Raw genomic sequence first — 286511 nt, 5'->3', positions numbered from 1 at the left:
GTGCACACACACATTTTTTATGTATATATGAGTACACTGAAAGCAAAAGCTTTAGATCCATAAGTGATTCTGGCACAAAAAAAACTTTTCCACAAAACAAAACCTTCAACAACAACAACAAGACAAAACCCAAACTCCAAAACAAAAATAAAAACCTCCAACCCCCCAAAAAACCCAAAAGGGCAAAAAGGACAGAAGCCTCAAACTAAAAGCCCACCCACACAAGCAAAAAAACCCTGGAGACTAAACTGGTAACCAAAAATCACCATCTAATGACCTAAAACAGGAGACTTTCCCACTAAATGAATTTTTACACAGAATAAACTAAACACACAAGGGCCAATGATGAACCAACTTCTAAGGAGAATCTTTTAAAACACTTCTGTTAGAGTCCTAGATACTGAGAATTTTAGACTTTCTATACTGAAAGGTACAGACTCTCAAAAACCCACTACATTTAACTTGAGGTTGTGGAGAAAACATTTAAAACTAAATAATAAAATTAAATTATAAGTATAAATATGTAATCTAATTTAAAATGTGTAATATTGCATAATAAAAAACCTTAAAATTTAAAGTTTTAAAATATAGTCATATATGTAGGACACTTAGAAAGATTTTTAGTCTTAACTGGGCAAAGACTAAAGAGCAGAACACCCCCCCCCATAAATACCTGACAGTTTTCCTGACAAGCCAGGGAAGAAGCCTCAGGAGCAAAGGTACATGATGGGTGTGGGGCCTCATAGTGCTCTGCCCATGCTGGAGAGCACTTGTGTCCAAAATGTCTCTCTATATGTCTGAATATCTTAGGAAAAGTTCCTGTTCCAGTTCAGGGGGTGGCTGAGTCAGTACAAGCCCAAGGACACTGCACAGTGATGTGGGAACAGGAGCAGAAGCTGCTGTGGGTGGTGGGAAACACAAACCTTATGCTTTAGGTTGTTTTAACTCCACCAGAATTTTCCCTTGTGAGAGCAGGGAACATTGTTAAAATCGTCCTGTAAGCTCAGCTGCTCTGAGAGGTTTGTTTGACACATTGTCTTTCTCTCATTTGGAGGGAACCTGAATTGATAGGAAAAACCCTTCAGTTGTGTTCTGAAGTCATCAATAGCTCCCAATCCCTTCAGATGATGCTCCTGGAGTGCCAGGCTGCCTTCCCTGCAGGCAGAGGACACCTTTCAGCAGGGCAGGGCTCCACCTGTGCCATGTCAGGGCCACCTGGGCTGCAGCAGCTCCACTGGGATTCACTCCAGTCGCTGCCTTTCCACCAGGAGCCCCACAAGAGCTGCCTGAGATCCTTCAGCTGGGGACATTTTGCTGTCACTGCAAGGGAACAGGATGGTCACTACAGCTGAGTTCCAGCTTCTCCTCACACTCAGCCCTGATTTCAGCTGGGGTAGAGTTTAAATCCTCTCCTGAGCAGCTGGTACAGGGCAGTGCTCTGGGATTTGGGAGCAGTGACCCTGCATTTGGCAGCAGCTTGGACCAGGGGATCTTTAAGGTTCCTTCAAGCCCAGTCTGGGACTCTCTAATAGTGTTGGTCACACACAGATGTGTCAGTGGGTGCTGAGCTGTGCTCCCTAAATTTAAGGATTTTTCAGGGTCCCATGCTCTGCACAAGAGGCTGGGAAGGGGCATGGCCAGGACAGCTGACCTGAACTGCCAAAGGATATTCCAGACCGAGAATGTCATGTCCAGTACATAAAGTGGGAAGAGTGGGCTGGAATCCACTGATCCATTGAATCCATTGTTGCTTGAGGATTAGCTGGGCAACAGTTAATGGGTGGTGAGCAACTTTATTGGGCTGAAATTACATCTAATTTGGGGCTTATTTTTCTGTCTCTTGTTGCTGTTGTTATTATTGTTATTATTATTATTTCTTCCAGATATTAAACTGCTCCCATCTCAGCCCATGAGATTTACCCTTTTTTTCCTGATTCTCTCCCCATCTCACCAGGGAGAGAAGAGGAGTGAGTGAATGTGTGTGTCGTGCTTGGTTGTCACCTGGGCTTTTCCATGCCCCTTCAGCTGTCACTCTGCAGCAATCTGCATGTGAGGACGTGTTGGGATGGCCTGCCTGGGTTTGGGTACCAGTGGTAGAGGTGGCTCCTGTGAGCAGCTGCCAGAAGCTCCCCCCGTGCCTGGCAGAGCCAATTCCAGCTGTGTCCCGGACAGAGCCACCACCGGCCAAGGCAGAGGCCAGCACAAATGGTGGGGACACCCTGGGGATAACTGAGTGGAGAAGAAAAAGCCCCCAGGTTATTGCACAGCTGGAACTGTGGCCAGAGAAGAGCAGGGTGAGACCATGGGAGGGGAACAGCTCTGCAGACTCCAGGGCAGGGCAGGAGGAGGGGCAGGAGCTGCTCCAGGCAGAGATTGCTCTGGGATTCCCTGGGGAAGCCCATGGGGAGCCAGCTGTGCCCCTGCAGCCATGGAGGGCTTGTGGGGAGCAGAGATGACCTGCAGCCACTGGAGGAGCCCAAGCCCGAGCAGGGGGTGCCTGAGAGGGGCTGTGAGCCTGTGGGAAACCTGAGCTGGGTCCTGGCACAGACCCATGGAGAGGGCAGCCCACGCTGGAGCAGGCTCCTGGTAGTACCTGTGGTCCTGGTACCTGGTACCAGGGTTTCTGTGACCCCACAGGGGACCCAGAGTGCAGCAGCTCCTGAAGGACTGACCCTGTGCCAGAGTGACCCACTTTGCAGCAGTTTGTGGAGAGCTGTTGGGATGGACTCAAGCTGGAGGAGTCCATGGAGAGCTGTGTCCCATGGGAGGGCCCTTGTGGTGGAGCAGCAGCAGGAATAACATGCAATGAACTGAACAGAACCTCCATTCCCTGTGCTGATGGAGGGAGGAGGCAGAACTGGGAAGGAGGGAGGGGTGGGAGAAAGGTGTTTTTAAGGTCAGCTTTTCCTTGTCATTATCTTGCTCTGATTTTGTTAGCAATACATTCAGATAATGTCCCTGATTCCAGCCTGTTTTGCCCATGAGGGTGTTTGTTGAGGGATCTCTCCTGGCCCTTCTCTCAACCCAGGAATCCTCCATCCTATTTTCTCTGTCCTGTCCAGCTGTGGAGGGCGATGATGGAGAGGCTTTGGGTGGGTGCCTGGAATGCAGCCAGAGTCACCCTACTACAGCTGTGCACAGAGAGATAATGAATTAATTTAACTCTTTTTGTCCTTCCTGAGGAGAAGGCTCCCATTGCACCCAGCCACTGTTGTCATGGGGACCCTGGGGCTGCTGGGGAGCTGGACAGTGGTGCCTGCTCTGCTTTCCCAGTCCACAACTGCTCGTGCTGGAGGCAGAGCTTGTTGTTATTCACATGATAAAATAATTTTAAACATATCTTGTCAGCTCACTGTTTTTTTACTTCCGTGACATCATTACCATCCCCAGTAGACTCTTCTTATTAAAGAAGAAAAAAAAAAAAGACATCTGTGTACATTTTCAGAAATGCTGAGAACTCAGAATCTGTTCTCACCTTCGGAGACCTTGACAAATGGTTTGTCATAAAATCAGTGGGTTGAATATGCACAACCTGGCGATGGGCTGTTGATGAACCCATTACCAGGGCTTGGAGTAACTCTTAATTTGGGGGGAGCTGCCACTCCAAACTGTCAGGTTACACTTACATGAAGCAGATGTGCTGCACATTGATTTATTCATGTGCCCAGAGTGGAACATCTTTCTAAATAAAAGTGAAATGTAATTTTAGCCCAAGGTCATTATTAGTATTCCTTATTTTGTGCTTGTTATAAAAAGCCCATCGACTGCATCTCAGTGATCCCCAAACCTGCTTTGGGACTGTCTAACCTAGTCCACACCTTAAATTTCTTTGCCTTATTCCAATTGTTAAATTTCTAATTTTTTTCCCTTATGTTTCATGAGATGAAGCATTTTTTTTAGGGTTCATAGCACAGTGATCTATGCCATTACAGCAGATTTTAATATTCTGACTGGATAATCCTTTTTTCCCCTGGCTTTTGAGGTTAATGGGCAGCGCGGTGGATTTTTGCTGACGTGTCCCCCAAAGGATTTCTGGAAACATTCAGTGTAACCTGAGGTTTGGGCTGAGCAAACTTAAACACAAGCATCTCCCTTATCCTCTGGGATGACAGGTTAGGGTTAGGAGTAGAGTTAAGGTTATGGTTAGGAGTAGAGCTAGGCTTGGTATTAGGGTTGTGCTTCTGCTGAGGTCTGGGCTATGTTTGGGTTGGGGTTAGTTTCATGGGTAATATTACATTATGGTTTTTTTTTCTGGTGAGGGTCAACATTAGGTTTAGGGTTAATGTTTCTTTTGTGTTAATGTTAGGGTTACAGAAGTATCAGAATGTTCTGCAGGTGCATTCAAGGTGATCTCCCTGCACCTAGCAGATTTGGCAGCTGAAATCTGTACAAAGCTCTTTTATTCATCACTGGGGTCAGTTTTCACATTTAGCCAGGATTCCTTTATTTGTGTTTTATTTTTTTACCTTTAGGTGAGTCTTGCCTAGGTCTTCTCCAGCCTGATCACATTCAGAAGCTGCTGCATCAAGTTCACAGCTTTTTATGTTCCTTTTCAAAATTTGGGATCAACCCCTTTGCATTCCAACAATCACCTGACAGGGGATTTGAACTTTCTATTTACCCTGTAGAGTTCTGGCAGCTTTGGAATAAAGGGGAGACACCTTTCCCTCCCCCTCAGCAGTGGTGGGACCTTTGCTGCAGCCCCCCAGGGCACAATTACAGTTACTCCCTCAGCAGGTTTGGGGTCCCTGCTGTGGCATTTCCCTGTCTTCTCTCAGTTTCTGCAGTGGCTTTTTCCTTCCTGGCCAAACATTTCCTCTCCAGCCGTGTCCTGCACACCCTGGGCAGCCTCTCCAGGGGAGCAGCCCTTGTCATGGAAGGGACAGGATGGAATCCTTCCTACCTGGGGATGAAGGATGGTGGGAAAGGGCAAACCCATGGCTGAGGTTGGGGGAGAGGAGCTGTGGCTGGAGAGGTGACTCCCCAGACAGGTGGGAATATTCCCAGACTGCTGGGAGTTTGGCAAACAAAAGCTGAAGGCTGGGCTGGGACTGCAGGGGATGATCCATGTGGCTTCCCTGGGCATGGAGAAGGGGCAGCAGCAGCTCCAGAGCCAGGCAGGGTTTCCATCTCTGGCAGAGAAGAGTGAGGAACTCACCTGGCATTGTTTGTACCCTCACACCAACCAGGTTAGTCCACGGAAGTGTGTTTATCACAGAATCATGGAATCATTTAGGCAGGAAAACCTCTCAGATCATGTCCAACCATCACCCAGCAGCACTGCCATGTTCACCCTAATCCCTGTCCCCAGGTGCCACATCCACATGTTTTATGAACACTTCCAGGGATGGTGACTCCACCACTGCCCTGGGCAGCCTCTGCCAGTGCCTGAGCAGCTGTTCTGTGATGAAATTTTCCCAACACCCAACCTGAACCTCCCCTGGCACAGCTTGAGGATGTTTCCTCTCATCCCCCTTGTTCCCTAGAAGCAGAGCCTGTCAGGAAGTTGTGGAGTTATTATTTAATAAACCATTAAACATCTTCTTATCTGGGCCCAGGGTAAAGATTTCCTATCACAGAGCAAATGAATGCCAAACAACCCCTGAAATGTTATTTTAGCCCCTTTTAAAGAACATTCCCCAGACAGCCCTGTGGATGTGCCAGAAAGGGGTCCTGTGACATGTTCAGAGCTTCCCAGATGCTGCCTTGAGCTCTGGATTAATCATTTCCCTTTCCTCCCCTAATTTGACTCGATTTTCCTGCTCCTGTTCAATGCAACTGTAGCATCCAGGAGGGGAACTCGATCCATGGGGGCCCCTTCAGCTCAGGATATTCCATGAATCTGTGATTCCATAAATGGGTGCTCACACCTGACTCTTCTCCTGCAAGCTCAGTGCCCCAGAATTCCTTCAGAGACCCTCTGGCATTCAATAATATTTAGCAATGGATCATATAGAAGGTGTTTAATGATTAATGGTATTTGGAAAAATATCATATACCCTGAGAAGTTTTACACTTTCTCTATTCCTATGCCAGCAAGTGAAGATTTGCAGAGTGAGGTAATTTTATTAAACCAACTGATAAAACTGGAAAAAAGAAGAGAAATGCTTTGGAAATTCACCATCTTCTTTGAGTCTTAACCAGAAACTGCAAATTTCTTGCCAAGTTCTGGCTGAAAATAGCTGTGCTGAGTTTCACCTAATTTTTTTAATCAGTTTGGAATTAAAGGATGGTTGGTGAAAATGTGGAATGTGATAATTATTGTGGAGTAAAAGATATTGCTGGAGCCAGAAGCAAAGAGTGGGAATCCAGAGTTGGTCTCTGAATGAGCTGCAGGTTGACCCTGGGGATCCATTGCCCATCAGCAGCTCTAGCCCACACCTCCTTTCACTTCCATCCCACATTAATTGTCCGTGCTCTGAAAGGAGCATCTCTGCTGCAGCTATCCTGGGCTCCAGAAGATTTTCTGGAGCTTGGAGAAGCTCTGTGAGTGCTACAGGATGCTTCACTGCCTGTGAACCCATGAACAAACTCCCTTTCCACACATTAATTATAGGTTTTGCTGAAGAAAGTCTACAGAAAGGCAGAAGCAGATGGGAAGAGATATTTAGACATTTTAACGATCTCTTCCTGTGTCTAATGGAAGGGGGTTAAATGTTGAATTCCATAACTCTTCAAACCCTTTGGGTAAGCACTGACTGAGGCAGTTACAAGTTGCTGCATTAACTGTGAAATTGTCCAGTCCCTGCTGGAAAGCCCTGACTTTGCCAGGGCTGGAAATTCCCAGGGAGATTCTCCTTTGGTTGAAACACCTCTGGAAAATGACACCCATGACCAGGCAGGTTTTTATCTGTGGGTTCAACACAGAGCTCAGTCACCCAGATGGATGTGAGGGTACAGATGGGCAGTTAGTCAGATTAATAAAGCAAATACAATTTAAAGCCATTAAAAATTAACAGTGCTGTGCTCAGGATGTCCCAGACATTCCCTATGTGTGTCCCTGCTATCTAAGGAATATTTGCACCTCTCTTTGCTTAGGGACTGTCTGAAGTTTGGGGACTGGGTATGATGGAGTTTTCTTTGCTGCAGCAGCCCCTGAGCTCACAAACTCCTAGACTGGGATATCACTGATCAAAGCCCTTTGGCATAAATAAACTCCACTTCCATCAGCCTTTTTGTTTCCCTTCTGCACTTTATAAACATGGAAACACATCCCAAAATCCTTGGTTTGCAAGTGCTGTGACCACCACATTTTTATCCTATGGACTGTAGATAGAAGCCCTGTGAGGAATGACTGAGGGAGCTGGGGGTGCTCAGCCTGGAGAAAAGGAGACTCAGGGCTGCCCTCATCACTCTGCACAGCTCCTGAAAGGTGCCTGTGCTCAGGTGGGGTTGGGCTCTTTCTCCAGGCAGCACTGACAGAACCAGAGCACACAGCCTTAAGCTGCACCAAGGGAAATACAGGTTGGATATTAGGAAAAAGTCTTTTACAGAAAGGGTGATAAAGTTCTGGAATGGCCACCTGGGGAGGTGGTGGAGTCCCCATCCCTGGGTGTGTTTAACAAAGCCTGGATGTGGCACTGGGTGCCAGGGTTTAGTTGAGGTGTCTGAGCTGGGTTGGACTCCATGATCTTGTAGGTCTCTTCCAACCTGGGGATTCTGTGAATTCTGTGATTCTGTGAATTCTGTGAATAGATATGTATTCCCTGTTTGGAAAACAGGGAAGCACTCAGTGAAATAGCCACCAAGCCAAGGATGTCCTGGGGATGCAGAGTCATTCCCTGGAGAATAGCCTGGCTTAGCAGGACCTGCCTTTAACTTGCTGGATCAGGCACCTTTTCATCAGCCTGAAGCAAGAGAGGGAAGTGAGGCATCAGATCCTACAGGAAGGTACTTTTGAGCATCACAGAGCTAAGGAAGGACCAGGAAAAGAGGTGTCAATCAATGACCTTGGCATGGAATCATCAATTTGTTTGGGTTGCAAGGGATCTTAAAGATCAGCAAGTGGAGTTTGCTCACTGCTGCATTGGCCAGAAGGGAGAAGCAAGAAAGGGTTTATGCCTGGCAGCGTCCAAGGCAAGGCTGGACAGGGCTTGGAGCACCCTGGGACAGTGGAAGGTGTCCCTGCCCATGGCAGGGGGTGGCACTGGGTGAGCTTTAAGGTCTCTCCCAACCCAAACACTTTATAATTCTCTGACATGATTCTACAGCACAAGTGTGAAATTTCATCTCAGCCACAAATTTCTCACAGTGCCTGAGCAAGAGCTGGAGGAACTGCCTGGGAACAAACACTTATTCCTGTTTAATAGCTTTGCAAACCTTCCTCCTCATCGGTGCAGGCTGGGAGATGCCAGGCTGGGAACCTGGAGGTGAGAGCCCAAAAAACCACTGTGCTCTCAGTGCACATTGATTCTGTATGTAAGAAATCCACTCATTTGTGAGAGATTCACTCATTTTCTTAAAGACATCCTGGCAGTCATTATGCCAGTGATGGGCATGCTGCTACCAGGGGTTTGGGGTAAAGAAAAAACCACAAAATTCCCAGCATCTTTTACTTTCTTTGTCTTGCTGAGTGGCTCACACGTTTGGACTGGACTTGGTGCACAGCTGAGCATTAATTTTTGTTCAAAAATAACAAAATCTAACAAACTCCTTGAGCCCAAGAAGCACAAATAAATTATTTAAGTGTTAGAACCCCTTTGAAGAGAGACTGAGGAGCACATTGCCTGTTTTTTTGGGGTGGTTTTGTGGGACTATTTATTTATTTTAAGAAAAGGGCAGAAATGAACATTCAAATTCCCTTCTGTAACTCTGGGTTTACTGATGTAAGAATCCACTTCTCCCAGGAGATGGCAGAAGAGCCCCAACAACGGCCAAGGACAGGCACTGCTGGATGATGGATGTTTAAACTCTGGGAAAAATCTGGGAGATGTTGAGCTCTGATCCAAATGATCAAAATCTTACAGATTTACAGCCAAGGCCTTTCCTGCTGTCTGTAAATTCTCCTGCTCTGCACACAGTGATGTGTGAGGGCTGTGTTTCACATGTCCCTGTGGCTGAAGCAAAGGGAAAAATCATCTGGGAGCAGAGGAGGGTGGAAAGGTCTGCAATAACTGTTGGGGAGATGTTGGGCAGGAGTGATAGGATGGCAGTGTCAGGTTTGAGGTTAGGACTGGGACTGGAGGACTGAATTCCTCAAAATGAGATCACCATAATCACATTTTATAAGTCTGCGGGTGGGAGAGGACAGAAACTGGGATGGAGGGAGCCACAGAGCTCCTGCACCTGGCTGTGTGTGGAGTGGGGCTGTGCAGCAGAGCACAGAGATTTCAGGCAGCAGCACTGGCAGAGTGTTGGACTGGCTGAGAGTGAGCTGGAGCTGCTCCAGCTCGGGACTGACACCTGGAGTGTGACATGGAGGTACCTGGAGCCATCAGGCTGCCTGCTCATGGAGAGCCAGAATGGTTTGGGTTGGAGGGAACCTTAAAGCTCATCCTGTTCCACCCCTGCCATGGCAGGGACCCCTTCCACTGTCCCAGGCTGCTCCAGCCCTGTCCAGCCTGGCCTTGGGCACTGCCAGGGATCCAGGGGCAGCCACAGCTGCTCTGGGCACCCTGTGCCAGGGCCTGCCCACCCTCACAGGGAAGAATCCATTCCCAGAATCCCATCCAACCCTGCCCTCTCTCATCCACCAAGGAGCTGTGGCAGAGCATCGTGCCCAGCCCGTGGAGCTGTGACATGGCCAATAACCCAAAGGTGTTTTCTATGGCCAACACCAAGGGCAGGGACATCCTCCTTTTCTGGGGTGTTTCTCTGCAGCTTTTCTGCTGCAAGAGACTCATTCAACCCCCTCTGTGTCCTCAGCCAGCTGTGCCCCCTCCTGCTCACACACACTCTGCAACTTAAAGGCTGCTTCCCAGCAAGTTGCTCCTGATCTACCAGCCTGAGCAGTCTTTAGCTCCATGAATATTTAACTACTTCATAGGAAGCTGAATAACTTTAAGAGGCAGGAGAGGAAAAGGCTCATGGTAAGAGGCCTTAGATCTGCTGTTCAAGGGGTTTTGTGCAGGGGAGCAAAGACTGAATCTGAACAACTTAATTGTCTTCTGCAGTTTCCAAAATGAGCTCAGATTGATATTACAGATCTTACAGATATTTCACACATCCCCAACAAAAAGAAGGAACCTAAACACCAAGGGCATGTTTTAGACAAGTGCAGAGTTCAGCAGGCACCAGTGACCTTAACCCTGCCCTCCACTGGGGCTGTGATGGAGGAAGAGCCAACCCAACCTTCTTTATCCCACACTATAAAACCTGCACTCCCAGAAGTTGCTCTGTGGTTTCTTTATTTAAAAAAGTCAAGGTTTAACCAGGTTGCCTTATCTGCTGCATTATTTTTTAAAAAATGTTTCTTTTGTTTCATCCCTGAGGTCTTCGCATACCTTCCTCTGCTTGGAGCCTGAATTTAACGAATTCAAGAGTTTTCCAGAACATCAGAGGCAAAAGGCACATACTGAATGATACAAAAATATTTCTTTTCTTTCAAGGTATATAAACAGCTGCCCTTTCATTTGAACAAAGACCTTCCATCTCATTTGTCATAGAGAAGTATAACACCACTGCAAATAAAGATCATGTGTGGAAAAAAATCTCACTTGCCAGATCAAGAATCTAAACTATGTAACTGTTTCCAAGATTACCGTGGAAACCAAATTACTACTAAAAGGACATTAATCTGTCTCTGACCCTGAAATGCTATAGTGAAGGATTTTTGTTGTTACCCATTAGCTCTGCCTAGGAATTTCTTCAAGCATTTAGGAATTCAACATTAATTGCCTGTGAGGGTGAATAAGCCATGAAGTTACCTCCACAAACCCTTTCCCAGATCAAAGCAACATCCAAAACTAAGAGAAGAAAGAGATTTCTGGTATTTTCAAGCTGCAATTTGCGTGATTCAGGTGCAATTGAGTGTGGCTTTTGCATTGGAATATTTCTTCCAGAACATGATTAGCATCCACAGGCACCATGAATTTAACAGAATTTTACAACTGGATCAATCTCTGCTAAAAATGTTCTTAAGTGTAAAGAAATTTAAAATACAATTGTGTTCATCTGGCTTAGCATCCCTACTGAGAAACAATCAACCAAAGACCTCAGTGAAGAGAATCTTTGAGTGGGGAACAAAGACAACTGAAATATAAACTGCTTAATATATAAAAAATAATAATTTTCTCTTAGAAGTGAAAAACCCCTTTCTGTATGTGCTTATAGACCCTTTTAAAACATGTTTTGATTAATTTTTGCTATTTTTTTCCTGGCTGCTCTCCCTGTCAGGGGAGACTTTGACTGGAAACAGTTCAGGGGGGAGCAGAAAGTGGTGTTCAGAAACCAGAATCCAAGTATTTTGTCAAATCTTTCCCCTGTGAGCCCATCTCTGTCTTTTGCTGTCACCAGTCACTTGGATTTTCTGCTTAGAAAAATAAGCTTCTAGATTTAATTTGGAGATTTTTTTTTTTTAGCTTAAAATTCTTTCAATTTTCTTGGAGTAAGAGGTCAAAGCTGTGTGCAGGGGGGGATGTGCCACGGGATTCTCTGAGGCTTCATGTAATTGCTCTGGGGTGGAAGAGCATCCTCCCTTCAGGAGGAGATAAAATGTGCACGGGGAGGAGTCTGAGCTCAGCTGATGATGTTGTGGAAGGGGAATATGTGGAACAAAGGTCAGGAAAAAGGTCTGACAGGACAATTGGCAGGAACTGGTGCTCTCTTCAGCAGGAATCAGCCTCTGCTGGAGCTGAGGTTAATGACCTTCTCCCCCCAGCAGGAACCTGGGCTACAGCACGTCTGGGATCTGAGGGAAACACCTGGACAAGCAGCTCATTTATCTCACTGTATTAAACCCCTGTCATAATGCAGAATCCTTAATTCCAATGTCACTTTTATTTTCGTTGTTTGTTTCTGGGAATGACTAAAGATCTGGGTCCTAATTCCTTGGAATCAGTTATTGTGAAAAACCTATGGAGTGAAAATGGTTCCAATGTCTGTGTGTTTGGGTGTGTGTGCACACCAGGTTAACCATAGTGGTCCCACTCTGGATATAAACTCTTCTTCAAGTGATCAAAATCCCAGGAAATGTATACTTATCATCATCACTACCATGAAAGTGATTTTCAGGAATTTCATACTTGATTTGATGGAGTAAATAAATTTATATTTGGAGATTCAAAACATAAATACACCTGTATAAACACATGCCATGTGATTCACTGGATGGTTTTGGTTACCCATTGATAATTCATTAGTTATTGAAAGAATTATTATTTTTATTGGGTGACTCTCAAATAAATGAAAAAATGTCACAAAGTATGTGAGCCTGTTTTGTACCATACACAGGAGTACAATTATAGGTGTTTGTCACAGGTGGACTGGTTGTGGGTGGATCAGCAGGAAGAAATTGATGTGAAAACTCTCAAACTGTCCAGGACAAAATGAGATCCAACCCCCTGTGCAATGCAGTGCTACTGAAAATGGGGTAAGAAAAAATAATTTCAGCTTCCTGAAACAGCAGAGAGGAGCTCCAGACTCACATCGTGGGCAGACATGTCAAAGCAGAATTATTTGTTCCACCTGTCCCACTAATGTTGAAAATTACTTTGTTAAAGGGAAAAACTAATCTATATTTAATTTTCAGTGGGACCACTTAAAATGAAATGGTATTGAAAACATGACATTTTGTTCTTGCTCTGTCTTTGGGAAAATGAAATTTTAGCTCCACTGTGGATTTTTCGAAAATCAAAATCGTGCAAAACACAGGCAGTGCCTCTTTATGCCATTATGGAATTGTGTGTCTGCTTTTTAGCTGACCTTTGCCAAAAGCATCCTGGCACCTGCTGGAAGCAAAACAAATGAGCAGAAACCTTTCTGCACTTTGTGGTCAGTCCTCATCAAGGAAGGGAACATCACAAAAACATCTCCAGGCGTGTCCTGCAGGAGCTCAAATGGCAGGAGCTCAGATGGGCCCTCCCATGATCTGGGCACTGGAATCCTCCTCATGGGTCTCACTCATCCTCTTCATCAGTCATGTGCTGCAAAAAAAGACCTTGCCCTCCACATGTCCAGCCTACATAGAATCAAGGAATAACTGAGGTTGGAAAAGACCTCCATGATCATCAGGTCCAGTCATTGACTCAGCAGTACCAGGTCCAGCCTTAACCCCTGTCCCCAAGTGCCACACCCAGATGTTTTTGAGCCCTTTCAGGGATGGTGACACCACCACTGCCCCGGGCAGCCTGTGCCAGTGCCTGCCCAACCCTTTCTGTGGAGAAGCTCTCCCTGATGTCCACCCTGAGCTCCCCTGGCCCAGCCTGAGGCCGTTCCCTCTGCTCCTGTCCCTGTTCCCTGGAGCACAGCCCGACCCCCCCGGCTGTCCCCTCCTGGCAGGAGCTGTGCAGAGCCACAGGGGCCCCCTGAGCCTCCTTTGCTCCAGGCTGAGCCCCTGCCCAGCTCCCTCAGCCTCTCCTGGGGCTCCAGCCCCTTCCCCAGCTCTTTTCCCTTCCCTGGACATTCTCCATGTCTTTCTTGTCCTGAGGACCCTAAAACTGCTCCAGGAATTGAGGTGCAGCTGCATCCCAGCTCTCTGGTGGAACGCTGCCCAATCTCAGCTGCTGGTCCCTCCCAGACCCTGGACAGCACAGACATGGAGTTGCTGCTCCTTTTCAGATCCCTGAGTGCTCTGGGAGCCTCCAGCCAGCCATTCATGGAGCAAGAGGACATGGAGAGGTGAGATGGTGACCCTGCATCACTGCCCAGCACACCCTGACTCCAGATCTGTGTCTTTGTGGGCAGCAGGGGATCCTCACTTGGGAAACCCAGAGGACACAGCCTTAAAGCTGCAGCAGGGGAGGTTTAGGCTGGGCATTAGGGAGAAGTTCTTCACAGAAAGAGTGATTGGGCACTGGAAGGGGCTGCCCAGGGAGGTGGTAGAGTCACCATCCCCAGAGGGGTTTAAGGTGAGCCTGGATGTGGCACTTGGTGCCATTGTCTGGTTGATATGATGGTGTTGGGTCATAAGTTGGACTGAATGACCTCAGAGGTCTTTTCCATCCTAATTGCTTCTGGAATTCTGGGGTTCTGGGGTGCTCTGCTCACTGGCTCAGTCCTCACAGAGACCAGCTCCTCCTTGGCCTTGCTGTTGGGGGCAGGGGTGAGCTGAGGAAGTCTGGGTCACCTTTTTACAAAGGTAACCAGAATATTGGATCCAACTGAGCACCTTCCAGAAGGCAGAACCTGGCACTCCCTTTGTCCCATGTGCCTGTGGGTCACTCACAATGGGATCAGCAGAACAAATATGTGGAAAATCAACCAGCACTGTCAGCCCCTTTTAGCACATGTGACTCTTCACTGCAAATGAAGATGATCTCTGGTTTGGGGGTTTGTCTTCCCCACCCTCTTCTTTCCCCCTTCTCCAGGTGATGGCACTGCCAATTCTATTGCTCCAAATGGAGATTTATTCCAAAACAGCCCATCAGTGCTCACTGCTGACCACGCCTCCCATGTCTTTGTCTTGGCAAGACCATCCAGGCTGGGAAGGACAAACCCAGGACCTGCTCATCAGCAAGGCTGGGGTTTTATTTTTCTATTAAAATTCCTAACTGAGATTTCACCTGTGCTTCTGTCTACTGAGATAATGGATATCATTACATCTCCTCACCAGGTCCCTGAGATGACCTCCTGAAAGACAAAGACCTTGTATAAAAAAATAATTTAGCAGGCCAACAAATATTGGAGATGTAGCTGTTTTCATTCTTTTTATTTCACTAAAGGTAGAAAATCGAAGGGAAATTGGGAAGAGCATCCCAGGGAGCCTTGGCTCAAGCCTGTGGTGGGGCTTGTGGAAAATTGTTCCAGGTGAGAATCTTTTTATTTACATCTCTGTGGTGGGGTCGTTTAAGCATGGGGCTATGAACGAGTAGAAAGAGGAGACGAAAAGTGCATTTTTGTTTTGAAGAAGAGTGACATAAAATGGAGATAGGAAAGGGAAGGTGAATTTTTTTGTGAAGAAAGGTGACAAAAGATGGAGATGGGAAGGGAAAGCAGCCATTCCAGGTTCAGGCTTCAAGCACCTGCTTCCACAGCTTCTCCCAGGGCCATGAGCCTTTCTGAAAGGGGAATCTTTAATAATTAAAATAAGAAATCTGCTCACTGAGAGAAAGAATGAGCAGCTCTTACAAAAGATTGTATTAAAGCAGAGTTCAGGCTGAAGGAAAAGACCAGTTGGGGAGGGTTAAAAACCACCACAGGGATATTGTTGTGTGTGATAAAGTCAAGAAATTCCAAGGGAATACTACACATCAAAGTAATCCACTCATAGTTAGGGAAGAAAAGATGTTCAAGCTCTTCGGATTGCCCTAAATTGTACCAAAAGTGATGAGAAGTGTTTTTGTGGCTCTGCTGCCAACTCATGCTATCTTTAAAAACAAACCCACATGTTCTGCAATATTTTGAGCCTAAAAAAGTAACTCAGCTGTGAAAAAAGCCAGATCTGGCTGTGTGGATTGCGTACTTCCCACTTATCCATATTTGAATGTCTTTCAAGTGTAACCTTAACTGAATAATTTGAGTTTATTGTGCTTGTTTTGAGAAAATTATCTCATCACAGAGCAATCACAACATCCTTGTAAAGCTGATTGGAGAAAGCCATGTTCAGAGAGGAGCTAGGAATTGTTCCCTGTCAAACCAGGGTGTTGCATCAAGTGTGATTCTTCAGGAATCTGTGTGAGCCAGCAGGATCCAATATTTCCATTTAACACCTTGTATTGAACAGACTTTGCTGACATTTGCAGATGAAACCAGGCTGTGAGAGAGGATTTGTACAGGGAGACGTTTCAGAGGAAGAGTCTGTTCTGGAGCCTGGAGGTGCAGTCCTGTATTTTTAAAGGAATAACATGAGCAGGTAGATACCAGGTAATTCAGCAGGAGTTCAGCAGAAGTGGAGCAGTTTTGCAAAAACCTGGTGATTATCATGGATTACATTTTGATGGGGGATGTGAAATTGAAAAAAAAAATGGGCAGGGACAGCTCCCACTGTCCCAGGTTGCCTCCAAGCCCTGTCCAACCTGGCCTTGGACACCGCCAGGGATGCAGGGGCAGCCACAGCTGCTCTGGGCACCCTGTGCCAGGGCCTCACCTCCCTCACAGGAAGGATTTCCTCCCAAAATCCCATCTAACCTTACCCCCTGGCAGATTTATAGCACAAAAATTATACAGCTGCCTAGACTTCAGGGCAATTGCCTGCAGGAATATTTGGAGAATGTACTCAAATAGCTCATAATGAACAGAAAGATTCAGACCTTCATTCAAAGCACAAAAACCACCTTGTACTCTGGGGACCACTTCTTGTGTCCTCAAAATTATAAATAATATTGACCCAGCAGCAGATGACATTTGCCACAAACCTGAAATGAAAGGAGGAAGATTCCTGGATTCTCTTCTCTGTGCTCTTTGCTGTTCCCCACAGATCCACCTGAGAACGCAGCCCTGGTCCTAGGGTGAGCACAGGGCTTGTACTGGGGTTGTCTGTGAAAATCCCTGGGATTAACGGGGACAGAGCTCCAAATCCAGCTCCACCCAGTGATTGGTGTCACCTTCTGTCACCCTGTGGGAAGCTGCTGCTGCTCTGCTAATTCCCAGAGAAATCTGGACCCACGAATGTTCTGATGTAAATACAGTCCTCAGAGAGAGACACTGGGGATAACAACCCCCTCCCACAAATCCTAATCCCAGCATCTGAAATTCCTTAACATCATCTTCAATGCTCCCTTGCGTGACCCTCCAAGGTGGAATAGCACTCAGCAGTTTTGGGCTTTGAACTTTGATTTCGTGATTGTCTTTTTTCCCCCTGAAATCCCTGTAAGATATGGTCACCATGATCTGCTTCACATGCAGAGTCTGCAAAGCTCTTCCTCTGTGAGGGCTGGGTTGAAATTCTAATTTAATCCTTTGTGAGGCTACACAAGTGAGAAGAATAGCGGATTTGTCTTTACAAACAAGCTGTGGGTCTCCTGGTAGATAAAACCAGCACTGAGAGATAAAAGAAACAATGGGCAGGATTCCACTGATTGATGAATGGAAAAAGATATTTGCTTTTACAAATAAATTTTAGGTTTGCTGATAAATGAAATTTGACATTGAAAGATGAAAGAAACAATGAGGAAGAAAAACCCCTAAATTCTGTAAGAATTAAAAATTAAAAGGGAGGGTTATACACTAGAGGGAAATCTTGGGTATCAGGCATATCGGGGAGTCTGTACCTTTCAAGCAGCTCAGCCAATGGGGAAAGAGAGAAGGGAAATGCAGCTGGGAAACTGGGATAAAAAGGAGGCTGCATCCTCCAAAAATTGGAGAGACCCCAGGGGAATGCCCCATGGCATCTCCCTTTATTCAAATAAAGCCAAAAAGGACTCCTCTGTCTCCTTTTTGGACATAAACCTCTGGTGTTTGTGGATTAATTTTCCTAACATGAGGAATGGTGCTCAGGAGAAGCATTCATCCCTTTTTGAGGCCAGGAGGAACGTGAGGGACAGGTCCCATGAGGGTTCATGCCTCTGTTGTGGTGAGGTACAAAATACCAGAAAGTGACCTCTGGGAGAAGGAAGGTCACCTGCAGAGCCCTGGGGCTGTCACAGCCTCAGCTCAGAGCAGGGCTGGGCCACCCCAAAGGAGGAACCAGAGGATCACAGAAGGGTTTGGTGAGAAAGGACCTTAAAGATCATCTCATTCCCACCCCCTGCCCTCAGGGTTATCAGCACCTTCCGCATGGAACCACAGAATGTCCTGAGCTGGAAGGGACCCACCAGGACCCTCCAGTGCAGCTCCTGGCCCTGCACAGAACCCCAACAGTCCCCTCTGTGCCTGCAGTGCTGCCCAAACCCTCCCCTCGTGCCCATCCCTGGGGAGCCTGGGCAGTGCCTGCACCCTCTGGGGGATGTCTGGGTGATATCCTCAAACCATCTCTGCCTACCTGCAGCCAGTGTCACCATCATATTTTCTGAAAAATCTCTTTGCCCAGGATTCTTCTCCTGGGAAGCTGAGAAGCCTCAGAGAAAAATGAAAACAATATTATCTCATTTGCTTCTCCTGTGTTTTTTGGACATTCTTTACCAGCTGGTCATTGTTTGGTTGGTTTCATGTGAATTGTTTTGACTTAATGACCAATCAGGGTCAGGCTGTGTCAAGGCTCTGGAAAGAGTCACGAGTTTTTCATTATTATCTTTTAGCCTGCTCTCTGTATCCTTTCTCTATTCTTTAGCATAGTTTTAGTATAGCATTATAGAATAGAATAGAATAGAATAGAATAGAATAGAATAGAATAGAATAGAATAGAATAGAATAGAATAGAATAGAATAGAATAGAAGCCTTCTAAGAACATGGAGTCAGATTCATCAATTCCTCCCTTTGACGAGGGACCCTGAAAATACCACACAGCCAGAGGAGTATTTGCCATAGTTAGTTCATAAAGATTTCTGAAATTGTGATTGTGAGACCAAAGTGAAATCACAAGTGGGAAATTGTGGGAATTTCTGCCACAACCTGCTGTTGTTTTATCTCTGTGGTGAACCACATAAACAACAGCAAAGAGATGCTTATGCCATATTCATCCAAACCACCCAAACACCTGAAACAGCATTTTCTTTGTCTTCAAGATACTATATTTGCATACATTTACATGAATTTACAGTTTTTATACACATTTATCTCCACAAACAGAAGATTTAAAAAATATATTTACTACAGTATCTCATGGTGTAGGTAAAAAATTGAGTTTGTTCTCAGCTTCCAAATGAAAAATAAGGATCAGAAAATACTTTCCAGTTGTTCAAATAAAATAAGCATTAGTAAAATACAGCCTAAACAAAGCAAGAAAAATACATCCTTATGCAACACAATTGAAATTTCCTATTTTAGTAAGCTTGGCTCTGTTGCCTCAGTACCTTTTCTTTTCTAATATTACAGAAAAAAAAAAAATAGGCACAGATGGCTCCTGAATTTCCATTGTAATAAATCAGGAGAAAAGACATCACTGTAAACACTTCTGTGGTAGATTTTTTCCATGTGCAAAACAGGAAAATCCAGCCTTGCAGGACACACAATCAAAGGACTCATCACAATTAACCCATCTCCTGTAATTTGTTTGGGGTTCCACCATCCAAATTGTCTCTTTGAGAACCAGGGGAGCTGTGGCTGCCCCATCCCTGGAAGTGTCCTGGACTTTGGAGCAACCTGGGATAGTGGAAGGTGTCCCTGTCCATGGACACCTCTACAACAGATGGAAAAGTGAATTTGTTAAGGTTTGTCAGTTATAAAAAAATAAAAAGCCAATTGGGAATCCCTTCCCAGGTGCTGAGCTGTTATAAATCTTCTGAAAGACGTGAGTCAAAACTGGAAAAAAAAAAAACCATTATGAAAGACAACTGGCAGTGGGAGGTGTTGGGGCTCTGTGATCATGGACACAGCTCCCAAACCACCATGTCCCAAAGTGGGCTGAGAAATCCCCAGAGTTGCTTTGCCCATGGGGACAGCACAGTCCCTTGGACAGAAATTGGAGCTGCAGGAATTGCTTTGCCAGTATTTTGGGTACAGGGAGTCATAACAAATCTATTTTGTTACTCAGGAATCCTGTATTTTTCCTGCTCACTTTTTAAATTAAGAACTTTTAGGGAAATGCATGATTTTGCCAGAAATGTCAAAGTTTGTCCCGGATCCATGATGAATAATAGGGAAAATAAATAGAATTGTACAGAATGCCAGAATGATTTTGGTTGGAAGGGACCTTTAAGCCCATCCATTTCCACCCCCTGGGACACTTGGCCCCAGTGCCTCTCAGTCCTGACCAGGAGGATGAATCCAGGTCAGATCTTGTGGCCTTGATCTCCTCTCCACAAGAGCTCAGCTGCTCTGCACTGGGCACACTTTGGGTGCTGGGTTACTGACTGAAAGGGATTTGCATTTCTCTGAAACAAAATTTATGGGAAGTTTATGGTCCCTTTCAGAAAATATCTGATATTTTTCAATCAAGGCAAAGCAGCAATTAAAGGGGGTGGACACTTTTGTACTGCACTCCTGATGTTTTGATGTTTTGATGTTTTGCAGGGGTCACACTGCTCCCACTAATCTTCCTTTGTGGATGGGAACGGGGCCAGTTCTGGTTCATTTATTGTGCTGTGTATTTTTTAAAGCTGAATTGTTTATTGTGCATCGGATTTTAATTTGCTTAGTGGTTTCCTGGGATTCTGAGTTACTTTATTTGTCGGGAAAAAGACTTTGTAAAATTATAACTGCTGGGCCCAGTGGAGTCCCTGATGTAGCACTTCAGTGCTGATATGCAGAGATTAGAAAATAATCAATCAATGCTCAAACAGAGCATTGTGAGGTGTGAGGATTTCCTCAAAGCAACTGGTATAGGAAGGAATTTCTTAGGGAGAAACTGCAGATAGCTGTGAAAGGCTGAAATCTCCAGCCCAGTCTTCAGCTGCTGCATTGTGTCTCCCTAGATGACTTCAATGTCTGCACCAAAGCTGGGCAGAGAAATCCTCCCAACAAGCAGCAGGTCAGGAGTTCCTGTGGTCTCTTACCTCAAAAAATACATTCCACAGAGGTAATTTAGTGCTGGAGAATTTTCTAGGACAAGATGGAAATGAGAAAGAGTCTGAGAAAAATTCAGTCTTCAATATCTTGTTGGGTGAAGGGAGCCTGTGGGGCTGAGTGGAGACTTGTCCCAGGGACTGTGTTGCACAGAAATTGAGGAATTTCAAAGTTTGCTGTTGACTTCTGAGGTCACCACTCAAATTCTGAGTGTGCTGAGGGACCAACAGAAACCCTGGCATCTCAAAAGAGCATCCCCTCTGAGCTTCCCCCACATCTAACCATACTGCTAATTTTATATTTTTGGTAACAAAAGCCCCTTGAGCAGAGCAGCAGCAGTGTCACAGAGGAGCCCTGGTGTGGCTGTGAGCACTTTGCACACCCTGAGTCTTCCTGTGAGGGTCTCCAGGGTGGTTGCTGCCCTTAGAGGCATCTCTGTGCTCACCACTCAGCCCCTGCTCCTCTCAGGCCTGCTGGCACTGCCAGCCCCTCTCCCATACCTTGTGCTCAAATATTCTTCTCTTTTTACTTTTTCCTCCTCCCTTTCACCCTCCATTGATGGAACCCCCAGTTTTTATTGGATTAGTGTGTTGTTCCAAGCATTCCTTTATTCTCAGAGGGCTCCAGGGCCATCCTTGCAGATGGTCACAGTATCACAGCCACACCTCAGCACACAGTGACTCAATCCCATCACAGGAGTTGTCTGATGTGCCCTGCCCTTGCGTGAGGGGGAACTGCTGATTGCACCCATGACTGTTTTGAGCATTTGTTTTCTGCACCAGGGAGCCCTGGGTGGCTTCCAGGACATGCAGCGTGGCCTGGCTTGCTTCCATCCTGCTCATGTTCCAGGCTATTGGAGCAGCAGATTAAATCCCAGCTGCACTTGGGCAGGAGCACTCGGTGGTGCCCTCTCCCCCCGTGCCTGTGAATCTCCTTGGCTCAGATTCCTTCTCTTCCCAGCTCCTCAGGGGCTTCTGCACTCCCTGAACCTGCTCCTGCTCTGGGAGCCCTGAGCTCACACCCCACACGAGCTCCTGCTCTCTGCCAGCAGCAGCACAGCTCCCAGTGCAGGGCTTCACTCTGAGGACACCCCAATCACCTCACAGGAACCTCACTCTTTGTTTCAGACATGAGTGGGGTGTCAGGACAGATGGGTGTTGTGCTACCTGAGCTTCCTTCAAGCCAATGCTAGAAAAGGATAAAGACAAAATTCCTGATGCTGAAATCACTGACTCCTGGATGAATTAAATGCTCTGCCATGAATGGCTTCCCACTGCCAGAGGGCAAGGTTAGGTGGGACATTGGGAAGGAATTCCTGGCTGTGAAGGTGGGCAGGCCCTGGCACAGGGTGCCCAGAGCAGCTGTGGCTGCCCCATCTCTGGAAATGTCCAAGGCCAGGCTGGATGGGGCTTGGAGCAGCCTGGGACAGTGGGAGGTGTCCCTGGCTGTGGCAGGGGGTGGAACTGGATGAGCTCTAAGGTCCTTTCCCACCAAAACTATTCCATGTGCTGTGATTCTCTAGATCAGCCAGGCGTTGGCTGTGAATATCCAGGAAAGGGAGCCATCCCAAAATCTGTGCACATCCTTTTTGGGGACACCTCCCATTTTTGAATTTACTGTCATGGCAAACAGTGGCCATTACCCCAGTGAAGCCCAGCCCCTCCTGACTCCAAGTCAGTCAGGACATCTCAGCAGATACAGGACTTCATGTAGCATCACATGGCACAAGGAAGGCTCAGACTGAGATCTGACATCTTCCAGCTTGGACAAGCAAAAGGGAAGCTGGAGGCTCCCTTTATTTCCTTATCTCTTTATTTTTTCATCTTTGTTGCTCTCCAAAGCCCCTTGATTGGTCTTTTCCCCACTTCCCCAGATAAGTCTTTGTAGATTTGTGTAGTCCTTCAATGCTCTTCCCCTGTGTCCCACAGTGTGTCCCACCCTCCAGCCAGTAACTCCCATTAGTGTGTGAGGTGTTCCAGAGACATTTTATGTCCCACTTTGTCCCAGATTTCCTGGCAGACGCCAGGGAACCAGCATGGTGCTAAGTGATCAGAGGCTTTTCTGCATCCTCACAGGGAAGGGGCACTGAGGTGCAATGGCAGGAGGGGACCCAGAGTGACACCCCTGAGGGACTTCATCTCTTACAATAAACACAGTGTCAGCAGATTTTTGGGAGTGATGGGGCTGAACCCAAACCAACAGCAACTAAACACTCTGGCCAAGAGAACTGACACTGGAATGGTGAATATTTCCCCAGTTTTACCAGCTCCCCACGTGGAGCTGTGGCAGCTTTCTTCCACAATTTGTGGGAAACAGCCTATTTGTCACCCTGGAACTGACCTGCTCTTCCCAGCAGAGCTCATTTCTCCCAGTTTGGGGGCTGCAGGGCAAAATATTTTCCAATTGCCTGTTTGGGAGCACTTTGCTCTCATCTTTCAGATTTTTGATTTAACCAAGTGCTTTTCTTACATCTTCATCAGTATATCTGATAATTAGCTGAAAGTGATTGGAAATTGTGGCTGGACATTTTTATATTCAGCTCCCTCTCGTGCTCATTCCATCCTCCTGCTGACTCCTCTCTTCCCATGTTTTTCCACAACCTTTTGCCAGCAGGATGTTCTCACATCTCACCCATGGTGCTCAGGTGGAGCTGAAATTAAACGAAATGTGCCTGCCCATCCCTAGCAGAAATATCACTCCTTGGAGGAATAAATTGGGAACTAAACAGGAGCTGCTGCCAGGCAGAGCTGGCACCAACCCACAATCCTGATAATTGGGTTTGCATCGGGAATGGCTGCCAGGGGAGGCTCAGCACCTGCCCAGAGCAGCTACAGCCAGAGCACGAGTGGGAAGGAGGGGGAGAAGATTCTTACCCTGTGCTGTGGCACTGGGCAGCACCTGGGCTGAAGAGAACAGAGTGGGAATGACAGCGAAGTGTGGGAGACAAGGATGCCAGAATCAATTAGGTGGGAAAAGACCTTTGAGATCATTGAGTCCAACCTCTGACCTGACACCACGTTGTCACCCAGAGCATGGCACTGAGAAGGACTGTGTGACATCCCTGGGAGAGGCTGCATGGCACAGGTCACTTCAGACTTGCAAGCTCCACCCAAATTCCTTCCAAGAAGTTTGGAGGAGCAGCAGGACTGTCCTGATGTGTAAGTGTTCTGGCTTGTGATAATCTTTGTGTCTTGGCTTGGAGTGAATGCCCAGAGTCCTCAAAATCCCATGAAGCCAGGAACCTTTGTGTGTGCAATGGGCAGGTCTGGGACACTCCCAAGTGTCCATGGTAAATAATTAGACCCTTAATTACAGGTTGCACACACCATCTCAGTGATAGCTTGTGACTATACTTCAACTATGCTGTATTCCCTCAATTCCTGTTTGTATCTGCAAAAGGGCCTGGAATCCTGTCCAGGGGAGAAAGATTTTTTTCTTTCTGTTTTTATGTCTTTGAGTTTTTCTGGGCATGAAACATCAATTTACTTTTATTGTTTTTTTCGTAATTTTTTGTCAGCTTGGCTAGTGCTGGAGACTGTAATATAACTGCATTTCAGCTCTGCCTGTGCAATAATTCTACCTGGACCATTAAAACCAAATTTGCTCATTAGCCATGAGGGGCTGGGGTGGGTGTGCCAGAGCACTGCATGTTGAGGAAAAAGCACTTTTCAGGACAGTGGGTGGATAATGTGGATAATGTGAATTTGTGGGATATAATGTGAATTTCCACTTCAGTCTCTGAGAGGAAAGGGATGAAAGGTGAGGGCTCCATGGGCTGGAGGTATAGGGAGCTTGGAGCAGTGAGGGCTGGGGATAAGTGGGACACAACTGCAAAAGAGAATGAGAGCAAAGTCCTCATAAATGAGATGTAGCTGCAAGAGAGAATGGGAGCACAGCCATCCCTTTATGCATATTTTATGCATATCAGATATCAGAGTGATCCTCACCTGAGCTGATACTGCTGAAGGCAGAGTCCTTGCAAAGGGGAAGAAGTCATCATAAACAATATCAGGTTAGAATGGGACCTTGTTGTGTTTTGAGCTGTTACTGTGACCCTCATGTCTTCAGGGCAATGGTGGTGAGCAAGTTGAGAACTTGTCCTTACCTGAGAGCAGGTTCTGGAAGTGTTTCCCTTCCAACTGAAGAGGTGCTCATGACAGATGGGCCTGGGTTCATCCCCGCCAGCTGGGGGCCGGGGATTTGTAGAGTGTGATTTGTCAATTTATCCCAATTTTACCCTTTGACGTGAGAGGAATCCACTCTGCTGACTGGAGTCATTAAAACTCACTAAGAAAGGAGTTCAAAGGGTTCGAAGTTCTGAGATGTAGGTGTTTATATTTTGCCAGATTATTCTCATTCTTAGTGGTCCAGAGTCTTCTAACTTGTAGAGTAACTACAGTTTAAGGGACACTGTTACAATATTATGTGGTTTCATTACTGCTCCTTAGGGCAGAATTTGGTCTCTTAAACCAATAAAGTGAATTTTGTTTTTGTCTGGTTTTGATGCTGGGAATGTTAATGAAGCATTTTCTATTTGTTCGGTTCCCCGATGAGTAATTCTGAAAACATTTTTAAGCCCTGTGTTTCTATAGGCTGTTACAAACACATTGAGTCACTTTTTAAAGCACAGATTCAGTGAAATGTGAGCAGATGGGCAGAGTTTGCATGTTTGTTGTACGGATTGTGGAGCCAGTCTCTGACACGGGTGAAATAACAGTGGGATATTTTTAAATTCAGCAGCAAGCATACACAAAACCTTATTCATAGTGGTAACTTAGATTCTGTAAAAGTTCAAGAAAAAAAAGGCAAATTCACACAGAGCTGTTAGAGCTGGTGTAAAACACCTGCTAATTGAGTCAGGTCACCCCTTTCACCCCCTGACCCCTCCCTCCCAGTGGCAGAGCAGGCTCTGCTCTTCTCAGGAGGCTGCTTTGGCACCAAATTACAAAAAGACGTTTGGACTGAGGATTGTGACTCTGGCTGCTCTCCATGACTGAGTGGACTACCCCAGAACTCCACCTTTTCCTGTCTGCCATGCATGGCCTCTCCCAAATCCCCTGTACAGATCTTTCCAGGTCCCTTTTTGCCCCTCTGTGCCACACTGAGTTCCTGTTCACCTTCTCAGGGTGACCCAGGCTTTGGTGAGATAAGCTTTGCTATTTGACTCAGGAGTGGTAAAGAACATGATTTGCTGTCAACGAGAATGAATTAGAGCCCCCAAAAGTTGGTGAACAGGTGTAAGGGTGACTCACTAGAAAAGACTTCTTGGCGTCTGTGTTTCTGATGGAAAACTAAAACATCCCCAGCTTTCCATCATCACACAGATGGAGGTTGTCCAGTGTGGTGCTTCCTCCTGGCCAGTGAGTGACATGGGATATAAATCCTAATTTTTCTTGGAAGCTTTTGTGGGTAAACAATCACTTCTTTTGTTTCAAAGCAAGAAGGACAGCCCCTCACTGGCTCATAGCCCTCACTCAAAAGAACCAGCATTGGACCACTCCAGGATCTTAGAATAAGACATCCCATCCCATGGGCTTGTCTGTGTCAGGAGTGTCATGGCAGTGATATTGTCCTCAGGAAATCAGCACCAAATGTGCCTGCACTCATCCCTCTGGGTGTGACCACACAGGACAGTGGCATTTCCACAGGATTTATTGCTGTTGCTAGAGCCCAGACTAAATATTGAACATACGGCATTGTACAAGGTATGAGATGTGATCTTCTACAAAGTCCAGGGGAAATCAACACAGCAGCAGCTCTGTAAGGCAAGGTTTGCATGGTTCCAGGTGCTGATCAGGGAACTGAAATTATCTGAGAAATGGCAGGGAATTTCTGAGCCTTCAGTGATGATCTCTTCATTCAAAACTGAAGCTGAAGAACAGCCCACAGAGTGAAAGCACTGAGAGAACCAGAGAGAAGGGATCAGAGGGTTTTTTTCTCATCCTCTGAGACATATCCACATCCAAGAGTCTGTGTGGACCAGCAGCAGCAGGATATTGCTCTGCAAGAGGATACACCTCATACCAGAACATGCACTTGGAAGGGTCTTTGATTGTGCAAGTTTCTATAAGACCTTGTGCAGTGCCCCTGCCACATTTCCCTCTGGATTTCCATGCTGTGCAGCCTCTGCTATGCCCTGCAGTTTGGATATGCTCTTTAAGGTCAGAACTATCCTGCCCTGCCCCTCTGCTTGCTTTTATTTCAGCTCCACCCAGGGCTGAAACCATAAAATTCCCTAATTTTGGAGAGGCATAGAGGAGCCAGGACTGTGCAGTTGTGATGGTCCTGTCTGTCCTCATGTCTGACATTGTCCTCATCACAGAGAGGTGGTATTGGCCATTGACAGCACAGAACCATTGATTTACTGAAGCTGGAACAGATCTTCAAGGTCATTGAGTCCAACTGTTCCTCCACCACTGCCAGGGCCACCTCTACACATGACCCCAGGTGCCACATTCACACATCTTTTGAACACCTCCAGAGATGGTAGCTCTACCACTGCCCCATTCCAATTCCAACACTCTTTCTGAGAAAAACATTTCCAAATATCCAACCTACATTTCTGTTGGTGCAACTTGAGAGTGCTTCCTCTCCTCCTGTCCCTGTTCCCTGGGAGCAGAGCCTGAACCCCCGGATGTCCCCTCCTGTCAGGAGTTGTGCAGAGCCACAAGGTCCCCCCTGAGCCTCCTTTTCTCCAGGCTGAGCCCTTTCCCAGCTCCCTCAGCTGCTCCTGGTGTCCCAGACCCTTTCCCAGCTCTATTCCCTTCTCTGGACACACTCCAGCCCCTCAATGGGGCTTTCCTGTCATGAGGAGCCCAGAACTGACCTAGGATTCGATGTGGGGCCTCAGCAGTGGCCAGCACAGGGGGACAATCACTGCCCTGGTCCTGTGGTCGCACCATGGCTGGGACAGGCCAGGTGCTGTTTGTTTTCTTGGCCACCTGGGCACACCTGTGCTCATGTTCAGCCACTGTCACCAGCACCTCCTGGGCAGGAGTCCAGGCACTCTGCCCATACCTGGAGCACTGCCTGGGGTTGGTGTGACCCATTTCGCTGTCCTGCCTGCCTTGGCATGGCGTGGGCACAGGAAGAGATAACAAAATGCACCAGTGACTCTGCAGGTGCAGGGGCACTGTCACCAAGGTGGTGCTCCCCAGGCTGATGCACTTTCCCCGAGATCTTCACTCCCAGCTGCAGAAACCCAGTGGGTACGTTTGTATCCAGACATCCTGCCCAAAACATACCGAAGTGTTCCCATGATTCCTGAATTTCCACACCATGGTCACACACTTTCCTGGATATTGACACCATTACAGAGCTGAGTCCAGCTGGAACATCCCACCTTATGTTCCTGTGCCCCTACGCCCAGCAGTGAGCTTCAGCTTCTACACTGTTCCCACATCCTTTGAAGGACCAGCCAAGGAGCCAAGACAGAACCACACTGCTCTGCACTTTTAAAAGTTTATGATCCAGGAAAGAAACAGACCCTCACTCCCCAGGGATCCCAAGCAGGGCCTGGTGTCAGACTGGCGCCATTTTTTAGCACATAATGCTTTCGGCAAACCCAGGTAAGGGATCTTGTTTGTGATAGACAGGCTCTTGAAAAGCCCTGGAAAAATCCTTAGACTGCCAAAGAGACATTTTCTGAGAGAACCAGGGAGTTCTCAGCCCTTTGATGATAGTAGTTGATCACCACAGTAGTCATCAAACAGATAAAATAAGAGTGGACACTTTAGTGCCTAGCTTTTTTTATGGCATCCAAACACATCCATCCAGCACATTCCCATTTCTTTTTCCTGCAGGTGTGTCCAGGTGCCAGCAGGCCTGCTGTGCACTGCTGGGAGCCAATGACAAGTCATTAAAGTAATCTTAAAAATGGGAAGGATTTGTTTGGCAAAAGAGTCATTTGCCTCCATCCTTCCCTTTTGAATGGCATCCACAATGCCACAGAGGCAGGAGAGTCTGGTAAGACACAGATTTGGAGCCAGCTCCCAGGAGTGGAGGGAAGACCATGGAATGTTTAGCTGTAGAACACGGGCTTGCGCAGGACACGCACCACGTTGTAGGTGTTCAGGCCCGGGGCATCAAAGCCAGGGGACAAACCCTTGCGGTCGAAGGGGTAGAAGTTAAAGAGCTGCCCATTCTGTGTTTCCAGTGAGATGGAGGCAGAGCCCAGGTGCAGAACACATGGGAACTCCTTGTCAAAAACGACTTGGAAAACGCGATCTTCCAGGTGGTGGAGCTTGATTGTCCGATACTTTTCAGGGATCAGCTCTTCCACGTGAGGCCCAAACTGCTGCATGAGCAGCACCCCACCAATTCCAACTTTGATCTCATAGAAAGTCAGATTGGAATAGGTGTAGTAGCCAACATAAGGGATTGGGTTTGGAGGAGGAACCAAGCTTTTGTCAGCCTCTCTGAACGCTGTTTCCATGGCAGGGATGAGATACTCGTATGTCTGAGTCACAATGTCCCCACCCTGTGGTCTGGGCCCTGCCATCAGCACAATGAAGCTCAGGCGGAGTTTGGGGATGAGAGAGAAGGTTGCTGAGTAACCATCAAGGTCCCCATCCTTCCTGATGACATCATATCCCAACTGCTCGTTGATCTCCCAGGGTGTGCCTGTCTTGTTAGCAAAGTAATCCACAGAGCATTTCAGCAGGGGTGTCAGCATCGTCTTCACCGTGTCGGGCTCGAGCAGCCGGCGGTGGTAAGTGCCCAGGAAGACCATGGCCAGCTTGGCCAGGTCGGCAGCCGTGGAGTACATCTGGCCAGAGGGCCGGTACCAGCCCAGGTCGTAGAGCGGGGCTGGCTGCTGGCTGCCGTAGAAGCCCACGGCCATCTGGGAGCGGATGGGCGCTGTGATGTCGAAGCCCGTGTCCTCCATGCCCAGGCGCTCCAGGATGTTCTCCGAGATCCAGCGCTGGTACTGCCCATCGGCCGCGTGCTCAGCCAGCACGTGGGCCATCAGGGAGAAGGCCAGGTTGCTGTAGTGGCATCTGGAAGGAAGAGGAATATATTGGGATTAGCTGTTCATCAGTGATATGCAAAATCAGTGGCTGGGTCTCTCTTCTTTAGGGAAAAATTCACATTTTATGGAATGGCAGATGAAGGGGAGACAGAGAAATATCACCGGCTGGGGGCTATGTACAAATCATGAACAGGATGGGACTGCTGAGGGACGTGCCTTGAGCTGTTTTATTTTCCAGAATCAGTCTCATTACATGGTGATGACAATGGGAAGATGCCAGCAGTTCACATCCCAGGCAGCAGACCAAGAACTTAATGTTACAACTTACTTTAAAAGTTTTTGATCCATCACACAAACCAAAAGCATATTGACAGTAGTTCCATCCAACCACTATAAGCACAGGTACCTTTGATTAAAACAATGCTTGCTTATTTTGAATACAATACCTGCTTGTAAGCCTTAAAACACAATGCACAGAGCTCCATTATTAAGCTTAAAACTTCCAAATATCTTGCTAGATATATTTTTCTGCAGCTTAGGGAGTTATTCTAGACAACCGTTAATACACAGACCATTGTTCTATTTGTCCTTGCTTTTCTACTTTTTCCATAATTTTTCTGCTGACCTATCTCATGGCTACTGCTTAGCTCTAAACATAGTTCTGCTGTCTCTGAAGCCTGCCTTTTCCAGCTTTCCCAAAACCCTCTGATTTTATGGATTCCCACAAGAAAAGCTGCATGTTGTTGCCATGATTTGTTGTTAAATCAAGAAAGAGAAATGTTTTACGGGAACATCAGCAGAGCTGTTTAACCCTGATGTACAGAGAGAGCAGTAGATGGAAAAGAAACAACTCCTCTATATTTGCATAGCCTGACTTGCTGTTTATAATTGTTCACCATCCATTATTTTTAAGAGCAGCATGGGGAGTTCCAGGTGCTCACCTTAAAGGTCTCAAAATCCTGCATAAACCTCTTTGGGGATTTGCCATGGGATAATCACTTAGATACCTAAGCTACCTTAAGATGGTAAAAGCACTTAAAGAGCACTTAAAAGCCCACAAAGCAGCATCCAGCAATGTGGAATCATTAAAGAAACTTGAGTACGCCAGTCTTTAATAACCATCAAGTGATTTATGTCTTCAGAGTTGAATGAAGTTTAATGGCATGAAAACATGAAGGGGCATTTTTTAAAAACGCATTTTCAAAATTCATTAAATTTTCAACCCTGTTGGTTTTTTTAATTGTGTGGAGCCACACATCTCATTGAGACCTATTTAGATCATAAATTTGGTACCACTTCAACCTTTTCCAGCCCATTTAGTTGAATAAAAGCATGGTGAGCATATATATTCTTACCCTAAGAACAATCACATTCTGTATGTAAAACCTTGTATCTGAAATGGAGCTGAATTTCAACACAGAAAAATATGTTAAAACATCTGTATCAGTGAATGTGAACTTCCTTTGGGAAGAATTATCTGTTAGCTGGGAAGCATAACCAGGAACAAGGAGAGAGAGTGAAAACTACCAACATATCAATTAATAAGAAATTGAGAGACTGTGAGGGGATGTCCTTATTTATCTTCAGGGGGATCATAAAATAAAGATACCAATGGAGATAAGTTACAATTAAGATAAAAATCCAAAGAAGATGATGGTATTAAAATCCAAAAATCCTTTAAGGAATATCTGTTGTAGCCTCCTACATGACATGGGACAGAACTAACAAAAGTGAGTGGTAGATCCTCAGCCATCCTGGGTAAATTATTTCAGGGTGTAATTAATTACCAAACAATTTTGCAGCCTTAGAAAGTTTCTTCCCAGTTAGTTTGAATCCTTTCCCTCATCTGTTGTCCACTGGATCCTGTTGAAGGTTGTGGGGAAGTGTCCAAGGCTGGGTTGGACAGGGCTTAGAGCAACCTGGGATAGTGGAAGGTGTCCCTGCCCATGGCAGAGGGCGGGAGAAAAATTATCTTTAAGGTCCTTTCCAACCCAAATCAGTCTGGGATTCTATGATTTCATTATATTTTTGAGTGGTTGCAACCCAGGTAACAGACTTTTAACGGGATACAGGAATTGAAACAAGCATTCATAGACCTTTTTGATAATTTAGAGACACACAATTCACCCCAGGCATGATTTTACCTGAAACCTGTGATGATTTAAACCATTTAAAACAAAGTCCCTTTCCACTTTTGAAAACCTGCATCATTTAAGGCTCATAAAGTGAACTATAGTAGTTTAATTTGGCTCATGTAGGCTTAAAACACCAAACCCAACCCTGACACCCCCAACAGTCTTTTTCCCAGCCACTGCCAGGAGTGTGGGGAGATGGCTGAAGCTCCCTTTGGGAATAGCTGCCTTTATCCACCAGCCATGGAGGCTGGGGATGGGGCTGAGGGTGGGGAACCCTGATCCAGACCAAAAGCTCCTAAAGGAATGTGTCTGACCTGGTTCCTGGGTCAGCCACCAGGACGTCGTCTTTGAGCAGCGTGAGGGCATCCTGAGTGCTGCCCTTCCAGAGCAGGCTGGTGGATCGCAGCCTCCTGGGCAGACCTGGGCCACAGAGAGAGAGAAATCATGAAAATGATGCCTCTGGTGAGGACAGAACAAAGGCAAGATTCAATGGCAAAATGGAAGCACCAGTGGTGGACATGAAAGCTCTGGAAACACAGCCAGGAGCTGCTCCTGCTGGGCTGCAGGACATGGCATCAAGGACTCCTGACTGCAGGACATGGCATCAAGTCATGGATCCTGACTCTGCCTTACATAGGTCCAGCCAACATCAACTCTGGGCTGCTGCATCTCAGTGAAAACACCTTGAGGAATGATGGAAATTATCCTGGATCTCCAAGTGTGGTTTGGAAGAGAGGGGCAAATAGGGTGTTAGGAAATCCCTGTATTTCCACATGACTGCATTCCCTGGACTTCAAATGTGTCTAACAGCTCCTTTTAACAGGATTTCATTCTTTACACTTCACCACAGAAGGCCTAAGCTTCTCTGGAAAACTCCAGGCTTGGCCTAAAATATTTTTATCTTCCCCCTCATCTTTAGTATCATTTATTCAGGGTTTCTGAATGTAAAAAACCAGGCTTCTTTCCACTTTTAATTATTCAGGGTTTCTAAATGCAGAAAATATCAAGTTCTTTTCATTCCTCACTGAACATGGATTCCCTAAAATTTTTTGGTCAGTACTTTTTAATCACCCAGCTCCTCTGCACAGGATCTATGGCTTGCCTAGGCCAGAACTTGGATAACTTTTGGAATGGAATCCTTGCTGCCATTTGCAATGGGCTTCAATGTGGATGTTTGGGAGGAAATTGGGAAATGTTTGTTTTTGACAGAAAAATGACTCACAATCGTGTGCTCAGTGACCATGTCTTAATCATGGATTCACTATGATTGGAAAAGCCCTCCAGGATCATGGAATCCAACCATTAACCCAGCACTGTCCTCTCCACCACGAACCCATGTCCCCAAGTGCCACTTCTCACATTTTTTTAATGCCATCCAGAATGGTGATTCCACTACTTTCCTGAGCAATTTTTGCCAATGCTTTACAACCCTTCCTCTGAAAATTTTTTTCCTAATATGTGATCTAAGCATCCCTTGGTGGAACTTGAGGCCTTTTCCTCTTGTCCTGCATCCTGGCAAGGCTCAATGAAGCCCCATTCTTTTTTGGCAGCAACACTTGTTTTTCTCAGCTGGCCTGAACTTGGCATTTGAGCTGGAGTGAGAGCACTGTTCTGCCCCCTGCTCTGGGGTTATTTGTGCAGCTGCACGAACAGATAAGAGATGCAGACGTCTTCCAGTGGACAATGGGCTCCTTCATTATGTACTTGCCCCAGTGACAGCAAAGAAAATGTTGAAGCAGTGGGAGAGTTCACCAGCTCTGTGACAGCAGTGCAGTGTCTCCTTGAGGTTCATTGGAAATGATAAACCAGAGCATAAAATAATCCAGAGTCATTGATTTCTACCTCATGGGCTGCTAATTGAAGTGACAAGCACGTTGTTAATAATTTACAATCACATCCCATCCTGTCATTCGTGTGGACTGGAAAATCACGGTCTTAACAAGCTGGAGCTTCCCTCCAGCAACGGGCCCATCGAGGGCTGAGGAGAAAAACCTTTGGAGTTACTTCTGTAATATGCAATGGAGAGACCAGATAATGAGGATCTATTACAGATCAGTTTCACTGGAAGAATTTAGATGAAAACCACTTTACAATGTGTCATGCAGTGGCTTTGATCCCAGTGCTAAGCAGAACTTATTCCTTTTTGGGGTTTGACACACAGCAAACGGAAAGTGGAACTGGAACATTCCTTTGATTTGCAGTTGGGATTTTGAAACTGTACACCTCCTTCTGCTGAATTGTCAGGGTCCAAGGGTTGGTGTGTCCTCTGGGGGTGCTCTGGGAAATTTGGGCCACATTCTAAAATCCAAAAATACACAGGAGCATAAAAGGAGCTGAGCAGGGGCACAAATCTAACACAGTGATGGAAGCAATGGAAGGGCTGCACAGTACAAGCAATTATGCCACAACCAGGTACTCTCTTGACTAATGCTCCTTACAACATTTCTGGGGTGCACGTCACACCTCCTTGGGTGACAGGAGCAGTCAGAGCAGCTTCAGGTGCTCAGGATAGTCAGAGGGGACCAGGCAGAATTGGTTCCCCTGAAGACAACATCAGGCTGGATGGAGCCACACCTTGTCTGCAGGGAGAGGGGCTGGGCAGGGATGTGGCCACTGGCCACTTTGGGTTGTTTATCTGCTTCTTTCCAGGTTTCAGTATCATTCCATTTTGGGGAGCCCTCATTTTGATATTGGCTTTCTTCAGATGATGCCATACCCCATCCTGAGGTCCTGCAAGTTGCAGCCGTGGTATTTTGATTTTAGGTCCTAATTTTAGGGCATTTATTCTAATCAAGAAAAATGCAAGTGTTACAGAGATTGACCAAAATACCACATGTGATATCAATCTCTTTGGCCATTACTTTTTGTAATCCCTCGGTCAAGTATTAGCAGCTTTGTTTCAGAGAAAGGGTAAAGTTCTTAGTGCTGTGAGCTCCTTCTCCCTTGATGTATGAGTTCCCCAATTCTAAAGGTAGCAGCAGATTAACACTTCTCTGACAGCAAATGCCAAGCTATAAATAGCTCAGGAATCCCGGATCAGGAACCACACTGACAGCTAAATTTAGCTCAGCAATCAAGGTCTTTCTATTCAAAGCAAAGGGATTTGACCCTCAACTCTACATCTCAGAAAAATGAGAGTGCTCAGGGCTGGAGTACAAAATACTCTTGTGCAATTGGAACCTGATTTCAAGTCATGGTAGTGAGGAAAAAGGAATCTGTGTTCACCTGAAAGGAATCTGTGTTCACCTTGCAGAGGAAAAAACCTCATCTCAGCCCCTTTCCTGGCAGGTGTCCTGGACAAGAGTTCCCTTGGAGCACTCCATGACATTGCTGACACCCGGCTTCCCAGAGCCCTGCCTGATCCCTGGGAAATGCACAGTGCAGGGTCCAGACTGGGAAACAGCCTCCCAGCAGCTCCTTTGTATTCCTGGAATATGGTCTGCTCTCTCTGAGGTGTCTTTCCAGGGCAGAGAGGCCCGGGGACACTCAGGGAGCTGCCTCACCTGAGAGCTGACTGGCCATTCTGCGCAGGGTGACCAGGGATGGCTTCAGGGGCACCGAGCCTTTTTCCAAAAACACCAGGCCATCTGCTGTGTATCTCTGCTCTGAGTCCTTGAGCCTCCCCAGAGGGTTCTTGATAACGAAGTTCTGGGCATAACGCTCCAAGGGGTCATCAAGGGATGTGACTTTTCCTTCCTCCCACATCTTGTACAACATAATGGTGGGGAAGATCTTGGAGACACTGGCAATTCTGTTAGGGAAGAAACATTTGGAGAAATTTAGCATTAAGAAGCCCATGAATCAAGAGGAAAGAAGAGATCACTGTGATTTTACGTGTTACACCTTTTCTCATTCCAGAGGGAATGGCTAAAATACAGGTAGGAAGTTTAAATTAATATCCTTAAAAGTGAATCTTTATAGGCTGCAACATAACCTCTGAATGTCTCCAGCAGTGCAGTGGGCTGCTGATCTCTTTCTATTCACTTGGCATTTATAAATAGTAAATTACTGATTAGTAAATACCATAAACACTCTCATGTAGTTTATTGGAATTTTAAGGTTAAAATCACAGAATCATTTAGGTTGGAAAAGACCTTTCAGATCATTGAGTTGGATCATTTACCCAGAGCTCCCAAACTGTCCCTAAATGCCAGATTTCCACAGTTTTTGTGGGCATCCAGGCCGTCCCTGTGGCGCAATTGGTCAGCGCGTTCGGCTGTTAACCGAGAGGTTGGTGGTTCGAGCCCACCCAGGGACGTGGCCCTGACTCCTGCCCCAAGGCAGGGGGTTGGAACCTGGCCTTGAATGTCCCTTCCAACCCAGATAATTCAATGGAGGAAAAATAGCAGCAGGTCATTTTTCCATTATACAGTTGGGGAAGAAACAGATAATCCCAGCTGCTGAAACTGTCCAAAATTGTTCATTCCGAGGACAAAAGTCTATGCTCAGAGCACAGCCTATGTTTCTTAGATAACACGGAACAATTCACTGAAAATTGCACTTTAGAGGAAGGAAGCGTTTCCTTCATCTTGGTTTTTTTGGTTTTTAGCACACATTAAGAACTTTATTCTGTCTTAACCTAAAAAATAACAGCCAATATGAATTTGACTTCACTGGAACAATAAATAAACTTATGGGTCTGCTTTATGCGTTCTGCAGATATTCATCCCAAACATCAGTTTTTCCTTAACCATCATTTATTATTATTTTTTTGAATCCTGTGGCACTGTCTTTTCTCTGCTCTCCAAATCTGTGCCAGCTCTTGGTCTTCAGGTTTGTGCCCTGGACATGAAGCCATTCCCATGTAAGGAACAGCATGTGTTTTCAGGTTCTTTAGGGTCATTGCTATTCCAATTTAAAATATTACCAGAATTAAATGAAAAAATACATAAATAAATCCAAAGTAACTCAGTAAGCCACCAGCATGTAATAATCTGGGAATTCTCTTTGTCCCACAAAGATCCATTATAAGCCAGCAGAGTTTCCTGTGTGGACCTGCAGTTTGTGATGGTGTCTCTATTGCAGGTGCCTGTCACCATCATATTTTCTGGAAAAATCCCCTTGTCGAGGATTCTTCTCCTGGGAAGCTGAAAAGCCTCAGAGAAAAAGAAAAACAATATTATCTCATTTGCTTCTCCTGTGTTTTGCTGCTTTGGAATGTGGTTTGTTGATTGTTTATCCAACAGGTGATTGTTTCATTGGTTTCTGCTGTGAATTATTTTGACTTATTGGCCAATTATGGCCAAGCTGTGTCAGACTCTGGAGAGAGAGTCACGAGTTTCATTATCTTTTATCCTTCTGTAAGTATCCTTTCTATATTCTTTAGTATAGTTGATTATATTTTAGTTTAATATTCTTTTATATAATATAGTATCATAAAAAAATTACAAATTAGCCTTCAGAGAACATGGAGTCAGATGCATCATTCCTCCCTGCCATGGGGGTCCCTGTAAATCCAAGAGGCAGCAGCTCTCCATAGGTGTGTTTGCCCTTTCCTGTGGGCAAACTGTGCCAGGTGCCTCACCTGTAGATGGTGTACTCATTGGGCGCCCCCGAGGCAGGGTCGGAGGCGTTCCTCTTGCCGAAGTTGCCCGTCCAGAGCACGGTGTCGTTGTAGATGGCGATGGCCGACATGGCCGGGAGCCCGGAGCTGTGCATCTTCTGCCGCAGCATCTGGTCCACCTGGGCAGAGAGGGAAACCATGAGCTCCCAAAACAAGGGTCTTACAAAGCATCCACTCTGTACCAAGCAATAGAAGGCTCAGATCACCCACCCTCATCACTCCCAAGCACTTGAGAGTGATCCTATGAACGGTGTTCTGGAAAAAAATGTATTTTAACTGTTTATCTGTTTCTTCTAGAATTGCTTCTGTTGAATTATCCCATGTCCTTTTTAAGTCTACATATCCACTGTGTAGATGAATGTGGTGCTTATGCTTGTAATATTTATGACTAAAACCAAATATCAACATGTAATAATTGCAATTTCTTCTTTTAAAATTTGTATTCTACACATCTGTTCTTTGCACTGGTATTTTAGGGTAAAAGATGTATGAGAAAAAGGTTTTTCAGATATCCCATGACAATTCCCATTCCATGAAACACTCTGGAGCTTGGGCTCTTATTTTTTCTCTTTCATTCATGAATGGGACAGAACTGCTGGGATACATTCCTTGAGCTTTATTTGCAGCATCAGCCGCATTACATGGCTGAGACAATACAAAGATGGCAAAGCTCACATACAGCCAGCAACAACCAAAGATTTCTTTGTTATAGGACTTTCTAGCCAATAGCATATTGCTAAAGCTTACAGACAATTGTTTCAGCCAATTACTAAAAGTACACATACACCTACTTCACAAAATGCTTGCTTGTCTTCTTTCTATTAACAATACACAATGCTCCATTACTAAGCTTAAATCCTTCTACTGTCTTGCTAAACATACTTTCCTACAGTCTTGAGGTCTATCTTAACCAAACCTAAGATTCAAGCTATTGTTTAGTGTCCTTGCTTGCTATACAATTTTAACTTTTTCTACTTTCAGACTTTACAGCTACAACTTAACTCTAAGTTTTCTGTTCTTTCTATTTCTAAAGCCTACTCTTCCCAGTTTTCTAGAAACCTTTTTCCTTTACTATTTCCCACGGGCTTCTGTTTAAACCACAACCTGAGAAACAGCTCTGAGCAGCTGAAGGGCTGTGATTGCTCCTGGCTCCCTATTGTACCAGGGCTGTGCAGAACTCTTCACTGAGCTGTACAGAGCTCCTCATCAGCTCTGCACCCACCTCCTGCAAGCAGAATGCATCAGTCTTGTCCTTTTGGGACTTTTTCAAAGCTATGTCATCATCTTGCACACATCATTTGCATTTTCAGGTACACGTTTTGTTTTGCACACCATGGTTAAGACATAAGAAATGCACTTCCAGACCCAGAATGTGAGGTAAGAAAAGCCAAACTGAGTCATGTCCTTGGGATCTCTTCACTGAATGGCCAGGGGAAGTGCACTGAGAGCAGGGTTAGATGGGATATTGGGAAGGAATTGTTCCCTGGGAGGGTGGGCAGGCCCTGGCACAGGGTGCCCAGAGCAGCTGTGGGTGCCCCTGGGTCCCTGGCAGTGCCCAAGGCCAGGCTGGATGGGGCTGGAAGCACCCTGGGACAGTGGAAAGTGTCCCTGCCATGGCAGGGGTGGCACTGGGTGAGCTTTGAGGTCTCTTCCAACCCTTGTCAGTCTAAGATTCATGTCAACAATCATGGTCCTCCTTTTCTCAGAGTCTGACCTTTAGACCTGCCTGGACCTGCAGACAGGCAGAGACTTCATAAAAGTGGATGTGAAGTGGTGGGAATTTAAATTCAGTCTGGATAAAGCCATGTGTGTGCAGGGAAACTGCCCAAACCTAGTCCTGAGCTCTCAGCAGCGGGACCTCAGGGCTGTGGTGGATGTTCCTATGGAAACATTTGCTCAGTGCCTTAAGGCAGAAAAAAAGGCAAATAAAATAGGAGGCATTATTAGAGAAGTAACATAAAATACAACAGAAAACATATTTTTTTCACTGTATAAATCCCTGATTCACTTGCACGTTGAATATTGTTTACAGTGCTGATTGCCCTCTACTTGTGAGAAGGAGACAAGTGAGAGACCACGTGAGAGGGGCTAAAAATAAGGAATGTCCTGTCAGAGCATGATTATTCTTATGGTCCAGACAGTCAGAGCAATGCTGCAGTACTTCCTCAGAGCTCATGGAGCCTGCCAGAAGTTCAGGCAGTGCTAAAATGTCAGATCCATCTCATACTGAGAATATCATGATGGTGTATCACACCCTCTTCCAGACAGATGCAGACCTTCCCCTTCCCCTTTCCTCTTCCCCTTCCCCTTCCCCTTCCCTTTCCCCTTCCTCCTTCCTTTCCCCTCCACTCCCTTCCCTGGAATTATGTATAAGCATCTTTTTAATTTTTAAACAGGGCTGTGGGGAAAGCCAGCAAAGAAAGAAAATTTGGTCCTGGCTGATGAATTGGAACCAGAGAGCACCTGAGCCAGGTACTCTCCAGGACATGAGGGCTGCCTAATACTGGACCAGATGCAAAGAGCCATTATTTTTTGCTGGTGGAAGCTCACCATACCTTCTGATGGACCAGTGATGATGTTTGTCCATCCCAGCTCACCCTCTGGGCAAGAGAACTGCTCCCTGAAGGAGTTCACACACCCATCTCTAGGTTTGCATGTTCTCCCCCTCCTCAATTCCCCACCTCCTTCCCCAGGATGGCAAAATCCTCCATCTCCCCTGGAGAAGAGCAGCCCAGAGCTGTTTGTCCCTCTGCTCCCTCCTCCCCACAGACCTTCTCCAGTGCTTCCTTCAGGATGGGGAGGGGGTGGTCCAGTGGCACTGGCTCAGGGTAGCGGGGACACATCTGCACAGCTTCTGACCTCACCTCCATCACGGATGGATCTGGAAAACAGTCCAGGGTGACACAGGTGACCTCAGCTGACACATGGGCAAGCTTGAACCTCACCCAGCAACCCCCATGAGCTTTCTTGCTTGTGTTGGCCTAAGGGATATTTCTGTACAGGGAAAGGACATTGCTGAATTATTTCTGTCTGATGTAAAACAGGGCTGGCAGGGCACTGTGCCCTGTTATTGCTTATTCCAACATGGGATGGACACAGGATGTACTTCAACTAACTCTGCAACGTGGGACAGTAAAGAACTGGGGCTGCAGAAGACTCTGGAGTGCCTGGCAGTGGGTTTAGCCCCCTGGAAGGGCCTGCCCATGTCTAAAGGAAAGTGTGAGCTGGGGTTCAGGACAGCAGTGGCAAAGAGTCATCCCTGTATCATAACCTCAGAAATGGGGCCAGGAGTGACCTGTGAGTGCCACCTGAAATCCAGCATTACCACACTTGGTAGGCCCCACACCCACTCCATTGTCTCCTGAATCAGCTGCATCCTCCATATCCCACAGACAACTTAAATTTTTGTGGCCAGCAAAGATCTTTAAACTTTGAGAGAGATGGGACCTCCCTTACTTGGAGGCACTATTTTCCCAGCTGATCCCAAGATGTTCATAAATACAGATACCCTGCTCTGACAGCTGGGGACAAAATGCCACCTTCTTGCAGGTGAACATGAAGCATTAGAAATTTGGATTAGGAGAGAAATGGAAATCTTGGAGATGGACAGGCATGGATACACACAGCCTACAGGCAGTCCGGTACTCTGAGATAAAAATGTGTAGTTTGAAACCTTCTCAACCCTTGGTCGCTGAAATACTTGTAGCACCTTCATAGTGGATTTTATGACAACTTTCAGCTACTTAAAACTCTGATCCATTGACACTGTGTATATTCAATCCTTGTTCATGCAGTGCCTTGAGTGGATCAGTTGAGTTTCCTATAATCAACAGAAGAAGCCATGGAGATGCTCCATGGGCTGGAGCCCCTCTGGAGCCAGGCTGGGAGAGTTGGGGGTGTTCTCCTGGAGAAGAGAAGGATCCAGGGAGACTTTAGAGTCCCTCCCAGGCCCTAAAGGGGATCCAGGAAAGCAGGAGAGGGACCTGGGACAAGGGATGTAGTAACAGGACAAGGGGAATGGCTTCCCACTGCCAGAGGGCAGGGATGGATGGGATATTGGGAAGGGATTCCTGGCTGTGAGGGGGGATGCTGAGGCCCTGGCACAGGGTGCCCAGAGAAGCTGTGGCTGCCCCTGGATATGTCCAAGGCCAGGCTGGATGGGGCTTGGAGCAACATGGGATTGTGGAAGATGTTGCTGCCCAAGGCAGGGGTGGAGCAGAACGGGCTTTAAGGTCCCTTCCAGCACAAACCTTTCTATGATTCTGTGATTCCATGAATTCTAGTGTGAACCAGAGGGCTTAAGCCAGGGCAAAGATTTGGGGAACAGGAAAAAGAACAAACCCTGAAGTAGATGGTAAGATATAAAAAAACCTGTTTCTAAACTGGAGTAACTAACTGGAGTAACAACAGGAAAAATAAAAGATAAATAATCTAAAATAAAATGCCTCTTTAGCACTTCAACAGCCCCATCCTATCCAAACCTAGGACAGGAGTGATGGAGCTTCTTTGGACAGCAGCAGAGTGACGTGGTGCCTCCATCGACCCAGCCTTCACCTCCTCTGTGGCCTTGCCTTATTCCTCTCTGGGGAAATTTCTCTTTGGGGGAGTGCTCTTTGGGAAGAAAGCTTTTATTAGTCTTCCAAATCTCTGTGGCACACCATGACCAAGGTTAAACCCCCTACTCACTGGGCTCCACCTTGGGGAGGCTGTACTGCCACAGGAAGCAGCCGGTCATGGCCACGGACAGCAGGAGGAGGAACACGACCAAGACATGGATCCACTTCAGCTCCATGGCAGTGAGCTTGAGGAAGCTCCGGCTGCAGGGTGCCTGCTGGGAATGGAAAAGGAATGGGCTAGGAGAGAGAAAACACCTGCTGGGAGAGAGGCCCCTGTGCTGGAGAACAAAGCTGCTGCAGGGACAGGACTCACCTGGTCTGGTGGAAGTGTCCCTGCCCATGGCATGGGGTAGAATGGGATGAGCTTTAAGGTCTCTTCAACCCAAACTATTCTGGGATAATTTCAGTAACATTCCTGCACCAGGGCAGGGCAGACCAGCCCCTGTTGGGGTAACTGGATCCAGAAATTACTTCCTGACTTTCAGTGAGCTCTGTGGGCCATTAACTGTCCTCCCCTTGCTGGTTCTTGGGGAGCACCAACTACTCCTTTTGCCTTCTCCCCTCCCTGCAGGTGAAGCTCATCATCCCAGCCTGGCAGGAGTCTCAGTTACAGCTCTCACTTCCTCCCTTCTCAATCACCATGACTTATTCCTGGATATCTTTCCAGCCCCTTTTTCCAGAGTCCAGCATCTGTTCATGGCAGCCACCAGCCAGACCATCTGAGCAGATCCAGCTTTTCTAGATGAATGATGGAATTTTTCACTCCGTGCTGCCCTTACCCTTCTCTGTTGTGCCTGTAAATCCCATTCTATCACGTACCATCTGTAAGCTTGGCATTTACAGATGCCATGTTTTGGAAAACTGCCTGATATTTGAGTGTGTGCAGCTCTCACAACACTGGAGACCATCCAGGTTGGTGAGAGAACCAGATCAATGTTGAAGAAAAACAAGGAACAGATGACAAATGAGGAGGTGCCTGAGCCTGAGCTGTGCTCCTTCACTGCCTGCAGGAGGTCAGGAGGGTGCTTTTGAAAGTTTGGCAATTAATGTTATAAAACATATGGCCTGCCATTTGCATCCAATATGCTCCACATTCCTATGCTGTTTCAGGTTGTCTGGACTCACTTGTAGGATAGACAGATTGAAATATTCCCTTTAGATTTCCACACAGCCTTTTTCCCCCCCTGTTTGGAGATACAGGATAGCTCATGCAAAAGCTTCTGCAAACCAACTGAGCCTTGTCACTCACAGCCAGGGAATCTGCAGAGCCTCTCCCAGACTCACACATGGTTCTGTGGATCCAGCTGGGTTTTCCAGCCTTCACTGGAACTCTGAGTTGCAGTTCCACTTTCTGCATAATAACAGAAATATATCATAATTTTTCCTGAAAACCTTCAGCCTGGTCAGGCATTCCTATAGGAATTTCTGAAAGCAGCTTATGTCAGGCTCTTCCATAACATAATTAAAATTCAAGGATGGCTTAAGACTGCGCAGATGCCTGCAGACCCAGTCACACCTGAGCCTGCCTGAGCACTCCAGGTCCCTGTTCCAGCCTGTGACTTGTTTCTAAATAGCGGGATTCCATCCTGACACCAATCCTATCTTTGTTTGGATATAACAACCTCCTTCAGGGCCTTAGCATGCAGGAGATTCCATCACCCAAGGAAAAGCCTGTGCTGAGATCTCTTTAATCCCCTCACACTGTGGCTCAGCATGTGTTTAAGGATGTCACCCAGAGCTGTTTTCCTACAGCAAGGAGTGGGACAGGGCCTTCTGCCCTGGAGTGCTCATGGGTGACTTCCTTGGATTTAGTCCCATCTTAATAACATTGATTCCTCCACCAATTTTCAGTTCCTCTGAGCATTTTCCTGCCTCTTTCCTTGCTTCACTGAGAAGCCCTGCTTCCTGAGTGCCAAAAAACAAGGTGAGAAGACTATTTTCTGGTCTATTCCCCATCTCATGGACTCCAGAGTCCCTGGGCCACTAACTGAGGACACAAAGATACCAACTTTGATCTCATCTTTAGTCAAACCTATCCTTCTGTCCAAACTCCCCTTTACTTCATGTGGATCATGAGTGCTCTGAAAGGGTTTTTTCCTTCTCTGCCCTGTGATCTGGTGGGAATGCCAAGAAACCCTGGCAATGCCATGGATTAGAGATATGGATCTCCCTTATTGATGGGACATCAGATACCCAAAGGTGTGAGAAATATTCCTCCACCCGGGGAGATGCTATCCCCTCCAAACTACTTTCCAGGAAAAATACCACTTTTCTCCTGCACCTGGGAGACTGTCAGGCAAGCAGATGGATAGATCCCTGTAAACCCTCCTCACAATAACCACTCCAGGACCTGTCTGGTCTCACCTTCCTCTGGTTTCTCCCTGACTCCTTGTCTCTGTGACTGTCACAGCTCACAGCACAGACACAGCAAGGCAGGGGGAGGGGGACACTGAGCACTTAAACACATGCAAATGAATGCAAACACTTGCAGGAATGAGTGCACACAGCTTCCCATGGGGACAGCCTAGCAGTAGGATACATTTTTTTCCCCCGAGCTTTTCAAAATTAGGATGGGGAGAAAATCTGGGGATTCCCATTGGACCACCCAGGTCACAGTCCTGCCCCACCAGGGTTGCTCAGCCAAGGCACAGCTCAGCAGGGATTAGGAAGAGCCAGAAACACCCCCAGCCCCTCACGTACCACCTCCAGGAGCTGCCTCAGTCCCAAAGGCTGTTGTCCTTCCTCCAGGGGTGTGGGCACTTGAGCAGCCCCATCCTGGCCAGCCTCAGCCCGGGCAGGGGGCAGCAGGAGCCCTGGGCATCTCCCAAAGGCAGCTCTGCCTCACGGGCAGGCGCTGCTCTGGCACCGGCTGGAGCTGCCCCCTTTCTCTCCCCACAGGTCCTGCTCCAGGTTTATCTTCCCAGGAGTCCTGCTCTGGCTTTCCCCATCCATTTGGCCCATCCAGGCCCTCCAGAGAGTGCTGCTGATCTCCCCTGGGAAAGGAGCTTAAGTGACAGGGACAGCATGGCATTTGCACGGGAAAGTGCCCGAGAGATTGGATGTTAATTCTTCCTAATGCTTCTGTGCCATGTGTGTGAATCACAGCTGAAACCAGGAGGGCTTCACCATCTATTTATAGCAGCTTCATCTCCTCCTGACATCTGAACAGGAGGCGATTAAGCAGGAGAGGGCCAGTCCCTGAGTGCCTCCAGCCAGCCTGGGGAGCTGCTCACGGGGAGGGGACACGGAGAGCTAAGCCGGGAGCTCAGGCACTCTCTGGGCTTAATCCTGAACAGCCTCCTGGAGTTCTCCCACAGTGACAGACAAGGGAGTGACTCCCAGCTCCCAGGCTCACAGGACAGAGATGGAGCTGGGATTTCTTCCTCCTTCTCTGCCAGGCACTCTGAAGGATAGTGGGAGGTACATGAGGGCATCCTTACCCGCAGCTGTAACCCCTCCATGGCTGCTCAGGAGGCTCTTCTCATCCCCTGTGCTGCTGGTCCCCACAAATAAAAGGCTTATAAACCCCTGTGATGGAGAGAACACAGTTGGTGCAGGAAAAAAGCAGTCAGAGCAGAGGTAACAAAGCCCAGCTCAGGTAAGAAGAGCTGCAGGGACAAGACTGGCTTTGGGGTCATGGGGACATAGGGGGACATGGGGGTTGGAATGAGGTGGTCCTAGGTGGTCTTAAAGGCCCCTTCCAACCCAAACCATTCTATGAGATAAAGCACAGTAGCCACAAAAGTCCTCAGCAGGACCTTCCCTCTCTCTGCCTCTGGTCTGGCAGCATCTTGTGTTTAGCCCTAAGCTCTGGGAGCTCCCATTTCTCTTGACCATCCTCACCTCTAAACACAAGAAACTGAAGCTTTGAGACCTTCAGGTCTGACACATTTTCACTGTGGCTCCTCCACAGGGTCCTTCCAGCCCCCCTGCAAGGCTCCTTTGCCCTGTTCCCTCTACACAGCCAACAACACCCCCTTACCCTTGGCAATCCCACACACAGCCAAGGGACTGCGTGACACGATTGGGAGTGCCATGGTAATAGCACCACCACCATGTTTCCCACAAAATCTGCCATAAAATCTCCCTCATCCATCTACCTGGCAGCAGCAATTCAATCCGCAACCCCTCAAAAGAGCTCTTACCAGCCTTGCTGCTACCTCCGGCTTCCAGCTGAGGAATTGGGGGCTGTCCTGCAGCTGCAGATGTTAAGAGCATCTGAAGCACTAATCCAGCTGCCAGCCTCTCTGAGTACAGATTAATGGGCCAGGCCTCACCCCTCCACAAGCAGCACAGCATCTGTCCAGCCATGCAGCCAGAGGGAGGATTGCTGGTGATTTCCTGGCTCCAGTGGTACTGCAGAGTGGAAAATGGGGAGCTGTGGTATGTGGGTATCCATAACATGCTATGAACTGGAAATGTTGATAATAGACTGCTATTATATTAATATAATATAAAATTATTAATATAATATTATATAATAGAATATAGCATTATATAATATTATATTAAAATATATATTATATACTATATAATATACTATACTATAATAAAATATATCAATATAATATATATTATATATATTATGTTATATCATATTATATTATTTATAAAGTACATCATAAATGCTCTCTAAGGAGGAGGGCATGGTTGTGCACTCAGTCACATTCCAGATCCAGGGGACTCTGCACCTCAGGAGATCCTGCCATCCTATTCCTTTTTCAGATCTTCACAGGTAGGGGCTTTCTCCCCAGTACCATCCCTTCCTTCCAGTATCTCCAATAGCAGCCCAGAATCTGACAGTGTCCATAGTATCCAGTGGAACCTGTGCCTGTGCCCCAGAGCTGTGCCCAGATTTTGGTGAATGGAGCTGCCAATGACCTCCTCGCTGATTAGGGTAGATCAGGCTCCTCATGGTTTTGTCATTCTCCATTTCTGGGAACTCTGGTTTCCTTCTGTCCCTGCTACCAACGTTCTTTATGGTGGCCACATGGCCAGTTATCCCACACCTACCAACAATCCCTTTGTCCTGGGAACCCAGTCAATGCCTCAGAAATGTGAGTCTGTGCTGTCAAAGGTCCCTTGTAGTGGCCACTGCTCTGTGGGGCTCCATCTCTGGTTATAAATGGCCTGCCTCCTCCATATGAAATATCTGTGTGCTTTTCTGATAGACCTGCTGTGCCAAAGATTCTCTCCACAGTTTTGTAGTACCTCTGTTAAAGGCATTCCTTTCTCAGTGCTGGGTCTATTTTCCCATCATTTTCAGGAATTAAGAGGGATTTAAATCCTTGTATGCCTTGTGCTGATCAGGCTGTGCCTGGGGAAGCAGCAGGAGAGGGGTTCAACCCCCCAGCCCCAAGTATAAAGAAACTCCAGTATTTTCACCAAATCTACTGATGGAATTTTAACACTCATCCTTTGGAGCCTGGGTCCTGGTTCTGACCAGGACAGTGTTAGTTTTTGCAATAGCTTGGAAGGGGCATGACCAGGACCTGAAGGTTGCACTGTACCACCTCGTGGAATCGCTGGGAGCAGGGAAAGGGACTCTTCTGGGAGAAGGGGGAAAGGGATCCCTTTCAGTTGAGGAAGTGGGTATTGTCTATTATTGGGTGTTTTTTTCTCCCAGTGAATAGTTTCTTACACCCTTTGTCTTTAGTATTGTTGCTGTTACTGTTCATTTTCTTATCTCATGGCTGTTTCCAGTAAATTGTTCTTATCTCAACCCACCATCTTTATCTTTCATGACTCCAATTGTCTTCTTCAGTCACCCACAGGTGGAGGGTGAGAGGGAAGCAAGGGGCAGCATGGGAGTACTAAATTGGAGAATTCCTTTCCTAAATGGCCACAGCCTCCCACGCCCAAGGTGCCATGGGAGCTCACACATTGCTGGTAATGGATCTTTGGAGAGGAAAGGATCCCAGATTGTGGTCTTGAGTCCCACCTGAGATGTCAAACTGTTAAAAAAGTTTCTTTGCCCTTGGCTCCCTGCATCACAGTCTCAGACATCCTATTCCTGGAAAAAAAAAAAAAAAAAAAAGAAATATTTGAGTACTACAGCAATGGGAGCAGCTTGAGCTGGATGTCTCTGCAGAGGGACCCTGAAAAAAGAGATCCCTGGGCTTTTCTACCCTCACAGTTTGAGCACATGCTCTTCATACCTCCAGTGGTGATTTTTGGTCTGGGGTCTTCTAACACCTTACTGGACTCCTGCTGTCCCCCCACACACAGCCCATTGACTTCTCTTTTCTTGTGGAGTTGCAGCTTCCACTGGTGGCTGGAGCCTCCTTATCTCCTGCTCTGTGCTTCCTGAGCACTTGCTGAGCCAGCAGAGCTTGGGAGCCCAAACCCTTCCTGATTTAGGGAAAGCATTGCCCAGAAACAGCTCAAACAGCAGTGTGTTGTCAGCTTTATCCTCCTACTGCATTCAAGACACAGCTCTGTACCAGCTACAAGGAAAATTACTGGAAAAATGAACTCCATTCCACCCAAAAGCACATCTGGGTGAGAGTTCAGAGTTTGTGACTTGAGGCTTCTGCAAATCCAGCTACTCAGACCAAGAAAGGAAAGCTAAGCATCTGCTAAACCACACAATGTTATAGCTCTAAGTGACCTATTCTGATTTAAAACTTACTTATTAAGCCAAACACCGGATATTTCTAAACCCATCCTTGGGGGGCCTGAGAGTGGCCTCCATTAAATGGTTTTCCACTGGGTCCCAGCTTAGAGAAACCTCAGAAGGGGCATAAGAAGGTGTTGTGGTTTCCAGGGCAGCCTCTCCCTCCTACTCCCAGGGCATCCCTGTGACCCAGGGAGCCACAGCCAGGAGGGAACATCAGGCAGGCACTGTAGCCAAAGGATTTTGTGTTTCATAACACCAAAGGGCTGCAAAGGTCAATCTGTGGAATAGCTCTGAGCAGGAGTCAGTGGGATGGGGAATGACCAAAACAAACAGCTGGCTGGGGGCTGTTCAGGCCTCTCCCCCCACTCAGCTGCAGATCAACACAAAGATCTGCCCAGGTCCTGAGTTTCCCGGTCTCGCTGCATCTGTCTCCACTGCCAGCCAAGGCAAGCTGCATTCTAAGGTGTTTTACACAGCTTGTCCTGCAGCAGAGAGCCAGAATGCCCATCAGGCTCCTTCCAGCTGAATTATTTTTCCATCCCTGCCCAGAAACAACCTATGGCACTAAGGTGACTGTTGCAGAGACTTTGGAAAACAGGAGTGTGGGAAATTCCCTCCCCACAGAGCGCCTTCCCTCCTGCAGCACCTGCTGGGCCCCCCACACCTCTCCTGCTTCCAGAAACTCCTCCTTCTCCTTGAGTTCCTCTCCCATCCTATTTCCCTGGCTGAATTTGGGGGTGCAGTCATCCCACATGGGCTTTCACAGGAAGGATTTGGGGGGGTGAGGTGTGCAGTGGGGGGGTCCCAGCCAGCAGAGCCCCGTCAGGGGGCTGGTCCTAGTCAGCTCTGTGGCCAAGGCTGAGCCACCAGTGAAGCTGATGGTGCCTCTCTGGAAACATTTCAGAAAGGGGAGGAGATGCCAGATGGGAGGAAGGAAAGAACACAGTGAGAAGTGAAAGAGGAGCAGCAAGGTGGAGCAGGAGGGGCTCAGTGGGGCTGTAGATTTTCCCTGCAGCCCAAGGAGGACTCAGAGCAGGGCAGATGTTCCCTGCAGCTGTGGATGGGACCATGCCATGGTAGACACTCACACAGCATCCCATGGGGAACCACTCAGGGGAAAATGGATATTCCTGATGAAAACACAGCCCAGAAGGGACCACACTGCAGGAAGTTTTCCTGAAGGGCTGCAGCCTGTGGGGTTCCCGTGCTGGAGCACAGGAAAGGTGAGGAGGAAGGAGGAAGAGGAAGAAACCACTCTGTGCTGACCTTGACCTGCTGCCCTCAATGTCCCTTGCACAACTTTTTTTGGAGGGGGCTGATTAGGGGATGGAGTAAAGAAGCAAAACTGAATCTGAGAAAGGACTGGGGAGTGAGGAGGAAACATGCTGGTTTGATGTTTCCCACCACTCAAATTTTAAGGCAATAAATTAAATTACTTTTCCCCAAATTGTGTCTGTTTAAACCTATGACAGTAATTGGTGAATGCCCCATCTTATCCCAGCCCGTGAGTTTTCTTGTCCCTTTTTTCCCCCAGTTTTAGGGGAAGTGAGCAGCTGGGTGGTAGTTCTGCTCACCCAAGGTTCTCTCATCACCACAACCATGGCAGGGGTTGAAATGAGATGATCTTTAAGGGCCTTTCTATCCCAAACTATCCTAGGATTCTATGATTCCACGATCACATAAGAAAAATCTCTCCCTTTTGGCTTTCCCCCAGTCCTGTTCTCCAGTATCTCTGCCTTGAAGAATTCCTGCCATTTTCCTGCCAAAAGAGGCACCTACAGCTCTTCATGAAGGCCCCAGCTGCTGCCCAGCCCCTGGCTCAGAGCAGGTCCCCACACAGGGAACATGGCAGGGTCTGGTTTTGCTGGCTAGAGGGGACTGAGGGGGATATTTTGTGGTCAGATTTTTTTATTGGCAGGAAGAAAAAGCACCTCAAATGAAACAGACTGGGCAGATGAATCAGGTCCAGATGCTTGAGCAGTTAAAGAAGAAATTGGGAAATGAACAGGGAAGGCTCTCAGGGGTGCAGGCCCTGATGGATGCCAGGAGAGCAGTGACATGTCCCAGGGACAGGGCTGGCTGTGCTGTCCCCTCCTCCCTGGGCTGTCAATCTCTCTCAGTGACACCGGGGGTGCTGGGGGAAGGCAATTGCCAGCTCTAATTGCCCTTCTCTCCTCGCTGCCCTTTGAACCAGGAGGGGGGTGAGGGGGGCTCTCCCCCTCCCACGGCCCCACATTGCAGAGCCCAGCCAGGACTTTGTTGTCCCACTGGGTGTCCTTTGTGTCCTAGCAGGCACCATTGTCAGCCTTTGTGTCCCGGTACCAGCTGGTTCATTTTATTGATGGTTTTGTGTAGTTGAAGTGAGCTTTCAAAGTCAAAAGATGGAATGGAGTTGCAGAGGGGCTCCAGCTGCACGTTCCTGTGTCCAGGATTAGTGGCAATGGGGTGGCTCAGATGGCAGTGGAGGGGTGGCCAGCAGTGCCATGTGCTGTCATTGCCCAGCTCAGGGAGTCAGGAAGCAAGAGTCAGAAGCCTGAGAGAAAATATTCCATATTGGAGGCAGCCAGGACATGTTTTCAAAGGTTTCTTCAATGTAAGTAACACAGAGGCACAATGGTTTTACTCTTTTTTTTCAGATGTCATGACCCCAAGACCTAGAGATTTGGGTTTTTTTTGAAAACAGATTGGTGATAAAATCAAACTAAACAAGGAACACTGCTCCCTGCTAAGGATTGGATATGCCTCATTTCCAGGGGGATTTGCCAAGGCCCTGGGAGTGCCAATGGCCTGGGCCAGCCTCACCTGGAGCCTCCCCTCTCCTCCCTGCCTGTTGGCCCGAAGGGCTGAGTTTAACTCCAAACCTGAGCCTTTGATCCTCACCTGGGATTTGCTGTAACTGTGCTGGCCCCCAGTGCAGCTGTGCCCATTCCTTGGCTGTGGGTTCCACTGATGCTGACCATGGTGTGTGAATTGATGCTGGATCTGCCTCACCATCCCCAGCCCCCCTGAGGAAGGAGGCTCTGGGTTTCCCCTCCCCATGGGGCTGGTGCTGCTCTGCTCCCCCTGCTCAGGTGCCATGGGGCTGGGGCAATCCCTGACTCTCTGGTCACAGCACCATCCCTGGGTTCCAGCTCGTGGTCCCTCAGGAAGCATGGAGCCCTCTGGCTCCTTGACAGGAGTACATTTCATTATATACATTTCATTATATCCATTTTCTTTTATACATTTCATTTATTTAATGCATTCACACAAAACACGTATTTTTTATCTTTCTCAATTTGCCCACATGTTGAGATGAAAATTCTCCCTGCTCCTGGACCTGCACCCAGAGGGCAAACAGACCTGTCCTGGATGCCACAACCTCCCTAATTATCCACAAGTTGTCACACACTGGAGAAAGTTCAGTCTCTGTGCCACTGAAAAACTCCAGGCTGCCTCTGGGCACGGGGAGGGGACTGCTCTGAGGGCTGGAAGAGCTGGGGTGCTCATCTGGAGAGGGATCAGGGAGGCCTCAGAGCCCTTCCAGGCCCTAAAGTGTCTCCAAGAAGCTGGAGAAGGATTTGGGACAAAGGCCTGGAATGTCAGGACAAGGGGGGATATCTTCCCACTGCCAGAGGGCAGGGATAGATGGGATATTGGGAAGGAATTCCTGGCTGTGAGGCGCTGAGGCCCTGGCACAGGGTGCCCAGAGCAGCTGTGGCTGCCCCTGGATCCCTGGCAGTGCCCAAGGCCAGGCTGGATGGGGCTGGGAGCAGCCTGGGACAGTGGAAGGTGTCCCTGCCATGGCAGGGGTGGCACTGCATGAGATTTGAGGTCCCTTCCAACCCAAACCATTCTGGAATTCTATGATTCTATGATCAATCTCTGCAGAAAATCCCCTGTGCTGGCTCCAGCAGGGGCTTCCCTCAGTCTGTGCAGCAGCAGCGAGGCCTCCCCAGCCCAGAGCCGGGCTCTCACAGCTGGGCCCAGCCTGGGCTCCCTCTCCTCTTTCATTGCTGCTCTGAAGCCTGCAGGGAGCTGGGTTTGCACTGAGCCATTTCAAAGCTCCTCATTAACTGCTTGCCAGCAGCCAGCTCTCCGATAATGGGGATCGCCTCTGGAAATTGCAGCCCCATAGCAACAAGGAGTTTAATGGCTATTATTCCTAAACGAAGGACACAGGTCTGGTAATCCACCTTGTGCCTCCAGCAAAGGCCCTTGGAAATGATGATTTCCCATTGCAGGTAAGGCAGGAAAACATACACAATCACAAAAGTGTTAAAATGACATGGCCTGGCCCAGCAGAGTAGTTTTTAATGTTTCAAAATACTGGAGTTTTAAAATATTTTAAAATATTTAAATATTTGATAATTTAAATATTAACTATATATATTAATATAAAATTATATTAAATATTTAATATTTAAATATGTTTAAATTTAATTTTTTTAAACAATTCTTTTTCATGGAGTCATGAGAAACATTTACAAGAAACCTTTATGTGTTTTAAAAATTGAAAGTTATTAATCTTCCTCACAAGAAAAAAAGGGAAAACCTGCATTCAAGGACAGGACTCACTTCACATGGTCTGCAGCAGAGATTTTTGGCACCCTGTGCTTGTGCTTGTACACTTCCAAGCTAAAGAAGTTTTCCTGTGTGCAGTAATACAGAACCCCTAAATCCCAGACTGGTTTGGGTTGGAAGGGACTTTAAGCTCATTTCATCCTCTACCCCCTGCCATAGCAGGGACACCTTCCACTGCCCCAGGTTGCTCCAAGCCCTGTCCAACCTGGCCTTGGGCACTCACAGGGATCCAGGGGCAGCCACAGCTTCTCTGGGCAACCTTTTCCCATTGCCACTGTCCCTTCTCTGCACACCCAAATCTGGCTCCCTCCTTTCTCCATCCCTTCAGGCAGTGGAAGGTGTGGTGGGTTCTCCCCTCATGGGTACAGTTCTCCAGCTCCATCCATCCCAGTGATCTTCCCCTGGATCCATCAGGGAGCCTTGGTGCAGCTCCACTCAGCCCTGTTCCCATGATCTTTGTGCTACTGGCTCTCACCATTTCCTTCTCCATCAGTTTAAGAAAATACACAGCTTGCCACTACAAAGGCCTTTTTAAGCATTAAGGAAGGAGAAGCCAGCTGGGGGTTGGGCTCTGCTCTCAGGTAACAAGTGACAGGAATAGGGGAAATGGCCTCCAGTTGTGCCATGGGAGCTTTAGGTTGGATAGGAGGTAAAATTCCTCATAAAAAGGGTGCTCAGGCACTGGCACAGGCTGCCCAGGGCAGTGATGGAGTCACCATCCCTGCAAGGGTGCAAAATGTGGCATTTGAAGATGTGGTTTAGGAGCAGGCCTGGCAATGCTGATTGAGCATGAAGATCTTAGAGAGCTTTCCCAACCTTAATGATTGGGATTATTAATTATTTAATTAATTGAGTCCATGATTTCTACCCACCCAGCAGCTCAATCACCCCTGTCATGGCCAGCAGTGGGTTTCTTGGAGCTTTGTACATGATCAGGGTAAGACCCTGACTATCTCCAGCCAGGGTGAGTTAAGAGTGGAAGTGGTCCCAGATGTCCCTGTGACAGGTGGTGGCATCATCCTGCATGTGCCCACTGTCACCCACCCCATTAGTCCTTTTTCCTGCCTCCCCTGTGCTGCCTTCCCCCACCCTGTCTCCAGTGACACCAGAAGAGTTTGGAGCCATGGAGTGGCCTGGGGAAGGGGAATATCAGTTTGCTTGGGTGGAGAGAAAATGGTGAGAGAGGCTCCAGGGTGGTAGGGAGATGGGAGCCTGAGGGAAGGTGTGCATGGATAAGAGAAACCCTGGAGAGGGCTGAGGGCAGCCAGCAGAGAAGGTACTGGTGGATTCATGCCTGGCCATGACTGGCTTAGGGCCAGGAAGGTTTTAGGAGTGTTTCCCCCCACAGCTGCCTTTTGGAGCCCTTGGGATCACATCCACTGCTTTTTTCTGTGGGGCTGCAAGAACTTTCTGAATGTTTTCAATGAAAGCAGCACTTCTCCCATTGTTACCAAGGGACTCCAAGTGCTGGAAAAGACTGAATATTATAACAGATGTGATAACCTTATAATATAATTGTACATGCTCTATAGGGTGGATGGGAGGCTTGGGCTCTGTGTCTCCCTGAAGTCACCCAGCCCAGCCAGGCTATCCCTGCTGGTGACCAGCATGACCCCAGGGAGGGGGCTCAGCACAGCTGTGCTTCTTCTCAGCAGAGCTCCATTCCCTGGCACATCCCAGGGTGCTGGAGCTGCTCTCTGGGGTCCTCCCAGCCTGACCTCCAAACCAGAGAGGGACCTGACCAATACTGCAGAGATTTGGTTGTGTAACCAAGAAAGAAGAGTTAATTCGAGTCTTAAAAGCTCAGTTTGGAAAGCTGCAGCTCCAGTGGCAATGAGTACAGGGAAGGTTCCTCTCCCTCAGCCACCAGGGGCTGGGGGGATTTGGGCAGTGTCAGAGGAGGGAGCCCTGGATGCACAGGATGGGCTCTGTGACCCCTGGGCCAGGTTCAGCTGTGTTTGTGCAGCCCCTTCCCTGCCCAGGCACCTCTGGCCCCCCAGCACAGAGCCTGCCTGGGGCCATGCCAGCAGCACCACCCTGCCCACACTGAGAGGGTGCTGTGGGTGCCCTGTGCCCCCACAGAGGTGGCCCCAGGACGTGTCACCACAGCGTGACCTGGCTGCCAAGGGCTGAGGCAGCAGCGACCTGCTCTGCCCTGCTCCGGGTACTTTAAATAGGTCAGCAGCAGGTGACTGGATGAAATTACCCTTCATTTTATTGTGAGGGAGCTGCAGTCGAGGCCCTTCCTGTGGCTAACAGCAGGGATTGCCAGTGACAATGTAATGATTTTAATCCAGCAGTTTTCATTAACTCCTCACGCGCTGTGGGCCTCGCCACGAGGCAGCACCAGCTGGGTTGGGAGGATGGTGCCACTGCTCTAAACGTGCACAGGGACACATCCCAGACACCACTGTGGGCCACAGGGGTACAAACCCAGCTCTGGGGCTTGGTGCAAAGCCCAAAGCCTCTCCCTGTGCTCCCCTGGGTCAGTGAAGAGCCCAGCAGCTGTGGGGGGAGCTCTGTGACAGCAATGTGCCAGTTAAGCCCAGGGATCTAAATCTCTCAATTTCTGGAGGTAAACACAGCTCTTCATGTGTCACTGTGTGCAGTTGAACTTTTATTTGTCAGAGGGTAAAGACATGACTTGTGCATTGGGGTATGGACATGGGACACAACAGGACAGCAGGGGAGACAGGGGTGGGGATTGAGTGGTGGAGAAAACGATGGCAGATCATGGGTGAACATGAGGGCAGGGCTGTCCCACTGGCCAAAAAAGCAGGCTGAGGGCTCAGAATGAGCCCAGAGCTGGAGCTGGCTTGTGGTGCCAGGTGCTCAGTGAGCTGCATGGGGCAGAAGGCCAGTGAATCCTCTTGGTGTGACTGAAAGAGGCCAACTTGTCTTTATCCCCTGAGTTCTGATGGTCAGTCCAGCTGCACTTTCCCCCAGTCTCCAGCAGGCCCTTTGGAGAAGCAGGGCTGGCACAGGAAGCTGCTTTTTCAAATCTTCTGTTGAGAACAAACAAGGTCCCCAATGACTGTGCAGGGACAGTGCAGGCCAGCCCAGTTTGTACTGGAAGCAGGGCCAGAGGAGTGATGGTGTTTGGGGTTTGGGGCAGTCCCAGAGCCAGAGGAGTGATGGTGTTTGGGGTGGTCCCAGGGCCATAGATGGTGTTTGGGGCGGTCCCAGGGCCAGAGGAGTGAGTGATGGTGTTTGGGGTGGTCCCAGGGCCAGAGATGGTGTTTGGGGCGGTCCCAGGGCCAGAGGAGTGATGGTGTTTGGGGTTTGGGGTGGTCCCAGGGCCAGAGGAGTGATGGTGTTTGGGGTTTGGGGCGGTCCCAGAGCCAGAGGAGTGATGGTGTTTGGGGCGGTCCCAGGGCCAGAGGAGTGAGTGATGGTGTTTGGGGTGGTCCCAGGGCCAGAGGAGTGATGGTGTTTGGGCTGGTCCCAGGGCCAGAGGAGTGATGGTGTTTGGGCTGGTCCCAGAGCCAGAGGAGTGATGGTGTTTGGGGTTTGGGGCGGTCCCAGAGCCAGAGGAGTGATGGTGTTTGGGCTGGTCCCAGGGCCAGAGGAGTGATGGTGTTTGGGGTTTGGGGCGGTCCCAGAGCCAGAGGAGTGATGGTGTTTGGGGTTTGGGGCGGTCCCAGGGCCAGAGGAGTGAGTGATGATGTTTGGGGCGGTCTCAGGGCCAGAACAGACCAGCAGTGCAGCTGGGGGGATCCACTGTCTCTGGAGCTGGCACACTCCAGATCCCAACAGTTAACCCACAAAGCAGAGAGGAAAGAAGATGGAACAAGGGCAGTTCAGGCAGTGGAGCAGCTCCTGCCACCGACAAGGGGAGGCATCCTCTCCTTTTGTTTGTCTTCCCACCTTCCCCACTCTTCCTTGACCCCAGTCCCAGTTCCCCCAGTATCTCCTGTGCTTGTCCACCTTTCTGCAAAGGGTTTCAGCTCCCAGACCCACTCTAGGAAATCCCAGCACCTCTGAGGTGTGTGCTGAGCACCTCTGGAGCAGTGGAAGGTAAGACAAGACCTCCCCCTTGTGCTGAGCTGTCACAGCAGATTTACAGCTGCAGCTCTGGACAAATGCTGCAGGTGTGAGATTAGTAAAGGAATGGTCTTTTAAGTCCAGAGAAGAAAATTCCTTTTATTTCAAAGGTGGGATGAACTTCCTCATGTCCTGGAAGAGCTTGGGGGAGACACTGCACCTCCATGAGCTGTGCCTGGACTTTTTCATTTTTTTTTCCTAGGATGTCCTTCAGAGTAGAAGGATGTCCTGAGGTCAGGAAGTGATTTGGTCTAACCTACAACTCAGACAAGTGTCAGCTCTGAGGTCACACCAGGCTACCTAAGACTCTTTCCTGTAAGGTCTTGGAAACCCACAAAGTCTTCTGGTCTTCTGCCAGCATGGGAGAAGAGATTCCTGGGATTGTCCTGTAGGGCAGGAGTTGGACTCAATGATCCTGGTGGATCTCTTCCAACTCAGGGCATTCTGTGACTCAATGACCTGGTGCTGTATCACTTTGGCTCTTTGGAAGGTTCCTTAAGGAAGATGAATTCCTGAATGAGAGAGCCAATGACTGCTGTGTCCCATTGGTCTGCTTTTCAGGGACATGACTGAAAATCTTATTGTCCTGTCCAGGTGATGGCCTGCATGCAAGCAGAGGCATTCCTGCCTCCCAGGCTAGGAAGAGGGGGAACACCACTTTTCCATGTCCATCCTGCTGGACATGGGTGAAACTGAGGCAGGGAGGAGAGGAGGGCTCCCTGATCCCCTGTGGCACAGATGGGACACAGTGACATGGACAGGCCTTCACACAGGCTTCCCATGGGCCAGGGCCAGGGCAGGAGCAGGCTGGGTGCCCAGAGATCCCTGTGCTGCTGACGGGGGGGCACAAACACATCAAAAATGGGGAAAACCTCAGAGCAGCAGTTCCGCTGCAAGCTGGTCAAGCAGTATGACTGAGACCCTGGGATGCTTCCCATGGCTCCCAGAATATAGCCAGGAACAGCCAGCAATTATGAGCCAGCCTTGGCTCTGTTTGAGCTGTTCCCTAAGCTTCAGAGTAACTTTTACTATTCATAAGTTTCTGAGGTGAGGCTGGAGAGAGCGTGGAGCAACCTGCCCTGGTGGAAGGGGGGTGGAACAAGAGGAGCTTTACCATTCCTTCCAACCCCAACCATTCTGGAATTCTATGACTAATGAAATGATCTTGATTTATGATGAATATGGCCCTTTCCACTTATTTTAAAAAATAATTTCTCTTGCATTTGCTCTCATCTATGGTAAATATGGTCATACTGATTTCTTTTTTTATCATTTCTCTTGAGTTTGCTCTGCTTGTGGCATATGGGAAGGAAACAAGCCATGAACTCAGGTGGCTGAAGTGCTGAGATGTGAAGATCAACTCCTGAGGTCCTAGAGCAGTGCTGGGCTCCTCTGCAGCCTGTCACCTGTCACAGGGTGCCACTGACCACACTGGGCTGTTCTGGAACTCACAGCCTCAAGAGGGTTATCCTTTATCTTCTAAGGCAGTAAAGGTGTTGATACCATGTCCAAACCCTCAGAAACAGCATATGGAGTTTGTGAGCCTCCAACTGATTCCTTGTGCTTCACCTGTGTAACAGGGGAAGTGTAACTCCAGCCTGTCCACGCCAAGCTGTTTATTGTTTGCACATGTTAAAAATATCAGAAATGCAGGAAGTGCAGAGTAAAGAGGAGCCCAGTCACAGGCTAATCCTCAGCCATGGAGGACAGACCTTCCCAACTGTCTGCAGCACTTTGAGCTGGGGCTTCCACAGAGTCTGGCTGGGGGTCATTGAATCACAGCCTGGGTTGGAAGGTAACTTCAAATATCATCAAATCCTAAAATCAGAGTTGTTTGGCTGGGAGGGATCCTAAAGGGATCCACACCTGCCCAGGGCAAGGACAATTTCCACTAGACCAGGCTGTGCCAAGCCCCATCCAACCTGGCCTTGGACACTTCCAGGCTTTGGAAATAATATCCCAGAAACTGCCAGATGAAAGAAGCTGAACAGCAGGTTTAAATGGAAGCTGTGCAGTTCTGAACAAAACCAGTACAGGGGAAGGAGAAGTGAAGGAATAGGACCCTTTAATTTAAAAATTGCTGATATATTTGTGACCCTCCATCATTTAAAAATAGCTGTACCTGGACCATAAATCTGGGTGACCTGATGCAGTGGTTGGCATCCCTGCCCATGCAGGGGGGTTGGAAGCAGGGCCCTTTCCAGCCCAGAGCAGTCTGTGATTCCATGACACACAATGCAGGGGGGTTGGATCTGGACTCCCCTTCCAGGCATTTCCAGGCTGTATCAATATCTCAGGATGGGGCAGGAGTAGGGAGGATTTGGCTCTTGATTTGGGAGCTCAGAGGCATTTCCAAAGATGGAGCAGACTTAAAAATAATTTGGTCCAAGCCACACGTGAGCCACCAAGAGAGCCTGGCTGACACTTTCCCTTGGCATCCATGGGCAGCTCGAGTGCCAGGGGACACAGGACTGGGGTTCATGCCTGTGCTATCCAAAGAACAAAGTCTCCTTAACAACATTGGGCTGGGATTGGGATTTTTGGGCCCACTGGGATTTTTGAGGGTGATTGTCCATTGGTTTGTGGCAGAGGAACAGTGTTGGGCTAAAGCTTTGAGGTGTGGGGAATTCACCTTCAAATCACACATTCCATAAGCTCGAGTACAGCTTGCCTGGGGAATTATTCCTATTCACAAATTTATGGGGTAATTTATTGGAGGGACTTGAGGATGTCTCTGCTCCAACCTCCCGCTCAAAGCAGGGTCAGGTATCAGGTCAGAAAGGACTTCTCAGGGCTTTTTCCAGTTCTGCCTCGAAAACCTCCAAGGACAGAGACTCCACAGTCTCTCTGAACAAACTCTTCTGACATTTGATTCTACACATAAACCCAGCTGCACGTTATTCCTTTATTTGTGGAGCTCCTAAATGCATGACAGCATATTTATTTAAAATATAGTCCTAAAAATATAAAATACATATATAAAATATATGTTTATGTGGCTATATAAAAATATAGCCCTAAAAATGTTCTTATTATTTTATAGAACCACAGAATTATTAAGATTTATAAAGACCTCCAAGACTGTCAAGTCCAACATTGGACTGCAACTATAAATCTTGGTTTCTGCCCTGTACTACTTCCAGTCCCTTTTCCTGTCCTAATAGACAAAATTCTGAAGGTGAGGAGCACCACAGGTAAGGGTGGGATGGTAGAAAGGATTGGGAAGATGCTCAGATGGTGTTCAAAGCTGGTGTTGGTACTGACAGACTCTGCCCAAAACATGTGTCTAAGTGGATTTGATGTATTGGTAAATGATGAGTAACTTAATACATTTTAATACTTTATTTTCCCAGAACAATTCATACAAAGCTGTTTCAACAAAGCAGAAGGAAGAAAAAAAATCCCCTACAAAATACCCCAAAAGCTGACAATAAATTGCTATTTTCCTTTGGAAGAAAGAGAAATAATTTAGTCCTGCTGCTTGGATGTCAGTAAGAACCAGTGGTCTCAGGAGATAAGGATGAAGCCCATAATGAAGAACACTCATAAATGTTTCATTCTGACAGAATATTTTTTAAAAAGTGATCTGGGAAGAAAAGCAAAGAATAAACAACTATGAGCATTTCTTTGTGTGGGTGTGAGGAATGATGCTGGCAAACAGAGGAGGTGAATCCTTAAATGCAGAGAAGTCTAAAGTACAAGGAAACGTGAGTGTGAGAATAAAAACACAGACACTTCTGAACAGGGCTTGGAGAGGCCAAAATACAGAAGATTTCTGTTCACTCAGAGGTAAAATTAATGGAGGAAGAAGGACAATGACCAGCAAATTGAACTGCAGGTGTCAGTCCCTGCCTTGTTCCTGTGCTCCAGCTCCCTGTGGCCCTGGACAGAGGGCGGAGGTGCTGATAGTGCAGGAGGGAGAAAAGGGCAGCAGGAAAACAGCCCCAGTGCAGCCAGCCCTGTCCCAGGGCTCTGGGTTCTGCTGGGGGGGACCACAACACTTCCACAGCCCTCATCCTGCTCAGTCCCTCCTCAGTCCCTCCTCAGTCCCTCCGGCTCCAGCACAGAGACGCTGGGAATGTGCCAAGAGACTGATGGTATGTGCTGATTTGCAGATGAATTTGCATGAATTTGCATACATCTCCCTCTCAGTTTGCATTCATTCCCTGAGATGCCTTTAAGAACAAGCAAAACATTGTCTGCTCTGAATGAGTCAAATTTTCTACTTTAGTTTTCTTTTTTGCAGATACACAAATGTGAAAAAATTCAGCTACTGGTTAATTCATTTTCTTCCATTTCTATTGCTTTTCCCACCTCCCTTCCACCCTCAGCTACTATAGTGATCTATTCTTCTTTTTTTACATTATATGAAAATTGTTATCATAAATTATTCCCTCAGTTGTGCACAAAGCAGCCAATATCCCAAACTGTAGCTTTAACTGTCCCATTTGCACAACACTGATGGTTCACAGACTGATCTTAATATGCTCCACTTTTCATTTCCTTTCCTGGAGGTCTCAATAGGCATCTGGTCTCAATACTGGCATCTGCTTGGTGAGAAGTTTCAGGTAAACAGAATTCCACACAATTTAATGTTGAGGGACAATTATCCTGGTAGCTCTTTGCTGTGCAGATGAGGGAGTTGGATGGAAGGCCATGGTCTGGAATGCTCATTCTGCAGGGAGCACTGGGACTCTGGGGAACAGCAGATATTTTGGGAAACGTTTGAGAGGTTCCCCTTAGCCCAGATCTGAAGTTTATTGAGGTTCTTCTGGGCTAGAGCTCTGCCATTCTTGTGCCTGTATCTTTTAATTAGCAATTTACTCTTCTGTTTTTAAAACTCTAGGAGGGCAAACTGTAAATCTGATCTCTAGGCAAGAAAACCAGCCCTACTCACCCCTCAAAAGCCGTTCCTCCTGCTTCTCTGGAATCAGACTGTTTTGGATGTGGCCTTCTTTTTCTCATTTCACTCTGGAACCTGATGGAGTGAGAGCTAATGCTTTGTTGGCATTTTTCCCTCATATCCCACCTTGTTGTCTCCTTGGTGTCATTCTCTAAGTGCCCTCCAACAGTTTGTGGTCTGTGATCTCCAAGACCTCAGCATCAGCTTTGTGTGACAGCACAAACCAACTCCTTCCACCTGTGCAGGGCCACGAGTCAGAGCCTGGCAGCTCAGCCACCCCCTGGCAGCTCAGCCACCCCCTGGTAGCTCAGCTAGCCCCTGCCACATCTCCTGTGTGATTCTGTCACACCCTCTTGTTCTGGGTGGAGAAGGGGGCTTGGGAGATGGACAAGAACCGGGGATCCCAGCACTGAGGAGAGGAACTGGAACTCCTCCCTTCTGGTCCCAGTCCTCGTGAAGCCCAGTTTGTGGTTTCCCTGATTTGCCATGAGAGTGCACTGTTGACACATGTTCCATCTGTCCTCCTGGTCCTTCCCAGCAGGCTGATCCATTCCTTCCCAGGCTGCGCTGCTGACCAGGGTTACCCTGCCCTGGCCCGGGGCAGTTTGAGAGGCTCCCCTTGGCTCAGATCTGAAGTTTGTTGAGGATCTTCTGGGCTAGAGCTCTGCCATTCCTGTGCCAGCTGCTTCATCCCTGGTGCTGCCTACAAACATAATGAGGCTGCACCTGAATTGTCACCCAGAGAGCCCATGGAGTTACTGAACTCGCCCAGGGCACTGCTAGCCCTGGGGTGCTCAGATTGTCCCCAGTCTGACTGTGCCCACTGCCCTTCCTTAGCGCTTGTCCATGGCACAGTCTGTAACCCAAGATTTTTAACTCAGTGTCCAGGCTGTGTCAGGGGAGTTTAGGCTGGATATCAGGGAAAGGTTCTTCCCCAGAGGGTGCTGGCACTGCCCAGGGAATGGGCACAGCCCCAGGGCTGCCAGAGCTCCAGGAGCATTGGGACAGAGCTCCCAGGGATGCACAGGGTGGGATTGTTGGGGTGTCTGTGCAGGGACAGGGGTTGGACTGGATGGTCCTTGTGGGTCCTTTCCAGCTCAGGATATTCCATATTATATATTCCATGATTCCATGTCTTTTCTGACATTAGTCTTCTGTTCTACCACCTTCAGGTTACTCCAATTCCTTCATTCCACTGCTTCCCTTCCACTTAACTGAGTCCCCACCTGCTGGATGCCCTTCCTGGCTGGAGTCTGACTCTTGCCCTCCTGGGGGCACTGGAACATGGCCTGTGGCTCTGGGCTCCCTGCCCTTGGGATTGCTTCTCCTGGCAGGAGATGGGTTTGCCAGGCACCCCCAGCCCTTCCCTCCAGAGTGACCCCAGGTCTGGGGGATGGGCTTTGCCCAGCCATGCTTGGCCAGGGTTTGGGAAGCTGGAATGCATTCCCATGTGGATCTGCTCTCTCTGGTGAGGCATTATCCCAGCTGTTTGCTGTTGGGAAGGATGAAATTTTGACAAGAAAGTCTCACAGATATGTGTGCTTAGCAGAAAGATTTTTGAATGTAGAGCCTGATGAAGGAATAGAGATGGAAGCAAGTTTTGATATAGAAGAAAAGAATTGCTGAGCCAGTCTCACTGGATAACCAAGGAGGCAAAGGGTGTGTTAGTTAGAAGGGGTTTTTATGGCTTAGAGCAAAGGATAAACCCACCCCAAACAAGAAGATGTTTTTACCAAGCAGAAAGAGAGCACAGGCAAACAAGCCTGCCAATGTGGCAAGTAGAAAAAAGGTCTCAGAATTTTCCACTGCAAGAAAACTGAAAAACAACTTCTGGTTTAAACTGTAATGTACTAACTTTTAGTGATTGGAGAACAGTAACATGAATATGGTAATTATAGCAGTTATGATGGGCTATAGATAATAGTTATGGTATAGATTGGTTCTACTGTATTAAGATGCTCAGCAAAGAAAAGTATATAATGCAATGTAACCAAAAGAAAAGTATAAAATGCATTGTAACCAAAAGAAAAGTCTATAATGCATTGTGACCAAAAGTATATAATGCAATGTAACCAAAAGAAAAGTCTATAATGCATTGTAACCAAAAGAAAAGTATAGAATGCATTGTGATCAAAAGAAAAGTATAAAATGCATTGTGACCAAAAGAAAAGTATAGAATGCAATGTAACCAAAACCAAAGGGTCTCCAGGCCTGCCTGCAGCTGGAGCTGACAGCTGTAGGCACAGCTCTGTCACCCACAACCCTGGGCTGCTGTAACATCTTGGATACAATAAACTGCATTTTGGAGAGCCACCTGGAGTCCTGCATCCCTCATTTGGGCTCTTCCAGGTTGCCATCTCAGTGCAGGGCAGGATGTCCTTACACTGATTGATGGGCAGCAGGGAAGAGGCAGGAGCCTTTCCAAGCACCTGGACACAGCTTGTTCATGACAACCCATGAGAGGGAAAATCTCCTTCAGCGACCAGGAGAGGACTGTTTGGAGTCAGTGGGACAGAGATGGGGATGTTCTCTCATTTTCCCCCTCATAGAACATTGTTGCCATGCCAGGAGATGGTATTTTTAAGTCACAGGTGAAATATTTCATTATTTGTAGTTGTGTTCACTATTAACTGTAAACCACCAATCTAATCAAGTACCTGAGTTGTGTAATCAAACTCCTGAGGAAAACCTGAAGATTGCTCCATACTTGGCATGTAAATAAATGGCAGCAGAAAGAGGTGAGGCCCTCTGAGCCAGGATTTCCTTCTGAGCCAGGGGAGTTCTGAGCAAGGGGAGCTCAGGCTCTTGGAGAAGCTGAGGATGGAGTGGGATGATCCTGATGGATCAGTTATCTACTGATCCTATTGCTAAATACTCAAGTTTTAGCTACAAACAACATATAACTGATGTTTAGAGTTAGTTTGTCAAGCTGTATCTTTTAATTAGCAATTTACTCTGCTGTTTTTAAAACTCTAGGAGGGCAAACTGTAAATATGATCTCCGGCCAAGAAGAACAGCCCTACTCACCCTTCAAAAGCCATTCCTCCTGCTTCTCTGGAATCAGAATTTTTTGGATTTGGCTTTTTTTTCTCATTTCACCTGCAGCTTTGCTCAGGTTTTCAGTAGTTTGCTGCCTTGCCTTGTGCACCTCACAGCAGGCAGTGCAGCAAGAAGGGTTAAACAAGCCTGGGAGTGTGCAGAGGATATGCTTGACTTTCATTACTGGTTATGGCACATAAGACAGAGAACCCAGCATGCTCTCTTTAAAGGAAAATTGTGTTCCTCTGCCTTCTTTGAGTGTGTCAGCAAAGCAGTTTTGAAGGATGCAATTTACTGAGTCTTTCAAAAGCCTTTGTCAAAGTTCTTCCCAAAAGTCACAGAGAACCGAAAGCATCTCATGAAACTCTGGCATATGAGAAAGTCCAGCCAGGCAGGGGCTGAGCAGGGATTCCCCTGGTGTGGTCTGGGGCTCACAGGTGAGCCAAGAAAATGAGAGGCTGCTTTTCAAATTAAATATTTCCTTCTGGGGTTGTTCAGCCTGGAGTAAGAGAGGCTCGGGGGGATCTTCTGGGTCTCCACAACTCCCTGGCAGGAGGGAAGAGCTGGGACTGGGGGGTTGGTTGGGCTCTGTTCCCAAGGGACAAGAGGAAATGGTTGGATGCCAAGGAAAAATCCTTCACTGAAAGGGTGCTCAGGCACTGGCACAGGCTGCACAGGGCAGTGGCGGAGTCGCGATTCCTGGAAGTGTTCAAAAACCAATAGACCTTTGTGCTGTGGTTTGGTGGCCATGGGAGTTTGTCAGAGTGTTGGGGGGTAGGAGGGTCAGGATGGATGGAGATGAGAGATCTCTGAAGCCAGGGCTGGGAACTTGGGGTTTATTGCAAAGGGCCTGGGTGCAGGGCCCTCCTGGGAGCTGCCAGGCACAGCTCAGAGCAGGGCTGAGAGAAGAGAGGGGGAGAGAGGGTGAGAGGGTAAGAGAGTAAAAGTGCAAGAGAGCGAGGTTCCCATTCCAATATAATAAATCTTCTTCTGTGTTGAATATTCTAATTCTCACTAACCAATCTAGTACAAGATACAAATCCTACAGCATTTACATACAGCCTGTAAGAATCATTACATTACCATTCTGTGCTACATTTTAAACCCTAAAAACTCCTCTTTGGGCCCCTTCTGCCAAGCTGTAGGTTCTGCTCTGACCCTTGGGCCTGTCTGCAAGCAGAGGGTGTTGTTCCATCAAAAGGGGATCACCTTCAGCTGGCCACACCATTGTTTTCCAGTTGTTCAGTAACTAAAGGATCTCAAAGCTTGCTTTCATTTCAGTCTTGCTTATAGTTTCCATATTCTCAAAATCTTTTGCCACATATTTATCATATTTATAAGGCTTTCCTGTTTCATCTTCCCCAACAGAAGTTAAGTGGTGTGAAAGTTGGACTTGATGATCTTGGAGGTCTTTTCCAGCCCTAATAATTCCCTGATTCTGTGAGATGCACCACCACCATGGTGTTCATCCTCCCTGGGCTCACAGAACTGTGGGGGCTGTCTCCAGGTGAGCACAGGCTGACTGAGGGGACGTGAGTGACAGCACAAGAGAAGAGTGTTGCTTGTACAAAGCCCAAGGCCCAGGTGACTTGGCAGCAGAAACCTGCCTCCCAGCAGCTCTGGCAGCCAAACACCACCTCATCTGTGCTATTTCTCATCACGTTATCCCAACAAACACACCAGATCCACCAGGGGCCCAAACAAGGAAACACAGGCAACAGAAATCAATCTCACTTAAGACTTACTGAGGGTGAGGCAAGTAAAAGTCCAAAGCAAAAGATCACACTGCAATAAATGTTGACTTCTGGGTCAAAACTACTTCCCAAAAACCCTCTTATCCTTGACAATCATGAGCACCCAGGGAGGGACTGTCAGGACACAGCAGCTGACACCCTTTTTGTGCTGCATTTGGAAAGTTGCTGTGTCCTGACAGTGCCTCCCTGCGTGCCTGTATTAGTGTGGAAAATGGATTTTGGATAACAATTTATTGCAGTGTGCCCCACCCAGGCACACATCCTGATGTTTGTGCATGTGCATGTGAGGATGCAGGGGGGCAGGATCAGCTTCAGATCCTTCCAATTTTAATCGCAGTAACTTTCCTTACGCTAGTAGAGCACAAAATCCTAAGCTACATACAAGGCCAAAAGGGCCCAAACATTGTTGGCTCTTTCGGGCTCCTTCAACCCCAGCAGATGGGGTAAAACTATTTATCAAAGAGCCTATTTGACCACCAACATCCTCCCCAATCTTATTCATCACAACCCCAATACTAGCCTTACTCCTAGCAATCTCAATCTGAACCCCACTGCCCCTTCCATTTTCCTTAGCAGACCTCAACCTAGGAAAGTTAAATTAAATCAACCCCTTTTCTGCTTCCTGACAGTTTCTCACTGAGTTTTGGTACACTCACACAGTCAGTCCAGACTCTTCCCTTGTGGGACAGAACCTTTCTCCTGCATTCCTGCAAAAGCTCCTCAGGGCTACTTTGCATGGCTGAATGGAGAGATTTCCTGCATCAAGAGCTCTGTCCCTCTTCCCTGAACCAGGGGGTGCCTGTCCCAGCTTGCATGTGAATCTCAGGGAAGATGTATTTCTGCAGCTGTTTTCTGTGCAAAGTGAGGAGTGAGCAGCCCCAGAGCTCCCCAGGGCGTAGGGGAAGGCCTGGCTGTCTGGTCTGCAGCTCCCTGGCAGCACAGGGGGAAGGACTCAGCCCCTAGGGGGAAAAAAAATTAAAAAGACGAAAAAAAATCCCAATTCCAAGCTTCTATTTGCCTTTCTCTGCAGACAGCAAGGGTCTTTTGGGAGAGATGGGAAACAAGGACTTGGGGAGCAGGGAGGGAGGCAGAGGGCTTGTGAAGGAGGGAAACACTGCCAAAAATCTGTGTCTGCAGGCAGCAGGAAGGGACAAGTTGAGACCTGAGGATGACACATCATTTTCTGTGATAAGTTGGTAGCTTGTGAAGGGGCCAAAGGCTGTAAGTCACAGACCTGGAGGTGTTTAATTGTGCTTCCCAAAGCTCCAGCAGTGCTCAGCTCCCTGGGGAGCTGGGTCTGCTCACCCCAGCTCAGCAGGCCTTTATGTATGCCCTCACCACCGTGCCCATCACTGGACAAAACCTGTCTTGGGATTCAGGGTGGCTTGGGGTTCCCTGGTGATGAAGTGGGGCCATGGGGATCCATACAATCCTCCCTCTGCACCCCTGAGCACATGATTTTGGGCATCTGAGCCCTCCTTCCTGCAAGATCCTGTGTGTTCTGCTTTGTTTCACTTGTGCAAAAAGGGCAAGGGAGCTGATGGTGGTGGGAGATTCAGCAGTGCTGTGATTAAATTACAGCCAAATGCAGCTTTGGTTCCTGCTCTGCTGTACCTTCCTTTCTCCCCTCAGGGCCAGAGGGAAGCAACACGTGAATGGAGTTCAGCTGCAGGGACAGGCTATGGCATCCCACCCAAATACCCTGCCCAGAGGCTCCAACTACCCCCTGTCTCCTCCAGACAGAGAATTCCAGTGCCCCAGATGTGGTACTGGGCACAGAGCAGTGTCCAAGCAGCAGCCAAGGCCCCTCCCAGCAGGGCATCCCTGACAGACATTCCTGGCTGAGCCCAGTGCCTGTGGCAAGAGGCAGCCCAGGAGGACCTGACGTGGAAAATGCCTTTACCAGACCAGCACTGGTGGAAGGAACTCACAGAATCCATGGAATGACAGAATGGTTTGGGTGGGAAGGGACTTAAAACCCTTCTCATCTCACCCCCTGCCATGGCAGGGACACCTCCCACTGTCCCAGGGTGCTCCAGGTCCTGTCCAGCCTGGCCTTGGGCACTTCCAGGGATCCAGGGGCAGCCACAGCTTCACCCTGTGCCAGGGCCTGCCCACCCTCACAGCCAGGAATGCCTTCCCAATATCCCACCTAACCCTTCCCTCTGCCCATTTGAAGCCATTCCCTGTGTCCTGTCCCTCCATCCCTGTCCCCAGTCCCTCTCCAGCTCTCCTGGAGCCCCTTTAGTCTCTGGCAGGGGCTCTGAGTTCTCCCTGAAGTCTTCTCCTCTCCAGGCTGAACAACCCCAGCTCTCCCAGCCTTTCCTCATAGCAGAGGAGTTCCAGCTCTCACCTCATGTCCCCTTTCCCTCTCTGGACTTACTCCTTACTTGTGGAATAATCCCAGAAGCCAGAACAAGGAGCACAGTGCTCTCTGAAGGAGGAGGAAGCTGCTGTGGGAAGCCCTCAATGGTGGCAATCAAGAGAGTTGAGCCCCAGTTATCCCAGTTATGTCACTAAATCCTCCCACAGTGGTGCACAGTGGTGAGGGGGCTGGAGGATATAATCACAGAATATCAGTAATGCCAGTCTGGCTGCACCCTGGGAATGCCACCTTGAATGTTCCCTATCCTGGCACAGGTGCCCAGAGCAGCTGTGGCTGCCCCTGCATCCCTGGCAGTGCCCAAGGCCAGGCTGGATGGGGCTGGGAGCAGCCTGGGACAGTGGAAGGTGTCCCTGCCATGGCAGGGATTGGAATGAGATTCACTTTGAGGTCCCTTCCAACCAAACCATTCTGGGATTCTGTGATTTTCTGATTCTGTGGTTTTCTGACGGTGATTTTCTGACTCTGTGCTTCAGCCCCAAATCCCCATTTTCTCTGTGCTGCATGATTTTGGACACACAGTGATGCCTGACCACAGATGCTCACCAGCTGCTCACCCAGTTCAATGGGAGCCAACTCTGATTTTTGCCTCTGTGCTGAGCTTCCCTCCTGGAGTGGGAAAACACTGACCTGTCACAAGATGCTTTCACCTGGGCTTGAGGCATCTGGGAACTGCATTTTCAGGACCGGGCAGAGCACTCTGATAAAGGCCACCTCAGTCTTTCCCACTGACTCAGATGCTCCTTATTGTGAAACACTTCCTTCTTTCCCAACACTGCAGTCCCAGCCAAGAGGATCATGCAAGAGCCAGGGAAAACACTGAGGAAAAAACAGGGTGTAAAAGAGTGTGTCTAAACAAGTTCCCATCACAAATCCTGATCCTTAGTTCAGTGGCAGTGAAAATAAAAATACAATTTCCTTCAGAGGTGAGATGATGGTGAGACATCCCACTGCTCAGCACCACTGTGAGACCAAGAGAGAACAAATCCCTGGAGGGGAGGGGGTAAGGGGGGGCAGAACGGCCAACAGATCCAAATTCAGCTGTTACCCAAGAGCAGGAGGCTCAGAACAATGACCTGCAATTGGGAACAGGTGAATATCTCACCCAGCCATCAGTGCTGCCAGCCAGGCTCAGCACCAGGGAGCAGGGAAGACAAAGAATTCCTGTGTGCAGCAATAAAGAGATCGGTACTGAGGAAGGAGCTGCATCCATTCACACCTGGGATTACCCAAGTGCCCCACCAGGGCCAGCTGATTGCTCAGGTCCAGGTGAGGTGTTTCCCAGGCAGCCCAGAAAAGCTGCTCAGAAACATTTTGATGTGCTCTCAATTACTTCTGGAGTCAATCAATGAGGGTTTGGGGTCAGCTGGGAATCTGTGGGAATTTTCACAGCACCACTAATGGCAGCAGAGGGGCTGGAGCCTCCACTGTCTGTGAGTGCTGCTGCTCCTCCTGACCCTTTCTGGTCATTGTCCAGCTGCATTGTGTTTGCACAGAACTTCAAGATCCCCTCCCTCCTGTACAGGCCCTTTAAACACCTGTTTAACCTGAATACTCCCCCAGACCCCACTGTGTTTCTTGCATAGAGTCCCTCCCACCCCTTCTTGCACAAGCTCTAATATTCATCACTGAGCTCAGAAGTGCCTTATGGCTTAATAAAATCTGTCTCAGTCAAGGGAAAAGATTTAGACAGGAATCAGCTCACTCAGCAGAGGAAACTGTTCTCCTAACAAACTCATCAAGCCATTTCCCATAGGAAACCAGTTCCAAAGGCACTTTGGCAAGCAGCAGCCTAAGACAAAAGGAGATCAATTTGCTGGATAAATTGCACACTGCAGACAGGAGGGTGACATAATTGTGGGTTTTCTTCTTGTGACAGGTGAATTTCAGACCCAGGGCACCTTAGATCATACAAAATAATTTGTTAAGGAAATAAAGTTTTATGCTGCCTTACCAAACCCTAGACAATGTGGAAAAGAAGGGGATTTGCTGTCAGATGCCTCAGAGCTGCAAGGAGTTAATTGATTTATAAGCACCCTCTCTGCAAGGGACTCAGTGAGTTTGTGGAAGGTACCTCACAGATAACTCACTGTGCACACAGAGTCTGGAGCTGCCCAGCACATCCCAGTGCTGCCAGGGTCGGGGCTGAGGGCTGGGAAGTGATGGTCTCGTGGGGAACGTGAGGGAGCTGTGATAGCTGAGAGCAGAGATTTTGCCAGTGCTGGGTTTCAGCCCATGTCCTTTGGTCATTTGTAAATTGGTAATCAATATTAATGTTTACTGGAGCTTTCTGTGAGTGCAGAGGCTGCTGAGCATCATCATCAGAGCACCCTGGGGTCCTTCTCATGGCTCAGCCCTGGCTCTGCCTGGCTGCTGCAGAGGCTGGTACTTCCCACAATTGATTGTCTGTTCACAGCTCAGGAAAATACTGCACTTGGCACTGATGATTTCTTTGGTTTTACTTTTACAAGGAGGTACCCAGAGCAGCTGTGGCTGCCCCATCCCTGAAAGTGTCCAAAGCCAGGCTGGATGGGGCTCTGAGCAACCTGGGGTGTCCCTGCCCAGGAACTGGATGGGCTTTAAGGATCCTTCCAACTCAAACCATCCAATGTTTCTGTGAATATGTTATTTCCAGCCTTGCTGTCTCTCACATAATCAAACTGTAAGTTAAAGTCACTGCTAGAGGCACCACAGAAATTCTGTGTAAGTACCTGAAAATCAGGCACTTATCTCAACAAATTTCCCCTGTGGCTTCCTGCTCGTGCTCTGCCGGTGAAATCTCTCCCTGTGTTTCCTGACACATTTTCATGCAAAGCCCCTGCTACTCCAGCTCTTCCCCTGGAGACAGACCTGCAGCCTGGGGGCCTTTCATCCCCAAAGGACTGAAGAGAGGTTTTCAGTGGGGAGCTGTGCCCTGCAGCCCTGGCCCTCAGTGCTCCTGCTCTGTCCCTGCTGCCAGGGCTGCCAGGGCTGCTGGCACAGGCACCAGCCCCTGCCTGAGTGGCACTTCAGCCAAGGCAGGGTCACACGTGGTCATTGTAATTAAGGTCTATATTTTCCAACATGTTTCCCTGTCAGCCATGCTCCTGAACTCTTGAACTTCCCTGTCACTGGGCTGGGGCTCCTGGGGATGCCTTGCTGCCACGTTTTTATCCAATGTTGTTCCCATTTACCCCATCACCCTGGTGCTAATGGATACCCAAACCCCACAGCTGGTGGCTTTGGGCAGTGAGGTGGAAGCTCTGATCCTGGTGTCACACACAGACTCCTGGAGCTGGGCCTGGGATTTTTTATTCCCAGGATCACCCTCAGCCACAGGCAGCTGCATCCCACAGGTCCAGTCTAACCTGCACTGCAGCCATGGGATTGCAGCCCCCAAGGGGTTAAATGCAGCCAGAGCTGCACCTGGGCACATCTGCTGCTCCCACTCTGGATTCCTCCCTGCTAATGGCAAGGACTTGGCACTTTGCACTGAACAGCTGCCCAGGGAAGTTGTGGAATCTCCATCCTTGGAGATAACCAAAAGTAACCTGGAAATTGTCCTGGGCAACTAGGTGGCCCTGCTTTAGCAGGGGGCTTGGAATCAACTCCAGAAATCCAAATGATTTCCAGAGATTCCTCCCTGCCCCAACCAGTCTGACATTCTGTGATTTTCTGCTGTTTCACTGGGGCTTTGCCAGCCCAGCCCTGTGTACAGATGTGCTGGTTGGGGCTCACCTCAGCAAGCCTGAGTGGCCCAGAGCCACATGGGACTAATTCAGCTGCAGAATTAACACCACAGGGTGCCTTTGTGCTGCAAGTTTTCTTGGGTTAAAAACACCATTAGGTGGGCTAATAAAATAATTTAAAAAAATTATTTTAAATAATTTAACAATATTTTTAAATATGCATAAACTATTTTTTAAAATATGCATCAACTGCAGATACTGAGGGGAGGTTTAAAGAACAGTTTTATTCTGTTCTTGCATCCACCCCAAGGCCTCCCCTCCTGGTCTTGGTGGGAGTTGTGTGGGCATCTGGAATGTTCCTGCAGGACAGCAGGGCTGTCCTGAAGTTGGACTGAAGGGTGTCTACCCATACCACTCATCTGGAAATTAGACTTCTCAGGGAAGAGTAGGAATAAAACATCTTCTTCCATATCAATAGTTCAGCTCCAGCAGAGCGAGCTGAAGCCCCAGGTTCTGTTGAGATTTCCCAGTGCTCCACCCTTTCCCTGAGGGATTTTCTGGACACTTTGTTCTGTGGCCTGGTCTCTCACTCTGAGCACTGCTGGAGGAGGATTCTCCCAGTTCTTCCCACCTGAGGCTGCATCTGCTCTGCCCTCTCCCTCCAGGAGTTCCCACACGCTGGGAGTACCCCTGAGCCTTCTCTCCACAGCCTTCCTCCACAAAGAGCCTCCAGGCCCTTCAGCATCCTCAGGGCTTTTTGCTGGCCTCCCCAGTGTGTCTGTGTGTCCTTTGGGCGGCCATGAGCAAGGGCTGGGCTCAGGATGGCCAGGGCCGTGTCCCAGGAGAACAGTGGTGCCCCTGGCATTCCCCCCCAGCTCACACCCCCCAGCCATGGGCACCGTGCCCGGCCAGTGCTGGCTCTGGGGCCTGGCACCACCTCCAGGGTCCCCATGGCACCCACAGGGGGGTCCTGCCTCTCACTCTGGGGTGCGTCCTGTGAGAAATGCCTCCATTTGTGCAGTGTAACCTGTGAGTAACGTGCCTGGCAGCTCAATGCATCCTGGCAGTAATGCACCCTGGGAATAATGCAGCCCACTGCATGCAGTGCATCCTGTGAGTAATGCACCCCACTGTGTTACTATGAGTAATGTCACCCGCTGTGTGCAATGCAACCTCAGAGTGATGCCTCTCACTGTGTGCAGTGTATCCTGGGAGTAATGCAGCCCACTGCATGCAGTGCATCCTATGAGTAATGTACCTTGCTGCACACGGTGTATCTTCTAAGTAATGCAACTCACTGTGTACAGTGAAAGGTGTGCACCTCCCTGGGTGCATCCTGTGAGTACCACACCTCCCTGTGTGCATCCCTTGAGTAGCACACCCCCTGTGTGCATTGTATCCTGTGAGTACCACACCTTCCTGTACGTGTTGTATCTGTGAGTACCACAAATCCCTGGGTGCATCCTGTGAGTACCACACCTCCTGTGTGCATTGTATCCTGTGAGTACCACACCTCCCTGTGTGCATCCCTTGAGTACCAGCCCTCCTGTGTGAATCCCTTGAGTACCACACCTCCTGTGTGCACTGTATCCTCTGTGTCAGTACCACACCTCACTGTGTGCGTTGTATCCTGTAAGTACCACCCCTCCTGTGTGCATCCCGCGAGTACCACACCTCCTGTGTGCTTCCTGTGAGTACCACACCTCCTGTGTGTGTTGTATCCTGTGAGTATCACACTTCCTGTGTGCATCCTCTGAGTACCACACCTCCCTGGGTGTATCCTGTGAGTACCACACCTCCTGTGTGAATCCCTTGAGTACCACCCCTGCTGTGTGTATCCTGTAAGTACCACACCTCCTGTGTGAATCCCTTAAGTACCACCCCTGCTGTGTGCATCCTGTGAGTACCACCCCCGCTGTGTGTATCCTGTGAGTACCACCCCTGCTGTGTGCATCCCGTGAGTACCACCCCTGCTGTGTGTATCCTGTAAGTACCACACCTCCTGTGTGAATCCCTTAAGTACCACCCCTGCTGTGTGCATCCTGTGAGTACCACCCCCGCTGTGTGTATCCTGTGAGTACCACCCCTGCTGTGTGCATCCTGTGAGTACCACCCCTCCTGTGTGCATCCCGTGAGTACCACCCCTGCTGTGTGTATCCTGTGAGTACCACACCTCCTGTGTGTATCCTGTGAGTACCACCCCTGCTGTGTGTATCCTGTGAGTACCACCCCCTGCTGTGTGTATCCTGTGAGTACCACCCCTGCTGTGTGTATCCTGTGAGTACCACCCCCTGCTGTGTGCATCCTGTACCACCCCTGCTGTGTGTATCCTGTGAGTACCACCCCCGCTGTGTGTATCCTGTGAGTACCACCCCTGCTGTGTGTATCCTGTGAGTACCACACCTCCTGTGTGTATCCTGTGAGTACCACCCCCGCTGTGTGTATCCTGTGAGTACCACCCCTGCTGTGTGTATCCTGTGAGTACCACACCTCCTGTGTGAATCCCTTAAGTACCACCCCTCCTGTGTGTATCCTGTGAGTACCACCCCTGCTGTGTGCATCCTGTGAGTACCACCCCTCCTGTGTGCATCCCGTGAGTACCACCCCTGCTGTGTGTATCCTGTGAGTACCACACCTCCTGTGTGAATCCCTTAAGTACCACCCCCGCTGTGTGTATCCTGTGAGTACCACCCCCGCTGTGTGTATCCTGTGAATACCACCCCTGCTGTGTGTATCCTGTGAGTACCACACCTCCTGTGTGTATCCTGTGAGTACCACACCTCCTGTATGTATCCTGTGAGTACCACCTGTGCTGTGTGTATCCTGTGAGTACCACCCCCGCTATGTGTATCCTGTGAGTACCACCCCTGCTGTGTGTATCCTGTGAGTACCACCCCTGCTGTGTGTATCCTGTGAGTACCACCCCCGCTATGTGTATCCTGTGAGCACCACCCCCGCTATGTGTATCCTGTGAGCACCACCCCTGCTGTGTGTATCCTGTGAGTACCACCCCTGCTGTGTGTATCCTGTGAGTACCACCCCTCGCTGCGGGCAGCCCTGCCTCCCGCGGGGCCGTTCCCTGGGCCGGGCTCATTCCCGGCGGAGGCTCCGCAGCCCGGCCGCACCCCGCGGGTCCCTGCGCCTCCCGGGCGCACCCGTGATCCCGCCCCGCTCCCTGCGGCGGGGAGGGGAGGGGATCCGCAGCTCTGGCACCCCCAGCCCGTGCTCCAGCCCGGGAAGGAGCCGGGGCTGCCCAGCCGAGCCGTGCTTGGGGCTGGCACCGCCGGCAGGCCCAGTCCTGGCCCGGTGTGACGAGCCCTGCTCGCCCCTTTCATCGCCTGGGTCAGGGCTGCTTCTCCCTGCTCAGCTTCTCAAAGGCTCCACATCAAAGTCAGCCCGTGGGTTCCTCAGTTTCTTTCATATATCCCACAATGGCCTTGTTAAATCACAGAAACCTTTGCGGCTTTTCTCCTTTCTTCCCTTTCTTTCTCTGCTATTTTTTAAAAAGAATCTTTTCGTTTGGGGGGAATTGATAAGGGAGAGTGATTGTTGGGGGAAGGAAATTTCTTCTGTAGCATTTCTTTAAGAGTCTTGCTTATCAAAGCACTGGAAAAGAAGCACCAAGGAAAATGCAAGCAGATGGATGAAATGCTTTCCTTTTATATATATATTTATTTATTTATTTATTTATTTATTTATTTATTTATGTAGCTTTGGAGATGTGCCTTTCATTTTCTCATTCTTCTCCTATTTGCCCCCAATATGAATCTACAAATTTCAGCTGGGGAGCTGGCCAGAATCACCCCAGTGACCCATGGAATATCCCTTTCATTTTCCTTGCCTTAAACTCCCACGTTACAGGATCAGAGAAAACCGTAAAACTCCAAATTCCCATATTTGTGCTGGGTCCCTTGAGCCCACAGGAACGTGATGCAGCTCCAAGAAGACCAAGTAATCCAGGGGCTCACACTTCTGTGTGAAAGGTGTGAGCAACTTGGGCCAAATGGGTCACACTGGGTTCTGTTAAGCCATCTGGGTGTCTGTCAGGAAATCCTGCCAGCTCCCACTCACCCATGACAACCCTGCCCAAATTCTCCAGGGTACCACCCTGCTTCCAGGTCCAAATCTCTTTGGAATTTACCATCCTTTTTTTTAACCTTCTCAGAATTTTCCTCCCTCCTGACATGAAAGTGGAGGTTTTCTCTAGGCTGTTACTACCACTGCACCTTCTACCACCTCAAGTTTTCAGTCTAAACTTACTCTGTGAATCCATCTCTATCTTTCCTTGCACCACTACCACCCAATTGCTTCAAACACCTGCTCTCCAGGCAGTCTGAGTGACCCAAGATATTTACAGAGAGTGATCTGATCTCCTTCAGATAACTATTAAATATTTACAGAGAGTGAGCTGATCTCCTTCAGATCCCTGTTTTGCTTCTGGGCCATGTCCTGCAGTCTGCTCCCTGGGTGTCAGCCCAGCTCTGGTGACAGCCCTTCCAAGGGAAGTCTCCTGGGTGGGAGATGCACTGGGAATGCTGATGGGCTGGACAGGTACAGCAGATCACAAAAACAGATTTCTGTGCAACAGAGGCCCCTTCCCTTGGATCCCCAAAGGGCAGCGCAGCCCCAGCTGTGTCAGCAAGAGCTCAGCTGGAGGGATGGGGTTGTTCCCTCCTGCTCAGCATTCCTGGGGCTGCATCTGGAGAGCTGTGGGCAGTTTGAGGACACTCTAAGGAGGCCAGAAAAGCCTGCAAAGTCCAGTGGAGCATCACTGAAACATCCCAAAATACTGAGTGTGGTGTGGGAGGGAACTGGGGCTGCTTGGTCAGGCTGGGGAAGGTCTGTGGCAAAGGTTTGATCAAAGATTTCTGGCCCTGGGAATTTTCAAAATTTGACTGGACAAGGTAATGAGAAATCACAGAATCAGAGAAAGGCTTGCACTGTAAGGGAGCTTAAAGATTATGCACATCCAACCCACTTGCCATGGTACCCCCTACATGAAGGTTGCTTCAAGCTCCATCCAACCTGGCCTTGGACACTTCCAGGGATGGAGCAACCACAGCTTCTCTGAGCAACCTGCTTTGACTTTGGAGTTAGCCCTGAGGACAGATCAGGATGTTAAAGGTCCCCAAAGGGTTTTTCCACCTTTCTGTGACTCCAAGAAAGTCAAAGCCAAGGTTTAGGGCACACTGTACTCCTCAGCCCCTGCAAGCTCACCTTCCCAGATCTTGCTCCCAGCTGCTTCACCACCATGTGCCACCCCGAGTGTGCCTGGCTGGAGGTGTGACACAGCACTGCTCCAGAGCTCCTGTTTCCTTACAGGTGTCTGGCCCTGGGCTGGCAGGAGTGGAAGGATTGCACCAGTCCTGGTCATTTCTCATACAAGTTCAGCCAAAGGAAGGCAGCAGGTGATCACCCTCTGGGAACAAGATTCCCTGTTTCCTACAAGATGTGCTGCTTGCATTCCTCTCCTGAACTCTCCCAGCGGTTCCTGCCAAGGTTCCTGTGCCAGCAGCAATTGCCACATCATGCAGGGACCATCCCTAGCTCTGCCTACACACCACACCTTTGCCTGACCCTGTTTTCCCTCCTAATAGGAGAGGCCGTGCTGGGAAGAACACCCATGTCTTCCTCTGGTTCCAAGAGTCATGCCAAAAGAAGGAGCAGATGGACTGAAAGCAAAGCTTGGCAGGGCAGATGACAAGAATATTCTGTCTTTCTGTGCCATCTTGGGTCAGTTCTTGTGTCTGCACACATCAAGCAGCTGCTGGGGGCTCAGGGGTGGGGATCCTCAGAGTCTGTCTGAAGGATCTGGGTTTTAAATCAGGTATCTCCAGGCTTGTGAGGCATTGCTGGATGTGGTGTGAGAGCAGAACAGTGTCTGCAAGCTTTCAGGAGGTGGGGGGATGTTATCACCTCCTTTGCTCATCACAAACTGCCTGCAGTGTCCTCCTGGTGTTCCCACCTGCAGGAACACAGCCTCTGGGTCTCCAAGTACAGCTCCAGAGGCTGGTCTGGGTCCAGACTGGCTCTGTTTGTTCAGATATGCCCTCGAGCAATTGCTCTAAACTTGTCTTGGCCCTGGATCAAGCCCTGTGACAGCACATCCCAATCTCACAGCTCACCCCAGCCCAAACTGGTCCTGGCAGCAGAGACACCCCAGTGCTCCCAGCCTCCCTCCCTGCCCAGCACCCACCCAGCCCCTCAGTGTCCCCTGATAACCTGCTCTATCAGAGATCAAATGTTCTCACAGGTACACCAAGTATTTCAGAAGTAATAACCACTAGAGAAGGGTTTGGCAGGAATTGCCCAGCCGACCCAGACCTTCCTTCTCCAGGGCAGAAGCCAAGCACTGATTTCCCCATCCTGCCTGTTGTCACTGTCATATTTTCTGGAAAAATCCCTTTGCCAGGATTTCTTCTCCTGGGAAGCTGAGAAGCCTCAGAGAAAAATGAAAATAAGAATGATCTGGTTGCTTCTCCTGTGTTTTGCTGCTTTGGAATGTGGTTGGAGATTGTTTATCCAAGAGGTGGTTGCTTGATTGGTTTCATGTGAATTGTTTTGACTTAATGACCAATCACAGCCAGCTGTGTCAGGACTGGAGAGTCATGAGTTTTTCATTGGTATCTTGTTAAGCCTTTTGTATGTATCCTTTCTCTATTCTTTAGTATAACTTTAGTATAGTATGATATGATAGATAATATAATATAATATAATATAATATAATATAATATAATATAATATAATATAATATAATATAATATAATATAATATAATATAATATAATATAATATAATATAATATAATATAATATAATAATAAATTAGCCTTCTAAGAACATGGAGTCAGATTCTCAATTCCTCCTTCGTCCTGGGGACCCAGCAAACACCACAGCCTGTTGTGGCTGTTGTGCTGCCACTGCTGCTGCCATTCCCAGGGCTCTCACCCTGTGGCTGCAGTTTGCAGAGTCCATGGAATCATCACCATAGAGTTTCCTCAGGCTGATCCCTGCAGGGGCTCCATGCTGGGGGCCATCCCCAGGCTGCCATGGACAGCATGGAGCAAGGACAGGCACCTCACTGTCCTCAGGGTCTGTGAAGGAACAAGAGAGATGGAGAGGGACTTGGGACAAGGGCATGTATTGATAGGACAAGGAGGAATGGCTTCCACTGCCAGAGGGCAGGGTTAGATGGGATATTGGGATAAAATTCCTCCCTGTGACGGTGGGCAGGCCCTGGCACAGGTGCCCAGAGCAGCTGTGGCTGCCCCTGGATCCCTGTGAGTGCCCAAGGCCAGGCTGGACGGGACTTGGAGCAGCCTGGGACAGTGGAAGGTGTCCCTGCCATGGCAGGGGTGGAACAAAAGGACCTTTAAGATTCCTCCCAACCCAAACCATTCTGTGATTCTCTGTGTCTGTGATCCAGGAAAGTGAGTTGTGTGGGATGGAGTCACATGGGGAGTGTGGGGGTGGCACAACCTGCCAGTTGTAAGCACAAAAATGGCTCAAATTCTTGTCTGCCTGGATTTTAGATATCCCCCTGAAGCTGGAGTTCTCCAGTCCCAGGACTTGGTTCTGTGCCTCACTGAAGTTTAGCTGGAGGTGGGGACAACACCCAGTGCCTTGTAGAAAAGCCCAGTGCGGAGAATATGTGAAAGAACACCAAAAAGCTGTGTGTGAGCCCCAAATCCAGAGCTGCCCTTCCCCAGGACAGTCCCCACCTACAAGGAGGGTGCAGTGATGGGGCTGATGCAGAGCTCCCCTGGGAGTGCTTTGCTGGCAGGCTGGGAATTCACAGTGCCCCTGTGCAGGAGGACACAGGAACACAGCCCTGGGATGGTAAATATGAGTAAAATGCAGCATGGAAACCTTCCAGAGGCAGAAAGCAGAGGGAACAGCAGTGGGCTGGCAGCAGCATGGGAGGGTGAGGGGTGCTCTGAGGGAAGCTCATGCATATTCCCTCTCCAGAGCTGGAAAAGAGGCTCCAGCCTGGCCACCCCTGCTGCTGCAGCAGCCACAGCCACAGAGCAGAGGAGGCTCTCCTGCCCTCAGCCACCTTCCTGGGGAGAGCACCATCAAAAGCAAGGGATTCTTGTGCTCAAATGCTCAAATAGCATTTCCCATCAAAAAGGTTTCCTTGATTATTTCCCAGCAAAGTGCAAACCTTTGCAGTAGCCCAAACATCACAGGAGGAGACGGAAGGACTGGCTGTGAGGCCAGCTCAGGGCAGCCCCATCTCCTCAGGGTTGAGCTTAAATTGTTCCTCTCCCAGCACCAGCCCAGAGCACGAGGGAATCATCAAACACCCCCTGCCCTCCATCCATGGTCCCCCACCTGATCAGCTCCTCTACAGCAGTGTGGACAACACGGTGCTGCTTTGTGCTATTCCTGTGTCATGTGCCTCAGTTTCCCAATTCCAGCATGCTGAGGAACAAGTGGGATAACATGCTCCTGCTCCAGGAGATAACAAGCAGTGGCTGCTGGGCACACAGGACTCCAGATCCCCAAACAAGGCACAATCAAAAACCTTCTTTGGCATCAGTGTGTGCTCCAAAGCTGGGAACAGGAACTCCTCTGCCTTTCACAGAGCCATGGAATCATTGAAGTTGGAAAAGCCCTTTAAGATCATGGAGTCCAACCCTTCCCCCAGCACAGCCAAGGCCATCACTAGATGATGTCCCCAAGTGTCATACCCATGTGTTTTAACACTTCCCCACTGCCCTGGCAGCCTGTGCCAATGCCTGACCACCCTTTCTGTGCTGAAATTTTCTCCAATATCCAACCTAATCCTCCCTTCTGCAACTTCCTGACACCTGTTGTAGATTCCATGTGGTTTAGAGCTTTTTTATGGAGATCTCACATCCAAATGAAGAGGAAACAGGAAATAGAATGAGATATTTCACAGAATCACACAATCATTTAGGTGGAAAAAGCTCTCTAAGACCATTTAATTCAACCATTATCCCAGCACTGCCAGGGCCACCACTAAGAAAAGAAGACATTGATGATTCAAAATTTTCAGGAGACATGGTCAGTGGGAATGAAGAATGAATTTGTTTATAGCCAGCCTTTCCCACCAGCTGTTACTGATGGCACCTGTGTCCTTGTGCTCTATCTCATCCTGCCATGTGTCTCTCCAGCACTCCTGCCTATGGATAATTTGGGTTTCCCTAATGCTGTGCCCCACTGGACATTTCTAGAGTCCAGTCTTCCTCCTTCCAGACTATCTGCCTTACAGCAAAGCTCTGGCTCTCACTCACTCTGGCACTGGTTTTTGAAGCAGATCTCTGGAGATGTCCAGAGGGGGCACAGCATTAGGGAAACCCAAATTATCCATAGGCAGGAGTGCTGGAGAGACACGTGGCAGGATGAGATAGAGCACAAGGACACAAGTGCCATCAGTAACAGCTGGTGGGAAAGGCTGGGGAATGGCTATAAACAAATTCATTCTTCATTCCTACTGACCATGTCTCCTGAAAGTTTTGAATCATCAAATTTGGAATATCCTGAGCTAGAAAGGAACTCACAAGGATCATCAAATCCAGCTTCTGGCCATGCACAGGACAGCCACCATTTGCCTGACTGAGCATCTTGCCTGTTATTAAAGCTCTTTTTTTAACCCTTATGGTTGCTCGTGATCCTTCTGTGATGGGGGTAAGGAGCCAGGGCAGGATCCAGCAGCAGGGTATGGAATTGCCAGTCCCATGAGCTGTCAGGAGTTAGGGAACTGGGACAGTGTGGGCAGTGGATCAGCCAGTGGAGAGACATACACAGGAGCAGAGTGCAGGAATGTGTAAGGAAAAGTTACCAGAAGAATTCCCTGGGAAGGACAGAGAATCAGAAAACTTCATGCCTAGCCCAGAAAATGAGGGAAAAAGAACAACTGAACAAGAAAGAAGGAATGCTCAAAGTAAGGAGAGCCAGTCACATGCAGGGCTCAGAATACAGGGAAATCATGTTGGCTGGGGTCAATATTCCAGCAGGAGCCTGGGCAGAGCTCTGAGAATTCAGCATTTCTGATCAGAGAGGAGACCAGGCTCTTCTCAGGTTTGGCTTTGCAGCTCATCAGCCGTGGAGGGAGAGAGGGAAGGGGGGATGGATGGGAGTGAGGGATGGGAGCCCCTCTCCTGCACTGGGACCAAGGCAGGGCTGGCAGGAATCACCTTGGCCCAGGAATATGAGGGGTTCTCACATTAATGTGCTTCCCCAAGGTCTCTGTGAAGGTGTCAAGGTGAATATCAAACAGTCCTGAGGAGCCCCAGGAATTGGGCTAAGGATGCAGTTGCCATGGCAACAGAGTGGCTTTTGGTCGAGGATATTGAGTGATGTGTCACATTCATAAAGGCACAGAGCTGAGGCAGAGCCTCCCAGGAGCCTTCAGAGCAGCCCAGGAGGGAGCAGAGAGACCCAGGGCTGGGAATGGGGCTGGGAATGGGACTGGGAATGGGACTGGGAATGGGAGTGGGAGTGGGAATGGGACTGGAATGGGAATGGGAATGGGAATGGGAATGGGAGTGGGAATGGGAGTGGGAATGGGACTGCTAGGACTGGGACTGGGACTGGGAGTGGAACTATGGCTGGGGCTGGGACTCGACTGGAGCTGAGGATGGGCTGGGTCTGGAATTGGGAGTGGGACTGGAAGCTGGACAGGGACAGGGGCTGGAGCTGGGACTGGGGTTGGAGCTGGGGCTGGGGCTGCTTTACCTCCTTCCACATGAAAGCTGTCAACTTCCATTGTTATTCCATACCATGTGGCATGTGAAGAGGTAGGGAAGTTGAAAAGCCAACAGATGGATCCAAACCACAATGTCCTATTTTACATTCACGCCATGACCTCACTCAAGATCAGCCTTTAGGACAAACCTTCCTGAAAACAGCTGAGTAGGGGCATTTTCTTGTGTTAATAGGAGGTGATAGAATTGTGGAATGTGCTGAGGAAGGGATCCACTGGGGTCATTGAGTCTAACTTCTGACCCTGCACAGACACTCCAGCAATCCCACCCTGTGCCTCAGAGCCTCGTCCAAATGCTCCTGGAGCTCTGGCAGCCTCGGGGCTGTGCCCATTCCCTGGGGAGCCTGGGCAGTGCCTGCACGCTCTGGGGGAAGAACCTTTCCCTGATCTCCAGCCTAAACCTGACACAGCTCCAGCCGTTCCCTGGTCCTGTCGCTGTCACCAGAGCAGAGATCAGGGTCTGTCCCTCCTGTTGCCCTCAGAGGAAGGTGTAACTGGGATGAGTCTCCCCTCAGTCTCCTCCAGCTGAACAGACCAAGTGCCCCCAGCCACTTCTTACAAGGCTTCCCCTACACTTTCTTTGGACACTCTCTAAGAGCTGAAATGATACTTTAATGTACTTACCATGTTCCTGTTTCTCCTCCCCTCCTGCAGGGTTCAGGTGTTGGTTCCCTGAAGCCCTGGTTTCATTCACTACATGAGTCCAGAGCCTCTCTGAGCTGCAGCTGAGCCTGGCCCTGGACAAGTGAGCAGCCACACACAGACATCCCATGGCACATCCTCCACTCTCAGCTTCCCTGGACCCAAACTGGGGAGCTGGTGCTGCTGGGCACAGATCTGGAAATGCAGAACCTGTCTTGCTCTCAGCCTACAGCACAGAACTGAGCTGAGTGCATCCTAGAAATCGGCTGTTGAGTCTCTGCCCTTTGGATGTTGTGGTTTTTTTCCTTACCCAGTAAATGTCAGATGTAAAACACCTAACAGTCAGAGCAGAACCTCAGGGCATAGTTTTTTTCCAGCAGGTCCCACAGAAGAGATTTCCCACCTGCTTGTTCCATAACATGTGGATTTTATGCTCAGTTTCAAAACACACACACAATGTATTGATGCTCCTTTCCCAACTTTAAATGCTCACAGAGAGTGAGGGTGGTGGGGAAGTGCTGCTGTTCTCCCTTTCCCAAATGCTTGCAGTGATCCCCCAGGCCCCAGCAGGGATGGAGGATTTGCCCTCTGTCTCTCAAGCAGGTGCTCTCACCACAGGGTACAACACAGCCGTACGTGTTTTATGAGAAGACAGAGGTCTAAATGTCTAAACATAGGAATAAGTTTCATGCTCCAAATCCCAATTTCACAAGTTGCCTAAGTGCTGCTCTTGGATAGACACATGAACTCATGTGGAAGAAGCTCCACACAACCTGTGTCATTGTCATCTCCAGGGCCATGGATATCCCTGTGCTCAGCATCATCCCTGCCACAAGCCCTGCTCTCTGTCCCCCCAACTCAGCATTGCAAATTCCATCCCTGGAACTGGGCTGCTGCTCCTCAGTTTGGGAAGAGCTGCACACCACAGAGCAAGAGTCCATCATGAATTCAGCCAGAAGAGCTTTGTCATGATGAGGGATGAGCGTGGAGGAAGAAGGAGTTGAACATTAATAACAGTGGACAAGACTTGTCTGCATTGATGGATGGTTCTAGTACCAGGAAATCAAAACAGATTTAGCCTGGACTTAAGATAATTTGCAAACTGGGCCAAAGCAAATGAACCCACGAGAACCTTTTTGTTTCTCTGTGCCCTCAAAACAGCATTTCAGAAACATGAAAGGAGACTTTTCCCCACTTGGATCCCAAATTGCTGTTTCAGATGACAGACCCCCTTTAAACAGGTGTCTGTGGGTGTTTGTGACAAGGTTTTGATGGGGAGAACTCCATGGCAGACCAGAGGTTCCCTGCTGCCCGTGCAGGACCTGCCCTGGAGCAGATGGAGGTTCCTGGCAGGAAGCACAGCCTGTGGAGGAGCCAGGCCAGAGCAGAGGAAGAGAATGAGAGAGAAAGGAGCCTGTACATCCCAACAGTACAGCCCTGTGCTGCACTGCCTGTTCTGCTGTGAAGGGCTTGGGTGAGACCTTTGGTGGCAACAGCAGGGGCAGAACAGGACTTGGAACGAGGTCAGCCAAGGAAAGGAGGAGGAAAGGTTGTTTCCCTTTGTGGGTTAATAATTGTCTTTCTGATTCCCACTACCTAAATCAAAAATTTAAATTGTTTAAAAAATATATATTTTTATGTTTTTTATATAATTTGGCACTAAAATAATTTCCCCAAGCTGAGTCTGTTCAGTCCACACCAACAGGAGCCTGAGTAACCAGATCTAGTGGGGGCCATCCCTCCTTGATTATCTTTGAGGTCCCTTCCAGCCCAAACCATTCCATGATTTCTAGGATGATTTCCATGATATTTGGTAAGAGGTCTTCCATCTTTTTTCCACCTATGATTTTTCTTATTCCTGATGTTCCAAACCCTCTCCCCTCCTGCTGCAGGGAGCAGTGAGTGAGCAGCTGGGCAGGAGTTTGGCCTTTTACTGGGACCAGCACACCAGTGTCCACTGCTTCTTACCAGAGGTGTAAGTCTGCCTGCATGAAAAACATTTTCACTAGATTTTGTCAAATGTTATTTGCTCCTTTCTGCCTGTATCTGCACATCAGTGTGTAATTAATTAATTACCATTCCAGCCAGTGTTTCACCCACCACAGGTCTGAGCTGTAGCACCCAGCTTGCCTTCAGTTCTCTGAAGAACTGATGACAAGGATGTCCAGCAGAAAATCCTACACAGCTTTTATTGTAGAATTAAACTTTGAAATGCCAGCTTGGTTTAAATCGTAGAATCCTTGACTGGTTTGGGTTGGAAGCGGCATCAAACCTCATCCTCTTCCACCCCTGCCATGGGCAGGGACACCTTCCCCTGTCCCAGGTTGCTTCAAGCCCCAGCCCACCTGGCCAAAATCAAGTTATGAAGATTCCAGTTATATCACATGCAGGAAGCTTTTCTACCACCAAGGCTATTCATTCAAAACCAGTTCTCTAAGAACTCCCTGTTAGAGACAAACAATCCTCTTTGCCAACAATAAAGGAATCTCATCAATGACATAGTGTTCTTTAATCTGCTTTTTCCCAAAATACAGCACAAAACATCTGCACACACAGACACAGACATACACACTTTTTTTCATCCTTATTGAGCAATTCTCACCTCACATTGGATCTGTGTCATTACCAGAATTTTGGTTGCTAATGTACTCGAAAAACTCCTTTGCTCTATTGATTGCAGCTGTGGATTTTTCACTGAGGACCTGAAGGCCCTTTATCAATTTTCTGTTCTGTTAAGTGCCTCCTTTGCAGAGATTGTCAGGTATCACCCCCTCCTCCTGTTATTTAGAGCTTTTCTTTTTCAGCAGTTCAGCCCAAGTCCCTGGGAGGTGGGGACTCAAGCAGCAGGAGCTGCTGTTGCTGGAAAGAAAAGATGGGCCCCGAGGAAAGCAGAATGTGGGACAGACAGATGGGGCAGGATGGAGGGGGGGTTTGACTCAGATACCTTGAGGGTCTGGGAAGAGAGGAAATGGATGGGTGCCTAAGAGATGAGATTGCTCTTGGCAGCATCACAGGCTGGGGAGTGAGGAGCTGCGACAAGCAGTTTACAAATGTGAGCCATGGGTGGCTCCCCTTGGTCTGCAGCTGGGCTCCAGAGCTGCTCTGGCCTCTCGGGAGCTCAGCAGCTTGTGGGGCTGGGGACACATTGTAAACTCACTGATCAAGGCAAAGCTGGCTGGCCGCAGGGAGGGGAGGCAAAACATGGGGATGGAGGAGAGGGAATGGAGAAAGATGCTCAAGGAGCAATAAAATCAGTGCTGGACACAAAGAGAGAAGACAGAAAAACACAAAACACTCATTAAGAGGAGAAATATCCAGAGGTTAAAGAAAGTAAAGTGAAGCACGAGCAGCATGAGGTGTGAGAGGGTCTGGATCTGGGAGAAAACACAATTCCAGCAACGGTGTCCTTCCCATCTCCCAAACATTCTTCAAATTGAGAATAATGAATGCCCCCATTTAATGAGAGAATGAGGTGAGGAACTCCTGCACAATCCCCCTGCCCTCGCTGGGTTTCTGGAGCACATTCCCTTTCCCTGCCCCACAAAGGAATTGTGTTTGCAGCCTATTGTAGACAATGAAAAGCCTCAGCCCGAATCCAGAGAAGGCATTGCAGCACTTTGTGCAATATGTGGAACACATCCCTGTGGATCCCAGAGCTCCAATCCCCCTATTCCTGTACTGAAAGATGGAATTTGTGCTCTAAGGCCAGTGCCTGTCCTGTTCCCTAATGTCTTCCCCTCCTTAGAGCCACAGAATCCCAGACTGGTTTGGGTTGGAAGGGACAGCAAAGCTCAACTCATTCCATGCCCTGCCATGGCTAGGGACACATTCCACTATCCCAGGCTGCTTCAAAGTTGGTTGATCCAACCTGGCCTTGGACAATTCCAGGGATGCAACAGCTTCTCTAACATTCTTGTAGTGCTCTGCTGTCCTGCACAGATCCCCTTCCTTGGTCAACCTATGTTCCTCACCCTCTTCCCCCACTACCTAACATCCCTCTGCAATTTTCCTTACAAAAGATTATGAGAGGAACACCAACATCTGAGCCTGTCAGGGCAGTGGTGAGCCTCTGATCCAGCAAAGCAACCTGTCACAGACAGACACCTCTGGCCAGGAAATCCTGCTTGAAATGTGGCACACCTGGAACTGAGCCAGAAATTGGAACTTGCAACCAAAACCTGTGGGTCCAGAGTTGTTCCAGCTGCACCTGCTTCCCGTTGTGCCTTGTTCTGCACAGCTCCACACACAGCGAGTTATGCAAATTATACCTCCAGCTACTTCTATGTTTTCAGACTGTTTATCCACAGCTTTAAGCATAAAATTGTGGAAATGGGAAATGGGAAAGTTTCAGTTGGTTCATGGAACATCTGGATTCTGCACATGTTGCTCCTGTCTCATTTCTTAGGATGAGGACCCACTGCAGATAACAAGGGGCAGGACAAGAGGAAGTGACCCCAAGTTGTGTCAGAGGAGGTTCAGATTGCATAATAGGAAATTTTTTTTCATGGAAAGAGTGGTCAGGCATTGGCACAGGCTGCCCAGGGCAGTGGTGCAGTCACCATCCAAAATGCAAAAAATTTGCAAAACAATTTATAACTGTGGCATTTGGGGACATTTAAAAATGACCATGGCAGTGCTGGGACAATGGACTTGATCTTATAGGGCTTTTCCTACCTCAATGATTCCACAATCCTGCAAATTCCAGAAGACAGCAAATGCACAGGATAGCAAACATTCCATGTGGGAAAACACACACAGAAAGCTGTATCCCATCCCCTGACTGGTAGGGTGTGCAGAGTGTTTGGTCTCCTTTTTTGGCTATTTAGTCCCAAAATCCCTGTGCATTTTGAAAAGTAGGACAAGGAAGAGACTTCTGCAAACAAAAGGTGCATCTGGAGAGAGGGAAGGGAAGAGGAACATGGAAAACAGTCACCCAGTCCATAGGAGGAATAATAAGAAGTGTAATTGCCCTTTGCAAGCAGAACTTTCTGGGTTTTTTGAGGTCTGTGTTCATTGTTTTAGGTCTTTTTGTGTGGGTTTTTGTTGGTTAGTTTGGGGTTTTTTGTTGCTCTTGTCCTGGTTTGTTTGTTTTAATTTTGTGGTTTTGTTCCAAAAAGATGAATATGACCTTGAAAGAACTTTCAACCATTAAAACCAAAGCTATGGAGCTGTGAAAGGAGCTGCTAACCAGGAGCAATAGATATTTCCAGATGGGTTTTCAAGTAGTTCCTGAGGCTGCTTTACCAGTGGACTTTGCATCAGCCCTTGTATCCGAACCTGCAGTAATTACCAAGATTAGAAAGTTGCCCATTGGTGTCAGGAACAGCAGTCCCAGAGAAACAGTCTAATTAAGAATCAAATAATCCAGCATTTAGATAAACCCAGAGTAGCTTGATTGGGTCAAACCATCAGAGCTGCTGAAGGGAGAAGTGTGTCTTGTTAACCTGGAAAAGTTAATAAAATCAGAGAGCAAGGTGACCCAAGTGCATGTCATTTCCTTGGATTTTGAAAACACTTTTTATAAGGTTCCTCATAAAAGACATAAGGAAAATAAATAAGTATAGGAGAGAGGGAAATGAGTCATAATAACTGATTTCATTAAAAGATACAAATCAAAGAACTGCAGTGGAAGTTTTCTCCCCAGAGGAGCAGAAGTTTTCTCAGCGTTGTTTTTTATGGTCTTTAATTAAATATTAAAACCAATGTTAATTATATTGTCAATGGAAAAGATGAATTTAAAATATAGGAAATACCAAACATCCAGCTGTCTTTTGTAACAAGACTCTGAACTGTCCCTGCCTTTCAAATGGATTTCATTGGTCCTTTTCCATAAACACCCAAAGAAACTTCTCTTAAAAGCAAAACCAACAACAAACCACAGAGATTTTATCTGAGAAAGGATAAGAACAAGGAGGATTATTTTTTTTTACAGTCTGCCTGCCAGATCCAACAACCTGATGCTGTTCTGGGCTGGAATATCCCTGCTCAGGAAAAGTCATGGCAGCCACTGAGTCTGATGTCCCCTTTTGGCTTCTGGAGCTCTGAGGAATGAGGACTGTCCATGAATTCACACATTAAAAAAGTTGAAAGACACACACACACAGAAGTGTCCTGGGTAGTGCAGTTTCTCGTGGGTTCACCTAAGCAAACAGAATATTCTGAATATTGGGAAAAGAGGAAAGAAGATGTGTGGTTATCTGTGCTCTGGTCACTCATGGAGAAAAGCAGAATTCAAAGAGGGGCTGGTATGTGAGTGTTTCCTTTTACCTTCATTGAAGATTGTGAGATGTTGAAGCACAGCATCTTTCATGGCAAATAACAAAAGCCCAATGAGTCTGAAGTATTTCAGCTATCCCATCCAGGTGGGTGTTGTGCAACTTTTGGAATTCCTGGGGGAAGAAATGCAACAAAACCAAAACAACAAAAAATGAATCCCATAATGGTTTGGGTTGGAGGGGAACTTAAAGTTCATCCCATTCCACCCCCTGCCATGGGCAGGGACACCTTCCACTGTCCCAGGCTGCCCCAGCCCCATCCAGCCTGGCCTTGGGCACTGCCAGGATCCAGGGGCAGCCCCAGCTGCTCTGGGCACCTGTGCCAGGGCCTCAGCGCCTCACAGGGAAGAACTAGGAAATGACAGATATATCTCAGAAATGTTTCAGTAGAAATAGTGTAAATATGAGGCCCCTGCCTTCTCCATGAAGCTTGTCAACACTGTAATAACCATTCCCAGGCCACGAATGTTTCCTGAGACAGGAATAATGACAAATGGTCAATCTATTTTCATTTTGTATAATAATAGACAAATCCAGGGTTGGAAAGCACCCATGGAGATCTCGTAGTCACCCCAAAGTCTGAGCAGGTCTTTAAAGACCCATCCTGCTGCTCGAGTCCTGTCCAGCCATACTTTGACCACTCCCAGTGACAGAGATCCCACAGCCTTGCTGAACCCCCGTCCTGGTGTCTGGCCAGAGTTTGCTTGCCCCACTGGTCCTGGCAGGCTGCAATGGCAGGGATTTAGAGAAACCAGAGGTTTATGTGATTGCATGAAGTATCTGCTATTCCTGCCCCTTTGCAGTGATGTTTTTACAGGAAGTTTCATGTCTGAATCCATCTGCAGTGTGACTGATACCAGCATGATCCCAATATTAGATTGTTGCAGTGTGATGCCATTTCCTGTTTCACCTATCCCAGTCCCCCAGGTGTGCCAACCTCTCCTTTCCCCTCCCCCTTGCCTCCTTGCTAAGTGCTGTCCATCAATCTTATCATTCCAGCAGGGTCATCGTGTGATTGGCAAAAGTTCAAAAGATGCCCCTCAGCCCTGGGGCCATTGGCCTGTCCAAGTGTCACTGTCCCCTGAGCCTTACCCCCCTCCCACCTGGCTGGTGGCTCACCTGTGCCTTCCCTCCCCCTGCCCCGAGCTTAAAAGACACGGGGACCATGCGGTGGGGATTCTGTGGAGCTGTTACCAAGATTCAGATGAATGTGACTCTGGAACAAACTCTGGATTAAACCCTCTGCAGAATCCTCTCCTTTTCCTCTCCACCTAGCCTGGAGCCTTTCCATCAGAGGTAAACTGAGTTTCTACCATGCCTGGATTTGTTCCAAGTGCCTAACTGCAACTTCCAGCCAGCCAAAGGTGTCTCTGAGGTGAAACACCACAGCTGCCGCCTTTGGCCCAGCAGCAAGGGTCAGACAAGCCCAGGCACGTTCCACCTGGTAATATTGGGATTTTATCCAATATTAGATGATAAAGAGGATAAAAAGGATAAAGAGACTGGTAACTTCCTCAAGTGCTCTCGGGAGATGTAACACAATTGCAGAACCAAATCCAACCAAACTAAGCTTCAGCTGAGAGAGAACCAAGAGAATGGAGCAGCCTGGGAGCCAAGAATGAGGGAACAAAGCCTTCTGCAGGTGGCAGATTTTCAAGCATTCTGCTCTTGAGGGATGGACCACAGGAGACCTGGTGAGACACTGCCCTGCTGCCCTAGCACCAGGAGTCACAGGACCTGCCATGGTGTTTCTAATCAAGCAGCATGAAGGAGTTTGTCAGATCTCCAGTGACAGTGAGGGAAGGCACAGCTGATGCCTCAGACGGATTAAAAGGTTCTTTTTCTCAGGGCACAGCTAATGATGCAGGGCTGCAGCAGTTTGACTGTAAGAATTACACTCACCATCACTGCTCGTTGTTTGTGGGGTGGGGATGCCTTGGAGGGGCCTGGGACCACATTGTGATGGTGCTGCATGGACATGTCGAAAACACTTTGAGTAACAGGGATGTAAAGAGACAGGGAGACAGGGAGAGTGGGAGGAGAAACCGAGGCACAGAGGGAAGAAGAGCTTCCTGTCGGTCCTTCAGGCTTTCAGCTGTGAGCTGGAACCATCCAGGTGCCCACCCTCCTGGGAATGATGCCTGAGTTTTTAGCCTTTATATTTTTCAGATTCTGTGCTGCTTTAGTTTGTGGGTCTGGGTTTCATATAAAGAGATGGTGAGCTCTTTTCACAGAGTAGGGAGACAAAACAATTCCTTTCCTAGCTTGGGACCAAGGACAACCGACCCAAATTTCAGACCCAAGAGCATAAACCATGTGAAATGAAGAGAGAAAAACAAGAAGGATTGGACTTCATGGGGTAAACCTGTAATTGGACAATTAGCTCCAATATGCAAATGGAACAGAACTTATAAAAGTGAGAGACCCTGTGACTGGTTGTGCATTTTGGGACCATTTTGGTTCATCTTGGGTGTAGCCCTGGCTGGGCTCTTGTGCTGCCCAAGGTGGATCTATTTGAGGCCTCCTAATAAATCCCTACTTTATTCTTTAGCTCCATCTAGTCTCTGTTCTAGGTCAGCCTTCACAAGACATCAGGGGAATGGACAACATCCCAGCTTTGAAAAAATTGCCAATTCTCCTAATTCTTTGGCCATGATTCTGGCATTTTAGGGCTTAGAATGTTGGTTTGGGGTTTTTTTGTTAGTTCTGACTGGAAAAGAACAATTTTTATATCCATTCTACATCAAAATACCATTTTCACGATTGTGTTTCTGGTTCTTTGACACTATTAATGGTGGCTTGTGCACTGGAAATAAGAATATAACACACCATGAAATTGCTAAAGATTGCACAGAATTTCTGAGCTTTGCTAGAAAGCTGAGGAAAATCCTTCCCTGTTCCAAGTGAGAAGAGTATGAAAAGATAAAAGTTCTTTAATTTTGTATGATGTTCTAAAGCCAAGGGCAATTTAAGGCATGGAAGTTGTCTTTCAGAGAGGATGGGTGGTTGGAGAGATGGAACACCCCTCTTGTGAGGAAAGGCTGGGAATGCTGGGGATGTCCAGCATGGAGAAGTGAAGGGATACTGTCCTGGATTGCCAAGCAAATTGTATTCTATTTGCCATCTGTATAGCAGTTGTCTTCTGTTCAGTGGACAAATTTCCTTATCTCTTCCACAACCACTCCTCTCTCAGGGGAGACATCTGCTGATAACAGGCTATTGAATGTCACTGCGTGACTGATAAGAACTACAGTATCCCATTGGGTGCTCCACCCAGAAGGAGGAGCCAAGCATTCCTACCCAGATATAATCTTGAGGTTCTGAAACACTAACAGGGCTTTCTCCACTGGATTTCCCAGAGGAACAGCTGCCTCTTCCCCTGGATCTTCAGAGGAAGATGACACCTTTCTCCAGGATCCCTGCTCCAGCAGAACCACACCTGACACTGCAGGGCTGCAGCCACAATTCCAATGGGACTGCAACCAGCACCCTGACCCACAGGGTGTCAGGTTGTATTCTGACTCTGTCACTGTTGTTTTGGTTTACTGTATTGTTTATTTTATCTTTTTATTTTCTTCCCTAATAAAGAACTGTTATTCCTGCTCCCATATTTTTGCCTGAGAGCCCCTTAATTTCAAATTTATAACAATTCAGAGGGAGGGGGTTTACATCTTTCCATTTCAGGGGAGGCTCCTGCCTTTCCAAACCAAAACAGATCTTTCAGAGTCCCTTCCAAAGCCTAAAGGGGCTCCAACAGAGCATGAGAAGGACTTGGGACAAGGGCCTGGAGTTCCAGAACAAGGGGGAATGGCTTCCCACTGCCAGAGGGCAGAGTTAGATGGGATATTGGGCAGAAATCCTTTCCTGTGAGGGTGGGGAATGAGATTAGAGCACATGAGAGCCTTGCTTTCAGGAGGTTCCAATACCTCAGTAGAGTCTCCTGAGCTCCATGAGGCCCCACTGCATCACCCTGGAGTGTTGGTTCCATGAGGTTCCATTCTCTCACTATGAAATCCTTGGTTCAGCGAGGCTTTTCTGAGTCACACTAGATCCCTGGTTCCATTGGGTTCCATAACCCCACAGTGCTCTCCTGGGTTCCAAGAGGCTGTGATGTGTCACATCAGAGCCTTTGTTCCAAGAGATTGCATGGCCTCACCATTCTCCTTGGTTCTATAAGGCCTCCCTGACACAGAAGAGCCTTGGTTCCCTGGATGAGCAGAACCTCACAGCATCTCCTGGGTTCCCTAAGTGCCTGCTGTGTCCATTTAGAGCCCTGGTTCCTTGAGATTCCATACCCTCACTCTGGCTTTGGGTTCCATAAAGGCCCCTGATGTGTCACTTTTACATTTTGGTTCCTTGAGACTCCATAGTGTCAGTGTGGTCTCCTGGGTTCCATGACGCCCCACTGTGTCACACTGTAGCCCTGGTTCCGTGAGGTTCCAAAACCACACCATGGGCTCTTGGTTCCCTGAAGCTCCTCTGTGTCACATTTGACACAGAAGGTGTCACATTTGAAACCATTGGGTTCCATAACCTCACAGCAGTCTCCTGCATTCCATGGGTTTCAAATTTCAGCCCCAGTTTCATGAGGTTCCATATCCTCCTTGAGGTTGCCTGGCCCCTATGAGGCCCTGCTGTGTCACATCAGAGCCTGGGCCCCGTGAGGCCCCATAAGGCCCCGCTGTGTCACATCAGAGCCTTAGGCCCAAGAGATTCCATGGCCTCAGAATTGACTCCTGGGCCCCATGAGGCCCTGCTGTTGCCCAGAGGAGCTGTGGCTGCCCAGGATTCCTGGAAGTATCCAGGGCCACGTTGGACAGGCCTTGGAGTGACCTGAGATAGTGGAAGGTGTCCCTGCCCATGGCAGGGGTGGAAGTGGATTGACTTTAAGACCCCTCTAACCCAAATCATTTAATGACTTGTAGGATTCTGATTTCTGGGAAGTAAATGGGCAGAATGAGGCCTCAGGCAATGGCCAAGGTGTGGACTGAGGAAATAATGGACCCCCGGCACAAAAGCCAATGTCAAGAAGTGAACCCAACATCCCAGGATGGCTTAAAGTTACACTTAGTGACAATTTAAGAAAGACCCAGCTCTGAGGGACACTTTGAGCAGCTCCTGTACAGGACTTTGCAGGAGTCTAAACCCCAGTGAGGGTCAGTTTGGAAGGGACCACAGTGGTGTCCTCTGGGCCAAGCTCCCTCTAAGCAGGGTCATTCTACACCATGGCCTGTCCCAGCCATGGTGTGGCCACAGGACCCGGGCAGTGATTGTCCCCTGTGCTGGGCACGTGAATCCTGGGTCAGTTCTGGATTCCTCATGACAGGAAAGACCCTGAGGGGCTGGAGTGTGTCCAGAGAAGGGAATGGAGCTGGGGAAGGGTCTGGGACACCAGGAGAGGCTGAGAGAGCTCCTGGAGCAAAGGAGGCTCAGGAGGGACCTTGTGGGTCTGCAGAACTCCTGACAGGAGGCGACAGCCAGGGGTGTCGGGTTCTGCTCCCAGGGAACAGGGGCAGAAGGAGAGGGAACGGCCTCAGGCTGGGCCAGGGGAGGTTTATATGGAATATTAGGGAGAATTTTTGCATTGGAAAGGGCTGTCAGGCCCTGGCACAGGCTGCCCAGGGCCATTCTGGAGTCACCATCCCTGGAAGCGTTCAAAGGGGGTGTGACACTTGGGGACATGGTTTTGTGGTGGTGCTGTGGCAGTGCTCGATGATCTTCGAGGTCTTTTCCAGCCTTCATGGCTCTGTGATCCTGTGAGTTCCTCCTTGAGGGAAGCTGGCAGTAATCCTGCAATCCCTGTGCCTTGTGGGACACAGATGGTTTGGTGTCCCTTCCCTCTGCATCTCTTCATCCTTCTGCCCCACCTGCCTCATGTGGAACAATTAGTGCCTTTTTTCATGGGAACCTCAGGGGTGCTGGAAACCAGAGGATGGAGGGAGCTGGTGCTTTCTGTCAACAAGAAGAGTTTGGGGAAATGAAATGTTGAGCTGTGGCAGGGGCACAGCAGGGCCAGGGGGGAAGGCTGGACAGGGCAGAAAGGTCTCAACAGCCTCCTCTGCACCCCGAGCTCCAGCCTGATCTTGATTAGTCCCCTACAGTTATCAAATGCATGGGCATTGATGGGAATTACGGGAGCCTTTAGCGTTTCAAAAATGGATTGAAGGGTAATTACTGCTTATATTGGCTCAGATATTTTAGGTGATGGATTTCTTTGCAAAAGTCAAGTATAACACTGCTTTAAACCTTGTTCCTGTGTGGTTATAAAAGTAGTAAAATTTGAATAAAGTGGAATCTTGAGATGCCTTTTCTCACTTTAACTTTCAAAATGGGCAAAAGTAGGTCTAGAATAGGATTGGAAGCTTAGAAAGGCAAACTTTGAAATCTAAGGAAATGAATTATTGAGTCTGACTAAGCAGCTCTGGGATCTGTGAGCAGAGAAGGCACAGGTACTTAAAATTCAAAATTCAAAAGGGAGAGAGAGAGCAGTGAGAAGAGGAATGTTTGAGACGTTGAAACTGAAAAAGAAAGTTAGAATGACCAAAAAACCACCTCACATAGGAAATTAAAATTAATAATAGTAAATGGCACTTAAACCATAGAAACCAAGAGAAGCCAAGAGAAAATTAGGACAGGTGCACACTTGAGACAAAAATAGATCAGAAGTTACCTGTTGGCAAGCCCGAAAATCTTATTTACTACAACTAACAGCAGCACCAAGGTGGTATCAAGGGCATTAACAAAAATCCCAGGGTAAATTAGGGCGGTAATGAGGCCTGACATCATCTGAGGAGAAGCCACAATTTGGGCTGATTCAAGTGAAAAATAAACCACTTATTTCTACCTGGACCAGTAACAGCACTGTCTGAATAACAGATCGAGCAAGGACCATGGATAATGATTCTGGAAATCAGGGATAGTCCCCATAGTGGGGTAGCAGATAAAACACCTCTGTCAAGAACAGGGTAAAGCATGGTTCACACAAGTACAGACTCTTAGTTGGAAATCAAAGTTATGGAAGAAGAACAGATAAAGCCAGGGGAGCAGGGAGAAATATATAAAGTACAAGATAATTTAACAAAGCTAAATTGTTTCTGGATAATTTAGCAGCATTTCCTGGTAGGATCAGTGCTGCCATGCATAGGACATACATGAACTAAATCCCTCTTACTTTCTGTGATATCCTAATAAATTAGCCATGGATTTGGGCTCTGGAGCTGAAAGTGAATAAAAGGAGTCTGCAAATGTTCCCACTGAAGAGGGAATTACCACAGAAGGGAATGGGGGTGCTCAGAGACAGTTCTGAATCCAACAGGATGTGGACTCATAGGAAAAAGTCTCTTGGGAGAGATCTCTGGAGAGAAAACTCCTCTTAGGGTATAGCTGACTACAAAGGGAAATCTCTTTAGTACAGGATGGTGAGCAAAGACTAAAAATTGGTTCTGAGCTTCATCACTGGAATGTGGCGCAAACTGGGAGCTGCTACCAAGACTGGCAGAAGAGCTAGATCTCACTCTTTGAATGAGGAGACATTCAGGAACACAAAGCAGACTCCCGTCCTTAGAGTGTCTCAACCAAGGCTTTTTTTTTTTGATATCTGCTGAAAAATAGGGGGCCAAGAGTTAAGAAATAAAAATTCATGAACTACAGGCATAAAGCAGGTGGAAAAGTTTTAAGCATTTATAGGTTGCATATGGCTTTTTATTTTTAACACTGGACCAACCAGCTCTGACACTCATTCGAAACTTCTTGTACAGTTAAAGAATCCCAGAATGGTTTGGGTTGGAAGGACCTTAAAGCCCATCTCATTCTACCCCCTTCCACAGTGAGAGACACCTTCCACCAGGTTGTTCTGTCTCTTGTGTTCATAATTCCTCCAGGGGGAAGTGCTGGTGTGACAGACAGAACATAAATCCCATGTGTGCATCAGTAGGAACTGAGATGTGGGTCTGCAGCGATGGCTGGACGTGGATCAGAGCCAGTTTGGACTGAAGGAGAACTTTCCCATTTCAGGAATAAAGTGCATCATGCATCATGCATGTCAGGTCAGCATTCACCTAAAATCCAGAGGCAGTTCATCATAGCCCAGTGGCAAACATTGGGATCAGAGTCACGGAGAATTTCCCAACTCCCTCAGCAGCTGCAGAGGTCTGAGAGCAGTCCCTGAAGCACCTGGGTGTTCTTGCAGCATGGTCTTTGTTACATGGCTAAAATATTACAACAGCATTGGCCAGGAAGGTCAAGGGCACCTGGCCTGTCCCAGCCATGGGGTGGCACCAGGACCAGGGCAGTGATTGTCCCCAGTGCTGGCCACTGGTGAGGCCCCACCTCAAATCCTGGGGTCAGTTCTGGGCTCCTCATGACAGGAAAGACTCTGAGGGGCTGGAGCATGTCCAGAGAAGGGAATGGAGCTGGGGAAGGGTCTGGGACACCAGGAGTAGCTGAGGGAGCTCCTGGAGCAAAGGAGGCTCAGGAGGGACCTTGTGGGTCTGCAGAACTCCTGACAGGAGGCGACAGCCAGGGGTGTCGGGTTCTGCTCCCAGGGAACAGGGACAGGAGCAGAGGGAACGGCCTCAGGCTGGGCCAGGTTTCTATGGAATATTAGGGAGAATCTTTTCATTGGAAAGGGCTGTCAGGCCCTGGCACAGGCTGCCCAGGGCCATTCTGGAGTCACCATCCCTGGAAGTGTTCAAAGGGGGTGTGACACCTGGGGACATGGTTTTGTGGTGGTGCTGGCAGTGCTCGATGATCTTCGAGGTCTTTTCCAGCCTTCATGGCTCTGTGATCCTGTGAGTTCCTCCTTGAGGGAAGCTGGCAGTAATCCTGCAATCCCTGTGCCTTGTGGGACACAGATGGTTTGGTGTCCCTTCCCTCTGCATCTCTTCATCCTTCTGCCCCACCTGCCTCATGTGGAACAATTAGTGCCTTTTTTAATGAATCATAGTCCTGTGGCTCACTCATCCTCAGTGCCACACATGATACCAGGGAAGCAGAGCTCCTGGTGGAGCTGCTGGCAAAGATGGAATAAAAACCTTTCATTTTGATACTGGAGCATTTTCTGAAGCTTTTATAATTCAGCATCACTGTGAAACTGCTACAGGAGCTGCTCTGCTCAACCCATCAACCTGGAGAAAATGCTTTTCCCTCTTGAGTCACTTTTAGTGTCACGAAGCAGGAGCAAATGTTTGAGTGAAAATGCTCACAATAATAGAAAGGCATTTTATCTACTAGAAAGAGGTACAAGGTGGTTAGGCCATTATCAAGTTCTTAATGTAAAAAATGCTTTAGATAGAGGAAAACTGGCAAAAATGGGAAAATTACTCTTTATAAAGATTATGAAATGCTTTCCATTAACTGAATCCAACATATGCTCCTTGTTCTACACAATCTATCAGATTTAAAGGAAGATTTCTTCTAAAGCTAATAAAACCATTTTTGAAATATTCACTCTTTGCTCATTTGCATTTGCTTACAGAAAATTGTGTCTACTGTAAAGACAGCAAAGCAGTAATTATTTAAATTAGTTTGATAGATGTTTAGTAATGCTTTGATTAAAATATCAATTTTAGATACCAGTAAGTTTGTGAAAAGCAGAGGGTTTAAATGATAATGAACTTTTCTTCAAGAAATAGTTTCATTCTGCACAAATGATTTGGAATGAAAAGCCCTTTTCATATAAAAATTTCAGGCACTCAAACAATGGAACCAGAGCAGAACTGAGGTCAATCTGGTGACCCAGCTGGATCATTATAAGACAGAAAAGGGGCCCATCTCTGTCAGATGAAATATGGGTGGATCCCCCACCACAAGAGAAGAGTTTTATTATGTGGGTGATGCCCAAGTAACACAAACTTGCCTGGAAAATTGTCCTGTAGGACTGAGCGGCTTTGCTCAGGGATGGAGCTGAAGGTCACTGGCAAAAGGCAAAGACAAACCAAGACATCCCTGGGAGCATTTCCTTTCCCAGGACACGCCAGGGCTCCTGCTCCAGCCTGCAAGGGATTGGTGAGCTCTGGAGTCAGAGAGCAGGAATTTGCAGGGATCTGCAGCCTGTTGGTCCAGCTCTGCACATTCATCTCCCCAGATAAATATTCATCTAATCTCTACATCATAATTTTCCACAATCTCCCTGCTGACTCTGACCTAAATCCTGTTATGCAAATGAAACTGAGTCGTTTCTGTCCTATCCATAATGGGTTTGGAACCAAGGCTATTTGTGTAAATCAGCTCTTCTCTGGATAAACATCTCAAATCCTTTTCCCCCCCTTGTAGTTCTCTATCCCACTGCTCTGCCTCCCCCCAGCTCCCTAAACTGGCAGTATCATTCCCACTGTGATCCTGCCCTCTCTGAGCACAGCACCATGAGCACTGCACAAGCTGAAAGAAAGGCAGAGAGATATTTACCCTGAGCAGCTGTGGCTGCCCCTGGATCCCTGGAATTGTCCAAGGCCAGGCTGGACAGGGCTTGGAGAAAGCTGGGACAGTGGAAGGTGGCCCTGCCCATAGCTGGGAGTGGAATCAGATGGATTTTAAGTTCTTTTCCAACCCAAACCTTCTATGGGTTCATGATTCTAAGATATATAAATGGTTTTTTCCCCTGTGTTCTCTTCCAGCATCAAGATGTTCATGCACCTCAGGACACACTACTGCTTCCCACGTCTCTTCTACAGTGTTGGCACCAAGCTGCATTTTTCCTGCCCAATATTTTATGGAATATTGATTCTTACTTGGAAAGAACAGCATGTTGAATTGGTTGTATCAAACCATACCTATATTTTTCAGGGCCTTTTCTCATTTTCTCAGGTTTTGCTGAATTTTATGCTTTTTTCCCCACCTTCAAAAGGAGTGGGCAGAGGAAGAAGATATGGTGACACTGGTAAAATTCTCATTTGGAAAATGTAAGGCTTTGGTGGGAGATTTGAACTGCAAATGGGCAGCCAGGGGTAGATTTTGTCTCTGAATTAAAACAATTATGATTTGAAGTTCAGAAATGTTGTGAATGACAAACCAGGAGTGACCCCATCCTCCCACCTGGCAATGACTTTAATGTAGAGGGACACAAGCCCTGTTACCTATTGCAGCCTGAGGAGTCAGCCTGGGAGCAGTAAAATAGATGTGGAGCTGGCCAGAAAAGCAAGATTTCTATCTTTTCTCAATAAAACTGTGCTTCTGAGACAATAAATTTCTGAGCAAACAGGAGCAGTAAAGGTGATGTAGGTGTCTGCTGCACTAATGAGCAACATGCCAGGCTCTGTGCCATGATCATGAAGCCAGGCAGGGGTGCACCACGTCCTCACCAGAGATTTAGTGCAGCAAGCCTCAGATCCTCCTCAGCAAAACCCAAAATGGAAATATTTAGAGCTTAGTAGAGGATTTTTTGCTAACCAGACTTCATTTAATTAGCAAATCTGTGAGCAGGGCTGATCAGCTCAGAAAATCCTGTTTGGCTCTCACTGTGCTGATGTTTGCTGTCGGGTAGGAACACCAGGGAAGTGAAGCAAGCCCACAGCCAAGCTGCAGTAATCACTGAAAACTGTCTGAAAAACTGTCTTTGCCTGAGAAAAAGATGGGGAAATGAAATTCAGCTGTCTCCCACGCCAGTTTTCAAGTGAGGGCTGAGCAACATTTCACTGTTTGATCCTCCACAAACCAGCACCTTCAATATTTCTTTCACTGCACAGCTAAAGGCGACCTTCCTGCATCAGATTGCACCAAACAATTGTGGAACAGAGAGGAGCAGACAGATGCTAAAATGAAAATAATTCAGCAACAGCAAAGCCATTCCCATTGCCATGAGCTCGTTGTGAACCACTGGGAGTTTGTGCCAGCAGCTCATGTCTGCACAGTCCAAACCACAGCAGAGTGAGACTCTAAAGCCATTCAAGGGGAAATACCTCTATGGTGATAAAGGGCAGATTTAGATGGGATATTGGGAAGGAATTGTTCCCTGTGAGGGTGGGCAGGCCCTGGCACAGGGTGCCCAGAGCAGCTGTGGCTGCCCCTGGATCCCTGGCAGTGCCCAAGGCCGGGCTGGAAGGGGCTTGGAGCAGCCTGGGCTATGGAAGGTGTCCCGGCCCATGGCAGGGGTGGAAGGAGATGAGCTCTAAGGTCACTTCCAACCCAAATCATTCTGTGATTCTGTGACTCTAAGAGACGTCAGTGCTACACCATCCTCACAAAGGGCATCACCATGGAACATGGTAAGGGATTAATCACTGCTCTGTCTCAGAGATCAACTCCCACTGATTTGTCCTGGTTTTTTTTTCCTAGTGAGCTTTGCATTCTCCAGAAAAATCCATGCTGACGTTTTATTACCAAATCCACCATCTCTTGTTTCAGCTGTTGTTTGAAAGAGGCAAATTGGCTTTAACAGGCTCATTATCACAGCTGAGGAGAGGAAAGAAAGTCCAGCTTGTGATGGTGGAGCGAGACAACATATCTCCTCTTGACCTTCAGCCCCCTTCACCCCTCCACCCTCTGTCCCTGGAAAAATCCCCACCCATCATGCCATGGTGTGAATCAGCACCTTTCTCTGGAGCTCTCCAATTAAGATTCAGCAACGCTTGGAGAGCAGCAGTCGGCCCACACTGGACTAATTAATTTTTCCTGCCTGAGTAATTACAGTCCAGAGGTGACCATGAAAGCCAAGCAAATCAATTTGTGTTTTACTGAGATCCTCATCAGTCACGGAGCACTAACCAAGAAGAAAAAAAATGACCAGGCTGGCCCCTGAACAGCAACCAAAAAAGGTTGCTCTGAAACTGCTAAACTTTAGTGCTGGCAAATGCACTCTTCAAAACATTTGTTTTGTTTTCTTTTGTTTTGTTTTGCTTTTTGTTTTTGTTTTGATTTGGTTTGGGTTTTTTTTGCCCAATCACTCCGCTGCTCAAAAAATTTAAACTCCATCTCCCTCACTGGCACTCACATTCCCTGCAACTGGCTCATTCCAGCCAAAAATCCTTCAAAGCTCAGTTTATGAAGATGAGCACAATCGTTTTGCAAATGTCTCCGCAAGTGTTGGGAGTGAGTTTCCCACTTTCCAAACAGAGGCAATCTGCTGCTCTGCTGAGCCAGTGCGGTACCACCAGCAGCTGAACCTATCTCCCAGGAAAAGCTTTCCCAAATGTGCCAGGGATGCAAACAGACAGCTGCTCCACACACCACTTGTTGATACCCTTGTGAAATGTCTTTCTCAGCCACAACAGAGAACATCCCAGAGAAATCTTGTCTCCTGAAGCCAAAGATTCCCATCTAAATGTTTCCACAGGGTTCATGCAATCCTAGATGAGTGGTTTGACTGGTGGTATGATGGAGAAGATCAAGTTTTTCCCACACTGCAAAGAACTGGGACACAGGGCTCTCCCAGGGGTGTGAGGATTTGTGGATAGGAGCTGTCTCACCTATGGTGCAGATGGAGTGGAAGTGCCAGCTAAGAATGACCTTTAAGGTCTCTTCCAACTCAAACCATTTCATGATTCTGTGATTGTGGGATTCTTCTGCCCAAGCCAAAGCAGGTGGAGGAGTTCAATGGGGTGCACATGTCCCAGAATCACTCCTGAACATCCACTCAATCTGTGTTTTCATGGCCAGCTGTGGCAAGGACAGTCCTGCTGACCTGGTGTGTTTGGGCTGCCCTGAAGGCTGTCCAGGATGCCTCATCCCTCGATGGAGCCAAGAAAGGAGTAACAGCAGCTGATGTAGGGAGAGTTACTGTGGAAGGCAAATGTTCCAGCTCTTCTCCAAGAGAAGCAGCACCAGCAAACACAGAAGCAGCATCCAACCAGTGTCCTTTTTCCTGAAACCCTTGGGTACCAGCAGATACCTGCAGACCCTCCAATGAACATCGTTGCAAAAAGATTCATATCAAGGGAGATGTGAAGGTCCCTGAGGAACTGTGCTGGAGCCTATGACCTGTGCCAGGTCCAAGTGCAACCCCTTGAGCTCAGAAGGGGCTGTGAGGGCTCTCTGAGACACAGCACAAAGAGAACAAACTCAGAGAAGGGAGCAGGAGCCACCCTTTGTCCTGGGGAAGATTTGGGTCTGCCTGGCTGCACAGATGTTCTTGGTGATCTGACAGGAGCTGAGGTGTTGTCCAAACAACATCCCTGTTACTGTTGGTGTCCCTGTTGCTGTCACTGAAGGAGGGTTTGTTTGCAGGTATTGTGACCTGGAAGTAGAAATTTAGGAATGTGCTATCCCTAAGGAGCAGCACAGTCTCTTCAGGAGCACTCACAGAGGGAGAATGATTTAGATAAACACAAGGAGCTGCTGTGCTCCCAGTCAGAACTCTGTGATGTGGATGGTACTGCAAAGAGCCCAGCAGAAATCCCTGTTTCCAATACAGTGGTCAAGGCACATTCACCTGGGTCCAGAGGATACTGCAGGTGTGTTAAAGAAGATCTGATTGAAGAATAGGCCACAGGCTGCAGAGATAGCCAAGTCAGAGATACAAGGCCTAGGTAATTGCATGGGATTGCATTGGGGAAGTTAAAAAGAGAAGTGCAAAACAGAAGATGTGATGAAATGGTGAATTTGGCACAAATGTGGCATTCTGGACTTTTCAGGGAGAAAGAGGGGACTGGAATGGCAGTCAAAGTGTTGGAAGAGAGTAGCAGGACAAAGCTTTGTCACACCAGATCTATGAGTAGCCAAAGGAAGATTTTGATGATCAAAGTTTTTGCCTGTCATGAGGGTGAGGCCCCACCTGCAGTGCAGGGGCTGCTATTGGTGTCCAAAGGGAACCACCTCAGCTCAGAACCACCTCAGTTTGGGCACTGCCCCTTGCTGTGTTGTTTAGCAGCACTGAGAACTGGGCTCCATCCTCTCTGTAATAGCTTTGGGGTTGCTGCAGCTGCTCCTTGGAGTCCCCCTGGTTAACCCAACCCAGCTCTGTGCCTGCCTGTGGGCCTGGAACCTGGGTCTGACCCTTTTCATCATCCTCTGGCCTCTCCTTTTTCTCCATATCCCTCTGGAAGCTTGGGACAGTTCCTAAAACTGGCCACAGTAAGTCCAATTTGTCTTCCCCAGCAGTGGTCAGAGAGGAAGTTACTTTCCCTTAGTCGGCTGGGCACTTCCCTCTGATGTTGCCCAGGCCATGGTTTGCCTCATCTGCAATGGGATCAGGCTCTTGGCAGACATCCCACACGAGGAGCACAGCTCCCTCAGCAGGACCTGTGACCTTCCAGCAAGACTGAGAGAATCCAGCACTGTCTGAACAGGGAGCTGGCCTGATTCCCCTCTGCCATGCTGCAGTGCATGGACAGACCTGAGCACATGGGCAAGGCTGCTCAAGGGCATCTGGCTTTACCTTCCCCTTTAAAATAAATGTGTGTGCCTGCAAACACGTCTGTGTGGTGTGGGATGAGCCTCACTCCCAGCCCTCATGCAGGGGCAGATGGTTGTCTCTGCCAGTTACTTCAAGGTTTTGAGGGTGCTCAGATGTGGCATCAGCTGCATGTTTTATTTGGGCTGGAAGCAGAGCGCCTTTGAGCTGTTGTACACAGGACAATTACTGCCAAGGCTTTCCAGGATGCTCCTGTCTCAAGCAATCCAGCTTCAGCCATTTCCATCAGGACTCATCAAAGGTCAGTGGTAGGGCTCTCAAAGCCAGAGTCAGTCAGGAGAGAACAGGATGGAGTGGGAAGAACACTTCTGCCCCAATACTGATCTCCACATTCCCTTGTCCAACAGGTATTGGGCAGTGGAGCAGCATTGGCCTGACAGATATCACTGGACAAAACCACCCTACTACACCCTGAACATGGACTGGTTCATGGAGAAAATGCCTCGGGTTTGTTGCTGAGGTCCCATAATGGGGCTAGATGATGATCAAAGTGACTATCAGGGGTTCTCTGCCCAGATTTGCACAGCATGATGGGGATTGCTTCATCCCTGGAAATGTCGAAGGCCAGGCTGGATGGAGCTTGAGCAACCTGGGATAGTGACAGGTGTCCCTGCCCATGGCAGGGCATGGAACAAGATGGGCTTTAAAGTCCCTTTCTAACTCAAACTGATCTGGGATTCTATGATGCTCTTTAATTCCGTGGCCCATCATCCAGAGAAGCCACCTTCTATAAAAAGCTGATCCTATTAACTACACTGCAGTTGGCACTTGGGTTTTTTGTTGGTGTTTTTTTTCTCCCCATGCACGGAATCTGCTTGGGCTTTTATTTGGCCACCCAAAATGATGGCTTTTTTCCAGAATGGACTTTTCCTGCCAACACATTTATTTTTAGACATAATTGCTCTTCAGTTCCTCCCGATGAGCGTGCTTTGAGGAAACGCTGCCTTTGGAAAGGCCCAAGCCCCGAGTTCGGCAAGAATTTGCAGAGAGAGATGGAATTGTTGGGGTTTTTTGCTATGCTCTTTCTCCATGCTTCCTTCCCGTCATGCCCGCTGCTGTCAAGGCAAAGACCTTGTTGTTTTGACTCTCCCAACCTCAGCAAAGCACAGACTGAGGGACCCCGAGGCGCTCTTACCGCAATGAATGGCGCACCAAGAGCTCTTTGTCCTTCAACGCAAGCGACTCTGAGCATGGCCGACCCACCCCGTGGGTCATGGAGGGTGATAAAAACATGACAAATAATTCATCAACATAGTCTTGTGAAAGCCAATTGGTGGTGACAATTACCAAAATTGCACCCCAGAATAATTATCTCTCACTGTAAGACAAAAATCTCCCCAAAATTCGCCCGCCCCTCACGCAATGGCGCCAAGAAGATGATTTCTCTTGACGCGCTGAACTTTTGAACCCGATGAAAAAAATTTTTTTTTTTTACAAGAGAGTCATCGAAAGTTCATTGCCCTTTCTCACATTTGCACCACCAAAGGGACATAAGGAAAAACATCAAGTGTAATATCCGTCAATGTTAGTGAGGCATTCAGAATATATCACCGATGCATAAATAACCCCCATGAAACTCCAGTGGCAGGGGGAGGTTCTGGAAGAACGGAGATACACAACAATATTTAATTATAAATTGCATCAAAATTATTGTCTCTACTCATCAAAGGGCGTCTCACAAGCATTCCTTTGGTTCAGATGTGAGCCTGAAATCCTGGATGCCCCCATCCAAAAGCTCGGGATTTTTCTTGGTTGACTGGCTACTTTTTCCTGCCAAAGCTCATAAAAATCCAGACACCAATTTACTTAACACGAGGGGTGTGAAATCCCCACTTAGGGAAGGTGAATTTAATTGGAAAAGAAAAAAAATCATAAATCCAGGCCACTGAGCACTTTGAATTGGCAAACTCTCTAGTGACCTCGATTTGTTGTGGTTTTATTTTCCTGAAATGTTTTTCCCAACACATGTTGGGTGGAAAAATCCACTGGAATCACCAAACATTGGGTTTTCCTACCTTTTGTACAGAGCAGTGGGTGTGTTCTCTTTGTCCAAGGCAAAGGCTGATGGAAAAACTTCCTGGTAGGAGCACAGGACGAAGCGGGTGGGAGGAACCCCAACCCTCTCTAGGGATTAAAGACTTGGAAGCCTTTTGTTCTCTTCAAAGTAACATCTCCCACTGTCTTTTCTTGACTTGAGGCTGTCAGGGTCATCTGATCCTTAGTGCAAGACCAGTCCATGGCCACCATCCTCCCGTGCTCCCCTCAGCCTCCCCGGCGCTGTCTGTGTCTGGAATTGCTGCCCCACTGGGGTCTCTGGGGTGTGGAATCACAGAGTGGTTTGAGGGCACCTTAGAGATCATCATTCCCATTCCATGCATGTCTCCATGGGCCATATCTCTGCAGCAGTTTTGTCTGAGAGTCTCCAGAGTCTCCCACCACAGACAACGTTGGCACCCAGGGTGTCACCCAGCTGCTGCTGCCAATTCCTGTGCAAGGAAAATTCTCTGGAGCACTTCCACGGCTATCCTAGGAGCTCTGTCAGGGATGACCCACACCATGGGCAAGGAAGAAGTTCAGGCTGCCAGGCCCAGTGCTGTCTGTGGTGGGAGCCTCTAGAGACCCTCAGACAAACCTGCTGCCCACAAGGCTGTGCATGGAATGGGAATGATGATTTTTAAGGTCTCTTCCAACTCAAACCCCTCTGTGATCCTACACCACAGACACCCCAGCAGAGCAGAGATTCCAGTCACAGACAGCTCTGGGGAGACTGAGGGAAGCCCAGGAGGATGCTGACCGTGGTCTTGCACTAAGGATGAGATCACTCTGACAGCCTCTAGTCTAAAACAGACTGGGAGATGTTAATTTTTAGAAAGCTAAAGGCTTCCTAGTCTTCAATCCCTAGAGAGACTCTTCTATTCCTTTCAAACACACACACATGTTAAACCATGTGGGTAAAGCACCATCACATGGAACATGGAGGAAGCTGAAATTACTGCACCCCCATTTCTGTACCACTGCTTGGACTGTTTGGGGAGAGACCCCTTCACTGCTTCCATGTCCTCACTGCCAGCAGCAGCTCCTACTCTTGCTGCTGAAATTGCACATGTGCTCTTTGCACAGCAACTTCCCTCCCTTGAACCTGTGAAAGGGAAAGGAGGAAAGAAACTGTCCCAGCTGGAGAAAGCCCCATGTTCCTGCCTTGTTGACAGACCCAGCTCCCAAGTCTTGTCAAAATATACCTGGATGGGGAAGATAAAAGTCAACATGGAAATCTTACCCACAAGGTGTGAATACTCCACTCTCTGGGAGTCAGGCACCACCTCCACGGCTTTCAGAGGGAGAGTGTCTGGAAAAGGGGCAGGAGCAGCTCCAGGCTGTTTCCTGTGGGAGTATCCATGTGCTGGCCTGAGGCTGTGATCAGAAATCCTGTGGGGTCATTAAACCCCCCTTATCCCCAGCTTTGTGTCAGTCTGGGCCAGGCAGCTCTGACAAGGATCTGCTGTGGGAGAGAGGCCACCAGCACATTCACAGAATCAGCCTGGGATACCCAGCTGACATTCACAGCTCCATAATGAAGATAGGCAGTGCAAAAAAGGGAAATAGAAAAGGACACAAATGCAGCAGAAAGAAAGCTGAGGCTCAGTGTGGAACACTGAATGATTAGAGAATTATCTGGCAGACGTGCAACAAGCAAAGTACTGAAATGGAGAAGCTGTGCTTGGATAGGGATGTACAGCAGAAGGCACAGGACAGGTAACACAGAGCCTTGAATAAACTCAATATTTTGATATAAAGAGCAAGACACCTTAAATCATTATATTTGATTGAGAGAGGTAAAACAAGTGAGAAGGAGATTTCCAAACAGGAAAACCAGCTTCTTTCTAAGTGATACAGAATGTAACACCTTTTTTGGTGTTTTGAAAAGTTGCAGAATTTAAGTTAGGAAGGAAATAAAGTCAGAGCAGCATCTCCAGACACCAAGGCAGCAAAAAAACCCAGAAATGTACACAAATAATTATTTCCTATCTCCAGGTGTTTTAGACATCTTTTGTTTACTGAAAATCAAGTGCAAATTCAAACTTTCTTTCCATGTACCAGTGAAAAAATGAATTAGGTTTACATCTTTCCAATGAAAGAAATTAATTATTGTTTAATCTCCCTCCTCTTTTCCCCATCCCAAATAAATAGCTATAAAAAGGACATTTTAATCTGAACAAAAGGGTTTCCCATATTTAGTCCCTCCTGCCATTTTCACTCCAGCAGGCTGTGCTGTCCATGTGGATTTATTGTCACCCCACAGCTCACTGAGACTCACTGGCTGTTACCAGGGTTTGGAGCATGTTTTCTTTGTAATAATCCACTGCCATTTTCTACACCATCCCTGGATTTATGACATTATTTATTCTCTATAAATTCCCATTGCTCTTTTTTCTAATGGCAATTTCACCCTTTGTTTCCCCCCAGCAGTCGCCCAGAACTGGGGGTGCAGCACTGGGGGCCTGTTGCACTCAGTAAATGCAATTATTGACACACCCAGCACACACATCCATATGTGTCCAGATTTGCTGCTGAAAATGCATTTTAAAAGGAAAAAGGAGGAGCTCAGGAAGGATGGAAATTAGTAAAAAAATTGCATTGTGTGGCAAATCTTTTCAACCAGAAAAAACCGAATTTTTTTGAAGTCCAACCAATCCTCCTCCAACCATTGCACAGAGAATCATCTGCCTCACCAGCCAGACCAGTGACTTGTGACATTTTCACATGAAATGATCTTACCCTTGACTCAGAATAACATCTGTAAGATATTTACATTTGGAAAACAAGAAGAAGAAATTACACTTGGAATTTTTTATTTTATTCTACTCTTACTCATGGGATACATGGATTTGTGGAACAAAAAAGGGTCCTTTTCAGCCTCGTTAAATTCTTCAGGGATGGTATGCATGGTTTTATTTTTAAAATTTTATTTAACAAAATAAATCTAGCAATATTTTAAAATCTTATTTAACAAAACCAACAAAACCCAGCCAAAAAAAAGGATTTCATTTTGATTTGAGCATCCTGCCCTCTCCCCTTGGTTTGGAAAATGAACAATTGATTATTCTCTTTCTGCTGCACGACCACTGACACTGCATTTATTTCCCTCTCTGCAAACCTTCCCATTGAGAGCATTCCCAGCTCCATAAATTCTCATGAATAATGTACTAACCAGCATAAATGTGACACTTTCATATATGTGGCCTGATCTGATTAATTGAGAACCATAACATCCTATTATCTATGTTACCTCATCCTGGCAGTTTATATATATTAGATTGACCTGAAATACACTTTTAATTGATTTTTATCAACAAATCCAAAGAGCTATGGTTTGATTTTACTGTGCTTGTGGTGAGCCTGGATCTTCACTTAAGTTGAGCTGCATTTCATACTTTGATGGATTTTCTATTAAGATCACAAGAAAGAACCTTATTTAGACATTAAAATGTTAAACAAAACATGGCATAAAGGACTAAGAGAGGAGAATGCAAACCAATACAGTTAAAATTCTTACTAAAATAAATATATAACGACTAAAAGCAGTTTGATGCAACAGAAAATAATAATAGTCAGAACTGTGAAACAGCTTGGCTAGGAATTCAATAAAAAACAAGAAAAAAAGTCCAAATTCAGTGCTAATATTCAGTGAAAGTGTGGAAGGAAGAGGTTTGATAGAACACTACAATTCCTCGAGTCCCTCTAAAGAAAAATATTTATCTCTGTTTATGTGAAGGCTGGTGACCAAGGAGTGAAGGCTCAGAATCTGTGGTTGGAGTTGGGAAAGGGTCATTTCTGAGGGGGTGCTGCAGCCCCAGGGAGGGGGCTGTCCCCATTTGGGCTCCCAGCCTCACCTGCACAAAGCCACCACTGCCCTGGGGTGCCTGGGAACCTGTGGGAATTCATATTCACCATAAGGGAATTGCAGATCCCCTTGCAGATGTGCTTGGGAAGACCTGAGGAGTCAAAATTTCATCGTGTTTTGCCACCAAAAGTGCATTGGAAAGGAGTTACAGCTCCTAAGGCTGCTGTAGGAAATCCATGTGCACTTGGTCTCTAAGCAAAAACACCATGGAAAGGGTGAGCTCGTGGTGGAAATGGCCCAACAATGAGCCAAGATGCTCCTGGTATTTGGTTTGGCTGCTGAATGTCTTGAAAGCAAAGAATAAAGGACAAAAAAGCCTTGCTGAGAACATCCAAGGCCTTGATGAGAAGACCTGAGGCTCTCAGTGACTTCTCTGGGTGGCAGGGGGACGATGGAGGCTGGGGAGCACAAGGTAAAGGGGGCAGACCCAGAGTGAGCTGGAGAAAGCATGAAAATATCGGATGTCAGGAAGGAATTGCTATTCCTGTGAGGGTGGGCAGGCCCTGGCACAGGTGCCCAGAGCAGCTGGGGCTGCCCCTGGATCCCTGGCAGTGCCCAAGGCCAGGCTGGATGAGGCTGGGGGCAGCCTGGGACAGTGGAAGGGGTCCCTGCCATGGCAGGGGGGCACTGGGTGGGCTTCAAGGTCCCTTCCCACCCAAACCAGTCTGGGATTCTACGCAGCAAAAAAAAGTGTCAAAACTCTGAAAAGCAAATAAGAAAATATACAAGAGGGGAGATAAATATGCAAAGAAGGAACAGTGCAGACAATGGATAAACTGCCTTAAGAAAAACGCCTTGTATCTAATAATAATTGGAAAATCAACTGTTACACAGGAGGCTGCAGACCAGAAAAAGCCAAGGAAAGAAAGCACAATAGAAGCAGTGCCTCAAAATATCAGATTTTATACATTTATGACACCAGCGCATTCCAAAAAGGCAGACATTTTTTTTTACAGCTCTGACTAGCACCAGATAAGGAAAAAAACAGGCAGAGGAACACAAACAAGCAGGAAATTGCATGGGAAGTCAACATCAATGCTCTGTGAACGAGCAGAGCTACAAAGGCTTCACTGCATTGTGCTGAGGGAGAAAGCAAACCCAGAGCTAAGCAAACAGAAATTAAAATTTTATGCAGAGTCTAAGGCAGTGTAAGACACAAACACACCAGAAAGGATATTTATCAGCCAAACAACACAGGAATCGTTACTTTCAGCAGTAAATTAAAGGATTGCTGACATGAAATCAGAGAGAAATATTCCATACAAACCCACAGGAGTGAAATGGGTAAGCAAACATAAAATATTCAGTCAGGATGATGCATCTACAGCAAGGGAGAAATCCTTTCTGCTACCCAGAACTGCAGCTATTGGTGTAACTTCAGAACCAAGAGTTCCAAAAGGGAACCAATCCCCCACACTTCCCTTTGCACTAAGAGAACCCTGAATGAGGCTGTGAAAATCTTGAATTGATGTCACAGAGCATCAACCACAGCAGCTGGGGCACAGGGGAAACCCACCAGGAGCATTGCTGGGATCTTTCCAGGGAACTGTGGAGCTGGGAAAGCGCTGAGAGAGGTGCCCAGGGCTGCCCCAGTCCTGGCAGTGCCCAAGGCCAGGCTGGACAGGGCTTGGAACACCCTGGGATACTGGAAGGTGTCCTGCCCATGGCAGGGGTGGAACAAGATGGGCTTTAAGGTCTCTTCCAACCCAAACCAGTCTGGCACTCTCTGCTTCCATGGTTATTGGTGATTCCACATCTCAGCACAAATACCAGGACTGGAGGGTTCACTGCTGGCCTTGCAGGTGAGAGCAAACTGATCCCCTGATCCCAGAGAGGGGAAGAGGAACTCAGTCAGGAGCACAGGAAAACCACCCCAAGCTGCAGGCTGACCCTCAGGGTGGACTTGGTTATGAGAGGTAAAAGTGACCCCAGCAGTGGCTTCGTACTGGCTGGAGCTGAAGTCTCCAAATCAAGGCTCTCCTGGGGCAGAAATCTGGGTGCTTGAACTGCAGTTTTGGGGCTCGTGACTCAGCCCTTGGGGCCTGAGCTCACATGTAGGTGTCAAGCAGGGATTGCCGAGACCTAGAGCTGGATCCCCTTCAAATTCACTCTTTAGGTCTCTGTAACTTCTGGAAATTGCATCCCTACACTCCCAGGATAGATTCTGATTACAGAGCAGTTTCCTCTCAGTGTTTTTCCACCCATTCCCACTGAGTTCTGCCTGACTTGCATCAGTGTGATGGGAGGGAATTCTCAACTACTCAGCACTCACTGCTGTGCCTTCCTGGGGTGTAGCAGAGAAGCTTGGGGGGGGGGATTTGGAGCTGCTGTTGGCACTTTTCAAAGCAGATCAGTTACTGGGGGAATGCATGGTAGGGGCCAGAACAGCACTGTGCTGTCACCTTCCCTTCCTGGAACAGGAAAGAAAAAGCTTACAGCCTGGGAAGTTTAAGATTTTACACCAGACCCGTCCAGCTGAGATTCCTTTTTTAATGGTTTGCTCTGAGAGCAAGGAAGCAGTCTGGAAACAGCCCAGGCAAGAGCAGTTTCACATTTGGACAGCAGCAAATCCCCTCCCCAGTGTCACAGAACCACAGAATCATGGAATCTTCAGAGCTGGGACGGACCCACAAGGATCACAGAGCCCAGCTTCTGATCCTGCACAGGACAAGCCAGTGAGCCCAAGAGCTTTGTCCAAACACTCCTTGATCTCTGTGCCAGATATTTTGCCTGTAGCTACATGAAAGATCCATTGCTCTGTTTTTATTACCAGCTTTGAGTACAAGTGTTCCTCTGGGCTCAGGAGCCTCCCTGAACTGTTTGCAGGTTCTTTCCCCACTCAGTGCAGATGGAGGAAGGTGTGCAGGGCCTTGCAGCCCTGGACATCACAAAGGCACCTGGGAGAGGGAGTGACCAGGTGCTCAGGTAGGGCTGGGAGGAGAAATGGGGGGCTGGGAGGGCTCCTGGTCCACCAGGAGAGCCAGGAAAAACTGCCTGCCTCAGGCCAACCTGGCACCACCATTGCTGGATATGTGGCTTCCTTGGGAAGCATTTCAGGTGTGCCCAGAGCAGTCCTTGGGAGCTGATCCTGACCCCATCATCTGTTCAGTAGGTTTCCAACAGAGATCAGGTCTTACCCCAGATGAAGACAACACTGTTCCCTCATAAACTGGAGTGGCCAGTAGGGTGGGAGGTGAGCTTTAATTCAATTTAAGGCAAGGAATGCCCTTAGTGCCTTCCTAGGCCCTCCTCTGTGCTTGTTCTGCTTGCAGGCCCAGGGTCAGTGTCAGGGGGGACAAACACCAGCTGCACCCACAGCTTCCTACAGCTCAGAACCACCTGGTCCCTCTCAGGGATCCTTTGTCCCCAGCTCCTGCCCCTTGTACCCCTTGCTGCTCACCGAGGGCTCTTGGGAAGAGCTGTCCCTGCAGGAAATAAGGCTCCTTCCCTCCCCAGGCACCTTTAGGGCCTTTCCAGGACCCCATGAAAAAGGAAGAACCCATGCCCTGCCCAGCTGCACGCAGCTGTGTGGTGCCAGCACTGGGGCTGGTGCACAGCCAGAGAAAAGCCTTGCTGGGCTCGCTGGTTTCACTCCAAGGCTTCCCATCCTTCTCTCCTGCTGCCATTTTGGGGCTGTGTGGGCTGGTCCTGAGCAGAGATCAGAGCTGGCACATTCAGGCCCTGACCCAAGAGCCAGGAGGAGCCCCCAGCTCCAGCTGTGCAGAAATATTTGCCTCAATTGCAAAATCAAACCCAAGCTTCTTCTGACAAATCCATGCAGAAATTCCTTTTTCCTTTGGAAAAGAAGTAGGAGGGTGACAGAACCAGACACACGGATCTGTGACTATAAACTAAATTATTGATGTTCTCTTCTTGTGAGTCAAACTCTTTATTGCAGCTGAATGTTGGATTATGACAGCCAATGGTCTGTGCAGACTGTTCACTGCATTATTTATATCAATCATCTGAGCTACACCTTGTTCTCTTGATGGGGGCTCTTTCAGGGTTGAAAGATCACTGCAGAGATGTTTGCGGATAGTAATTAAAATAAAAATTCAATAATGAATAAAACAATAAGTAAAATATAAAAATAATAAATATAAAATATATAAAATCATTAATAAAATAAAATTAATTTCCATAGGACTTGATCCTTTCAAGGATCCTAATTTACAATAAATCCTTATATATGTGATTTTCCTTTTTTTTTTTTTTTGGTTGTTTTGTTTTGGGGGTTTTTTGGGTTTTTTTGTTTGGTTTTTTTTTACACACAGAATTGTCAAGGGATCAAGATTCCCATGAAAACAGCTGTGATTTACTCCCAATATGGAGTTCAAGCTGGGGGTTGGTTGCTTAGACACTGAAATGCCTTGAATTTCCTTCTCCTCTTTACAATTGCTTGTCAATCCATCGGGCACTGATACCTCCATGAATAATGAAGAAAAGGAAGATCATCACTGAAGTTCCAGGCTAAAATACTCAAACATGTACACATATAAATTTGCAGCATATTTTAACTAAATAACAAGTTAGTGACAAAGAGAGTGGGTAATTTATTGCTACACTTGAGGGTTAATTATTCAGATTAAATGGTTTAAGTGGGGTAACAATGGTATCTGTTTATCTTGCAGTCATTTACCAGGCACTAGACAAGTTCTGGGCATGTTTTCTTCCTTTTAAGTAATCAATACCTCTCTTCTTTCTTTACCTTCATATTTACACCCAAGCCGGATTATTGGGAAGGGGGAAAGTTGGATAAAGCACCTAGAAAGGAAAGCCACAAGCAAATGCTTCAAACTTTACAATTCACATTTATTTTGAAAAAATGTTTTGTTAAAAATACTCCTACAAAGGCATTGGAGCAGCAGGTTTCTGTTTCCTTTATAAATACATCTGATTTATTTATTTATTTATTTCTTCTCAGTAACATCAAAAGACATCTGACAAAGCCAGGGAAGCCCTGGGCTGAATGGAAGACACATCCCTGTGTAACAAGGACCTGCACATGATCTCCCCATTCACAATTAAAAAAAAATACAAATACTGTCATGAAAAGTGTTCTGTTGTCCTCAGGGTCACGGCCAACACACAGAGAGAGCAGGAAGCCAGGGCTGGGGACACCCAGCTGATGGATCCTGGCACTGGTGGCAGGGCAGGACAGGACACAGTGCTGACACCCCTGAATTTGGGTGGCTGCAGGACTCACCATTTCCCCCTCCCACTCTGCAATTCCTTCCAGAGCCCTGACCACGAGGCCAGAGCCTGGCAAAGGCTCCTCTCCCTGCAAACCTTCCCTGTGCCATCAGCAGCTCCCCCACAAACCTTCCAGGGAGGGACATTTTCCAGCAGATGCTGCCACATCATGTTCTGTGGGAGGACCCCATGAGCAGGTCACAGGAGCCAATGCCCTGATGGACAAGAGAATTCCCTGCCACATCTCCCCCAGCACCTCACTGTCACCTCACTGTCACCCCTCCCTTCCCTCTGGGACCTGCTTGGCATTTGGTATCTGAGCCAGGAAAAGATATTCCCTGCAAGGAGTCCTTTGGAATGGGAGCATGGACAGCTACCTTGGCTCTTCAGTTCCTCAGAAGCCCATGGGTAGATGTTGGCACAGGAAGGAAGTTTGGATACCTGTGCCCAGCTCATCCCCAGAGGAGATCTCTGAGCTCCCAAACTCTTGTTTCCTGCTCCCCAGTGCTCTCAGACCACGGCTTGGGAAAGTGAGAAGGGTCATGCCTTTCTTTGGGACATGCTTGGAAGCACCAGGCTCATTTATCCATCAAGAACTGTGACTCCTCAGCTCTGGCTTCAGGGGCTGGAACACCCCCAGGCTCCCCAAACTTAAACCAAGGCCTCAAAGCACTCCCTGGGTAGACTGAGCTCCCATCAATCCAAAGAGCATGGCAGGGAGTGACACAAGGTCAGCAAAGCCCTTCCAAAGCAAGCCAGGAAGTACAAACTGTGTTCTAACACTGATGGATGTGCTCCTTCTCCCGTGGCAGGGCTGGAGCCTTTCCCCTGAATGTCCCAGGGAACACTGCCCAGGGGTCCTGACACACCAGACCTGCTCTCATACAACTTTCTGCTGCTTTATCCAGGAAGATCGGTGATGTGAGGTGGATGTTGCCAGAAAGAAAGGGAGGCAAAGGGGGGATTTTTAATGGGGACAGATGTAGCTAAGCAGAGGTTCCCTGCAGAGATGTGCTGGGCCAGCTCCAAGGAAGAGAATCCCTGGCCTTGGCCAAACCTGAACAAGCCATGGAGCCCTTCCATACTGGGGAGGGGACAGAGGGAGAGAAGCAGCAGAGACAGAGAGAGCTGAAGGTGGAGGACAAGCAGTGACAAAGAAAAGGGTGCAAGAATCACAGGCTAAACAGTGAATGGAGAATTCACTGGAGGAGGGCACCCAACAGAAATCTCCAGTGCAGGGGCTGCGGATCCACAAAAGAAGCAGCAGATGCAAACCCCCATCTCTGATCCTTGATTTCTCCCCCTCCATCTCCAGCAGGATGGCAGGGGATGTGCTGTGATGTGGGGTCCTGGAGGATCATTCTGAAAAGGGGAGAAGCAAAGCCAGGACCCAGGCAGGAGAACCTGGGTGATCCAGGATGACACCCACAGGGATTGCTCTCCTTGGCAGGGCATCCACAGCAGCTCCTGCTTAGTGTCTCCAACTCTCACCCTCCAAGGGGGCTTTCCTTCCTCCCCTGCTCAAACCAGGCTTTTCCCTGCTCAGATCCCACTGTTGGATGGGACAGGAATGACCACACGTGCCTGTCCCTCTGCCCATGGCCGATCCTGGGCAGGGGGAGCTGGGCTGTTTCATTTGCCTCCACTGTTGAACAGCTTGAAAGAAAACTCTGGAGCTTGAGGGATGGATGGTCAGTGCTCCTACGGACCTGAGGGACCCAGCCACACCTGACAGCCTCACCCTGAGCAAGTCCTCACTTCAGAACCCTGGAGGATTTTGGGAACTCCTGCAATCTGAACTTTATTTCTCTGTACTTCAGAGAATGGCCAACATGAAACCCCAGCCCTGAACCTTGGCCGCCTCACATGAGAGCTGGACTGTCCTTCACTAGAAGCTGGGATTTTCCTATGATCCCAATGCTCCTGGCATCCTAGACACAGAAACTGGGACTTTTAGAGGAAAAAAGAACCATCAGGGAGCTCGTAAACCCATCCCTTCTTCCTGAAGACCAGAGCCCAGGTGGGGCCAAGCAAGAAGCACTGATGCACCAACCTGTCCCTTCCCTGGTCCCCTACAGCTCACAAGGGTCTGCAAGGGCCAGGAATGCAGTCAGGGACCCTCCAGCCTGGCCCTTCTCCCACATTCCTGGGCTGCTCTGCAGACGGACAGAAATCCCTGCCCGTGTCAGAGACCTCTTCACTCGTGGCAGACCAAGCAACGAAGGCTTTTAATGTCTGCATCTAAGCTGTCCCCAGGATATAAAGAACAAATTCATCTTCAGAGTTGGGCCAGCACTCAAAACCAAACCTTGCACTTAATCCCTGCCTGGATCTTGTGCTGGAGCACTCAACACTCAGTGTCTGCTCTGGGGCCACTCTGGGATTTCCCTGCACTCCTCCATCCAGCCCTGAGTTCCTCCATTGCACCAAGAGCTTTTTGCCCAGTTTAGAAGCTTGTCCCAGTCTCCTTTCCTGCATTTTAACCCTTGAGGAAGCTCTGACACGTCCATTTGGACTCATGGTGAGATTCCCACCCAACCAGCAGGTCACAAGGCTGAGCCAGCCACGGCAGAGGGACAAATCTCAGTGTCAGAAACCTCTCTAGAGCAGGGGAAGGGAAGGACAGGCATCTCTCATACCCAGCACTCCTAAGGTTCTCCGGGTCATGAAAGAAGGTTTGAGGTAAGAATACTTCCACAGAGAGCTTCCACACCCAACACATGATGGATCACTCAGTCAATCTCTCTTTTTTTGTGCTTTTCCTGTTTGAGGCACTGATGTCCCACTGCACCCCTGAGCCCCAGGGATGCCTTGGGATACACAAGAAATTGGGAGGAGGAAGGAAGTGGTTTCCTCTGACATGGGAAGCCCTCTGGCTCCACACAGAAATCCTTCCCCAGAAACAGTGAAAATGGAAAATCAATGATGCTTGATGGAATGCTTGGGCTTTTAAGAGATGTAGAATGTGTCAGTCCCAAGAATACGATCAAATAAAAGAATTTCTGCAAGAATCCTGTTATACACCCTGTGCCCCCAGGCATCCGTGACCCAGAGAAACTGGAAGAGGTATTTTTGTGTCAAGATTAGTCTTTTAGCAGTTTGTCCAGTCACCTTTTGAATCCCAGAATGTTTTGGGTTGGAAAGGACCTCAAAGCTCATCCAGTCCCACCCCCTGCCATGGCAGGGACACCTTCCACTATCCCAGGCTGCTCCAAGCCCTGTCCAGCCTGGCCTTGGGCACTGCCAGGGATCCAGGGGCAGCCCCAGCTGCTCTGGGCACCCTGTGCTGGGTCTCCCCTCTCTCACAGGGAAGAATTTCTTCCTAAAATCCAATCTAAACTTATCCTCCTTTAGCTTAAAGTAATTTCTCCTTTTCCTATCAATCCATCCAGTGCTGGCTATCCATGTTCCAGCCATGAGTTCCATCCTCCAACCACTGTGCCCTGTGCCAAGGAATATTCTGCTTCCCCTGCCTTCGAGCTGTTACTGTCAGAAACAGTGACTGCTGCTTTCTCACCTTTCTCACATCTTTCCTGATTTAAGGGCATGAAATTTTTATCATTGGGGTTTACCTCTGCCAGAGGTAACCAAGAATCAAAATCTATTTATCTTTTATACCTCACACAGACTTCTGGCTGTTACAGAAGCCCTGATCTGGCTGCACCTATCTGTATATTTAGTTCTTCATTTCTGTGTATCCCTTTTGAGTGGAGGAGAACAAAAGCATCTCCAGCATTTGCAGAGCCAGCACATCAAAAATTCACTGGCTCGTGACCTTGTGTGAAGGCTCCTGAATGCCAATATTTGATGGCAATCAGAGATTTCACATTTATTCTCCACCAGCAAAGGCCAAGCCAGGCTGTGGGTTTGCCACGCCATCTGTCCCAGACTGGTGATTTTATCAACCTCCATCTCCCAACCCAGCCCACTCAGCCTGGAATCAGTGAGCTGGAAGTGCAGACCAAAGGCATTTTGGGGAAAAGGGGGATCTGACTGCCAGCTTCATCCTCAGGTAGAGTAATAACACACTTCCCCCAGTCCTCCTGGAATCCTGGGATGGTTTGGGTTGGAAGGGACCTTAAAGATCATCTTGTTCCAACTCCCTGCCATGGGCACAACTCCTCCTTGAACCCCTCCCATTAGTTTTTCATAACACAGCTGTTTGGCTCTTAAAGACAACATTTATTCCTTCCCTCCCAGACTTAGTTGGAATAACCAAAGGATATGGCACAACATCTGTGCAAGAGCTCCAGACCAACCCCAGAGGTAGAAGTTGAAGCTACAGTTGAGGCAAGTGAAGAATTCCTGAAGTTTACTGGAACAAAAGAGCTGGAATGGATCAACCAAGTGTTTGTTGTTCTTTTTTTCATGAAGGCAAAATGGAGTTCCTGATAAAAAATGAGGCACGCAAGGCTGAGTGTGGTTTGTTTGCAGGGCTGGCAATGGGGCCACTGGGATGTCCCAAGGAATCAGACACAGTGGCACTGCTGCTGCACTCCTGCAGAGCTCACAGAGGAATTTCTTGCAGAATTTTAAAAGGAGAAAAAAAAGGGAGAGATACTGCTGAATAGGTTTTAAGACAGCAGGAATGCAGATTCAGGAAAAGATTTGTGGGGAGAGAGGACTTCTTGCTTCCAGTCCCAAATTTCTGCAAATAACATTTGTCAGTGGAGTTGGCAGGAGTTTACACAGGGACAGCAAGGAGGTAAATTCCAGGAAATATTTGGAGAGTGCAGGGAGTTTTCTAGGAGAGCACTGGAAGATTGGAACACATATGGAAGCAAACACAGGCCAAGGTTGTGTCCTGGGAAGGGCAAAGAATTACAAGAAGCAAAGACATCCTGAACAAGTTTAAATAAAAAAAGCCAAAACGTGACTGTAGATTAAAAAAGTTGAATCCTGTATGTGAAGAACTTGCAAATATGTCACATTTTTGAGGATGGAAAAAGACCTACATTAAATCAGCCTCGAGTTAGACATGCAGGAAAGAAGATGATTTACATTAAAACAATAAACTCCACTAAACCAAACCAGACAGCAGTGACACTTCCAGGACTCTGTTGTACATCCAAGGCAGTCCCAGATTTATTGCATCATCAGAGGATACAACTGTTAACGATGCAGCAGAGTTCAAGCCCTGACTCCAGGGTTTATATAAATCAGCCTGGCAAATATAACAAGAAGTTTCCTCAGCTGCTCAAACCCTCCAAGAGGTTCTCTCTCCAGGCCACTGCTAATCCACAGCCTGGGTGAGGATTCCTGGGAAAGAACCTTTCCTTCAACCCAAATTCCAAGAACAGTTCAGGGAGTGTGGGAAAAGCCCTGTAGTCCAGCCAGCAGCTGATGCTGATGAAGGTCCCTCAGCTCAGCTCAGCTCAGGCCAGGAGGGAGCTGCTCTGGGTAGTGCTCATTAGCCAGTGCAGGGAGCAGGATCCTGCTTTGGGGAAGGGCTCACAGGAGCCAGCAGTCCCTGTGGGCTGATCTTGCAAGGCAGAGCTCACAAGGATGAAGCTCTGCTGTGTCCCCAGCCCCTGCCCTGCACGTGGCTCTCCCTCACCATGAGCTGACCCTGCTGGCCAACTGCAGTGGAGCCACGGGATGGATCCCAGTTCCCCCTGGGATTAGAGCACTAAAGGAAGCCTGCAGCAGTGGGGAACCCTGGGACAGCCACGTTTATCTGGGGCACATGGAAGCCCCAACACGGGTTGCTGCCTTTGGGAGCTGCTGCTTGGCAGTGAGGATGTTATGGAGAGGAGAAGCTCCTCAGCTGCTGCAAAGCACAAATCCCCACTAATTCATGAAAGGCAGTTCTGAGGGTTTGCTGGGGAGGAGAGCAGATCCTTTAGGGATCCTTTAGGGAGGGGATGTGCAGCTCACAGTGCCCTGTTTTGTGTCCCCACAGCCACTAGGACAAGTGACTCCTCATGGCACTGCTGTGTCTTACAGGGCTGTTTTTCCTCTCTCCTTCACAGCCCTGGGCTGTAACTCCAGCAAATGGGCTGGTGGCAACAGCTGGAAATGACCCACAAAACATATTTTAACTTTTTACTGTCCACATATGCTTTGCTTCCTCTGCTCTGCCCTGTGATGCTCTGCAAGATTTGAACTTATCACTGTCCAACCCACTGAGAACTTCCAAGCTGCTCAGCATTCCCACTGAATGCCATCCACAGGCTGATCCTCAGCAGGAAATGGGAAGGGGAGAAGGGAAGGGCTGGGAGGTAGCTTGAAAGGTACAGGGGAAATGTGAAAATTGCAATAAGCTGCCTGAAAATCTCCATGTGATGATTTTTGTTACGTACCCACACATGCACACATGCACATGCACAACAGCATTTCACAGTGTCAATGTTAGCAAGTGCCTTTTCCCCTTTTCCCCTTGGAACACGCCGAGTTTTCCATCAGACCCCATTTGGTAGCAGTACATTGGAGACCCATGAAATAAATATGTCATTGTCACTCCAGTGCTCTGCCCTCACTCTGCAGCATGTGCCAGAGGCGTTTACAACCAAAGCACTTGACAGGAACTCGGTTCCTTGTGCTCCCAGGAGAGCTGAAGGATGCAGAAAACTGCAGTGTTTTCTGGACCATGCCTGTTATAGCCCAGCTCTCCATTAGTCCTACACAGCCAAACACAGATGTCACAGCTGTGTCTGGTACAGACAGATGGGAAGGTGTTACTTTTAGTACCACCACCACCGTGTGATTTTTGGTCAGAAGAAGAGACAAGGATGTGCTTTCTCTGTCCTGCAGATGGTTGCCACAGCTCTGGGGCTGTGGCACTGGGACCTGTCCTTCACAGTGGGCTGGGTCTGGCAGGTAGATGTGTCTGAAGCAGCCAGCGAGGAGATTCAGTGCATTGAGACAAAATGTCTCCAAATGAAGAAGACCTGAAGTGCCCTTCCAAGGCCTGGGTGGCTCTGCAGGGATGCTGCCTGGGCATTGCTCCTCCTTAGTGTCTGCAGAAATGGAGGGGGTGGCAGAGAACAGTCAGGAATTGTCTGGGGAGGACAAGTGAGGGGCATCATGTGCTCCTTCCACATGGCTGCCCCACAGGAATCTGCTGGTGAGTTTTGTAGGCAGAGCTGTCCTGGCAGAGCTCTGGGGCACGAGGTCACTCCTGCCTGTGGCTGGACATCGGCACAGCACCATCCTGCCCCCACCCTGCACTGCCATCAGAGAGCTTCACTTGCCTTTGGGGCACTGACAACTGCTCCTTGTCAAAGCACAGCAGCCACAGTGTGGGACAGACACCAGGGGAGGCTCCCACACCGCACTGGGACTGGGCACACCTGGGAGCTCCTGGTTTCCCTGTGTGCCCTCTGCAAACACTTCCTGTGGTTTAGTCAACTCCAGTGCTTTTTATGTCCTTTCAAAGCTGAGCCCATCGCCTGACCTGGAGCAAGTGCTTTTTGGATGCAAAGGCATTCCAAGTATCCCTTTGGATACACAGGCTAAACCAGGCTGGATTTGGGGCAGAGCTGCCCATCCAGGTACCACCTGCACAGCCCAAGCCCCTCTCTCCACACCACTCTGTGCCACCTGCCAGCCATGCAGGGAGATGCTGGGGCTGTCCCAGGGGATGCCCTGTGGGCACTGAGCTCAGGACAGGACCCTGGCACCCAGCACACACCTCCTGCCAGGTTCCCATCACTACAGGCAAGCCCAGAGCTGCAAACCCAGGGCTGGGCTGGATGCAAATATAAACACAACACTGCACTAGAGATTTGGATTAACAGGGGCTGGAGGGACAATTGAAAAGCCCCTGGGCTGGAGCACCTAACCCTGGGACAGGGCAAGAGCTCAGGAGAGAAGTCTCACTTGCAGGGACTGCTCTGATGCCACTCACAAGGGCTTTGTTGGATCTGGTCTGGCAGCAGAAAATGCTAGAAGTATTTAATAAAGGGCCTCGTATTTTACAAGCAGTCTGGGGAGATGATGTCTGGCCACAGAGGTCTAGACAGCTTGGGATTTTCATCCACAGCAGACACACTTCCTCTTGGATTCAGCTCCTGGAAAATACAGCCAGGCAGCTCCCAGTGAACGTGCCTTCAACACTCCTTGCTGCCAAAAACAAGAGGAGGAGCCCAGGAACGACATGGCAATGGCAGACAAGGGTTTGTAAACACCAGTCCTGAGGCCATGCCCGGGACATGGGTGGGAAAATGCCACGTGTGGAATGCTTCAAAGGATGCAAGGTGGTGCTGGGCACAGAGAACAACCCCATTCTCATCTGCACCTCCCTGCGCTCAGCTGGTGGCATTCACACATCCCAAAGACCTGGTCAGTAACTAAAGAATTTTTTTTCAGTTATTTACAAACCCATTGATTGATTCAGCTTCACCCACAGCATTTTGCCTCTGGAGAGCTGGGATTGGAGTTTTTGCTGTCCCAGGCTCTCTTTGACGTGAGGGGCTGAGCCTGAAGCTGCATCACCCAACGAAGAGACAGAGTCCCCAAGGCACAGGGCCCACCTGCACAGCCTGGCACCTGCAGGGACCCATCCCCACCTGGACATAACACAATCCCCTCTCCAAAATGCTGTGCCATGAGCTCCTCTGAGAGGGCTGGGCTTGCCCTGCCTTTCCCATGCACCAATCCAACACCTTCCTCAGCAGCCAGACACTTCCAAAGGGCTCTGAAGCCACCTGTGGAGTCATCATTCCCTCACAAAACCCCTCCACCCTCCCACATTTCCCTCCCAACCCCCTTGTGATGCTGCTCACCCCCGAGTTGAGCTGGTGGCCATTTCACTTTGGCAAACACCTGGAACCCCAACAGCCACAAACATCTGTCATGCCATGACCAATTGGAAAGAACAAATAAGCAAACGGGAGGAAATGTGCATATAAAAAACCTTTTTCTCCTGGCATATGGTCAATAAGCTGCAATTTTTCCTTCCAGAGGGAAGGGATTTGAGTTCTTGGATGATATGATGCTTGGAGATGTCATTTCTTTTTCATTAAAAAAAACCAAACCCCCAACCAACCGTAAATTTCCAACCCCAAACTCACAAACTGATGTTAACAAAACAATGTAAAAGGACAAATCTCCCAACAATGACAACCGAAAAATAAAGGTACACGTCAGCATTTGTAATCAAAAACTACTACATACTGTACTTGGGAAGTCTTCTGGGAAAAGATCATTGGCATCTAGAAAGGATATCACTAAAGTCTTGAGCAATGATATGTATGAGACACGATGCCATTGGAGGGTGGATGGACGGACCCTTAGGAAACTGTCACTCACAAAACTGTTCCATGACAAGAGAAAATAAGAGATGTAAAAAGGATTGGTTTTCCCCATCCCCACCCCCCCAGGCGTTACAGATTCCTTCTCATTTGTCGGAAACAGCCTCCTCTAGTCTTAGTTTATTTGTTGTGGTTTTGTTTTTTTTTTTAAAAAAAAAAAGTCTTCAGCTTTTGAAAGAGTCCATCAGTTTCTGAGATGCACTTGGTTTCACAGCACCAAAGAGCTTCAGCTCTCCCCCTCTGATCTGCTCACAGGAGCTCTGGGGAAGGGCCTGGCTCACAGCATTCCCAGAGCCCAGGGGAGGAAGAGATGTGCTTCTCGTGGCCTTTCCTTGCATTCCTCTTCCTGGAGAAGTCCCACTGCTCCAGAGGTGCCTGGGTCCAGCTGCAGCAGCCTTGTGCAAGAGGAAACACGAAGCTGCTCTTTTCTCTTCCTTTGGAGACTCCCATTGGTCTTGGAGCCCTTTTCAAGAATGCAATTGCTTTATTATTATTTAAAAATATTTTGTAGTTTGTTTGTTTTTTTCAAAATAGTTGTCTTTTTTTTTTGTTCCCTTTTTCCATTGCTTAAATTCTAGAAGCTCTTGGCAACTTCTCATTGTTGAGGACGGGGTGTTCCCTCCTGCTGCCGTGATCCTCAGAGCAGCTGCCTGTCTCTGGTCCATGCAGAACACTCAGGAACTGGAGCTTGGACATACAGGGGCAAAGGGGGGCAGGGCCTTGAGGAGGAGGAGGACAGGCAGCTATCAAACCTCCACAGACTGGATTTGGTTCATCTGTGCTCTCATCACCTGGATACTGTTCAGAATTTTCTTCTGGTGTCCTGCTAAAGTGACCCCGACTCGCAGAATGTCCCTTTGGGAGGAAAGGAAACAAAAACAAATATCAGGAGGTATTTTCTCAAAGCAGAACAAGATCATAGACGGTATTTAAAATTATCTTTAAGGTCCCTTTCAACCCAAACCATTCTGGAATTCTGTGATTCTATGATTCCCTGATTCTGTGAGTCCATGAGAATGGTGTTTAGAGAGCTGAAGTATCCACAGATTTCTTTCATGAATGCAACAAACAGATGCCAACCTTGTGAAATCTCTACTCTTTCACTTTTTCCTGCTTATTGTCCAATCTTTGCACTTTCTACCTACCTGCAGCACCCTCAGAGTCCTGAACCTCAACATAGAGTGTGAAACAAAATGCCACAGGCTCTGCTCTCTGCTTGTGAGTCAATTTGTCTTAAAATTTTTACCAATGTACTGTTTTGGATTTTCTTTCATTTTGTGACACACTAACCCATTTTTCCTACCCCTGGAGACACAGGACAGGGATGTGCTGCCCCTCTTCAGTGTAGATCTGACTCCCATGTGCAGATGATGCTGTTCTTGATGCTTTTCCTTTGAGCTGATAAGACCATGAAGTGATCAATTTTTGCACTTATCCTTTTGTTAAATCATGGTGATCTCATTTTTGGACAGCTTCTATTTTTTATAGATTTAGACATCTGAGAGAGATCAAAGTCATGCCGAGAGCAGGAGTGTGGCACTAAATTGGTCCTGTCTGTGTCTCCAGCTGAGTTTGCTCTCATCTCCCCCTTGGCAAATAAACCTCAGTCATGAAATCTTCAGATCCTTCTCTTCCCATCAGGGGATGGGAGGCCACGTGACCCAAACCTGACTTGGAGGAATTTCAGGTGCCTTTTGTCCTTGAGTGTTAGGAACAGACGTTTAAGGGGAAGAGTAGCAAAATCTTTGCCATGTTTGGAGTGGAGGTTATTGGGCAAAGGGTAAAGGAGAGCTCCAAAGGGTGGAAAAAATTCTTCACTCATGTCTATAAACCAGAATAAGACTGTAGCTCTGCACAACCCCATGATTCCAAGCCTTCTGCCCTGGACATTAAATATTTGATTGGATATTGGGAGGGAATTCTTTGCTCAGAGGATGAACAAAGAATTCCCTCCCAATGGTGAGGATGGTGAGGATGGTGAGGATGGTGAGGATGGTGAGGGCCTGGCTCAGGCTGCCCAGAGAAGCTGTGACTGGCCCTTTCTGGAAGTGTCCAAGGCCAGGCTGGATGGGGTTTGGAGCAAGCTGGGATACTGGAAAGTGTCTTAAAGCCCACGGCTTTAAGAGGAGCTTTAAGGTCCCTTCCAACTCAAATGGCTCTCTTGAAAGATAATTGGATGTCCCAGGTGTCCCAGCCTGCAGACAAGCCAGTGAGAACCCTTTCCAGCAGGTCAGTGTTGAGACCATGTGGATTTGGGGAACTGAGTCAGTTTTCAGGAAACATTCACACTCTCCTGGCTCTCCAAATTTGGATGAACCAGCAGCTCCACTGACATTCCAATCAGCTTCTGCAAAGGCCAGTGAACATCAGGGAGTGGTGTCAAGTCCTGTTACACCACAATTTTCCAAGGAAAAAGGAGTTGGACTGTCCTTTCCATTGTACATTCAGCCAAGCAGGTGAGGAATGGAAGTCTGCCAAAACTAGTGGGACATGAGCTGAGGATGCCCTTGGAATTGTGGTGAAGGCTCTTGGAGAGGACTTGAGGGACATGGTAAGGGATTGGGAGAATTGGCATTTAAGGGACACCGAGGATGTCTGTGAAAGAACAGCCAGCATTAGCTGGATTGTCTGCATCCTGCCTGCTGTCAGATATTGCAAAGAGCAGAACTCAGGCAGGGGTGGGTTGTGGTCTGATACCTCTCTTTGATCTAAGTTCTTCCCTACCCTTCAGATTTTGTGGACTCTCTCTCTTTCTGTTGTATAAACCCAGCCAATACTGTGACAAAATCATCCCCAGGGCCTTGGGATTGCACCACAGATGTCCCCAAACAGTCAGAACTGCCATGGGAACTTCCCAGCAGCAAACAAGAACAAAAAGCCAGAGAAAGTCATAGTGGCTGTTTGAGTGAATGGATTCTGACTCACTGGTAAATTTAAGCATCTGGATTTAAGCACAAATCCAAAAACCTCCCTGGCCACCAGGCTCAGAGACATTGCAGCCCTTACAGATGGCTCTAATGCTTGGCCCTTTCTGAGGGCTTCTGGAGATACCTGCAGCCAGCCACAAATCTTTCAGTAGAGGCATCAAAGTCCCAGCCAGCCCCAAGGGATTTCAAAACCCTCCAGAAGTGGGATTTCAGCTGCCTGATTTCTCTGAAGAACTTGCTACGGATCAGGTGCTGATTGTCACTTGTCAATTGTCACTGCAGGATAATTTTTGTAGATTCAGGACATTTTTAGTGGATGCAGCACAAATTGAAACCACCCCCCACAAGGGGATCTTATCAAGGTGTGTGAGGAGATGTGGCAGAGGCTGCAGCCAGGCTCTGCTCCACGTGGCAGAGCAACAGGATGAGAGGCAATGGGAAGAAATGAATGCCCAGAAAGATCCACCAGAACATGAGGAAGAACTTCTTTACTGTGGGGGTGGAACAGACTTCCCAGAGAGGGTGTGAAATCTCTTTCCACAGAAGTAATCCTGAGTGAGGAGCTCTAGAAGCTGAGCAGGAAGGTTGGACTGGATGACCTCCAGTGGTCCCTTTCAACTGTAACCACGCTGTGATTCTGCCTTTCTAAGGCAGAACTTTGCACCATGCTTGTCTCCATCAATACATCAGCCATCCAAGAGGAGTGCAGAGTTCAGAAGTGCTCTGGAGAGTTGTGTGATGCCAGTCTGAAATCTCAGTTTGTCCCATGAAGGGGTTTGGACACCCTTGGCGGGGGTGTTCATTTTCACAGAGTGGTAGTGGGGAGAGGAATTCTGCAGGTGCAGAGTGACAGACACATGGTCTGGAGACTGAATAGATTAGAAGTGGCTCCACAAAGCAACAATTCTATAAAAATAAAACTACATCATATGAAAATAAAATCTAATTCAATACCAATTGTTGCAAAACTGCTGGGACTTTTCCTTGTGCTTTGGGACTCAAAGCCTGGGCACTTACTCTACAGTCATCTGAGATACTACATCAAAGGTGGTGAAACCAGCACTGGCAAAGCTCTCCTTGTACTGGCTCATCTTGATGGCATCCAGCCATTCATCCACAGTGTTGAAGCTGGTGTAATCCGGGATTGTGCGGTCAAGGAGGGGGAGGTTCATCCTGAAACACAGAAATGGGCAGTGACAGACCAAGAGCTGCAAGCACAACTGTTCCTGACCCTCCAGCAGCTGAGGCACAGCATCAGCATCACTCACAGTGCAGACACTGCCCTGTAGTGTGGAATTCCACCCAGAAATCACTGTTCTGCCAGGGAAGGATTGTGCAGAGCATCAGGGAAGCCCTTCTGGATCAGTTCCTGCAGGAGAGTCAGGAGCCATCAGAGATGATGGGATGCAGCTTTAAATCCTGGCTGCTCACAGGGAGAAAGCTCATTCTTGTACAGGGACAGTGCTTCCCACAAACTGGTGCAACCCACCCAGCCCAGGGAAACTCCACATTGCCTCAGGGGCCTTATCTGCTCCCAGTGCAGTGGGACTGGAATACCAGAACAATCCCACCACCCCAGCATCCCCATGTACATGAAACCAAGGTGCTTCTCTATGTGCAGAATGCACTATCCAAGAGCTGCCTGTGCCCACCAGAGCAGCCCAAGAAGAGAGACCTTGACATCTGTATCCCTGTTCTGTGGATGTCCCAAGCCTGGAAGTGTCCAAGGCCAGCTTGGATGGGGCTTGCAGCAACCTGGGATAGTGGAAGCTGAGCCTGCCCATGGGAGGGGTTGAATGAGGTGGGCTTTAAGGTCTCTTCCACCCCGAATTGTTATTCTATGATCTTTTAATGCTCTCCCTATAAAGGATCAAACACAGGCCAAGCTCTAAAGAAGCTCCTGAGAGGTGCAGGGATGGTGCCACCAGGACCCAGAGGACACCAGACCTGTTCAGAGGAGCCAAAGGACAAGGGAAGGACAGAGACACATACCCAGAGGAGAGAGGTGCCATGGCTTTCAGGCTGTTTGGATTTCGGATCATTTTATCCAAGGTGTTGACAATTTGCCCAAATTTGGGCCTATGGTTCCGATCCTTCTGCCAGCAGTCAAGCATCAGCTGGTGAAGGGCATTTGGGCAGTCCATGGGTGGTGGCAGCCGATAGTCCTGCTCAATGGCATTTATCACCTGCAGGAAGAGAAAGAGGCATCAGTACAGCTGTGATAAAACCTATTTAATTCATAATGTGCCTTTTCTTGGATCCTGAGGGTGACTGACATGACTGATCCTGCAGCCTGTACTCACTGCTGCCTTCCCATCTCGTGCCCACCTCACACTGTAACTTCCACCCCTCAGCAGGTCAGGTGAAGTGTGAGGTGTCCTGGGAGGTGCCACCAGCTTTGGTCAGTACTCCAGCCTGGGTGGCTGATTGTCAGGAGCAGTGTCCTGATCTGGGGAAAGGAGCATCCCTGTTGCCCTGACAGGATGTGTGATCCCACAGCTGCAGGCAGGGGAGTCAGAGATGGCATCATGCTTTCCTTGGACACAGCATAACAGCTTGCTGGGAAAACATCTCCATCCAAAGAAGGGGGGTGAGTTACAGACAGGGAGCCTGTTCCTGTGTTTTCCATCCCCCAGTGGTGTTTTGTGCTCCTGACACAAACCAGCTCGTCCAGGTGACAGGGTTGTGCCTTGGCGTGGGTGGCTCAGTCAGCAGAAACAGATGGATCTTTCTGCAGGCCTGTGCAAGTGCAAAACAGCATGGGGAGGACTCAGACCCCAGTCAGCAGAGCCAGGCCCAGGAGAACTCGGTTGCAGTGTGCACAGAAGAGCTGCAGCACACCTTGACAAAGCTACATTACACCTCCAGGCTCATCCAAAAAGGCTTTGGTCAATCCTTACTGCTCCACACAATCCTGGAAAATGTCTGGTCTTGTAATGTCCACAAGGGCTGGAGCAAGGACTGGGGGATCTTCTGGAATGGAACAAGGGCTGGAGAATCTTCTTCAAGGGGAACTCCACCTCCCTGCCACTCTGCACCTGCAGCCCTCAATCCTCTCCTGGGTGACAAACGAGGATGAAGCTGCTCCACTTCTTCCAGGAACATCTGTTCCTCTGACAGGGGCCTGTATAGGCAGGATTCTCCTGCCTCCTTGGCCACACACAGCACAGGCACTGAAGGATGAGCAGAAGGAGCCTTGAACACCAGAGATGGGCTCGTGCATGGCAACAAAACCCAGAAGGACGGACAAAAACCAGAACTCAGGATACTGCAGAAATCAGGAGCAGATCTCAAAATGACAAAGTCTCCATGGGAATGATGGGCAAGGGAAGGAAGAGTGCCAGAACCTCCCTCAGGAATCCTGAGGAAGAACCTCCATGTCTCTGGCTATTCTCACCATGGGAACAAGGCTGCCATGGCTTTGTCCAGCCATGTCTTGCACAATTCCAAAGAGAGATATTCCTGGTGGGATTCCCTAGGGCTGTGCCCCCATCCTGGTGAAGTCTAGACATACTCGTGGTGGTGGACATATTGTTGAGTAGGGACACTACACAGAGAAAATTAAGGATACTGGGAATGGGAACGGGAGAGAAGCAGGGAAGAGCTGGTGGCTGATCCATGCCAAACAATCCAGTGTGTGAGATGGGCATCTGGCAGGGCTTCAGATGGTCTGTGGCTCCAGGCAGAGAATGGACTGGGAGGTGCTGCAGGCACTGTTGTGTATGACCAAGGTGCTGGACAGGCTGACCTGAGACACGGGGCTGGCACTGCAGCTGCCAAAATTTGCCAGATGGAAGAGACCTCCCCCAGTTCTGCTGCCCTGGCTGGACATAGTGGTGGCCCCATGGGGCCTGTGAAGGTCTGACCAAAGGTAACTCCTCTACAAATCCCTGACAGGAGGGTGGAGCTGGGGAGTGCTGGTCTCTTCTCCCAGGTAACAAGTGGCAGGACTAGAGTAAATGGCCTCAAGTTGTACCAGGGAAAGTTTGGATTCAACAGGAGGGAAAGGGCTGTCAAGCATTGAAACAGGCTGTGCAGGGAAATCATAGGGAGTCACCATCCCTGGAAGGCTTCAAAAGGTGTATGGATGTAGCACTTGGGGATGTGTTTAGGGTGAATATGGCACCCAATGATGGCATCTAATTGATGGTTGGACCCAATGATCTCAGAGCCTTTTCCAGCCTCAAGGATTTCATGGCTACTGATGTGTTTGGTGCAGCTCAGGGAACCTCCCAAGGGGTGCTGAGCCCCAGCCCAGCTCCCTGGGTTCAGGTCTGCCCCGACCAGTGGCAGGGGAGGCACAGGGTGGGCACCAGTACCACACAAACACCAAGCACTCCTCTCTGTTCCCAGCAAGTCCTGCTGCCATCAGCCTCATCCCAGAGGCAGCCCCAGCTCTCTCCAAGTCAGCCACATCCAGAGGCAGCCCCAGCTCTCTCCATGTCCTTTCCAGCCGCCGCCCCAGGCGCTCACACTCGAGGGTCAGGAGGGTAATCTGCCCTCAATATCCGCCACGCTCCTCCACAGCAGGACCAGCTGTGCTTAAGTGGTGACAGCTTCTGGAGCACCGTGTCCTGCGGCACGGAAAGGGAGCAGGGGCTGGGGACAGCGACGCGCAGCGGGAGGTGCCAGGGACAGGCACAGCTCTGCCATCCCCAGGGCAGTGAGCAGTGCCAGGGACAGGCACAGCTCTGCCATCCCTGGGGTAGCAGGAGGTGCCAGGGACAGGCACAGCTCTGCCATCCCTGGGGTAGCAGGAGGTGCCAGGGACAGGCACAGCTCTGCCATCATTGGCACAGTGGGAGGTGCCAGGGACAGGCACAGCTCTGCCATCATTGGCACAGTGGGAGGTGCCAGGGACAGGCACAGCTCTGCCATCCCTGGGGCAGCAGGAGGTGCCAGGGACAGGCACAGCTCTGCCATCCCCGGGGCAGCAAGCAGTGCCAGGGATAGGCACAGCTCTGCCATCCCTGGCACAGTGAGCAGTGCTGCCACAGCAGTGCAGCTGTGGCAGGAGAAACCTCTGAGGGAAGAGCTCCCAGAGAAGGACAAGGGACAGGGAAGGTACAGAACATCTGGTGCAGGACATGCTTGAAACTCAGGTGACAGCAATGGCTTAGCAGGAAGGGAATTGTCCTTGCTGAGAAAGGCAGACCCCTAAGTCCCACCCCTCTGCCTCCAAGAACTGATGGAAACATTTTCGTGGTGTAGCAGAGGCTGTGAACAGCCAAAAGTTCTAAAGCATCATCCCCCTGCTCCAGGCTTAGGAATTCCTATTAATAAATTTCCCACCAGGCATTAGGGAGGAACTATCCCCACTCTGGAGAAACCTGATGTGGCACAGATGGAGATCTATTGAGATGGAAAGGTCTGATCTGCCATAGGGACAGGAGGAGGGACAGGAGGGGCAGGGAGCTTGGCTCTCGCTCTCTCCCTGTAAGACAAAGCCTTAGGAGCCCACAGCATGGTGGAGATGAAGTGCATGTCTGAAGGCTTCCAAGGGACTCCCCAGAGCTGCTCTGAGACTCACTGGAAGCCAGGCAGATACTGCAAGAGCCAGGACAAGCTTTCTGCATCCCCTAGGTCCACCCAGGACCTTGGTGTTACATCCTGAGTATTCATGATGTGAGGAAGGGCAGCTGTTCTGAGAGACAGACACAGGCCACAAAGTGGCCTTCTGACACACACATGCAGGTGCAGCATCCTCACAGCACTCACTGCCACTGGCCAGATGGGCTTTGAGCCCCAGGTACCACACCAAGAGGACCAGGGAGCATGGAAATGGCATTGCTGTGCTGAGGGCAGGGACTGCAGCCAGGGGCCATCCTTGCAGGAAACATCCCTGGAGCAAGGAGTGCATGTAACTGTTTGACCTGAATTTAGAGCAGAGGAATGAAATATTTAAAGTTGAGCATGTTATGAAGTATCTCATGGTTTTGGTTTCTAGCTGTGTCTAAGTTACTTGTGGTTCTTACAGACCACAGTTCAAGCTTCCCATGGGGGATTTAATGACCATCTAGCAGATGTCCTTGACCATGGCTGGGAGTTGGAAGGAGATGATCTTTAAAGGTCTCTTCCAACCCAAGCCATTGTGTGGCTTTGTAACAGACTTTCCTGGAGTGTCTGTGCTCCCAGCAGATGAAGCTCTGCTCCAGAGGCTCTCAGCTCAGGGACATCTCCTTTTTCACCCACCTGCTCCTTCCCTTCCTTGGCACCTGCCAACACCCCTGGGGTGCTCCCCTTAACCCTGTGCAGTGGGTGCTGTGCCATCCTCAATCTCTGCCACAGCAGCACCACGGGGCCAGAATAAATCCCCAAATTATTCCCAATACTGCTTCTAAAGGTGTTGACCTTGGACACATCTGCCACAACAGAGAAGGCTCTGGACATGCCATGGGCTGGGACAGGCTGTGGACACTCTTTGGCCTCGCAATGCTCCCCACTGCAGTGTTTCCCTTGTTTCCCAAGAACTCACATCCTGGTTGGTCATGTCCCAGTAGGGCCGCTCTCCATAGGACATCACCTCCCACATGACAATTCCATAGCTCCACACGTCACTGGCTGAGGTGAACTTTCGGTACTGAATGGCCTCAGGTGCCGTCCATCGGATCGGGATCTTCCCACCCTGCAGGACAAAACCAGGATGGTAACAGAGAGAGCAGGAACAACTGAAAAATAGCAGTGTCCACAACATTTGCCTGTGATATTCTAGTAAAATCCCAGAAGGAAGGAAGCACAGGACTGTCTGTCCCTCAGGGTGGATGTGGATTGTCCAGCCACACTGGAAGCCTTCAATGATGATGATGATGATTCTTCCCATTTGGTGACCTGTCCCAACACCCTCCTGAGCAAGGAGCTTTTCCTGTTGCTCACCTTGAACCTCCCTAGCCATGTATTTGTCTATGACCTAGCTGATTTATTGTATCATCTGGTGCCACTGCAAAGAGTTTGGCTCTGTCTCTTCATTACTGCCCTGAAGGTCACTCAGAGGTGTCCCCTCAGTCTCCTTGTCACCATCTTAACCAAGGCCAACTCCTTCCCCTGCCTCCTGCTCCTGCATGGCAAAATGCCCATGTGCTAAGAGGGTCTTTGGTAGAAAGTGAATGGCCAGGAATGTAAAAAAACCAAACTGATCTCCCTCTATCCTTTTGCTGTCACCTGGCTACCTGCAGAGCAGAATAAAGGGAATTAGAACACCTTCCTCTTCAGCCATCTACAGCTTCCACTCTTTGAAGTCAGCAAGAGACCATTTCTGGCCTGAGTCCTGGTGTCCCAGTCTGTCTGTGGATCTACACCTGATCCAGCAGGTTCTGATCCTTCAGTATGGGATGAAGGGGTCACTGGTGGGAAATGGGATAAGACTGGGTGCGCACTGTCATCCAGCTCTGGAGCAATCAGGATTCTCCACTCCCACGGAGGAGTTAAGCACAGGAATAGCACACACAAATGGGGACACAGGGACTGAAGGCTCTGCTTAAGCCCTTCCTGCCTCCTGATTTTCTACCAGGGGCTTTGGACTTGAGCCATTCACTCAAGGGACCTTCTGAAGGGAAAAATCTTCCCCTGTGCTGAAAAAATAAGCAGAAGTGTTTGTGTTTTGTGGCTGAGAGAAGATTAAAAAACATTATATTTTGTCAATGAACAACTGCCATGTCTTATTAAGGGTCTCTCAGGACTTCATAGGACTCAGCCCCAGTACATGCCAGAATAATGAAAAAAGATAATGTTTCTTAATCTTTTCACAGCCACAAACCTCAGACAAAATATTATTTTCTACAAAAGGGGAAGACAAAGGAATCCATACCAAACAGGATGTCCTCTCCATCAGGCAAACTCCTGACAGAACTCCTGGCAAGCAGTGGATTTTAAAAAGAAGTCCTAAAGCAGAAATTCAACTTTGGAAGATTCTTGTGGGAACTCACTTCAGTGAGACCTCCCATCTCTGTGGGGTCTGATCTGGAGCTTCACCACTCCAAAGACTTTCCTAAGGTCCAGCATGAACCTCCCAGGCCAGAACTTGTGGCTTCTGCTCACCTATGGACACAAGGTCACTGGGAGAATGATGATAAAAACCATTTTGCAGAGGAAGATACTTCTGATACAGTAGGTGCACATAATCTGTCATTATGGATAATAAATATCCTGCCCCAGTGCCCACAGTTCAAGGAGAATAAATGAGGGATGACAAATTTATTATTAGAGAGAAAAGCTACAGGCATAAAAAACAGGGATAGAGAACAGCAGTAAACACCATGTATTTAGTTAACAAAGGGAAATTTAATTGGCTGTAAGGGATATGAAAAATAAATGTTATTAGTGTTTGTAAAAACCATTGATGGCTGTGTGAGATGGATGAGTTGATGTCTGAAGCTACACGGATGAGAATAAACCCACACATTTTTAGGTGTTTGTTAGGTATTTAGCTACTGATAAAATTTACTAAGAGCTATGCCAGACATCTCATCACTGCCAGCTTCAAAAGACCCAGGAGAGGTGATTTCCTACAGGTCATGCCCCAGCTCTATCAGCATTGATTTCCAAGGATTCCTGACATGGGCATTGATCCTGATGCACTGTGCAGAGCATTTCTGTGTGGTATTTATGAGAACTCCTGGCTGAGCTCTCACTGAGCAAAACCAAATAATCCTCTGGTCCTGGGGCACCTTCTGCAGCCTGACATGAGCCACAAGTTCTTGGTGGCACTTGCATCTATGGCACCAAGGTATTCCTGGGAAGTTGTTACATGAACATGAAGTCATTTTTAGGAGTGTTTTTCTGTTAAAATTGGATACTCCCTGGAAGATCAGTATCTAGTACTTGGCACCCACCCACACTTCCTACACTTTCAGTCTATCCTTCCTGGGGCTGAGCCAGTGAGATGACATGAGGAAGGACAGCAGGGCAGCATGACTGGACAGTGATGGTAAGAGACCCAGACTTGCTGCCCTGGCAACAAATCTGTCAGGGCAGGTCACATCTCAAAGGATCCCAGGTGAATCATACGGGGAGGTGCAGAGCATGATCCCAACCAAGGGCTCTTCAGGGACATGTGTGTGTTTGCAGACATGTTTGGAGGAAGGCTCAACTATCCACAGGAATGACAGGACCTTGCAAGGGAAAATCTTCTTCAGTTTATTTAATTGTTCTTTCTCATCTGGAACCTTTCCACTGCTGACACCCTGAAAAGGTGCTCCCTGCTGTCAAGGGGGAGGTCCCTCCTTCCCTCTCCCACTCCTTGCTCCACCCCTGCCCCTCCCTGGCTGAAGAGCAGCATTACCAGAGCACTGGTGTAGGTGGGGTCGGAGGTGTCGTCCTCCAGGAAGCGGGAGAGGCCGAAGTCAGACACCTTGCACACCAGGTTGCTGTTGACCAGGATGTTGCGGGCAGCCAGGTCCCGGTGCACGTAGTTCATGTCCGCCAGGTACTTCATGCCCGCGGCGATGCCCCGCAGCATCCCCACCAGCTGGATCACCGTGAACTGCCCGTCGTTTTGCTGAGGGACACACGGACACGGGTCACAGGAGCAGATTCACAGCCCAGGCAAAAGCCAGGAGCCTCTTTCCACACCCATGGCAGGATATGCCATGAGTACATTCCCTCTGAGGGAGGGTGGGGAGTGCAGAGCTCACAGGGGTTGGGAGTCACCTCACACATCCCAAGGGCACCACTATGGCAGCTGCTGTCACTTCAAAATGCACCCACCCTGCACAGCAGAGCTCAGAAGGGACAATCTATTCCCATTGACCAGGTTACTTCCCTTCAACAGAGTCAATGACCCACTTCAAACCCAGAACTAGAAATATTTAGACAGAGCAGCTGGAGGTGGGGTCCTGGTGGGTTAAAGCTGTGTTAGACTGTCCCTCCATGGGTGTCCATGGGTCAGTCTGGACATGCACCTGTGGGCAGGCAGGCACAGCCTCTTGCTAGGATGAGTGGACAGACACATAAGAAATGACAGCCCTGGTGCTGCCAGCCCCAGCTCTGTTCCCAAAACATAGACCTCTGCACAATGCAGCAGCTGCCCCAGTGACAGGGAACGCCAGGCTGGAAGGCCACTGGAAAGGGAACCTTCCCCCCAAATCCCCTCTGTGCTAGCACAGCCTCTAAAGCTGCACACTCCCAGATCTCATACCCGCAGGAAGGAGTCCAGTGAGCCATTCTCCATGAACTCAGTGATGATCATGACTGGAGAGCTCTTGGTGACCACCCCCTCCAGGTGGATGACGTTGGGGTGGTCGAACTGCCCCATGATGCTGGCCTCACTCAGGAAGTCCCGTCTCTGCTTCTCCGTGTAGCCAGACTTGAGGGTCTTGATGGCCACAAAGATCTCCCTTTTGCCTGGAAGCTTGAGATGCCCACTGCACACCTCACCAAACTCCCCTGTGAACACAAGTAGGGCCTATGAGCCTTCCCCACCCCTGCTGTGCGCCCTGAGGGATCCCTGGCCCCAGCTGTGCCCACCCTGCCTGTCCCTGAGCTGAGCACCCACCCCCTGTCCCTGAGCTGAGCACCCACCCGAGACCCTGAGCTGAGCACCCACCTCCTGTCCCTGAGCTGAGTACCCACCCCCAGACCCTGAGCTGAGCACCCACCCCCTGTCCCTGAGCTGAGCACCCACCCCAGACCCTGAGCTGAGCACCCACCTCCTGTCCCTGAGCTGAGCACCCACCCCAGACCCTGAGCTGAGCACCCACCTCCTGACCTGCATTCCCTCCTTCTCCACCCCTCCAGCTGCACTCATCTGTGAGGAGCACTGCCCTTGGATCATATGCACATGGGAACTGATGGTTTTGATTCTCCTGCACTGGACTCCCCTACTCCTTTAGTGCAGCCTGGGGCTAAGTAAGGTCTTAGTGGCATCAGTCCTAGTGGCATCAAGCTAAACCCTCCCAAATGCTGGCACTGTGAAGGAGCCTGTGCTGCTGAGGGCCAGCCAGCCATTCCCAGGTCACCTACCTGCCCCAATCACCTGCTCGATTTTGACACAAGAGATATCAATTTCTTTTGCAAATTCTCTGACAGCCTCATTGGGATCTTCGTAGGTGAAAGGATCGATATAAATCTTCATCCCTGGAGTCACTGCAGAAAGGTGAGGGAGAGAGTCAGAGAGATGGATGCAACTGGAATGGTTGGCATCAAGGAAAAGAGAAAACAGTTTGAGTGATGGTCTTTTACCTCGGCAAGTTGCATAAACAAGGCACGAAGCAGACAGAGAGAAACAGTTTGAGAAAGAACATGCAGAGCCAAGCTCCACAAGACTGTTAAAACAGATTTTCACGAACACTGGCCCACAGGTCATTGTTGGGGCAGTAAGGAGCTACATCATGAGCTTGGACTACAAACTGCAGACTCCTCCATGGGGGATCTGTGACCCTTCCAGGAGCTGTGCAAGCAGGAGGGACAGACCAGTCTGCTCTGTTCTCCTGACTGGCATCCCTGCCCAAGGCTGGGTTCCCTCTTGGGAGCCAAGAGAAGTAGTGGGACATACAAGGAAAATCACAAAAGACAGTTTCCTCTTGCTAGGCCCAGCAGGGGACACAGTGACACATCATGGGAAAGGCAAGGGCCAAGGGATCTGGTGATGCTGGACTGCTGCTGCCACATCCCAGCCACCTGCACTGTGGGACAGCCCTCACCTGTGCTTCTCCCCTTTCTGTACTCATTTTCTGGCCCCTGGCTCACTCCAAAATGGGCTATTTGGAGAGCAGAGCTCACAGCTCCCTAAATAAGGAGTCCCACAGAGCACCAGACTGATTCCCAGCTCCAGGATGCTGGTTGCGTTCAGGGGGTTCTGCAGGGCTCACAGGCAATTTGCTGCAGTGTCTGCACAGCAATCACTGCTGGGGATGGAGCAGGGACTGAGCCCTGGCCAGGTGTGTTGGGTGAGGAAGGGTCTAAAGGGCAGCCAGGCTCTATCAGCTCTGCTGCATTCCGTGGCACCAGGCCTGTTCTGAGTGGTGCAGGCACAATGATTAAACCCATCCCAGCCTGGAGCTGTCACATCCCACACCAGGCCCCGGGAGAACGTGTGAATGTGTGTTTGCAGCCCAGACTGACAAACAACTGAGAGCTGAATTTACATAATGTCTCCTGAAAAGTGTCATTTTTCCTGGTAAGTGATAGCGAGGCAGCCAGCACAGGCTGCTGGGGCACAGGGCTGCAGCTCTGCCTTTTGGGACATGTTTCCCAGGTAAAAGCAGGAGCAACAGAGAGTCCTGAGTGGAAACACTACTGTGTTTTCCATGCTCTGAGCAAGGCCTGGATTTGTACAGGAACAAGGTATTAAAAGGGTAGAAATCCTGAAGCTGCAAGTAGAACATGAGGAAAATCACAACTGAGATTGGAATAAAGCAAGATTAGAACAGGTCTCCAGTGAGGGGGGAGAAAGGAATTTAAGGGATATGAAGGCAGGGGTTAATCATAGAATCATGGAATGGTTTGGGTTGAAAGGAATCTTAAATAACCTTATCTCATTCCACCCCTTGCCCTGGGCAGGGACACCTGCCATTATCCCAGGTTGCTCCAAGCCCTGTCTGACCTAGCCCTGGACACTTCCAGGGATGGGGGAAGAAGGATGCGCTGGGGTGAGGCAGGGTGTGCAGTGAGGCTGAGCAGGAATGCTGGATGTGAGGGAGTGCCTTGCACAGGGATGTTGGAAGAAGGAGGCTACAAGAGAGGGCATGTTAGTTATTGTATTATATACCTATACATAGATATATCTCATATCTGCTGGCAATCTGGGAGCACTGGAATGGGCTCTGGCAAAGGTCTGTGGGTTCCTGCAGGGGGACAGCACTCTGCAGGACTGGGACAGGTCAGGGAAGGGGATGCCCAGGAGATGGGCAAAGCGCAGGAGCTGGAGGAGCAAGACGTGCTGTGGTGGCAGATGCTGCAGCACAGAAGACAGTGATGTTTCAGGGGGTGTTGGTTGTCACAGAGGTCTGGAGGACACGCTCAGGCAGCTGACAGCATGCAGGGCTGAGAGCAGGGCAGGGATCAGGGGCAGGGGGGATCTGGAGCTGCCCTGCCCACACACACGCCCACCCTGCCCGGAGCCCTCCCCCAAGGCCCGAGTGAACAGGAGCACGAACCGAGCAGCGAGCGGCCCCCCAGGGCCGGCGGGGGCCCCCGGTACGTACTGTGGCCACTGGTGTAGTGCTGCAGCTTGTCCGTGTACTCCGAGTCAGCCCGCTCGAAGCCCCGTCTTCTGGAAGGGAAGGGAGACCTGAGCACAGCATGGGCCCCTCGGGGCTGGAGCTGCGCTGTGGGGACACCTCTGTCCCCTCCCTGCCATCCCCTGTCCCCAGTGCCCCGCCCTGGTGTCTCAGCCTGCCCTACCTGTTGCACACGATGCCGATGACCACCACGGCGATGAGGAACACCAGCCCCGCTGCCGAGGAGCCGATGATGAGCGGCAGCTTCTCCTGCACGCTGGTCTGGTACTCGGCTGGCACAGGGGAAAAGGGAAGAGGTTACTGTGGCACGGGATGTGCCATCCCTCACAAGGTCATTGAGGCCACAGCCCTGAGCATGGCCCATGTTTGATTCCTGGCATGGCTTTGGTCTTGGACAGTCGGGACTCCCCTCTGGCTGGGGGATGTGTCCCAGAAGGAAGGGTGGATGGAGCTCTTCCTTTTGGGAGGAAGGTTTAGTCCTGTGCATGTGTACTGTGCCTTGTCCTTGGCCCCAGGACCAGAAAACTGGCTTGGTCTGTTTTATTTAGCAGCACAAATTTAGAAAAGTAAGACTGGCTCTGCGTTTGTCATCAGCAACAGTGCAGGTAGAAAACATAAATTTTGCTTCCTCTACATCCAGCTGAGCAGACACATCCCCACAACATAAAGGCTGGGCAGAAACTGGGGCCTTCCCTGCATGGAACAAGCACCAGGCCTCTCTCCAGGCCTTGAATGTGATTTCTCAACACACCCTTGAAGGGACTGACAGCAAGGGGACCAGCTGCTAGTCTATCTCCACATCTCTCTAGACACTGAGTCCCCTTCACAGAGCAGCTGCAGACTCACCTTCAGTCATGGTCTGGAAATACATCTTCCCACTGTAGCGGCCGTAGCCGGCCACGGTGCGCGCCCGCACCTGGAACACGTAGATGGTGCCAGCCTTGAGGTTCTGCACTGCCACAGTGTTGGTGGGGCTCTTCACTGTGGTCGAGTTCAACTCACTCAGATCCTGCCAAGGAAAAACAAATCCATCATCAGAAAAACCAGTCCAGAATCAGGCATTGTGCTTCTGGAAGGAGGAAGGGCAGGAGACCAGGGTGGAGAGACCACCAAGGTCTGAACAAAAAGGTCCTTCCTCCTGGCAGGGAGACACAGACTCAGGGATGTGAGTATGGATATCCCTGGGCTATTCACCACCTCTCAGGAAAGGCTCTAGAGAAGACTAGCTACAAAACTCACGTTGCTTCTCTAAGCCTTGAGGTCAATGGAGATGGGAAGATGGGAACTTCTTCCCTCTTCTGTGCTTTTCCCTTAGCACTTTCCTCCTCCCCCTACCCCTCCTGCTGTGCCTTAGCCAGCCTCAGCACAGTCCATCTGCTCTTCCCCAACTCCCATCTCCCTTTGCCAGGAGGTAAAGCCCACCTGAACACTGGGTTTTGGACCTCAGGAGAAGTTCTGCTTGCACCCCACTGCCCAGAGCCTGCTTCTCCAGGGGCCACAGCCAAGTTTCCAAGGCTGGGGACCCCAAGAGCACATTTCAAAGTGATAATGAGACTATATCCAAACTTTTGTTCTGCCCCTTGTCTCCAGTTTTCTAGCTGAGGACTGGAGCAGTCACATAGTGGTGCAGGTGATGGCTCCATCGAAGACCTTAGGAATTGTGCCCTTCATCCAGAAGCACTGGTGGATGGACAGGATTTCCTCATACAAGAGAACAGGTAGTCCCTGTCTGCCAGGGACATGGAGTCAACAGAGGATAATGACAGAGGGTCCTGAATATGGCCAGAGAAAGTGGCTGGGAGCCTGGCTGCCATGAAGTCCCAAAAGTCAGAGCAAAACAGCAATGCCAACAGCACAACGCTTCTGGAAAACAAAGAGCTCTTAGGAAAGCCCAGCTGTGAGCAAGCACCCAAGAAAAGGAGGTGCAGGCACAAATTTTGGAATCCAGTGGCTGTAGTGACACTGAAGGTGCTCATCCTTCCTGGCTGCACGTCGGGTCTGGCAGGTCAGGCTGCCCTGGCAGATCACCAGATGCAACAGAGGAGCAGCAGCTCAAAATCTGAGCTGGCAAGTTCCCAGTGAGTCCCTGACTTCAAGTCACTGCACAGGACACCCCTGCACCCTCAGTGAGGAGGGGTCACCTTGCGAGACTCTGGCAGGGACTGGCAGAAAGTGAGACATGAGGTTTGGGGAATCCCTAAGTGTGACTGAGGGTGTGACCAAGGGACTGATCTCTGCCCCAGCTCTGAAATGACATGGAGATGGAGATGGAGGCATGGAGACATTTCTGCTTTTCCCATGGGAACAAGAGGTCAGTGTGAAACTCCCAGAAAAGAGAAAGCACCTCCTCACCAACTTCTGCAGTGGAGTGCTGATGGACAGAGGGTAATGAAGGGGCAATCAGGCAGAAGGAAGATCCCACAGAATCACAGAATCATTAAGATCAGAAAAGTCCTTCAAAATCAAGTCCAACCTTTGACTGATGCCCACCTGTCACCAGCCCAGAGCACTGAGTGCCATGTCCAGTATTTCCTGAACACCTCTGGGATGGTGGCTCCACAACCTCCTTGGGCAGCCCCTTCTAATGTCTGAGCACCCTTCCCATGAAGAAAGAAATTCTTCCTGCTGTCCAACCTGAACCTCCCCTGGCACAGCTTGAGACTATGTCCTCTTGTCCTGCTGCTTTTTCCCCAGAGGAAGAGACTGACACTCACCTGGCTGTACCTTCCTGTCAGGGATCTTGTGGTCATAGAATCATGCAACAGCTTCAGATGGAAGGGGACCTTAAAGCTCATCCAGTTCTACCCCCTGCCACAGGCAGGGACACCTTCCACTAGGCAAAGTGTCCAACCTGGCCTTGATGCTTCCAGGGATGAGGCAGCCACAGCTTCTCTGGGCAGCCTGTGCCAGGGCCTCCCCACACCATCCAACCTGGCCTTGAATGGAGTGAATTTCGTGTCTCAAGCTGTTGAGTTGAGCAGTGCTCTGGTGTGGTTGATGGTAAGACAGGGGCCTGTCAGGAATGTGTTCCCTCAAGTGTGTGGCCAAACCCAAGGAGTGGAGATGCTGATGGCAAATCCCTCTGCAGGGAGTGCAGGGGAGCTCTGTGTTACATGTAGGGGCATGGAGGAATATGAGGAGGAATCGCTTTAGACTGAAGGAGAGCAGGGCTAGATGAGATATTGGGGAGAAATTTCTCTCTGTGATGAGGCCCTGGCACAGGGTGCCCAGAGCAGCTGTGGCTGCCCCTGGATTCCTGTCAGTGTCCAAGGCCAGGCTGGACGGGGTTTGGAGCAGCCTGGGCCATGTCAGGGGTGGAATGAGATGGGCTTTGAGTCCCTTCCAGCCCAACCATCCTAAGATTCTGTGAAACACCTGGGAGATCTCAACTATTAACCCTGTTCAGGAACACTTTTCCCTTCTAAAAACTACAATATCTGTTTTATGCATCTGGACTTGGTGCTGAAGGTTCTTGATGGTCACTGGGGTCTCTGGTAATTAGACTGATGACAGTGAAAAGCTCAAGTACAGATACACACACCCCAAGGAAAGATGAGCACACAGAAAACCCATGGCCTTGTTTGTCTGATCAGGCTCAGCACTCCCTTGGACCTTTCCCAGGCAGGCGAGGAGAGAAATAGGTCAGGAAATGTTTACAGTTTTAGAACTCAAGGGCTTGGCTGAATCCTCCCAGGCCCTTGGAGGGCACTAACAACACAGTTGTTTAAAAATCATTTGTCCAACTCTTTTGGAGAACTTCATCCCTGCTCCTGGAGGACTTTAAATGGAATGTAATGGCCAAGCCTACAAGGTGGTTGATAGCCTGGGAAATTGATGTCTGCCTGGCTGAGGAAGGTGTGCTTGTGATGTGCTCTCCTCTAAACCCAGACCACAAGGAAAAACCATTTACACCTCTCCACCCTCCCTTATCAAACTTGTTCTTCCTCTTTGGCATCACCTCTCCAGAACCTGCACATTCACCTCAAACACTTCTCCCCTTTCACCTCTCTGGGCTCCTCCAGCCAAGTGCATCCCAGGTGATTTAAAGCCCAAGTCCAAGCAGAGGTTTGTGGTGTTTGGGAGTTTTTTCCCTGCTGATTTTCTTTTGAGTTTGGAGATCCTAATTCAAAATAACACACTGGTTTGATTTTGAGTCCTCATCTGATTCTCCCTCCCATGAGTCAAGCTGAAGCTGAAAACAAAGTCTGATCAACAGAGTCTCTTGAAACATGGGTAGGCTGCGAGACACCCAAAGGATTTACAAAAATTGCTTCTAAAAAGTTGCATTTATAAAAAAAGAAAATTGAAAGTGAAAAAGCCAAGAAAAAAATGTCAACTGACTGAATTTGGCAGAGTTCCTATGAGCCTGCACAGTGACATCTGCCATGGCCCTGGGGGCAAACACAGCTGGACACAGACACGCCAGGGCCCGGTGCCAAACCATCACACAGCTGCATTTTGGGATGCCCACGTGTGGGAGCAGGGTCCTGCCAGCCACACTGAGGCTGCATCTGTGGCATCCACAGCACCTGGACACCCATAGGGATCCACCCTTGCGGGGGCAGCCCAAGAAGATTTGTGCCCCCAGCCAGGTATCCCATCCAATGGGACAAGGAGAAATGGCCTCAAGTTGTGCCAAGGGAAGTGCAAGCTAGATATAAGGAAACATTTCTTCATTAAAAGGGTTTTCAGGCATTGGCACAGGCTGCCCAGGGCAGTTGTGGAGTCCCTATATCTGGAAGTGGTCAAAAAATGAGATGCTGCACTTGGCAATGTAGCTTGGTGAAGGTTGGGCTGACCGATCTTGGAGGGCTTTTCCAGCTTTAATTATTCTCTGAGTGTTTGAATGCCTCTCCCAAGCCACTGAGTCCTGGACAGTGCCCAGTGTGGCCCTGGGCAGGGACTGGGACTGCAGGTGGGCTATCCCAGGGCTTCCTGGCAGGGTTTCCTCTCCATGTCCTTGAACTCCCAGTTTTCTTGGGACAGAGACCTCTCCAAGGGTTTGGGCAGCACTGGGTGAAGGGGCAGCCCCACCTCACAATAGATGAGAAACACAGAAACACCAGGCAGCAGCTTTGGCTCCAGGCTCAGGGATTCTGGTGTCCTGCACTGCAGGACAGATTCTGAAAAGTCAGAGAATCATTGAACCCCAGGATGGTTTGGGTTGGAAGGGACCTTAAAGTCCATCTTTTTCCAACCCCCTGACATGGGCAGAGATGTCCCCTGAGTCAGCCTGGCAGCAGCACCTCCAGCATCCATGGGCCAAGTCCTGGGGACACCCTGTCCTGGGGTGCTGGGCTCTGGCCAGAAGCTACTGGGCACCAGGAGAACTCTGCTTCCACCTCCACTTCCACATCCACCTTCACAGGTCCTCTCCCTCACCCTTCATGCCCCAGCCAGCCCATGCCCCTACTCCAGCACTGGCTGGAGACATCAAAGGGCTCCTTTGCCTCCTAAAGTCCTGCACTGGTGACCAAATTGGGCTGAATGTCTTCAAACAATTACAAAATGGGTGACTTTTAGCATCATCAAACCCAATCATTTTGCATAATGAGGAGGGCTAATTGCTCTTTGCTGTGTCTGACACTGCAGTGGGTCTCCAGTTCCCACACTGCAGGATGAGTTTGGCAACTTTGGATAAAAACTGCTACGCCCTTTTTAAATGAAGACAATACAGACTTTTTAAATAAGACAAACACTGGCAGGTACCTCTTGGAAGTGAAAAAACAACATATTAAAGTGAGGGCTACAGAGAGCAGCCACGTCAGGCAGTGTTTGTGCAACAATCTGCACAGATTTGCTCCAACTCCATGTGAAAGAAACTCATAATGTTGCCTTTGTACAGGCATTTTTAATGGCATCTAAGAATAGCAGTGTTATAAATAATCTGTGAAAGGGAAACAAAAACACACCTTTGTTTCAGGTATTGTGAACTGTGCTTTTCTGTCAATGCTAAAATAAATTCTTCTATTTTTTTAATTTAATGTCTGTATATAGAAGAGAATCCATTAAAAATGAAGAGTCAAGGTGCTTTTTATACACAATGTGTATGGTGCTTTTCTTCATTTGAGCTGTTTGCATGAAAATAAAATATAATTTTCTACTGGGGGAAAAAAACTCCACCAGAAAAAACTTAACCAGCTCCAGAGACCTTTGCTGAGCATTCAGAAGCACACGGGACAGTTTTTAATGGAATATTTGGAAGGAAATCACCTCTGCACAGACTGGCAGTGCACTGAGAACACACCTGGAATGTGTCACACACCACATCCAACTGCTGGATTGATGGGAAGCAGGAGAGGAGCGTGGCAGGGCCAAAGCCCTGGCACAGGGTGCCCAGAGCAGCTGTGGCTGCCCCTGGATCCCTGGAAGAGTCCAAGGCCAGGATGGATGGGCCTTGGAGCAACCTGGGACAGTGGCAGGTGGCCCTGGCCATGGCAGGGGGTGGCACTGGATGAGCTTTAAGGTCCCTTCCAACCCAAACCATTCTGGGATGCTTCTATGGTTCTCTGAAACCAGGACAGGGAGAAACTCAGCCCAGCTCTGCCCTCTGTGCCAGGCTTAGTGCTCCATGAACAGCACTGCCTGAGAGTGGGGCCACTTGTCCCCATCATCATGAGATGTGCTGTGCCCTAACTCTGACAATGGGACAGGCAGATGTGCCTGCCTGCAAAGACTGGCCATCACCAGCAGCACTATGTTTTTTAGACAAAAATTCCCTGTATTTACAGCCTCCCTCAGAAAACAGAGGAGAGGGAAGAAAGAAAGAGGGTGAGAGACTAAGATAAAGTAAGAGGAGGAGAATGCACTCCCTGAGATCTTCTGCCTCTACACTGAGGGTCCCCAGGGAAAGGACCCCTCTTGCTTCCCAGATCTGTCTTGTTATCTACTTATCCATCCTGCCACGTATTCTGGGATAATTTCCAAGGGTCAAAATAAATGGCTGTGATTTATGCAATATAGGTCAGGACCTATTTAACAGCTTACAAAGGAGCCCCCCCTCCTCCCCATTCTCCCTCTGGCTCTTGGTGATGAGAAAATAGGTCACAGGCAGTGGGGGGGATTAATCATTTCTTCCGGCAACTGCTGGGAAAAATATTTTCAGTTCCATTTAATCATAAAGCTTTTTAATTAGTTAGTTTGCAATTTATAATGTATAGTTTATAAGCTCTTGTGCAAGGGGGCAGATTCCTGGAAGGAGAAGTCTCCTGCTCCCCATCTCCCCTGGGCTGCACAGATGAAGTTCAGTCTGGCAGGGCCTGGCAGGTCCTGGGACCAACCTCCACGTGGTCCTCAGGTCTCTGAGCAGCCACTGGTGGGATGGACACCCTGGCACAGTCCAGATGAAATTCCCCTGTCTGCCTGGACAGGGAGGTTATGGAAGGAGCAGGTTCCTCAGGAATGACAGGGCCAGAGCTGCAGGACCCCTTCACACTGACTCCATAGTGCAGCATGAACCCTCCATGGGAGCATGGGACACCTTCTCCCTGTACAACATCTGGGTTCAGGATGCTGAAGGGATGCCAAACTCACCTTTGGTGTAGATGCACCCATGGACAGCACTCCAGAATATCTCGAGGACTGGACACCCACTGAGTGTTTTCCAGCCTGGGACTGGATGTTCCCTTTCATTCCCATTTCCTACTGATGCCACAGTACACAAAAAGGAAAAATAGACCCTGGCTACCCTGCTCTCCCTGCAACGGGTCCACTTGCCACCAGTTCTGTGGAGGTGACAGGAGAAGCTCCTGAATGACCAGTGGATTTTCTACACTTGGGCCACTGGAACCATCACTGGACCCCACGGATTGATGGCCACTGTCACCCACGTGACCAAATGCAGCAAGAGAAGTTTCCTACTGAACAACCACTATGCACCCTTAAACAAAGTCTGCACCCCTCCTCTCCCCAAAAGCTGTGGGTGACCCCCATGAAGGTCCCTCAGTACCTTCTCGTAGTACTGCAGCTCATAGTCCAGGATGACTCCATTGGGCTGGTCGGGCTGGGACCAGGACAGGGTGATGCTGTCCACAGTGCGGCTCACCTGGTGCATGATGGACACGGCAGAAGGGGCTGGAAGAGAGAGAGGGGGGACAGACAGTCAGACACCTGCACAGGTAGGACCCTCACCCTGGCAGGAGGCGGGCAGGAGGGTTATTGCTCTTTGGAGCTTTGGAATTCACCTCCTGCACTGGGAGAGCTGTGCAGCAGTCAGGAGATCCTGGATTCTGCTGTTTGTAGAGAGCAGTGAGGGGAAAAAAATGGTTCTGCTGAATTGGTAGTTAGAAAACATGTAGGACAGTGCCTCAAGCAGGAAAATGGCAAAAGGAGCCCACGTTGGAGGAGGGACAGCACTGTTCCACCGCAAAGAGCCCCACCAGCCCCACAGCATGCACTCCTCCCTGCCTGCCATGGGGAAATGGGTGGTTTTTACTTTTCCATTCGCACAGAGCAGCTTCCCAAGGCCCGGGCAGGCTGGGGCTGCACGCTGCACATGCCAATCACGGGAGGCGCATCCAGCGCTGAGCAGGCAGCACAAAGCTGACCTGACACGCTGACAATGGAGAGCAGCCGGGCCGGCCCCCGCTCCTCGCAGCGAGCACAAAGGGCCCCGCCGGCCGCACACAACCGGGCCGCTCCCGCTGCCGGGACCCTCGGCCGGGAAAGCCGCCCCGGGAGCTGGGCTGGACAGGCCCACGGGCAGGGACCGGAGCGGGGAGACCCTGGGAAAGGCCGAGCGGCCCCGGCCCGGCGGGCTGGAGAGCCAACAGCCCGGGCTGCCTCAGTCCTGAGGGGCAGGAAACTCCTCGGAGCCTGCAGCTTCTCCTGAGGGCAGCTCCCATCTCTGCTCTGTGAGCAGGGACAGCTCCCAGGGAATGGCTGGAGCTCTGCCAGGGGGTTTAGGCTGGATATCAGGGAAAGGTTCTTCCCCCAGAGCGTGCAGGCACTGCCCAGGCTCCCCAGGGAATGGGCACAGCCCCAAGGCTGCCAGAGCTCCAGGAGTGCTCAGACAACGCTCTCAGGGATGCACAGATGGGATTGGTGGGGTGTCTGTGCAGGGCCAGGAGTGGGACTCGATGATCCCTGTGGGCCCATTCCAAGTGGGGATATTCTTTGATTCCAGGTGCTGACAGCTGACACCCCTATTTCACAGCCCTGCTGCAGGGCTGACACCCACAGCTGCCTGTGCTGGCTCCTCTCCCCGCATCCCAGAGCAGTGAGAGGAGCCCTCCCCGTGCCCAGCCTGCTGCTGGCACTGCCAGCACATCCACCTCAGTGCAGGGCTACCCCAGACTTCCCCTAGTGCCAGCCCAGCCCTGGAGACAGAGCTTGAGCTGCAGTCAGCGTTAGCCCTGGCACAGCTGCCAGCACAGGCTCACCACTGCAGCAGCTGCAGGGCACAGGAGAAGCCTCAGGGCTAGGAGAGGACTGGAGAGTGGTAGCATGAAAGTTTTCCCATCACTTGCATGCCAGGCCAAATAGATGCGGAGTGGTTTGCACTCAGATGGGCTTTTCCCAAGTCCAACCCTTACAATATTTCATGGAAGAACAACTCATTTGGCAGCTCTGAGAAACAGCCTGGAGGAGCAGCACCCAGAGGAAGGCACCTCTCACCCATCTCTAGGCTGGCTCCTCTTGGCATCAGGGTCAGTGACAGGAGCTATGCCAGCTGGGGTTGCAGTGGCAGGACCGCAGTGCTTGGACAAGCATGGCCCCAGCGTGTTCCTGCACATCACAATAAATTACCACTGAGCAACTCCTCTCCAACACACCAACAAAAGCCATTTTTCTGGTCCGCCGTCTGCCTCTTCGCTGCTGCTTTTCTGACTCAGAGCACTGCAGTTCCCAGGATGCTCAATGTCTGGGTGCCAAGGGGCTGGGTATGGCTAACACAAGACCTGCACCACACTGCTGCACCATTTTCCTTCACCTGCCTGGGTTCCCCCACTCCTGAAGGAAGGTGTGATGTGGATTAGCCTCAGCAGTGTTGTTGAGCTCCAGTTTTGTCCAGGAGAACAAAACTAGAAGGACAGCAGAGAACTTCATCCCTGGAAGTGTCCCAAGCCAGGCTGGATGGGGCTTGGAGCAACCTGGTCTGGTGGAAGGTGGCCCAGCCCATGGCAGGGGGTGGGACGAGATAATCTTTAAAGGCCCTTCCAACCCAAACCACGCCATGATTCCAACAGATCCTGAGGCCACTCCTTCCATCCATTTCTGCTTGAGCAAAGCCCCATTACCCAACAGTCAGAAACCCTCTGTGTCACCTCAGCCCTCCCCTCACTCCATGGCACTGCTCCCCTCCCACCTTGACATCCCTGTCCCACTGCTTCAGGCCACATCTTTCCAAACTCCTGGGAAGAGTTTCTCACGCTGGCGTGAAGATAAAACACAGGTAATGTTTCTGGAGCCTGTCAGCTCTTGCCAGAGCTCACTGCTTCCTTGTTCAAACAGATTCTGTAGGACATCTGCAATTTTCAAGACAAACATCTCTGTCTCTAGAGACCAGGCTCAGAAGGAAGATGTGACTGTGCTGCAGATGCCCTGTGGCAGGGATGGCACCGGACTGAGGGAAGCACACAGCCCACAGTGTCTCTGCCAGCTGCTCTGGGAACTGATCCCACATTTACACACTGGGCTTTTCCAGGACAGGGGCCATGTACAGCCAGAGCTGTCCCACCACAACACCAGGATGTGGCAACATCCCATGATTCAGGCACAGGTTCAGTGGCCTTGCAGCTGGAGAAGCTCCTCAGCTCCAGGTTCCTCCTGGTAGGAGGGAGGTCTCTGGGATGTTCTTCCAGTTCCATGCACTGCACCCCAGCCTGGGAGTACAGGACCTCTCCAAGGCATCTCCTGCCTCTCCTGAGGGAGATGTACCAGACAACAGCAACAGCAGGACGTGTGAGACTCATGTGCTGCTGGTACCTGGTGAACCTGCTCTTGTTTGGCTCAGCAAAAAACCCAAATGAATGAGGTGGGGCTCATCAAACATGAGGCAAATGTGTTTTATGGTGGGAGGAGGAAGGGGGATGAATGACTACAGCAACCTCAGTGCCTTTCCTGCACCTGGGGCAAGGGAGGGGCTCTGGAAGAGCAGGAACCTCCCCAGTGCATGTCCTCAGTAACTGCTGCTCTTATCACAGACACCAGGGGAGTGCACAGCAATGAAATCACAGCAAGGCCTAGCTCAGAAGTGACCTCTGGATGTTTCTGGTCCCACAGGCTGGCAGAGTAATCTCAAAATCAAATAATTTTGCTCAGGACTGTGTCCAGATGAGACCTAGTGATCCCTATGGATGGGGCTCCCACAGGCTCTGAGCAGCAGCCCCCAGCTGCCTTGCTCTTAGGGGCAGAAACTTTCCCTCACATTCCACTGGGATTTTGCTGGTTGTGCCTTGTGGACGTTGCCACCATTCTCCCCCTCAATGCCCCTCAGCCTCCTCCTCTCCAGGCTGATCAGACCCAGCTCTCAGCTGCCCTCACCTCTGATGCTCCAGCCCCAGCCTCAGGGTAACCTCCTTGTCCTGCTGGACTGCTCCAGTTTGTCCATGAGTGTGATACTGGGAGCCCCAGAGGACACAGGAGCCCAGGTGTGGCCCTGAGACTGCTGAGCAGATGGAAACAATCAATCTCTCTCCTGGACTTTTTGCTAACAGAGCACAGCACTCTGCAGTGCCACAAAACATAGTCCTTTGTCACACCCTTTATGCCAGGTGAGGGCCTGAGGTGCACAGAGAGGCTCCCAGGCCTGTGAATCAGGGATGGGCTGGCACTGGATATATGAGCTTGAAACCAGTTTAGAGGAGCCAGCCAGACTCAGAGTGACTTTCCCAGGTCCAGTCAGCAGGAACAGCTTCAGCTGTATTCTGACACGATGCCCAGGCAGCTGACTGTGCCCTGTGACACACAGAGGAGATCAGATATGGAGAGTCCCCACTCTCAGAGCCTTGATCACCCCGTGATGTCACCAGGAAGGTGTGAACAGAGGTGGATTTATCCCGATGGGGCATCCAGAGGTAGGTGTGTCCCAAAAGTGCAAAAAACAAACAGATCTTCCTTCATTCCATAGCTGATGGAAACACTGCTCCTGACTGAATCCCTTAAGCCTCAATGCCATTTGATTGCACAGATTTCACAGAATATTTTGAGTTGGAAAGGATGCACAAAGATCACTAGTCCATCTCTGAAGTGAATGGTCCATATGGGGATCAAACCCACACCCTTGGCATTATCAGCACGGGGCACTGAGGCAAACCCGACCACTGGAGTCCTTGAAAGGCACTTTCTGCATCCTCTTGATCAGAGATGGCCTCAGATTCCTCACAGTGCAGCGCTGTGGCTTCCTTGAATTGCTGGAGAAATAAACCACACCAAAACCACCACTGGAGTGTAAAACAAGCTTAATGAAAATCCACTGATGTACAAAGCCAACACATCCCACACGGTGACCCCTCTGGGGCAGAGGCACGGGAAGGATGCCAGGGACACTTCGGTGGTCACCACCCCGAGCCCTGCATGGCCACACAGCACTGCTCACAGCCAGCCCCCGGCCCAGGCTGGGCATTTGGCAGTTTATCTCAATCCAGGGAGCAGAGCAGACTTCTGTGGCTGGGGCAGCTCTGCAGGATCAGCATGGGGGTGCTGACAGCTCTGCAGCACACACAGAGCACTGCCTGGGCTCAGGAGCTGGAAACACTTGGGAAGGATGGGGCTCAGGAGGTCCTACCATGCTCAGGTCTTGCCAGCAGAGCTGCATGGCCATCACCTCCCTGAAGGGATCACCCCTGAGCTTTGCCAGGGCTGGACTGGCAGAACACCATCTGTGTCCTGGGCTGATCCCACAGCGTGGGCAGCAGCTCCAGGGAGGGGATTCTGCTCCTCTGCTTGGCTCTGGAGAGACCCCCCTGCACTTCTGCCTCCAGCCCTGGGGTCCCAGCACAGAAAGGATGTGGAGGAGTTGGAGCAAGTCCAGAGGAGGCTGTGGAGATGCTCCAAGGGCTGGAGCCCCTCTGCCCTGGAGCCAGGCCGGGAGAGCTGGGGGGGTTCAGCCTGGAGAGGAGAAGGCTCCAGGGAGAGCTCAGAGCCCCTTGCAGGCCTAAAGGGCCTCCAGGAGAGCTGCAGAGGGACTGGGGACAGGGGATGGAAGGACAGGACACAGGGAATGGCTCCCACTGCCAGAGAGCAAGGCTGGATGGGATATTGGGAAGGAATTGTTCCCTGTGAGGGTGGGCAGGCCCTAGCACAGGGTGCCCAGAGCAGCTGGGGCTGCCCCTGGATCCCTGGCAGTGTCCAAGGCCAGGCTGGATGGGGCTGGGAGCAGCCTGGGACAGTGGAAGGTGTCCCTGGCCATGGCAGGGGATGGAATGGGATGTGCTTTAAGGTCCCTTCCAACCAATCATTCTGGGATTTGAAGACATCTCAAGACATTGTCCTTTCAAACCAGGATGGCTCAGTGTCACAAGGTGGACATAGCAAGGCAGGTCTCAAATCCCACTACACACATATTTTCCATTAAGGCATCCTTAAGGAACACCTGGGATCTTAAGTCCTGCTTGACTGACTGTCTCCCAGAAGTCTCCCATACCCACTGGGGAGGAAATGTCTGGTCCCAGTGGGGTTTGGCAAGGGAAGCACCAAAGCCACTAGGCTGGTTCTGACCTGCCCAGAATTAGTGTAGCAGCTTCAGCCTCACAGAGGCCAATGCTTCTGGTACCACGAGGCAGGTACCTGTCAGGGCAGGGCTGACATATCCTGATGCTCTCACCTAACCAAAGGGTAACAGCCAAGGAAATGCATGTGCTCTTGGCTTGGTCCCAGAGCCATGCTGTGGAGTCAGTACCAGCAGGACACACACAGCCCAGGCTGTGCTGCTCTGACCTCTCTCCATGGCTAGGTGAAGCAGCTGGACTAGATGATTGTTGGAGGTGTTTCCAACTGAAATATTCTATATTCCATTCCATTCCACAGACTGTGCTGAGGAAAGGGATGACCCAAGAGGCCCAGGTGCCTCCACACAGAGCAGAGAAGAGCTGTGAAGGCTGACAGGACTGAGCCCTCCTCTCCCACTGCCCCCTTCAGTTCCCTAGAGCACCCAATCCCAGGAATGATACTGGGATGGGACTCCCAGAGCTTCTGGTCCACCACCACACCAAGGAAGGGAAACTGTATTAGGTGAATCTTTAAACCTCCAAGGATTGGATACAGATAGCCTCAGTAGCCCCTCTGTATCAGCAGCTCTTAGCCTTTCTGATTAGCTCTAGATACAATCCCAATTTTTGCTCATAAATCACATTCCTTCTCTGCCACATCCCTGTAAATGAGCCCCACATGTCCTGCCTCCCAGGCACTGTAGCTGAGGCACATCCAGAATTTAAAATATATCTTCTAAAGGAAAAAAAAAAAGAGATCACAAGTGATGGTCTGGGTCCTGATTATGAAGCTGAAGCCACCTTTATGAAAGAGCTTAAGAGCTTTTTTTTTTTTTTTTTTGAAAGAGCTTTTGCTAAAGATCCCATCCAGGCACATCTCTCTTTCTCTCTTTACAGCTTTACATCTTTGACTGAAAGCATGTCCAGGCCTCCCTGTGGCAGAGCTGCTCTCGGAGGATGCTGTGACATGAGGATAACACCTCCCTGAGCATGGAACCAGGGAGCTCCATGGCTCCAGAGCAGTACCTCAAGGCTGCTTCAGCAGCCTGTGCTAAAGGAAACCAAACCCCAGGTGGCACAGATCCATCACACAAAGGCAGCTTAACCTGCACTGATCCTCCACAAGAGGCTTTGGGTTCTGTGAGTAAGGATTTGCCTGATCTCCTGAAGGGACAAAGGGGGGTGTTGGTTGCACCATGAAGCCTCAGGCTTGGCATAGCCAGAATCTGACTTTCATACTAATATTTGCTTCTTTGGGACTTGCTGGAAATGATGAAAAGTATTAAGGGAAAGAAGGAAATGGAAGTAGGAAGGAACAAAATGTGAGTTTTCCAGGAGAAACAATCACTTTTTAATCACAGGAAAACCTGAAGAAGGTCACACCAAACCCAGGGCAGCACGATGAGACAGCACAAGAGCAGAGCAATTTAGCAGAGAATTGGGAAAAGCTCCATAACACCCAGGTCTGAACATCTGCACAAACCCAGGCAGAGCTAAAAATAGCTGAAACACTTGTGTTTGACCCCCTGAGTATGCTACAGACACACCCCCTGCTTCCTTTGAGGACTTCAGATGATGCTGAGCCCATCATGCTCCTGGGGAGGTTTCCCTCAGGCTCTCTTTTAAAATGCACCTTTTATTTTCAGGTTAAAGTTTATGGACTTCAGTTTCCAACTGCAGAAACTTTTCTGGGTTTTGTAACTAAATGGAGGAGGAGTCTTGAAGAAGAATATTGTCATCATGGACAAGCTGAAAAATAGTGAAAGTATTTCCTTCTTGTCTGTGGAGTGTCGGAACTGGAAGATCTTTAAGGTCCCTTGCAGCACAAATCAGCCAATGATTCTGTGATCCCTTTCTGTTTCTCAAGTAGTTTCCTGAGCACTTCACACATTTATCAGCCTGATGACTCCCTCCTCTACCTTTTCTAATTTTTTGTTAATCTCCTTTTCAAACATAAACCTCAAAACTGAGTTCAGTACCCAGGATCCATCTCTCCAGAGATAGCATCCATCTCCTGGCTGAGGTTTGATATTCCTCTGAGTGTGTCCAAGGTGACATTTCCCTGCCTCAGCTCAGCCCTGCAGAGCTGCTCTTCCCTCTCCCCTGGGCACTTCCGCGGGGTATTTTTGGCTGTGCCCCCAGCTCAGGGAGGGGAGGAGACTGTTCCTGCATTTCCTATCATCCCAGTTCTGCTGGGAGCGGGGTGAGAGATCCTCGATGCATCCAAAGTTCATGTGATTGGTAAAACTCTCTCTAAAGCTCAGGGAAATTCATTAGGAGAAAGCTGACAAATAGTAGCAGGAGGGCATCACACAATGAAGAATTGTTTTGGGGCAATGAGAAAGAAATAGGTCCATTTCCCCCCTTGCTTCTATGTCTCTGAGATGATTTGAGGGTTCTTAGGCAGCTCACGTGTTTGTCTCTCTGAACCATCCCCACAACACCACAACTCTGAGCAGTTCCAGGAGCCCCAGGACATCTCCTAGGACATCTTCCTCTTTTATTCAACAAGAGCTTCCATCTGGGAGCTGTTCCTTTCTCCCAGCCCTGCTTTTTCAACATCCTGAGCTCACCTCCCTCCTATCCCACCTCTATCTGCCTCACCCCTGGAAGAGTCTAAGGCCAGATTGGATGGGGCTTGGAGCAGCCTGGGATAGTGGAAGGTGTCCCTACCCATGGGAGGGGGTGGAATAAAATGATCTTCAAGGTCCCTTTCAACCCAACCCAGTCTGGGATTCTGTGATTTTATGATTCAGTGTATTCTGGTTAATCCCATCCCAAAGGACCCATCAGGGCATCTTTGTCTAATAGACTTTGATAGCAGAGGCCAATTTTCTGTGTCAGGTCCTGACTCTTGGGCCACCACCACTGCCAGTGTTTTTTAGGAAGTCTGGCTCCAATAAACCAAGCCCACATCCAGCTACACAAATATCCATGGCACTCCAGGGCCACTTTGCAGCCTTGGTGCTGCTGTGACCTGGAAGGTCACAGTGTGCAGGCTGGGAAGCTGGACCACTGCTGTAAAGGGAATAAAATGGGAAAAGACCCTGCCACCAGCCAGGGCAGCACTGCAGGGAGCAGCCCAGGGGCTCAGACTCTGCTGGCAGCATCTTCTGGGAGTGTCTGGTGGGACTGTGTGGCTCCAGCCTGCAGGGGGGACACGAGGATCTTTCCACAGCTTCTCTTTCATCATCTTTAGACCCATTTAAAAGGCTGCCATGCAATCTTCCTCCCAGTCTGCAGCCAGCCCCCCCTCACCTGCCAGGCCCAAGGCTGAGCCCCTACTCCTGGCTAGTGGGGCAGCGCTGTCGAGATCCCGGTAAAATCAAAGCATCCATTCCTCTGCTGGCTTAGCTGGGAGAATCAGGTTACAGGCAGCAAACCCCCTATCTCTGATCACTTTAATTCCACTAACCCATGTCATGTCAGACAGAGTCAACATTTGCTCTGGAAAACACTCACGACTCAGAGAGAGCAAAGCCAGCCCAGCCCCTGGCCTCTCCCTGGCAACACTTTGAAATCACCCAGGGGAAAAGGCGAGGTGAACAGCTGGGAGCTTTCCAGCATCTCCTCGGAGCCCTCCTGACAGATCTCGGTCCCCGGAGTGTCAGGTTACTGGACGGGGTGGGGGGGGGGGGGACTGCTTTTATTATAGGAAGGTCAGCAGGGAATTCTGGCATTTTCAATTACCCCGTGCAGCAGCGGCTGTGATCGGGGTCAGGATTAACTGCCTGACCCGCGGCTGAAGAGAGAGTGGCAGGGAAATGCACCATGATGCTGCAAGGCACCAGCCAGTCCAGAGGCCACGGGACAGGGCAGGGAATGGGGAGATGTGGGGGAGAAGGCTCTGTCAGGGCAGAATTTCTGTCAGAGCATCTGGCAGGGGATGCCTGTGACTGTCCTGCCACTGTGTGAAGGGGGAGACTTGGAAAGCCTTGGGGGAAGGGGGCAAGCTCCCCTCTCACTGCCTTCACCCAGGGACTCAGACTGAGTGGGAGACCCAGGCAGCTCCAACATGTGGGAAGCAGGATTCCCTGTGGGTCCAGAGCAGGGCATTCCCCAGGACAGCGTTCCCACACCCTGTGCAGTGAGGCTGGAGGTGATGCTCTGCAGCAGCCAGGGCAGTGCTGTGATCAGTCACAGAGCAGGCACAGGGGTGGGGGTGAGCACTTTTTCTCCAGCATGGGCAGAGGGGACAGACAGGACAACTGACCCCCACATTCCCAGAGACCTGGAAGTCTCTCACCACTGTCTCACCTGCAGGACACCCAATCCAAAGCAGCCCTCCCTCCTTGCCCCATGGCACCCCAGTCCCACACAGTCCCCAGCAGGTGGGACAGTACAGCCTGTCACTGTACAATGGTCCAACTGTCCCCACTCCAGCTGCCACCACTGACCCCAAGGATCCTGTTTTTTGTGCTCCTGTTCAGCTCAGAGTCCAAACACATCCAGGTATTGAACTGAAAATCAGTTTCTCTGGTTAAAACCTCCCTCATTTTTTGCTTTTCTGGGTAAAACTCCCTCTGGCCATTTAAGCATCACAGGCTTTCAGACCATGGGCCCTCCTGGAGAATGCATTTGAACTCAGATGCCTTCCTCCAGCATGAGCACTGAATGCACCACAGTGAGGAATACCTGGATGAAGAAGGGAAGAAGGGAGGATTCTTCACCTGCCCTCCATGGTGACCCTGGTGACCCTGTTTTGCATGGGAGATGAGGCCCTCCAGAAGCCCCTCCACCAGCACTTGTGTGTCTGTGACCCTCCTGCTGAAAGGGTTCATTATTCCTTGGACTATTACAATATTTGTCCCCCCAGTTCCTTTCCCAGTTCAGCCCTGTGATGCCATGTTCAGGAGCCACACACTTTTGGAGCCAATTGTCTCCAGCAGAAGCTGAGGAAAGCAAGGAATGGCAGCACTGGGGCTCTTTATAAGCAACATTTGCCCTTAAAGGAGTAAAAATTCTCAGGTCTGGGATATTCCTGGACTTGCTGGAGCTCTGGAAAATTGGTGTTTCACAGTGTGTGAGGTTTTTGTTCCAAGGTGGCCCCATCAGTGGTACCCATGCTGTGTCAAGTGTCTGGAAAACTTCCCAGTGGGCCCAGCCTGCAGCTCCTTGAGTCTGTAACTACAAACGCTGGAAAATCTTAAAAACATGGCAAAGCAGCCCAAAGCTGGTCCTGGCTGCAGCCCCACTTAAATCAAGGCAGGCTTTGGTGTAGATTACAGCCTTAAAAGCAGTTGCTAATGCCACAAGCCCAGCGACTTGGCCCAGGCAGCCGAGGGTTTGGCTGTGTTTGAGCTCTTTGTTCAGTGGGGTTTGCAGTCCCATTTGCATGTGTCACCCGGCCTGCAGGGCTTTGTTCCCACACACAGGAGCTGCTCCAGAGGCTCCTGGCACTCCCCACACTGCTGCCAGAGCTGCTTTGGGGTCACAAGGTGCCAAGGGTGTCCCCACCTCCTGGACCCCTCTGCACGTGGAAAACTCTTCTGCTCCAGATCATGGCATGTCCCCAGCAAAAGGCTGCAGGGAAGCAGGAACACAGAGGGAGCCAGACCCCCCCCCCCAACCTGCCCCCCAGATTTTCCATAAAAATATACTTTCCCAAAAAGTGCCAATTAATTGCTGTCATTAATTGCATTAATTGCAATGATAACTGCCCTTAGGAACAACCTGACTTCAAAATTTCAAACAGAGAAAGCTTAGAGCTATAGTCCTTGAAAGAAAGAGTGATGGCTGCAGAGCATTCCTGGAATCACAGAATGGTTCAGGTTGGAAGGGACCTTTCCACCCCTGCCATGGCCAGGGACACCTTCCACTGTCCCAGGCTGCTCCCAGCCCCATCCAGCCTGGCCTTGGGCACTGCCAGGGATCCAGGGGCAGCCACAGCTGCTCTGGGCACCCTGTGCCAGGGCCTGCCCACCCTCACAGGGAAGAATCCCTTCCCAATATCCCATCCATCCCTGCTCTCTGGCAGTGGGAGCCATTCCCTGTGTCCTGTGCCTCCATTCCCTGTCCCCAGTCCCTCTCCAGCTCTCCTGGAGCCCCTTTAGGCCCTGCAAGGGGCTCTGAGCTCTCCCTGGAGCCTTCTCTTCTCCAGGTGAACACCCCCAGCTCTCCCAGCCTGGCTCTGGAGGGGCTCCAGCCCTTGCAGCATCACTAAGTCTTGCTAATTTGTGACTGAACCTTTTCCCTTGCTCTCTTGCATGGCGAACTCCACCTGTTTCCCTGTGTAGGGGAAAGTTTTGGAAATCCCATTTTCTCTTGGGAAGAGCATTCCCTGCCCAGCTCCAGAGATGCAGCTGCCTCCTGCACCCTGCCAGGGCAGGGATGGCCATGGACCAGCCTGCGGAGGGCCAGGCACTGTGAGCATCTTCCTGCTTGCACAGGGGCACACAGAGACTGATCCCTTCCCACAGGGACCCCAAGAAGGACTGAAGGACACCCAGCCAGGAAGCTGCAGTAACCCCTTTGGAACAACTGCCAGCTTCCCCACCTGCCCCAGGGCACTGCCCCAGGGCTGTGTTTGCCAAGGGCAGCAGGAGACATGAATCAGCCATCTGGAACACAGGAGGAAAGGAGAGCCCTGGAGCCATCCCATCAGCTCCCAGCACAGCACAGAGCAGGGATGGTGGCACACTGAGGGAGCCCCTGATTTAGCAGAAGGGACTTTCCACCCCATCCATCATGGACAGACTGTTGTTTCTGACCAAAGTCAGCTCCAGCATTAGAATAGGTTTCTGAAGCCCCAGGCAGGTGTGGAAAAACAGTCCTCAAACTCATGGTGTAATTTATGCAACAGGGAAGCCTGGGAGTGAGCAGGAGGAGGAGCCCACAGAGATGGTGGTGGGCAGGGAAGGGCATCTGCTCGGGAAGCTCCAGCAGTGCTGCCCATCCCCTGCTCTGCCAACATCCCCCAACTGCCCACCACAGGAGAGGGAAGAGGCTCCTGAAGAGCCAGCAGCTGACAAAGCTCCTGCCATCTGCTGCAGATGGTCTCCAGGGGCAGAGGAGAAGGGATTTGGGCACGGCAGGATCCCTCCTGGGCACTCGCTGCCAGCTGCTGCAGGCTGGGGGATGCAGTGAAGGCAACAGGCTGGGGCAACAAGAGAGGGGAGGAGGGCAGCAAAAGCAAAGGACATCACATTTTGGTGGCCATCAGGGTGAAGATGGAAGCTGTGGGTGAGTGGAAGGGGGAGAGAAGATAGATGACAGAACCAGGATGGTGACACGGGTCCATGGAAGGCAAGGTCTGGAACTTTACTGGTGGAAGAGAAGCAGCCATGAGGATGTCAAGGTTTCAGGAGGTTTGGAGTGTGGGAGCAGGCTGAATTGTGACAGAAACACATCCAGGGAAGTCTCCAAAAGATGAAACCCGGGATTTAAGTGACCTCAGGACAGCAGCCCAGCAGATCCTCCAGTTTGCTCAGAGGAACAGGCTTTGTCCTGGCTCCTCCATGTGTGAGATGGCTCCAAAGCTCAGGAAATTTCTGCTTTTCCCACTTTTGTGTCAGTTTTCTGCACAAGAAGTACCCTACCAGGTCTTGAAACATCAAGAAGTATGAAAGTGCTTCTCATGGACCTCAGTCACCTCAGCTCAGCTGAGGCTTCCCCACTCGGGTCATTGTGGTCTCCCATTTCTGCAGTTCCTGGACAGACTTCACAGAACCACTTCCAGCTTGCAGTTTCCCAAATCAAATGTTTTACTGGTGTCCTGACAGACAGAGTCTCCTGTCATTCCATAGAAAATCAGTGATTTCATTGGGAAAAAAGGCAGTGATCTACATAGGCTCATGTACAAAGACCTGATGTGCTGCCTGTCTCTTGATGGCTCAAGACTAATTCTCTTCCTGAAAGGTGTTTTAGCTAAAGCCAGGACTGAATTAGAGGAAAATTCCCATCCCTAGAAGTGTCCCAGGCCAGGCTGGACAGAGCTTCCACCCTAGTGGAAGATGTCCCTGCCCATGAGAGGGAGTAGAATGAGCTGAGCTTTAAGGTCCCTCCAGCACAAAACAGTATCTGGGATTCTGGGATTTGAACTGGTATTCAGGCTGATCTAACACATCTCTGGGCTAGAACCTTTGAAACTTAGTCAAATGAAGAGCAATGGGCATAAATCATAGCTTGGGAGGGTCAGGTTGGCCATCAGAAGTTCCCTCCCTAGGAGGGTGGTGCAGATCTGGGACAAGTCAGTGGGACATGGGGAGAGTTCTGCCTTTGGAGATAACCAACAACTGTCTAGCCAAAGCCATGACTTTGCTTATGTACTGTTGGCAGCAGCCCTGCTGTAAGTGGGAAGTTGGATGAGGAATCTGAGATACTCAAATGTTACAACTTCCTGCCTTTTATTCTGGAACAAACAGGAAAGTGGAGTGTCAAAATCTTGTTGAAGTTCAAGGCCAGCTTGGATGGGGCTTGGAGCAACCTGTGCTAGTGGAAGGTGGTCCTGGCCATGGCAGGGGGTGGGACTGGGTGATCTTTAAAGTCCCTTCCAACCCAAACCATTCTGGGATTCTATTATAAACAAATACTCAGAGCTTTGAAGCTCTGGAAAGCTCATTCCAGCCCTTTGAGGTAATTTCTGCACTTTCCCAGGTTCTGGTTTCACAGACACTAACTCCTGGCTGCAGCAGGGCCCAGCTGAGCAGCACAAGAGAGAACAGGAGGAGCCACTGCTCCTGCTTGTGTCCAGAGCAGCACGGGCTCTCCTGTGCCTCCCTCACAAGAAGGGAGCCAGACACATCCTCTGACACAGCGAAAGTGAGAAGATAAAAGCAAGGCTCCCTGTGCCCCAGGCAGTACAAGTCTCCTGTCCCTGTCTAGCCAGCAGCATCACTAATGTGACAAGCAAACAGCAGGCTGGGATGGCTGGTGAGAAGGTCTGGTCCTGCCCAGCTCCTCCCTTCACCTCACCTGCTCCCCGAGCTCTCCGTGCCCCTGCTGCCTCTGCCAGCAGAGCTCCAGGGCCGTGGCTGCAAGGGAATTGTTTTGCTTGAAGGTGAGGGGGAAAAACCCCTCCTTTCCGCACAACCTGGGATCTGTCTCACCTGTGCTCCATCGCTCATGGATCAACTCCTCAAGGTTTGTAGCAGGATCAGGCTGGGCTCAGTCCAGTGCTAGGAGACCCCAGCAGAGCAGGGCCATGGCCCATGTCCTCACTTTGGACCGTGGTCACCTGTCCTTGAGCTCAGGGGCTCCTCCAAGGCCTGTCAGGACAGCCCTCCCCAAAAGACCCTGTGTGGCTGGGACAGAACCTGGGCTGTGCCAGACACTGAAATTCAAACCAGACTGATGCCTGGCATGCACCTGGGACAGAGCTGTGAGCTGCACATCTTCCTGGCCAAGAGACCTAGAGAATCATGGAAGGTTGGAAAAAACCTCCAAGATCATCAAGTCCAACCTTTGACTGAATGCCATTTTGTCCACTAAGCCATATCACCATGTTGTGACATACTGCTGGAAAATGCCACCCAGAATAATAATGCAAATAATCATAACAACTTTTCTGGATCTGTAGAGGGGCAGAAATCATCCTGATGGGTTTATCAGGACAGTGGATTGATTTCCTTCACCACACACTCCTTGTATTCCCTCTGTAAGGGCCCTTTATGGCTCTCTGTGGCTCTGTTTGCAGCCAAGAGCCTCTGACATCAGCACTAATCCTCCCTCCTTATCCCCTGTGACAAGAGTTGCTCACAAAAGGGACACATTCCCAAGAGCCTGGATGCTCTCTTACCCCCACCACTGGGAGGTCTTGAATTTGTCTCTGGATACTCCAGAGCCCAAGGCTTCTTCCTCCCTCCTCAGGTCAGAGAAGCCAGTTACCAAGAAGTGCCCTTGCCACTGCTATTAACTCATCCCTGACCATGGAGCCCTTGCCTTCAGCTGTCCCAGGGCACTCAGCCTGTCCAAGGTGTGGACAGAGCCTGCCAATCCTCACAGCACCAAGACTCGCCCCACTCCCCAGCAGTCCCAAAGAAAGGCCACAAATTAGTAGTCAGGGGCTGCCAGCAAGAGCTGGTGCCTGGCAAGGCTCTCAATTAGTCAAGTGTTGTTATCCAGAGCCCTGGGCTCAGCTCCTTGACCCCTTGGGATGCTGGCACGGCTCTCAGCCACCCTCTTGGCACAGATCATTTGTTGAGGAATGGCTGGGAAAGGACTTTTGGTGGCACCCAGGCTCTGTCATGGTCCCTGCAGACAGGACTGTGGCACATGGACAGTCCTGGATTTCACTCCTGAAGGGATGCTGGGCTTTGGAGGACGAGGTACTGCTCAGCTGCAGGGTGTGAGAAGCAGCAGTGCAGGTGAGCTGCAGATGCACAGTGTGGAGCTGGAGGTTGAGGAGAGCCTGCTGGGAAGAGCAGAGAGAAAACCCAGCCTGGGCTCAGAGGTAACAGAAGGCATTGCCCAGGAAGGCAGGTGGATCATGTTTATGGGGATCCCGTTTGCTGGAAGGGGTCATGGCCATGGGATGATGGTCACCCAACCATCACCCAGCATGTGCCGCCCACCTGCCCACACTCAGGACCTTCCTTCCCTCTGGCTGCTCTACAGGGGTTGTTTTCTTACTCTCACAGGAGATTTCTCCTGGGATCCCAGAATGGTTTGGATTGCAAGGGATATAAAACCTCATCACCCCTTGCCATGGGCTGGGACAGCTTCTGCTATCCCAGGGTGCTCCAAGCCACATCCAACCTGGTTTTGGGCAATTCCAGGGATGGGACAGCTACAGCTTCTCTGGGCAACCTATGCCAGGGCATCCTCACCTTCCCAGGGGGGAATTCCTTCCCAATATTCCATCTAGCCCTCTCCTCTGGCAGTGGGGAGCCATCCCCCCTTGTCCTGGCACTCCATGCCCTTATAAAATGTGGCTGCTGAAGAACTGGTGACCCCTGAAGGTTTTGGATGCTGCTGGTGATGGGGCATCTCTCCTCAGTCCTGCAGCACAGAGGGTCCCCAGCACACACCCTGTGTCCCTTGGGGAACCAGGGGGATTTTCCTTGCTTCCTGCAGGGCTGCAGGACCCTGAGGGGTGGTGGGCACTTTGCTTTGTCCAGCTGTGGCAGGAGCATGACCCCATCACACATTCAACAATGGAGCCCCAGCTGGCTCCTCCATCCAGAGCCAAGGCAGAGGGAGGCTCATCCTCCCTCTGCTCCCTCTCCTCTCCCCCAGCACCCCCCATTCTCCTGTCCCAGCTCTGCCTTTGTGTCTGCAGTTTCTGTTACCAACTGTTAATGATCTACATCAAGGCTGCCAGGCAGTGCCGGTGCGAGTGTAAGCAGAAGAATCCAGAGCCTCTAATTACAGAGGAATTAGCAAGCAGACAGTTAGTGTTTAGTGCTAATGAATAGATACATTAAGAGAGACATCACACAGGCTGAGAAGTGTGAGCCCTGATAATAAAGGAGTGTCAAACCAGGAAAACACAAGGAGGAGGATGCAGGGGACTGAAAAGGATTTGCCTTCGACTCAGCTCGCTGGTTTTGCTCAGGTGGGAGCAGCCACGGGTGATCCATGAAGGTTCAAGCACAGCAGAGAAATGCAAGTATGAAATATGAGCATCAAATGATTAATCCATAGTACAGGACCACGGTGGGAGGGTGCAGAGCCCCTTCCCAGCTCCAGGCAGCATTACAGCCACCCCATCTCCATCAGGTAAAGGAAGCTCATCATCCAGACCCATTCCCCTCTCCTCCTTGGGGCAGCCCTGTCTCTGCCTGGAGCCAAACCATGGCTCAGCCTGTGTCAGACCTGCCTCCATGGCTTCAAAAACACCCTGGCCCCACTCCCAAGCTAGCCCCAGATCACAGGGCACCATAAGAATTCTCCCAGACATTTCTGCAGGTTCCCTGTGTCCTCACACTCTGGAAGTGATGCCCAAGTGATGCCCACCTGCCCTTCTGCTGTTTTACCCCACCCATCACCCCTGGCAGCCAGGACACACCATGGCCTCCAGGTGATTCACCCATGGCTGCCAAATTCAGCCCTGGGGGTCAGGTAGTGTCCAGGGCACTTCAGAGGGACCAGAATCTCTCCTGCTCCCAGCAGGGCTGTGCCTCACTGGCATCCTTCCAGCTCAATCCCATTCAGCCAAGCCCCAGCCCCAGCTGTGCCCAGCTCCAGATGGCTTCCAGGTGGGCTGGGAAGGCAGCCCCTGGCCAGCAGCTCAGTGGGGCTCCCTGCCACCAGCACAGCTGCCAGGGGGCTGCTGGGGACCCTCCTGGGAGCAGCACTAGCAGCCACTCTGACCATCCCTCCCCCAGCAAACACACCCTGCACAGAGCTGGAGACCCTGACTGAAACCCTCCCAGCTCTGTGCTTCAGCTGCTTCACCAGGTGACTCTGCAGTGGCACACGAACTGGAGCAGATTCCCAGACCATTATCCCAAATATTCATCTCCCAGCCCCTCTCCTGTGCAGCTCTCCTTTGCTTTCTCAGTCTGGCCTGGCTCTCTCTACAGTCCAAGCAGGGACTGCAGCTCCCATCAAAATGCTGGAGCCACCTCACCTTCCCTCCCCAGGAACCAGGAGTGTGTCTGCAACACTCTGATGGTGCCTGCAATGATGCTTGGAGGCAACAGCCTCAGGCCCAGCCACACCCAGTGCTGGAGAGTGATGCTGTGACACCAGGGGACAGTGCCACCAGCTGTTCTGCTGCCATGATGGGGAGGCAGCTCTGCCTTGGGACATGCTTCAGATTTTCACTGAAATAAGGGATATTTTGACACCCAGGGCTTGGAATTCACTCTGGAATTGCCAGGCACTCATCACCACCAACATTATGGAATAAGCAACACCTCACCCCACTCTTGTCCCCTTCCAGCCCACAGGGGCTCAGCCAGCACTGCCCAGGGACACTGCCCACCCCTGATGCCTCAGGTTTTAGCTTTTATATTTTTCAGATTCTATTCTGCTTTAGTGTGTAAGTCTGGGCTTCATATTAGGGGATGGTGAGCTCTCTTCACAGAATAGGTAGATAAAACAATTCCTGCTCCAGCTGGGGAACAAGGACAGCTGATCCAGACCTCAGGCCAAAGAGCATAAACTGTGGACCGAAGAGAGAAAACAAGAAGGATGGGACTGCATGGGCTAAAGCTGACAATTAGCTCCAATATGCTAATGGACCAAAACTTATAAAAGTGAGAGACCCTGTGACCTGTCATCCATTTTTGTGGCCATTTTGGGTAGTGCTGCCCAAGGTAGATCTATTTGAGGCCTCTCAATAAATCCCTACTTTCTTTATTCTTTAGCTCTGTGTTCTAGCTCAGCCTTCACAGGGCATCCCCCCACGCCACCGTGGTGTGCGAGCTCTGAGGGAGGGCACTGGGCCTTACCGGCCTGGTTGGTGGTGATGTTCACGGAGGCGAACTGCGGGGAGAAGGGGCTCTGGTCGGTGACGCCGTTGACGGCCTGGATCTCGAAGGTGTACTGGGTGTGGGCCAGCAGGTCGCTGATGTAGATGCGGGGCTCGGTGAGGCCCAGCTGGCGCGGGGCGAACTGCACGTTGTCCCCGCAGCGCGTGCAGGCCCCGCGCCCGGCCCCGCAGCTCTTGCAGATGATGTTGTACACCAGGTCCTCGCGGCCCCCCGAGTCCCGCGGGGGGCTCCACTCCAGCATCAGCGACGTCTCGTTCACGCTGGAGATCACGGCCTGCGGGGCGGATGGGATGGCTGCAAAGGGAGCACACAGGAAGGTGTGAGCAGCTGCCCCTCTCCTCCTCCCCATCCCTGGGCAGGGCTCTGTGTGAGCCGAGCCCACAGGGGCTCACCCCAGAGGGGCCACCAGCCCACAGGGGCTCAGCCAGCACTGCCCAGGGACACTGCCCACCCCTGATGCCTCAGGTTTTAGCTTTTATATTTTTCAGATTCTATTCTGCTTTAGTGTGTAAGTCTGGGCTTCTTATTAGGGGATGGTGAGCTCTCTTCACAGAATAGGTAGATAAAACAATTCCTGCTCTAGCTGGGGACCCAAGGACAGCTGATCCAGACCTCACACCCAAGAGCATAAACTGTGGACCAAAGAGAGAAAACAAGAAGGATGGGACTGCATGGGCTAAAGCTGTAATTGGACAATTAGCTCCAATATGCTAATGGACCAAAACTTATAAAAGTATGAGACCTTGTGACCTGTCATCCATTTTTGTGGCCATTTTGAGCTGTGCTGCCCTAGGTGGATCCATTTGAGGCCTCTTAATAAATCCCTACTTCTGTTGGTGTCAGGGATGTGTGCAGCAAGCTAGACATCCAAATCAAAGAGGGGGAATGAAATCAGTTCTATTACCACAGGCTAATTTGGTTGTGTAAAAGTCCTGGCAAAATTTACCAGCTAGTTTGTGTAGTGTCCCCCAAAACCCCACTGGGACAGACACCTTTGTCAAGCATCCCTCAGTGCTTTGACTGAGGACCATGTCCTTTCCCCACCACGTGGTTCCCTCCCAGCTGCCCAGACCCACATACTGGTGCACGGCATGTCCACGGGGTCGGCGTCTGCCCGGTAATATCCATTCCGGCACACGCAGTTTGTGGCCCCTTCCGAGGTTGTTCGGCTGTTGATGGGGCAGTGGACGCACCCTTCATCCCCCTGGCTGGCCTTGAATGTTCCTGAGGGGCAGCCTGGAAGAGAAGAGAGCAGTGGTGAGCAGTGAGAAGGGGGCTGGGGAGATGCTGGAGCCCAGCACTGCTGCCCAAACCATCCCTGAGGCTCTGCAGAGTCCAAAGGAAATCCTGACAACTGCAGGTGGGCACTGTAGAGAAGGAGCAGCTGGTGGGAAGGCCCTGAGAAGGCACCTGCAGAGATGGGTCCCTGTGTGGACACCTCTGTCCCTGTTCCCCAACCACGAGTGCAGAACAGGGACTTTAGGAGTGCAGAGGGAAATTTTAGCCACTGCCACATAAGAAGATGTCAGTGGCTGTACCAGGTGAGACCATGGACACCAGGATCCTCCCCCCAGTAGCGACTGTCAGGGGGGTTTAGGCTGGATATCAGGGCAAGGTTCTTCCCCCAGAGGGTGCAGGCACTGCCCAGGCTCCCCAGGGAATGGGCACAGCCCCGAGGCTGCCAGAGCTCCAGGAGCATTTGGACACTGCTCCAGGGACACACAGGGTGGGATTGTTGGGGTGTCTGTGCAGGGTCAAGGGTTGGATTTGATCCCTGTGGGTCTCATCCAAGTCAGGATATTCCATGATTCCATTACTACCCAAGGAGCAGGGCATGAACCACCATGTTGCTGTTGCGTTGCCCACAACACTTCCCCACTCCCTTCTGAGATGCAGCTCCTTGCACTCAATACCCCACGTGGGTGTTTCTCCACGTTACCCACTCAGTTTTTTATTCCCTGCAGATGTCCTGCACCTGTTTTACCCCTAAAGAGCCCTGTGCTGTAACCACATGCTGCAGGAAGAAACTGCTGCTCTCTGCTTCGAAGCCAAGCTGCCATTCTTGATGCCATCCCACATTTCCATTGCTGATGGACACTCAGTCACCATCTGCCTTGTCCACAACCTCTAGAGTTGTCCAAATCTCTGTCATGTCCCACACTGCATAACAACATTCACTGTTATTCTCTTCTTTTTTCAGAAATGCCCACATTATTTTTTAACCACTGGACATTGGGCCAGCTCCCAGCTCATCTCTGTGCAGGTGTGTGGGAATTGGTCTGCTGGAAGATGCCCCATGGCAGATGGTCTTTAAGGCACCTCCAAACCCAAACCATTCTGTGATTGCACCGTTCCATGAACCTGGGGTTGTTTTCTCCCATTTGTATTGCCTCAATTCTTTTGAATTCCAATTGCCTTCTCACTCCCTGGTCACACTGTCTCATAGGGTCCTTTTGCAACTCTCCACAGAGTTATGTCTTCATGACTTTGTACATGTGGCACCTGGGGACATGGCAGTGCTGGGCTGATGATCCTAGGGGACATTGCCAACCTTAATGATTTTATGACTCAATATTACAAATAAAGTGCTGGTTCTGCTGAGCAGTAGCAGAGGGCTGGGCCCTCCCTCCAGGCTCTGAACCCCCCACAGGTGAAGAAGATGCTCCATAAGCAGCAGCCACTCAACCCCACGTGTGTGCAGCCCCACAGGGTGGGTGAGGGCGTGTGTGGTGCCCACAGCAGACTGGTGAAGGCTGGACCACACTGTGATCCAGCACTAACAGATTCAGCACTGGATAAAAGCTTTCAACACCAGAAAGTCCCTTCCAAGCCCAGGGATCAGCAGTGCCCAAGGAAAGGCTCAGCTCAGACTGTTCCTCTGTGGTTACTCCTGTTGTGACTTTCTGTTGCTGTTAATTCTTACACAGCCTGAAGAGCCTGGGGGGAGGCAGGTGGTTCCTGTGCTGAAACAAGTTTAACAAACTTCTCCTTCAGTCACCTGCCAAGGCTCCCAGGAATGAGGCAGATCAGAAAACAGCCTGGGACAGACATTCACTGGGGTTGCTGTGAGCAAGAGCCATTGCTAAGAAGTACCTATTTCTTATTTGGGAAAAAAGGAAAAAAAGAAGGTTGGTTTTTTTCTTCAGTTGTCATCTCCTTTCCTCCAGAATTAGCCTGAGTTTCCAATGAGAAAAGCTCGACAGAGAAATTCCATCAGCCTTCCTGCTTGCACTGTCCCTCCTTCCTCTTATGGTCAAAGGAGCTGTGGAGAACCAGGATCCTCCTCATGTTCCTGATCTTTCCATCGATCCCTCACCTGTTCCATTGCATTCCTGACCCCCTTCCCTCGGGACCAGCCCATCTCAGAGGGTGTTAAACTGTTGGGAGAGGCGATGGCTGGGCAGTTCTGCATTCACCAGAAGCAACGGGGACATGATAACAGGCTTCCTGCACTAATACCAATATTTGAGACACACAAAAGACCAAGAGATAAAATTGCTCTCATCTGACAGCCCAGGTGAAATACAGGGTCATTCCAGCAAGGATAGTTTCAGACAGGGGCCTCTTTCACCTTCCTGAGGTTTATTTTAAAAATAGGTACTTTCCTATAATGCTTCTTCTGCATCAAGACAGAGAGACATCCAAAAGTGCCCAGGCTGTGGAGTGTAGTGACTACTCCAAGGGATAAAAACATTCCCCACATTGGCCCTGGCACAGGTCAATGGCTGGAGAGGGATAAAAACTGAGGCTCAGTGGTTGTTTCTCAAAAATGCCAAGCTGGGACACTGAAACTCTTTGCATGAGCCACCAAAACACAGCCAGGAGTTTTGGCAAGTCCCTTCCTCCCCAGCAGGTCCCACAAGGGATAAAATAATCCGGAAAAAATCAGAACTTCTCCCACGTTAAATGTTCTGAAATCACGTGTAAAGACAGGAAAATCACTGAAATTGGATGCAAAGTCCATTTTTCCTATTGATTAATTTTTCTCCAGTAATGAAAACCTCCAGGAGTAAAATAAATGAACATTGTCCTCAAAACTGTTCTGCTTCCTCCATGTCTTCCCCTGGGTGAGAAAACAGATTTTCTTTAGGAATTTCTTGTTTCCAGAATAAACACCAAATCAAAAGTGAAATCTTCACATAGGGGCTAAAACCTCTCCTGCCTGAACAATGGGAATGTTCTCACCATGTGCTGGAAGCATCACAGGATCATGGAATATCCTGAGCTGGGAGGGACCCACAGGGATCATCCAGCCCAGCTCCTGGCCCTGCACACACACCCCAACAATCCCATCCTGTGCTTCCCTCAGAGCCTTGTCCAAATGCTGCTGTGGCAGCCCCGGGGCTGTGCCCATTCCCTGGGGAGCCTGGGCAGTGCCTGCACCCTCTGGGGGAAGAACCTTTCCCTGATATCCAGCCTGACACAGACATAAGGACACCCCAGTTTTCTGCCCTGGGAGGTGACAGCAGCTTTGGGACATTGCTGCTTTTCCTTAGGCTTGCAGCAAGGACATCCATAGAAATTCATGCTTGCAAAGAGGGAAATTAACCAGTGAAAGCACAGAAATTTCTACTTTATCCAAGCATCCTGCATCCCTGGAGGGTGATTTTGGTGCCAGTGGCTCTGGCCCCATCACTGCAGCAGTTTCCCCTCCTCCAGCAGTGATGGGATGCTAACAGGGCTCACAGGCACCTTTAACTGCCTGGCTGCTGCACAGACCCATGGCTGGCTGCCCTGCTGGGGTACAGCCCTGGAGGCAGCCTGGAGCACTGCCTGTGGCTCTCTGCAGCAAGGCTGGGGGTGCTGAGCACCACTGGGGCTCCTTGTTTCCCACTCACTCACTCCTTCCCTCCCAGGGCATGGAAAGGTGCTTGTGCCTGGGAAGCCACGTGCTTTGGAATCACAGAATACACTGAGCTGGAGGAGACCCACAAGGATCATTGTGTCTGGCTCCTGAAGGGAAGGGAATGCCATGGGAAGGACCCACGGAGGATCCTGCCCTGGGAAGGCATGAGGAGACCCACAAGGATCATTGTGTCCAGCTCCTGAAGGGAAGGGAATGCCATGGGAAGGACCACAGAGCATCCTACCCTGGGAAGGCATGAGGAGACCCACAAGGTTCATTGTGTCCGGCTCCTGAAGGGAAGGGAATGCCATGGGAAGGACCCACGGAGGATCCTACCCTGGGAAGGCATGAGGAGACCCACAAGGATCATTGTGTCCAGCTCCTGAAGGGAAGGGAATGCCATGGGAAGGACCCACGGAGGATCCTGCCCTCCTGCAGAGGACCTCAGCAGGATGTGGGAGGCAGGGCCACCTCTGCTGCTGGCACCAAGCTTCCAGCCTCCTGTCCTGGGGCAGCTCAGCAGGGAAAGGCATCCCATGGCTCAGGGAAAGCCTTTGGCCAAATGTGCAGGAGGGGCCACACAGGGGTTCCCTGCTCCTTCATGTCTCACTGCCTCTCTCTAACCAAATGTTTAATTAATCCAGTGTGAGCTGGGCAGGCTCCAGCCAGGCTCTCCTGCATCCCAAACTGCCCTGGCCTTCAGAGTCCACCCCAGGCCTCTCCTGGAAACAGCTCTGAGCAAGCAGCTCCCTCCTGCAATAAAAGTTCCTAAAATGGCACCTTCACCCCGTGCTGAGGGCTCTGAGGGAGGAAGGATTCTTCTCACCCCCTCTGCCTGGCCCTGTTTCTGCTGGCAGCAAGGATCCCTGAACTCCAGAGAGGCATTTTTAAAGGCTGATGGAAGCCAGGCAGCCCTGGCTGTCAGGATCTGCCAGGAGCCTTAAATCCCCAGCCTTATCTCCCCCCTGGCTCCTTTCTCCCTCGGGGCCGGGGCTGGGGGCTGGCTCTGCAGCTTCCCTGCTGCTGCAGGACCCAGGGCTGCTCCCCCTGGCCACATCTGCCTCCTGCCCTCCTCTGGGGCTATGGGGGTCCCTCTCCATGCTTTTGGGATTCCTCCTCCATGCTCTTGGGGTCCCAGCCCCACAGCCCTCCCTGCTGCCACTGGCACCCTCATCCCCCCACAAACCCTAGGTGGGTGCCTTGGCCCCACACCATGGTGCTGCTCCCACTCTGACCCCACATAAAATGAGTCCCACAGATAGGCTCTTATGGAGAATAAGGAAAACAATGCCCTGGGCCAAGCCAGGAGGAGCATGGCCAGGACACTGGGAGAGGTGTTTTCCTTTCCCTTGCCAGGCACTGGGGATGCTGCCATGGTTATACCAGGGCTGCCCAGTTCAGGGGTGATATGGAGAAGCAGGAGAGTCCAGTGGAGAGTGACCAAGAGGGTCATCCCTGGGGCACAGGGCATGGGAGAGGTGGGAAGAGCTGGATGGGGTAACTGGGGATACTGGGGTAAGGGGGGATCTAACTGCACCTGCTGAAGAGAGGCTCAGCCACTTCTCAGGGTGCCAGACTCTGCCACACAGGACAAGGACCACAGGTTCAGACAGGACATTATGAAAAGCTACTTCTCCAAAAGATGGTGCTGACCTGGGAGAGGGGTGATAGAGTTACATCTTTGGGGTAGATTGAGCACAGTTCAATGGCTGCCTTGAGCTCATGCTGGTGGCACCCCCCAGTGCAAATGGACATTGGACATGAGACCCCAGACCCTCCCTGACCAGCACTTCTGGCTCACTGCTCTCCATGGTGTGTGGGGTATTTCATGGAATCATGGAAAGGGAGGAGGGTTTGGGTTGGAAGGGACCTTAAAGCTCATCTCAGCTTCAATTACCTTCCACTGTCCCAGGCTGCTCCAAGCCCTGTCCAACCTGGCCTTGGACACTGACAAGGATGGGGCAGCCACAGCTCCTATGGGCACCCTGTGCCAGGGCCTCCCCACCCTCACAGGGAAGAATTCCTTCCCAATATCCAAGAATTCCTTCCCAACATCCCATCTAAATCTACTCTGTTCCAGCTTAAAGCCATTTATGATGTTCTGTGCAGAGCCATTATGTCTAACCAGCTCTGAATTTCCCCCTTTTTCCTTTCATCAACCATACCCTGCTTGGAAGATGAGGTGGCTGCTGCAATGACATTGTCACTTTGCCATATTCTGCTCCATTCTGTCCCTTGCACCTTGACCCTTGTTTTCAATTCTGTATCCAAACAGGTATCACTTTGTCTCACTTGTCAATTTTTCCCTCCTCTGCTTGTTCCTGTCGCCTGTCCCTCACCCGATGGGGTTTGTGCTCTTAGTGAGAGGGAAGCCAAAGCAGCCACAGAGCCTTTGGATCCACTCCCAATCCCCCCTGTGCCCCCAGCCTGCAGAGGGCTGCAGGGAAGAGGACTCAGCTGGGCCTTGGGGAGGCAGTGGTGACACCCTTGGATCCTGGAGCTGCTGCAGCTGGGAAGGAGCGAGGAGCTGGGACCTGCAGGTGCCAGGGGCCACACGGGTCCTTCTGCTTCCTGAGGGATAAATTTAATTAGCAGCCTGCTCTGTTACCTCATCCTCAGATAAGCAATTAATGCCACTGCCAGGTGCTGTCACTGCCAACAGCTCTGACAGCATTTGGACAGCAGGGGAGGGAAATACAGGAGGGAAAACAGGGTTAAATGAGATTAACTGGAGGGGAATCTCCAGGATGTGGATTACAGAATTGTCAATAAAGGGAATGGTCCCAATGCAAATGTTCCTGTTTAACCTCATCATTCTCCATGGGATGGCAATGGAAGCAAGACAGCATAGGCTGCATAGCATCCTCCTGGCCTACAGACACGTCCCCACTGACTGGGCCAACACCCTGCACCTCACCAGCAGCTCCAGGACATCACCTGTCCCATCACTCGCCCACAGGCACTGCTGCTCTGGCCTCACAGCTGGAGGTGCCAGCACTCCAAACCCCACATTCCCTGCACCAATGCTCCCCACCAGCCACCCCAGCTGCCCCCAGCTCCATCCCAGGCTCCCTCAGACACAACTCCCTCAAAAGTGCCCTGCCAAGACTTGTGCCCTGCCTGTGCACAGCTCATGGCAGTTTAGGAGCTCACATCTTGTTCTCAGCACCATCTCCTGTGTCCCTGGGTCCCCAGGCAGAGGGGCAGTGCTGGGACAGTGTGGGGCTGGGACAGGACCTTAGTGCTGTCCTTAGGGGTGTCACAGAGCTTTGGAGAGGACAGGGCAGGGCCGAGTGATGCCCTGCTCTGGGAGCTCCCCAAAACAGACCACATTGGAAGGTCTTGCAAGGGGCAAACACACCCTGACCTCTGGCCAGGCTCAGCCCAAAGCTCCACAGACCCAGGCCAAGGACCAAGGATCAAGGATCCAGCCTTTGGACACCATGGGACAAACCAATAGTGTTCATGGCACACCAAATCCAGGCAGGTACAGCTCCCTGCTCTCCTGAGAGCATCCCCAGCCTCGGGCAGGAGCAGCCTGATCCCAGCCCTGGCAGCTCTCTCCCAGTGCTGTGCTCCAGCAGCAGAGCCGAGCTCTCACCTGGGAGAGGCTTTGTACCAGCAAATTCCCAGCAAATTCCCCCCTGCAGGTTCCCAGGGTTCACAAGGTCACCTCCCTTCCAGCACTGCTCCCAAGTTCAGGCATCTGGTGAGCCCAGCACACCTGTGGGCAGCACACCTGGAGTCCCCAGTCCTGCTGGGGGGAGGGCACATCCATCAGAGCTGATGGGATTCGCTGTCACAGAGAAATGCCTGGAATTTCTTACCTGCCCCATCAGCCTGGTTCAGCCTCCCCAGCCTGTCACAGTTCTTAAAGAGAAATGTAAAGTTTTCTGTCCCTGCCTGAGCATGTGGGACTGGGATGTTGCCAACATCCTCAGAGTACAGATAGAGAAGACCACAACCCAGCATTTATCCTGTCAGGGCCATCCACACACAAGGGGAGAGGACTTTCCTGTCCCTGTTTGGGGTCAGTCTCCTCTCCCATGAAACAAGCAAAAGAACAAGAGGAAACAGCTTCAAATTGTACCAGAGGAGGTTTAGATTGAATATTAAGGACAATTTTGTCATGGAAAGTATGGTCAGGTATTGGCACAGGCTGCCCAGGGCAGTGGTGGAGTCACCATCCTTGGAAGTGCTCTAAAAACATGTGAGTGTGGCAGCTGGGGACACGGGTTAGTGCTGGGTTAATGGCTGGATTCAATCCTAGAGAGCTTTTCCAACCTTAATGATTTCCTGATGCTCTGGTTCTGTCCCAAGGAGACATGGATCTGTGTGTCCATCATGCTGCTGCAGCCCAGCAGCTCAGCTCACTGCACACTTCCAGAGGCCTCCGTGGGAAGCTGAAAGCAGGCAGTGAGTTCAGAGCTCTGGAGCACAGTGCTGGTGGCAGCAGATGCCTCCAAACTCCTGGCGTGTGCAGACACCTGAGGAGCAGCTCAGGATGCAGCTGCTCCAAGGCCAAGCTCAGTAGCTCAGTGCTCTCCTGAAGCAGGACATTCCCACCCCAGGAATGCCAGGTGATGCTGCCCAGGAGCAGTCCCAGTGCCAGGCATGGGGCAGCAGGAGCCTGCACAGTGTCAGCCTCCAAACCTTCTCTGGGTGCCTTGGCACACACAGAAGGAACCAGAGCTCCAGGGGCTGGACAGCAGCATTGCTGGGAGCCCTGGAGAGACTTGCAGGGAGCAGGGGAGCACTGGGGCACTGCTTTCATCCCTGGGGTCCCAGCACAGGAAGGACTTGCAGCTGCTGGGGTGAGGCCAGAGAAAGCCAAAGAGAAGCTCTGAGGGCTGGAGCCCCTCCAGAACCAGGCTGGGAGAGCTGGGAATGTTCACTTGGACAAGAGAAGGCTCCAGAGAGAGCTCAGAGCCCCTTGCAGGGCCTGAAGGGGCTCCAGGAAAGCTGGAGAGGGACTGGGGACAGGGGACAGAGACACAGGACACAGGGAATGGCTCCCACTGCCAGAGGGCAGGGATGGATGGGATATTGGGCAGGAATTGTTCCCTGTGAGGCGCTGAGGCCCTGGCACAGGTGCCCAGAGAAGCTGTGGCTGCCCCTGGATCCCTGGCAGTGCCCAAGGCCAGGTTGGATGGGGCTGGGAGCAGCCTGGGCTATGGAAGGTGTCCCTGCCATGGCAGGGCTGGATGGGGATGTGCTTTAAGGTCTCTTCCACCCCACACCATTCTGGGAATCTACGATTTTATATTTTTATTTTAAATGTGCTGCTCAGGCCAGCAGCACATCCCTTTTCTCTTGATGTAAACACTGAAGCATTGCAGACTCATGCTGTGACTATTCTGAGCCAGCTTTCTCCAAGAGGTCCCCTGAAGAATTTAGGACCTTCATATTTTGTTACTTTGTTTGGTCTTGTTTAATTGTTTCCCAAAGCTTCTGCCTGGGAGAGCTGTGCCCCCGGAGGGAGGCCCTGTTAACCATCCCAGGAACACTTCCCAAGGATTTAACCAGGGAAAGGAGCAAACCAAGCAGGCAAGTGGTGACATCAAAGTTGCACTGATGGAAAACCCCTAATCCTATAACCCCTTCCTGCTTTAATTGGTGTTAAAACAAAGATAATCTTATCTCAGCCCTATAAAAGAAGGGATAGGATGTTCTTTCTAAAAGCCTCTCTAAAAGCCCTCGTAAACTTGACAAACATTCCACGGTTCCAGCCCAAGGAGAGTGACTTTAATCCTGAAGGAAACAGGAAAGCAAAAAGGGAACTTTTCCTGGACAAGAGCCCCTCAAGTGTGCCCAGCCCCGCTGGTGCTGGTGCCAGTCTGGAGTGACACCCCCAGCACTGTGGGGCTGCTGGGGACAGCACAGAGCCGCAGGAGCAGAGCCAGGCTGGCACGGACCAGGCAGAGTCTGCACACTGCCAGGTGTGATCAGAGCCAGGGCAGATCTGTGCCTCCCCTCCAGGCACTCCCAGTGCATCTGGGGCTGCTCACTGCTTGCAGCTGTCTCGTCTGCCCTCCCTTGTCTCAGATGTTGGAGGAGCAGTTTCAGAGCCTGAGATGGGATCTCTGAAGGAATCCCCAGCAGCCCCAGTCCAGGGTGCAGCCATTGGCACTATTCCCAAGCTGCTCTGCCTTGCCTTCCCCCAGCACTCCTGGGTTTTGGTTGTTAATTGCTGCCCTGAGATGTGCAGGGTGTCTCTGTTTCGGCCCGCACAGCTGAAGAATGAGTCAGAGCTCTTCACTTTTTGGTCTTGAGGTTGTTTATTAATTCTGATCTATAAAATTTTCTTTCTGCCCAGCTGAGATCTGCTCTGCAGGGCAGCCACAGGCACTCTTTGTGTTGTCCTTTTATACTACAAACTACATATAACATATTGACACTTAATTCCCAATACCTATCACCTGTGTTAGACAGTGCACTTCTACTCTAAACCAATCCCAAAGTGCCAACATCACTGCAGAAAATGGAGAACAAGAAGAAGAAGGAGAAAGGCTGGACATGCCCAAGTTCCTCCATCTTGTCCCCATAACCCCCATACCAAAAATCCTAAAATCTACATTTTCACCCTGTGATCATTTTATTATTATACTGTTTAAACTTCTGTGACTTTCATGTTCTCATACAAAGCTGGTAACTTGCTCCAGGGGTCACAATCAAATCCCCAGGTGCTCTGGGCTGTGTGCCAGGGTCTCTGAGCCCCCTGGCAGGGTCCTGGCAGCTCTGGACACCCAGAGGGATGCACTGAGTTCTGACACAGCACCAGCAGCCCTCACACCCCACAGTCCCCTCCCCATCTCCAACACTGCCCTGCCCACCCCCTCCAGGTGCCCTTCCCAGGGCACAAGCAGCTTTCCAGGTGGAGCTGGGGATGGCCAGGAACCCTTGGAATGGAAGGGGGCATGTTTAATCAGCACATTTTAATGCTCCTTAGCACCCAGGTGGGACAAGTTCAAAGTGCCAGTTGGTTTGGTGCCAGCACCACTTTCCAGATGACAACACTGCTCTGTGTCAGCCCTTGGTGCTGAGTGGAACTGGCAGAAGAGTGATTAAAAATGGGCATTATGGTGAGTTAAATCACTGGGGGAGCTCACAGAACCTTTCCTTCCTGGCCTGCAGTGAGCAGAGAAGCTGCAGTAGACAGAAAACAGGAAATAAGGGGAGGCAGCACAGCCTGGGGAGGGCACACACTGTCCACCTGTGCTTCCCAAAATGCCCTGAAGGAGACCTTTGAAAGGCAAAACCCAAGGAGAACCAACCTTCCTCAAAAAAAGCTCCCAAGTGCACTGGCAATGAAGAGCTGTTCCAGTTTGGGCTCCCCAGTACAAGAAAGGACTCCAGGGAAGGCTCCAGGCTGCTGGAGCACATGGTGGGCAAGGAGGGGCTGAGGATGGATGTGAGCCTGGACAAGAGAAGGCAAAGAGAGACCTTGCTGCTGCTGCCTGCAGGGTGAAAGGAAGGTGGAGCCAGACCTCAGAAGGAGGGCAAGACTCTAGCTGGCACATGGAAAATTCCAGCTGGACACAAGAAGGTTTTTCACCATGAGGGAGGTCAAGTACTGGAAGGAAGGACCAGAACACAGGGATCCACATCCTCAGAGGTGGTCACAGCCCCTCCCTGGGAAGTGAGCTGCTTTTCTGGCACTCCAGCTGCCTACAACCAACTGAGCTTCCACTTCTCAAGGTCCAGGAATTGTTTGTAGGAGCAGACTGGGAATAAATTCCCTTTTGCCTTTGCTAAAGCAATCCCAGTTGAAGAGAGGTCCCTTCCCCAGAGCGGAGCCCTCGGTGCTGTCACCGCCACGGCTCAGGGACTGCAGTGCCAGCTGAAACTCCAGCTCTGCTCCACAGCTCCATCTGGCCCTGCCACCTCGATTCCCTCACGTCCCAACAGCCTCACTTCTGCTGCTCAGACGTTTTCAGGGTTTCTCCAGCAACCTGAGCTGCGGCAGCTCCATCGGCACTGAGCTGAAACTGGAACACTGTGCTTGTTCCTGCAAAGTGAACTGCAAGGGTTACCCAAAATCTCTGTGTCTGCAGGCACCTGATCTGTCCAAAAAGCTGGGGCTCCACTGAAACAGGCCCCTCATGGCTGGGATCAGTAAGGCTGGAAAAGCCTCCTGAGATCCTCAAGTCCAAGTGTCAACCCAGCACTGCCAGGGCCACCACCAAGTGCCACATCCACAGATCCACTGAGCAATTACAGGGATTGGTGATTCCACCACTACACTGGGCAGCCTGTGCCAATGTCTGATCACCCTTTCTGTGAAGAAATTTTCCCTAATATCCAATGTCAACCTCCCCTGTCCCAGCCTGAGGCCATTTCCCCTTGTCCTGTCCCTGTTCCCTGGGAGCACAGCCTGACCCCCCCGGCTGTCCCCTCCTGGCAGGAGCTGTGCAGAGCCACAAGGGCTCCCTGAGCCTCCTTTGCTCCAGGCTGAGCCCCTGCCCAGCTCCCTCAGCCTCTCCTCATGAGACTTGTGCTCTAACCCCTTGACCAAGGAAGTCCATGGAAGGAAGACAAAATGCTTAATCAGCACATGAATTTTTGACAGAAAACAGGAAATAAGATGGGGAGCTGTACAATGAAGTCTGAGAAAACCACTGTCACCTGCAACTCGTCCCAAAGAGCAGCTTGAACCATCCTGTACCTGAGAGCCACCAGCGTGGCTGTGTCAAGATCACCCTGTGTCAGGGACGTGCACTAAGGAAAGCTAAAGTAGGGATTTTATACATTATTTCCTAGGAAATCTTTTATAAAGCCTCCCTGTGTTGCATGAGTGTAATGACTGCCACAATTCATGGCTGAACAAACACCCAGGAGCAATTCCCACTGTCTGCATTCCCTGCGCACTCCATGTGTCATTGGGCTGTAGTGCTCGTGCAGCACTGAGGGCTGTGAGGGATCAACATCAGAGGGAGGAGGCTGAGCCCTTGGTCCCCAGGCCCCCATTCCACTGATAACTTTCTCTAAAAGGATGCTCTGATGAGGGAAAAACATCAGCAAATAATTATCTCTCTAAATCCATCAGGAGCAGTGCTTAATGGAGGGATCTGAGAGCCAAGCATGCCAGAAAACAGATGGGAAGAGGCAATTTTCAACAGCTCATAATTCCCATTATTTGGGTGGGTTTTGCCTGCATCCATCAAAATGCACCTTCCACATCTGAAAGCTTTCTTCCACCAGATTTCATACTTCCAAACTCCCAGACTTTCCTACTCCCACTGGAAGGCAGTGCAAGGAACTTGAGCTGGAAAAGATGTGAGGTTGCTCAAAGAGAAGGTTGGGAGATGCTGGCTGGTGTCAGCTGTGGGAAGGCTGAACCCAGCCCCTGCCTTTGTGCATTTACAAGTAACTCTGTAAATCACACTAACTCTCTAAATCAGGCTCTTCCCTGCTCCCCAGATTTCCAGGGCTCTCCCACTGCATCCAGGGCTGGCTGCCAGCCCCAGCACAGAACAGGTTCCCAGAGATGCCAGCAAGGCCATCAAGGACAGAGAGTACAAATGAACCACTGTGAATAATAACCAAAATAGCCTCAAATAAAGTTGCTGCTGCCCCCAGGAAAAAGGCAATTCATATTTTTACAATAAAAATTAATTCTGAAGCAAAAATGACAGTGAAGGAGTAAAAATGCATCTTAAAAAGTAATGAACTGGTAGCAGTGGCTTTAAATTAGTCAGCAGAAAATACAGCAGTTGGTAAAAGCAGTGGAAAGAACAGGGCCCTTAAGATTAACAGCAACAAGACGGAAATCAAGAACACAACAAAAATGAAGCCAAAGTCAAGAGATGGGCCTATCCCCAAAATATGGGAAAATCATCCACTGTGCCACAGAAGGAAAGGGATATTTAATCACATGGTGTGTGCATAGAGAGGGATTCTTTCATAACCAACACTTCCCTAAAATTTTCCATTCCTCCTGAAGCAGGAGGAATATCAGCTATGGGCTCCCAGAGCAGGATTAGATACCTGGGATCCAAGAGCTTTAAGGCTCAGCCAAGGAAACTCCATGATGTGACTGCTGGTGTTGGTGCAATCCAGCCTTGTGAGGCCACTCTGGGGAAGCAGACACAGGGATCACTCCATGCCAAGGGATAGAAGACACAGGGATCACTCCATGCCAAGGGATCCCCAGGGGCAGGGGAAGCAGGCACAGGGATCACTCCATGCCCAAGGATCTCCAAGGGCAGGGGAAGCAGGCACAGGGATCACTCCACGCCCAAGGATCTCCAAGGGCAGGGGAAGCAGGCACAGGGATCACTCCATGCGCAAGGATCTCCAAGGGCAGGGGAAGCAGACACAGGGATCACTCCATGCCAAGGGATCCCCAAGGGCAGGGGAAGCAGACACAGGGATCACTCCATGCCAAGGGATCTCCAAGGGCAGGGGAAGCAGACACAGGGATCACTCCATACCCAAGGATCTCCAAGGGCAGGAGGTGCTCAGCTCTCCTGGCCAAGGTGATGGCACCACTGCCAGAGGGGAAAAGTAGAACAAGTGATTTGAAGTCAAGTCCCCTGATACATTTTCTCGGGGTTGTTTGGCTCTGCAGGGTGGACTTAGACACTCAGAGCATCCTCCCAGTCATGTTTTACACAACATGGTGTTGGCATTGTGTGCCACAGAGAAAGCAGGATGGGAAACAGTGAGGGGGCTGCAGAGACCAGGCTGAGTGTGAGAGCCCAGCATGGAGCTGCAGCAATGGATCTCAGGTGGAGAGGACCCTCTGCTCTGCTCTGGTGAGACCCCACTAAATGATGCCTCTGGCCCTGGAGTCCTCAGCACAGGAAGGATGTGGAGCTTCTGGAGTGAGTCCAAGGGCTGGAGCCCCTCTGCTCTGGAGTCAGGCTGGAGGAGCTGGGAGGGGTTCACCTGGAGAGGAGAAGGCTCCAGGGAGAGCTCAGAGCCCCTTGCAGGGCTAAAGGGGCTCCAGGAGAGCTGCAGAGGGACTGGGGACAGGGGATGGAGACACAGGACACAGGGAATGCCTCCCACTGCCAGAGAGCAGGGATGGATGGGATATTGGGAAGGAATTCCTGGCTGTGAGGGTGGGCAGGCCCTGGCACAGGGTGCCCAGAGAAGCTGTGGCTGCCCCTGGATCCCTGGCAGTGTCCAAGGCCAGGCTGGATGGGGCTGGGACAGTGGAAGCTGTCCCTGCCATGGCAGGGGTGGAATGGGATGAGCTTTAAGGTCCTCTCCTACCCAAGCCATTTTGGGATCTTTTGAAGGCAGAGAGTGCCCAACATCCTGGGTCAGGCCTGGATGTGATGTGAGAACTTGCACAGGCAGCATGGCACAACCAACAATTTCCCTCTGCAGCCATGTGAGAGCACAGAGAGATTTGGGCTTCTGAATCCTCAGACTGCCCAAGCACCAAGCTCACTTGGCTAAGAGGGGTCCCAGCAGTTCTCCAGGGACCTTCAGTGCCTTTGCCCAAGGTGCCACTCCCAGACCCACGGCACGTCTGGGGCTGACCCAGGATTTGCTCTGTCTGCAGAGGAGCAGGGGATGGCAGCCACGCTGCCTCCCTGGGAGCAGCTGGGATATTTGGAAGAGGGGCTGTGGTTGGAGAAGGGTTTTCTTCAAAGCACGAGGCTCCTGGAGCAGTTCCAGGCCGGGCTGGGAGCAGGACAGATGGCAGAGCCCCCCTAATCCAGATGGGCCAGCCCGGCCCAGCCCTGCACAGCTCCCTGGGACGGTGCCAAGTGCCAGCTCCATTGCAAGGCCCCACTTGCTCACACAGATTAACCCAGGCCCAAGAAGGGCCCGTGGGGAGGCACTCCTGTTTGGGAAGATTTGAGCTCTGATTGATGAAGGATGTGGGACTGGAGCAGAGAGAGGAGAGCAGAGCCAGGCTGGAGCAGGGGATGCATATCCCAGCCCTCTCCTGCTGTAATCCTCCCCAGCAGAGTGCAAACCCCTGGAACTGCCAACCTGACACATCCTCATCCTTCATCCCAGCAGGAACGTGCTGCAGTGCAGGGATGTTAACAAGGAATTGCCTTATTAGTAGGGGAGGACCTCACTGTTCCCAACACCTACTTGTAAGGAGGTGGTTGTAAGGGAGGGGTTGGACTCTTCTCCCAGTAACAAGTGATGGGACAAGAGGAAATGGCATCAGGTCATGCCAAGGAAGGTTTAGACTGGAGATTGGGAAAAATTTCTTCACAGAAAGGGTACTGGACCAGGGCATTGGTGGATTCACCTTCCCTGGAGCTGTTCAAACAATGTTTTGATCAGGAAGGATCCCTGCCCATGGCAGGGGATGGAATGGGATGGGCTTTATGGTTGCAACCTAACCCAAACCACTCTGGGATTCTCTGGCTGGCCCCTCCAGGCAATGAGAAGCAAATCCAAGCAGGCACAGCTGTCCCAGGGAGCCCCTGCCTCTCCCTGTGCCCAGAGCAGGGATCACTACACCACAGAACAGGCTGCATGCACAGACCAGCAGCAGGAGAGGGCTGCAGGCAGCTCCTGGTGTATCCCCCAGCCCCATCCAGCCCACACAGCTCGGCTGGGGCACGGGCTGGGCTGGGGCTGTGCCCTGGGCACTGCTCATCCCTGGGAGGCAGCAGCACACAGAGCACAGCAGGGCCCTGTGCAGGCCACCACTGCCCTCCAGCCCATCCCAGCACAAGCAGTGCCATGGTACTGGAACCCAGATGCTCCCAGGACTGCTCTCGCTGGTCTAGAGCTGAAAATTAAATTAAAACCACGACAGGGACAGTTAATTAAAGCAGATTAGTGCGAGACTAATTAGGGACGCTGACACCGCAACCATCAAGCCCTGTGATGTTAATTAGCTGTTCATTAATGTCAGCTGCCTGTTCAGTACAGAAATATGAACTGCTGATCTCCTGGGCTTCACGTGCAGCAGAGCACACGGGATCACTCGGTCACCTCCTCCAGGGGCACGTCCTGCCTTGTCACCACCCTGCAGACACACTGTCACAACAGCAGGGTCACCCCACCCCCTGAGACCCCCACCACCACCAACAGAGTGACCTCACCCCCTGAGACCCCCACCACCATCAACAGAGTGACCTCACCCCCTGAGACCCCCACCACCATCAACAGAGTGACCTCACCCCCTGAGACCCCCACCACCACCAACAGAGACCCTCACCACCAGCCAGCACAGAGACACAGCCTGGTACCAATGTGCTGTCCCCAGCCTGTGCTCCTGGCCAGGAGGTGCCCCCCACACCACCAGGCACAGCAGGACACCCCAGCAGCCCTGGGAGCACTGGCCATGTCCCTCATGGACACCATCCCCGTGCCACTGGCAGGAAACAGAGTGGTGCCCAGCACCCACCCACAGCAGTCCCTAAAACTGGCACCCACTGACCTCCACAAGATGGACAGACCTTGTTTCTCCTCATCCTACACCTTGAAAAGGAGATAGAACTGTGGAATTGTTCAGGTTGGAAAAGCCATCTAAGATGATTGAGTCCAGCTGTCAGCCTGGATCTGCCATGTTCACCACTAACCCCTGTCCCCAAGTGCCACATCCACGTGGTTTTTGAGCACTTCCAGGGGTGGTGACTCCACCACTGCCCTGGGCAGCCTGTGCCAGTGCATGATCACCCTTATCAAGAAGGAATTTTTCCAATATCCATCCTGAATTTCCCCCAGAACAGTTTGAGGCCATCTCCTCTCCTCTGGGAAGAGGAAATGTTTCCTGGGAGCAGAGTCTGACCCCCCTGGCTGTCCCCTCCTGTCAGGGACGTCCCCCCTGAGCCTCCTTTTCTCCAGGCTGAGCTCTTTTCCCAGCTCCCTCAGCTGCTCCTGGTGCTCCAGCCCCTTCCTCACTCCATTCCCTTCCCTGGACATGATCCCATCCCATCGTGGCCAGAGCTGAGACATAAAGAGAAAGCTGAAGGAGATTGGAAAACCACAGAGATCCTTGGTAGGGACCACACTCAGGAGAGCAGGGAGCACAGCTGGAGCTCCAGGGAGGGCTACAGGCAACAACTGCTGGGAGAACACAGGGCATGTGTGGGGCACACCAGGAGCCACAACACAGGGGCTGAGCAGGCACAGGGCTCCAGGGGACACAAAAGGTCACAAGGAACTGAGAGAGCACACGCTGTAGGAACTGCACACGTGCTTCTAGGAACCACACACAGCTGTGAGAACGCTACACATGGTTGTAGGAACTCCACACATGATTGCAAGGACTCTACACATGGTTGTAGGAACTCCATATATGGTGGTAAGAACTCTACACATGGTTGTAGGAGCTCCACACACAGTTGTTAGGACTTTATACATGGTTATAGGAACTCCACTCACAGTTGTAGGAACTCTACAAGTGGATGTAGGAGCTCCATACGTGGTTGCAGAGAGCCCACATGGTGACTGCATGGGGTCACAGCAGGGCTGCATGGGGGTCACAGCAGGGCTGTATGGGGCACAGCAGGGCTGTATGGGGCACAGCAGGGATGTATGGGGTCACAGCAGGGCTGTATAGGGCACAGCAGGGCTGTATGGGGCACAGCAGGGCTGTATGGGGCACAGCAGGGATGTATGGGGTCACAGCAGGGCTGTATAGGGCACAGCAGGGCTGTATGGGGCACAGCAGGGCTGTATGGGGCACAGCAGGGATGTATGGGGTCACAGCAGGGCTGTATAGGGCACAGCAGGGCTGTATAGGGCACAGCAGGGCTGTATGGGGCACAGTAGGGCTGTATGGGGTCACAGCAGGGATGTATGGGGCACAGTAGGGCTGTATGGGGCACAGCAGGGCTGTATGGGAGCACAGCAGGGCTGTATGGGGCACAGTAGGGCTGTATGGGGTCACAGCAGGGCTGTATGGGAGCACAGCAGGGCTGTATGGGGCACAGTAGGGCTGTATGGGGCACAGCAGGGCTGTATGGGAGCACAGCAGGGCTGTATGGGGTCACAGCAGGGCTGTATGGGGCACAGTAGGGCTGCATGGGGCACAGCAGGGCTGTATGGGGTCACAGCAGGGCTGTATGGGGCACAGCAGGGCTGTATGGGGCACAGCAGGGATGTATGGGGTCACAGCAGGGCTGTATAGGGCACAGCAGGGCTGTATGGGGCACAGCAGGGCTGTATGGGGCACAGCAGGGATGTATGGGGTCACAGCAGAGCTGTATGGGGCACAGCAGGGCTGTATGGGGCACAGCAGGGCTGTATGGGGCACAGCAGGGATGTATGGGGTCACAGCAGGGCTGTATAGGGCACAGCAGGGATGTATGGGGTCACAGCAGGGCTGTATGGGGCACAGCAAGGCTGTATGGGGCACAGCAGGGCTGTATGGGGCACAGTAGGGCTGTATAGGGCACAGTAGGGCTGTATGGGGCACAGCAGGGCTGTATAGGGCACAGTAGGGCTGTATGGGGCACAGCAAGGCTGTATGGGGCACAGTAGGGCTGCATGGGGCACAGCAGGGCTGTATGGGGCACAGCAAGGCTGTATGGGGCACAGCAGGGCTGTATGGGGCACAGTAGGGCTGCATGGGGCACAGCAAGGCTGTATGGGGCACAGTAGAGCTGTATGGGGCACAGCAAGGCTGTATGGGGCACAGCAGGGCTGTATGGGGCACAGTAGGGCTGTATAGGGCACGGCAGGGCTGTATAGGGCACAGTAGAGCTGTATGGGGCACAGCAGGCCTGTATAGGGCACAGCAGGGCTGTATGGGGCACAGCAGGGCTGTATGGGGCACAGTAGGGCTGTATGGGGCACAGTAGAGCTGTATAGGGCACAGCAGGGCTGTATGGGGCACAGTAGGGCTGTATAGGGCACAGCAGGGATGTATGGGGCACACACAGGGGTAGCAGGAAGCACAGACAGGTTATGGGAAGCACACACAGACTGTAGGGAGCATACACAGGGGTAAAGAGAGCACACACGGTGTGGGGAGCAGAGGTTGTAGGGATAACACACACAGGGTGTAGGGATAACACACACAGGGGTGTAGGGATACACACACAGGTTGTAGGGATGTAGGGATTACACACACAGGGTGTAGGGATACACACAGGGTGGAGGGATAACACACACAGGGTGTAGGGATACACACACACAGGCTGTAGGCATAACACACAGGTTGTAGGGATAACACACAGGTTGTAGGGATACACACAGGGTGTAGGGATAACACAGGGTGTAGGGATAACACACACAGGCTGTAAGGATTACACAGGTTGTAGGGATACACACAGGGTGTAGGGATAACACACACAGGCTGTAGGGATTACACACAGGGTATAGGGATAACACACAGGTTGTAGGGATACACACACAGGTTGTAGGGATACACCTAGGGTGTAGGGATAACACACACAGGTGTAGGGACAACACACACAGGCTGTAGGGATTACACAGGTTGTAGGGATACACACAGGGTGTAGGGATTACACACACAGGTGTAGGGATAACACACACAGGCTGTAGGGATTCCACACAGGGTATAGGGATAACACACAGGTTGTAGGGATACACACAGGGTGTAGGGATTACACAGGTTGTAGGGATACACACAGGGTATAGGGATAACACACAGGTTGTAGGGATACACACAGGGTGTAGGGATAACACACACAGGCTGTAGGGATTACACACAGGGTGTAGGGATAACACACACAGGCTGTAGGGATACACACAGGGTGTAGGGATAACACACACAGGCTGTAGGGATACACACAGGGTGTAGGGATAACACACACAGGCTGTAGGGATACACACAGGGTGTAGGGATAACACACACAGGCTGTAGGGATACACACAGGGTATAGGGATAACACACGGGCTGTAGGGATAACACACACAGGTTGTAGGGATACACACAGGGTGTAGGGATTACACAGGTTGTAGGGATACACACAGGGTGTAGGGATAACACACACAGGCTGTAGGGATACACACAGGGTGTAGGGATTACGCAGGTTGTAGGGATACACACAGGGTATAGGGATAACACACGGGCTGTAGGGATAACACACACCCAGGGTGTAGGGATACACACAGGGTGTAGGGATAACACACACAGGTTGTAGGGATACACACAGGGTGTAGGGATAACACACACAGGGTGTAGGGATAACACACACAGGCTGTAGGGATACACACAGGGTATAGGGATAACACACGGGCTGTAGGGATAACACACACCCAGCGTGTAGGGATAACACAGAGGCTGATGGGAGCTCACACAGGGCTGCAGGAGCCCAGAGGGGGCTGAGGGAGCTCACCAGGAGCTCTCAGCCTGCTCCCACTCACAGGGCAGCATGAGCCATGGGTACCATGCACCCCAGTGCACCCCCAGCCTGCTGATTTCAGCCCCTGGGAGCGCCTTGGCTGCCTGGTGTCACCCCAGCCACAGGGCCTGGCTGTCCCACAGCCCCAGCAGGGTCATGGGGACACAAGAGTGCCCCTGTGCCCAGTGACAGTCACAGTGTTGAGTGCTGAGCTGTCACCCAGAGGAAATGCAGCTGCAATGGAGCATCTCCCAGAGATATTCCAGCTGCTGGGCTGTACCAGCCCCCAAACCTTGCACATCCCTCAAATACAGCCACATTCCCCACCACACACCCAGAACCAAGCTACACCTTCCCATCTCGCTGTGGAAAACACAGGAGGGTGCTCACACCTGCTCTAACCTGTATCCTACTTCAGCACCACCAGAAACTCTTTGGATGATGCCCCCAACATCAGCACCCTGGGCTACTGGAGGGTGACCCTGCCCATGGCAGTGAGGGGAACAAGATGAGATTTAAGGTCCCTTCCAACCCAAAGCATGCTGTGATTCTGTGTTTTAGCCAGCTCTGGAGGAAAAAGGTGTCTTCTGTGGCTATGCAAACTGTGATGGGTGGGAGCCAAGAGGGGATGTCCTAATGGGAAGCAATCAGACTCCACTGCTCCTCCTCCCCCAGAGCGTATTTAGAGCTTTCAGAAAGAAACAAAACTTGTTTATCTTAACGCTAATCAATTTATAGCAATCAAAATAAAGCCCATTAGGAGCCATTCTCCATTTGAATTTCAAAGAGGCTTCTGACCCCAGGAGGCTCCCAGCTGATTGATTAGAAATTTCTGACACTAATGTGTGTCTTCGAAGGGTCCAGTGTGGCTTTAATTCCTCTCTCCTGAGACACTGATCGTGTGTTAACATCTGTCAGCCCCTTCCGGCACTTAGGGGAGGGGAAATTCATGAGCACATGGAGTTGCCTGGCACAGCTGGGGAGAAGGCAGCATTTGCTGGCTTAAACAGCTTCCAGGAATCCCTTGGGGCAAATCATTTGCATGATCCTTTTCTCCTTGGGCAAAAAAAGAGCTGGAGTGCACCAAGAAATGAAAAGTAGTGATGCAGAGAGGGGTCAGAGAGTGGAGGATTAGAGCTCAGGGCTAGGATTTGGCTTTTGCATCCCAGCTTTGCCCCTGATTGCTTGTGTCCCTTAAAGCCATAGGAAACACAGGATGGGTTGGGTTGGAAGGAACCTTAAAGATCATCTCATTCCAACTCCCTTGCCATGGGCAGCAACACCTTCCATTCATCCCTGTCTTCCTCCAGAAAAACCACAGATGGCACAAGGGAAAAAAAATCTCAATCCCTAGACACCTTCACATTGTTCCAGGCTTTTCTTTTTAACCATATTCCCACTTTGGAAACCTCCATCTTCACTTTTGGTGGGCAGGAATTCATATCCTTCAAGGGTATTCCATGACCCAAAGTGGATTGGGGTCAGTCCTGGGCAATCCTGCTCCCCCTCTCTGGAGGGGAAACAGGGGAAGAGCAATGAAACATACAGGAGAGGTGATTTTTATCTGGAGAGGTGATTTCTGTCTGGAGACAGATGTAGAGAGCAGCCTTCATCCCCCAGGATGGAGCACACTTGGTCCAGCAGTGGTTTGTAAAGTGGTGATGAGCACACCCGTCCCCACTTGGGGACAGACTTAAAGCACAGAGCTCCTGCTCCTGGCATGGGGTCCTGCCCAGCTGGGGAACATTTCCTGTGTGTGCAGGCACCTGTGCTGCCCTGCCAGACCTCCTGCCTTGAGGGCACCACCCTGCTGAACACAGACCTGTCTGGGCAAGAAAGGGCATTTTTTTTGGTGGGGAAATTGAAATAATTGACCCAACAAGGGAGGGATTTGACCCATTACCCCACAGCTCTTCGTCTGATGCAGAAAAGCTGAGGGTGATCGAACACTCAGGCTCGGGATCTGTCCATGGAGGGAATCCATGGGGGGACAGCACTGGAACAGCATAATCCCTCCAATGCTTTTCATCTGCACAAAGGAAATGGTGGAGAAAGGGTGGGAGGAGAAGGGGTAAATCTGTCCCTGCAAGAGGAAGCAGTGAGAGCAGCAAGCAGAGGCTGCCTGCTGCCTCCACCCCGCTCCCACTGAAATCCATCCCTCCATCCATCCATCCATCCATCCATCCATCCATCCATCCATCCATCCATCCATCCATCCATCCATCCCCTGCTCGGTGCTCCCAGGGACTGAGCAACTCTCCCTTTCAGCAGATTAAAGCAGCTAATCTGGTTAATGAAGGCAAATCAGCCCAGTGCTGCTGCCCTTCCCTGCAGCAGGGCGGGCTCAGAGAGCAGAGCTCAGCCCTGCCAGGCTGGGCTGTCACTGCCCCGGGAGGGCAGCACGGGTGACAGGAGTGACAGGAGGCACCTCAGGCTCTGCCCCATCCCACTCTGCCAGGTCTCCCATCTGGGGAATTGTGGTGGAGTTGGTGGAGCGAGGGCAGGGATGCAGCAGCAGGGCTGGGGGAAGCAAGGGCTGTCCTGGGCTGCTGCTCTGGGTGTGCATTACAGATGGCACCAGAGCAAGGAATGAGATGAGCTTTAAGGTCCCTTCCAAGCCAAAGCAGTCCATGATCCAAAGGATGCTGTCCTCGGGCCCCCCTGCAGCCCAGCAGGCAGTGGAGGGGGGAAGTCTCCACCCTGGCACCAGAGGCAGGAACCATTGCTGCCAAGGCCATCACACCTGCCCATGGACACCTCCCTCCTTCTCCAGCAGCCGGGCAGCCCAGTGCCTGTGATGTTGGTGGGACAGGGAGGCATGGGGAGGGCTGTGGCTGCACAGAGGTGCCTCAGTGGGTGCTGCCAGCAGGACCAGGGCTGGCAGAGAGGACACTGCTCTCACAGGCACTGCTGGCTCTTCTCAGCATCTCTGGGGCTGGGCCCTCCCCAGCCTGGCACAGATTTGGGGTTCAGGGTCCTGCCCCTCATCCAGGTGCTCTTTGATACCCCGATGGCTGCTCCTCAGCTAAAGCCCAACTCCCAGCAATGAACCATCTTGTCTGACATGCTCCAAAACGTGGAGAGCTCCCTCATCTCATTAGCTTGCTCTAGTGGTTAATCACTTAGAAACACAGGCCTAATTTTTTAATTTGTTTAGCTTCAGTTTAACCCTACCAGCTCTTGTTATCCCTTCCTTTGGCAGATCAAAAGCCCTTTAGAGGCTGGGCTTTCCTCTTGGTAATCATCTCACCTAATCTTCATTATGAGAAGTCACTGAGCTACTGAGCTTTTCAGTCCCCAATGGAAGAGCATTTTCCATGGCTCTTGGAACCACATTTATCTTTCCCTGCAGCATCCTCCAAGTTTATTTTTTGTATCCCACTTGAACCTTGCAGAGCAGGGTGCTCTGCTCACCTCGAGGCATTTCTGCTCACCTCGAGGCATTTCTGCTCACCTGAAGGCATTTTTCAGACCTCAGGCTACAGGACAGGCAAATTCTGCATTTAAATTCTTCATCTGAAATGTGGCTTGGCATGACCTCCAAAACTTCCTCGCTTGCTGCTCACTGTTTTATCAGCAGAATTTTTCCACTCTCTACAGTTCCAGCAGGTCTGGGTGCTGCTGAGCCATGCTGGGCTACTCTGCCCCCTTATGCACCTGAAGATCATATTCAGAATCACAGAATAGTTCAGGTTGGAGAAGTCCTCTGAGATCACTAAGTCCAACACAGCGCTGCCGTATCCACCACTTAAACCATGTCCCCAGGTGCCACACCAGCAGTGACTGCCCTGGGAAGCCTCTTCCTGCTTGACAACCCTTTCAGTGATGAAATCTTTCCTAATATCCAATGTGAACCTCCCCTGGCACAATTTGAGGGTTTTTTCCCGTCATTTCACCACTTTTTACTTGAGGAGCAATCCCAAGAGCTCAACCTGGCCCCAGCACCCTACCAGGGCTCACTCTACCTCCAGGGCAGAGGTGGTGCTCGGGTCAGGTTGGCATCATGGTCCTGGCACAGAAGCATCCATGGCAGTCCAGCAGGGATGGTGGGAAGGCACATCTGAGGTCCCCAGGCCACTCTCCAGCTCACAGAAAGGCTCAGTCCTAAGGGCTCAGGGTAGCTGTCAGCAGCCAAGCCTTGGAAATCCCTGAGGATGGTGATGTTCAACACCTCTGGGAACTTCTCTGCTTTTCCAAAGCCCATCCTGAGCCTCTCAGGCTGCTATTTCTTCCTACAGGCACCACCAGTAAGGGCCTGGCTCCTTCCTTTTTTAAAAGCCCCACACAGAGCTGTGGCTGTGCTGAGATCCCTTCTTGGGTTTCCTTCCCCAGGTTCCCTCCCCTGCACTGAAATCAGCTTGGGCCAAGCTCCAGCCAAAGCAGCAGCAGTTCAAGCCACATCCCTCCACCATTCCACACAGCACATGATCCAACCCTGCTGCTCAGGAGTTGGGAAAGAACCTCCTGAGACACGAGATAAAGGCCTCTGGCAGCCCAAGAGCACTGAGATCTGGAACAGAGGCCAAACCATCCAAAAATCCCCATCCAGCCTGAAAATCATAGAATATGCTGAGCTGGAATGGACTCACAAGGATCATCCAGTCCCACTCCTGGCCCTGCACACACACTCCAACAATCCCATCCTGTGCTTCTCTCAGAGCCTTGTCCAAATGCTGCTGTGGCAGCCCCAGGGTTGTGCCCATTCCCTGGGAGCCAGCAGCCTCTGGGGGAAGAACCTTTCCCTGATATCCAACCTAACCCTCCTGACAGAGCTCCAGCCGTTCCCTCAGGTCCTGTCAGTGCCTGCCTCTCCTCTGCCCTCGTGAGGAGTTGTAACTGTGCTGTGTCCCCTCAGTCCCCTCCTGTCCCAGTGGCATCCATCAGGCCCACCAAGGGTGACCCCACTGCACAAAGCATGGATGGCATCCCCAGACAGGCACAGACTGAGCTGGATGCCAAGGATGTGAGTCCTGATGGTGCTGAACAAGGGGCTGCCCTGAGCAGCCCAGGGTGACGAGTGCCACGGGACAGCCCCTGGTGTCCCCAGATCAGCCAGGCCTGCCTGGCTGCAGTCACCAGCACTGAGTGACAGGAAGATCTCCAGGTGAAGAACACGGCAAATGAAATTCAGCAGTGACAAAAGGAAACGAATGCACTTGGGGGAAAAGAGCCCTAATTATACAAACACAATGATGGGCACTAAATTAGCTATTAACATGCAGGGAGGGGATCTCAGCAGCACTAGAGATAATGCTCTGAAAACATCAGTTCAAAGCTCATCCATCATCAAAAAAAATGAGAGAATGTAAGGAATGATGAAGAAAGGAGCCCAGTGCAGAGCAGGAATGTCATTAAGCCATGCATGGAGCCACGGCTCGGACGTGTGGCAGTGGCATCACCCTGAGACAAGGGCGTGGGGGAGCTGATAAAAATGATCAGGGACACAGAGCAGCCTCCATATGGAGAGTCAATCAACTCAGAGCTTCCACGTGAAAAGAGGCCACTCAGGGAGGGATATAAAACCATCAGGAATATGGGGGACATGAATGGGAATAGATTGCTTGCAATTTCATACAGTGTGCAAGGACATATTTTTTAACATGGTGCATAATTAAATTGCATAACTTACTGCCACGGGCACCCTGGGCACTGGAAATACGAACAGCACGGCAGGGGACAGGAGGAATCATCACTCATCCATCCCTTATTTCTCTACTGTCTGGCCAGTACAGAGCTCTGCAAACCAACCAACACCATAATGCTCCTGGAAAGGGCCTGTTTATCCCTCACACATCATTCTGCCCAATACATGGGGACCTCTCCCTTGGACACCTCCTGGATGTTTCTGGGTCTGCCCAGACCAACTGCTTGGCACCCCTGGGACCTCCACCTGCCAAGAGCTGCAGCCAGCAGCTTCCCAGGAGACACAAGCTGGTGGATGTCCATGCCCCAGCCCCATGCACAGGTCCTGGTGAGCCAGGTCAACAGTGCCAACACCTGGAACTGAATGTGAAGGGTGCCAAGCAGAGACTGCAGAGCAAGGGAGAGATGCCATCTCCCAGAAGAGCAGCAGGACCCTCAGCACTATGGAAACTGCACTGAGGAAGCTGGACTCTGTCCCTGGAACCCCAGCATCCCATGATGTCACACTATGGAGTGCAGCCTATATCCCCAGACCCCCCAGTGTTCCCTGATGTCCCACTATGATCCATGGACCGTGCTCCTGAGACCCCAGCATCTCATGATGTCCCACTGTCAAGTGTGGATTGTATCTCTAGACCCCCCCAGCACTGCATGATGTCCCACTATGAGCCATGAATTCTGTCCCTGGAAGCCCAGTTTCCCATGATGTCACACTGAGGAGCAGACTGTGGCCCTCAGCATCCTGTCATGCCACACTATGGACCATGGAGCGTGTCCCTGTCACCTCAGCATCTCACAGACATGACCCCAGCAGCAGGATCTCTGGAGCCCTGGTCCTTGCCCCTGCACTGTGTGCCTGACCCTGCCCACCCACCCCCTGTGCTAAACACATTTAAACCTGCACAAACATTTAAACCTGTCCTAGGAGGCTCCAGTCCTCTGCTGGCCTGCCAGAGCCTTCTGTGGAATAAGAAACCACCCCAAAACAGATCAAAGATGTCCACAGAGAGGCTGTTTGAGGGGAAAGAGCTTCTGGGCTTCCCATTTGAGGGGTATGTTTCCCTTCATGCTCAGCCCAGTGATTAGTGCTCTCCAGGGACTCGGAGCTGCAGAATGAATTTGAGAAGACAGAGCAGTGTCAGGCTGTTAGAGGCTCAAAAAGGATCTTGGCTCCCCTGAGCCCCAAGGCTGAGCACTTACCATTCACATTTAACAACCAAACGCTTCCAAGGCAGGCAGAGGCCTCCCCGCTCCCTGTCCCTCCCCGAGGACACCATTAGCACCTGGAAAGGGAGAAGGCACGGCCTCGGCAGCGCTCAGGGCTGGCCCCGTGCGGGCGGGGGCTCCAGACAGCCTCGCGCGCCGCGCTCGTATTTTTGGAAACAGCATCCCAGAGGGCTGCAGTGGATGCTGCTTGTTCTCCTGCCAGCCCTGACTGCTTTGGAAAGTTTGGTCGAGCTCCCTTTGGCTGCCTCTGAGTTATTCAAGCCCAGAAAGGGGGTTATTGCTTACAGGGGGTTCAGATTGTTTTTTCCCAAGCGCGTTTGGGGTGAGGAAGCCCAGATTTGGGCTGGCCATGCAGCTCCTGCAGGAAGAGTCATGGCTAACCCAGCAGAGCTGATGAAAAGCATGCATTGAGAGCTGTGGGTCTGCTCTGCAGCCGGGCAAGAGGCACCTCCTCGGCAGCCCAACCACGTCCATTCCACTCCCCCCAAATCCCTCCACGCCTCTGGCAGAGCTGCCGTGCCCAGCAGACGAAGGTCTGGCAGAAAAAGCTGGACAGGAGCAGGCAGGGCTGCTCCAGGCTGCACCACGAGCCACCCCAGGAGGCCGGGACACCCCCTCCTCTCCCTCACTGCTCGCCAGCCTAAGGCTGATCATAAAGAAACCTCTGTGCGTCTCCAGGGAAGCGGGACTGGGAGAGGGGCACAAAGCCTCCCGCAGCTGTGTGTTTGCAAACAACCCAGCTGAGCTGTGAAGAGGGGCTGAAAGCAGTAATTGTCTTTAATTAAAGGAGGTTGGAGGCATCTCAAGCTTTGACAAAAGACATTTCCAGTCTGCTAGCAGCTCCAGCACTCGGTGCCGCTGCAGCCGCAACCCGGCCGGGGTTCAAACACAGCGGGTGACGGTGGGGACAGGGGGACCTCACCCTGGGCTGCAGCTGCAGCAGGGCCAGGGCAGTGCCACACACCTGCAGGGCACGAGAGGAGGGCACACTGCACCCCAAGGAGGATGCAGGCAGCCAGCAGGATTTAATACCTGGGACCCCTGCAAACCTTGTGCCTGGCACCAGGTGTGGGCCAGATGTGCCCGTGTGGGGACCCAGCAGCTGCCTGAGGCATCCCACCCTCCTGGGGGACCTGGCTGCACGTGTCTGTGTCCAGGGGTGCCACCTCAGCCCTGCTGGGGTCTCAGCCCTGTCCTGGTCTGCCCTGGTCCCCCCCAGTGCACACAGCCAGGCCACAGACCAGACACCAAGAGCACTGCTGCTGCCACTCCTCCTGGGCTAATTAATGAATCCTGCTTATTAGTGAGCTCCCTGGGCTGCCATGGAGCTCTGTCATGGTGTTGCATCCTTGCAAGCTCATGTTGGGCTCCACAGCCTGAGCAGACACCACCAGACCCCCACCCTCACGGATGCTGCCCCCACAAAGCCCTTTGCAGGGCCAGCCCTCGCTCCCAGCCATGCTCTGAGCACCAGGGAGATCACAATGTCTGCCTGAAGCTCAGGGTACCACAGCCCAGGGTAGCAAAATGTCCTCCTTCCCTCCTCTCCTCCATCCTCTGGGGCTGAGGCTCCCCAGGGAGGGCCTGTTGCCCACCATCCTCTGCTTCCTCCCTCCCACCTTTGCTTTTGGCCTTCCAGCACATCAGCATGCAGGAAATCACTGCTCTGGTTTCCATGGAAACCCCATCATGCGGAGGGGGCACCCCCAAAATGTATGAAACAGTTGGTCTGGTGCAGCTTTGGTGGTCCCACATGTCCTGCTCTCCCACCCCTGGCCTGGCAACCCCTCCTGAGCTCCCCCACAGCCCCACTGAGCCCCTCTGGGTCAGGAAAGCTGGGATGGAGGGAGGAATTCTGCTGCCAGAGAAACATCACTGCCTCTCTTCTTGTTTGCCCAGAGAAGCTGCAGCTGCCCCACCCCTGGAAGTGTCCAAGGCCAGGCTGGATGGGGCTTGGAGCACCCTGGGACAGGGGAAGGTGTGTGGGAGATTACCTGGGACAGGGGAAGGTGTGCTGGGGATTACCTGGGACAGGGGAAGGTGTGTGGGAGATTACCTGGGACAGGGGAAGGTGTGCTGGGGATTACCTGGGACAGGGGAAGGTGTGTGGGAGATTACCTGGGACAGGGGAGGGTGTGCTGGGGATTACCTGGGACAGGGGAAGGTGTGCTGGGGATTACCTGGGACAGGGGAGGGTGTGCTGGGGATTACCTGGGACAGGGGAGGGTGTGCTGGGGATTACCTGGGACAGGGGAGGGTTGTTGGAGATTACCTGGGACAGGGGAGGGTGTGCTGGGGATTACCTGGGACAGGGGAAGGTGTGTTGGAGATTACCTGGGACAGGGGAAGGTGTGTTGGAGATTACCTAGGACAGGGGAAGGTGTGTGAGAGATTACCTGGGACAGGGGAGGGTGTGTGAGAGATTACCTGGGACAGGGGAAGGTGTGTGAGAGATTACCTGGGACAGGGGAGGGTGTGTGAGAGATTACCTGGGACAGGGGAAGGTGTGTTGGAGATTACCAAGACAAGGAGCCCCTTCCCATGGCAGGGTGAACACTGGATGTGGTTGTTTAAGGTCTCTTCAACCCAAACCACTCCAGGACTCTTTAGGCAGGACTGAGCAGCACCTGGGCTTGAAGCAGAGGTCTGAACCCTCTGCTTAGCTCTGCACACTCTGCTCCAAGTGTTTTCCCATGTGTTTCCTTCATGCCATGCCCTCACCCACTCCATGTCTGCCTCGCACCTGGAAGTGCTGAAAACCAGCCCTTGGACAAGGATAAATCCCTACCACGGTCCCTGCAAAGGTGCAGAGAGCCAAATACACCCAAAATCACATCCCAGAGGACCCATCCTGCCTGTTGGGCAGGTCCCCATGTGAATATTTTTGCCTGGGAAATCCTGGAAAGAGCAGCCACGCTCTAATTCAAGAGACACAAAAACAAACTGGGATCACTTCCATCTGTGCCAGACAGCAAAACTTTCAAGAAGAAGGAAAAAAAAAAAAAGACCAGTTCTAATTATAGGGTATCATGAAGATCCACACGCTCAGATTTGTCACTCTGTTTCCAGATTAGCCCTCCACATGGTGACAACGTGAGTGAGCACCAGGCAGAGTGACATTCCTCTCCTGCTTCATAATCCCCTTTGGAAAGCAGGAACACCAAGCAGAGTAAGCACTGACTGAGGGTGAACCAGAGCCTCCTGCCATTTCCTTTTATAGAATCCCTGTGGCTGGAAAAGCCCTCCCAGACCATCGAGTCCAGTCATTAACCCAGCTCTGTCAGATCACCCCCAAACATGTCCCCAGGTGCCACATCCAGCTGTTGTTTAAACACCTCTAGGGATGGGAACTCCACAACTGCCCTGGGCAGCCTGTGCCAATGCCTGACCACCCTTTCCATAAAGAAATTTCCCAATACCCAACTGTTGTAGTGCGTTCTTATATTTTGTAATACCTTGAAGTAGTTGGTTTTGTATTCCCATGTTTTTCCCAAATGGTTTATCCCAGACTGCACCCCCCCCCCCCTCCTTTTGTGTTATCCCTTTCCTGGGATAAGATCTCCAAAACCCCCACCCTGGCTCTCTGCCAGTCACCTCGACATCCCAGCCCCCTACCTAGAAGTTTCGGTCCAAGTTGTCGAGTGATTAGCCAGGGGCCAAGGGTCAACCCCCCAAGTCCTGCCCCATACGCTGTTTTGTATGTCTGTCCCCCCAGCACCCATCCCCCAGAGATACCTATTGGTCAGTAGGATTTTATCTATGTTAGTTTCCTCCCCCCTTTAAATGTAAGCTCCAAACGTCCCCCAGTGCTCTCGGCAGGAGGACCCCCTGAGGTATAGGAGCTCCCTCGGGACTCCTTAATAAAACCTTGGAATACCCCCTGCTGGGAGTCGGCCCCTTTCCTCTTCCACCGACGTCTCGGTCGTCTCTGCTGCAGCGAAGGCAACCAGCCTGAGTGCCCTCAGCACCCTCGGGGCACAGAGAGTGTCTCCCTGCAGTCGGCCGTGGTGGGGTCACCCCCCCCACTCTCTGCCGACCCGGGTAAGGCCCAGGGACTCGAGAGGCTTGCAGAGAGACTGGGACACCCAACTATATCTGCCCTGGCACAGCTTGAGTCTGTTTCCTCTTGTCCTGACCCTCATTCCCTGGGAGCAGAGCCTGACCCACGTGGCTGTCCCCTCCTGCCAGGAGTTCTGCAGAGCCAGGTCCCTCCTGAGCCTCCTTTTCTCCAGGCTGAGCCCCTTTCCCAGCTCCCTCAGCCACTCCTAATCAGATTCATGCTCCAGACCTTTCCCCAGCTCTATTCCTGTCTCTGCACATGCTCCAGGAAGGTCCTGAGGCTGGGATTTGCCTGGATGGAAAAGCAAACTGGAGAAAACCTGGAGATTACTTTTCCTACAACACCTCCCTCATCTCTTATTCCTCAGTTGGTGCCACAGGTTCACTCCCAGGGTGTAAACTGAGAGTAAAGCACCACCATTCCTGCCTGGCTCCACGTGGCAGCTGAGGCAGGGGATGGTACCTGTGCAGGTGACAGGATGGCAGTGCTCACTGTCCCCATCCCAGGACAAACAGCCCTGCAAGGGCAAAGGAAGGCAGGCTTTAATCTGTCACTGGGGTGCACTGCAGGGAAAGGGGAATGAGAAGCTTCTCTGTGAATGAGTCATTCCCCAAATTCTTCTATTCCTGTTTTCCCCCTTTTCCTCATTCTGTTTTATTAATGAGGCTGCACAGATGCACTGAAAGGCTCAGAAATAATTTTGCTCACCGTGCTGCAAGGAAAGGCCTGCAGCAGAGGGTTTACCCTTTACTGGGATAAACCCTCCTGAGCTTCCTGCCTCCAGCTCTGGGAACCCTCTGGGCGATGGCTGGCACAAGGGAGCAGCTCCAGCATCCACTGCCTGGGCAGCCTGAGGAATCACCTTCTCCTCCTCCTCCTCCTTCCTTGAGATCTCTGAGAGCCAAAGGTGGTTCTGGAGGATCCCAAGGATCCCAAACCATCTAGGTGGGAGTGAACAGGGAATCTGCCAAAATAATCCTCTGGGATCCTCTGTGGTGACAGCAATATGGACAGACACTGCAGAACTGTCACCAGTACATGAGATGAGGTATAAGGTGGAAGGAAGGGGAGGGAAAGGGGCAGAGAAAGGCTTGGGAAAAACAGATGGTTTCCACTGAAATGTCTCAGGAGGGAGACCAGCCCCTCAGAAATTCCAGGTTAGGGGTCTGATGCCCAGCAATGTCCTGCATCCTGACTGTTCCATACACATGGACACTTGGGGCCACTGCCTGCAGCCCCTGCCCCCATCCATCCATCCTGCATGTCCCAGGGGATGCAGACACCCTGCCCAGGAAGGGCTGTCCTGAGGGGCACAAAGAGGAACAGTGTGATGGAAACCACTCTCTGCTGCCCAACATGGCCCTGATGCTGCACAGCCCCTTCCTGCCTCCCCCTGGAGCCTCCTGGAGAGCCTGGGCCATAAAAAGGCAGATCTGGGGCATCCCATGGAGTGTGCTGCCTGCTGCTCCTGCAGCCACTTCAGAAGCCACCACAATCTTTTCCAAAGCCATCCAGGCTGGGAGAAATGCCATGGGGAGCAAAGCAAGACTGTTAGCCTGCTCCATGGGCTCCACTTCAGGCTGCACTGGAACTCTGACAAATCTGGAGGGTTTGGGCGTTTTTGTATTTGAATGATGACCCCTTTCTCACATGATCATTTATTGTTCACTCTGCTCCTGTTGCTGTCCAGCTGCGGGTGTAACAACCACAGGACTCTTGGGATCACAATGTTTTGGGGGAAATTGCTGGCTGTGGTTTCAGCCTTAACAACAGTTTGAACACAGGGTCTCTGTGAGCTCCAGAAGTGCCAATAGTCTGAAAGTGCCAACAGACTCTAAAAGTAGGAGGCTGTCATTGATGAAAACTGTCAGTGCCCAAATCCTGAAGATATTCCCTCCAAACACAGTTGGAATTTGCTCCTGGCCATGGGAGTTATTTCCAGCCTGTGGCTCTCCAAGGGGGCCCTCACCTCAGGGTGCAGGGATGCCCATCCCTGGCTGCTTCTGCAGCATCACTGTGGTACCCACAGCCCCTCACAGAGCTGGGGGCTGGTCCAAGTGCCTGGGGAGCAGAACCACACACTCAAGCATCAAGACTCCCCCTGGCCAAGTGACAACATCAGTTTCTGCTAAGGTCTCTCTGGTTTCTGACACAAGGAGCAGAGCCAAAATCTCTGGGTTACCTCTAAGGACTCTTGAGGATGCCAACTCCTTGGCAGGTGTCATTTCAACATGCTGAGGAGAAGAAGAGATCTCAGATTTTGAAGATCTTGCTGCAGAAACCTGAAAAGGCTTCACAGGTTGTCACAATGTGTTCACACAGGTCCCCTTTTGGGTGCCAGACCACAACCTTTTCCTGCCTCCCCCTCCCAGGCTGCTTTCCAGACCAAATGACTTCTACTTTCCTGCTCATGCTATTCCCTGCTCCCCATTTTCTATCTCCAGGATCTGCCATCATACAAACTACAGCTTCTCTGGTCCTTCAGCCACTTTCCCCACTACTTGGACTCCAGCAAAAGCATTCAAGCCAGGTGGGCAGGGGGCTGCTGCCCTATGGGAGGAAAACTCCTGCTGGAGCCCACAGGATGTGGTTCAGAGCCTCTTCTGTTTAAGCTCTTGGGAAGCATCCAAAGAGGGAACTCAGGGATGGGAAGGGTGTGGAGGGGAAGGCAGGAGGTGTTTAAGTTCCAACCACCCACACAAGGACTGGGCATCACAGAGCAGCATCACCAAACTTAAGGTCTCCTTCAAATCATGAAAGTAAAAGTGTATTTTCCTTGGCCAAACCTCATTAAACCTTGTTTGAAGTTTGGTCTGTGTTAACAGAGCCATTGTATGAGCTATGAACACTTTGATTCAATTTCCCAACCTTTATGGCGACTTTTCTGTGCACTTCCCAGTGACAGATTATGTTTCTAAGGCATAAGGGGAACAATAACAAGTTTCCTTGGAGCTAATTGAGCTAATCATGGTTTATAGATTAAGTTCTCTGCAAGGTTTTTACCTAGTGTGGCTAAAATCAAAGCTGTGCTCTAACTGAGCACATCTGACTCATCTGACATCAGAAAAATTTTAAATCAGTGCAGAGAATGTTGGAGGGTATTTCCCAAAATTAAATGTACAATACAATCTCTTGGCTTTGGCCCAGCTTGCTGAAAAATTTCAAATGAAAAAGAAAAAAAATCCTCAAAAGCAGTATTTTCTCCAATCTTCCTCAAGTTACATATGATGAAGAATATTCTCCTCTTGCCCCATAAAAATCCAGCACTATGAGGAGTTCAAGGAAAAATCCTCCTTCCCCCCCAAGATGTCTGAGAGCTTTCAATCAATCAAAGGAAAAAAACTAATGCAAAAAACTACATTCCCTTCATTTTATGGCAATAATGAGTTAAAATCCTGGAATCCTGGGCCTGAATCCCAGCTATTCATTCCAGCTCCTATTAATGTTTACCACTTTTCTCAGGAAAAAAAAAAAAAAGGGGGAGGGGGGAAAGGGAGGCCAAGGAAGGAGAGAGAGGAATAAATGAATAAATGCTGCTCTCCCACCAGCACCAGCACATGATGCTGCCAGAGCTGCTATTCCCTGCTCACATGGGTGTAGCAGCACCAGGAATGCGGTGTTTGATCCAAAATGCTGTTTCATCTGTAAAAATAAAGCAGGGGGAGATTTTCTCCTGGGTACACATCAGCTCCAGCAAAGCACCCGTGTCACTGGGTGTCCCTGTGCCCCAGAGGGACAGAGGGGACACCAGCCCCAGGTCTGCTTTCACTGCCCTCCCCACATCCCCTCGTTGATTCCAGCACAGTGGGATGGAGGGAACAGCCCATCCAGGAGGGGAAGGGGGCAGAGACCATCCTGCAGTTCTGTGTGATCTTCAAGGTCCCTTCCAACCCAAACCCTTGTGAGACCTTGAGCAGAGGGATGAAGGGGCTGGGGCAAAGGCTGTGGGCAGCAGCAGCTGTGGCAGACAGTGGTAATGTAAAACTCCACCATGTTTCTCTGAGGAATGCCATCATTTCCCTCAGGGCTTTGCTGGACCTGAGATCTTCATCCTTCCCTCCAACCCAAGGGATTTCTGACCTGCCCGCACTGATAAATGAGAAGAGGCTATTCCCTTCTGGGCTCCCATGGGCTGCTCCCAGATCACCTCATGCATCCTGCTGAGGTCTTTCCTGCACCATCACAGCAGGGCTGGGAGAGCTCTGCAATCTCCTGCTGCTCAAAATCCACTCTCATGTCCTCAAAAACCTCAACTCCTCCCTTTCTCTGCAGAGAAAATACTTCTGTGGAAGGTCTCAGTCCATTCTTTGTCTTGAAAGCAAAATGAGAAAGGAACTCTCATTTCCTTTGTTTCCCAAGAAGGTGTAGATCCTCAGAAGCTGCATTTCCTATTCAAGGTGAGTGGTCCATCTCCCTCCTCTGGTAGCATATCTTTTGCCCCACTCCTGGACCATGTGTGACCCTTCCTGTGAGATCAGCATCTCTTGGGGCTTCACACCACCAGCAAATCAATGCCTCAGCCCCCCTGTCTGACACCCCCTTGCTCTGCCAAGCTCCCCTGGGTCCTGTTCCAACCTCCCAAAGCCCAAACTCCAACAGGAATGTGCAGAGGACAAGCAGAAGGCAGGTGTGGAGTGGCTCCCAGTGAGCAGCTGCAGTCTCCACCACAGCCCTAATTGGACTCACAACATGGAGAGGTCAGCAAGAAGAATCAAAGCCATGGAAAGAAAGACGCTGTATTCTTGCTTCCCAGACAGAGAGGGAGGAGAGGGAGAAGCCCCAAAAGCAGAATCCAACAATGCCACCAAGCCCCGGCCGGCTGGGAGCATTCAAATTGTCAACAAGCCTGTAGAAAAGGCAGACAAATTCCTGTTTTGTACTTGGGAAGGAGCCAGGTGATGTAATCATCTTTGAGGATGATGGTGGAATACTTTCCATTCCAGCAGTAACTCAAGATGTTAAATAGCAGCCACTAAAGTTAAACATTGCTAAATAAGCCTGTCAGGGCAGCACCTACCTAAGGGGGTGTAAGTGATGGACTGGGGCACACTCAATGCTCACTTTCCACACGCCGTGAGGCAGCAGGGTGTTTCAGAGATGGAGGAAAAAGCTATTTGCTAAATGAGGCAGTTGTGGCTATTTTAGGGTTGCAACATCAGTACCAGTCAAATAAGGCTGTGACAGCTCCAGGACTGGGTCAATGAGGGATTAAAGGAAGGCAGGGATAGTAGTGCCAACCTGTGTGCACTCAGGGAAAACAGATTAAGGCAAATTAGCCTTGTATGGGTTTTTGATGCAATTACAAGATTGACTGGGGGGTAATGGCATTAATGTCACCCACCCAAACCTCTGCAGAGCCTTTCCCTGGCTAACACACGGGATATTTTGATTCTGAAATCAGTGGCTCCACCGACACCATGGGACATCCTCGATGAATTAAAACTTGGCAGGCAGACACAGCGCGGCCGGAGATGCGAGCGAGGCTGCTCCTGCTGCAGCCAACAAATGCGGTTCGTGCCTCTGGGCTGTTTAACATTTTTATCAATGACCCAGGAGAAAGCCCAAAGTGTTCCCAATAAAGTTAGCTGTTGACATGGAAGCTGTGGAGTGGTAAATACTGAGAATGATGGATTCCTGATACAGCAATCCCTGGGGAACTGGGCACAGGCAAGGAACTTGCATTTCAGTACAAACGTGTCAAATCACACCTACAGGGACAAGGATGCAGTCCCAGTTCTCCCAGTCCCACAGGAAAGGACAAGGATCCTCCAAAAGCATCCAGAGAAATGCCACTGCCAAAGTGGTTAAACAGAGGGGGGGATGCAGGCAGAGGGAATCTAAGCATCCCCTCTGGCATGCAGCTGATTGCCATGAGTAGCCTGTTTGTGGGGAACTGGATCTGCCAAGGGAAACGCTAAAGCAGTGCCAAGGGCTGGGGAGAGCCAAAAAAGTTGGCTGAAAACCTTAGCAGAGGAGCAGGGGCCAAAGATTACCCTCAAACAGGCACAGAGAGCACAGAGGTGTGGCGATGGATGGATGGAGCTCTCTGAGGTGGGAGTGCCAGGCCCAGCAGAGTAAGAAAGCAGGGACAGCCTCTGGAAGCATTTAATGGGCAGTTCTCTGTCTCTGGAAACATTTCCAGAACAACTGGCTGTATCTGCTCCAGTTCAACCAGGAATGCTTCCTGGAAGAACTCGATTACCCCATGAGCCTTACAATTTATTGGCTGGGTCCAGCATTATCAGAGGAGGCCCAGACCCAAAACAGGCCCAGAGCCATAAATAGCCTTTTATCAGGAAAACATCATGTCCTCATGGGCTGTGACTATGAGACAGCTCAGACAGGCCCTGCTCCAGCACATCAGGAAGCTGCTCTCAGCCCTCAGCACACACTTGGCCCCCTCCAAATCCCAAGTACAGCTTGGCTGCTTCCCACCCTCTGTGCTGGAGGGATGGCTCTCGGTCCTTGTCACACGTGCTTGTCACACCTGAGCCCACGTCACCCACACATGGTGGGGTGGTGGCAGATCTGCTGCCCTGGCCATCAAAATCATGGCAGAGAACGGGACCCTGCTGAGCCCTGGGGCTCCCCTCAGGGGAGGGCCAGCTCCACCTTAAGCTGCAAAATCAGAGAATCCCAGAATGGTTTGGGTTGAAGGGACCTTAAGGCTCATCCAGTGCCACCCCCTGCCATGGGCAGGGACACCTTCCACTGTCCCAGGTTGCTCCAAGGCCCATCCATCCTGGCCTTGGACTCTTCCAGGGATCCAGGGGCAGCCACAGCTGCTCTGGGCACCCTGTGCCAGGGCCTAACCAGCCTCACAGCCAGGAATGCCTTCCAAATATCCCATCTGTTCCTGCCCTCTGTCCATTTGAACCCATTCCCCCTTGTCCTGTCCCTCCATCCCTTTCCTCAGTCCCTCTCCAGCTCTCCTGGAGCCCCTTTAGGCACTGCAAGGGGCTTTGAGCTCTCCCTGGAGTCCTCTGCAGGTGAACATCCCCAGCTCTCCCAGCCTTAGCTGCAAAGCAGAGGAGTTCTAGTCCTCATAACATCTCTGTGGCCCCCTCTGGACTCACTCCAGCAGCTCCATATCCTGCTAATGTTGGGGACTCCAAAGCTGGAGGCAACATTGCAGGAGGGTCTCACAAAAGCAGACTAGAGGGGCAGAGAACAGAGAAGAGAGCCAACGAGAAGACAGCTGCCAGCCTGAATCTGACTTGGTTTCTCCTCATCCCATCAGCTCAGCAGCTCCTCTCCTCTTCAGGAAGGCCTGTGACCCCAAGGGATGACACCAGATGTCTCTGACAGCCAGAGAGTGTCACCACCAGCTTCTGCATGGCAAAACCATCCCTTGTCACCCCAGCAAGACCAGGACTCCCAGTGCTCAGTGCTGCAGGAGCACAACAAAGAGGAGGCAGGAACCAGAGATGCCCTGCTGTGATGGAGAGGAGCTGCAGAAGGGATGAAGGGCTGGGAGCAGCAGCCATCAGCTCCTGTCCCTGAGCAGCACAGCCATGCAGGCAGTGCCCATCCTCTGTCCCTGAGCAGCACAGCCATGCAGGCAGTGTCCATCCTCTGTCCCTGAGCCCCAGACCATGCAGGCAGTGCCCATCCTCTGTCCCTGGGCAGCACAGCCGTGCAGGCAGTGCCCATCCTCTGTGCCTGAGCCCCAGAGCCATGCAGGCAGTGCCCATCCTCTGTCCCTGAGCCCCAGAGCGTTCAGGCAGTGCCCATCCTCTGTCCCTGAGCAGCACAGCCATGCAGGCAGTGCCCATCCTCTGTCCCTGAGCCCCAGAGCGTTCAGGCAGTGCCCATCCTCTGTCCCTGAGCCCCAGAGCGTTCAGGCAGTGCCCATCCTCTGTCCCTGAGCCCCAGAGCGTTCAGGCAGTGCCCATCCTCTGTCCCTGAGCCCCAGAGCGTTCAGGCAGTGCCCATCCTCTGTCCCTGAGCAGCACAGCTGTGCAGGCAGTGCCCATCCTCTGTCCCTGAGCCCCAGAGCCATGCAGGCAGTGCCCATCCTCTGTCCCTGAGCAGCACAGCCATGCAGGCAGTGCCCATCCTCTGTCCCTGAGCCCCAGAGCGTTCAGGCAGTGCCCATCCTCTGTCCCTGAGCCCCAGAGAGTTCAGGCAGTGCCCATCCTCTGTCCCTGAGCCCCAGAGCCATGCAGGCAGTGCCCATCCTCTGTCCAGCCAGCCCAAGGGCACACAATGGCTCTGCCCCCGCCGTGCCTGAGCGGAGCCAATGGGGACAGGAGGCAGAGGGAGAAACGCTCGATGTGCTGCATGGGAGGAGGGGAGGGGAGAGGAGAGGAGGGGGAGGCGCAGACAAAGAACAGGGAGATGGAGAGAGAAAAGCAGGCAGGGAGCAGAAGGTGAAGCAGGGAGGATGGGGCTGGGGTGTGTGCAGCCCCTCACAGCGAGGAGCAGCAGCCAGCCCCTCACAGGGCCTGCAGGAGTGGCAAGCCAGCCCAGCCAAATGAAAATCTCTTAACCACACTGAATTGTTAACTGCCCCCAAATCCTTTTGTGCTGGGGCTGCGAGCTTAGAAGAGCTTAAGCTGTTAGATGCATGAACTTCCTCCATAAATATCCCTTGTGCACACTGCCGCGAGCAGGCTGCCGTGTTATTAGCCAGATGAAAAACCCAGCAGAGAAAATGAGCAACTCCTTCCAGCTGCACACAGGGGTTGTCCATTCCTTAGATGCCCTTCTCCACCTGGACCCTTTGGTGGAGGAGGACCTGGCCCCCCATGCTCCCTGCCACGTCCTGTTTGGGCGCCTGAGTGTGTGAGAGAACTTCACCCCCAAAGCCAGCTCAGATTTGCTATTGTTTTGCTTCTGGAAAGGGGCCCAGAGTCCCTCCCACCCCTGGAAACACGAGCAAACCTGCCAGCCACATGTAGGAGTGAGTCCCCCAAGCCAGGCGGCTCTGCCGCTGCCTCTGCAGGGAGCGGGGCAGGGACCCGGTGGGAGGAGGGCAGGGATGCAGGGACACATCCTGCAGGGACACATCCTGCAGGGACACATCCCAAAGGGACACATCCTGCAGGGACACATCCCACAGGGACACATCCCGCAGGGACACATCCTGCAGGGACACAGACCACAGGGACACATCCCAAAGGGACACATCCTGTGGGGACACATCCCAAAGGGACACAGACCACAGGGATACATCCTGCAGGGACATATCCTGCAGGGACACATCCCACAGGGACACATCCCAAAGGGACACAGACCACAGGGACACATCCTGCAGGTCCTTCCCGAGCAGAGTGGGGATGTAGGGACACATCCTGCAGGGACACATCCTGCAGGTCCTTCCCGAGCAGAGCAGGGATGCAGGGACACATCCCGCAGGGACACATCCCGCAGGGACACATCCCGCATGGACACATCCCGCAGGGACACAGACCACAGGGACACATCCCGGAGGTCCTTCCCGAGCAGAGCAGGGATGCAGGGACACATCCCACAGGGACACATCCCCCAAGGACACATCCCACAGGGACACATCCCACAGGTCCTTCCCAAGCAGAGCTGGGTGAGCAGCCCCTTCCCAGCCCTTTGTGCGGCTCACTGGGAGGGCTGGGAGAGGACAGAGATTCCATGGCTGTCCTGCCAACTCTGTGTCTGGCTCTCCTCCCAGTCCCCACTCCTCTTCTGGGGGCTGCCAGGGAAAAATGGAGGGGACAATCCCAGGGTGCCATCCAGCCCTGATTGCACCCCACATGAGAAGAGAAAGGGAAAGAAGGAATGGGGAAGGCAAAGGCAAAGACTGAAGGGAAGGGGAAAGAAAAGAAGAGGGGGAGAAAGGAATAGGAAGGGGAAGGAAAGGGAAAGAGGAAGGTGAAGAGGGAGGGGAAGGGGAAACGGAAGGGGAAGGGAAACGGGAAGGAGAAGGGGAAAGGTAAGGAGAATGGAAAGGAAAGGAGAAAGGAGAAAGGAGAAAGGAGAAAGGAGAAAGGAGAAAGGAGAAAGGAGAAAAGAGAAAGGAGAAAAGAGAAAGGAGAAAGGAGAAAGGAGAAAGAAGAAAGGGAAGGAAGGGGAAGGGGAAGGGGAAGGGGAAGGGGAAGGGGAAGGGGAAGGGGAAGGGGAAGGGGAAGGGGAAGGGGAAGGGGAAGGGGAAGGGGAAGGGGAAGGGGAAGGGGAAGGGGAAGGGGAAGGGGAAGGGGAGGCAGCCCCGAGCCAGCTGCCCCATGGAGACGATGGGCTGGCGGCCACCGCGTGATTAATGAGGGCGGGGAGCGCGGGGCCGGCGCTCGCCAGCACCGGCTGCAGGAACAGCTGCCGAGGTACCGGACCTCCCAAAATCCTGCTGCTGCTGCTGCGGCTGCTGCTGCCCAGACAAAGAGGGGACCGGCCTCTCCCTCCCTCCCGCTCCCCGCCTCGGCCCCCGCTCCTGCCGGCTCTGCTCCCCCAGCCCAGCGGGACAGGGCTCTGCAGGAGCGGTCCCGGCAGCCCCTCCCGGGCCATGCGCCGGGGCTGCCCCTCGGCTGGGCTCGCAGTGGCACCGGGGGCTCCCCAAGAAACCCCGGCTGCATCAGAGCAAAGCACTGTGCGGGGCTGGCTCTGCTCCGGGAACAAACAGGCTGAGACGGAAAAGTTGCCATGAATCACTGGGGCTCTCTGGTGTTGCTACGAATGCTTCACTTGGGAGTTGTAAAAGCCCCGTCTGCCCTTCGAGGCAGGGATCAGCCCGGCTCAGTTTCCAGCAGTGCTTCCTTGCTGCCCCCATCCCCATCCCTGCTAAGGCTGTAAGACACTTGATCTGCCCGAGCTCGGTGGGAAGAGGCGTTGAGTGGCTAAGCATGGAGTAGCTGAAATAATGGATATTAAATGATCCCCACAGCACATCAGGACCTGATTTTTGGTGCATGAGCAGCCCAGCCACTAGCAGCAGACATGGAGCCCTCTCCAAGGGGACGATACAGCCTGCAGTCCCTACTGAGCACAATCAGATTGTCCATTCCCCTCTCCAGTGTGTCTGTCTCCCACTACCAGCACCCTCCCCTTGCTTTGGTTCTACCTGGCCAACCCTTCAGAGCCAGAAGAGAGGAGACACAGCTCCTCCCTTGGCTCTGCAGTGGCCACCAACCTGTCTGTAATGGATCTCAGAAGCCCTGGCTCTGCTTGGAGTGTGCCAATGCTATCGGAACTGCAGAGGGATTTGGAGGTTCAGCCAGGACAGGGGAAAAAGATCCTGTTTGCCAAACTCTGTGGTTTGCTCCGTGCATGGCACAGCTGCAGGTGCCCACCACACAGCTCTGGGGTCTCCACCTTCTTCTGAGCAACCCCAGGAGCTCCTTTCTGAACCTTCCCGAGCCCATGTATGACTGGACGGGGGCACAGACATCAGCTCAGGGAGGGGAGTGCTGAGCCTCTTGCTGGCCTGGGACCAGGCTGGCTCCATGGTGCCCAGCTGAGCTCAGCAGGCACTCACAGAGTCTGCTCTGAACATCTATGTGGGAGGAGAACATCTAGAGAGGCAGAACATTTATAGGGCAGGAAACCTCCGGCTGTTGAGGAGTACAGGGGCCAGGTATCTCTGAAGAGGCCATGACCATGTCCTGCCCTGGGCCATTTGCACCTCACCAGGAAAACACTGTAGACAACTTGCTCCCTCCCACAGCACCCTTTTGGGACCCTGCCTTCCCACTCCCCTCATCCAAGAAGAGATTCAGCCCATGCCAAAGCACACAGCAAAACCAACAGCATAACAGCCCCAATATTTTGGGAAGCAACTGCAGATTGGTGACATGCACCACACGTGTGTGCCTCCAAAACCTGGAGAGCATGGATGGCACCAGCAACTGGCGCCAGCCCTGAACCCAGTGACTCTGGGGACCCGGAGGTCATGGACAACCTCTGCAATGGACGGATGAGCCTGGGGCAGGAAGTGAGCAGCTGGGGAAGGAGTCAGCCTCCACACAAGCCCCTCAGCCACCCCTGCCCAAGGAGGTCCCTCCCAGACGGTTCATGCAGATCCCAGACGCAAATCCCGAGTGACCCCAGCAGAGGAGAGCCTGTGGTTACCTCTGCAGACGGTCCCGTTCTCCACGGACTCGTAGCCAGCCCGGCACATGCAGCGGCCGATGGGCACCAGCCACTCGCCATCACCGTTGCAGTACAGCTTGATGGGCACGTCCACCTCCTCAGCATTGGCAATGCACGTGCCCCTGGCTGCCACCAGCGAGGTGCTCTCTGCTCCCGACAGGGTTTCTTGGAAGACGGCCCCGTTCTGGATCACACGGGGACATTTGCGGTAGAAGACACGGACGGCAATCAGGGACATGCAGCCCCCATAGTCCTGGAAGGCCAGGTAGAAACCATTCTTGGAGACGGGCCCAAAACTGCGCACCTCAGTGTTGATCTTCATCACCCGTCCACCTAAGTCCACCTGCGAGAAGCTCTCGTCAGCAGCGATCGTGTCCACCTTCATCCAAGGATTCTCCATCCAATTAGGAAAAGTCTTGGTGGCCGAGTCCAAGTCTGACTCGAAATAGTACAGGTTAAAAGTCTCCTTACAGGAGCCTGGGACATTTGGGATGCTGCTGCAGTCCCGGACAGAGAATTTCATCTCCACGTGGATGCGGTGTGCTCCTCGCCTGCGGATGTACTTGGTGCGGAGCCAGTTGTTCTGGCTGGACTCAAAGACGTTGCACACCTGGTAGGTGCGGATGGTGTTCATGTTCTCATCGTACCCACTCACCTCTTCCCACTGTGGGAAGGACACACACAGTCAGGGGCTGCTCTGAAGGGGTGCTCCCCACCCTGCTCACCTCTTCCCATCCCCACGACATGCCACGTAGGCTCTGCCAGCCCCAGCTGCCCCTCTCTGTGCCCACCCCATCCCACAGGCTGTCCCAGAGTGCCCAGCACCTCCTCCCAGCACCCCCCTGCAGGTGCCCTGTACCTGCCTGGGCAGGGTTTGACCCACACTGTGCCCCAGGCAGGCTCCACACTGTGCAGACAAAGGGGTCCCTCAGGCCACCTTGCTGGCACTAGCACCATGCCCCATGCCTGGATTCAGGGTCAAGCCTCTCTGCTGCTGGAGGGACAGCAAGGCCACTACTCTGCAGAAATGGTTTTAGTAGGGACTGTGCCCATGGCTGCACTGCACTGCTCTGCCTCTGGCAAAGGAACACAGTGCCTTTAGCACAGGGATTGCCACCAGTGCCACTGGTTACAGACATGGCAACAAGACCTGCTTCCTCATAAGCCATGAAACCTCCTGCCTGACTGCAGCCAGGGCCTCTTCCCAGGGGCAGGATGGGACCATGGCCAATCCTGCTGTGTTCCCAAAAAGGGAGGTGCTGGGTAAGTCCCACTGGAGCCCTCATCCCTGCCCCTTTGACAGTCAAATGCTTTGGGGCTCCTCCAGCAGGTGCTCAGGTCCCAACCCCAGCTGTCCTGAACTGGATCTATGGGATGCAGACATGCCTATGAGCTGTGCCATGACAGCAACATCCTTCTCAGCAAGACAGCTCAGAGCTGACAGATTTCCCCATGGGAAGCTCTGCCCAGCTCTCCCCAGCTGACTGACTCTGCCAGCTCTGGAGGAAGCTCCATGGAGTTACAGAGAACATCCTGAGCTGGAAAGGACCCACAAGGATCATCAAGTCAACCTCATGGCCCTGTACAGTCATCCCAACAATCCCACCCTGTGCTTGAGAGTGGTGTCCAAACATTCCTGGAGCTCTGGCAGCCTTGAGGCTGTGCCCATTCCCTGGGCAGTGGCCAGCACCCTCTGGGGGAAGAACCTTTTCCTAACATCCAGTCTAAACCCCCTTGACAGAGCTCCAGCTGTCCCCTTGGGTCCCCACAGAGCTCAGGGCTGCTGTGATATCATCTGGCCTTCTCCAACTCTCTGCCCTTTTCCCAGGCTGTTTTTCCCAAAATCCTCCAGTGCCTGGTGTCTCCATTCTGTGTAGGATGGGGACATTTCAGAGGGGGATGCAGGGCATGAGCTGCAGCCTGTAACTGGCCACTGCTCCTCTGTAGGGAGCACCAACAGGGAAGGGTCTTTGTGGGAGGAGAACCCTCAGCTCACAGAGCATCTCCTCCTGCCCAGCCCCTGCCAGAGTGCAGAGCATCCCCCTGCAGTCCCATCCCCACCCAGGGCACCTGTGTAATGCTGGCAACAGGGACCAGAATCCTGCTGGCGTGTGACACAGTCCCAGCCAGCTGGAACTGCTCCTTCTGAATTTCTTCAGAAAACTGTTCAAGTGGAAGCCGAGCTGTTTTCCATGGATGTTACACCCCAAGCAAAACCCTGCCCTGGATGCAGGATCACAAGACCCAGCATAGCCCAGATCCAGCACCAGTGCCAGGACCAAATCCAGGGAAAATCCTGCAGGAGAAGAGCACTCCCAGCCCCTCAGGTTGTAAATGGCCTCACAAGGGCACCCAGGACTGGGGAAAGAGGCTCAGGAGATGGGAGACAGATTGCTCCTAGCACATCAAGGCTCACAGCCCAACAGAAGGCTGTCAGGGAAGATCCCCAACAGCTCCAACCACTTCAGATTGGCAGTAGATGTAAATCTGCTGCCAGGGCTGGGGGACAAGAAGAGCATCATCGCAAAACACAGCCGGAGCATTTGCTTTGTTTTCCAGAAATAAATTTGGTGTGTTAGTGGAAAATTGCAGGATCTCCCTGCTTTTCAGGGCACTGGTTGGGAGGGGAGTGAGGGAATCAAGGACAAAGCATGTGGAAGCAATTCCTTCCCTTGCCCTGCCTCTGATGTGGCTCTCCCTCACCTGGACCACTCCAGACCCCCACCTTGGCAGCTAGCAAGACCAAGGGACCCCCTACACACACCTGCCCCAGCCCCCAGGAAGGGTAAGGACACGAGCCCAGAAAGCTCAGCCTTGGTCAGGCAGGAGCAGCACATGGTGGAATGAGAGTCTCCAGGGCTTGGGATGAACAGGAGATGGAGGGAGGGCTTGGGGACCTATATAAATGGTACAAGAGTTTCAGAGCCAGACATAAAGCAACTGTTTGGGCTTTGGGGTCTGTAATAATCCCCAAAAAGGAACACAGGGCAGCTTCTGTCTTCCAGGTGATGCTGGCTGCATCCAACCTGGCCAGCCACCTCTGAGTGGGATGCACTGCCTTGTCCTGCCCTTGGACATGAGGCCATGAAGGCATCGCAGAATTGTCACCCCTGATGAACACAGAGCAGGACATGATGTGCCCATATCCCCCCTCAGGGCCCTGCTCAGAGGTGGAGACAGGAGGCGATCCCACCAACCACTGGGATTGCATGGCACTGTCCAGATGGGCATCTCCACCCTGATGGGGGTCCTGGGAGCACCCTGGGGGCCAGGCTCAGGATCCCCAGCATCCTCCCACATCCCTGCCACAGCAAGTGGCTGGCTCCAGACTTCCCTTTTCCCAGATGGGAGAGAAAGTCATCCCCGTGCACCAGCCCCTGCGCTTCCTCGAGGCTTAATTAGAAGCCTCTCCCTTTCTCTTGGCTCTCTAATTAACATGCCGGGAGCTCAAAGGAAGGCAGCAGCACAATAACCCAGGGAGAGGCTTCCAGCAGGCCCCGGCCTCATTACGGCCAGGCTGGGGAGCGGGAGCAGGGCGTGCTTCACATATGGAAACACCGCAAACAAGAAAGGCTGGGCCACGAGAGAAAGAGACTTGACCTCTTCTCCCCTGCATTGTGTGCCCGTCATCCCCCTCGGCGGGCACTGGCGGGGCCAGGCAGCTCTGCCCTTTCTCATGGTGATGGGCAGCGCCCGTGCCTGGCGCAGCACCGCGGCCACGCTGCACGGCTTGGTTTAATCTCCCAGACAAGGCTTTTCTGGGCTCTTTCTTTTCTTCTGCCAAGTCGGCTCAGATTGGGGGCATGCTGTCAGCCTGGGGGTGAGGGCCACAGAAACGTCTTCATCCAGCCCCTGCAGAGGGTGGATGGAAGGCAGGATGGAGCTGAGCCACCGCTGCCATGCACGGGCGTGGAAGCATCTCCAGGCTTTGACCAGGCTGGATTGGGCCATCCAAATGCAAGGGAGCAGGTCTGGGGGGTTGGACACTGTGGCTGCTGCTGGTTACCACAGCCAGAGGTGGGCAGGATGCTCTGAAGCACCTTGATGCCCCACGTGGGACACAGAGGGGGCTCCACTCTGGTTTTCTCCCATGAGCGGAAGGGTGCAGAAATCACAGAGTCACAGAATGTTCTGAGGTGGAAGGGACCCACAGGAATCATTGAGTCCAACTCCTGGCCCTGTACAGACACCCCAACAACCCCACCCTGTGCATCCTTGGGAGCGTTGTCCAAATGCTCCTGGAGCTCTGGCAGCCTCGGGGCTCTGCCCATTCCCTGGGAGCCTGGGCAGTGCCTGCACCCTCTGGGGGATGAACCTGATGCACTGCCTTGCTCAAGCTCTTCTTTAAAGGAGTTTCTTCAGGGTGATCTTTGAACATGTTTCAGGATACACCTGGCCCTGGTAAAGAAGACAGGTAGTTCTGCTGAGCCAGCAAACATCTCTCTGTGGGATGCCAGTCCTTTCAGACCTGAGCCTAATGCCCTCATCCTGCTACAGGTGACAGGCAATGGAATAACAACTGAGACACTGGGGACAAATGATGGTGGCCTTGGCATATTGTTTCTTCCTCTCCTCATTTTGAGGTGGCTGCATGCCAGCTCTATGGAGACTGTGATTCCTCTAGCACCACACTGTGTGACTCTGTGGGGTGGGAACTACATCCCACCAACACCGGGGTATTTTTTGGAGTATCATCTCCTAGAAAACTATTGGAAACCTCAACTGTGCTCTTTCCACATGGCCAAGGCACTTTGCATCAGTGCCTGACTTTTCCTGGGCCAAGCCTGCCACATTCACATGCAGAAGAGACCCCAGAGCAGCTGCAGGTCCCGTCAGGTGATGCCTTACCCCTGAGGGAGGATGCACCGTCCAGCCCAGCTCTGCTGTCGCCGTGGTGGAGTCCATCAGTGTCTCTGTGGAAGGAAGGGGAAACAAGGAGTCACTGGCTGCTGATGAAAGGACTGAAGATGGAGACAGGGAAAAAGGTGGAGAGGAGCTAGCCCAGGGCTGCAGGGCTGGAGCCCATCCCACACTGAGCCTTTTGACCACATCTCAGCCAGGGGACCCAGGCACTGGTCCCTCCACCCAACTGCTCCCCACCCACTGCCCACTGCTCCCTGGCCCCCATGCAGAATCATGGAATCAAAAAATGTTAAGTTTGGAACTGACCTCCGAGATCATCAAGTGCAACCATCATCCCAGCACCAAACAATGTTCATCATTAAATCATGTGTTCATCATTAAACCACTTGTGAACCACTTGTTCACAGGTGCCACATCCACACGTGTTTTTTAACATCTCCAGGGATGGTGATTTCACCACTGCCCTGGGCCAATGCCCAGCCATCCTTCCCATGAGGAAACTTTCCCTAATATCCAATCTAACCCTCCCCTGGCCCAGCCTGAGGCTGTTTCCTCTTGTTCTGTCCCTGTTCCCTGGGAGCACAGCCCAACCCTCCCCCGGCTGTCCCCTCCTGGCAGGAGCTGTGCAGAGCCACAAGGTCCCCCCTGAGCCTCCTTTGCTCCAGGCTGAGCCCCTTTCTCAGCTCCTTCAGCCCCTCCTGGAGCTCCAGACCCTTTCCCAGCTCCATCCCCTCCTATGAAAATGCTCCAGTCCCTCAATGTCATAATTTTCATTAAGGGCCCAAAACTGACCCCAGGATTTGAGGTGGGACCTCAAGGTGCCCAGCACAGGCAATGTCTCCTGCTGCTGTGAGTGAGGACTCTGCCATCCATCAGCCAAGCTGGATTTTCCTCCTCTCAATCCTAAATCCAAGTACCCTCAGCCCAGTTCTAACGCAGCATATGAGGAGCAGCCTGAGCAGGGATCCTCCATCACCTTCTAGTTTCCTTTGCCAAAAGCAGGATTTTTTTTTCTCAGCACTTTGCATAGTAGGGAGAATCCTCTGAGATGCAGTAGGATGTGGGGAGGAACAGCACTTTTAGGACTTAAAAGTACTAAAAAATTAAACCACTGTTAAAGCTGGTTTTCCAGATGATTTGGGCTGAAATAGGTCAGGTGATGCTACCACCGACCAGCACAGACAAGTCCTGCTCAGCCTTTCCTGAGCTGCAGGAAGGCCTCCTCACCCTTCCTGCAGCTCATGATGCTTCCCACACTGGAGTTCTTTTCATCCCAAATAGCTGTACATTGGTTTAACTCCACTGATGGCACAAGGAGGGCTGCTCAGGTGATGGTACCCCAATATCTGGGCCAACATGAGCAGCTGAACGTGCCAGCCAGCCCCATCAGAAATAAATGGGACAGACTCTTGGAATCGGGGTTCAAAAAGCCAGCTAACATTGAGTCCCACCATTACTGCAGCACTGCCATGTTCTGCACTAAGCCATGTCTCTAATAACCACATCTACTCACTTCTTTAACACTTCCCAGGGAGTGCTCAAAAGTCTTTTTTGGACACTTCCATGAGTGGCTTGCAGAGTCTGGGTAACTCTCTGCTCCTCCAGGTCTGCAGCCACATGCTCATGGCAATACAGGGATTTTTCTGCACCACACCCAGGGCTGACAGTTTAAGAAAATAGGACAATATTCCTGAGTTTAGGAAATGCAGTTTAGAAATTCTGCCCAAAGGCCTCAGAACACCGAGGCTGGACATGAGGGGAGTGTGGAGGGACACACTGCACAGGGCAGCACATGGCCAGTGATTCTGTGCTGAGATCATGGTCATGCTCAGAGGGGAAATTCTGTCCCTCTGTTCTGCAGGGACAATGTGAATCCCCTGATTTCAGCACATGCCCTGGGGATGCCAAGTGCACTTGCAGGGATGCTGGGAAGTGTGCATCCCATACACACTAAGAGTCCCAGAATTGTTGGGGTTGGGAGGGACCTTCAAGACCATCCAGTCCCACCCTCCTGCCATGGGCAGGGACACCTCCCACTATCCCAGGTTGCTACAAGCCCCGTCCAACCTGGCTTTGGACACTGCCAAGGGTGGTCCCAGAATGGAATGGAGAGTTACTGGGTGTAACCATGTCCCTCTGCTGTGCTTCTCCCCACCAGAAAAACAAGCACACTGCCACAAACCCCTCAAGAACATCTCCACCTTCTCCACTTTCACTCCATTGAACAAAAACAAAGGAAGAAAAGCTCAGCCTTGAGCAGATCCATCACTGAAGAGCCAGGCCTGGATGCAGAGGTGACAACTGCTCCATGCATGTGACCTCCTGCTCCCCACTGGCACCCCAAAAAGTGCCTGGGCAGCACTGTGCTCCCTGCACCTACTCCTGGCAGTAAATCCTCCTTAGACTGTGGCTTGTTCATTACTCCTGGTTCCAGCCAGCGGTTTCCAGTTCACAGGAAACCAGGATTTCGAAATTTGGTTTTATTCCAAGAGTAAAAAGCAAAAAGTACTTCTTTTCAATTTTTCCCACTAAGAAGAGTTCTGGAAAACAGCTAATCCCAAAATGTTGTGGGTCAGATTTACAAAATTTCTTTTTAAACTGAGTATTTGTTTACATAGGCCAATAATAGTGTTTACTTTATCAGAGGATCTTGCTTTTTCATTAAAACACCAGTGGCGTTTGATCTGAAATGAAAACAACATTTTTCACACAGTGCTAGCAAGAAGCTTTAAAAACCCCCTGAATTTGTTACTTTATCTTAACTATCAATGACAGTGGTGCATAGTAAGTACATTAATAGCAGTGACTAAAATGGAAAACAAGATATATTCTAAGTCATTACAAATAATTCCCCAAATAAAGTTCATATCTTGAAGCATTCTGCATTTTTAAAAACCTTTTATTTAATGAAAACTCAGTGCAGTGGAAATGTTGTGCTCAGTACACCACTGCTCCCACCCCCTTATCCTCAGCTGAAGGATCTCCTTGGAGCTCTGCATCCACTCTGGCTGGCCCAGAGAGAAGGAGGAGAAGAAATTTGCAGGTTTTAAGCAAGTTTTTCCAACGGCAAATTATCTTCCCATAAAAAACACCAGATATTCCATTAATTTTAGTCTGGATTTACACCATTTAGCTGCCAGCTATTGGATTTCCTTTTCCTTCTACAAAGACTCTGCAGTCCAAAATCCTTCTCTCTTGTGGTGCTCACGGGTGGCAAATGATCCATCTCCAAGACAACTAAATTAGCTCAGCTTCCTTCTTCTTCCTCCCTAAACCTGGTTCCTGTTTGAGGCTCCTGTTTATCACCCTTCACAGTGCAGGGGGTCCCAGGGCTGTGGTCCCCATCACACACAGCTGTAATGCTCCAATGTGCCCCTTCTGGGGCAGTTTTTGCACCAAGCTGCTGCCCAGGCTGAAATCCTTTTGGAGATGGGGTTACACTGAGCAGAGAGCACCTGAATTATAGAAAACTGGGAATAGCTGGTCCCCATGAAGCACAGTGACCCTGCAGGGTCAGCACAAGGGGATGTGAATCAGAACCTTGAAACCACAGAATGGTTTTGGGATGGACCTTAAAACTCATCCAGCTGCATGGGCAGGGGCACCTTCCACTGTCCCAGGCTGCTCCAGGCCCTGTCCAATCTAGAATTATAGAATCATAGAATAGGCTGAGCTGGAAGGGACCCACAAGGATCATGGAATCCAACTCCTGGCCTTGTACAGGGAACCCCAACTCCCCCAGCCTGTGCCTCAGAGTGCTGTCAAAACACTCCTTGAACTCAGACAGGCTTGTGACCACTGCCCTGGGGAGCCTGTTCAGTGCCCAACCAACCTATGGTTGAAAAACCTTCCTCTAATATACAACCTAAACCTCCTCTGACTTAGCTCCAGACGTTTCCTCAAGTCCTATCACTGCTCACCAGAGTGAAGAGATTGGTACCTGCTTCTCTGCTGCCCTTCAGGAGGATGTTGAAGAGCACAATGAGGTCTCTTCCAGTCTCCTCCAGGCTGAACAGACCAAGTGACCTCAGCATCTCCTCATATGGCTTTCCCTCCAGACTCTTCCCCATCCTCATGGCCTCCTTTGGATTGGATGCTGTCTAACTTCATGTCTTCATGTCTTTTTAATATTGTGGTGCCCAAATCTGCTCCAGCACTCAAGGTGAGGCTGCCCCACTGCAGAGCACAGCAGGACAATCCCCTCCCTTGCCTGGCTGGCCATGCTCTCCCTGATGTCCCCCAGGACACGGGTGGCCCTCCTGGCTGCCAGGGCACTGCTGACTCAGATCCAGCTGGCCACTGACCAGGATCCCAGGTCCCTTCCTGCAGCTGCTCTCCAGCCTCTTGTTGCCTGGTCCACCCACACATCCAGGGTTGCCCCATCCCCAGTAAGGAATCTGGCACTTTCTCTTGTTGAACTTCACATGGTTGGTGATGGCCCAGTCCTCTGTTTTGTTGAGGTCTCTCTGCAGGGCCTCCCTGCCTTTGAGGGAGGCAACAGCTCTTCCCAGTTTTGTATCTTCTGTGAACTTGCCTCATATTCCTTCCAGTCCTGTGTCCAAGTCATTGGATGCTGAAGAGCGCAGGGCAATGACAAAGCCCTGCAGTGACAGGTCACCAGTCTGATGTCACCCCAGTCACTGTCACCCATTGTGCCTGACTCCCAGTTTCTCACCCATCACATGATGTGTTTATCTAGCTGGGGGCTGGACAGGTTGTCCAGAAGGATCCTGTGAGAGACAGTATCAAATGCTTTGCTGAAATAAAAAAAGATTCCATCTCTTGGCTTCTCTTGATCAACCAGGTGGGTTTACCCAGTCAGAGAAGGAAATCAGGTTTGATAAGCAGGGCTTTCCTTCATGAAGCAGTGCTGGCTGTGACCAATGACTACGTTGTCCCCCAGGTGTTTTTCAATACTTCTCAGAATAATGCTCTCCCTTGATTTTACCAGGCAATGAAGTGAAACTGCCAGGCCTGTAGTTTCTAGGGTCCTCCTTCTTGCCCTTCTTGAAAATTAGGACAATGTTTGCTGACTTCCAGTCAGCTGGGACCTCTCTGAAATCCCAAGACTGATCAAAAATCACCAAGAGAGGCTTTGCAATGACATCAGCAGCTCTGTGAGGATCTTGGATGAACCACAGACCAGAGGAGTTTGGTTTGAATGGGACCTTAAAGCTCATCTCATTCCATCCCCTGCCACAGGCAGGGACACCTGCCACTATCCCAGGTTGCTCCAAGCCCTGTCCAACCTGGCCTTGGGCACTGCCAGGGATGGGGAGTCTGGGCAACCTCTCTGGGCAACCTGTTCCAGATGTTCATGGACATTTCTGAGTGACAGGTGACTCCAGGCCCAGGGACATCATTTGGACAAAGTTCTGCCACAGGTGTGAGCTCCACACAAAGTGTGGTAAGCCCCAAGGCATGGGAACCCATCATCTACTGAGGCAGCTCCTCCACCTGCAGTTTCCACCGGGCTGCCCTGCCCCTGCCACTTCTGTGCCCAGGGTGACCATGGTGGGCTGTCACAGCCACATCTCCCCCAGCAGCTTCCCTGGTCCTACCTGGGGCTGCCTCATGCTCATACAAGCACATGGGCACATAACAGGACCAGCTCCTGTGCTGGGGACAAAAAACACAGACCAATTCCACCATGGGCAACCCCAAGGCCAGCTGTTAATGCCTTGACCACCACCTTGGCAACTTCACTCACTGTCACAGCCGCTTTCATGGTGCCATCCTGCTGGTCTGGCAGCACCAGGTAGCAGGGTGAGAGGCTGATTCCTTGGCAGCCTCATGAAGATAGATCCCGTGGCACCCAGGCCATGGAGCAAAGCCATGGGGGAGTGGCAGGGGTGGGAGCCTGGCCCCTGGCCCACCGCTGGTGGCTGCAATAGCTGCAGCTCAGTGCAGCCCTCCCTGCACAGCAGCGTCTCCTCAATGTTGTTGCTTCTGTTCTCCCCTCCCGTGTGTTTATCTGCAGCTCCACATGCTGCCCACAGCATTCTAAATAAATCTGCAGCTGCTCCACACCAGCAGACACAGCTCTGTCCCACTTCCCACAGGGAACCACACTGCTCCCCACGGGACACCCGGGGACCAGTGCCTGTGCTTCTCACTTTGGAGATGTTTTCTCTGAGCAGCTTCCCCCAGCACTGGGGCTGTCCCCAGCACTGCTGCCTACTCTGAGGGCACACCGTGGCTCTGGAGGGACACTTGGCATCTCCAGCCACACCATCACCCCCACCCCACACTTCCAGATGCTCGAAGCCACACTAAGACAGCATCGTGCAGAGGATCTGCTGTGACAATGCTGGATGGGGGTTCCTGTGCTTCCACATGGTCTTCTTGCTGCTCAGTCACAAATGAGATGAGTGTGGGGTTCTCAGCTGCAGCAGCTTTTCCCATCTGGCCAGATCAGGAATGAGACTGGTGGACAGAACTGGGAGGGGAGGACAAGTCTGGGATCATGCTGGGTCCTGGTGGCAGCAGGACGGGCTGGCCAGGAGTGGGGATGGAGGGTGGCAGGACCAAGGGGCAGGGGCAGAGGCTGGAGGTGGAAGGGATTAACAAAGGAGCTGTGCATGTTGCAGACACACTTCTCTCCATCCGGAAAAATAACTTGCATGGAGTTTTGCCAATTCAGACCAATTTGGAGTATCCGGACCTGGGCTTCTCAGAAGTCCTGGCAAATGCTTCACATTCACAGGCTCCAAGCTCATCCAGATAAAGAAACAGCTGGGCAAATAAATAGCCCCACAGATAGCTGGAGCCTCCACCCTCATTTTTCCACCCACAACTTTTTCCCTTCCCCTTTCACTCCTCACGAAGGCTCCTCTCTCAGGGTAAGACACTTGCCAGGATTGTAATCCTGGTCCAACATTATCAACACAGGGAGCAAGCTTCTCGTGAACCCATGACCACATCAGCTGTGGCCAGTGCTGGATGTGCAAAGCAGGCAAGAAGCTTCCAGCTCACTCTGATGGGCTGGGAGCAAAGTCACCCTAAGGCAGAGACAGTGGGAGATCATTCCCTGTCACCAAGTCCCTTACATGACCTGGAAGCCCACCTAAAACACCTCATCAGCTCCAGGCTGGAGGGACACATAGTGTTAGAGCCCAGGCAAGGGGAGCAAGATCAGGATCTGCACTGGAGACACCACAGGTCAGGATGAGCTCCTCCATGCAGGAACATGTGCTTCAGGAACCATGTACCCACCCTGGCCTCAGGCACAGCCCCCACATCCCGGGGCAGGGGGTGGCTAATGAGAAACCCGTCTGTCCCCACCCCAGGAGCCCTCAGCACAGATCCCTGCCCTTCCCCACGTTGAAAGGCCCCTCTCTGCCTCCTGTGCTTTACTGGAGCCTGATCATGATATTTTTGCCAGCGTGAGCTGAGAGGGGCCGAGCAAAGCCAGTGGCCCTTCCCTGCAGCCCTGAGCTTTGCTTTGCCTGGCCAGGGGCCAGCGGAACGAGCTGAAACCCAATCCCCCCCCCCGGCCGAGCCCTGGCGCGGGAACAGCTCCCTGCATTGTGAGCAGCGGTACAGGATCCTTGGGATATGGCACTCAGGGATCCACTCAGACTCCAAGGGGGACAGTGATTGATGGGGGAGGTTGACTGAGCTGAGATGGGGACCCCGACACGCCCCACTCCCCCCAAAGGGCACCCCAAGGTCACACCGGTGCTCCTGGTGCTGGGAACCCAGCACTGAGGTACCTGCTCATTCAGCGCCCTTCCTTGAAAAATTAGGTCCAGCCAGACTCAGAGACCTAAGGATTAGGATGATGTCCATCATCTCCATTGCACAGAGTGCCTCTGACCAGCCAAACAGGATCCAGGCTGATAGCCCATGGAGCAGGGAGAGCTGACCCCAGAGATACCACACAGCACGGGCAGGGGAAAGATATCCTCAGTTTGGGGGAGTCACGGAGCCTTCTTGGCTCCTCAGTTCCCTAGGACATCAGTCACAGCTCCTGCAAGCCCTGTGAGGCAGGAGCCAGCCCCAGAGCCAGCAAGGGAGCAGGGGATGGAAGCTGGTGGGGCTCAGCAGAACCTGCTGGATCACTCTCACCCAGCTACTGGGTGGTGCTCAGCTGATGAGACACTAGGGTTCAGGACTGGTGTCAAACAAGGGGATGGCCCCAATGCCCTGCCCTTGGTACAGCATTGCAGCAATCCCAGGTGGAACTCCCCCTCATTTCCATGAGGGAAATGCCACGAGCTGGGCTATGCTTTCCCATTCCCACCAAAATCTCTCCCTTACTCTGATTGCCCACACCTTGTCTGGACCATTCTCAGGGGACCAAACCCAGGGCTGACACTGATGAGCAGAAAGAAACCACTGGTCTTTAACTCCCAGCCTTGCTAGACCAGAAAATATGGAAAGCTGGGCTTGGGGCAGAGCTGCACCTGGCACGGGGGCCATGGCAATGCCACTGGGTGAGCCAGGAGCCAGGGCTGAGCACGGCCACAGCCCAAATGCAGCAGCTTCCAGACCCTCTTCCCAGCTCCTCCTCTCTCTGTGAAGGCCTGGCTGTGCAGGCACTGCCCTGCAGGGTGCTCCACTGCTGGAAAGCTCAAAGCAAGGAGAAGCCAAACTCAACAGCCCATGGGGTCCTGCAGGTCACCCCAGCACGTGTCCTGCTTTCCAAGCACTCAGTGACCCAGCCAGGATTGTCCCTCTCATCTGCCTGCCTGCGAGGAGAATGACAGCTCCAGGTTTCAGAAGGGAATTCTGATTTTGTGACCTCTCAGCCCCTGCTGAAGAAGCAAGTGAGGCTGGATGTGAGGCAGGACCACTCTCCATCCAGCTGACACATTATCCCACTCACAGCTGCAGATTCATCCTGTCTGTCCCAGTTTCCCCACACCAGCTGCTCCACAGGTCAGCAGAAACAGGAAAAACCCACCAGAGCTCTCTGGGAAGCTGCTCCAGCAGCACCAGGGACCCACTGGCAGCATCTGTCCCAAAAGGAGCTGGGACTTGTAGGTGGTCTGAGTTCAGGCAAGGTCAGGCTGCTGGCAGGACACAATGCAGATGCCAAATGCCAGCAAGCAGAGGCCCTCCTGCTGCTGCTGGGAATGCAGGAGCCACACAGAGGAGACACAGATGAAGGCGTTTAACAGCCACTGCTACTGTCACTGCTGATGGCTCTCCTTGGTGGCACTGACCCCATGGGCTGGGAGATACCTGAGGGAGGGAGTCCCAGGGTAAACTGTTGCGTCCAGTCTCATCCAGGCCCAGCAGAGACTGAATTCCCCAGCAAGCCTTTTTCCAAGAGGATCGAACAGGGCCATGTTCCTTCTGAGAGCCTCCAGGTGTCTCTTCCTCTCCTGGGGATGGACACAGGGGTGCTCTGGGAGGTTGGAGTCCCATGCCCAGAAGCTCTTTCTAAAGGTGCCCCAGCCCCAAAGGAACCATCAGCCTCCACCACGCAGTGCTCTGGTCCAGCTGAGTGTGGCACAGCCACCCCATGGGGGACAGACACTGGTGTCACCACTAGTGCCCAAACACACAGCCACTGTCACTGGTGTGCAGGAGCAGGTGCCATGTGCAGCTCCTGGCTGCAGCATCCTGGCAAAGAGCTGCTGTATAACACATTAACCTGCTCCCACCACTGTGCCCTGCAGCCACTGGGACAGGGTGTAATGCCCAGGGTGCTGCAGCACTGCCCAGCCCCCTTTGATAGCCACAGCCACTCTCCTGTATCCTAGACACAGTATCCTGTATTCCCAGACCCACTGGCCTGTGCTCCCAGGCACAGGTGGCCTCAGGAGTCCTGGGATGCAGCCTGGAGGCTGCAGAGCATCACTGGGTAAGGAGCACATGCCTGGCTCTTGGACAACATCACCCCTTCCTCACTAAGCCCTGCCCATCATCTGATGTGAAGAGCATGGAGGGGACCAGGAGGGGTGACACAAACCCAGGGCATGGCTTTGTGGCCAGCTCTGTCCCTCTTTTCCTTGGGGCCACCCTCACCCACAGTGGGGACAGTGAGCACAGCCAGTGCCACCTCCCAGCACTGCTGATACTAAATGAGGTTTTGTCACCCTGCTTGGTGGCACAGGCTGCAAGCAACTCGCTCCCAGCAGGTTCCAGAGTCCTGCTCAGAATCCCAACTGAGCTATCCTTAATGGGCTTCAACTTTAATTTGCTTTTATTGGAAAACACAGATGGTGACCCCCCCCCCTCTCTCCCTGGCCCAAACATATACAGGATAATAACGTTTACAGGGAAAGATGTTATCTCCAAGCAGCCAGAGCTGCAGCCACAGCCCCACCGCCCTGCAGTGACACACAGCTGTGCCCCACAGCCCTGCCCGGGCCACCCAGAGCCACCGGGGGGGGGTGGGGGGGAAGCAGGACCAGGGGCCAGTGAAGAATAATTAAAGAGCAGGATGAGTCCCTGGTGCACCCAAGCTTCTCAGATTGACCTGGGCAACTTCCTCTGTGACCGGGTCTCTGCAAAGCAGCAGCAGGCATCCCAGAGCAGAGGGATGCCCACAGCTGGAGCCAGCCCCTGCCTGCAGCCCAGCCAGCTGCTCCAAACATCCCTGACTCCAGACACCCCTGCAAGAAGAGCACGTCAGAGCCCAGGATGGCTGTGGGGAGGGATGGCAGTGCAGGGACAGACAGGGACAGGCAGTGCCACGGGCATCAGGCTACACCTGCACCAGGGACCCAGCATCAGGGTTCCCCAGCAAACAGCAGGCATCAAACACCTCTGGGCTTGTGCCACATTAACCCAGGCACCCAAACACCAGAGCCTGTGCATGCTCCTGCCCCTCTGGCACTGCTGGTGCCATGCAGAGCCAAGGCCCCTTGTGCACCCCCCAAACCCGAGCATGGGGTGAGCAAGGATGCCCTCTTGTCACACACACTGGCTCTCTGGATCTACCTGACATTCCTACTTCTGCCTGTTGCTACTGACAAGTTGGAAATGTGCTTCTAGTTGGCAGTTCCAAGCAGGAATGGCTTGGGAGGAGCTGCTGCCTTTTGTCAAGCATGGAAGGGATCCTCTGGGCAGCAGAGGGCTTCAGTTCAGGCTCCTGGCTGGAGTAAGCTTCTCTCCAGGATAGATGCAGGAAAGCCCAAAACTCCTTCAAGGAGCTGGGCTTCCCTCCAGTCCCTCCCAAGCCAAAGCATCTCCCCACTGCCATCCTTTTCTATCTCCAGGGGTTTGCTAGGAATGCAAACTCTGCATCCCCTCCATCCCCGCTATGGCAGATAAAGCGCCAGAGGAGCCAGCAGCTGCAGCTGGTGGGAATTTTTAGTCAGAGGCAAATGTTTCCTTCCTTGGAAAAACCCCATCTTCAACACCTAACCATGGACAGGGCTTCCCTCCTCTCCTCTTACACACTCATTCACCCTCAAAAGCAGTGGGTTGAACTGAAGGATGCTCTACTAGAGGGTGCCACTGTGCTGGTGGTCCTGCTTGGGCAAGGGATGTACTGCATCCCTCCTATCCATCCATCCATCCATCCATCCATCCATCCATCCATCCATCATCCATCCATCATCCATCCATCCATCCATCCATCCATCCATCCATCATCCATCCATCCATCATCCATCCATCCATCCATCCATCCATCCATCATCCATCCATCCATCCATCCATCCATCCATCATCCATCCATCATCCATCCATCCATCCATCATCCATCCATCATCCATCCACATCATCCATCCATCCATCCATCCATCCATCCATCATCCATCATCCATCCATCCATCCATCCATCCATCCATCATCCATCCATCCATCCATCCATCATCCATCCATCATCCATCCATCCATCCATCATCCATCCATCCATCCATCCATCCATCCATCCATCCATCCATCATCCATCCATCATCCATCCATCCATCATCCATCCATCCATCCATCATCCATCCATCATCCATCCATCCATCCATCCATCCATCATCCATCCATCCATCCATCCATCCATCCATCCCCCATCCATCCATCCCCCATCCATCCATCCATCATCCATCCATCATCCATCCATCCATCCATCCATCCATCCATCCATCCATCCATCCATCCCCCATCCATCCATCCATCCATCATCCATCCATCATCCATCCATCCATCCATCCATCATCCATCCATCCATCCATCCATCCATCTCCCATCCATCCATCATCCATCCATCCATCCATCTATCCATCCATCCATCCATCCATCCATCCATCCATCCATCTCCCATCCATCCATCATCCATCCATCCATCCATCCATCCATCCATCCATCCATCCATCCCCCATCCATCCATCCATCATCCATCCATTATCCATCCATCCATCATCCATCCATCCATCCATCTATCCATCCATCCATCCATCCATCCATCCATCCATCCCCCATCCATCCATCCATCCCCCATCCATCCATCCATGCATCCATCCATCCATCCATCCATCCGCTGCCTTCCACTGGAAAAGCAGCTCTGGAGCAGGCAGGAGATGGGCTGTGGGACCACAAGGAGAGAGAAGCCCCTCTGCCACTACCCCCAGGGGCTGAAGCAAGGAGCTGTGGGACCAGGGGTGCACAGGAGTGGGGAATGTTCCCTCTGGGATGCAGCTGCAGCTCTGCAGGCCAGCCTGGCCAAGGTGGCAGCAGCTTGTGAAGCAGCTGTGCAGCTCTGGGAGCTGGAGGAGAGGACACACAGGGTCCAGGCTGCTGCTGGGATGGAGTCCTGGAGAGCCCAGGGCCTGTGGAACCTCATTCCCTTGGGAGAACAATGGATGTGAGGAAAGCTCCCTGTGAGCAGAGGAGGAGCTCTCGTGCAGGTACAGACAGCCCTGAGCCGGTTCCACGGCTCTGGGAAGGGATTTCTGCATGCATCAAAAGAAACACACCCAGAGGTGGAAAAAGGGCAATTTCCACAAGTTGAAAGGGATTATTAGCAAAAATTGATCAGGGGGGAAATGTAAACAAAAACAATGAAGAGTAATTACAGCTTATGGCGGCTTTGCCAAAATCTCATAAATCTGCGATCATAAAAGAAGGCGTCTTGAGTTCAAAATTATCTTGGCTTGGAATAAAAGGAAAAAATTGCAGTAAAAATAAACATATTGTATAAATTAAACCCAGGGGAAGTTGGCAGCAGCGAATTAGCAGCTCTAAGATGCAGACAGTTGCAAAAGGATGTATCAATGAAAAAACTGACTGCCAGGAGACAGAAAGGAGGGAAAAAACTGAAATTTTAAATACACCAAAATCAAACACAACCAGAGCGGTGGGAAGACAAGTCATGGGGACGCTCAAGTGTGAAGGCAGCAAACACAGACACCCCAACCAAAACAAGGGCACAGCCAGGAAGGATGAGCAGCCGTGGCAGCTCCAGGGACCTGCAGTACCCAGGAGATGCCCAGAGACAGACCCACCTGAGACCCCTGGCTGGCAGCACCCCACTGCAGCTGCCCATCCTGCCCCACCCAGGAGCAAGGGCTGTGAGATGGTGGGGTCAGGACAGCAATTCTGGAGTTGTTTCCTGATCACATCAGCCCCAGAACAACCATTTGCTCTCCAGCAGCAACGTGGTGTGGTCAGCAGAGCCCTACAGACCTGTGGGGCAAGGACAGCCCAGGACCAAGAGCTGCCCTCTCCCCCCTTCCAACACCTGGTGCCAGGCACCAAGCAGGGACAGGGCACTCCCAGGATGGGGAATGGTTTTGTAGCATCCCATAGGGTTGGTGGAAAGGAGCTCGGGGGCCTGGGTTCAGCCCCATCTCCACCACAAAACTGGGGCAGCTGGGGCTCTGGGAGAGCTCTGGGATGAAGTCCCAGTGCCTCAAGGACTTGCTGCCCAGTGATGTGGACACATCCAGCTGCTCAGCAAACCCTTCCTGGACCAGGGGGATCCTAGAGCACCAAGTGCTGCCTGCAGAGAGGCCATGGTGGCTCTACAAGCACTGCTGCAGAATCCATCCTGGTCCCCCTGGAATGATCACCAAATCCTGGGAGGAGAAACAGCCCAACAGCTCTGTGAAAGCCACAGCAGACACCCAGACAACTCAGCCAACACACTGGAAGGTAAAACCAGAGAGATGACCAGGGCATTAGCCAGGATACAGGACAGCAGAAGGAGCATCGGGGGGGCAGATCCAGTGCTGAGAGCTCGGCAGGTCAAAATCCAGGTGGTTCACACCCTCCAGGCTGCACTGGAACCTCCCTGCTCTGCATCTCAAGTGCTTTGTGGAGGTGCAGCAATGGACCCCCCACCCTGAACAAGCTCTGAGGATAAGGCAGCAGAGGTATCAGATGTAGCCATGAACCTGTGGCTCCTCTCCATGGCTGGAGCCACCCACAGTAGCACAGACACAGGATAGCAAGGACAGGCCATCAGGAGTGTCCTATGGGCAGGAGCCGAGGTGGGGAAGGACAGACCAGGGCCACTGTCTGTCCCTCTTTCACTGCCTTTTCTCACTGTGGGTAAATGCTACACCTGTGCCAGGAGGAGAGACTGCTCTTCTGCAGAGGCTGCCAGTGGAACTGGGGCACAGAGCCCCTGGCAGTGCCTGGCTGGAACAGGCTGTGGATCAGTGAGCCTGGAGCACCCTGTGCCCTTGGCACCACCAGCACCACTGGGCACTGCCAGTACAGGACACTGAAATAACACCACAGGAGCTGGCACTGCCTGTGCCCAGAGACACACCCAGCACCCGCAGCTCCTGCTGTGATGTGTCCTTGAGCCAGGCTGTGTCTGCAGCCTCTCCCTGGCACCCCAAACCCCCAGTACTCTCTGCATGGATGCATCTTGGGCACCCTGGAAGGATCCTCCAGTTGCATCGCTGCTCCCTCCCCACTCTGCCAAAACAGAGCATCCCTGCATCTTCTGAGGATGCACAGGATTCCCAGACAACCTCTAACAGCCTTACAGAATTTAGTGTTTGCTGTCTGAGCCTCATAAAAGTACCACACTTCCAAAATTCAGCTTACAGGGTGACCGAGGCATTACCTGACATCAGCCTTGACATGGGAAATCAGGTGAAAAGTGCTGTGCAGTGAATGCCCCATCCCCCAAATTCCCTACTCAGCATGAAACAGCCTTTATAAATCAATGTCTGCAGGAGGAAAACACGTGAGGGAGCAGCAAGTTTATCCTCCCCTTGCTGCTGCACTCCCAGTGATCCCTGAACCCCACAAGTGTGATAGAAGGCATCTCTCCAGGGCTGGTGCACTATCCACTGCTCAGGGACAGACTGAGACCTGTGGGATGTGCTTGAGTACCCAGAGATGCACCCAAATCTCAGAGAGCAATAAAAGCAATCTCAGGGAGCAATAAAACTGCTCTTCTCCCATCTCCTAGCACCACACTCAGTCCTCTGGCACCTCAGCACCCCCATCCTCTCCCCTGCTCCTAGGACATGGAGCCCCTGGGAGCATCCTACAGGTCCTGCTGCTGCTGAGCCAGCCCTGGTGGCCAAGCCATGGGAACCCCCAGCACCCTGCACTGCTGTCAGTGATGCTGGAGCACAGGAATGCACAGGGAATTTGTGACAGGAATAATGTGCAGCCTGGGCTGAGTGGCCACACTGATGTACTCAAGACCAGGCAGAGCAGGAGGCTGCACTCAGCTCCCTGTGTGGGCATCACTGGCACCCCAGCACATCCCAAAAACATTGATGAGCCACCAGTGCCAAGGAGAACCCAGAAGCTGCAGTGCCACCACAGCCCAGATGTGACCCTCTGGTCACCTGTGCCCAGGACAGGGTGCTGACAGGGTGAGCACAGCCTGGGGCTGCCAGTGCTGCCAGCCCTACAGGAGGTGCCTCTTGCCATAACACAGCCCCAAATGCACAGGGCAAGGCTCCCCAAAGCCCATGTGCTTAGTAGGCAGAGAAGGGGGTGCCAGCCAGTCCCAGCCCTGCCAGAAGGATTGATTTAATTAGAGATTGAGAAGGAATTCTTCCCTGTGAGGGTGGGGAGGCCCTAGCACAGGGTGCCCAGAGAAGCTGTGGCTGCCCTGGATCGCTGGAAGTGTCCAAGGCCACTGGAGGACAGGAGTGGACAGGGCTTGGAGCACCCTGGGACAGTGGAAGGTGGCCCTACCCATGGCACAGGGTGGGACTGCATGAGCTTTAAGGTCCCTTCCAATCCAAACCATTCTGGGACTCTATGTCTGCACCCCACGGCACTGCAGCAGCCTGGGCAGTGGAAAACATGTCCATGGGTGAAAAACACCTCCTTGATCCATGAGCAGCACCCTCCCCTCCTGCAGGGGATGCAGCACTCCTCCCTGCCTCCTGATTTATCCTGCCTGGAGAACAGAGGCGCCAGGGCCAGTGGGATGCTCTGGGCTGCTGGCCCCCTCCACCCTCTCACACTGCCCAAGATTTATAGATGGAGAAAAATCCCTTGGCTGAGCCTTTGTTTACTTTGCTCAGAGAAAATAATTAACTCTTAATGCAGTTCTGGTGTCCCTTCCCATGGCAAGGGAGTGGAATGAGATGAGCTTTAATATTCCATCCAGTCCAAATCATTCTGGGATTCTCTGATTCAAGGAACTTGGTGAAGCCTTTAAGCTGTCCCACTCCCAGCAGAGCACACACTATCATATTCCCTGTATCCCAACATGGCAGTGCCAAGCTCAGCTCCACACTGTCCCCACGCCATGACGTCCCAGGCTGGAGCTGATCCCAGGGATGGTGTGCAGGGAGCAAAGCCCTGCACCCTGAGCCTGGGAAAGGAGCCATGGAGTGATGGGAGAGGTGGGGGCTGGGGGAGCATCCCTGCAGGAGTCAGCTGGGATGGCTCTGCAGAGCCAGCTGGCCTCCAGCACAGAGCAGCTGGGAGGGTGTCAAACAAGACCATCAGACCTCTGGTGCCTTCCATCCCCGGTAACTTTTTTGCCTGCAGATATCATGGATTTGCTCAAGGTCACTCTTGTGACAAAGTTCCCAAAGCAAAATGTTGCACTACAGAAACACAGGTGACAGGAGGGGACACCCAAGGAGTTCTGCCACCGCCAGCCAGGTGCGTGGTGTGAAGGAGACCTGGGATGGAGCTGAGCAGGGAGTGCCTGCAAGCAGAGCCCCCCAGCATTCCCTACAGAGATGGCACAAGGCTGGCAATTCCCACTCAGTGCTGAGGGAAGCACTTGCTTGAGCCAGCCCCCCAAAACCAAGATGTTTCTGCTCCCTGCAGAGCAGAGAAACATCAGACCCTGAAAAACACCACCCTGAGCATCCCCAAACACACATGAACTAAACAGCTCTGTCCCCTCTGTGCTACAGGGCAGGGAAGCACCAGGCACTGACCCACCCAGGCTGGGGCAGCAGGAGCTGCTGGCAGCAGGTCTGGCTGTCCTGGCCAGCAGCAGCCACAGGGACAGGGGAACAAAGGCCAGTTCCCAGCTCCATGGATCCCGAGGTCACACGGGTGAGGGGGAACATCTGCTCCAACCCTGCCAAGGATTTCCCCATGGTTATTCAGGCAAGGGTGAATTTTCAGAAGGAAGCAGCCAATACTGCTGTTAAAATTCCCAGCATGGAATACCCCAGCCCCAGTTTGTGCCCAGGAGCAGCCCAGGGGAAGTGCCAGTGATTCCATAGTGGCCAGGATCCATGTGGTTGGAAGATGACAGAAGGATAACCCAGATCAGCAGCTTGTGTCCAGGTATCTCCAGTCTTCCACTTGAAGTGTTCAAGGCCAGGCTGGACAGGATTTGGAGCACCCTGGTCTGGTGGAAGGTGTCCCTGACCATGGCAGAGAACGTGCCTGGGATGGCTGGAGATGGAGGAGCATTAGCCAGAGGGAAGAGCCCCGGGGGTCAAAACCAGTTTATGAGAAATCACCTTTGATCTATAGATTTGAGCAACAGTGAATCAACTCCACCCCTGGGTGATCTGCTGTACAGTTAATTAGACACGTTATTAAAAATATGCTCCTCTACCAGGCTGAATTAGTCCAGCTTCCAAGCCACAGAGTCCTGCCCTGTCTAATTAAACAGAGCTTCCTCATTAATAGTCCTTCCTCCAGGCTGCTACCAGCAGACACTCCTCAGTCTCCTGAATAAGGCCAACAATGGGCAGGATTCCACACCTTGAGTCATGACCATTAATGGTTTATTTTTATTTTGATTCTCCTTTGGCTGTGGACACCAGAAGCAGATCCAGAGGCCCCCAGGGCTGGCCTCGGTATCACAAGGACAGAAGATGCAGGGATGTCCTGGCTCACCAGCCAAGGACCTGATCAGCTCTTTCACTCCAGGAGAATCCCATTTCCAAGGTGTTTTCAGAGCCAGAGATCTCCTGGTTGCCCTGGTTATGCCCCATAGCTGAGGACCACACTGTGCTCCCAGAGAATGTGGCCATCCTCAGACCCACTTCTGTTCCCTGATGTGCCAAATTCCCTCAGCTGTAACCAATTCACCCCTGAGCCTTTACTGCTCTCCCAACACCGGCACTTGCTGCAGATGGGAATCTCCCACTTGGAGTATTTTCCTCTGACCAGCCAATTTTAAGTCCCTCTAGGACACACCTGTAAATCCATCTCCTGCTGGAGAACAGTGGGAACCCCTCCTAACTCCTAATGCTGTGGAACTGCACATTAAAGGTGTGAATCCCCTGCTTACCTCTGCAACAGCTCTTGGGCTGGTGACTCATCTGTTCCCTGGTTTGAAAGCACCAGGTGCTGCCCACGTGCTTTTCTCCAGGCTGAAGCCCTGTGCATCCCACATCTCCATGGAATCCCTTTCCTTAGGCCAGCCTGAGCTGCATCTGTATCCTCAGAGCAGCTGTGTGTCCCACAATGATGCAGAACACATCCTGCTGCTACCCTGTTCCCCCAAACCCCACATCTGAACCCGAGGGAATGCCTGAGGCTGTGTCTGGGAGGTGTAGGTTGGGTATCAGGGAAAGGTTCTTCCCCCAAAGCGTTCTGGGCCCAGGCTCCCCAGGGAATGGGCACAGCCCCAAGGTTGCCAGAGCTCCAGGCACAGGGTGGGAATTGCTGGGGTGTTCTAAGCAGGCCCAGGAGTTGTACTCAATGTTTTTGTGGGTCCCTTCCAGCTCAGGAAATTCCATGATTCTGTGAACCCCATATCTCCACTGGCACCACAGAGAAAGTACAGCCCCTCTAGGAGAGCATTTCTGTGAATTTATTTTTCCCCTTGGTTCACAACCCTGTGGGTTTTCAGAGCTGTTTCCAAGCCAGCAGCTCCCCCTCACAGGGGACAGCCCAGGTGCCCAAGAGCCTGGTGGGGACCAGGCAGGCTGGGCCCAGCCTCCCCAGCACCCTGACCCTGCCAGCTGGGAGCCCCCCTCACTCCAGAGGCTTTTATTAGAAACACACAGTCACCAAAGGCTGCAAGTGGAATCCATTACACAGCCTTTAGTACGAATCATTTGTATTTCACAGCCTGCAATCCTTCTGATTTCACAAGGAAACGGCTGTTAAAGACCCTGCTGCAGCCAAAGGGGAGGGAGCAGGTAGGAGCAGGGATGGGGGAGCATTCCCAGATCTGGGATGGACCTGCTCCCACACCTGGGCATCATTCACAGCTGCATCCTCCGTGTGTGAGATGCTTTGGAATGTGGGAGGAGGCAGCTCTGCTACCTGCAAATAATCACCCCCATCGGGAGATTTTGGAAGCTGGATAAGATTTCTTTGCACTGCTCCAAAAAAAAAGAATCATAGAATCCCAGAATCATTTGGGTTAGGAGGAACCTCAAAGCTCATCCTGTTTCACCCCCTGCCACAGGCAGGGACACCTTCCACTGGCCCAGGCTGCTCCAAGCCCTGTCCAGCCTGGCCTTGGGCACTACCAGGGATCCAGGGGCAGCCACAGCTGCTCTGGGAAAGCTGTGCCAAGGCCTCTCCACATTCACACTGAAGAATTTCTTCCCAATATCCAACCTAATCCTTCCTTCTGGCAATGGGAAGCCATTCCCCCTTGTCCTGTCACTCCATGCCCTTGTGAACAAGACCTCTGATGCTTCCAGTGTTTAGAGTAGCATTCTGGATGTGTGCAGACATTTCCAGTTTGTGCACACACAAGGGTTGTGAGCCATGCCTTACAGACAAATAAACCTATGGATTAGCTCCTTTCCCACCTCCTCCCATGTGCTTCTTTCCCCAGCCTTTGCCGACAGGTTCCTTGGGGCAATGGGGATCCATGGTCAAATGGGATTGGCACCATCAGGCAAAATTATTTGTGTACCATCAGCACCTGGGATAGAATGAAAACCAAAATCATGGTTTAAACCCTGAACATGGCCATTCCCAGAGAGATGCAATTTCATAAAGGAAAAAGCTGGAAGTAATGAAGGGAAAACACAGCCCTCACCCACACTCAGCTACGTAAAAGGGATCTCATCCCATAAAACAAGAACAGTGACTCATCCCATAAAATGAGAACAGCAAGTCACTCCAGGGTGGACATCTTGACCCACGAGAGACCGTTTTAAAATATAAATCATGACCTGGGATGTTCAAGTTGGATGTTAACTGATCATTTAGGACATTGCTTCCCCAGGAAGGTTGTCCAGCCCTGAGTTTGGCCACCAGGGACCTGGGGGATCTCCAGCACTGGGGGTTTCCAGGAACTGGCTTCCCAAATCCACATCACCTTGATCACTGCTACAGCTGGGGCAGGGTGGCATTGGGAACAGGGGGACCTTGGGGACAGGGAACCAGAGCTGGACACCTGCTCTGATCACAGATGGAGCTGATAAATCTTGCTCTTCTAGAAGGTGAGACACAGCAGGACCCCAAACCACTGCTACATAATGATCCCAGCCACTATCTCATTCAAACACCCAGTGCTCCCTTTTTCTGGCAAATGGAACTACAACTGCAGCTCTACATTCTGCCCCCAGGAAGGCCTGGGAACATCATTCCTACACATCTCCACATGAGCCACCTGAGGATGCAAGAGCTCCCACAACCCACTAACAACACCTCTCCTCAGTCTAATCCAGGATGTTCATCTGCTGAGTATCAGAACTTTGGTGGGGGAAAAAACAGCATTGCTTCCTCTTTATTGTGTTTTGGAGCAAAAACCCAGCAGATGCATTAAGCCAGTAAGGCAGGAGGGAGGCAGGGGCTCCCTGGACTAACACCAGGCTGAGGGACACAAGCAATTCTGTGCCTTGGCATTCCATCCCAAAAATCCAGAGGCTCAGCCACCCTCCAGTGGTGCCAAAGGGACTCTCCCTCCTTAAACAGCAGCAATGCATTGAGACAGCAGGGCTTGCACAGCCCAAAACCAGGAGACACCTGCAAATATCTGGCAGGTGCCACCTTCACAGGTGAAGGCTGGTTTTGCCAGGGCAGTGGGTCCTTCTCCAGCAGGACATGATTCCTGCTGACAAAGGTCATTGCATGTCCTCTCAAATCCACCATCAGTGGTCTTTCCTCAGTCCTAAAACATCCTGTTAGCTCACGTGATACTGTGCCTCACCCGAGGCTGAGGAAGTCCTGGACTCCCCTCTGCATTTCAGCAGGAAATCTGGGCAGGGCTCCTGAGGAGGAGGATGATGAGAGCCAGGAGAGGTGAATGCAGGGTGACCAGCATGCCTGACCCAAGCTGCCACAGACTGCACTGCCACCTCCCCACACCATGTGTCCTTCAGCTCCCTGCAAAGGATGGGATCCACCCGCACCATCACTGGCACATCAATCCATCAGCTGGGACTGCTCTACACTGCAGGCCTGGAGCAACTGAGGGAGCTGGAAAGGGGCTCAGCCTGGAGAAAAGGAGGCTCAGGGGGGCCCTTCTGGCTCTGCACAACCCTGCCAGGAGGGGACAGCCGGGGGGGTTGGGCTCTGTCCCAGGGAATGAGGGACAGGATGAAAGGGAATGGCCTCAAGCTGTGCTGGGGGAGGGTCAGGTTGGATATTGGGAGAATTTCTTTCTGGAAAGGGTGTCCACACATTGGCACAGCCTGCCCAGGGCAGTGGTGGAGTCACCACCCCAGAAGTGTTCAAAAACCACGTGGATGTGGCACTGGGGCACATGGGTCAGTGGTGAACATGGCAAAGCTGAGTTAGTGATTGAGTCTGGTGACCTGGAGGGTGTTTCCAACCTCAGTGATTCTGTGATTCCATGAATTGGGAAGTTCAGCAGGAGAGGATGCTGGAGAAGACCCCTCAGCTCCTAGAGGTTCAGCTGAGCCCCCACTGCACCAATACAAATCACAGACCTGCTCAGGATGTGCCCCTCACAACACGCAGTGACACATGTGATGGAAAGCCAACACGTGATGACACAGCGCCCGTGACCCAGCTCTCACCACCACTTTTCTGCCTCTACCCTGCCTGGAGACCCTGGTACCTGTCAATATCTGTCACTGCTCCACTGGATCACACCCTGCCAGCGGTGAGGACAGGCTCGTTACATAATTTTAATGCACAGAGTGCATCAAAGACCCTGAGGTCTCCAATTCTGGACCTCCTAATGACACAGAATGAGGGCTGAATCACTGGACTGGAAGCAGGAGCTGCCTCAGCACTGATGACCTCAGTGTGTGTGGGCCAAAGGGAGAACAGGCCAAACCTGAAACGGCTTTGCCTGTTCATCCAAATGTATCAGTTTCCAAAAGCTCATCAAATTTACAATCAGAGTCAACCAGGAAACAGGAGCAAAAGTACAAATGGAAACCAGAGGGGTTCGGGACTAGATTTTTAAGGTCCCTTCCAAGCCTAACCATTCTACGATTCCGCAACAAAAGTTTAAACTATTTTACATATATATATAAAGGCAATCTAGGAAAACAACAACTTCAACCAAAACCAGCCTCAGAGGAACAAAGTGTTTGTGGCAACCACACACACAAAAGGCAAAGCATAAGAAATGGAAGGAGAATAAGCACAACCCATATTTTATTGTGACTGGCAGGAAGTGAATAAAAGAAACCTCTGGAAAACCCACGTCTGAAGACAAGAAAAAGTTATGATGATGTTCTTTTCAGCACATAGAAAAAATGCTAAGTAAAAATGTTAAAATTCATAGAAACATGGAGAAAAGCATTGAGACAGCCCAGGGCTGGAGGTGCTGTCACTGACTCGAGCCCTGCTCCACTCCCAGTGTGATTAACAGGTTTTTTTTACTCTAGGCACAGTCAGAGCTTCCCCCACTGCAGTTCCTGGTGTGTGAAGGGTGGCCATGGTCAGCCAGTTTGTGTCTTTATTAGGAAAGCGGGATGTTATTCCACAGCCCTCCAGAGGACAGGGCTGCTTCCTCCCCGGAGTACCCCGGATTCCTTAGCTCATACATAACTAACGAGCCAGGGAACGTCTGGCTGCAATTCCTTAAAAATCACACACGTTTGCAAGCATCTAGCAAATAACTGGGACTTTGGAACAGATGCAGCGGGGCCACATGGTGCCCAAACAACTCAGCTGTTTTCTCCACAGACAGTGGCCTTGTGGAGGTGGGAGAAGCCCCAACCATCGTTTATCTTCATTTCTGGCCATTTCAGTGATGACACTTCCATAAACAATCCCAAGAAACCATAACCACATCAAATTCCTGTGTGACACTTCCACAACAGAAATGAAAAATCAAATTCTGGGACAAGCCACTATCAAACTGGGAGAAAGCCACAAGAAAACTTCACAGCCTGGTTCCTGTACTGGTCAAAGTCTGCAGGAATAACTGGGCAGTGGAATAAACCTGGGCAGCTCTTTCCAGCACTGTTTCCAGAGAGTACCAGCATTTCCTCTGTCACCTCTCCTGTCTGAGTGACCATCACAATAGACAAAGCACAAAGTCATAGACCTCACAAACTCAGTGGACATTTTCTGGACAATTGTGGACATTTTATGGACACTTTACAGGGATGGCCCATAGACTAAGGGATCAGAAAATCACCAGGGTTGGAAAAGCCCTCCAAGATCATTGACTCCAACCACTAATCCAGTACTGCCAAGTTCCCAACTAGCCCATGTCCCCAAGTGCCACATGCACATGCCTTTGAGCACTTCCAGGCATGGTGACTACATCACTGCCCTGGGCAGCCAGTGCCAGGGAATGCTATCTGTGTATTATATCTGTGTGGGGATGAGCTGCCAGCTGGGGTTAAAGCACAACAAAAGAGAGAGAACTAAGAAAATCCAACACATTTCACAGTGACAGACCCAGGAGATTCCAAAGATTAAGAAGCAAGAGCCCATGAGGGGATGCCTGGAGAAGGAGAAAGCTGGGAAGTCCTTGAAGACACTAATGCAGGGCATCTCAGAGCAGAGGGATCACGTCTAGTGGATGCACCAGGATTACAACGTGAGGGAATGGCAGGCACTCAAGGTCTCGCTCGGTTTGAAATCACTTCTGGGGAAATAATGAAAAAGCTGATGTAATTCCAATCATAAAGAATTAAAGAACAGGAGTATAATTAGCACCAGTCAACATACTTCTACAAGAAACAGGTCTTGTCAAACAAATCTGATTTCATTCTTCACTGAGATTACAAGTCTGATTGGTGAGAGGAGCTATGTACGAGGCAGGGGAGTGTCTGAGTGCTGGAATCAGGAGATGTGAGGGCAGCCTGGGGAACAGAGCCACTGTGCCAGCCACTGCCCGCACTCCAGATCAAAAAACATGCTACAAAAGGTGTTAAGAACTGATTAGGTGGCCCGTTCCAAGCAAGAGTTCCCAGTGCTGGACCTCGGTGGGCTCCACAGGAACCAGCCCTGGATTCATTTCTGCCTTAGTCAGCATGCTGGAGAGGGATGAAGGAACCCACTGCTCAGGTGGGTAATGCCCTTGCAGCCTTGCAGAGCATTCTCAAGTGAAGGATATGGGATTCACCTTCTTTGGCATTCACCATATGAAAAAATAATGCTCCCACTTTAATGCAGTTGTTAATTTTCTCCAGACAGCAACAGAGAGAAAAGGGCCTCTGAGGACAGGCTGATGATCGAGACCAGCCAGGCAGGTGAGCTGAACTGCCCTCAGAAAGATCCTGAGGGGGGGGTTGCTTCCAGCTTACATTAGAAATCTCATTTTTGTGATAATGATTAAATTGTTCAAATCATCTTCAAAGAAAATTTAGGGGGGGAAAAACCTTAAAATGAATTAAACTCAGCGGTGAAAAGCACTGGAAAGCCTGATCACCTCCAGCAACTGCCCTGGAGCTGGTGTGGCTCAACAGATGTAAGCACCAGGCAGGCAGGAAAAGCTCCAGATGGTCTCAGTGACATGGTGGCACTGATCAGGGACAGCCTCTCGTGCCCAGCTCTGGCACCACAGCACGGATGCAGTGCCCACCCCACAGACGCTCGCTGTGCACCAACAACCGTGTGGCTTCAGTCCCTTTCCAAGCAGGCAGGTGTCACCCACAGCCCTGCCACCACAGCTGGGACCTCCTGGCAGCCAGCAGGGTTAGGGCTCTTCCTTCCCTACACTGCTGGCAGAGCAGGAGCATAACTGTGGCTTTAAGGTTTCCAGGAGAGAGATGACTTTTTCAGACAGGAGCATCTATCTACATTATCCCACACATCACCAGCCCCAAGGAATGACCAAGGTGTGCACATCTGCCTCAACAGTGCAGCAACCAGGATAAGGAACACCCTCAGCACCACCTAAGTCTCCCACCTGGGTATCCATCCATTCCCTGCCCCTTTGGCTCCCCAAAGGATGAACAAAACTCAAAAGCACATCAAGAAAGTCCCATGGATGGTGTTAAACTAGGAGCCCTTCCATGGCTGGCATCACACATGAAGGGTGTGGTGAGGAAGGTGAAGGTGGGAGCACACCTGAAGCTACAAAGAGACCACTTGGTCCCCAGACAGCTTTAGGTTTTTCAGAGGGACTGGGGAGCTTTAACTCTGGAGCATTACTCAGCTACAGCAGAGACAAGACAGGTCTGAAGTGTGCTGGGAGATGGGAGAGTGAGACCCAGGTCCTTGCCTGCCCCAAGATAAGGGAAAATCCTCAGACACCCCAGCAAAGAGCAAATCCCCGCAGAGAAAGCCCTCAGTGATTGGGAGGGAGGAGCTGCTGTTGTCACTGCCTCAGGGCAGCCTCCCCAGCCAGATCCTCTGACATCCAACACCGCCTCTGCCAAGCCAGCCCAGTTGGGTTCCCCCACTAAAGCAAGCAAAAACCCATTCTTTGGGGGCTGCTTTATATCACTGCCTCCCCCCAAAAAAGGTTTAGTCAAAGCAAATGTCAGAGCCATTAAGTGTGAAGGACCTCACAGCCAACACAGGAATGCTGGGGCTTGATGGACTGTTTATAGAGTCTTTTATAGGAAGGATGGGTAACCTAATCCCAACTACAACATTTTTTATGCTGCTCTGTGAGGGTTCAGCTGTGTGCTGGCACAGTCCCATGCCACATAAAACCATGGAGACCAGCCATGTCTCATCCCCAGCAGAGCCCTGCAAACAGGCAGCAGAAGTACTCCAAGTATTAAAGGCTGGCAAGCCCCGCTTTGGGGATCCCCGCTCGCACCTCCACTGGCCTCGTGAGCCTGAGACACCAACACAAAATTGAATATTTACTCTGACTGCAGCCCAGAGCAGGGCAAAGGGTAACCACGCCTGCAGGACTTGGTCTGGGTACAGGAGATGCAACAAAACCACACTCTCAGCAGTAGGCTTCAATGTCTTCCTCTCCCAGAAGCAGCCCCAGGATGAGCACAGAGCCCTCCACCAGCCTCCTAAAACAGTGGAGAAATCCCACAGCAACATTTCCTGCTTCATTAAAACACTTGATTTTGAGCCAGCCTCACTAAACTGAGATGTTCCAAGTTGTGGATCACCCGCTGTCTCTACCAGCTCCATGGCTGTAGCAAAGATTGCAGTCCCCAGCACGGGCAAAGTCCTCCCTGGGAGAGGACATCCAAACGTTCCAGCAGACACTGACCCAGGAAACCAAGCCCACCCAGGCCAAACCACGGGAAGGGTGTGCAAATTTAACTGTCTGAGAGGGAAACAAAGATCAGAAGGTGGGGAGATTGGAAGGGTGGGAAATCCCAGCCCAGGCTTGGCACAGGGTGACACCAACTCCGTGCTGCAGGACAGGCAGGTGTAGCAAAGCCAGGCCCTGCTCCAGACCCTCATCTTAGCTTAAAAGGGAAGAGCCTGGGGGGCTGGAGCAAGGGCAGAGCTGTAACACATTGATGAGGACAGCACAGGGGATGTGCATCATCAGAGTGTGATTGCTTGATGTTGAACCAGCAGGGTCTCCCCAACGCTGCTGGTGGGTGGGATTTCTTCAGACAATGTGAGCATGAAGTTTGTTTCATTTTATTTTTATAGAATTGAAAGAGAAGCCAGGTTTGCCTTTTTCTTATTTCTATTTTTTGGGTCTGTTGACTCATCCATCAGTTTGTCTGCTCACCCCCATGACACTTCCCTGATATGATGCATCGTCTCCCTCATGGCCACCACACACCCACCTAGGTGGGCTCTCACCACCCACATCAGCCCACAGCCCTCTCAGGAGTTACAGCTCTGGAGCATGCCAAGCATGCCAAGCTGACCAGTGACTTCTGCACTGAACAGAAACCACCAGCACCTCAGAAGCCCTCACTGAGCATCCCCAGCACAGCAGCCAGGAGAGGAATGTGTTCTCCCCAGGCTTTTTCTCTCAGATGGGACTTGGGCAGCAGTTTTATTTTAGTCCTGGACAAATGTATAGCACATTCCTGCCACCAAAGGGAAGGAGACTCCAGAGCATGTTCAGGTGTATCACCTGAGCCTGAGCCTGTGCACTCACAGGGCTCCTCTTCCAGCACAGACCCCGACATGCCACCAGGGAAATGGGCACCTTGATGGTGACACATGGGGTGGGCATGTCACCACAGCTCCACGACCTGCTGGCATCCCCAGGAGACCCATGGAGGGCTGAGCCCTTCTCCACCCCTCTGGCCACTGAGCAGTTCAGGACTGGTGGATGACACACCCAGAGCTGACCTCACAAATCCCTTTTTTTCCCTTTTCTCTATGTAGCCCACACACTGAGGACCTCCCAAACACAGTAAAACACCAGGTCAGCTTTCCAAGGGCTCAGCACCCACAAGCAGGAGCTCAGGTCATATTTAGGCCACCCAAATTACAGGGCAAGGTTTCTGCTGGAGGGTGACCTGCTTGGTCTCCCCCAGCACAAAACCCGATGGGCAGACCCTGCCATCCCATCCAAGACACCACAGGGACGTCTGGGCTCCACTGGTCCCCCCTGTTGGTCCCAAATGTGCTACTCCCAAACCTACCACAGCCCCTGGCAGTGTCGCCTTACACATCCCTTACCTCCCAGTCCAAAATTCAGCTCCCCTCCCTGCAGCCCCACCTTTTCTTATGCAGGGACCAACAGAAACTGGGAGAAGCAAAGCAGCACTGTGGGACCCAGAGTGGAAAGATTGAACTTCACCCCCAACCCCCCAGATAAGGAAGGATGGGCTCCCGGAACAGCCGGGGATGAAAGGGAAGGCCGCAACGGTCGAGTTGGGCTCAGCTTTGGGCTTGTGCCCATTTTCCTGCAATGGGCACACCCACGAGCCATGTCCTGCCACATGGGGACAGCCACCTGCCCAGCAGCCCAGAGGGACCAGCCTGGCAACACCTCATCTGCATGTGCCTGCACCTTCTGCCTGTCCCACAAACCATAAACCAGTGGAGCTCCAGAGATCCCCCGAGCCACTGCTCAGAGCATCAGCAACCTCCTGAGTGATGCCAGGCTTAGCCAAAGCTGGGAACAGGGAGCAGGCAAGACATGGGAGCAGCTGACAGTAAACTCAGCATTTCCAGAGGATTTGTTTGAATCAAAAGCTGCTGCTCTGAAGCCAGAACAGGTGTCAGTCACACCAAAATCTCATGGCAGCTATTCAATGTGATGGCATAAGTTTGACATTAGATTTAAAAAAACTCCAAAAGCAATGTGAGCAGCTCCTCTACTCTTTATTTCACCTACAGCCATGGAAAAAGAAAGGTGAGAAGCTAAAAGGAGGTTAAAAGCAGGTGTATCAGGGCTGTCTCTGCAGCAGCAGCACAGCCACATGAAGGAAGCAGCTCCCCATCACTGGGGATGCTCCCAGCAGCCTCAGGACAAAGCCACATCAGACTCTAACCCAGCTGCCCTACGTGGGCTCCAAGCAGCACCCACCCACCCCTGGATGGCTCCATCAGCCCTGAGCTGGCCTTGTCCCCCTTGTCCCAGACTTGTGAGCAGCCTGCTGCCCTGAGTTTTGTACCGAGCATGACACGGAGCAGAGCCCATGCTGCCTCTTCAACACCTCCCAGCAGCCAGACACCAACCCCTGCTAATGCTGCCAACATCCTAATTAGCACCTTCCTTGTGCCTGCCCTGCTCCCGACTGCTCTGCAGCTGTCCAGACTCTGAGAGGTTCACCAAAGGTGACAGGGGATGGGGACGAGTCCTGGAGGCGCTGGGCACTCTGTCTCCTCCAGCCCATGGCAGCCCCACTGCCCTCCTGTGAGTCTGTGTCAAGGCATTTCCACACAGCATCACACCCAGCCTGAGTTTACCCTTCCAGAGCCTGTGGGACTCCCCATCCCCTGCAGGGCAGGCAGGAGTGGGGCTTTCTCCAAGCTGCATCAAATCACAGCATGGTCTGGGCTGGAAAGGACTCTAAAAACCATCTCCATTCAACCCCTGCCATGGGCAGGGACACCTTCCACCAGACCAGACTGCTCCAAGTTCTGTCCAGCTTGGCCTTAAACACTTCGAGGGAGTGGACAAGGCATGGACAGGGCAGCTCCAGGCTCTCTCTGCCTGGGGAATGCATTTTCCCATCCATGCATTTGCAGCTATTTCCATGGCTGGAAACTATCCCTGGTGGGGCTGCTCTGCTCTGCCCTGCCTGATCCAACCCCTCAGTGCCCCGTGCCAGCAGCCAGCTTGGGGGAGCTGGCACCTCCATCCCACCTCTCAGCACTGGCTGATCAATACCCTGCCACCAGCCATTCCTCACATCCAGGCAATGAAAATATTGGAATCGCTCCCCAGGCAATGAAAATATAACATCCCCAGCTCGCTTTCCCTCCCAGAGCAATGCCCAGAGAGCCACAGGCCTGCTCCCATTTTTACCACAAAGGTGTCACAAGGTGCATACTAAGGCTGGAGGCAGAGAACCAGTGCTCAGACACCTGCAGAGGCACTCTGCAAGCAGCCTTGGAGGTACTGGGATCCTGCAGGAGAGATCCCTCAGCAGAGATCCACAGGAAATGCCTTCCCAAGTTAAGTCCCTGCAGCCTGGCCAGCCCCCATCCCTGCAGGCTCTATCAAGCCTGGACATCTTGTTTCACTCCATCCATGCTGCCCCCAGGTCATGCATTTCTCCTGCTGGCTTTATCCTCTGATACCAGACAGGCTTAAAAGTAAAACAAGGCCAAGATTTATGAAGTGAGGCTCCCCATAAAGGTTTCTGAGTCACAGTGCTGGAGCCTGAAAACGGGATTACAGCAAAGCAAATCAGGGAACGCCATCGTAACCTCGGCACGGGGAGATGTGACCCTCACGTGCTCCAGCCCAGCTGTGCACTGCCTGGGGCTGCCTGGCCAGCACAAACCTCCTGGTGATGGCCCAGGGCTTCTTTGACGTCCCCTCCACAGCACCCAGCTCATTTGGGTGGCCCAGTCCTGATCCTCAGCAGACTTTCTGCCACACCTCGCCTCAAACCAGCTGCACAGGCATTTGTCAGAGCAGAGCACTCCCAGCTCTTCAAGACCACAAACAGGTGCTTTGGACACATCTCATCATTCCATGGTGATTTTATTCCAGCCTTCCAGTGCCTGAAGGGGCTCCAAGAGAGCTGGAGAAGGACTTTGGTCAAGGGATGGAGGGACAGGACAATGAGGAATGGCTTCCCACTGACAGAGGGCAGGGACAGACTGAATATCAGGAACATATTCCTCTTGGAGAGGATGTTGGGGCCCTGGCAGAGGCTGTCCAGAGAAGCTGTAGCTGCCCCATCCCTGGCAGTGTCCAAGACCAGGTTGGGCAGGGCTTAGAGCAACCTGGTTTAGAGGAAGGTGTCCCTGCCATGGAAGGAGTGGAACTGGATGAGCTCTAAGGTCCCTTCCAACCCAAACCAGCCAATGATTCTGATGCCAGGACCAAGCCCACCTCCTGGGCCATCACTCCCACCCAGAAGTCTACTGCCAAGGCAAAGCTTTCAAGAAAGATGGATCTCATGAGAAAGGCTTGAAGCCAAACTCACAGAGGCATCATCTGGGGGTGATGACCAGCAAGTGATGGGAGCCAATAGCAGGGAATGATGATGCCAGCTCCATCCAGGAGTACCTGCCATGGCCACACACCTGGAGGCACCTCAACAGCCCATTCCTGCCTGGTTTGTCCTCAGACACATCCTGTCCCACTCTCCAGCCTTAAGCAGCCCAAAGAGTGTAGGTTCAGTGGCCACTTTGAGGGAACTAGTGGCCTCCTGGGAGGCTCAAAGAGCAGCATCTCCTCTAGAGACCAGGGAGCATCCAGAGACTCCCTGTCCCCTGCTCCAAGGCAGAGTGCTCCAATCAATCCTCCCCTGCCCTGAGAGACTCTGGGATAGGCAGAACCTGCACTGTCTCATCACAGTGCTTCTCACCCACAGCCTCTGCATGAGGACTACACAGGATGGAGATGCCTTCTCTCTCTTGTGTCCCTCTTCTGAAGTTGTTCAGGTTCACAGAGGGTCCTGACAGGAGATCTGGAGAATCCAGCCTCCTCTCTGACCCTCCTCACCCTCCCTGATTGTCCTCTCCTCTGCTTCTCAGCAGAGCAGCACTGAGGAAGCCTCCCAACACAGGTTCCTCCAAGCCATGACATGGACATGCAACCAGAGCTCACCAGGCTCCAGCAGGGCTCCACACACTTTGGGGACATATTTAGGGAGCTGGGAGTCCCATGGAGCAGGACTCAGCTCAGCCTGCTGCTGGACAGACAGCCCAGCTGGGCACGGCCAGCAAGCTGCATCACCAGCATTACCAGGGGCACAGCCTGTCCTTCAGCCTGCTGCAGCTGGGTGTCCCCATGTCCCCAAAGCCTGGCTGGGAGCAGAGGGGATCCCAGACCTTTTGCCTGCCCCTCCTCTCCTGGGCTGGGGGCTTGGAGCCAGCCACAGGCTACCCAGGAGCCCAGCAGCCGAGCCCATTGTTCCCTTTGTCTGGCCCTGGGAGCACAAGCCCACGGCAGCTCGAGGTGTCTCCCCTGCCCAGGGAGGTTCACATGCTCAGCCACATTTGCCTCCCCCAACTCTCACAGCTGCTGGGTAAGGGCCCAAGCACCTCCCCTAACCCAGCCAACAGCCCCCAAGGTGAACCCAGGGCTCAGGGAAGCTCCTCTCCTCCCCAGTTCCAACCAGATGCTCTTGGCCTCTGAAACTCCGAGGAGGGCAAAGGCAAGCACCAACAGGTATTTTCCAAGGGACCTTCCTTGGCCATCTGGCCAAAATCAAGAGCCTGTGGAAGGTTAAAGGTGTCCCCAGACACAGAGGGCTCAAGGCCATGAGCACCCAGAGCGATGCTGACCTCCCCAGCACTTTGCCTTGGGAGCTGCAGATGATCTTGAAAGCCAAACTGGGAGCTTGGGGCCAGTGGGACCTCACCAAGCCTGGACATTCAGTGTGGGAGCCCAGAGAAGGCACCTTTCCCTGTTTCCTTTCAAATACCACATTTGCCATGCGAGGCTGAGCCAAAGGGATTGCTGGTTTCCATCCCACCTCCTGCAGCGCACCAGGATGCTCAGGGAGCACACCAGAATCCAGGGTACCCAATGGCCCTGGTACCCAGGATGGGGGAGGGCTGGACTTCACCCTGCCCTGCCTCCACCCTCCATTACTCCTGGTGTGAAACCCTCTGCTTGAGAACTCCAGAGAGAGGGGAAAAATATAAAATAAAGGATCATCACCCTTTCATCACCCTCTTCTTTACACCTCCCACAGTGCAATGCACCTCTGTGCCCCCTCCCTCCCCAAGCTGCATCTTTCCCCGAGCCCCTCTCCCCTGTACTTCTCCTGTACAAGCATCTTCACTCCCTTTCCCAGTCTTTCCCAGGTCGGAGCTGATGCTTTCAAAGAGCCATCCACAATGACTTTAAGATCTCTTTCTCAAAATGCTAATAAGTAATTTAAAGACTGCCACTGTGCATGCATGGGTTTAGGGTAATTTTTTCCATGTGAATCCCTTTTCATTCATCCCTGACTACATTTAATCTGCCACTTTATAGCCCGCCTATCCAGTGTCATGAGAGCCTTTTGCAATATTTTCAAGACAACTGTTGTTTTTATCATCCTGAATAATTTTGTATAATCTGCAAGCACTCTTTGCCTTCCCATTCCCACCCCTCTCTACTTTATGAATACATCACCAGCGCAAGCCTCACGCTGACCCTGTCCAGTGGGAAAACTGACTCTTTGTTTCCCCTTCTTTAAGCACATTTTAATCCATAAGAGAGCCCTTCCTCTAAAATTACTGCTCTGGAGTCTCCTGGATCACCCAGGGAGATCTTCTTAAAGGATGCTCGTCCCATTTACTCTGGCTCAAATATTCATTTTATTGACTTATTGTAAAATACGAGTTCTCCTGCCATCACTTCAGAACAGTCTCCCAGCCCTGCCTGGGAAGCAAAGCTCCTTGGCAGGAGTCCCTTTGGCCACTTGGGGTGACACTGAAGTCATCCCCCTCCATGCCAAGGGCTCCTGCACATTTAACTTCCCAATATCCATTTGTTGAGGGAAAACTTGGGGGATAAACAATTTCTTCTCTCAAGTTATTTTTCAAACTCCTTTCAGCCTGCCTTATATGGCTTCACGTTCACCAGACCACAATTTCTGATTTTTTTTATTTTCTCCTTTTAGATACCACTTCTACTTTATGAGGAACATTTTTTTACCTCCAATGACCTCCTCCAATTTACCATTTAATCAGGTTTGGTTGGTTTTTGGTTACTTTTAGGAAACTCATGTTAAGTGGCTGCATGAATTTATTCTGAGGTTTAATTTAATTTCCTACATCATGGGCAAGTATTTTCCTATTTTAGCTTCTCCCTTCAGTCAGCTCCTTCACTTTGCTTTACACAGAGACCATTAAAAACACCATTACTATGTGGTGTTTTTAAGTGCTGGCTGCTTTATGGATGCCATGGTCCTACTCTGAGAGAGGTAATGTGGAAGGAAGGTAATTTATTGGATCAACTGAGAAAGCTTCACCAACTGGAGGAGCTCCCCAGCCTCTCCTCATGCCCATTGGGAGATTGAATCTGCTCCTGTGGAGCAGATCTGATGTCAAGCGTGGTTGCTCGGGTCTAAATCCAGAGTTCATACTCCTGTGAGCTTTCCAAAGAACCACAACTGTTCTCAGCCACTAAAACCATCATTTCTGAATGTGACATTTAGGGAGGCACACACCAGCCCCAATTACAGTTGTGTTTTCTGCCCTCATGGCCTGCTCCATCTTTCTTTAATGCTTGGCAGTTGGTGCCACACTTCCTGTCAGACCTGATACTGCTCTCTTCATCCCAAGCAAGGAAATTCAGGGAGGGGCAACCAGCATGATCCTCACTTACTCCTTTCCCTCATCCTGATTATCTCAGGGGGCTGGCACGCCCTGCACAGCCACCCGTGTCTGCACCCTGGCACAACCTGCCATCCATCCAGCAGGTTCCTGAAACATCTGACATTGATATAAAGGCATTAACAATCTATGCCTGCACAACATCTCCAGGCACCTCTCCTTCCTCACACCCTCCCTCCTGCTGTCACCTGGCCTCCAAGGGGTCCCTGCCCACCTTCAGCATTCCCAGAGCTCCCCAGTGCTCCCCCATCCCTGGCTACAGGCGGGCAGAGCCCCTCGGAACTCCCCCTGCCCTCCCTCCTCCCGCCCAGCCCATGCTGCACTCAGCCCCTTATCACAGGAGGCCCCATCCTTTCCCTTATCTAACGGCTGAACTTTTGCCTCTGAGGATCTCCCTGCACCCCTATCCCAACGAGATCCAATTGGCAGCTGTGCTTCGCCCCAGTCTCTCTATAAACCAGATCCAGGTATGGGAGGGATTACAAACCAGGGTCGGAGCTGACGGGGCTCTTCCTCGGTAAAAATGGAATTGTGGCAGGATGGGAGCCCCACTCACAGCCAGAGCCACCCTCATTCCTATCCCAGCAGGGCTGGTGTGCAGGGAGCAGGCACCTTTTGGGGCAGGGGTGGAGGGTCAGGCTCTCGTTCATCCCTCGCCCCAAAGCACTCAGGCCGAGGAGCTGTCACAGCCCCCACTATTTACCCAGCTCCTCGGGCAGTTTCCTGAGCGCCCACCCCTCTTTCCAGCAGCTCAGGTATGTGCACACAAAGGGCCCTGACTAGTGCAGGCAGGTCCTTAGCCCGTCTCCAAGGGGACGGCTGCTCCCATCCCTGGGGACAGCCCCAAACCCCTCACAGCATCCCCAAGGCATAGCTGTGTCCCCTTCACACCCTCTGTGGGGTGACCCGAGAAGTGGGGGCACATCAGTGGCCACACCAACCCCGAGCCCTTGTCCCCTACAGCATCTCCTCCCTATGCTTTTGTCACCCAGAGAAGCTGGAAGTCAGCAGGTATTGAGAGGACTGCTGCTCCCGCCTGGAAAAGCCACAGAACAGAGTAGGAAGGGCAGCTACATGGATGTTTAAATGAGGCACTGATTTATTTGGTCTCCAAAATGAGCTTTCCCTTTTGCTGCCCCTACAATGCAAAGGGCAGGTGGGTGCAAGGAATGTGCCTTGTCAAAAATTAACCCAGGAAATGGAGGGGAGGGGAAAGCAGCAGGAGGGAGATGGATGGCACAGGGCCAGGCCAAAACCACAGGCTCTGCTCTGCTCCTCAGTCCCACTTGTCCCAAAACATTTGGTCCCCTCCCATTCTTAGGAGAGTGTTTGCAGATCTGGAGCTCAAGCTCGCAGGAAGGATCAGCTCTTAACAGATCCTGTGTTTCTCCCTGGACTTGATGCTCTGCTGCATCCCTCTAGAGCATGCTAGGCTTGCTGGGAGGCTCCTGCAGCTCCCATGCTTCTGGCACACCTGGAACATCCACCCCCATGGAGCACCAAGGTCAAAGCAATGCTCTGGGGTGACTGTAACCCTGAAGGGATGGCTCAAGTCTTCCTCTATGGACACAAAAAGATGGATACACAAAGGCCCAAACCAGCCCTGTGTCCCTGGCATCTCCCCGCACCCCATGTGGAGGTGCTCAACATAGGTACAGGAGCAGAGACTATGTTTTAACATTGCAATATGTTACAGCATAAGTGAAATTAAATATACTGTGTACTACAGAATCACAGAATATCCCAAACTGGAAGGGACCCACAAGGATCATCCAGTCCAAATCCTGGTCCTGCATAGGACCCCCCAGCAATCCCACCATGTGTCTGAGAGTGTCGTAAATATTACATATATTATAATTCACTATTAAATACACAGAAGCACTGAAGTCCTGTCTCCAGCTTGCTTGGACAATGGGCAGGGATGTCCATGTCCAGCACCTCAGCCACAGCATGCCCTGGGAATACCCACCCCAGGAGTGGATACAGCCCTCCAGCCCCAGCATCCCTTTCCAAGCCCAAGACTGGGCTCAGGATTAGGATTGCTCGGCACAGTTGTTACTCAAAATCGAGTCCCCTCACCCGTGATCTGTTTCCCAGCAAAACTCGTGCCGAGCAATTCTCCATCGCCCATTGGAGACTGTCGCTGCCTCCATGCTGCTGGCTCCGTGCTGCCCACACCCTCACTGATAGCAGGGCCATCTCGTGTCTCCTTTTGCATTTTTGGCACAGGACTGGCTCTCCTCCAGTCCTCGGGAAGCTTGCCAGCACCGCAAGGTTTGTGAAAAGTTAACTCCACTGGGGTGAGGAGCACCATCGGGTTGGTTTTCCCTCCTCGCACGTGAGTTAGCCAGGCTGTTGATTTTAAAATACCTCCGTGTCCTTCCCAGCTCCCCCCAAAATACCTCGGGAGCGTCAGTCCTGCGATCGGCGCGCAGCCTACGCAGCAGGAATACAAAGCGGGGCCGTTAGCGATAGCGGCGTTACCAACTGGTGTGGGATCCAGACCCTTCCAGGACTCCTTTGTTCTTGACTTTCTGGTTTGGGTTTTGTTTTTCTCTTTTTTTTTGAAAAACACACAAAAAACTTTCCTTTGAGAAGCCTGAACTTTCTCAGCTGCAGACACATTACCTTCCAACCGCCTTCACAACTATAGGCAATTCCTAACCTCTGCTTTATGTATGTTGTCATCCACCTCCCTGTTTTCCATACTGATTTATGTTTCACGTTCTTTTTACATTTCCTTTTAACAGAGGCGGTTTTAACCAAACAGCCTTGCCTCCCAAGCCCGAACCATGCATTCTGCTGGCCAGTGAGCAATCAACTTCCAATTTCCAAGCACACTCCTGTTTATATTTCCTTCCCTATCGGCTTTGTTTCTAATTAAGGTTTGTTAAATGCAAGTGAATATATAGCGCACAGAGAAATATAAAGCATGTAGATAAATAAACACCCCACACACAGCCGCACTGACTAAGGCTGCGCTTTCAACCACGGATCCCAAAGCACTTTGTCATGTTCATTAACAAAACCTCGCGGCTCCCTTGGGAAAGATGCTTGGATTATTTTACGCCTTGTAATTAGGAAAACTGAGGCACAGAGGAGACAAGTGAAATTACCAGCAGTACTGAAACGCTCTGTGCCAAAGCCGAAAACAGGACTCAAGAGGCAGGATCCTCCAGAATTGTAGTTTTCCCCTGAACAAGCTTTTCTGCCCCCATTTTGGCCCTGGAATATGCTGGGGCTGGTGATGGAGGGCATCGCCACCGTGGAGGTTCCCTGCGGCTGCGTGAACATGGTGGGTCCAGCCACCACCTCCATGGCCAGCAGCTACTGTCGGGTCCATCTGTCCACACCAAAGAGATCCAGAGCATTCAGAGGTGCAGGTGGACACCACAGCCAGGCACTTCGGAAGCGGTGGGAAGAGGCAGTTCCAGAAAGGAAGGAGCAGAGGCACGCCCAAGGAGCTGCATCCCACACATTTTCACCTTGCCAGCTCTCCAGAAGCCTTTTCCTGGAAGGCTAGATTAGGGATCTGGCTGCCCACATCAACCCTGAGAGTGACCATCACAGCCCCGTGATGCACACAGGGCAAGAGGCAACAGCAGAGGCACGGGGGGACCACGCCAAAGCCAAAGCAACACAGTCATCCCCGGCTGGGAATGGCTGCTGGAAGCCCACTGACCATCTCCCTGAGAGCGTCCGCATTCATGGAGGAGCACACCTTAAAGCTATCATCTCGGGTGGGTGAAACACCCCACCTGCACTGGCCAGCCCCTCATTCCTAGATATTCTCCCCATCCCTTGGCACTCATGCATCCAGCGCCTGCCACTCCTGCCATGATGGTGGGAAAGTCACTCACGTTCCACAAACCCACGCGGGAGCCCCAGGAGCCAGCCCCTGACCCACAGCACCGGCCAGCAGCACCTCCTGGGCAGCAGCAGGAGCAGGCTGGGGCGGAGGTGTCACCTCATCCCTGCCCAAGGCACTCAGCATGCCACAGTTGGCAGCATCAGCTTGTCATGGTCAAGTGCACATGGGCCCCGCTGGCCGAGCCCAGAGCCCGTTGGAAGTGTCAAGGCCACCAGCGGATGGGGCCAGACGTCCTGCATGGACACGTATGCTCTCACAAACACGCTCCTCACCCCAACCCTCCCCCCCATAATTAAAACCATGCTGGGCTCATTTGAATAGCAGAGCTGGCGAGCGCTCTCCGCTGCAACGTAAATAGTCCTATTTATGCCAAGCTCCCATATTGTAAATATCACGATGTATAGCTGGCCAACCCATGAGTCATCTCCCAAAACTCCAACTTAATAAATGGTGCCTCATCCATGTTCCAGACAAACACCGTCCGAGCGGCTCCCACCGCCCCGCACACACAGGGCCAGCACTGGCCACCCAGCCTGCCCACCAGCCCAACGGAGCCACCCAGCCTCTCCAACACAACCCTTCCACAATGGACAGGCATCCCTGGACCATGCCACTCCAGGACCAGCCAGTTTTTGGCCTGACACTTGGCCCTCGCCCCTGCCCAACCCAGTTCTCTGGCACTTGCCAGGGTGTCCATGCAGCGGGCGGGTGGGAGCAGGCAGGAATGGCTGGGATCGTTGGGGAGCAGGAGAACGAGTCTCCCCTTGCACAGACCCCACCGTGGGGCTCCCACCCAGAGCCGTCCCCGCACACCCAGCCCTGGAGCTCCCCACCTGCCGCCTCACTCTGCTTTGTCTGAGCACCGGGGACCTCGGCGGGGAGCTCGGCTCCTCCTGGGGACGCCGGGAACGCCACGGCGCCAACGGGGAGCCGGCCACCAGCTCCAGAACGCCGGTAAGGCCTGGCGGAGGGGCACCCCAAAGACTGCCGAGAGCAGCAGCGGGCACGGGGCGGCGAATCCCGGGCATCCCTGGGGGACCCGCCGCGGTACCCAGGGATGCCCACTCCGGCGGAGGGATGGCGGGGAGAAGGGCGGCCAGCGATCGGGAGGGTCTGGGGGCGGCGGGGGGGGCACACACGACACACCGGGCTCCGGCGGCGACACCTCCAGCCGGGGTAGCACTTCCCCAAACTTCGCCTCCCCTCCGAAGGGCGTGCGGCGGGGAGGGGGGCAGGGGGCAAAGTGCCACCCCCCAAAAAACGGGGAAAACCCGGAGGGGGCTCGCCCTACCCGCAGGGCCCCCGCCCCCCGCGCGCCCCCCTTACCTTCCACGGCGGCGAGCAGGGGCAGGAGGGCGAGGGGCAGGCAGCAGAGCCACAGCGGCCCCATGGTGCGCGCCGGGCCGGGCATCAGAGGCGGCGCGGCCGGCGCTCCATGGAGGCGGCGGAGCGCAGAGCGCAGAGCCCAGAGCCCCTCGCTGGGGCCGCCGCCGGCGCGGGCACGGCCGCGGGCACGGAGCGCTCCGCCGGCCCCGCCGCCGCGGCCGGGCCGAGCCACCGCCGCCGCCGCGCGGGGGACGCCCCGCGCCGCCCGCCCCGCCCCGCCCGGGCCGCGCTGCTGGCGGGGGCGGCCTGAGGGGGCCGTGAGGGGGGGCGGTGAGGGGGGGGGCGCGGCGGGGCCGGCGGCGGGCGGGGGGCGGCGGGCGGCGAGCGGGCGGCGGCTCCCCCCGGCCCGCCGATGGTTTCTCCCGGAGCTGTCGATCATCCAGAGAAAGCCGTGATTTCAGCCCAAATCCGCCTCGCCGGGGCTCGCTGCGCCGCCGGCACCGGCGAAGGGGCGGAGGGGCGGGGGGTCCCGGGGGGATGCCCCCGCCGCCGCGCCCTTCGCGCCGCCCGCGGCCACGGGCCGGGCATCTCCCCCGTGGGGCTGAGCCCCCGCAGCTGCCCACCGGAGCCGGGGGCCGGGGCCGTGAGGAGATTCCCGTCTGGAGAAGAGAACGCGTACAGCAGGATATAAAGAAAGAAACAAAAATCCAAGGAGTTGGTCAATCCGAAGCTCGTTGTGGGCAGCCCTGAGCCCCCGCACCCTTCTCCTCCACCATCCCCCCGCAGCCAGCCAGGAGAGAACAGGAATCCCCCCACTTCCCACGTGGAGCAGCTGTGACTTGGTCACAAGCCCCATTGACACTGCTGGGGCCAAGCAGGACCTTCCTAGAAGGTGCAAGGTGAGACCCAGCTCCAATTCTGCATCGCAGCGCTCAACAGGCCCCAACTTCCCCGATGCCTGGGAACCACATCTGCCCTGCGGGCACCTCATGATCCACACCCTCTTCAGGGCATGCCAGGGAGGTTGGGACCACATGGTCTTTAAGGTCCCTTCCGACCCAAACCATTCTGTGAATCTATGACATGTGGCTGCTGGCAGGACTCTTTACCCCAGCAGGTCCCCCTGCCACCTGACATCTCCTCCTCACCTCTCTAGTATCCACCTTGTACCCAGCAATGCCTTCTGCTCACCCCCCATAGCTGTGTCCCAATTACTGCTGGTTGGGCAGAAGGCTCAGGTTCATCTTGCAGGAAGCACTTGTGTCCTGGAAGGTCTTCCTAGGGAGGTCACACCCTGCACATGGATCTCTGCACAAGCTGTGCCAGGTTCATAGGCCAGGAGCTGAAGACCCACTGCACTTCGAGGATGGATTCCTGTCCCTCAACTCCCCATGGAAGGACATGGAAAAAACAGTCTAGGCTCCACTGTGCTCTTCCTTATCCCTTTGATGCATCAGCAGCTTGAGCACCTTGGGTTCTCTGCCTTGACCCACGACAGGAAATGATTCCACAGGAGTGGTTAGTGGAGGTCACAGCTCTGTGATGATGTTGGCCACATGCATGAGCCAAATGGTCTTCCCAGCTCAGGCTCTGGTTTGCTTTGGGAGTTCCTGTCACTGCAGATGTTGCTGCTCATCCACATTGGCCCCGTGTCCAACACGAGAACCCTGTGGCCCAGCTCCATCATGTGTGGAGAAGCTTTCATCTTTAGAAGCTCTTTCGGGGTCACTCTTGCATTGAGGAAGGAGGCTGAAGGCCAGGACAGCCAGTGGCCTTGCTGCTTCTTCCTTCAGATGTGTTCTTCTCCAGGGCAGGGATCCCAAGGATCCCCAGCAGTTACCTACCATTCCAGCCCTGTACTAGGCTCCCCCACTCCCAGCCTCCCCTCACTCCCTGCTGGTCTGGAGCAGCCAGCATTTCCCATTAGATGGCTAAAAGCACTCACCATTTCCAAACTCACCATCTCCTCATTTCAGTCCTCCTGGATCCCAGGGTCGTGTCCTGCATGTTCCCGAGGATCCATCAGTTCTCCAAAATGGAAGCCTGGAGTCCAAGAGCAGCAGCCCTGTGTGTTTGCCAGTGCCCACCCAGACCCTCAGGATTTTCTTGAAGCTCTCCAGGACTGCACTGCCAGACACAATGAGAATTTTGTCCCAAGGGAACAGTCACTGGAGACCTTCTCTCTTCTCTTTTGAACTCCCCCTTAGGCTGTTGCTGATGGAGATGGACCTTGGGCTACGCAGGCTTGTCTGGCTGCTGCACTGACTTTGAAGCTCTTTCATGCTCCCTGGAGTCTGGTTTGTGCCCTGAAGATGCTCTTCACAGCCAGTCATGAACTGTGAGCACTGTCCCACCTCACACCTTCACTCTGCTCCCAGGAAGGGCTTTCTATGACTGTTGCATTTTTTGGCATCCATGGGAAGGCTTGCCAAGGTTCCACTGCCACCCTCACACAGTTGCTGTTCCCAGTATCCACCCTCTGACGTGAATCCCACAAGCTCCTCTGGTCACCATGCCTTAGTATCTGAGCAGACCAGAAAGTGCTGCAAAGCACCATGCCGTGACAAGGGACTCCAGGCCTCCTCCAGTGTCCTTCTCTGCACCTTCCACTCACTCTGCAGCAGATTTAGTGGCTTCAGTGGAGGCTGGCCATGGACCAGGGAGCACTGTGCATCCTCACTGCTGTCCTCAGCCACACTGTGAGCTGATGCTCTCCTTGCTGCCATCTGGTGACAAGTGGCCTTGGAACTGTGTCACATGGACATGGCCACCATCAGGCAGCTTGGATGTGGCCATTTGGAAGTCAAGTTACACTGGTTTCGCTGGTCCTTGCTGCCCACAACCCTGGGGCAGCACTGCCACAGGACACTCAAGCCCTGTTGCAGAGAGCATCAGGTACAGCCTTGATGGGGTCACAAAAATGGGACAACCACCCCTCCAGCTGCACCCACATTTTGGTTTACATCAAAAGATCATTCCCAAGCTGACAGAGCCAGGAGAGATGACATCTAGGGGGACATTAAAACAGGTTTGATGGTGACATATTTAATGCTGCATTTTCAGTTCCTGATGCAGAAAGAAAAAGGTCATTTGCATATGAAACTCTTGGCTCATCACACCTGGAGGAGGTGGCTCCCTCTCACCCTCTGTGAGGTTAAAGAGGTGCAGCAGGTGACAGCTGGGAGTCAAAGGAGGCACAAAGGAAAGCAGCAAGTGGTGACACAGAGCTGTCAGGCACAGACTCAAGGCTCAGTGCAGTCATCTTTGGTGATTCCAAGGAGCCTCAGCTACCAGAAAGATTCAGGAGATGCTTCTTTGGTCCAAGGAAGTTACTTGGTCAGTCTCAATGCCCCAGCTGAGGGAGAGGGAGGTTTATGTGGGATGGGAGAGATGAGGAGTGAGTCCCATGCTGGCACCTAAAGTCCCACCAAAAGCAGACAGGGAGCTGGTCCAGGGCCACTGAGAAATGCCCTGCAGAGAATCAGCACCTTTGGTCCTGAATCAACACCCTTGGTCACACCTCTGCATGCAAGAGGAAAGCTTTCCAGGTCCTGGCTGAATCCCTTGGGCTCCAAGGAACCTCGAGCTTACAGGGGCAGGTTGGGAGGAGGAAAACATGAGCATATTTTTAGAGAAATTGGAGTCTCCCTGCAGCAGAAAATCCAGTAAAAGCAAAACCCAAGTGAAAAGCAGCTTCAGCTGTTCTGGCTGTGGCTGTGACGGGCTTGGCCCCAGGCCAGTGAGTTAATTCTGCCTATTAACTAATAGTATAGTATTGTCGGTAAAGATTCATTGCTAAACTTATGTTTTTAAGATATCACTTATCATTTAAACACTTAACTCCTGATCCCCAAACATGTACAGGCACCATGTAGCCCTGCAGCCATGCTGCAGATAACCAAAGCCACCACTGGCTGGGGAGGCCGGGCAGTGTTTAACCCTTTTTCCCCTCTTTATTTGAATGATAAATTGTCTGGAGTAGCACTTTCCAGGGAAGAGCAGGCCCTCCCACTCAGGGACCACTTATTATCACCTACTTAATGTTCCCCAGCTCAGCAGGGATGGAGGAACTGTTCCCAATAGGGGATTTTTCTAACCTCTGTGAAGGGTGTGTGAACAGCCAGAAACCCCATGGATATCTGTGATTGCAGCCTGTCACCACCAAGGGCCTCCCTCTGTCCTTCCTTGCCTTTCCCAGTCACCCCAAGTGCTCTGCAGGCTGGGGACAGGCAGGTCTGGTCCTTCAGGAGGAAGGGTGAGAGCAACAGGGGCTCCTCACTGTTGTATTGCCCTAAATAGTTTATTTAGTCTTACACCCCACCTCCAGGCTGAGCCCTCGGTGCTGCCCAGCACCTTTCAGCTCAACATCCCCACTCTGATCTGTACCATAACTCGGCAGTTTCCAGGATCTGAGAGCTCTCCTGCAGCATCCCAGAGCAAACCAGCACCTTTACCGGTTACACCAGTCACCAGCACTGGCTGCAGCCCCCACCCTGCCCACCCCACACTGTGGGGAGGTTTCTCTGCACAGAGTTAAATAAAGATTAACCTTTTACATCCCTGTATGCTTGCTGAGGGTACCTGGCCCTGGATGGCTCGTGCTGAAACGTGACACGGGACAGCCCCACCTCACTCAACCTGTTTGTCCTGTTGCAGGGACCTGAGGAGGGGGAACAGCCGCTCCTCTCCCCTTCAGCTCTCTGCTCCGGCATTTCTGAGCCCTGCACCTGAGGGATTCTGTGTGTAGGAACCCCGAGCTCCCGGGCACCAGGTGAAACAGAGAGGAGGAAGGGCAGAGGGTGGCACTGGGCAGCCGAGCATCCTCCTGCGCTGGGAGCCCAGGAACGAGCAGAGGCACAGGACAGCTCCAGGCGAGGATTTCGGCTCTGCGGGGAGGGGCTGCGCCGAGCATCGAGGATGGAGGGCTGGAAGGTAACCCTGTTTCTGTGGCTGCTGCAATGTCTATAGTCTGAGGGTTTAGAGCCTTCAGCTAGATTAAGAAGGAAAAGTCAACTGGTAGATTGCAGTAACGATTTGGAGAGTTCTCCGCTCAGAAAATGAATGAAACTTTTGAATGGTAGCCATGGGAACAAATTAAAGAGAAGAGGCACTTTTGAAGCATTTAAAATAGATTTAGAACTGTAGAATTGAGCAGAAAATTTGGGATATTTTGTTCAACAGCTAATTTGAACCCAGGTTCAGAATTAAAAGTAACTTTTGGGAAAATAAAGTTCATAAAAGAGTCTTCTTCGGGACTGCAAAGATGTGAGGTCTTCTTGAAAAATTTGTTTTGGTAAATAAGCAGGATCATAGAGAGGCAGGAAGGAAAAAAAATTAAAATAAGGCAAATTTAAATAAAACAATATATTATATATTTATTTTTAAATAAAAACAAGGATTTCCTGATTTATAGACTTATATAATCCTTAAGGTTGGAAAAGATCTCCAAGATCACCAAGTCCTACCTTTGACTGAGTACCACTACTTTTCCAGAATGTAGAGAAATGTGACAATAAAGTAGATAAACTATTACTCTATGTTTCAAAAAAAATTTTTTTAAAAGGCTATTTAGATATACAGCAAATAAAAGGTGGAACCATCACTAGAATATCATGTTATTTATAGAAACGTAATCCAAAATACTTTACAGCCATGAGGCATGACTGGCAGAAGATGGGGTCTGTATTCTGGAAAATATTTTCATTTTAGTGCTTGGTTATATCCAGAAAAAACAATGTTAGAGGATAAATCTGCCCAGGAGATAACCTGTGATGAAAAACTGCCAGGCATTACCTACTGACAGGGGTAACGACATAAAAGGATGCTCGATTTAATTGCTGTCATTTGTAAAGGTTTGTAAAAGAAAAGGATGTAACCCAAGCTATTTTGTGGCAGGGAACCCAAGGTCTAGAAGTCTTCCAGAAAACAGTTTTAAAGTTGTTCAAAGGAAGGTGGAAAAGCTGAAAAGTCAAACTCAGGTCTGTGTTTAATACTATAAAATTACAGGGTGGCATCCTTGAAATTGAGAATGCTGAAATGGCATTTAATAGGAAACTGGGGAAACCGGGGAGAAAACTACCTGGGTTTTGTCAATGCTGGTGTTAAATACAGGAGCTTTGCAAATGCTTATGGACACTATGAAAAAATGCAACATTATGTGTTACATTGAAGGCACTCGTGGGCAAAATCCCCAGTGCTCTGAGGTAGCAGGGGTTTATGAGAAGGCAAATACAGGATCAGAGGCAATGGTCTGGTGTGAAACTGCTCTTTCCTCCTCAGAGGTGCTACAGAAAGACAGACCTGAAGGAGGCAGCCACATCTCCTTGCACAGTAGAGGGTGGAAAACACTCAGGTCGTCACAGCCAGGTTGAATGGGGGAGCCCTGAGTGGAAGATGTCCCTGTCCATGGCAGGGGGGTGGAACTGGGTCTCTAGGATTCCTTCCAACCCAAACAATCTGTGACTCTTTGCCTCTATCCTGGTATTTCCAAAGGGAAGCAAGCTACAGGAGATGTGGTGGCACAGAGAAAGCAGAGCTGTGTGCAGGCAACTCCCCCTGCCAGGGTCTGGAGATGAAAGGTCAGGAGTCAGCAGGAACGGGCCTTGTGCTCTATGATTTGCATTTCCCATTCTCCCTTTGGGTCTAGGAATATCCATATCATTAAGGTCTGGGCTGAAATGGGACTGAACTGGAACAATTCCTGCAGTGATAGCAAATGCATGCACAGGCTCCTGACTCTGGTATTACTGACTTACCTTTTATTTTATTGAAGATTCATGAGAATAATAATCTCTAGCACCAAGGTATCATAGAATCATGGAATTATAGAATGGGTTGGATTGGAAGAGTCCTTAAACCACATCCCATTCCACCCCCAGCCATGGGCAGGGACACCTTCCACTCCCAAGTTGCTCCAAGCCCCATCAACCTGCCTTTGGGCATTTCCAGGGATGGGGCAGCCACAGCTTCTCTGGGCAGCTTGTGCCAAGTCCTTACCATCCTCACAGGGAAGAATTCCTCCCCAGTATCCCATCTAACCATTTCAGTGTGAAGGCATTTCTCCTTGTCCTGGACATGCCTTGTCCAAAGTCCCTCTCCAGGTTTCCCCCAGTCCCCTTTCAGGTCCTGTGTGGCAGTAAGGTCTCCCTGGAGCCTTCTCTTCTCCAGGCTGAACACCCCCAGGTCTCTTGCCCAGGGACATCTGAGGGATGAAGATGGGGTGTGGTAAAGAAGCTCAGGGCTACAGGGCCAGGAGCATGGTGGGAAGGGACAGGCAGCACTAATGATGCATCAGCACTGTGGAGGTGGTGGACACATGTTCAAGGAGGGAGAGGCAGCGGCTTGTACTCAAAATGTGAGGAGGCTTGGGGGTCATTTTGGGGCTGGGCAGAGGCAGGGGACACATCAGGGCTTGAGGAGTGCTGGCCATGGCACAGGAGCAGGACCTGCTTTGTGTCTGTCCATGGCTCTGGCAGGGAGTGGGAGGAAGCACTGCCCAGTTAACCAGCATGGATGGAGCACAGCTGGCCCTGGAGCAGCCTGTCCTGCTGCCCTTGGGGCTGCTGACCTGGCAGCAGAGGGACCTGCCTGCCAAAGCATGCTCAGGTGCCTGCTGGCACCCTGGCACAGCCAGGATGGGGCAGGGATGGTGGCACTGCTCCCTGCCAGGAACACCGGGCACAGGTGGGGTATTTTCGGGGTCCCTCGTCATTGGGAGGAAAGATGAATCTGACTCCATGTTCTCAGAAGGCTAATTTATTATTTTATGATATTATATTATATTATATTATATTAAAGAATGCTGTACTAAAACTATACTAAAGAAAAGAGAAAGAATACATAGAAAAGGCTTAACAAGATACGAATGAAAAACTCGTGACTCTCGCCAGAATCCTGACACAGCTGGATAGTGATTGGTCATTAAGTCAAAACAATTCCCATGAAACCAATGAAACAACCACCTGTTGGATAAACAATCTCCAAACCACATTCCAAAGCAGCAAAACACAGGAGAAGCAAATGAGATAATATTGTTTTCCCTTTTCTCTGAGGCTTCTCAGCTTCCCAGGAGAAGAATCCTGGGCAAAGAGGATTTTTCAGAAAATATGATGGTGACACACAGGGGACAGTGATGGTCACAAAGGTCATCCTTTCATCCAGCCCTGCAGTGTAGCCCATTGAGGAGGCTCTTCGCAGATTTGCCCCCAAGACTTGGTCCTTGCAGCTGCTGGGACCCCGTTGGCCCTGGAATCAGCATCCTGCTTGATCCCAGTGGAATTTCTCCTGCAGTGCTCCTTTGGGGATTCTCATAAGCACCTGGGACTGCTGATTCCTCCTGCCCTCATTGAGGTGTCCCTGCTCCTGAAGGGACCAAGGGCACAGCATCAGGGCTGAGCCCTCACCATCCTGTCCTGGCACAGGAGGGGATGGGGTGCCTTGAGGAGTGCTGTGGTGGCCATATGAAAAGTTCCTGGGAGACATAAACTCCATGTATTAGAGGGCAGCTGAAGACCCCTGGGTAAGTGCTGTCTGCCAGAGGAAAGTCCATGGGACTTCTCCAAAGGGGAATCCTGCTTCACAGCCCTTTAGAGCCCTCCAGAGTGGCCAAACACACATGGTCAGTGCCATCTGCTCCTGGCATCTGCTGGGGGTTCCAAAAGCTTTTCTTTGAGTTCCTTGCTGAAAGTTTTTTAAGGAAAGCAGGAAGCCTGGGGGAGTCAAGGGAGTTCCTTGTCATTTTAATTGCATAAGAGATGGTTGCAGAGAGAAGTAAGCAGAGGGAGGTCACCAGCCTGTCCTGCAGGAACAGGGGTGAGCAAGGAGGTGACAAAGGATAAGTGATGCCATAGGGAAAGCATCCATAACTTCACTTGCACAGTGACAAGCTTGCTCCCTTCTCTGTCTTCTCCCAGGAATAAACCAAAGCCATGAAATGACACTTGTGTGAGGTCCAGGGCCAGGGTCTAAAAGACTGGGGTTTGGGATCAAAGGAGGTGATTCTTCTCATGGATGGAAGGTGAACTGTTGACCTCCTCAGCAGAGCTAGGGACACAAAATTCACAGGGATTCAAGTGCAGGCTGGAAAAGTTCTTGGAATGGAGATACAAGAATTTAGAACACACAGGAAAATCCATGGAAATTAAAATAGCTGGAAAGTCATCAGTACAGATTTTCCTGGACTCCTACAACCCCTACCCTGTCCTCTTTCTTCTGTTAAAATCCTTCCTGGTCCCTTGGGAGATGCTGTGGATGCTACAGACTTGTCCCATGAGCTGCACCAGCCTCTGCACTGAGCCCCTGCAGGGGCTCCCTGCCATCAACACGGCACCAGTGCAGGATGGGGACCCCCAGCACAGCCCTGCCAGTTGCATTCATGCACCCAAGAGGTCTTTAATTTGGGTTTACTTTGCTTTTTTCTTTCTCAGGGTGTGTTTTGTTCTGTCTGGAGAGCTGGGAATGTCAAGAGCTGGAGTTGCTATGCCAGTGCTGGGGTGGGGACTCCAGCAGGAGCTGAGGGAGCTGGCACAGGGCCCTGTGAGAGGGAGCAGGAGCCAGCTCCGAGGGGAGCTGAGGGGTGCCCATGGGTGCTCCAGCCTTGGGAGCACAGCAGGCACAGAGCCTTCCAGCCTTGGCATATGGAGGCAGGGATGTGTTGGGCTGGCGCTGTGCTGAATGCATTGCTCAGCAGGAATACTGGGGAGGAAATAAATCAGCCCCTGATTTACCTGGGAGGACAGATACTTCTTCTCAACTGGTTTTTAATTTGGACTCAATTTCCAAGCCCGGCTGTTCAGATGTCTCTGAGATAAGTGATCTGTGTAACGTCTGAGTCAAACAGGATTTTCCTTCTTTTCAGACAGCAAAGCTGTGCTCTGTAAGTGGATGGTCCAGCTAATGAGGTGTTAAGTGTAGAGAGAATCACAAGTACTTGAGGGTAGGATCCAGCTGGTAGTAAAACCAACAACCAGCACCAAGAATGTCCTCAACTTCCAGGAACATCTTCAGACAATAAAACTGTACTTAGGGCAGGAGTGAAGGAAAACCTGGGAAATAGAACCACAAAAATACAGCCACGTGTCATGCATCACATGTTGCCTTTCCTTGGGCCAATGGAGGATGACAAGGGAGAGGCAGCAACAGTGGCTTTTAGCTGGCAACCAGGGGCCAAGTGGGAGCATTCCTGAGAGTCCTGAAATCCCAGCGTGTGCTGAAGAAATGTCCCCAGAAGATGCAGTGAATCCTGCCAGGGAGGTTCAGCACAGGTGTCTGCTCCCAGGGAGAAGGGATTGCTGTCTGGGCCTGAGCTACTGTGCCTTGCACTGTGCCTTGCAGTGCTGAGAGGAGCACGGTGAATCCTGAAGCCGAATTCATCATCTGCCCATTTTGTTTGCCTTTGGGGCAGCCCAAAAGCCCAGCTGCATGCACACTCAGTAGCCTTGGTGTCCGTCCCTCCACAGCAAAGCCACCTCCATCTGTCCTTTTGCCTCTCTGGAGAGCAGGCGGCCCAGGAGCTGCAGGACCACCTGGCACAAGGACAGAGAGGATGCACAGGCTCCACAGTAACCTGGTCTTCAGGACACTTCCATGCCCCAAAACCAAAGAATCACAATGATATTCTCTGAAAGGGATTTTCTTCATGTTCTGTTGAGGACACAGGCTCAGCTGGCACATCAGATGGACATCAGGGTGAGGGAGCAAGCCCATGAGGAGGCTGGAGGAGACCAGGTGGGGCAGAGAAGCATGAATATCCTCCAAATGCAGTGTCAAGACACATAGATATCTTAGCAAGGGACTGAGCAGGGAGGATCAGAAACGGGTAGGAGAAACACAGCAGGTTCCCTAGAACAGCAACCCATGGCAGATGTCCTGCTTTGGACATTCCAAGTGATGCTGGTAGAACACTATCAGCTGCAACACTCACTCAATGTAAGAAACCTGGGGTTGCAAGAAATCCCCTAGAGGGTTTCCAGGACCTGCCACATCCAGCCTGACCTAGTGCTGATGGCACTGCAGGAGGTTGGCTCAGAGACCCCACATTTGTTCCCACCACCACCTCCAGGATTTATGGGCATCTCCTGAACTGGCCTTCTTTGGGACACAGGCTGTGTTGCAGCAGCAAAAGGAACAACCTGCAGTCCCTGGAGCAATAGGGATATAGATATGGATATGAGTATGGGTATGGATATGGATGTGGATATGGATATGGATATGGGTATGGATATGGGTATGGATATGGATATGGATGTGGATATGGATATGGATGTGGATGTGGATGTGGATGTGGATATGGATATGGATGTGGATGTGGATGTGGATATAGATATGGTTTAGTGGGCATGGTATTCAGTCAAAAGTTGGACTTGATCTTGGAAGTCTTTTCCAATCTTAATGATTTTGTGATTCTATGATTCTATTGCTGTCCCACTGCAGCAGGTGGACAAAGATGTATCTCTGGAGCAGGACAGATCTCAGGAGCAGGGATGGAAGAGCTGAGAGAAAGGTTCCAGCACCAGGACCCTCCCTGCCATCCAGCATGGGACAGCACTTGGTGCTGGCTGAGCAAGGTCACCAGGGGATGGAATAACACAGGACTGGCAGCAAGCCAGCATCCCTCACAGCCCTGGAGTTTATCTTAAACAACAACAACGGCAGCAGCCCCACTTTGCTGGAAAATACCTGCCCAGTGCTGGGATCCTGCATCCTCAGGCAGAGCCAGGCATCCTGCGGGAGCTGAGCCGTGTTATCTGCCCAAGGGGGATTACGCTGTGAAAACGGCTCGTTGGGGATTGTATATTAACAGGATATGCTCGGCTGGTTGACAGGAAGCAATAAAGTAATTTGAAAGAGACTGGGAGAGAGTGTGTGAGTTCCTGCGTCTGTGTTAAATCATGGCTCTAGATAAGCAAACAGCGGCCCCGGAGCGGGAGGAGCGCTGCCAACAGGGACACGGCCAGTGCCAGAAATCTCCGGGAGCTGCCGCAAGTCCATCTCGGGGGCAGCGTGGAAGCCACTGGGATGCGATTACAGCTCTCCCGTGCCCTGCTCCGGGCTCCAGTCCTGCCGGTCCCGTCCCTGTCACCCCAGCTCTGCCGGGATGCAGGAGTGCAGGGAGAGAATCCCTGGGCAGCGCAGGGAGCTCCGTGCCTGCAGCTCATCCCACCCACCTTCCGAGCTCCGGGAAGGAGCCGCTCCTCCCAGCAGCTCCAGGCCTGAGGGAAGGGGAGGAGAGCCAAGAGGAGAAACCCGTGCGGCTGCAAGGAGCGACACTGCGAGAGAAGGGCGAGGCAGAGGCTGCAGCGAGGCTGAGCAGAGCCGGGGCCGAAGGCACCGGCGTGGATCGGAGCCCTGCTCGCATCCCGCCCGGGGACAGCGGATCCTGCCAAGGGTGTCAGCCAGCACAGCACCTGGCACCCCGCTCTGCCTCCCACATCCTGCTGGAATCACACACGCAAAATGTCTGCAGTGTTTATTGCTCTCAGAGAGGCTCCGACAGGGGATGTTTGAGGTCTTCTGATGCAATCTCTGGTCTTTTTTTTTTAGGGATCCGCTTTCACAGACTGAGTGATTGCCCAGAAGCTCCCTGCCACGGGATATGAGCTCCACGGGACCAACAAAATGTGTCTGAGTTTGGTGGGGACTGAAGACACTCAAAGCACTGTCTTCAGAATAATAGAAATAAAAAAAATCACATATGCTGCCTTCCACCAGAGGCAAAAAAATCCAACCTAGGGCATGGATGAGTGTTGAACCTTTTTTCCCAGGTGTCAAGTGCTCCTAGATGGGTGATGGGCAGGAAGTGGGATGGGGCTTGGAGCAACCTGGTCTAGTAGAAAGTGTCCTTGCCCATGGCAGGGGAGATGGAATAAGATGACCATTAAGGTCCCATTGAACCCAAACCATCCTGTGATTTTATGAAAGCTCCCTTGGCAGTAGTTGATGTCAAATGCTGTATCTCACTCTGAAGCACCTCACACTGCCCTTGTCAGAGAAGATCTCCTGGTCCATAGAGCACTGTCCAGGGTGCCAGGGTCCCACTGGGCACCCCTGTGCCTGACCAGCACCTCCTCCAGGCCATGAGTCCTCACACTCCTGCAGCTCTGTTATGAGAAAGCTTCCCTGGAAGCCGAGGCCATGATGCATATGGACACCTGTATACTTTGGAAAGTAAGTCCACGCCAGCAATTTTCACAAGCATGTTTATTGCATTCCTTGGGACGTCACAAGCCCTCCCTGCTGAGGAGAACATGGTGGCTGGGACAAGGGTAAAGATGCCTGGAGCAGAAATGGTCTGTCAGAGACTGTGAGGTAGTGCCATGTCCTCCACATGTTCCTCATTTGCCTTTTCAACATTCCCTCCCTGATCCCTGCACTAATTCTGGATCCCCAGTGGAGTCACTGATGATGTTTTTGCACCCCTCCTTTCTCCCACGCACCTCGCAGAATTTTTGGAATATCCAGCTGGGACAAACACAACTTGTTCCCTGCCTGTGCAAGAACTGCTCCAGCTGGCTCTTCCAAATGCAGCCACGCCAGCCACAGCTCAGAGTTATCTGATGGTCACACACAGCAGCCAAACCCCTGAGCCCTTCCCACAGACCTTTCCTGCCGTAACTGGAAGGGCCTGGGCTGTGCTGGGGAGCCAGCTGGCACCTGGCTGGCTGCGTGGGTAGTCCCAGAGCCTGAGATGTCACCAGAAGCTCAGGTGATGAGCTGTGCAGCCCTTCCCACGGCGTCACTCAGCAGACTGGCGTGGGTGGCCCGTGGTGGCCTCTGGAGAGGCGGTGCCCTGCACCCTCCTCTCCCTGGGTCTGCCGCTGTTTCGTGTCTCACACTGTCTCACCTTGCAGAGCCTCACACACACTGTCTGACCTTCATCACCAGCTTGGCACCAGGAGTTACCTGACCTGCTCCTGAGTCATCTCTGCACGCAGCAGGGAGCAGCAGCCTCCAGAAAATGGATGTGCCTGCTGCTGTCCAACCCAGTCACACGGCTTGGGAGCTGCTTTGGAGCTCCCCAGGTGGGAACTGGCTGCCACTGCTTCAGTCCTGCACAACTTCCTCAGCACATGCTTGGAAGCCTGAGGGACCCTGATGGAACTGGCCAAAGCAGCCACATCCCAAGCTCAGCCCCACTCCTGAAGAGACCTGGGACACCGTGAACCTCTTCGCCTCTCCAGCATTTTGTCTTCCTTCCCTTCCACCCCCAGCCAGCTGCAGAAAAGAGATGATCTCCCAGTGCATGACCCAACCACCTCACGGCAGAATTGGAAGGGCTCCTGGAGCCAGGCCACTGGAGAGGAAGGACCACTCCCTGTACTGGACCTGCTCCAGGCTGGAAGGAGAGACAAGTTGCCTTGGCTGCAGTAATTAAATCCTTCGCCCAAATGAGAGAGAACATCCCATCCTCCCCACTCTCCCCACAGAGCTGCAGTGTGCAAGTCCCTGGCATCACTAGACAAGCACATCAGTCATCCCCCAGGTGGATTAGGCTGGACTTAAGTTGCTTGGGCTTTGTCCTTGCTGTGTCTGAGACTAGGCAGGGCTCCCAGCTCCTCTGGGTCAGCTGTCCAAAAACTGCCACCACACTGACCTAACCTTTTGGATCTGCTAAACCAGGTCTGAGCACCTCAGCCTGGCTGCTCTGAACTGGGGGGAGCAGGGAGAGAATCTCTGGTGTAGACTGACCTGGTTTAGATACATGCTCGTTCTCACCAATGCACAAAGGCTGCAGGAAGGGCAGAAAAAGAAGAGGCAAACCCATGGGAGACAGGACATTTGCCATCCTGCAGCACCAAGAACTGGGTATCAGTGTGTGTTATTTACTGAGCCAGCACCTCCTGCCGGGAAGGGACAGGTGTTTCCTCCAGACCAGACTAAAATATCCCTGGCATTCCCCTGTCTTGGGAAGAAACTCTGGTCCTGTTAGCTTGGCTCAGCTTGTGTGGGATCAAGCACCATTAAGAGCTCATTGGCTGCACACTGGCCAGGTCACCTCCATCCTCCTGCAGCCCCAGCAGTTCCCAGTTGGTCTCCACTGGTGCAGGAACCTCCGTGAGGATTCCTCTGTGCCCAGGGTGCCAGCATGGCCCTGCTGCCCAGAGGCACCAGGCTCTCTCCCTGCCCAGCCTGCTCCCATCTCATCCCCGGGGACCCAGGGGTGTTCAGGACTCCCACAGCCCCCCCAGCTCTGCCCCATCCCCCCAGGGCAGCCCCCTCCCCGGCAGAGCTGCATTCCCCCGCCTCTGCACGGCCCTGGCTCGGCCTTTCTTCCTTTTCATGCCTTTCTCCCTCCCTGAATGCGCTTTGCTTGCTTTGGCGGCGGGGCAGGGAGAGCCGCGCTCCCCCCTCGCTCCCGGGGATCCCCCCGGCAGATGGGGCCGGGATGTGAATGTGCACACAGTGAAGCCCCTAAGAGGATTTGCTGGTGCCCCTTTCATTGCGAGCCTTTGTGTGCTGCTCCGCTGCGGTGGGACGCCCCCGAGATCTCCCCCGGCTCCTCTCTCTTCCACTCCAGAAGAAAAGAAAGTGCCTATAAAGGCCTTGTTTGTCCGACTCGTTTGAGAGGACCATATTGCTGTAGGTGCCGCGGGTCCCGGCTGACAGCGTCGCCCCTTTGAGCGCGGGTGACGCGCGGCTCCCTCCTGGGAGGGTCCGAGCGGGCGGCTTAGCCAGGCGCTGGGAAAAAAGGTTTCAGTTGCATTTCAATGTCCATTGAACCCTGAATCCCCGGCGATGGTTTTTCCAGAGGCTCTGCAGACAGACAAAGGCACGGAGGAAGAGGCTGGGAAGATGCTTAGCGTCCAGCCGTGGGTGAAGGAGCTGCTACCCCCCAAAATCCCATCCCGGAGAGCTGAACAGGGCTTGCAATGCTGCTTTTCCAATGACATCTAGTGGTAAAGCCAGGCAAGGAGGAAAACGTCGGCTGGGTTTTCCTGGCTTGAGCGCGGCGCCTCCCGCTGCGGCGTTTTGCCCTTTGTATGGCAGCAGACAGCCCCCAGCGAAGAGCGAGGCACAAACACGCGGCACAGCAGCCTCGGCAGTCCCGGGATGCCAACCAGCCCACCCTGAAACCTGCGCTGCTCCCTGGGCCTCGTCCCGGATTTTCAGGGCCCCTGGAGCAGATGTCCGGGCTGGGAATGGAGGTGCTCAGCACACACTGCTGTCCTCTCTGCTCCCTGCTCCAACACGTCCCCATGCGTGCTGCAGCTGCTCCCAGGCAGGTATGTGACACACAGGGCAGGCCTGGCAATATTTCCAGTGCAGGCAGAGTGCTCACAGCAGCAGGCACAGGCAGTGACACTGAAGCACAGAATATGGCTCCAGGGATGCTCACAGGGCATCTCACCCCAGCTAAGGTGGTTCCCCAGGACCTGTGGTGGTCCTGACAGGGGGGTGATGGCGTGGCTGGGGCTAAATAACAGCCTGGGCTGCTCACTGTTTAACCAAAGTGTATTAAGATGTCAGGAAGGGCTTCCATACCTCACCAGACACTGGAAACCCCACTCTGGAGGGCACACACTGGAGAGGTTGGTCATGAATGTCTCTCTCAGCATTTCAGAGCCATTTCTTATGGCTCACTGCACACTGGAGCACACACACTGCTGGACCATGAACTGCTGATGGATATTGTCCCAAGCCAAAATGGACCATGGAGCCTAAATCCTCTCTTGCACAGCCTCTTCTGCAGCAGATCCCTGCTACAGGGTACCCAGAGCAGCTGTGGCCGCCCCTTCCCTGGAATTGTCCAAGGCAGGGCTGGATGGCACTTGGAGCAAGCTGGTCTGGCAGAAGGTGTCCCTGCCCATGGCAGGGGATGGAACAAGTTCTGCCCCAACCCAAACAATTTGGTGGTTCTCTGACTCAGCACACAGGGCGTGCAGGAAGGATGCACCTGAGGATGCATCAGGGAGTGAGAACTTCAGGACCATGCTGACAGCAGGACAAAGAGATCGGAAATACAGACACAGGAGGTGGCTTTGGTGGTCCTGCACAGAGGCAGAACAGCTGTAAACCTCCATGGATTCTCCCCACTTGTGCCCAGAGCCTGTGCCACACTGTGAGCAGCCAGATGTGCAGCTGAACCCAGCCCATTGGGCTGGAGGGTGATCTGCAGCTGGAGGATGAAAATTGCAAAAGGAGAGCCAGGAGGACATTCCCTGTCTCCTGTGACAGTAATTCCAGTCCTTCTGAGCAGTCCTATACAAAAGAGATGCCACAGCAAAACCAGGATCAAGGAAAAGCCCACCCACCTTTTAATGCTGGGAGAGAAAAACTGAGTAAAACCCAATGCACAAGCAGCTTTTAAATGAAATACATTGAATCCAGAGTCACAGAGACCAAAATGGGTTAATAATAAATTGGTGGTGCTTCCATCTTCCTGGGCTCAGGGTGCTCCAGTGCTCTGGTGGAGGTCCTTGAGGTCACCTGTGTACAATGTTGAGGCACATCCAATGTTCCTGTGCTGGATTTTATCAGAGGTGAAAGAAAATGAGGGGGAAAAGCAGAAAAAGGGGAGACAGAACCACACAGATCATGAGAGATCACATCCTTTGTGGGCCATAGGATGAGGGAGAAGCCTGTCCAAAGGAGCAGAACAAGCCTCCTGGATAACCTTCAGGTCACCTCTTCCTTCTCTGTCATCCTCTGAGGTCTCAGCCTGGAGATCAGGAGTGTCCCTCTCCATGGCCTTTTGGGACAGTCATTGGTTGGAGATGGGAAGGAAGAGCTGCTATAACATTTCCCAAACTCTCCTGGCATTAGTTTCTCCTTCAAAAAAGCTTTTCTTTCCTCTCTTTCCCTGTTCAGTGAGGACACAGGTCTGAGCAAACACTGGTAGTTTCAGCTCCTTGCTCTCCAGCTGTCTGAGGGACCTGTGCAATGGAGGGGGAGACTGAAGGACTGAGACAGAACTGCCTGGAATCATCCTGAGCCTGGGGACAGAGTTGGAGCAACTATGGTGGATCCACATGGATGTCAAAAGGAGAAATCCATCTACTCCTGGCCATCCAGCCCACCCCAGGAGACCAACCAGTGCTGGGGAGGGCCAGCAGATCCTTGCCTTTCTCCAGGAGGAGGTGCCCAGGGTGACCCATGTTCTTCTCCCACACCCTGAGGGACCAAGCTCCTCTGCAGGCAGCTGGTGACAGCAGTGGCAGCACCAGTTTCATAACAGGAGCAGAGTCCAGGTCTCAGTGGCTGCTGGGGATTTCCCACTGCTGGTGCCAAGCATCACCTTGAGATCTCCAGGAGCCAAAACTCTGCCCAAAGCCCTCATGTTCCCAGAGCCTGCCTCTCTGCCCAGCCCTCATGGACACCCCCAGGCTGCAGGGCTGGATGTGTGACACAGGGTCACCTCACACAGCAGAGGACATCAGGCCATGCAGCCCATGGCAGGGGTGCATCCCCAAGAGTCACCACTCAGGGATGTGCAGGGTTATCCAGATCCATCCCAGGGATGTGCAGGGTTATCCAGATCCATCCCAGGGATGTGCAGGGTTATCCAGATCCATCCCAGGGATGTGCAGGGTTATCCAGATCCATCCCAGGGATGTGCAGAGTTATCCAGATCCATCCCAGGGATGTGCATGGTTATCCAGCTCCATCCCAGGGATGTGCAGGGTTATCCAGCTCCATCCCAGGGATGTGCAGGGCTGTCCAGTTCCTTCCCAGGGATGTGCATGGTTATCCAGCTCCCTCCCAGGGATGTGCATGGTTATCCAGCTCCATCCCAGGGATGTGCAGGGTTATCCAGCTCCATCCTGGGGATGTGCAGGGTTATCCATCTCCATCCCAGGGATGTGCAGGGTTATCCAGCTCCATCCCAGGGATGTGCAGGGCTGTCCAGTTCCCTCCCAGGGATGTGCAGGGTTATCCAGCTCCCTCCTGGGGATGTGCAGGGTTGTCCAGCTCCGTCCCAGGGATGTGCAGGGTTATCCAGCTCTATCCCAGGGATGTGCAGGGTTATCCAGATCCATCCCAGGGTTGTGCAGGGCTGTCCAGCTCCGTCCCAGGGATGTGCAGGGTTATATAGATCCATCCCAGGGATGTGCAGGGTTATCCAGCTCCGTCCCAGGGATGTGCAGGGTTATCCAGCTCTGTCCCAGGGATGTGCAGGGTTATATAGATCCATCCCAGGGATGTGCAGGGCTGTCCAGCTCCATCCCAGGGATGTGCAGGGCTGTCCAGCTCCGTCCCAGAGATGTGCAGGGTTATCCAGCTCCCTCCCAGGGATGTGCAGGGCTGTCCAGATCCATCCCAGGGATGTGCAGGGCTGTCCAGCTCTATCCCAGGGATGTGCAGGGCTGTCCAGCTCCGTCTCAGGGATGTGCAGGGTTATCCATCTCCATCCCAGGGATGTGCAGGGTTATCCAGCTCCGTCCCAGGGATGTGCAGGGTTATCCAGCTCCATCCCAGGGATGTGCAGGGTTATCCAGATCCATCCCAGGGATGTGCAGGGTTATCCAGCTCCGTCCCAGGGATGTGCAGGGCTGTCCAGCTCTCTCCTGGCTCCCCTGGAAGCAATGACCCATTGCTGTTCCAGACAAAAGCCCTCCTGGCACTTCATGGGAACAGAAGGGAGCACTGGGCAGACCACACATCTCTTGGGGAGCTGCCACCCAAGCCCTCATCCCAGAGTTCCAGTCCCTGCTCTCTTTGAGGAAGCCAGGACAGCAGGCTCACAGATATTCCTTGTTTACAAACCAGATGGGAATTCCAGGTATGTGTCCATGCATGCTGCATACATTTCCCTGTGGACCCTTCTGCACATGGCAGAGTCCTTGCTGTGTTGTGGGCTTCAAAGTGCCTTACTTGATTATTTTTTCCCCTTGTGATATTTTAGGGCAGAGTGAGGCTGTTGAGTGTAATCCTGGCCTCTTCCACCCTGGTACTGCCTGCCCACCGTGTGCATGGCTCTGGCCCTGGCTGCTGGAAGCGTGTTGTGTGTGCTCTGCACGGTGTTTGTGTGTTTTGTGTTGGTGCCTGTGCCCTGTGTGATAATTCAGTGAGCCTGCAGCCTGCCCTGGGTGAGGCACATGGATCCATTTGTGACAGGATGGGGCTGCAGGCTCATCTCAGCCTCTCAGCCTGCACAGCCAACTGAGGGCTGGAACCCACACACGGCTCCAGCGGGGCAGACAGGATGGGGTGTGGAGCAGAGCAGGGCTGTTCCCTCTGTGGGGAAACTGAGGCATTTGGGGGAGAGTGTGGATGGGCCACTGATTTGTCCCCTTTGTTCCTGGACACTGCCAGGAGCCAGTAGTGGAAGAAAAAACCGTTTTTTTCCTTTTTCTTGGAGAAAACCTTTGGAGAGGAGAGCAGGGCTGTGCGAGGCCCTCCCAGACCTGCATTGTCACAACTTCAGCGTTACTTTGGGGATGTTGCCAAGAATTTGGTCCTGCATTACAGCAGAGGATGCCCATCATGGCAAAGCATCCCCATCCCGGCACAGCATTCCCAGAGTGACAGAAGATCCTCAGCCCAACAGAGCATCCCGCATGGCTCCTGGTCTTAATGGCTGGGGGACAAACCTGAGTTCATTGTGGTGCATCCCCCAAGGGGTTAAGGACATGCACGGGGCCACGCAGGCCCAGGCTGTGGTCTCACCCTTCCATCCCGCATCCCCTCCTCATCCCCTCCGTATCCCCTCCTCATCCCCTCCGCATCCTCTCCTCATCCCCTCCTCATCTCCTCCGCATCCCCTCCCGCCGCTGCGCGGGGCGGCGCCGGGGCGATGCCGCTCGGAGCCGGGCGCAGGAGGGCGGGAGGCAGCGGGAAGCGGAGCGGAAGGAGCCGAGCGCCGACGTCCAGGCGATCTGTGCCTGGAGCTGAACCAGGCCAGGCTTCTCATCCCGCACATCCCTATGGAAACCTCGGCCCCGCCGCCCTGTCCTGCACCCCCGCCCGGCTGTCGGTCACCGGTGGCCGCGCAAGCCCGGGGGACCAGGGGGGCTGTCCGGGGGCTGCTCCCCGACACCCAGGGGTACCTGCCGAGCCTGCCAAAGCTGCAACAGCAGGGATTGAGCTCTTCCTCCCATCCCCGCCTGCATCCACCCCTCTCCGCAGAATTAGGAATCCCCGGCAGCATCCCCAGGCAGCATTCCCGAGAATCATCCCTAGGCAGCATTCCCGGAGCTCATCCCCAAGCAGCATTCCCGGGGCTCATTCCCAGGGATCCTCCCCAAGCAGCATTCCCGGGGCTCATTCCCAGGGATCATCCCCAGGCAGCATTCCCGGGGCTCATCCCCAGGCAGCATTCCCGGGGCTCATTCCCAAGCAGCATTCCCGGGGCTCATTCCCAGGGATCATCCCCAAGCAGCATTCCCGGGGCTCATTCCCAGGGATCATCCCCAAGCAGCATTCCCGGGGCTCATTCCCGGGGCTCATCCCCAGGCAGCATTCCCGGGGCTCATTCCCGGGGCTCATCCCCAGGCAGCATTCCCGGGGCTCATTCCCGGGGCTCATCCCCGGGGCTCAACCCCAGGCAGCATTCCCGGGGCTCATCCCCAGGCAGCATTCCTACGCCTCCGGACCCAGCCCCGGGAGCGTCTCTGCCCCCGGTCCAGCCCTGGCAGCATCCCAGCCCTTCCCATCCCATCCCAGTCCCTCGATGGAGCCCGGGGTGCGTGGGGTGCCCCCACGGGGGCTGCAGCCGCGGGATCGCCCCCACCCCACCCGGTTCTTTCCTCTCCTGCGCTCCCCTCCCAGCACGAGTCCCCTGAATGCTCCATTTGAAGCTAATTCCGGCTGAAATCTGGTTTGCTTTCCAACGTTGCTGCCTTAAATTGGAGAGATTGACCTTGTAGCAGGAGGTGACATGCAGATGCACATCAGCAGCCCGTCAGAGCTGCGGCGGGGGCTGGGGGGGTACGGAGCCGCCTCGGGGACACGCCAACTATTTTATGAGTAATTTAATATCTGGAACACAGACTTTTCATTCCCAGAGATCTGCTGGGGAAAGAAAGAGCCTTTCTGCAGCCCCGCGAAGGCTGTTCCTCATAAGGAGGCAGAGCAGGAAAAAAGGGCTGGGATTTAACTCCTTGGTGGCCAGCCAGCACAGAGCCTCCCGGCTCCCGGTCCCTGCTGAGGGCCAGGAAAAGCAGGAATTCCCTGAGCACCTCTAAGTGGAAGACAAGCCAGGCTGTGTTGCTCCAGGCAAAAGAAGCAATTGCTCCTTCCCATTCAAACCCAAATGCAAGCCTGGGTGAGGATGGGGGGAACAAACTTAACAGCAGCCTTGAAGTGAGATTTGGGGTGGGAGCTGATGTCTGAACTCCCTTCCCTGTCCCAGACTGGTTTCTGCTGTATCAAACTCTCCAGGAGTCTCCCTGGGGTTGGGACCACCCTCCAGTGGAACCAGTGCACCCAAGGGACCCAAGCAGGGAGCTCCTGTCACCTGTGTGACCTCAGTGTCCACCAAAGCTGCTGTGTCCTGTTGTGATGCCTGTGACATCCCAGCAGGAACAACCCAGTGCCCTGTCCCAGTAATGCCTCTGCCCAGAGCATTCCAGCACCTTGGCACAGCACTGAACCCACACAGGGATTCCCATATGGCTCCTGATTGATATTATGGTTTGGAGAAGGGGAGGGAAGGAAGAACACAAAAAACCCCAATATTTCACTGCACAACCTGGCCCAAGGGCAGAGGAGATGGTGGAGAGCAGCCACAGCCTGGCAGCAGGAACTGTGGCTCAGAGCTGGAGGCTGAAGGGAAGGAAGCACTCAGGGCTGTTCAGGAGGGAGCTGCAGGGAAGGGAAGAGCCTCCCTGCACTGAGGAGCAGTGGCATCAGCTACATGGGAGAAGAGCTGTTCGGAGGGGCTGGCATGGGAAGCTGATCCAGGAGGCCCTGTTGGGCAGCCAGGTTGTGGCTGGTCCTGCCAGCAAGGACCAAAACCAAACAAGGATGGTGTAGGAAGGGCTCTTCCTTGGTTATAGTAGGGACTGGGAACTCCTGGGCTCAGTGCAAACACCTCTGCAATCTCCATCATGTTTGCTGGTGATGTTAGACCACACCATGGCACTGACATCCATGGCTCCATCTCACTGACAAACAGCCTGGCTGTGCTTTGATTCCTCCAGCCCAGCTTCATCTCCATGAACACTGACAGGCACACCCATTTCCACATCAGATCCAACCAGAGTCCTGCTTATGCTAAGACTGGAGCTTTGGCACAGAGAAAACCTCCAAACCCCCAGTTAGATAATGTAGGAGAAATCCTCATTTGATTTTCTTGCTGGTCCCTATTGCTCTGTGCCTGGGAGCAGGGAGATTTTATTTTAACTCCCTGAGAGCTCTGTTGGTGCCTTTGCCCACAGCTGTGCTCCTGGTTCCCTCCCTGTCCCGCTCAAGTGGCCTCCAACACCAACAGACCAAAGCCCCCCATGGCTTCTTGGCAAAACACTGACATCCCTAAAACTCCTGAAGTCACCTTCAAACACCTCTTGCCCCAGCTGGGCATCTGGGGGCCTCAGCCCTGCCCTGGTGGTTGCCTGACACCAAGGTGAGGGTCACAGCACTGCCTGGTGAGGGAAGGGCTGTGGCTGGGCCCTGGGGAGGGACTGTAGCTGCCTTGAAAAGAAACCCCAAAGGGAGTGACAAGGAGCAGGACGTGCGTGTCAGGCGACAGCTCGGGGCACACACAGAGCACAGGGAGTGGGCAGGGACAGGGGGAATCGCACAGGGCTGGGTGTGCACAGGGGGAGTGTGCACACGGGGGCGAGTGAGCACACACAGCACAAGCAGGAGCGTGCCCAGAGCCCCAGGCCAGCTCTGCCCACCCTGGGTGAGGACAGATCCTGCAGGTTTATTCCCCGGTGCAGCCATGCCAGGTTGAAACACTGGGCTCAGGCACCCATGGGGAAGGTGTAAGGAATTAATTAAATATACAAATTGGCCCTGCCCTGGCCCACCCTTACCACCCACAGCACCTGCCCCCACACAGGCTTCTCTCCAGCTCTCCTGTTAATGGTTGTGCTGTTCCAAGATTGCCCTGTTTCCATGGAATAATGCATCCCCGACCGAAAAGCAGGGCAGGAGATTCAGGAGCAGGGCTAGGCTGGTCCTGCTGCTCTGGGAACAGCAGGCAGGACAGGTGGGACTGCCAGCACAGCACCCAACCCAGATGCTTTTGGGTTTTCCCCTGTGGCCCTAAGCAGCACAGGGGGCTCGGCAGGGGACTGACTGCTGCACACAGGAGGAAGCAATGCCAGCTCCTGTGCAGGGAGCCATGGCAAGGGACACTCTGCCTCTGGCCTCAGTGAGTGCCATAACAGCTTGAGAGGAAGGGGCCTCTCCAGCTGATGGGGTGCAGGCTGCGGCTTTGGGGCTTCCTACAGGGTCAGAAGGACCCTTGAGCTGCCTGGGAAGAACTGAAGGGTGGTGTTGTATGGAGCAACAACAGCTCCAGCACCCTCTGGGCCCCTTATCCATTTTGGATACCCAGGGGGTGTGAGTCTAGTGGCAGCCTCAGGGGAGCTGCCATCTCATGGGGCCACTGCCAGAGGTGGCATTGCTGGGCACTGGCTGAGACCCATGGGAGGAAACGATGCCCTCTGCATCTCTGGGCAGCAGTTCCCTCTGCATCTCTGGGCAGCAATTCCCTCTGCACCTCTGTTTTCCAGCTGTGTAAGCACCGTGAGCTGCACTTACAGCTGCTGGTACCTGCACTGCCCTCTGACTTTCCCCAGGCACAGCCAAGCCCTCAGAACCCTTTTAGCTCATACTGGTCAGACATCTCTTTTAAAAATAACCAGCCTTTGTCCTTACACCTTTTCAAAAATCAAAAATTATTATATCCATTACCTGGAAAGGCAGAAAGCTTCACCTTGGTGTCTAATAACATCCCAGGTCCCTTCTTACAGAGTTTTCTGCTGCCAGTGCCTGTCCTCTGACATGGGATTGTCCCATGCCAGAAAAAGAACTTTGCATTTGTCTCCATCAAATATCAGTGGGCTTCTGCCAGCTCATTTCCCAGCCTTCAGGGCTCTCGGAATGGCAGCCCTGACCTCCAGTGTATCTCTGTTCCTTGGTATCTCTCCTACCTGCTGAGGCTTCAGGAGGCTCAGACAGTGTATGTTCCCAGCCCTCTTTTGGGTGTCAAGCACCTGCTCTTTTCCCCCACCTGCCTTGCCCAGCTCAGTTTTATTTGTGATGCTGCATCTCCAGCTGTGAAACACCTGGGTTTGGTGGCTGCACTGTAAAGGCCATCCAGTGCTCTGGCACAGGGGAACCTCAGAACACAACACCCAACACCTGTGCTCGGACCTTCTGAGAGCAGCAGAGCCTGGGGACACGCGTGGCTGCACCCCGGGGGACCGAAGGCACAGATTCTGCTGCAGGAAGGATAAAGCTGCGAGGTGGTGGGGAGGAGGAGGAGGAGGAGGAGGAGGAGGAAAGAACCGGGCTAATCCTGCCCCCTGCCTCCTCCCAGACCTCGCGGGCGCTGCCCGTGGCTCGGAGCTGTGCCCGAGGATGCTGCCGCTGCCAGGCGAGGGCTGAGCCAGTCTCCAGTGCCACCTGCCGGCAAACGGCCCTGGACAGGAGCCTCCGAGCGGGTCACAACAGCCTCGGTCACTGTCCTGCGCTGACACCTGAGCAGCCCAGAGCTGGGGGCCTGGACTCACAAACAACCTGGAGACCTCAGGGGTGACGCTCCATTAAATCTGCCCATGGCACACTCACCTCCCCAAGACCTTTTATCATCATCCTTTCCATCCAGACCCTTTCAAATCCCAGACTCCCACAAAAATTCCTGAATGCCCCTGTCCAGGCCCACGGGATGGGCTGGGGGCTGCAGGCAGCCCACCCACACGGGTGCAGAGCTGGGTTGTCACCTGCCCCGGGGCCAGGGCTGTCCCTGGGTTCCTCAGCTTTAATTCATCTGATCATTCCTGGGTCCACAGCTCTGCTATTGATAAGGAGCAGGCTGGGAGGGCTTGGCTGTGCTCCAGGACATGGAGAACAGTTCTGTGCTGGGGTTTAGAGGCTGTAGTGGGGGTGTCCTCCACACCACCCCCATCATGGCATCTAGTTGTTTGGCCCACGCTGACCTGCCCTGCCTTGACAATCTTCTGTGGGTATATCTGTCACCACCACCACCCCCAAAAAAGTCTGAGAGAGGTTGGTGTCCCCAGATCCTGCCACTGCCAGGACTCTCCAGTACAGCACCACCTCCAGCATCTCCCTACCTACCAGCAGTACCCAGTGGCCTGTCATGGTCCTGCCCCCTGCTAAAGGCTGAGCTGCCTCTCCAAGTTTTCCTAACTCTGGGCTGGGACCCTTTGGGTGGCTCTGGACAGAGATACTTGCTGTGGTCTGCAGTAGGAACTGCATGACTTGTGTGGCTCTACTCAGCAGTAATGAGATGCTAATGAGCCTGGGCTGCACCCAAGAGGGCGAGAACCAATACCCTGGTTGTGTGAAAATTATTTGTGAGGAAAAAGGCAAATCCTATCCAGAAAGGGACAAATAGTGCGAAGAGCTGTCATTTATTGTGCAAGAATGGCAGCAGTGTGCTTCAAGCACCAATTTGGGAGCAAAGAGCTTCCAGGGGAGTCCTCAGCACTGCAGGGACTGCAGAGATTGGCCACAGATACATTTCCAGTGGGCTAAGTCTTAGGGAAGATGAGAAAGCCAGAGAAGATGCTGTCAGACCCTTCCAGCCCCACCAAGGAGTTCTTCTCTGTTGGTTCCAGCCAGACAGACTCATTCATGGCCATCTTGAGGACCACGCCACCCGTGGTGACCTGGAAACTGTTATGCACGTAGTCACAGAAGGTCACCACCCTCTCGCCCCTGCTGGCACCCTGGCCCTTTTTGATGTTGAGGCACAGGTTGCCCCGGGAGGTGACATGGTAGGTGAAGTAGTAGGTGCCGGGCACGCGGCAGGTGAAGCGGCCGTAGCGGTTCTCGTAGTGGCCCTGCTCGTTGGTGAGGATGCGCTCGAAGCGGATGGGCTGCTCCCGGCGGGGGTAGGAGCTCATGCTCCTGGCAGCCGAGAACCCGGACTTGAAGGTGACCTTGTAGTCACCAGGTTCTCCCACGGGGCCAGGCGGTCCCACGATACCTGGTAGGCCTGTTATACCTGGGATGCCAATGGGACCGACCTTCCCAGGCTGTCCCGGTGCTCCTGGGACTCCCGGCTCCCCTCTCCATTCTTCACTCTGGACAGAGGGTCCTAGGAAAGAGGAGGAAGAGTCATTGTGGTCACAGCCAAGCCCCATTTGTGTGCAGAGAGAGAGCATGAGCAAGGAAACCTGTGCTGGGTGTGGGTCAGTGAAGACCCTGCCCAATGGGCAGGTGTGACACACCTTCCCCCTACTTCCCCAGGTTCCTTGGGGTGCTCCATCATCCCCACCTGACAAGACCTCAAAGAACTGGTGGAAATGGGTTGCTTTCCCAGGACCATGTGGTTGGCACTATCTTTCTCTGCTCTTGGCAGTCACAAGACAGTGTTTTACCCACCTGCAGCCTCTTCCTTACCTTGCTCACCCTTTGGGCCGTTCTCCCCATCCCTGCCAT

At 51.4% G+C, this 286511-nt stretch overlaps 3 protein-coding genes, 1 long non-coding RNA gene and 1 other non-coding gene across 8 annotated transcripts in view; 1 reads left to right on the top strand and 4 right to left on the bottom strand.

Annotated features, from left to right (window-relative positions):
• Positions 1-28658: 28658 nt before the first annotated feature.
• LACTBL1 (lactamase beta like 1) lies at positions 28659-45408 on the bottom strand. Its single transcript, XM_071448786.1, is given in 7 exon segments — positions 28659-29637; positions 32059-32164; positions 35248-35495; positions 37269-37426; positions 40079-40188; positions 41994-42138; positions 45364-45408. Coding segments are annotated over 7 exon segments (1791 nt in total).
• Positions 35929-36002, top strand: TRNAN-GUU (transfer RNA asparagine (anticodon GUU)). The gene has a single exon. It is a non-coding gene; the product is annotated as a tRNA-Asn (tRNA).
• Positions 45409-116579: 71171 nt separating the features above from the next.
• EPHB2 (EPH receptor B2) lies at positions 116580-259220 on the bottom strand. 4 transcript variants are annotated; one of them, XM_071448779.1, is made up of 16 exons: positions 258993-259220; positions 219290-219354; positions 214421-215105; positions 170446-170601; positions 169324-169659; positions 150286-150410; positions 143184-143346; positions 142501-142609; positions 142254-142369; positions 140119-140241; positions 139295-139542; positions 138440-138655; positions 135638-135787; positions 131155-131348; positions 130180-130335; positions 116580-127090 (listed from the first exon to the last, which is right to left on the bottom strand). In XM_071448779.1, the coding sequence occupies exons 1-16, from the start codon at positions 259075-259077 to the stop codon at positions 126982-126984; spliced, it is 3036 nt and encodes a 1011-aa protein (XP_071304880.1). In that variant the 5' UTR covers positions 259078-259220; the 3' UTR covers positions 116580-126981. The 4 variants fall into 4 exon arrangements, with proteins under 4 accessions (XP_071304880.1, XP_071304882.1, XP_071304881.1 ...); XM_071448781.1 differs by having other exon boundaries at positions 142302-142369; XM_071448780.1 differs by having other exon boundaries at positions 142254-142366.
• Positions 200301-200845, bottom strand: LOC139600527 (uncharacterized). The gene is made up of 4 exons (XR_011682595.1): positions 200814-200845; positions 200659-200689; positions 200567-200596; positions 200301-200442 (listed from the first exon to the last, which is right to left on the bottom strand). It is a non-coding gene; the product is annotated as an uncharacterized lncRNA (long non-coding RNA).
• Positions 259221-285462: 26242 nt separating the features above from the next.
• Positions 285463-286511, bottom strand: part of C1QB (complement C1q B chain) — a 2383-nt gene continuing 1334 nt past the window's right edge. Inside the window, exons 2-3 of the mRNA XM_071448987.1 lie at positions 286473-286511; positions 285463-286167 (exon numbers count right to left, since the gene is read on the bottom strand). The exon at positions 286473-286511 is cut by the window's right edge and continues 121 nt beyond it. Coding sequence (XP_071305088.1) covers positions 285599-286167; positions 286473-286511 — 608 coding nt within the window. The 3' untranslated portion in view covers positions 285463-285598. The remainder of the gene's footprint in view (positions 286168-286472) is intronic.

Source organism: Agelaius tricolor, unplaced genomic scaffold (genome assembly GCF_023055355.1).
Source record: "Agelaius tricolor isolate 1412-34295 unplaced genomic scaffold, bAgeTri1.0.p SCAF_28, whole genome shotgun sequence".
Lineage (NCBI taxonomy): Eukaryota > Metazoa > Chordata > Aves > Passeriformes > Icteridae > Agelaius > Agelaius tricolor.
This window is presented reverse-complemented; position numbering and strand designations above follow the sequence as displayed.

What these genes read in the sequence shown, in the direction of transcription:
- EPHB2 (XM_071448779.1), bottom strand. Translation starts at nt 259,077, where the DNA reads ATGCCCGGCCCGGCGCGCACCATGGGGCCGCTGTGGCTCTGCTGCCTG. An exon ending in CGGTGCATCCTCCCTCAGGG is followed by an intron (nt 215,106 to 219,289) that starts GTAAGGCATCAC and finishes TCCTTCCCACAG; the next exon opens with TGGGAAGAGGTGAGTGGGTA. An exon ending in GTATCTCAGATGACTGTAGA is followed by an intron (nt 127,091 to 130,179) that starts GTAAGTGCCCAG and finishes TTCCTCCCAAAG; the next exon opens with GGACATTCTGCGAGTCGGGG.